Here is a 243793-nt window from a genome sequence, read left to right as displayed (position 1 = left end):
TACATGATTATCCGATCACATGTACATTTACATTTAAGTAGCGATAATTACCTTTACTGTAAAAGTCACACTTGTACCAATTGGTATAGTTTGGTATGCTACACCTGGAACAAAAAAGCCAGCAACAGAAACTTTGTTTTGAAAAAAAAAAGTGTCAAATTCATGACCCCAAATTAAATTTGCATGTGGATGAATCTAAGTTAACCAAAATAATAATAATTGTGACATAAAGGCCCATTTTGAACTCTGGATGTGTCAATGCATACTGTAGGTATAGAATAACCACTGCTGCTGACCCCGCAGCCACCCTTCTTCCAATCCCTCATTGTTGCCAATAGCAACAATTCCGGTTGCTTTTCTTTTCTCAAAACAAAAAGGCATTCTAAAGAGTTGCAGATTGAGGAGCGCGAACTAAAGTAAGACAGGATAAGTCACAACTGATAGGAAAAAAAATGTGGAAAGGTATTACTTAGAGTGGTCAAGAATGATCATGACGGGGTTTTTTTCCCCCCTTGATCATAACTCATTTTTTACAACTGTAAAAATGCTCTTAACCCAGAGGTCTAGCCTTATTCTTCAGGGCCTTTTAGATCGACGAAGAAAAACATAACAAGTCCTAATCAATCAGTCAGCAGGCAGCAGGAGGTTTGCCAGTGTTTTGCATTTCTTGTGTGCTTCTTCCTGAGACTTTTCTTCCCTTGACAGGAGGTGCGAAGTTGAAAGAGGAGTCCAGTTCTTTCCGCAAATACTTTGTCCCGCCTTTTGTTCTAAGTTTCCTCACCTTGAACTTTTTATTTTTTTGTGTAAACAAGAACTCCAAAGTGAGCTTTCAGTCAGGGCGAGGTTCCATAAACCGCCACCTTATTGGCCACTCGGGCGCAAAGATTGGATTTACGCTATCAGCTGATGCGTGTCAGTAGCCACTTGCTTCAATTGGTTACAGTATGTGGTCAAGTTCTGTTGTAATCATGTCGGCCCATATTAGCATGTGGCTCGTTTTTATTGGCTTTTTGCAATTACCCATGTCATGTGGTTTCTGGAGTGCATGTACACTGAAAATGTTCAGAGGAGGAGGAATTCTCAGAACACTATATCGTTTGACTTAAAAGAAGAACCTCTGAGTCTGAAGCCTCTTATTTACTGCTACATTTTCAGATCCTTTAGTTCTGGGTACTTGTTAGCTTAGGTAAAAAAAAAATATTGATCTTAAAGCAAGTTCTGGTATTAAATAAGAAGCACAAACATGGCATAGACCGTTATTCTGTACATAGAGAACCTCAATGGAAGTGAACATCAGTAAAGAAAGCATGAACCTGAAGAGGTAACATCATCTTGAGAGTACTATACTACTTCCTACCAAGGTCCAAACACAAACTGGTTTCTAGTTCTGGGGTAAAGTCCTCAGTTCATCATGACTACACTTCCCAGCACTCAATTCTCTAACATTCAAGCGATCGTTCACCTCTGCCCAGAAATCGTATTTGACTTAAAAGACAACTTTAGCACCACGTCACCACTCGGAGCTTCTATTTGTCTTGTATCAGGGTTAAGAAAACAGCCCGATGTCTGTACCTCAGTGTGGGTCAGGTTCAGGCATGGACGGGGGTAGTGAGTCATTGTTGAAGTTGAAAGCAGCTTTGGAGTTAATGCATTCTCTTTCACAGTGAGGGATCTGCAAATCGGTCCCTTTCTTTCAAACCGCGGGGGTGATTTGGGAAATGGAGGCTACCTGTTGCATGAAACATTGAAGCATTACGCATGCTGCTGCTCTGCCACCCTCTGGGTAAGGAAAGTGCAAGCTGCTGAAGGAGACTTGGCGTCGGAGCCAAGCACATCTGGTAAATGTTGTGGGGACCTCTTGCAGATGGTCTTGAATTGCCTTCTTAAAAAATATCCATGAAAAGTAATAGGACCAAACTGATTGAATTTATTCATCCTGATTCTGTTCCACAACTGTTCCCCGACACAGAGAAGCTCACTGGCAGTGAACATTGACAGAGAACACACACAATTTGAGGAACAAAACAAAAAAAAGAAGCAAAGGTAAAAGAACATTTGGCTTGTCCGGTTGTTCTCAAAAAAGGTTTTATAACCAGCTGCAAACAGGTGATGTATGTGTAGGTACTAGGTAGGATCCCTGCGCTGTGGCCTGACTCTTGTTGATGTTGGCCGCAGTCCTCAGGAAAGGTCTGCACAGGCAACTTGAGCAAGTGCAGTCCAAACACTCTTTCTTCTGTTTTATTTCCAGAGCTTTTTCACAACAAGCTTTCATTCCCGCTCTTCCTCGATACATTTGTGATATTGACACTTGACGCTTTAAAATTGAGTAAGTACTACAAAGAAGTTAGATTGCTAAAGGCCGTTGAGTGGAGGACAAACAGACTTTACTCTACATTCGCCTTTGAGCACTTGGACCTTTTCTGGCAGCGCTCAGTGTTGACTCACTAGCGTACACCTTGCCAGCTATTCATACCTTCCTCCCACTCTCGTTTTTATTTCTCCAGCAAATCGGTCTTTGAGCCAGCTAACCTCGGCGAGTCCACTCAAATGGGAAAATGAACCTGAACAAGGACTACAGGGATGAGATATTCAAGGTTAACAGTCTGCTCTTTGTTTGGATCCAGGTTGGCAAGGATTGTGTCGGTTTGGAAAGCTTTGATATGAGATTTCAGTTTACAACAAGCAGTCACATAAATTGAACAGTCTGAGCTTGAGCAGCAAAAACTTTCATCTTTCTGTCATGGAGGAATTGACATACAACATCACAGTCTCAGCAAATCTCTAGCTCCGTCTGTTCCTTTCACTCCGGCATTGATTCAGCACTGTTACTACCACCGCAGCTAACTTCCAAAGTCTCTTACTTGGTTTGAAGTTACAAAAGATGTGCTGACATCACATAATGATGGTTTGAAATACAAGTTTAGTTTGACTTTGGTGCCTGTTTTTCAGGAAAATTTTGGTTCAATACCACCATTTAACTTTTTATGTTTCCACTGTACTCTTGTTTTGGAGCAATTCTGCTGACACAGAACAAACTGAAATAGTCCATCCTTAAACAGGCTGTGTTTCAAAACATGGCTAATGGAGCTGAAACTGGTTGTAAACAAAGAAGATTGGTTCATCTGCTTCATATGCAGGTGTAAACAAATTGAATACATTTGAAACAGCTGGCGTGATGCATGCACATTGAATTTCATGCCGTACGACTGTAAAATTGTTGTTTAGGTCTATTGTAGTCGGCATTTTATTGTTTTGTTTTTTTAATTTCCCTGTCAATTTCTGTACTTTTGGCTAACTTAAGCTATGTTTTTATATATGCATATATAAAAACATAGCTAAAGTTAGCCAAAAGACGCCATGCAATTCCAAAGTAGACGGCTCACCAACAGTATGCTTTCAAGTCCATAATGAAGATGATTGCAATGCAGACACAAGATTTGCTCTCCCATTTACCCCCTGGAGGATCACAGAGGAAGAAAGATTCCCTCTCCCTCCACATTGCAGGACTGAAGCTGCTGTTTGGAATGCAATCTGCCCACCATCTGCAGGTCTCCATGGCTCTGTTTGATATTCAAACAAACACCTGTCAAAAGACCGTGTCTCATCCCTCGCAGGAGTTGGAAATTGGCAAAAATCTGAATTTCTTCCTCTCAGCAACAAAAGAGGTGAATGTGGATTTTTATTTCAACCACCTGTGCAAGAGTTAAATATAGACTTTATTGGAAGACTCAAAGGACTAATTCTACTTTCCACTAAAATGTTAGACAATAATAAGCCATTCACTATGTTCTGTGTTCAATTTAATGTTTTTTTCCCCCCTTCGTAGGATCAGCTGGTGCTGCTGATTGAACCCTGTATGTGCAGTCACACTGTAAAGTTGCCAAAGAGATTTGGAGGATGTTCTTTGCCTTGATAAAAGGGTCTATCCCTGTCCCCCTTTCCATGCGCCCGCTCCCTGCTGTTATCCTCATCTCCCTCCTCTTCCTCTCTCTCTCATACTGAGATGAAGGTCCTACTCTGGGATGGTGGGGCGCTGTTTGGCAGGCATCCAGGCCTCACATCTGCCTGGCTGCTGTTGCTCTCGTTCTATTTCCCCGACATCCCCCCTTCAGTTGTCGAACCACTTCAGGGTCTGTACGGAGCTCTGGAGATGTGCTTTCATGAGCAGTAATGACGGACTCTCACAGAGATGTCCAGTGTGAGTGACTAATGGCACGGAGAGATTTCAGAAGGCAGTGAGAAATGGTTTTATCTCACGTCATTTATAACACTGTCTGTCCCTGCCAATGTTGATGCATTATGGAAAGTCCACCAGCAAGTTTCAGTGGAACCAGCTGGGTTGCTGGGAAAATCTGCAGCAGTTAGAATAGGATAGGATTAGGTTTATGGTTAGGGATATGTTTAGGGATGGGCTTAGGGATAGAAACAAAAAGGCAAATTCAAGTTTGTGCGTAGAAAACATTCCAAGGCAAGAAAACGCTTCGTTCAAACCACCTGGTTTTCCCATGACAGTGCTTGTGGCCCAGACCGACATCTGTGAAAGACATCTATATAACTTCAGGTCCCCCTTGTCTGTTCGCTTGAAAGGTTTTCACGGTATATTTCTTGCATCTGCTGTCAGAGAGAATCTCTGCCGCTACTTCAGAAAGCACCCTTTTATGAGTTATTCCTCGCCTTTCGTTTCTTGCTCATTATAAAACAAAATCTATTTATTCTTTGTGAAAAATATTTTAATGTACAGTGTTCGTTCCAAATACAATGGTTATGTGATAAGCACTTGGATGATTGGGTTGTTTTGCGGTTATATTTCCTCTGTGTATACTGCTCTCGTGATAGATCTGCTTTATATGTATTCTCATCTTGATTTATATTAGTATAGTAACTTTAAAACCTCATCATAGATCTGTTGGCCACAGTCAGGAGACACGCTTTATTTGAGACAAGGCTGACGGTCACTGTTGCAAAGGTAGAGACTGTGACTTATACTAAAGCATCAACCAGATCTGGAACGAACATGGTATGCTAGCATTAATGTGCGACTTGTGTGTTTCTTTTGTCATTGGTAACTGACCATTAGGCTGATTGAGAAGGGGAAGATTTTTGCAAAAGGTTTAAGCCACTCAAACAGGGGGATTGTTATATTAGGCCTCATTGTATCGTTGTGACTTTCTCTCATTCTAAGGCCTTCCATTTCGATGGCACTTTTTGGCACACTACACAAGTAAAAGACCATTTACCATTACTTTAGTTGAATTCAGTTAAGACCGTGGAGTGAATTTTTTTACATGGGCTAGACAAAATCACCCCCCTGTGTGGGTGCAGCTAAGATAGTATAAGAGCAGGAATAATTTCGGACAGTGTAGACCTTCTTCCACAATCTGGAAGATGTCTCCCTCCTCCAACACACTTTAATAGAATGATCAGCTCATCAGCAACTTTTACAGGCTGGATAGGGGCTCTCGACTGGACTTGGGCACAAATCTGATCAACCAATGAGAGACAAAAAGTGTCTTTTGGTTCTTGGAGAGATGCTTGTCTTCTATCTGGATGCTGCCGAGGTGCCCTGAGCATGGCACCGTGCCCACACCCCAGCTCAAGAGATTCAGCACTGTTTGATCACAAAAAAAGGGATTTTTGGCTTTTCAACTTGTGATACAGAAAAAAGTATATTCCCCGGGATTGTACTGATTAGTGGAAAATGTATTTAAAATTGGAATGACTGGAAGCATGACTTTATCGCCGTGCAAGAGAGATGACCTTTACTTTTTGCGAAAGGAACCATAAACATTCATCTAGAGCATAGGTGTCAAACTCCGGTCCTGGAGCGCCGCAGTCCTGCAGGTTTTGGATGTTTCCGTTCTCCAACACAGCTGATATATGATCAGCTTATCAGCAAGCTCTGCATAAGCCTGATAACAATCCTGCTGATTGGAATCAGCTTGTGTTGGAAGAGGGAAACCTCCAAAACCTACAGGACTGCGGCCCTCCAGGACCGGAGTTTGACACCTATGACCGAGAGTATAATGATGCACAACACAGACGAGTGCATTTGTAGGGCAATAAAAGAAACGCAAAGTTTGGTGTAAAGATGTCGAGGCAGACAGTTGGAGAGATAGGTAATAGGAAGAAGAAACTGACAATTAGGGACAACTAATCACCAAGTGTTTAGCCAAGCGCCAGCGCTTGCACTGCGCTTGAACCTGTGCTGAATGCCAACGGCAGATAATTATAAACCCACGGGGCAGGCCTCCTCTGTGCACAGGGAGGTTTGGGAGTCTCAGCCAAGCCTGAACTCCTGACCTTCTTCACACACCAAGCGTCTGTTGTGGGCTTCGGGAGGTGCAAGATGGGTCACAGCAAGCGAGAGAGGGAGAAAGGCAGGGGGGGCGGCGGAGGGCCACAAGGGCAGAGGGGGGCCGGCAGGAAGAAGGGACGGGGGATGGGTGAGGGCCGCAGTGGTGGGGGATGGAAGGAGGAGGTGGGAGACACTGGTGGGTCAGTTTTTTTTGCGTGAGGTCTGCTGGCCAATCAGAGGAGAGGGGGAGCCACTGGACAAATCAGAGTAAAATCTTTAGTGAGAGAAATCCCTTTTGTCATGCCTTGGTGGTTTCCTTTTCTCACTCTATCAGCATTCAATAGGCGGGGAAATGTAGTGTGTTGAGCTCCTTTGGTATACAATGGCCAGCCTTTGTTTGAGCCTGATCAGCTTTTCAAGTTCTCGCAACTTATCATCACATTGTCATACATTAGCCACCGTTAATTATTCAAATTCCAGATTCTTAGTAGCTTTAAAGTCACGGCGACACTTTCATTGCCCCATTAAGCGGCTCTTAACGTGTAACGACAACTATGTGTGAAATGATAATGGATTGGATATATATGGCTTATGCATATGTAGAGTCATCCGTTGCCATATCGCAGTTCACTTTTTGTTGTCTAGCTGTATCACAGCTTTTTAAATTGCACATCATTTTAGATCACAGATTTTTTTGCAATACAAAAATTGAGAAAATACATAGTAAAAAAATAAGTAATAAATAAAATATGTGGTTGCTACTTTGCGTATTTCTGTAAATTCCTATGAAAATAAGGGACGACTGTATTCACAATTAAATAGTTCACTGAAGTCATGCATGACAGTGGTTCCAATTCCATTTTTTTTTTGGACAATTGAACTAAAAATCGTACCACTTTTGAGGCGTTCCATTGTACTCTGATGAAAGGTAAAAGCTAGCTTGACACTTGTTACCAAACGTTATATCAAAAATGTTCTCGGAGAAAATGGCAATTACCATTCCGATCTCCATCCTTTATGCCGGAAATGCCAGCAGGAATCACTTCGGTTCATCTGGTCTCTTGCTCTCACACTGGAGTTTGCTCTCTCTCACTCGCTTTGCCAAATTTCCCATGATTGAACGTAATTGGGACCAGATAACGCTGGCTCAGCACGCTTTGATCACTTGTGACCTCACTGCTGCTCAACTCTGACACACTGGCAATCATTTATCGGATGGCTTTCGCTCAGACAACCGACGAGATCTATCGGCAGAATCCAACAAAAGCGCCACAGGGGATTTTGTGCAATGAGCCATCTTGTGGCAATATTTTGTATATTACTGTAATAAACACTGGGAAACATCGATACTGTAATTGTCGATTTACTTGCAAGGAAGAGGTGAAACAGCATAGAGTAGAGATGCACGGATTGCGTGATCACAAACATACAACCGTTAACAATTACTTGCAACAGGGTGTTTGAAAAATAATACAGCCCGCTCTGATGAATTTCCATCGCAAACAGTTAGTAGATGAATGGAATATTAGTATTATGTTTATTCCATAGAACACGTGTTGTATATGCTGTTTATTCTTTTCATGAGTGATTGTTGTGCACCAACTTTTGAGATCAGGAGATTTGTAAATCCCGTACAAATGAGTGTTGCCGCTCTCCCCTTCTCCTCCTCTTTGAAAGTTGTCTTGCGGGCCAATGGCTGCCAGATGGAGAATATTACACGTAATCACTTCCATTCAGCGGCTTTTACTCTCACTGCGAGGTGACACGCTGCCTCGCTCTGACATCTCCTCACAATGGACAATTACCGTGCACTCATCAATCACTCGCAGCAAAGAACTTTGACACCTCAAATGTGGTAAAAATCATCTTGTTTGATAACCCGGATCTCCTTTTGTGTTTGCGAGGTACTGTATCCTCTCCTACGGTTGCTCTTCTCTGCAGCTTTTTGCAAAGAATCAGGAATGGTTTTCATAAGATGATGACTTTGAGAGTTGGCTGCATGCGTTGTGGAAGGCACGCTTTTCAAGCGCCGTTTGATACAAATACCGTTTTGAGGTTTTTGGCTAAGCTTTAAAGGTAGCTGCGTGCATCCAGCTGTGTGTCTTCGTAAAACATATGGAAATGTTAATAAATCAGTACGGAGGTGACTGACATGCAAAACAGGCAAAAAAGTCCACCTGTCCAACTATCTTTATATTTGTTCCTTTTATGTATTTCCACAAAATTGGCGTATCAGAGACAGTAGAGCCAGGATTAAATCAGCCTGTGCGTTATTCAAAAACATTACAGGATTTCAAAATGACAGTACAGAGAATGCACAAACAAAAAGATTATGATTCAGTTTCTGTTTTTATCTGTAACATGTCAGAATATTAGCCAAAGTTTTGGGTGTTAACCCAGATCTCTGTTTTGCTTCGAATAGTACCTTGAAAGCTGCAAAATCTGCAATTTGACTTTCCCCACATTCCACTTTTGTAGCATCCACAGAGAATAGCCGGAAGAAGAAAAAAACATGCAGTGTGAAAGGGGCCGAAAAACCTCTTTTATCATGATCTGAATGATCTCAGCCCCCACGCCCACCCTTCTGATCCTTGTCATCCATCTCTTTCTCTTCCCCACTCTTCCGTCCATCCCTCATTCTATGACACGGACAATAAAGGACGTTTTTCCATGGCTGACCCGCAATTCACCCCTGCGTCCACACCGTCCCAACCCACAGTCGGGGGGCTGAGTTACAGTCACAACTCCAAATTTGGTGCACAGCAGTCCTGAAATCGGCTGCCTGATTCAAATCTGTTCAGGTCCACTGTGTCCTGCCAGGCATCACAGGGGTCACACCGGGAAAGGGGATTTGAGAGAAATTAAGGAAAATAGAGGGAGCTTTGAAGAAAATAGAACGTTTTACTACGTGAATGGTAAAAAAAGGAAAAAAGTTTAGAATTGATTTGTTAACTCATTCACTCCCAGCCATTTTCACTGAAGCAACCCCCTTCGCTCCCGGCTGTTTTACGGGATTTTGTCTATTGAATATTGTGTTCTATTGCTATAAAAAACATGGAACCTATCAAAAGATTAGAGTCTCTTCTTTCATCAGGAAAAAAATATATATTTATATCTGTTTCCATTTTGCAGCAATTAGCATTAGAATATAGGTAAGTTTTATAATTATTCACAAAACTGTTTAAAACACTAGGGAAAGGAGCTTTTTTTGCAACATGGCCCTGGTTGATCTCTTATACCCTGCTGCCACCTACTGGCCGTTTTTTGTAATAACTACCATTGCTTTAAGTGTCCTCTTCAGGTCAGAGGCTGCATCAATGCCTTCTGTATGCTTTAGCATTAAAAAAAAAATCATGGCAATGGGGACCATGGCAATATTTAAAATAGAACGTTTTTATGCGTTTTTGGGAACAAATTTGTTAATTGTAACTTTTAATTGCAACTATTTAACAGTATATATTACCATATAGCTGCATAGTATAACCTGTAGACCCAGTGTCTGTTGTCTCAGTGACACATGCTCTTTGTGACATCTAAATTCTTCACACAATATGTAAGTAAGGTTGTTGTGACTTGAACACAAAGTGAGCCAGTATCGAAGATGATTCAAAGGGCTTGGACCAAAGCACAAAACCGCAAGTATGAGCACAGCCTCTAGAGAATGGCGCTACCTTCATTCAAATTTTCTCATGACCTTCTTTTGACATGGTCCCATCGTTGACCTTGAGTTGGTTTTGTTGAGAACTTATTGTCTGCGTGGATCAGATTATATAGAGAAGTGAGACTTTGCTGCCTGCTCGCTCTACAAAGGGGGGGGGGGGGGGGGGGGGGAGCACCTGTTTCTGAATAAATCTTCAGATAAACTGCACATATAGCGTAACTTGATCACGTGTCAGGCATTACAGAAATTGGATTCCTCGCCTACTCTTGTTTGAATTCGCCATCTCATGACCCTGAGGTATAAGTTCCAATTTTGTGCTCCTCTTATCTTAAGTCAATCCCAGAGCTGTGGATTTAAAGCAAAGACCACAGTCACATGTCTCCGCAGCCACCTTCATCTGTGAAACGCTGTAGATCGTTTTGACCCCAAGGTCTCAAGGTTGAGGTTGGCGGCCCGGCCCAGCCAGGCTTTGCTGGTGGAACCATGAACCGTGTCAGGTCATGTCAGCCCCCTCGCTTGAATGTAAGTAAAGCCCGTCTGGCTCGGTGCCACAGCACCGTTAGCGTTCCAGCTCTTTTGTTGAAGTAGAGGGCATCCTAATAGGAGAGGCTTCCTTTAATACATGGGTGGGGAATCGTTTTCCTATCAAGGCCATTTTGGTCTGGCTAAATGTATGAAAAATATGATGCAACGATTGAAAAAAATGTTTACTAATACGAGTATTTGCTAGCTTTTCCTCGTGGTTCTTCGAAGGTGTATGACGAGGTTATTCGCCTCCAACATTGCTCCTCTCAGTTTAGATAGGTAACGTAATGTTTCCGCATTCGAAGCATTGCATTGATATTTTGCTTTAAAATCAGCATAGATCATAGTTAGCATAGTTAGCATGCCTATTTTACAACATGATTTCGACCTGTCTAGTGACCAACTCAAAACATTACATTTATTGAAATCAAGTACCAGAGCTGGACAAAAACCTCGTTAAATCGGCCCATCATTGACGGATGCCCACTTTTCGGCGAGTGCTTCTACATTTTCGGTGAGGGCTCGTAAAAATGCATGGAGTGAAAAGGACCATCTGTACTAACCCGAATTGACGGAAGTAAACCTGCTTCAGTCAGGGCTTTTCCAGGTTTCACATCATAAAGCATTTTCCGAAAATGCGGAAACAATAACAACGGTTTTGCCCACCTCTGCCAAGTCTATGTAAGTCTCTCTGCTTGTCCATTTATAAAGTAATGGCAACACTGGGTTCTGTAGAGGAAGTATGTGTTTGACAAACAACCCGTCAGTATATTTGTTGTAAACACAATGAAATAAAACTTAGTTTCATTGGTGTTGACGAAAAACAGAACATTGTCGTAAAGTGGACTTCAAGGGTTGTGTCAGAGGACATTGATGGTATGTTAGTTTAGCTTGATGTCAACAAATTACTTTTTTTCAAGCATTCATAACACAATCATGTCATCAATACTAAAAATGAAACTAAGCTAGGATGACTTTTTAGCTGTTTATTGGCCTAATGCTAACAGCTAACATAACCAAAGCTATTCACTTAAATTCAGGCTATCTATTGTTTTTGTGTATTTGACACTAACCACATGGCGACAACAATCAATGTTGACATTAGACATTGTTTACGTTATGACCAAGAAATGATTGGCTAGGCACAGTTGTGACATCTCATGTGTACTTAGTTATTTTTAGTTAAATAAAACGCTGGAGGGAAAAAAAAGTGTTGTGAAATGTCTGGTCAGGTAACTTTGTTATTGTTGTGCAAAGCTAGGATGAAAGTTTAGTCACATGCAGCCATATTACTAGGTAAGCTACAACTAAGCTATTAGTAAGACCTCATTGTTTATCGATTTCTCTGATATAAGAAACTGACCATATGTTAGCATAGTGTGGCACTAAGCCAAAAATGACTTACAGTACAGTAGATAGAATTACAAACAGCTCATTGTAAAAGAGCCGATCGGATAACTGTTGATTTTGTGGCTAGCATGACTGTTTAGCTATTCCAAGACCCAATGCTATGATAAATGTTGAACTCGCCCTTTAAAAAGCAGTTATCCATTGTTTTCCTGCTGTCATATCGCATTCTACCCGTGCTGGATTGATGCATCCCTCAGAATAACCCGGTTTAATGTGGCGGGCGACTCATCGCTGAGCAGAGAAAGACGAGAGTCTAGACCTGCTCCCGAGAGGTCATAAATTGCAAAGGCGGTCCCAGATTGGGCAGGCAATTGAGTAGCGGCAGAAGCTCCCTAAAAACCTTCAGCGGGCTGTGTTTCTCTCCCAGTTTAACCCTCTCACCTCATCTCATTGGCCGCCCTTTTATTCGGGAGCCTGATTTATCGGCGGGAGAAAAACAAGCATAGCCCAGCCATCAGCCTGCCGTGTGATAAATGACCTGAGCTGCTATCTTCATCCCGGATGGGACAATCCAGTAGCTGGGAGTTCATGTGAATATGTGACTTTGTTACTCATGAGAATGGTGGCATTTACGAGAAGAAAAAAGGACATGTATTGCTATTAACAGCTATAAAAATGAATGAATAGTGTATATGATGAAGCTATTTTCTAGTTTTCTTATTGGGGTGCTTCCACCCAACACACACACTTTTTTTTTCTTTTTTTTTTTTTGCCAGCCCTGCCTCTTGTTGCCCCGATGCTACACAGCCCCTCTTATCCCCAAATGAAATTCTTTGGAAAGTCATTTTATATCACTCTTTGACTGTTCATTGAACTGTAAAACAACCCCATTGGAAAGCAAATAAAAGGATAGGAGAGGTGGGGGGAGGGGGAATGGGGCAAGGAGGAGAATTATAATTCTTTGCAGGCCTTTAGTATTAACCCAAACACCAGAGCTGTCAGCAGTTCAGAGAGGGAGGTGCGAGGGCCAAACATTCAGTGTTAATTGGCACTTTGTAAGCTCTGAGCCGTCCTTTTGTGAGCGAAGTGGAAGAGAGAGCGAGCGAGGGGGTGGTGGGGGGAGAGGGTCAGCAAAGGGAGGGCAAAGAGAGAGAGTGAGAGAGGGAGCGAGAGAGCTCTCGTTCTAGTGAGTTTGTTGGGCCTTGTTGAGGGTGTTTACGGTTCACTTCTTATCCTTTGTTAATTGGACCCCCCCCCCCATGAAACAAAAAATGAAAAAGAAGAATTCAGGCTGCCACCCATGTTTGGGGTGACTCTGCCGACCAGCACCATTGCTGAGGGAATCATAGCAATAACAACAATTGGGCTCACATTCATTTTGTTCATTTTGTACTAGAATAGCTCTCACTATTGACAACAAACAGCATGAAAAAACGTTTTAGTACTTTATTTGTTCATTTGTCTGGCAATGAATGGCCTTCATTGTGAAGCCATAACCCAACATAAAAAGCTTCTAAAACACAACGTGAGTCAGCGTGAATTTTTCTAGTAGGGAGTATGACGTGGTGGGACAGTGCCATTTTGTTAGCTTAATAGCATAATGCTAAGAAAATCAAATTCAACAAACAAGGAGAAAGAATTGTCCCTATTGAACCTTTGCTAATTACAATAACCTGGGTGACTGAATAACCTTACCCTCATCTATTTGCATATTTGGGGCCCTTTCTGTAATGCCCTACGAGGCCACAAGATGGTGCCAAAGAGCTGGCTAATAGGAAAGTAGTAGTGGGTGTCAAGAAAGGATCATTGAGGTCTTAGAATGTTGGTGAGGAGCTCAATTTAGCCTTATGGTGAATTGTCACAGTTTATATGCGCATCAGCATTTCCAGTGCATTTTTTTTTTCTCAAAATATTTGCTGTGGTTTTTGGTAGCCCAGCTTTAAGTATCTATGGTTAAGTTATGCTAGATGCATATTGCTAATTTATAAATGGTAGGATGTAATTTACCATTCTTATTTCTTGACAATTAATTGATTGTTAATCCTTTTGGGGATATCAAAAAGGTTCTCCCTCTAGATTGTCATCGATGAAATGTGTGGCATCCGTAGCATATATATAAAAAACACATTCAAATTGGAATGTTACTGCTACTGCGTCCACACGCGCCCACAGGCTTGAGCTTTCGATCCTAACCGTGCTTTCTTGTTTTGGTATAAGAATGGGGACATAGGAAGCACATAAGTCGGCTCAACCAAAAATTATAATTCGCGTTCTACCTCCATCTGGTGTATTATGGCTTTTATGACTCCAATGTTAAAAAATAAATTCTACGTTTAGTGTATGCCTTAGTGAAGGGATAAATTAGGTAATCGCGTGAAATGCACTATGCACTATATGTCAGGTGTACAGTGCATCAAAAAACATGAAAAATTAGGATTTATAATGGGAGTCAATGGGCCAAAATTTGGACATTTTTACTTTTGTGTACATATAATAATTACAATAATAATTTAGAAATTTTGAACAGTGCCCTTTTGAACTTCAACATGTTTTGGACAATTGGGTGCAATTTCAGCTTGCAGTGATTTTTTCATATGCTTTATATTTGATATTAATATTAATAAAAAGCCAAAAATTGGACACTTTCCTTACGAGGGTGTTAAGTGTGCTTTTTATTTTATTTTTATAACATCTAGGTACTGGTAAATGTCTATAAAAAAAATGATGAATGCGTTTATAGCATGGTGGGACACTTTTTTAAATAATTTTTATATGTGTCTTATTACAGTATTTGGATTCATGATTAAAAAAGTTGGTTAAGAGAAAGCGAGATGGGTGGGCAGCCAAGATGACAACGGCACAGTTGTCATGAGGCCGGCGCAGCGCACTCGAAGGTGCCTCTGGCCTCGTTCTGTTTCCCTTCCTCACCCCAAGCGAGTGATGTAAATAATAATAGCGGCGCGAGTGAAAGGACACAGGTGTCAACCATTGTGCCGCTCTGAATGGACCTGGGGGAAGGAGGTCAGGGGCCACCTCGGCCACCTCCTCACACCCACACTTTTTTTATTCACACTGACGCTCCCTTTCACAGGTTTCCGACATGCCCCCCTGCTCCCGCCTTGTCCCTTTTGCTCACTATCGCCCTTTGTTATCATAGCTCAATGTTTTGTAAAAACTTACAGAGGTCATGCACAAGCTCGTTATTCAGGAAGATTAACATTCTTTTCAAAATTAATCACTGCGCACAATGGGGTAGATCAATGGCTGTATTGGGCTTGAAAAGGTGATGAATGTATATTAGACTTTAAGGAAGTAATCATTTATATGCTTGGTTAGATTTTTAAATCAGTGACAGTCCTATTAGTCACATTAGCACTGTTTTAAAATGTATTTAGCATCTAATCTTATTTCTTCATTCTGATTAATTACAAAGTACATGCCTTTGAAAGGAACAGCGACTGTAATGACAAATTTGCTCTAAATCAGTGGTCCCCAACCACCCGGTACCGGGCCGTGGGCCACTTTGGACCGGGCCGCGGCGGGCCGCACAGTTGAAAGAATAAAAAATACTTACTGTACTTCCGGTTAATTGATTAGCAGAGGCTTAAAAATATTTTATTTTGAAAAGTGACCGGATTCTCTCCGTTTGCGACGGACTCTTGACGCATGTCAAGATGCTCATTATCTCAGTGGCGTAGCGCTGATGCTAATTGACAAGTTAGTAAAATGAGCAAAAAACAGACACATTTGGAAAGTTTCTACGCAACGGAGAAAAGCTCCGTAGCGTTCCTAAAGAAACAACATGCGATCGGGAGAGTCACCGTGCTCTCGTCATTCACCTGACGCATCCAAGAGTTTTGATCGTCCCTTTAGGAACGCTACAGAGGCTTACCTTGCTTTCTTTATACGCGTTTCACATTGCTCGGCAGAGAGCCCGCCGCCATTCTACGTCACTACGCACTGATTGCGTTGCAACATAAATAACAATGCCACGTACGTCCAAATAAAGTTTCTACAAAACGTATTAAACTGGAAATGATTTTTGAAAAATGAATCTCATAGTTATGTTAGTAACAACCAAATAAATAATATAGAGTCAAAATGACATCATTGTTGCTCAGGTCTCAGGTAACAACCAATCACAGCTCAGCTTCAGAAAACAAGTGAGCTGTGATTGGTTGTTGCTTGAGCACTGGGCAACTGTGATGTCATCTTCAGTCGAAAAGAAATGGCGAATTGGCCGCCTCCTGGGATGGATAAAAACAGCTGGATTTTGCTTCATAACTCATATTCCACAGATGGAATATTAATCAGTATGTCATGTTTAGACTAGTGACGTCACATATAACATATTTTTGTCAGAAATGTTTTTATCGTGGACTTCCCCTTTAACTCTTTGACTGCCAGACGTTTTCAGAAAAGGGATGCCGCCAGTGCCAGCCGATTTAAGCATTTTGACTGATTTTCAAGGTCCACAGAAAATGTTCTGTTTGGACTATGGAAACACACGTACTACCAAATGAAAGATTGGACTTTCATCTTTCATCAGAAAAAAAGAGTTTGTTTCTACCTTATTCCGTTCTTTAGTAATCAACAATAGAAAATGGTTAGTTTGACCCAATTTCGCCTGTGTTGGACCAAAATACGGAGAAATCAAGCTTTTAGTGAAACGATATTATTTCATGCATTCTAGTGAATTTGACACTTCTTTTTGTCCATGAATGATGCCACAAACACCTAAATAGTGCTTTACTTCTATAAAACACTACCACCAAGAATGAAAAAGTGTTTTTTGATAGCAAAATACGTTTATTTACATTCAACAGTGTAACAATTTGACAACAATTTGGCAAACTATTTACAAATGTGTGCAACTGTGGTGCTATTTACAAATATGTGGATGTTTCAACGACAGTTTTTCTTTGTGTAACACTCTCCTGCGTGCAAGAAGACGCAACAGCATTTGCATGATCCATTTTATCCACTCCATTCATGGTGGCATCGTAGTCCAGAAACAGTGTCTTCTCCGTGATCAGACTGTACCCGCTCCTCCGATGAATATGCATTGGACTCGGGGTACTCTTCATTGTCCGATCGAATGTCCGCTTGTGCAGCTCCGCGTTTTCCGGCGTTAGCAGCGCTAGCCGGTGAGGCTTTATGACGAGAGAATAACGGCCGCGTATAGCTTCCAACTCCGGCGAGGTTGACCATCATCATCATCATCAATGTGCATTGGTCGATGCCAACTCTCCATCGCCCGATCGAATGTCCGCTTGTGCAGAAGTACCCGGCCGGCTATTGTGCGCGTTTTCCGGCCTTAGCAGCGCTAGCCGCGCTAGCCGCGCGTAGCCGGTGAGGCTTACTACGTGATAGTAACAGGCCAAAGCTTCCAACTTTGGCGTCAAACTCGCAGTCATCATCATCATCATCATCAATCTGCATTGGTCGATGCCAACTCTCCATCGCCCGATCGAATGTCCGCTTGTGCAGAAGTACCCGGCCGGCTATTGTGCGCGTTTTCCGGCCTTAGCAGCGCTAGCCGCGCTAGCCGCGCGTAGCCGGTGAGGCTTACTACGTGATAGTAACAGGCCAAAGCTTCCAACTTTGGCGTCAAACTCGCAGTCATCATCATCATCATCATCAATCTGCATTGGTCGATGCCAACTCTCCATCGCCCGATCGAATGTCCGCTTGTGCAGAAGTACCCGGCCGGCTATTGTGCGCGTTTTCCGGCCTTAGCAGCGCTAGCCGCGCTAGCCGCGCGTAGCCGGTGAGGCTTACTACGTGATAGTAACAGGCCAAAGCTTCCAACTTTGGCGTAGAGCTCGTTGTCATCATCATCGTTGACATCAATGCGCTTTTTAGTATTGATTGATGCTTTCCGTCTTTGAAAAAAATGCTCAAGCTGAGCTGCTTGTAACCGGTTGCTTGGTCAAGCCATTGTGGCTTGGATCAGCCATTGTCTCCTCAACACTCTAGCTCCGCCTCACGTCTTCTACTGACGCCCACGGTGGGCGGCCCATCCAACCTTGTGCAAAGAGAGTCATCGCTGCCCTCTAGGGGCCAAAACGAGTCTTTGACTAATCAGATCAGCCTGATTCTTTCAGCACAGCTGCCCAAGGCTTTCCTGCACCCGTTTTTGAAAAAAAAAAAAAAAAAACATAGGGGACGTCTTTTAACGTCCTCGGCGCCCTTCCCTAGGTTTATGCTAAACGTTTTATAACGTTTATGGCAGTCAAAGAGTTAAAATAAGAATTGTTCTATTTTCAGACAACTGTTTTGATTGTATCACATTCCGAACTAGCAATTCATTTGCACTCATACACAAGTTTTATATTCTTTATAAGTCAGCGTATCTGATTATTTTCACATCAAGTATGTGATGGTTGACCCCTGCGTGAAGGATTATGGACCCAGTGTCCTTCATGCTCAGAGAAGCGGCACAAGAAATAATCATAAATTCAGGCTGCCACATGATTGCTGCAGTTGTACAGTACCATGACCATGGATGGGAGACCATATTTATGGCCTGAAACCGGACATTTGTGCTGCACCAGCAAACTTTTGCAGGCTGAAGTATAAAAGTAAAGACCAGAGATTTGTTCAAAGTGTTTACTGTTACTGTGTGAGAACCGTCTTTATCGTCCTTCAAAGAGGAGTGCCATATTGTCTCGTATGCAATGATGACATTGCAAAAAAACATTTCGGACCCTTTCACTAATTATTCTAATTAAGTCGCACCTTCCCACACAGGCTAACTGTAACATCATTGGTTTGCTTTCCAGTGATTGCAGATGCCATCATTGGACGGAAGAGGCGTCAATTGTTATAGCAGCCCACTGATTGGTTGTGATGTCTCATGGCATGTGCAAAATTTGGCTAGTACAAGTAAATGTTGTTTATAATTTGCTTATTTTTGGCCTACTAACTTTTTATTATTATATAGCGTAGTGCCTTGAGATATGATCTTAATTAGATCTGTTGCCATACCCATAACCCAAAACTCTTCTCAAAAAATATTTTCCCATTGAAACAAATGGAAATGGCATCAATCCATTTCATAATTAAACAGAATAAAAAATAATTAAATTAAATTAATTTTTTGCATCAGTTGAATGACCATTCTTTCTAGTGTGCCCGCCTTGGCCACCTGGGGGCAGTATAAAACAGACATACAAAAGGATATGCTGTTCATCGAGGCGTCTCGGCTGCTCTTAGCTCATCAGTGCGGCAGTTATTAGGGGTGTGCCAAAAAATTGATTCTCATAAGAATCGCGATTCTCATTTAGTACGATTCAGAATCGATTTTAAATGTCCCAAAATCGATTTTATTAAAATTATTTTATACTGTCTTCCCTTTGTTTGTGTGTGCCTTTATTGGGAGCGCTGTTCATGTTTTACCTGATTTGGCCACTTAGGGGCAGCGTGGTTCCACGCGGTCGGATACACTGTTAAGTTGTAGCCACATTAGAGAGTAGAAGGAAAAAGTCATGATCAAGTTATTCTAATAAAAATTGTTTTTTTTTGCAGCGTGGAGCCGTTCTTTTGAGTGATAAAAGTGCCGCGAGTAGAGCACTAATTAGCATTAGCGAGTCCGACTGGAGTAGATCATTACGATTCCGCGAACATCTTCAGACTGAAGCAAAAATTATTGTCAATCAAATCATTTTGAATAAAAAATCATCCTGAAGTGAAAATTGATTCTGAATCGAATCGCACACCCAAAAATCGGAATCGAATCGAATCGTGAGACATTCAATGATTCCCACCCCTAGCAGTTATATTGTCGTTCTTCACAGGGGATAAATAATATCTCACTGTGAGTACTTTCATTGTATTTCTAAACGTGTTACTGTTCAATCCATTGCTTAAAGGGTTATAGCACTTCAACATAGATGCTAATTAGCATTAAGAAGCTAATGTAAGCTATGTGTTAAGGTGTAATTCTCCCTTGTTTATGTTTCACAGTAAACTTCAAATGGCAATAAACAGGTTGAAGCCTCTTCTTTTTCTTTTTTCTTTTTTACAACTGCTCACTATTTGCCAAAGTGCCGCTTATTGGGAAGTGAGTTGAGTTCACTGCCACCATATGGTTCCCGAACAGTCGAGTCACTCGTATCTGTGTTATAGTATCAGCCCCCGGTGGTGTAGTGATACAATCACCGGACGTTTTGTGTTCATTTGCCACTCAGGGACGATGTGAGTGAATGGTTGTCTGTCTCTGTAAGTGTCTTGTGATTAACTAGCGACCAATCCACAGTGCAGTCTGTTTTTTTCGCCTGAAGTCAGCTGGGATAGACTCAAGTTCCCCGTGACCCTGAACAGGATAAGCCGTATCGAAAATTATAGTCGTACATGATATGTTATATTTTGGAAATAACTTGTCCTACATTGACGGTAACAAGGCCAGCTTCAGCCGTGCCTGGAGGGAGCAATAATTTAAAAAAAGTTTGACGGTCTTGTAGGACAGAAATCCATGTGGCAAGTCAAGATCTTTTTACAGCGGAGAGTAAATATACGTACCCTACAACCCAATTCCAAGATATTTTCGAGTCCCGTCCCCGGCAATCTGTGCAGGGAGGAGATGGAGATGCTGGAGAAGGGCGAGGGGATTTATTACCTTGCATTAGGGACACTAATCTGTTGCAGGTGTTTCTTGCTGTTCTCCGAGGCCACGTCTGCTATGCCCCCCCCCCCCCCACCCCTCCATATTTGTGACACGAAAGGAGCAATACATTTTTTTTCCCAGCATCTGAAGAGAGATTATGCCAGGTCCACAATCCTCTCAAATCATCAAGCGTGTCAAGATAAGGACAAAAAGGAACATGCTTTTGATAACTATTCGCCATCAGTCATACCCACTGGAATATATCTATTTTTTCTTTCACTGGCGAGTTGTTGCCTACGATGCTGTTTACCATTTTTAACCAGCACTACCTTCACTGGGATTTACCCTTAATCCACCTTTTAATACCACCCCTATCACGTCATTATGGATATTATTATTATAGAAACCATCAAAACAACTCGCAGATAGATGCATCTTCTGGAGAAGTATTGATCTAATAAAAATGATATAACAATATAGCAGGCATTAGATACAGGCCGCCAAAACTCCAACCAATTCAAAATACGATTTTCGGACAAGACATGGCTGCAACTCCGACTTGCATGGGAATCTGGAAATAAACACGAAACATACCCTTACTTTGCATTCTCCCCGTTTGCAATGACAACTCACTCCAGGCATACAGTTCTACAAACCCCCTTCGATCAGCAGGGTACAACCTCTAGGATGTAGGACAATAAAGCAAAGACCACCAGGACGGGATTGAGCCAACAGCTTCACAGGATGCCTGTGGTGCCTTTGGACGGGGCGAACAAAGACACAAAAGGAACCCGGTGAGAAAGCCTGGCTCTGCTGGAAGTCTGCAATCACTACCGTGACCAGCTTTGGAATGACAAAACAGAGCAGAGCGCAGATTTGAAGGATCCAGGGGGAGAACTGATACAATCAGAGAGGTTTTCTAACAGTAACGATTAAAATGAGAAAAAAAATAATTTTTTTTTGTTTTTCTGTATCAACATTAAATACATTATTATGCTTATTTGTGATGGAGAAAATGCCTTTGAAATTGTTTTTAAAAAAATATTTTGATAGTAATGGCATATTTAACTAGCTTGACACTACTGCCCTCATGTGGACATGAAGGTACACTTCACAAATTGACAGTTCTTGACTACCAAGCTTGTCCTGGTTTTCTTAGTGTTTAATTGTAAATCGGATGTAATGTTAAATTAATGGCAGTTTTTTAAGATGCTCAGATTTTTGGCAGTTCTTTTCTTCTTCTTCTTGCACATGTCCACTCAAAGCTTGTTTTCATGTTTCTTTACTGGTCACGGTATTTATTTTGTAATTTTCAAGCACTTTATATTAAAATGGAAACTTTGTTAAACATCAGTTTTCAGCCAATTTTATTAGGCTCTGCACTTCCGTGCTAAAAATCAACGTGGAATATTGTAGGAATATTATATTCAAGTCAATTTTATTAAATTCTATGACATCAATTCTCAACAAGCGATCTCAAGGCATTTTACATATTTGAGCAGGCCTAAATCAACGCTCCTCACACATTTAAGTTAATTGCCGCTAGCAAGATTTAAATGTAGCCTTACTTCAATAAACAAAAAGAATACAGTCCCGCTTCAACAAAATAGCAATGCTAGCAATACTAAGCTAGCGTTAGCACTGTAAACAAACCCACGTTAAGTGTGCCTGCTACATTAGTAGCATTACTTTTTCGTAAAAGTGTTACTGCTTTGTTATCAGTTTGGAGATTTATTTTTTGTAAAAGGAACTACTTTGCCAAGATGGCCCATTTTTCACCCCCCAAAAAATATTTTCAAAAATTTGAAAATACTGTAGAAATCAGTATGACTATTCTGGAAATACGTCATAAATCGGGACCTCTTTAACTTTAAACTGAGAATTCCTGTAAATCAGTGTTCATATCTCACATGCTTAACTCCGTAGAAGTTGTAACGAGTAAGAGCTGAGAGGTTAGAATAATTCAATTGGCATCTTTTGATTGTGCATCTTTCTTCAAATAAAATTTTGCAGTCAGTAACAAGAAGAACCTTCTTCTCCTTTATAACCTACCGGTATTTTCCCCCTCTTGCCTCTCAGGCAAGATGCCTCATCATGCCACATTAGCACAAACTAAGATGCCTTTTCAAAAAAAAAATTGTGCGCCCCCTCGGCTTTTGGTTCGGATCATTTTTCTTGGTTTGCGGTATGGGAGAACAAATTGCCATTTCGTCACTGGATCACTGTGGAAAAACTTGATGTGCAATTATAAAACATTTCAATTTAGTATTTCGGAACATTTGCATGTGAGGAACGTAGTAACAACAAGGCAAACATTTCAAAATGAACAATTTGGATTGTTGAATACATCAGGTCAAAGACAAGACAGTAACGCACACGAATACATTTTAAATATAATTCTTTCAAAATTCTTAAGCCACCACTAGAATTGAAGGCAATTGTGGCCCTGCAATGTAAATGTACGTTCACGGCTCGTAGCTGTAGGACTTTTGTATCGCGTAGTCCCTGACATCGGGGAAAAAGTCTCTAATAAGCGTCACGATGTAAGTGTACCAAGGGTAGAAGAGGTCTCGCTGTCTGGTGGCTCCCGTCTTGATGATGTTCAACGCCGCTTCACTGGCTGGGTAGGCTTTTACGCGACTGACATCCCTAGGACACAAAGAATCACTGCACTTAACCACGGCGGCGCCTGTTTGAGTGTTTGTCGCCGCATATTGTGCTTCCTGCGCCATGCTGTGTTGTGGAGTGGCAAAAAGATACTCACCAGGTGCTTAACTGTGAAACTTTTTGGGCCTAAAATGTATGAAAAGGCTGCAGTGAATTCAGGCCGTCATGGTGAAATTAGCGCCCGTGTCGTCTTCGCGGTATTATATTGGAACCGTCACGGCGGCCAAATCACTTGACTGGGCGGGCGAGTTGTCTCTTTGTTAGCATGGGTGAGATTCGTTCTTCTATCAAGCGCGGGGGGGGGGGGGGGGGGAAACATGTGAAGGGCTATCTGATCATACTGCTTTGTTTTCTTTGTAATATTACATTGGGATCGTTCAAGAAGAGTCCTGATATGCTTCTTTATCTACATGACCGAAAACAATGTCCTACTTCAATTTTCAGAACAAAACAAGCTCTTTTACAGCTTGCAGTATTTCACTGAAATAGTCATGATAGGACATGATATGCTACTGTGCTACAACGGTTAGGCTGGCTGAGAGGATGTATTGTAATTGAAGAACCTTGTAGAAAATCGAGCTGCTTTAACTTTTTTTTTGTTGTTGTTGCAGAATTAAGTTGGAATTTTGATAGTGCAATGGAACTTGAATTGACTGGTATCACCGCAATAGTCATGACAGTGCATGATATGCTACTGTACATTCATTCCTAAAAAAAAATAACAAATCTGTTTTGAAGGGTGTATCTGTTTAACTAAAATGTATGCAAATCTAGCGGTTTTTAAAAGTATTTCATTAAAATAGTCATGATAGTCCATGATATGCTGCTGTACTTGATTTTACTTTAATTCACTAACTACATACATCGTGGCTGTATGCTGTAGAAATACGGGTAAGCTTTAATTATCTTGTTTGCGCAATTCTTTTGAATCAGTTAAGACAGTGTATGATATGCAGCTTCACCCACTGTACATGACCGGCATCAACATCCTAAAAAATAATCCTGCTAAACTAAAATATGTACAAATCCGCAGACAAATAAAGGCCCTGTGCAGTCTTGCATTACAATTGTTATGACAGTGCATGTCATGCTGCTGTACCTTCTTTCAAAAAAAAAAAAAATAATCTAGTTTAAGGGGTTTATCTGTTTAACTAAAATATATGCTAATCTGCATATATAGAGGTGGCAAGCTAACCAAATGTGTACGTGTTTGTAATATCATTATAATAGTCATGATAGCCATGATATGCTGCTGCACCTACAATACATGACAACTTTACATGGCAGTAGATCAGATTTTACTTTAATTCATATGACTATATATACGTCATGGTGGTCTGCTGGTAAAGAAAAAAAAAACGTACCATTTTCATATTGTTTGCACAATTCTTTTGAACCAGTTACGAAAGTGTATGATATGCAGCTGCGCCTACTGCACATGGCAGGCATCAACATCCTAAAAATAATCCTGATAAACTCAAATATGTACAAATCTGCAGAGAAATATGGGCCCTACGCAATATGGCATTTGTTGCTGTAAAAATCATACTTGATTCTTCTTTTGCTGTTTTGCACTATTACCCCGTCATATAATGCTACGCCTCCAAAACAAAACTCGGTGTTTAATCTTATCTGTGAGTTGGACGCGCTCCAGCGTTGAGCAATAATGCGCCTGGCTTGGTCAACGTGCTCTCACTGCAGACTTACTTGACTTTCTCCATGGCCGAGTCGGTGTCAATGAGGCCCAGTGTACACGTCGTTATGGACACGTTGCTGTTCTTCATGGCCAGCTCGTGAGTAAGAGCCCCGAAAAAACCATTCAACGCAAATTTGGTCGACGTGTAAGGGGCCACAAAGGGACTGCTCAATTTACCTGTTGGGTTATCAACAATGGTCTTGTTGGAATGCGTGACAAAAGTGATTCCGAGTCAAATGTCGTGTGTTCATAGTGGCGGTGGTGAACTTACCTAAAACGGACGAAACCACCACGAGCGAGCCTTTACTTTGCTCAAGGGAGGGGAGCGCTTTCCAGGCCATCTGAGCGTAACTCAAGAAGTTGACCTTTTGGAAGGACGCACAATCATACGCAAGTGAAATCAAAGTTTCTAAATGCTTTATACGTGTTTGAATAGAATTGCTGAAAATATGCACAAAGACTTCTTCTTTTTTTACACTTTAAAGAAAAAAAATTTTCGTGAAAAAAAGCATATTGAATGTTTATCAGCATTTTAAAAAATTATAATTTTTGATATTTTTTTGTTGTTTCCCCTAATGCATTTCAATGGCAGTCAATTTTCGCTATTCACAGGTCGGCCCCAAGTAGTGGGGGGGCCCACTATATAGCGACAGTGTTTTTCACAATTTCTTCTTTTCCTCATTTTTTGAGGCATTGCTAAAACAGCTAACATTGCTAGTGCTAATCCTACCAGTGAATATGAAATCCTATTGACAGGTTAATAGAAAATTTGAATTAAGTTCCGGGAATGATATTTCTTTAAATAAAAAATGCTCACACATTAATGCTGTAGTAACACGCAATAATCACAGGCATATATTGTTCCTAATCCGTGTATAATACAAGTTATAGTAATAAAGTTCAATGGCAACATTCTTCTACTCTTTTTTTTTTTTTATGTAAATGTGTATCTCTGTGCATTCACTGCACTCTACTGCCCCTAAGAGGCCAAGGCATGTAGGTATTCATTTATTTATCTATAGTATTATTATTATTTGTGCTATTGTTTTAAAACATTTTTATTTTATTTATTTTATTAATATTTTACATTATTTATTTATCTTATTTATTTATTTTATTATTTCTGGTTGTTCTTTTAAGTTATAGTTGAGTTTTGGTAGTTGAATTAACACTTTCAATTTTGTTTATTAATCATGCTTTCAATGTAAATCAAAAATAATGGTGATTATTGTTTTTTTCTTCAAATGGCCTAACCCGTTTTACTGCTGATATTACTTACCATTAAAGCTAGCCTGGGCACTACACTCTAAAAACAGTTGGGTCCAAAAGTAACCCAATTATGGATCAAAAATGGACCGATCCACTTTATGGTTCAATTTGACCCAACTTTCTTGGTTGTTCTATACAAAATGACCCAATTTTTGACCCAAGTAAAGGATCTGACCAATATTCATGAGTTGTTTTACGCCGAAAGACCCATTTCGTGACTCAAAGTTGGGCCAAATCGACCCATTTTTGAACCATAGTTTTTAGAGTGTACTATACAACTTTCACAAAGTATGTCGTCATGGCTTACCTTCATCAGCCCCTCGAGGTGCTGCACATCGCCCTCCCACATGCTGAAGGGGGTTGATCCAATGTGGTTGAGAACGAGGTAGTCCAGACCTCCGAGCTGATCCACAGCGAAATTCACCACCTTCTCCGGGTCAGAGTCACTGCCCATGTCCGCTGCTATGTATAGGGTCTTCTGAGCTCCCATGCTCAGGCACTTTTCCGCCACCTAGAGGCCACAGAATGACAGTTGACGGAGGCGGAACTCGTCGTTCCTTTTAAAAAAATCCCTTTTTACCAACCTGCTGTAAGACTTTTTCCCTCCTCGCCGTAATGACGATCTGGGCGCCGAATTTGGCGTAGTGATAGGCCATTTGTTCACCGATACCAGTGCTAGCCCCGGTCACCAAGACCCTAGCACCTCGGAGAGATTCTGAAAGAAAACGGAATTGTGTCAAGGGTCCTGAAATACACATAATGTACTTTTTCAAAGCACATTTTATGTTGGGGTACGAGTCGTATGGTGACATCTCCATTTTTTTTTTTTTTAAAGATCTTCTTTAATACTGTCCAGAGAACCGAGAAGCTGTTTACGTGTTTCGGTAAGTGCTGCTGTTTTGATTAGCTTAGTAGTGTGGCAAACGGAACCTTGATAGATTCTCTGGGTTTTTATTTGTATTTTGAATTTAATAGAAAAGGGCAGAATGAATTTTACATTTGCCTCACATTTTTGAAGTTCAAAAGAACTTCATGGATGGAGTTTTTTTTTCTTCCCTCAAAATCCGCAAAAAAATTGAGGAGGTATGCAAGCGAAATCATTTCCTTTTCATTCTTTGCAGTATGACATTGGAATGGTCACGACGGTAGCACCACAGTGATCGAGTGGTTAGCACTCGTGCCCCAGGGTTCGAAACTCGGCTCCAGCCTTCCTGTGTGACCTTTGCGTTTTCTCCCCGTGCTTGGATGGATTTTCTCTGGATTCGTCCCACGTTCCAAAAACATGCATGTTATAGGTTCATTGAAGACTCTAGATTGAAGTGTGAATATCAGGGTGAAGAGTTGTTTATCTTAAGGTGCGTTAATGGTTGGCTGGCTGCCAGTCCAAGGTGTACGGCCACCTCATCCCACAATCAGATAATCATATGTGTTACTGTGTTTAAAAATAGCAGTGGTTTGAACGTTCAATGCTAACTTCCATGAGCCCAACAATGGAAATCGACATTATATGTTAGCATTAAGCTCGTGAACTTCCACAAGACAACGTTATATAGTTTGGTTGAACATTATGTTGTGTTGTCTTTTGTTTTATGTGTCATTGTTTCACAGTAAACTTCACCTGGGAGTGACGACATGGTTACGAGGTAACATTTTTGGCACTGACGAACATAAGGTTTACTCGTCTGCTTTCTCAAAGTGCTGATAATTGATTAACTCATTCACTGCCATTGACGGCTAAAAACGTCAAAAATTCATTTGAACTATTTCTATTATTTTTTTTCCTCTTTTGTTAACATGAGTATGAAAAGGTAGAATTAGTTTTATTGTACATTTAGAACAGATATGAAATTTGTGATTAATCGTGAGGTTAACTAGTGAAGTCATGCGATTAATTAGATTTCAATAATCTTTTCCTTTCTTTTTTTATTCATTCATTGCCATTGACGGCTATAAACGTCGAAAAATTAATTTTTAACAATTTCTATTAGTTTAACATTTTTTTCCACTTTTGTTAACAAGAGTATGAAAACCTAGACTTTTTTCATTGTACATTTATAACAGATATCAAATTTGCGATTAATCGTGAGTTAACTAGTGAAGTCATACGATTAATTACAATTTAAAAAATGTATTGCCTGTCGCCCCTAATTTTTAATCTTTTTTTTTTTTTATGAATTTATGGCAGTGAAGGAGTTCATGTCAAATCGATTGATTAATGTCAAATCGATAGAGCCGCTTGGCTACGATATGCCCCCATAACACGTAAACAGCACTTATAATGTCAAGGTGACAAAAGGGACTAATTCAAGTTGAGCTATCATTGCTATCATTGGTTAAAGTGCGACGCTATCTGACCTCAATCTCTACAGATACCGTTTTCAAACTGAATTCAAGTCCCTTTTCTATGAAGAAAAACACTTTGATCTTTTGCCTTTTGGATAATCATATCTCCAATTAGCACGAGCTATCAATGACTAATTAAATTAGTGCTGCTATAGTTTCATGTGGTCTGGAACGAGCACAGAGCCTATTTTTTTTTTTTAATCACCTTCCATCTTCCCATTGAAAACATCCCATGGTTTCATTTCAATGTTCAGAAAGCCATGTTACAAACAAACCCTGTGTGGTCTGAGTCACAAGCATGTCAAATAATGTACAATTACACACTAACTTTGTAGCTCTCTTTACAAATTCTTCCGCGGGCGAAAACGTTAAAGTTGTGCCAATGTCATAAAGTCGTAATTTGTTCTCCAAACAGATATTCTGCACTCTGCGGCTTCCCATTACCCAGAATTCACAGGAGGAGGGAGGATGTACAGTAATTGCTGCTAGAGGGCACATGTTGGAACCACCATAGTACAGTATTATACTGTACTACATATTAATGTACACTACATAAAATAATATAATTAAATCATTCAATAATATTTGTTCTGTCTTGTAAACGGGCCTCATGGTATTTTTTTTAATATATTTTTTGAAATACCACAGGACAGGTGTGACTAATCGATTTTTTCTTTAATTTAATTTAATTTAATAAAAAAAATTAGAAATGAACTATCCTTGGTATCCAGGTATCCTGAGGTTTGTGTTTATGTTGCAAAAAAACCTGTCTACTAGCAATAAAACAAAATAAAAAGGTATTATAAGTCTCGGTGCACTTGTATTTTTATTTACAGTCATGGAATTAAAAATATAAGCGCACAGAGACTTTCAGAACATGCATGATCAAGTAGTGAGTATAAAAATGTAAGTTACGTAATGAAGAATATTTAAAACATAAGCACATTATGACTTAAAAAAACAATGAAAGCATGCAATATAAAATAACTGCAATACTGTTATGAACATTAGCAATCACATTTATTTGCATAAACAGGTCAAGGGAGGGCATTGCATTACTGTTTACAACATCCACTATTGCATTCTATTTCAAGCAGGGTCTTGTAACATTGACGTTTGAACCACACACAGTTGCAAATACTGTATTTCTTTAAGATATTTCCCCCTCATAAAGAGAACCAAATCACAATTCTTATGTAAATAGAAATACTTTTAAACTGTACATTACTGATCATGCATGCATCTATCATAACAGTGATGGTATCGATTAAAACCTCCACGTTTCATTCTAGTAAAATAAAGAACTGCGGTAAAGCTTTTCCTGTTTGCCCTTTTCTAGGACTTTACGGTAGTATGCGCAAAGGGACGCTGGCGCGGAGAACGAACGTCCCTTTGCGCATATTACCGTAAATCCTAGAAAAGGGCAAACAGAAAGGGTGAACTTGAAATGAAGAGCGGCTGGCGTGCCTCCGTAAAAAGAAGAGGCGGCTAGAGCTTTACCGCAGTAAAAAAATAATAATAACAAGAAGAAGAAAAAGAATAGGAAGAAGAAGAAAATAAAGTGTGCAGAAGAGAGCAAACTTACCCGCGTTGAACGTGGGCGCATTCCACTTGACAGCGAGCAGAGCCACAGCAACACTTGCGAGCAGGACTTTAGTCAACGTGTTCATGTTGTAAACTATTTATGATTTAGATTAAGTCGGTAAGTAAAAACACACACAGCTGACTAAATTACCTTGCATGAGAAGTCAATAGTAAATCCAGGGCTGTTTTATGTAAGCCCTTCCCACTTGGCATATGCAAAAGGGGTGTGTTGTGCAGATAAAATCATTTAACATGAATCGGTGTTTGCTCTCATTCTTAAAATACGTTTCATGCCTTTAAGGAAGTCAAATAATTAAAAAAAAAAAAAAAAAAAAGTACTAGCTATAAAACTGGAAGTGATTTTCTGTTTTTACATATCCTTTTTATTGCCTTGTTTTTTTTATTGTCATAAGCCAAAAAGTGTTCTGACGTAACAACAAATTTGGGTGCCAGCACGTGTTGGCCCGGTACACACTGGGAGTGTTTTGTTCACTTTACTCAGGGGGTAAAAATGGGAATTTTGAATTTACGCTGCCGTTGGTGAATACAATCAAACACAAAGTAAAATCAGTGAATGTGTACAATTAATCTTTATTTCAGACTTTGTTTAAGGTCCATAAAAGAGACAAACCGGGAATAGGCTATACAATTACAGCACATATATTATTTGTTTTGTTTTAGTTTTTTTACAGTTGTAAGGTGGTGGGCTCCATTATTGGTGGGAATGTGCTGGGATCACGGACTTACATAATACCGTGGCTGGAATACGGAGCCACGACTCAAGCAAGCGCCCCTACCCTACATGACGTCACAAAATCATGTAACAGGAAGGACAAAAGTTTTGTTGTTGTTGTTTTTATTTTTTTATTTTTTTAGGAAGACCAAAAGGTGAGCAAATGCCAACAAGGGCTTTTGTTACAAATTACGCCCACGGATAGATTGTTTTGACTTGTGGACTCGTGTAATGGATCACGTTTGTATATGCATCGACCGGCAGTGCAAATTTTGAAAATAAATGAGGAAAAAAATATCTTTGATGTACTTCTTTTTTTTTTACATCTATAAACGTGTTTATAAATATTTGGTTCATTGTATAAGATTAAGAGGAGAAAATAGAAAGTGAAAAATTACAAATATCAAAATAAAGAATGCCGATTTACGACATTTGCCGTAAACCCTGATAGTTTTGAAAATGTGAAACTTTATTGAAACACTCTTATGGACAAACAGTGTGTCCTTCAGTCCAGTCTGGTTTTGGTGTGCTTCTTGAACCAAGAGTCTAGGTCGGTTTGAAAGAAAAGCCCTCTTTTGTGGACCATGGCTGCAAAGATTTTCCCTGTCATCAAGTAAGTGTTACTAACTTCCTCTTGTAGTTTGTTGCCGCTGTGGTCGGCTAAACCGAGGCGTGCAACTAACCAGCTAGCTAGTTCTAACAGACGAAGCCAAAGCTGTCTTTCTGGAGTCGGGTGTCAATTTTAAGTAGATACTATTTAACGCATTCTTGCTATCTTATGGCTATTTTCTGTGTTGTACTCTTCTCAACGTCCTGCATCAATGAGCTAATGTTATACAGTTAGCAAAAACAAGCTAAGGACACATTGACTTCATTGGTTGTGACGTCATTCCCCCCATATCCTCATTTCCAGACTGGCCACGAAGGTGACCATTGCAGGTGGGGCTCTTTACGTCGCCTATGACTCCGGGCTCCTGGGCACTAGCGAGCAGGGCTCCGAGGCTCTGGGTCGGGCCAGAGCGGCCATACCGCCCGCTCTGGAGGAGTGGATGAAGTACTTTGGCTCGGAGGTGACATCCTAATATCTAGACACCTTTTCAGGGGTTCTCGTTTTACGACGGAGTTCGGTTGTACGTAAATCCTAACGAGAAACGCGTCATTCATTAGAGCACGGTAAAGTAGTTGTAAATACAGTAAATATTTTTAGGAAAACAAGAACAATCTAATTTAAAACCGTATGTATGGTGCTAAATTCAGCGTGATGACTTATTCGTAGTCCGAGCTGTATTCTTTAACTAACCTATGCCAGCACAGTAGTAAAGTCATAGTTACCAAAAATATTTGTATGAAAAATACTGGTCGGTCATGAATGTAAAACAAATTAAAAACAGTTAAGTACAGTGGTACCTGATCGTGTCACATAACATGTGACAGCGCATTCTCATGCCACAATTGTATGAACCTTAATGTCACTAGATGGATTTAGAATGGAGTGTCATCTCTCTGACTGTCTTCTCAGGCTAAGATTCCAGCAGTACCCCAGGTTGAATTCTCTCCGGTCCAGGCCTGGAATTCTGGTGAGCAACAACAACAACAACAAAAATGGCACAATGCTTTCAAAGTCAAAACAAAACCTGGTCTTCAACCCTTCGGCATTCAAGATTTCAGCTCTCTGAGCATCGAACGGTTACAATAACCAAAGAACCAGAGATGTACTTTACTAAGGGTCTTTCTGCTCAGTCCAGTATGAGCAACATGCTTAATTAAACGTCAAATGCATACAGAAATGCTAACATAATTACAGTCATGATCACATACCTTTTGGTTGAACTTTTGTTTGACTCTATTGTTTCTTGTTGATTCCATCTAAGTAAGTTGCTAATATTTGTTTGTCTCTATTGCAGGGGTGCGGTCGTCCATTTCAGCTCTGTCAGAGGCACCAAGAAAAGCAACCGAATATTCTACTCGGGGCTTGCAATATGTTAAAGATCTGGCCAAGTAAACCGTAACATCTGTGGACAAGCGGATGATTATCAAAACGTCTTTATCACTTTGCACTTGACTGGCATGTCCTCAAAACAGCTTTTGTCTGTTGAGCAGGGTTTGGGCAACATAAGGCAGGTAGGCCACATATTTTCAGTGAGAACACAGCCATGCAATTTTAAATGCAAATAAGACCTCAGATGAATTTTTTTTTTTTTATTTAAGGTCACAAATGCTCAGAGTGAAATAATAAACATTTAACTCATTCACTGCCATTGACGGTTATAGACGTCAAATATTCATTTGAACTATTTCCATTAGTTTAACTTATTTTTTCTTCACATTTGTTAGAAAGAGTTTGAAAACCTAGAATTTTTTTATTGTACATTTAGAAGATAAAAAAATTGTGATTAATCGTGAGTTAACTCGTAGTCATGCAATTATGATTTTAATTGCCCAACGCTCCTAATTTGCAATTGTAATTAATCGCATGACTTCAATAGTTAACTCACGATTAATCATAAATTTGATATCTGTTCTAAATGTACAATAAAAATAGAAAAATTCTAGGTTTTCATACTCTTGTTATCAAAAGTGGAAAAAAATGTGAAACTAATAGAAATAGTTCAAATACATTTTTGACATCAATAGCCGTCAATGGCTGTGAATGAGATAAGCGTCATTATTGTGTCCATTTGCAGGTCTAAAATGGCCCCTGATAGAAAGAAAGGTTCCTCACCTGTGTTCAATAGAAGAAACGTCCACAAAGTTGTTCAATTCAAGAGACGTAGGTTGTGATATTGTATTTATTGCTATAATATAAAGTTTTTAAATAAACAACCAACTGCTCAATTTGTGTCTCTTGCCCAAATCTTGTACCGTTTGGCCTGATATTTCATCGGTACGGTTCTACAAGTTCACCCCACCTCCCCAAAATGAGCTGGGATTAGGCTACATCTCCCTGCTCCAACAATGATGATCTGCATTTGTATCGCTACAAGTACAGGTACATAATGTATAGGTCAAAGCAGTATGCTTGAAAGATTCTTTTTTTTAAACGTGCAAAATCCTAGAATGAGTTCCCAAGGGCAAAGATAAGAGGCAAAAGAAAAGAAGTAACATCTCATTTTTTTTTAAATAGTTTTATGGACGAACAGTAGAATGACAAATCCCACAAGTAGAACCAGAGTTGGTGTGAGCTACCTGTTTATTGTTTGGATGAAATATTCACAACAATTTCACACAACTTGTACACATTAAATACTGAAAGTGCTGCAATGCAATGTGTTTTTTTCTTTTCTTTTTTTTTTAAACCATCATGCCTGTAAATGGAGCTTATTATTGGGCAGGTGGGGACTAATCTAAACATGTATACGTACAATAAAGTGCTCCCGACAATATCAACAGAGATTATACGACCACTGGTGATTTTTTAAAAATGTTTCCATACTGCATCTTTTTTTTCTTTTTCTTTTTTTTACTGCTAAACAAGCACCAGGACACACTTGACTGCAAGCTTGTTTACAAGTTGCCTATTGAAAAGACACAATTAGAAGCCTTCATACACGATGATCTCTGAAACGCAGGCGGGGAACCTTTTATCCATATTATTTATGCAACTGTTAATTACCATGTATTCTAAACATATGTTGATTAAGCATCTGAGGAGGTTGTATTTGTTTTTAGTGTTTGGTTCCCCAAGCCCTGCTCTGAGATACGGTATTAAGGGGGGAAAAAAAGATGAGCCTGAAGGCACTTGATGATTTTTTTTTGTTTTCTGTGAAGTCGCGTTATTGGGAAGCAAGCAAAAGTCATCCTTGCAGTACAAAGAATGCACCGTGGTTAAAAGGAGCAGATACCCTGCGATAAATGACACACTTTATAACAGCCAAATGGAGGCTAAACACCAAATGTCTTGTAAAGCACTTGTGCGATATTCCACTCATCCCGACTTTTAGGTTTAATTCCACAAATAATATTTGAAGTCCCTGTTCGTCCACCTAATGCCGATGTGGAGTTGGCTGTACCCCAACTTGGTGTTCAGCAAACAGAAAAATGGCCTCGTAGACTTGGAAATGCGCAGGCGGCGAGTAGAGCGGACGCTACAGTTGTGCTGTGCAAACATACAAAGGAAAAAATAAGAGCGTACATGAATTGGAAAGCGTCGACTACTCTGCCATGGCTTTAAATAAGAGATTAGAAGGACGCGCGAGGGAGGCTTGAAGGATGTCTCTCTCTCGCTCTCCTTTTAGGTGGTTTTGACCAGATCATAGACGTGGATGTGAAAGTCATCGTCATATTTGATGTAGTAGACGGAGGGCTTGGCTGGGACCTGGTAGATGACCAGGCCGGTCCGCTTCACGCCTTTATCAGTTACGTACTCCACCTGTTTGCCCACCAGGCTCTCAGTCTCTTCCCCGGGTTTCCTGTCAGCGGGCAACAGGTGCTTGTTTTCTGGACAAAATAGAAGGGGAGACGAGTTTCAATCCAAGTCTGCAGGGGATGTTGAAGTATGTGTCACTTTTTTTTTTTATATACAATATATCAGAGATGGGAACAAAGTACAAATACTTTACTTGAATAGTTTTTCCTGAGTATTTTTTTAGAGTACCACTCTTTACTTTTATTAGTTACGATTTAACATGAGCATCTGTACTTTTTACGTGATACATTTTCAAAACAAGGTCATTACTTTTGTTTTTAAATGCATGAAAACGATTATAATACTTGACCTGGAAGAAAAAGCAGCCGTCAATGTATCCTGGCTCCGCCAATAATATGAAGCATTTCGTCCCGTACATCCCAGCTTGTGATTGGCTCTACGACACGTGATCACATGACTTGCAATTGGCTAGATGAGAACAACCCGTAAATATGACGGCAAAGCGCGCTGCTACAACAGACAGACAGCACAAACTTTTTACTTCTACTCGGCAAGTACATTTCAGTCTGTACTTTTTTACTTTCACTTAAGTATTTTTACTTAAGATTTTTTTACACAAGTAATTGTACTTTTACTCAAGTAAAGAATGTCAGTACTTTTCCCATCTCTGCAATATGTACAATAATACAAATACAAAAATGCATGTGAGCCGCAGTTATTCTTTTTGTCCACTAGGGGTCGCACACATTCGCACATATTTGGGATATTCTCTTCTTTTACACTTTTCCTCCTGGCTCACGCGAATGCCATGCAAGTTTGCGATAACATTGGTCAGTGTGGAAAAAAAACTAATACAAAATTTGATTTGTACAAAAAAAAAATCCATGATAAAATGAAAGCGCAAAACGTGAACGGCATTATGGCAGGGAACAACAGTACCTGTAGGTATAGTTACTTTCAAATTACTTTTTTAAAATCACTTACTCATGATAGCTAGCTGCCACCCTTTGCACAATTGAAATAAACATAACTTGAATGGATGGAGTGGTTTATCATTCATGTGTAGTATAATGTCTCAATACTTTTGCCCCCCCCCAAAAAAAAAAAAAAAAAAAAAAAAAAAGAGTAGATATGCTAATTTATGACTCATCTGGAATGCATATCAGATGGTTAAATAATGTGAAAATAATTAGTCATGACTCCTGACACTTTCCAATGGCGAGCCCGCAGACATATTTTGAAATTGGCCGTTCAGGATACGCTGTTACATACCCGCTTCGGGCAGAATCCTTAAGTCCCCGTCGGCGTAGTCGTCCCATAGTTGGTACATATAAAGAACCGGGTCCTTTTCATAGGTGATATAATACCAGTTGGTCATGATTGGCGCTCTGGAGAGCACCATCCCTCGCCACTCGTTCTTCTCGCCGTCCTCCTTTTCAAAGAGGTGCTCCACGGCTTTGCCCACCAGCTCTTCGGCCCCCGGCGGTATCTTGATCCTGTTGTTAACTGTGTACGAAATATGCGCGAGATGAACACGCCCAAATTGAGGTATGACCGCGGTAATAATAACAAGAAGAATTCAAGCTTTCAAGCAGTGATGAACTTTGATTTCAAGCTCCGGTCACATTTGACGCCGAAGGCAAAACAATTTAGCGTGGCCTATCTGTCGCGTAGAGTGGAGGCTTCTGATTCAGGCCCGTTCTCTGGTCGGAGTTGATCAAGTTCGCCCTGGAATTCGTCCAAACTTAGCCAACTTCCTGTTTAATTTCAGGCACGGGTCCTTGACGTTTACTTACTTACGTTTTTGGTTATGTGAGTGATTTTTGATCAGGGCAAATACTGTACATACATTTTCATTAGTGAGAACTGCCGAGTACTGCAGTACAGGTGAGCCACGCCTTACATTTTCTCTTTGATTAGTGCCCCTCGAACGCTCCCACTTTTTCACCGGCATCCCGGTGGCCCTGCTAAATACTTTAGCTAACGCTAGCACTATTGCTATCAACAGTTTTAAACACGGAAACACTTACCGGACGCTGTGTGTGACTTTGCAGTCCGTTCCCGAATCTGATTGGCTGGTGCGCAGAAACGTATTTATTTATATTTTAAACGTTGTTGAATATGCGAATGTGCGGATTTTAAGTGCGCCGCACCTAGTCCCGCCGCACGCATCTGTGCCCGCCCATGCAAACTACATTGATTATAAAGTGCAATCGCAATATTATAATTTTCATTTTATTTAATTATAATAAATGCAATGATAATAAAAATTGGCCTAAATTTTTAGGGCGTTTCGGTTGCCGAGCATTTTTCATTTTTGGTTTCGGCCCAAAATTTTCATTTTGGTGCATCCCTAATTTTCATCAGGACACTTGCATACAAAAATTGGTAACTTTGCAGGCATGAGGAGGCTCCAAAAAAGAAAATTCATTATAAGATCATTTCGACTTTTTTGTGTGTCCTGCTATGATAGTAGACGTGCACAAAATTTTAGGTTAATCTGAGAAATGGGTGTCATTTTTTTCTTCTTCTAAATCTAAAATTGGTGCTAATGAACGAGTGACTTGAGATTTTGTGTTCTCTAAAATTTTCACTTGCAAAAATGGGTTATCAGGCATGTTCAGGGCCCCCAAAAAGGCAATTCATTCACCTTAACAACAACTACAAACATGTTTCCGTAGACGTACCCACACTTTCCGAGAGGACCTGCAGGTTGGACACGCGCTCGTCCTTGAACAGCTCGATGCCGTAGACGCAATCGAAGCCGTCGTACTTGACCATGAAGAGCGACGGGTTGACGCCGAGTCTGTCCAGCACGGTGCCCTTCCATTTGCTCTGGTTGCCCTTCTCGCGCCAGTTGTGTTGAATGCGCACGCCCAAGATGCAGTTGGGGTCGGGACTCCCTGTGTCGCTCAGCTCCCCGCAGCTTCGCTTCCTGCCAAGTACAAGTGCGTTATTGCGCTTGGTGGGTAGAATCTGGCATAGACCATAAAAAGTACAGATGTTTGATATTGGGATACAGCCCTGAAGTAACTATTTTATTTATTTTTATTCACACTGTGCTGCACTATTTTGCTGTCACAAATTTAATATACCAAACATAATTAAAATCATCTTAGTATGAACATACCTGCCTCTTTTCTTTGACATGCCGCCACAAATTTGATGGTTACAGGCTAAAAGGAAAAGAGAACAATGTTTTAGTTAGTTGTCAAGCGGCAAACAGCATGTGAAACATTTCCCAAAACATCATTCCTGAGGCAAGTTGCGCCAAGGACTGACGTCATCCTAATGCGCGAAGATAGACAGCTCCCCACAGCCAATGGCATCGCGTCCCCAGGAACCACTTCCTGTGTATTTACGTCGTCTAAACTGCGTCGCTCGCAATGGAAGGGATTATGTGCATGTGTGTGGGCGTGTGTGTGTGTATATATGTATGTGGTGGTGACACCGTCTGGCACGGCTAACTAGCAGTTAGCTCACCGCTAAGTAACAGTTTGGAATTTAACAAGCCCTTGCTCGGTACACCAGCTGTGTCGAACGACAAGCTAATGTTGGCAAAATGACACTGCCGTGCAAATGGAAAAAAAAAAGTACGTCTCAAATGTGACTAGACGAAGGCTACAGAAGGCGCCGACACACCTGTGCTGGCTTAAATCCAACATATAAGGTCATAGTTTGATTCTGTCATGCCATTTTACCAGTTTCCCTCGCTTGTCCGAGCGCCACCTCAATGCAGACGTTCCAGGGAGACAAGGGGGCGGCTACTGCTAGAAGCTACATCCGCCCCTCAGAAGTTCCACTGTCAGCCGAAAAGCACAGACTGACCCGACGCCGACGAGCCTTACGTCTGCCCTCACCTGCACGCAGATTTCATATCGGTTCTGTTCGTCTGCCAAAGAAAACGTTGCTCCACACGGAGCCAGACTCGAGGAAATCTCGCGAAAGCTGCGTGAAAAGCGAGAGATGCAGGGAAAAGGACTTTGTCTCCCAGCATGCCGTTCGGTCGCAAACAGCGGGAGAGGACGTTGGCCTGCGCGCAATGGAGGTTGGGAAATGTAGGCGGGCAAGTTCGGCGGGCCACTTCATCTGTCAGGAGGGTCGGTAGTATTTTGCATATTGACGTAAGAACATTAGTGTAGCAGTCATTTTGTATGTATTTTCTCCGCTAAAATGATGAGGGCGCACTCATAAAAACGTGAAATAGTCACATTTATTAGGAAAAAAAAATTAATTATATTATTTGTGTTTGTAATCTTTCTTTAAAATGCGTTTAGGGTGTGTTTTTTTACATGTCTCTTACACTTTAAGTCATAATTACAAGTTACCAAGTTATGAGAAAAATACCTCCCAATTATTAAAATACTGTCATAATTATGAGAAGTTGCACAAGTCACATTGTCATACTATCCCATAGGTCAAATATACATTTATTTATACGTATATAAATTTTTAACACGCTAAAATTAGTGTGGTAGAATTTCTATATGTATAAGAGGCATCTAGTTCAAACCTTTAAAGTGTGCACCTGTTGATCATGTTAACCTTCAACATTTAATTGTCAATAATTGGAGTTGGAAAGGAAAGATCTTGTTTGTACTCAATACTTTTCTAATATTTATTTAATCCCAAGAAAAAACATAAAAAAAAAAAAAAAAGTCGTGTCTGAAATGACCAGTTGTTAAAGCAGGCATAAAAGGGAGGGGAAAATCAGAGAAACTGTTCTGGATTTTGAATTTTGTTTAGTCTTGGCATGCCTCAAACTGTAAAATTGCAAATCTAAAGCATGCCTAAGAATACTACACATCAGAATCAGTGATTTTCAGCCATAATTGATTTACATGCTTTATACAACTCAACACATTAGTTGTGTAACCGGACATGATGATGTTGTCACACAGTTACATTTTCATTTGCCGAATTGCTGTTCAAAACGCTGGCAATCCAGTCGGTGAAGGACGATACGCGCGTGTAGACGTCGGGGGTCCTGGGGTTCCCGCATTGTCGCCCGGAGAATGACACCACGCCTGCAGTCTCACCGTCACAGATCAGCGGACCACCGGAATCACCCTGAACATGTCACATGTCATTATAAAATGAAGCAACAGCTTTCACTTTTTGTAGGTGTAAAAAGCAGGATGACAGAGGATTTAACAATGACATTGAACTTTTTCTAAGTTCCACTTTCCACGCCCACTTCCATACATACAACTTCTCATTATTACCAGCTCTCTGATACTGCTCAGTGGATATCATTCATTCCACTTTTCCATCTAAATGAATGGAGGGTACTTTGGGTACTTGCTTCAAAACTTTACGCCTCCTGGGTTCAAGTGTTTTTTTTATTCATTTATCTTTCAACTACAATTAATACTTTGTAATTTTCACATAGTTTATCTTTCAATTTACTTCATTATCATTCAGCTATTAGCATTCAACTTTTAGCATTCCCTTTAGCATTCTGCTGAAATTGCACTTATTTTTTATATTATTTATATTATATTTATTTCTTAAATTTATTTAAATTTAGTTTAATAAAAAAAAATTTTTGGGGGGGTAGCATGTTTTTGCTATTTGCATCAGGCAATGGCCCGTAACTGACGTGGGTTCATTTTAGTGTATTCACTTAAGTGCTGGTTCTCAAAATCTGTCTGATAACTTTTGCTTTTGACATCGTCGTGGTTCCATGCGGTGGCGATCTTACCGAGCAGAAGCCCTGAAAGGCGCGCGACCCGGTGCCGCACACCATAGTCCTGGCGACGGGGACCGCCCCCCATCGTTGGCGACAAGCGCGTTGCGACAGCAGGGTCACGTTGACCTCCTGAAGCGTGTTGGGCAAAGTGTTGTTATCGCCGATGTCGCCCCAGCCAGCCGTGACGCACCTGTTGCGTCTTCTCAGCCGCCCTCTTTTGGGAACGATCAGCTGCACTGCCTCAGTGAGTGTGGCACTGCCGTTGAGCTGAGAGGTCAAAGGTTAAATGGAGGCAAAGGGTGATTCTAGGCGTGTCTTTTTTTCAGGAGCAAAAAAAGGGGGACTGATTTAACACATCTCTGTTCTCACCTTTAGGAGCATGATGTCATTTGCATGGCCGTCGTAGTCGGGATGCGGGATGTCTCTGGCGGCCGTGAACACCTGCTTGGTGGGCTCGTTACCTGTCAGGGAATCTATTCCCAGCACCACCGTGAGTGCACTGTAAAAGCACACATTCAATGCAGATTTCATCCACAATTAAGGTTCTTAATGAATTTAAAGTTTTTGCTTTGCAATACGTTACAAAAAAAGTTCCAAACAAACACTGGTACCAATTTAGTGTGTGTGATGACAAACAATTTTTTTTTAAATCTGCACAAACCCATTATGACGACTTCTTACCGGCGTAGCCTGCAGTGCGCTGCGGTGAGGACAAAGTCCTCTCGGACCAGCGAGCCGCCGCAGATGTGCTGTCCTCGAAACTGCAGCGAGGCCATGTACGGACGCGAGTGCGACGGCGCGTCTCTTCCTCCCACAATGTGAGTGCCATCAGCTCCTAAAAACCCATAAAAACGCTCCTTTTATTATTGTTTATCAATAAGCTTGCTTCAAAAAAAAAAAGATACAAGTATCTGACCATTTAGAATGAAGAAGAGCAGAAGTATGATGGCCATGGTACTTGCTGGAATGCGCATCTTCCTCTTAGTCGTGTTCCTATTATCATGTGCACTAAATTGGATTGTGGTGTGTTGTTGCTTCAGTGCATTTGCCAACATGCTGGTGAAGGTTTTGAAAAGTCGACAGTTACAAAAATAGCAGGGTTGCAACATTTTTTTAACCGAACCTCCAGAAACCTGTCAGCATTTAAAAAAAGAAAAAGAGTCGTCTACTGTTCAAATGTTAGTCTTGACTCTTTACTGTAATAATCTTTAGTGTATTGCAAGAAGAGGACGGATTGATTACAATTTAGGGCTAAACAATTAATCTAATTCAAATTGACTGTCTTTCATATGGTTCATTTGTCTTTATTTTCACGTAAGCTTAACATACAAGACCAAAACATTTACGTATAATAAATCTTATATCATTTATTGTAATACAGATTTTTTTTTTTTATTGCTTGTGTTTGTTAAAAAAGGATCTTGATAGTAGTTGCATATTAAATCACAATGTCAATATTGAGGGAAAAACATTCGATTATTTTTTACAAAATTGTTAAGACCTTCTCCTTACTATAAATGTTTAACTTTTTGTTAACTATTTGCAACTGGGTATATATATAAATAAAAAAATAAAAAAACATTGGTGATGAGCCACATGCTGCTTCATCAAGTGTAAAGGCAAAGACATAATTGGATCACTGGTATCTGGAAGTTGTCCTAAAAGTTCAAACCATGAAAACAGATTCTTCTCATGAGACTTCAGCTCTTAGTGTTTAGACTTGGTGAAGCAGCAAACGACTCCCGAGCCAAGGTGTTATTTATTTTCTACTGCAGGATTGAACCTAAAAAAAAAATTATTGTGTTTATTGAAGTATTATAGGAAATTTTGCTGCAACAAACTCTAAATTGTACAATTTATGTGGTGTGTTTTTGTTGTTGTAAGCTTTAGCAAGTTTCCATTTCAGCATATTTCCTCTTGCAGGGCACTGAGCTCAACGATGGCACAGCAACCAACGGTTTGTTTTGAAACATGTATCATGCAACACTTCTTGCATACAATTTGGCCCACGGCTATTTGGAATTTATGTTGTTTGAATTTGCCGTTATACACTGCAACACATTTTAATTAGAACCATCAAGGTCCCATTCCCGATTTACCTTTTTTTTTTTTTTTTTATAAAAAAAATGTTTTTTAAATAGGAGTTACCTCTCCATCCATCCATAAAAAAAATCTAACATAATGGAGGTATTTCTGGTGCTGATCCAAATCGAATTTATTCCCCTATAACATTTTTGTGTATTACTTGTTTTATAGCGAGTTATAGAGTACTTATACTGTCCTGCAGAGGGCGACAGAGTAAGTGGCAACTTTTTCTTTTTAAAGTACAGTCTGTCATATTGCCGTTAGAGGGCGCCTGTACGCCATTAATGACAGCCAAGTGTCTTCTCTGGCTTGAAACTTTAAAAGGATCATCTGTATCACAATTTGAAATCTTTTGAGGTTGAAAGGGCCTACGAGTTTCACAACTTGTATTGCTACATGTTGCTCTTAGATCTATTACCATTTAAAATACAGCAGTACCTGAATATAGGGCAAGATTTCAAACGCTTATCAAACCTTAACATTTATTACTCAGTTGGCTACCTTGACATGTTAGAATAGCAATTATAAGCACGTTAGTATTTGTTCAAGTCTCAATAAAAAAATGAAAAATCACAATACAGAATAATATGAAGAAGTTGGCACACTGTATTAGTGTGTAAGTGAAATCCTTATCAATTTTGCTATATGTTAGCTTACTGTTAACATGTTAGAATTTGATCACTTTATAAGTACAGTTCAGAAGTTCTTGTTCCAGATACTGTATAATATTTAATTTTGTAAATCTTCAGTATACTTTAATCCAATCTAAGTAATCCAATATAAATGCTGTAATCCAACAAATGTACTGTAATCCAATAAAAGGAAGGAAACAGAAAGCAGATTTGTTTGTTTTGTTTGAAAAATGTGTCTGAAAATATCTGATGAGAAAAGTAGTGCAATGCCGAGAGTCGTGGCATTTTGACAAAACACAGAGTTGGTCTGCTTTCGCTGACATTGAGAGAGAACGCACACAGTCGTGGATTAGCGGTTGATCAAAATCCAGTGACTTTGGTGTTTGTCAGTGACGAACATCCGTCGCTGGCGTCACTCGTGGTGTGTACGTGAACAATTCAGAAGTTGAGAGCCAACCGCACTCAATACCTGGATTTGAGTTGGTGTCATGGAAATCGACTGCAACAGACGGCTGCAGATGATCAGATAATAATGGCATCGACTTAAAACAGGGTGAAGCAGCATTTGGCTCACTATTCAAGGCTTTGTGCTGCCGTAATTGTACTTTGACAGTAGATGAGTTTCTGCGTCTCCCTTGAAGTTCAAACAAGGCCAATCGTTATTATTTTATAGTACATCTTGCTCTTCTAATAGTATTTCCTGCACAAAGCCTCCCCTTTTCTTCTCATCACCTTCCGACTCACACTACCCCCCCCCCCCCCCCCCACCCCTGGTGTCTGGCGAGGTTGCAGGCATCCCGGGAATGCCGTTGGCCCGCGCCACACGAATGTCTTCGACATACCATGGCAGCGCTTCGGGGGAAATATGGCGAGTGTGCCACTCTCCATCTCCGTCTCGGGCCTTCAGACACCGTGGCTAACCCGCTAGGCGCTAGCGGAGCAATCCGAACGCGGGTTCAGACAGGATTGCGGGCGGCAGTCGGTGAAATTTCCTCTGCAGGTGTTTGGCTGTGATGAATCCATTTGTTCAGGCTTTATGAAAGTGCGCTTTCAAGTCTGATTCTTGTGTCTGTTTGTTTGTTGACTTGTTAAAATGAGTGTGAAATGACAGTCGGACCGCGAGGCTTAACTTGAGATCCTTTGAGATCAAAATCATACCAGGACAGTGGAACATGTCCAATGTCCCCAGAGTGGTTCAATTTTCAGTTGTAGCCTACCACTCATATAATTTGAGCTATAACCTGTACAAAAAAAATAAAAAAATAAAAAATGAAAGAATGGAAGTAAGAATAAACAACTGAGATCATGAAGTTGCACAAGTGTGCACACCTAACCCTAACCTGTGTTTATTAACAGTCGGCACACCTGCCACCATTTAAAGCACCTCTGTTTAACCTTTAATTAATTTTTTTGCTGTTTTCCGGTAGGCTTTCTACCTCCATAACAAGAACAAATATCAAGCAAAGGTGTGTTTCTGTAAAAGGTGTTAATTTGTGGAATCATTCTGGAACTGACATGAAAAGACGTGAGTTAAAAAAAAATGTTCAAAAGCAAAGTTCAAGACCATTACTTGAATCAGACATGATCTGGTATAATTTCAGATTTTTAAAATATATTTTTTTAGATGTATCAGTATGAGTGTAAGAGGATTTGACTCATGAATGTATTACGGTGTACGCCCATGAATTTCATGTACAAAGTGCAGTTGTATACATGAGCAGGCTTATGCATTTTTTTCTTTCTTTAAAAATATGTTAACCTATTATTATATCAATGATGAGATGAGTCAAAACATACAAAGAATAAGGGGTAGGACTTTCTTCTTTTAAATCTTTTATTTTTATGCTACTTGTTGTCAAACAAATAAATGTTCAATAATTAAACAGACAAAAAATAACTTTACTGCTGAAAATATCCTTTTAAGTAACTCTTTTGCGGTGTAAAATGCTTCACCAGAAAGTGTCAATTCAACTGTTTTGATTGTGAATCTATAAAAACCTAGAAGAAGTGTTGAAATTTGTGGGAGTCGTCTTAACACTCAACTTTTTGCTGACTTGCAAACACAAAAATACAAGCACTTAACGCGACTGTTGTCCTTCATCGTATTTCTTCTTCCAGGTTGGCAAACCATCTTAAACATCCAATAAGCCGTAAATCTAACTTCTGCAAATCACGATACTGAGATAAAGAGTACATTAGTTCTTTGAGCTCCTCTCATTGCAGTAGTTGTCAGTAACAGTGGCAACACAAGATGGCTGCCTTCTGCCTTCAGCCAATTGTGCGGCCATGTTCTTACATACAGTATACAATGAGAAAATGGATGGAATTATTTCATTTTATTCCATTCCGTGTCTAGAAAAGAAACAAGGATTATCTCTTTAAAATGACTCTCCAGTCACTTAGCTTTGTTTTTTTTTGCTATGCTAATCTGATTAGCCGCTAGCTGTAATGCCAGAGACCCAAAGTGCCATGACATCATTTCTGCGACGCATCTTCAGCCTAACTTTGCGAGGGATGACGGCCAGCTCCCGTTCGCTTGATAAAAGTGTTACTAAGTTGCTAATGCTAGCGCAGACGCGCACATGAACTGTATGTGTAAGGCAACCTCGCGTACACCCCGGCCCATCAGCCGCTCTTTGGTCGGTCCATTCAGCAGTATAAGTCGGGCTGTTTTTGTAACAAAACAAGGCCTAATCCTAAATTCAGGCAGTCGTGAATGTGCCTCAACAAATGGCAGACAAATGAGAAGGATTAGCCGGGGCCCGTGAAAGAGTGAAAGGTTTGCCATTGATCTACGGTGGTCCTTTTCTCTTTCAGGGCCACTCGGTCTGAAAACCCCGCTGGGTAAGAGCATACAGGGCCACTCCAGAGCCCCCTAGGCCACCGAGAGACACACAACAGTCACAATTAGTCTCAGGAGCTGTAATGGCAATTCAATAAGCGCTTGAAAAAAAAAAAAATCGTGCCTCGCCCGTCCGTCTCCCCCCCTTCCCGTTGCTCCCCCCCATTTTCGTCTACATACATAAGATTGGTATTATGAGCGCTGTTTGAGGGGCTGCGTGTTTTTTTTTTTTTCTTTCTTTCTTTCCCACCCACCACAGTTCTTTTCAGTCGCTGGGAGAGAAAATGACCACACAGGGTTTCAAAGGTTCCAGAGGCTACACGTTGTTGTCACTTGCGGCAGCGTGACTTGTGGCCTCCATGGACTGCGGACGTCCTCTTCTTAGAACACATTTGGAAGATTTCAAACGGCCCCTTCTTCTTTTTTTTTCTTTTTTTTAATGAGATGAAATGTGCTGCACTTTGCAGATGTTTCCACTGATCTCCCTTGACACTTCAAGTCTGATCAAACACAGCCCAGACACTCGTGTTTTTCACATCGTCTTCCCGATGTCCTTTCCATCCTTTTACCCTTCTCCTTTTGGGACCTTCCATGTTGATTTTGCGCCTCCCTCAATGCTGTGCACTTTTTGATCAGGGTCTGTTCTTCTCCAAGCAATGATTATAATGACAGCCCACCCTTTTTGGTATTGGATGACACTTTGACACTGATGAGTAGGCCAGTCTACCAAGACTCTGTTTTAGTGTTCAGTGCCAGCATGTCACATAAGAGGATGCACCTGCTCGTTCACTTCCCTTGCAAACATGCACAGTCCAACGCCTTAAACGGGGATTCTGCGAATCATTAAAAAGGGATTGAAAGTCATTAAATTGATTTGGCTGAATTTGAAGCCTTAAGTGGCATTTAAAAAGCATCGAAGGCATTAAAAACTTAAATACAATTGATGTAAAAACATTGTTGTTCCTGCTTTATTTTAAATACAACATTGTGCAAAGGAGTCACTATAACACAATTTACCAATAATAAATGTGATTAAAAAATATATATATATATATTTGTGGGACTGGTCACTAGCTGTAATTTACAATGAACAAAATGGCCTAGAATCCACGAGTCGCTTCATTTCCCAAATGCTAATTGCTCTAAATTTGAAAAGAAAACTCTAGTGGCAGAAAATTCCTTTTGTATATCTTTTTAACTTCAAATAACTTGTTCAGCTTGCGTTGTCCGACCGGCGAGTGGCGAGCGCAGTGGCTAGTAAGACTACATTTCCCATGATTCTTAGATGCGAAAGCAGGAAGTAGTAGTTCTGATCAATGCCAATTGCCTGCTGCAGACGAGATGTGGACGCAAACGAGAACGCAAACGTGAATTTGGAAGTAAATAGGAAGGAATGTAACAGTTAAATTCCCTTTTAATTGGTTTATGGTATGAATCACTATGACAACTGTGCGATTGATATACACATGGCAAAAAAAAAGGGACGCTGGGACGCGACCTGTGAAGGGACATCTGGTCACCCAACGCAAAAGATGCGAACGAGCATCCGCGTTAAGCTAGCGGGGCCCTATTTTAGGCAGTTGTTTGGCTATATTTAATACATAAAGTGTTTCCTTTGTTTTATGTATTTATTGTAAAATGTGTTTAGAAGAGTGATATCAAATGATTTCCAATATAATTGTGGGACATTTTGTTTTGCGACCACTTCCAGGGAACGTATTGTGGTCAACGTTGTAAGTAGCACTGTACCACAAATCAACAGTAGTTATCCGTCCAATGCAAAGAGGAACAGCTGAATACAAAGGTAGGAGCGGACCCCCCATGCTGCTATCTGCCTGCCGCCGGGTTGAAGTACAGTGCGATGATGCGACGCCCTCCTGACCAGACGTGTCCCCCGTCGCAGTGGTCTCGCATAAAGACGCGCTGAAAGCTTGGCCTTCATTCACCCTCCCAACGGCCGACTCTCCTTTCTGTTCGCTGAAAAGACAGAGTGGCCTCCTGTGCCACTGGAGCGCTCGCCTGTGTCTAAATGACCTTGATGTCCCCCCTGCGCCGATCATAAGCGCCGCCCCACTGGGGTCCTTGTCATGATTATGATGATGATGACGGCGATGAGGAGGAGGGATTATGGCGGGAGGGCTCCAATGGAGATGTTACAAACACTTAACTGTCAGTGAGTAGGCACAAAGGTTTAAACGCTATTGTCACCTTTCACAATACAGTGGAACCTCCAAAAGTACAATGTCCCTGAGCTTGTACATTTCTCAATTTGACCAATACGATGAACCCATCGTTCGCCGCGGGGGATATTGTGGTGGCTTGAGCCGTTGTTCCATGTTTTATTTTTTATTTTTTGCTTGACTTGCGAGTCAGGCTTGACTGCCGTTTCCTACGTTAGGTGAACATAAAAAATAAAAAAAAAGGTCAAAAGTTGAAATTTGCTGTCAAGCTAAACGTGAAAAGCCTTTTAGTCTGCTAGCTTAATGCTAATGCTAACTGTTTAATTATTTACACTCTATTTGATATATGCCATTAATGTATGTTTTTATAAAGTGCAGTATTATCATTAGTGCTATTCTTCATATTAAAACACATTAGAAAATGTTTTATTGATTTTTGGGTAGGCAGGAATTGACAAACTTGTATTTCAAATCACCTGTACACAGGAAGTCAGCCATTTTGATTTGAAGCGGTCATTTTGGGGTCATTTTAGCCTTTTCCACAATGAAAATGTGCTAGAATTTTTTTGTCCATTTTCTAGCAAATTTGACCCATATATTACTATACAGATGGATGATGCTAAAAATAATTGAGAAGCACTGCGTTTCACCCCAAACCATTAATATCTTAGTTCCACATTGTCTTCGTCTGCCTTTTAGATATTTATAGACTGGCAGAAATGTATACCAGCAATTAATGTACTCCTGATGCAATTTCCATCAAACTATCTCAGTTGTAGTAGCCCTGAGATTTTTTTTAGTTTTAATGTGAACAGTGGCCAATTTATTTTCACACTTTCATGAGGGTAAAGAATGTGAAAAAGTCACTTCAGACTTTTATGATGGCGGCGGTTACTGTAGACACTGGAATGTAAATACAGGCAGTCCTTGGTATAAGACAAACTTCTGGCCCTATACTCGGAATTAGTACGTAAGTCTGAATGTGACTTGTACCTGTAGCCTAATTATGCTAATATAGTAGTAAAGTCAAAGCTACAGTAAATATTTGTAAGATAAACAATCAATGAAAACCAGCAAGTTTAAACTGACCATGCTTTTTTTTTTGACCACATATTCTTGCACTGCTGCACAAACAAATTTATTACAGAGTTGTGAACTCAAAACGGCATATTATGGGATGTAAATCAAGGACCCTGGTGAAAAACAGATTGGATTATTTTAAATAGTGTACCTGGTACTAATTAACTGGAACTAGGCACTCTCTGTCAGTTGATTGATTGATAGAATCTTAAGACTTGGTGAAGCAGCATGTGACTCTTCACCCAAGGTTATTGTTTTATGTCCTATTCAAGTAACTGTCGTCAATTTTGTGATCATGAGGTGACTCGTGTCTCGTATAATATAATTTGCACTGGGCTTCCTCGTTCCATAACAACAATTTGTACTTAATACGTAGAAACGAAACATATTTCCAATTAAAAACGGGTTCAAAATCAGAAATTCAACCTTTGTGGTTCCATCATATCATTCCGAATGATCTGAACAAGACTAGACAATAACACGGTTAAATACTAAAAAACGATCTTGAATATATTAAATGTTTTATTAGCCTTGTTGTGGAGAAAAATGTTAGCAAGAACCATTTATTAAGTGTACAAAAAAAATGCATGAACGGAACTGGAGCTGCTACGTCACAATCGAGTGCGCCCGCAGCCTCTATGCAATGTAGGCAATGGCGAATATGGAAACGGGTTAGTTGACTTTACATTACCAAGTGAAGGAGCACACATTAGAGACACAGCGGAAACACTGGAGGCGTGCATGCACACAACATACAAGTCATCTAAAAAGCGGCTAGTCGTTCATCTATGTGACGAGATGCTTTTCGGGTTTGAGGTCTCTTAAAGTAGTCCGGTATCCAAGGCAGCGTTGAGACTTCTTTGTAATCATCTTGACTGACATCAGTTTCACGATAGGAAATCCTGTTGACCCGCACGCAACGTACGCGGCTGAGCAAGGTACCACTCTACTGTCAAAAGTCTTTTCAACATGAGGAAAATAACTTAAAAAGCACAAACTAGCTCTAGAAATAAACGTTACAAATCTGATCAAATGTACATATATGTGACACGTGGGTAGATTGAGATAAGGGCGGGTGATGATGATGATGATGATGATGATGATGATGTCCGCGCCGCCGCTTTGCAAGGCGAGCTAGGAGGGCAGCATGGGCAGGAAGTGAGTGGACGGGTGCCTTCGCCGGGCTTTATGGCCGCGTCGCGGCTTCCCCCGCCCGTTCAGCGAGACGAACATCTGCCTGCCGCCGTGCTTCCAGCGTAGCGAGGCGTACGTGTTGTAGCCGTTCTCCTCGATGCGCTCCTTGAACTTGCAGCTTGGGTTATACTTGACCTGGAAGGACGACAGACAGATACCCGTGGGTAACTTGACGGGGATAACGTCTGTGTTTCGTTTCATGTCATTTGATTTGTTTATTTAACAGGGACAATGCAATCGGACATAGACGCTAAACAGAGCTAGCAGCTGATGTTGAGCATACAGAGTTGAGCAATTGCTAATTTACAACCCCTGTCCCACATAAAAAAACACATAAAAACAAAGCCACTCCTTAAAAATAATAATAAGAAGAAGAATTTGTCAGGTGTAACGGAAGAATTACATTTAGTAAATCAGCAACAGGATCGCATTTGAAGAGCAATGTTTCGTCGTTAAAAATGTATTATTTTGCATTATACCCTTAATAGCATAAATGTCATAATGGGTGGTGTTCAACAAGGCTCTATACTAGCTCCCACAGATTTTTGTGACATTATAAATGTCACATTAAAAAAAAAACTATTAAATGATAAAATACAAATTCAGAGAATAAATAAAAGCATAATATGAGAAGAATAAAATTTACATTTTTGACATTCATTTTTTTAAATATGACTTTCTCTCATTAAATTTGTGAATTTATCTTGGGAAAATATAACAATTTTAGAGGTGTCAGGCGATTGATTTTTTTTAATTGTAATTATTCGAATGACTTCAATAGTTAACTCACAATTAATCGCAAATTTCATACCTGTTCTAAATGTACAATAAAATATTTTTTCTACGTTTTCATACGCTTGTAAATATGAAAATGGAACAAATGTTAAACTAATAGGGATATGGCTGCATCCTTTACTCATTGATACAGTAATTTCATAAAAATTCATAAAATTTAGTTAAAATTAAAAATATACTGTACTGTATACGAGTGTGATATTGATTTGGGTTGAGGCCATTTTTCTGCCACTAGATGGCATAATTGCAATTGTAAGATGTTGGTGACAGCTCCATGCATTTTTCTTTTCATATTAAGAGCTATCTAATCTTTAACATGAAGTAACTTGTGGAATTCTGCAATTTTTTTTAAATTGTAAAATACAAATTGACCCCAGTCTCCACAAATATATGCATTGTTATTAAATTTATCACTGCTAAATTTTGACATGGACGTGCCTGCTGCGTTGTGACTGGAATTCCCCCAGTGCAGGCTTTCCAAGTAAGTGGGCGGTCATTAATCACGCGTTAAAAAAATGAGTGGCATTAAAGGAACTTTAAATGAACTCAAAAGGAACAAACTCATTTTGACACCCCTACTTTATTTTCATAAGATTACAACTTTTTTTTTCCTCTCAAAAACATTTCTCTCTTTACTCTTTTCTTGAAACTAGGCAACTGTTTAATACATATGCCATTTAGAAGTAGGACTACACACGGAAATCATGTTTAAAGTTTCTGTTTGTAAGTGATGACACTCGTAGATATTTTTAGCTAGTTTTGTATTCGGGTGAAACTGAACAAGTGCTGACCCGACGCGGCGGTTTGTCAGTTTTGCGTGAAGATGAACAGATATGTGAAGGCATTGCAAGCAAAGCATAGCCACTCTTCCATGGCTGCTTAGAGCTCCTTATCAGATAATACAATACGCTCTGAGTTGATAATGCGCAGATGCTACAAGTGCGACGGGATGTTATTGCGGCTTCACTTTGTAGCAGGTTGAAGGTAATCCTTATCGCTCGGTACGCTGACTGATTGCGTGTCTCGTTTTTGGCGGACGTAGACCGCACGCCTCTCAGGTCTGATCTTAAACAAAGAGGCGGGAATACATTTAAAAGTTGATGTGCGGTACACACACAAAAAAAGAGGGATGGCACGCAAAGACTTTTAAGGGAGCCAGGTGGCTCTTTGTCATTGCTTGGCTTTTCTTGTGTCCGCTATGTATTTTGACAGTAAAACAAGCTGCTCTGGCCCAGGTGTTACAGCCGTGATGGACAGGAACACAGTGACCGCATGGTGAGGCTAACGGGAGCTGCGGCTTTTAGCCAAGACACAATCAAGACATGCTGAAAAGCACTTGGATCAAATTAACTCATTCACTGCCATTGACGGCTATAGGAGTCAAAAATTCATTTGAACTATTTCTATTAGTTGAATATTTTTTTCACTTTTGTTAACAAGAGTATGAAAACCTAGAATTTTTGTTGTTGTACATTTAGAACAGATATAACATTTGTGATTAAGCGTGAGTTAACGATTAAAGTCATGTGATTAATTATGATTAAAATTTTCATCGCCTGATGCTCCAAATTTTTTATCTTTTCTTTTTCTTTTTAATTCATTCACTGCCCATGACGGCTATAAATGTCAAAAATTCATTTGAACTATTTCTATTAGTTTAACATTTTTTCCCACTTTTGTTAACTAGAGTATGAAAACCTAGAATTTTTTTATTGTACATTTAGAACAGATATAAAATTTGTGATTAAGCGTGAGTTAACGATTAAAGTCATGTGATTAATTATGATTAAAATTTTCATCGCCTGATGCTCCAAATTTTTTATCTTTTCTTTTTCTTTTTAATTCATTCACTGCCATTGACGGCTATAAACGTCAAAAATGTATTTGAACTATTTCTATTAGTTTAACATTTTGTCCCACTTTTGTTAACTAGAGTATGAAAACCTAGAATTTTTTTATTGTACATTTAGAACATATAGAATTTGTGATTAACCGTTAGTTAACTAGTGAAGTTATGCGATTAATTACGATTACAAATTCTAATCGCCTGACCCCCTAATTTTTTTATAATCTTTAAAAAAATATTTTCTTTAAAAAAAGAAAAATAAATAAGAAGAAGAAAAAAAGATTATTAAAAATTAGGGGCGTCAGGTGATTAAAATTAATTGTAACTAATCGCGTGACTTCACTCGTTAACTCATGATAAAAAAACAAACAAAAGATTATTAAAAATTAGGCGTCAATGGCAGTGAATGAGTTAAACGCCTCTCCTTCAGTAAACCTCTCTTAAGGTAATTTTTCAAAAATATAAATAAAGTAATCGATTTTTTTTTTTTGGGGGGGTCTAATAGTGCCCTCTGCTCAAACGGGACGTCCTTCCCAAATGAAGTGCGTGGTCTACTTTCATGAATTAATGCCACACCCTAAATAGATGCACCCCACCATGGCCAACTTCAATAAGTAACCGTCGTACCCCAAAAAGACGACTACTTATTTCCCCCGTGTCAAATTGTGGATGCTGTCCACTTCAATATATAAAGGACACGCCCCAAATAAAATGCTTCCAAATGCTTCCTTTTTCCCCCCTATACAAAATAGTGAGTTCGGGTTGATTACAGATTTGTCTACTACTTTAGAAAAGCTTAACAAACAAAACTCTTCTTTATTGAGTCTGTGACCTTTTTAAGACCTTTGAATGGCGGATTTAAGGCTTAAGTTTCATTTTTAGGGATTTAAGGCCTTCATTTTGGATCATCAAATGTAAGACCTTTTTGAGGCTACTTTGATCAAATTCAAGGTCTGTCCTTCGTTAAATGTGACCACTAACGGCTCTCACTCAGAATGTCGAGTCACTCTTTCATGACCTGATCAAATGACCAGTCAATCAGGTGCATTATCTAGCATAAATAGGTGTAAAAGGTTTTTACAGTGAGAGGTTTCTATTCCTTGTGCGAAAAAGCCCTCTGCTAGCCGTATTGGTCTACCAAAATACAGAAAGTAAACACCGCACTCCAAATGCATCCTCCTTCCTTGCATGAAAACGTATATGCAACATTTCTATAGTATAGCGCATTTCCTAAAATCTGGTTACTTTGTCTAGTGAGAAAAAAAAAAACGCGCCCCAATTAGATGCCTTTTTTTTTTAATCATACAAAGTCTTCTTTATCAAGAGTGCAGACTATTTACAAATTTGTGAAATTCTTCAGAAAAGCTTTTCAAAGAAAACTTGCCATGTTGTTTATTGAGTCTGTGGCCTTTTGAAGACCTTTGAACGGGGGATTTAAGGTTTAAGTTTTATTTTTAGGGATTTAAGGCCCTTATTTTGGATAATGAAATGTAAGATTGTTTTAAAGCTACTTTGATCAAATAGTGTGGTGGGGTTTGGGGGCTGGAGGCGGGGCAAAAAAGAAAAGAAAAGAAGATAACAACCAATCACAGCTCAGCTTCAGAAAGCAGATGTTGCTCAGGTCTCAGGTAGCAACCAATCACAGTTCAGCTTCATAAAGCAGGAGTTTGGTGATTGGTCGTTGCCTGAGCCCTGAGCAACTTTAATGTCATCTTCATTCGACAGCAAGTGGCAAGATGGCCGCCCCCTGAGATGGATAAAAACGGCTGGATTTTGCTTCATAACTCATATTCCACAAATGTGAAGTCACATATAATTATTGTCAAGAAATGTTGACTTCAACTTTAAGATCTTTGAGATTAATGAGACCAAGTGTCATTTTTTAAGAATAATTAAAGTCTTCATTTGTTCAAATGGAACATTTTTAGAATGCACCAACACCCTAATTAAGACAAATCTCGGATGTCCCCCGAGATTGACCCCCCCTCCTCCAAAGGTTGGCAGCCAGGTTGTATACTCACCGATCCGAAGAGCGTGCCTTTCTTGGACATAGCTAAGTACAGCCCAGTGCTGACAGACTTGATGGCAACAACTCCCACACTGACAGATCGGATTTCCATCAGACCTGGAAAATAAAAGAGAGAACAAGAGTCGCAGTTAGCTTCTTTTTTGTGCGTATGTGTGTGATCCTCATCAAAAGCCGCTCAATCAATGGGATGCCAGATGCTCTGTGGCCAATACAAGAGAGAAAGCACACAGACACAAAGCTTTTATACAACACACGTTGAATTAGATCATATTGCGGAACCGGGGTCATTCTTGTGGAATTGTTTGGGGTGGGGGGGTTGTTAAAGCCTTGCTCCTGACGATGCCCACAGTTGTTTACAGACGGCCACAAAAAAAAAAAAAAAAAAAAAAAAAAACTGCATCTGCTTCGAGTGCTCCTGCTAACGCCGAGAATAAGCTGGCAAGTTTGCAGGCTTAATTGTTTCCTCTGGGCACCGGCTTGCAAACGAGTCCCATGTGGCTCACGCTTGATCTGGCTTTTGTCTGCATGCAAAAAAGGCTGAGAGCTAATTACTGAATGAAAACTTTTTCCCGCCACTTTATTTGCACACAAGAGCACCCGGATGTGGCAGCTCGCGCATGATGATAGTTTTCACACTCATTAAAAAAGTAAGAAAGAAAAGAAGCAATGAAAAGATGAAATTGTGTCACTTAAATTTCAATTGGCGCTAAATATCAGCGAGAAAAGAATGCAGGTGCCGTTTGGACAGACACTCCGGCACAGAAAAAAGCTGCCAGGAAATGAAAGAGTCATAAAAGTCAGCTTTTGGGTAAAATAAATAAATAAATAAAAAACAATAAAAAATGTCCACACCTGAAATGGAAATTTACCAGAAAAGGCTGCTCCATCTAATCACATAATGTTGTTAGACTTGGTGAAGCAGCATGTGGCTTAACCAGCTGTCATAGTGATTTTTGTGTATTTTATTCATATTCTATGCATCTATTCATTCATCTGTCCATCCATTTACTGATACCGCTTATCCCATTCAGGATTACAGGGAGCTGGAACCTATTCCAGCTGACTGGTCGCCAGTCAATCGCAAGGTAGAGACAGACAGCCTGTCACGCTTGCATTCGTACCACCACTGAATGCACAAATTGGGGGTAAAACGAACGGCAGCTGCTGTTACGCTTATACTCAACACTGAACCATCTATTGATTACAAACATACAATTGTTTATAGTTACACAGCTTACAAAAAAATTATAAATTATTATGCACATAATATTTTGTATATGATTTTCCTAAATAGTCAATGTCTATATACTGTATGTATACATATGATAACTTTCCTTTTTTTTCTATTTTTTTTTTTTATACAAAACAAGAATTTTGTACGACTGCGTATTAGGGCCATATATATATATATATATATATATATATATATATATATATATATATATATATATATATATATATATAAATAAATAAATATATATATATATATATATTTTTTAGGGGGTAATTTATTTATTTTTTTAATCACCAATTTATGAGAAAAAACGCAAATATTTATGACATTTGCAAATTTGCAAGCAAAAACTCACACATTTAAAATAAATAAACTCGCAGATTCATGACATTATAAATTATTGTGAGAAAAAAAACTCACAAATTTATGAGAAATAAACTCGCAAAATCCAGTAAAACAGCCGGGAGCGAAGGAGGTTGCTTCAGTGAAAATGGCTGGGAGTGAATAAGTTAAGAAAGAAAAAGTGGTTATTTTGAAAGAATAATTTATTAGGTGATACATTTATAGTTATAATTAGGGCCTGACTGATATGGATGTTTTTTTTAGGCTTATGCTAATTCCAATATTGGGCAAAGTAACAGACCAATAACCAAAAAAATCGTCCAATTAATAAAAAAAATATAACGAATAAAACAACGTATTTTTGGCTACTTAACGCCTTAGAATAATTAAAACATGCAGAAAAAAAAGGTAGATTTTGCCCAATTAAAAAAAAAAAAATCAGTCGGGACCTATCGTTATAATGTTATTATTGTGAGTGAAAACTCTGTATTTTACTACCACAAAATCTGGAAATAAAGTTTGGCGGACAAAATAATATTACAAGAAAATAATCTGCTTCTTCCATCACGATGCATGTTGACGTTTTCAGTGTGTCATGTCTGCCGGGTGAGATCATCCCGCAGACACCACCGAGTACAAAGAGTCCAAAGCAAAAAAAGACAAAGTAAACAAACACGTGAAGTTCCTGTTGAGTGTCTTTGGTCTCTACTAGCTCCAGCTGCATGCGACCAGGGACTGCCCCATTAGTCCATCCAGGTAGGCGTCCAGCTGCACCCTCATCATTCCTCCGCTGCCTCTGATCCTCTCACTTTACACTTTGATGGCAGCACTCCTCTTTTCTTTCCCTTTTTTTTTTTCTTTACGAGCTGTGTTTACAAACACCGGGTGTGCTCTGGTGGCACCTGGAGCGTGCGAGTGACTTGTAAGCAATTAGCTGAGGCCCGGCTGGCGATTGGAGCGCTGCAAGGATTTATGGGGGATTAGTCCAGGCCAATGAAAACCGCTGGTGCCTGAAAGTGCTGCCAGCAGTAATTGCTGCTTGGACGTCCCACACGCAGCAGGAGCGTTGCGAGCATATTTGTCATCATTTCAATTTAGCATTCACTCAAAATCTCAGTGAAGTACATTTTCATTCTGTTTTCAAGTGTGCTTTTATTTAATTAATTATTGATTTATATTTTTGTATCCATTTTTATTTATGTATTTATTTTTGGTCATATATATATATATATATATATATATATATTAGGGGTGTTAGAAAAAATCGATTCGACAACATATCGCAATATTACAGCGCTCAATTCTCGAATTAATTCAATATGTGCCCGAATCGATTTTTAAACATAAATTTTTTCATGTGAATATTCAACAAAACGTCTTACTTAAGGTTTGGATTATACATTAAGTATGGAAGAATATTATATTAATGGAACATTAAGCCTTAATATTTTATTTCAGTGCTGTTCAAACACGAAACAGACTTATAAGCCTGAATTTTCAGATAAATAAATACATTTTCATACAAATCTTACAGTGTGCATGTACAAGTTTACTGATTAGTATTTTCTAAATTTAGTTTTAGTTTTTTAGATTCGTATCGGGATTAATCGGTATCGAATCGTGACCTATGAATCGTGATACAAATCGAATCGCCAGGTACTATGCAATTGACACCCCTAATATATATACATATATATATATCACATATCTGGTGCAGGTGATCCTATAGCTTGAAAACGGATGGATACGTTAAACGTAGAACAGGTTGTGTTTAAGCAATAAACATAACTACATGTAATAAGGTAAAACATTTAATAAATGTTTATGTATGACATTCAGAATATTTGTTCATGTCAAACTATTGGGGTAATTTTTTCCATTTAAAAAAAAAGTAATTCACTGATTAGAAAAAGAGGAGGATGAGTGCACAGTGGATCAATTTTTTTTTTTTAATTAAATTAACACATAACAGGTGCTTTTCAAATTTGGAGGGCAAAAATGTTGACAGAAAAGCCTTTTTAATTAAGCGATTAATCGTGATTAATCAAAATTCTAAGATGTGATTAATCTGATTAAAATTTGTAATGTAGAAAAATAATAGCACAATCATACAATCACACGAAAGAAAAAATAATAATATTGTGCTCTGGATTTAAATCAAGACAATATTATGCAAATTTTCCAAATGAACCCAATATCTTGTTTACATTTGCAGCATGCTGTCTTTGTGACGGCGACCATGGGAAAAAAAATGACGGCCTGAACATAAGAAACGCACTTCGGGTGTCATTGTCTCCCATTACCACAAGATGAAACCGGCTCTCTGCTTTCAATGTGATTGTGAGTTGTATTTTAATTTGTTTTTATTTGCATGAATCTCAAAACATTTTCGTAATTATTTTTCTTGACCGCCGGCAGATAACAAATGTCATCTAAATTGGGCTATTATGTTCATTTTACGTCTCTATGGAGCCTATTCTTCTAGTAATCCTTTTTTTTGAAGTGTGGTATGAGGGTAATTATAACTCTAAAAACATGTTTATTGAAGTGCATAAGTAAGAGAGAAGTGTCCTTGAGGTTGCGGTTTATGGCTTATGGCATTTTTCTTCCTAAGAGTCCACAAGCTAACGGCCCAAATGCAAGTCTTTTAAATGATATCAAAAGAAGAAACACTGGAGTCCAATTAGCTGTTTGCTCTTTAGTGGCATTGGCGAGTGAAGGGCCCTTCTTCAGTGTGTTCTGCTATGCAAGTATCAACTGATGGCCCCCATTGAGTGCATGAAAAAAAAAAAAGGTGCTTTTGGCTTCCCACTTGCAATTGGGGGGGGGGGATCTCTTAACCTTTGACATGTTTTGGCTGGGACTGTCAATACGCTCAAGCTGCCATTACAAGCAAATCCCGCGCTATACATGCCCAGTCAACTGTGGACTCGCCATTTATTTTCCTTTCTATGGGGATTTTTAAGTCTTTAAAAAAAAAAAAAAAAAAATTAATACTCTTTCTTTTCCTTCCATCCCCCATTTTTTTGGACGTTAACCCATCGTCAGATCATTCAAGCCTTTTCTGACCTTGGAAGGGGGAGAAAGGAAAGCGAATGAAACTCTCATGGGGTTCCTTCCCTTTTGTCCCGCTCATGCTGAGGGGGGGGTGCAAGGGAGTACACAGTGAAGGTGCTGCTTTTAAGATGGGGTGGGGGGTTGGGGGGGAAGGGGGTCTTTGTTACTCACCTGAGAGGTAAAGACAAGATCTTATTAAGCTAAGTTTTGAATAGAGGCCACAAAGTGTGGAAGAATGGCAGAAAATAGTCACACACATTTTTCCTCCTGCTTTTCTTTTTGTTCCCTGGCCCGGCTCTTTAATTTCTCGGGTTGCCCCCTTGAGCGGCCCTCTATGGCTCAGTGCTCGACCAGAGCCGAGCCTGGGAATCTCGTCGTTCCCGCTGTGCGCCTGTGCTTGATTGACACACCTTTTCAATTATTTCACAGTTTGCTTGCTTTTTCAACGAAGAGGGCCCTGTTGGTTTTTTCCCCCCTCTTTCCATTCTGCCCTCCTTTACAAAATAGCAGCTTTTCATGTCGGGGTCTGGGCCGCCGGGCCTAATGGCTGTGACCAGCACCTTTGATCAGCCGTGACCCCCTCCGAGGTTCTGGTAGTGGGCGAAGCGGGCCGCCTGTGTGGATCGGCGCTCACAAAGGCGGCATGGCTCCCTATTGCTTCAAACACCTTGAGAGATTACCATGGGAACAGGCGCCGGCCTGCACAGGTGGCACGGGACGGGAACTTGCCCATTAACCATTGATTGGACGCTCATGTGTTGCGAGCATTTCGTTTTGTCCCGATTTTGGATTTGGACAATGGTTGTCGTCAGACAGCAAAATGGTATTTGGTATATTTAGTTGGACTGTCGTTAGCTTTGTCCAGGGCTGGACTGGCACAAATAATCCGCCCTGGCATTTTGACTCAGGCCCGCCGACCCAGCCCGATTCCTGACCACACGTAGCTACCATGTGGCTACGCCACTGCTGTTGATTGGTTCAATTTGCTCTCTGTTAGAATAAATGTACATAAGTTATCCCATATTTACTCGTATTGTATTGCAAAGCATGACTCGTGCTCTTGCAGCTGCAGAACAGCAACTGTGCCCTTATCACAAGATAAGGACAGAAACATTTTGTTGTTGAAACGCCCCTGTAAAAAAAATAAAAAGAGAGCGTCCCTCAGAGCGGGTCGAAGATTGTAACTGAGCACATCGCCGTCCGTTCTCCTCGCGAGTAAAATTAATCGAAGGCTCTTGTCTTCCATCCTTGTCTATTGTTTATTAAATGTTTTAGGTTGACTGAACCTGACACTCTCTATATTGTAAATTGATTAATTGGCTGCCCCCTCTAAATTGTGGGTTGGTGTCTTGGGGGAAAATAGGGGAAGGAATTTTGATTATGACTCGACTTTACACCGATCTGATCGGCTTGATCAGGATCCCGTGATATATTTTTTGCGTGCAAAATCAGCTGTAATGCTTTAATTTGCCCATTCGATCACGTCATGATTCCCGTCTGTGAATATTTTGTTTGAAACGGTTCGACAACTGGCTACCTTGAGAGTGTGTGTCACGTGTAATACAACAAGTGTGCATAACCGACTCTTTGTTACGCAGCAGCTGCCAGTCTAGACGTCCCTCCCTCTCTTCATACTGTACCTGCCTTCCTGTCTCCCATCTGCCAGCCTGCACCCTTTCCCTTCACTCCTTCCTCTTTCTCTTGAGGAAAACCATCCTCTCCGCTTCCTTCCGCCCCTCCCTCCGTGGCCGTCTGCAGCGGGCCTCTGACACCTCTTCACACCTATTGACTCTCGCAAGGCGTCGGTATGATTTATTAATTCCCTAGCAACAGCTGCGAGACACGCCGTAAAGAGAGCGAGCTTGCTTACTTCTGCCCCAGCGAACCTGAAACCGACCCCGTCTGCACTTGCTCGTTTCTTTAGACAAACCGTTTGCTGCTTTAAGTTTGGTCATGATGAGAAAGGCGAGGTTTCATTGACAAGACGAGACGGAAACGTCAGTGGGTCAAAACGCATGCTTGCTGTACAAAAAAAATTCACGTTTGTATTTTTAGGCAGGCAGTGTTCAAGGAGCTAATCGTTGGGTCCTTTGTGGCTCGTCACGTCGTGGTCGGAAGGACTGGTGACTAGATTTAGAAAGTTACGAACGTGGGGAGGGTTAATTTCCTTAAACAAGTACAGTGTTTCCTTGTTAGGTAACTTGACGTCAACATTCCATGCTTGTGATATCAGTTTGTTGGCTAAGTTTAGACCTCATGCTAACCCTAGCGCATCTACCTGTATATGCTAATATTAGCCTTATGTTAGCCTAGCTAGTAAGGGGATTTGCGGCTTCATTTTAGACCCGTTACTGTTCCCCACACAAGAAAACAAACAAACCGAACAGTACCGATGTACTGTATTATAATTTTGGCCATTGCACAGAAAGAAAGATCAAAAAGTACAAAGTAGGTTCTAGTCATAAGGTTAATAAGCTGTCATATTTTTGTTTTGCTTGTTTGATATTTAAGGCCATTTTCTTAACAAGGTAGTATTTTTGATAAAATTATTACATTAATTATTATTGGTAAACGGATTGCTTTTTTAATTGTATTTTATATATATATATTTATATATATACATATATATATATATATATATATATATATATATATATATATATATATATATATATATAAAACACAAAATGACAAATTGGCCATTCAGTAGTCAGTCTGCTGTTTACATCACTACATGATATTAGTGATAGACCGATTAAGTTTTTTTCAAAGCCGATAACAATTATTAGTAGTCAAGGAGACCGATAATTGATATTTCAAACTGATATTCATTTGCAGTAAAAGAGAAAATATTAGCGTCAAAATAAAAAAAAGGCAGATGGTCGATTTTTGTCATAATGCCAAATACCGGCACCGATAATCAGCCCAGACGATAATTGGTCTCTCCCTACATGTTATATTATTTGTCAGGATTCTGTTCAAGATTCATTCTCAGTTGTGTTGTTTACACAAAGTGTGGCGATTGGCACATTTGAATGAGACAGGAAATTCCCAAACCTGGCTGAGATTTTGGTTTTAGAATTTGCATGGCGAGACGAATCAAAGGTTCTGGCAGAGGTTGTATGTGGCCCGACTGCTCGAAGGTTCCCCACCCCTGCTTCAAACTGTCTGGAAGTAACTCGACTCGGGAATCCTGGACAGTTAGGGGTCCATCAGCTATGTGCTCTTGTTTGCTTTCTTCAAATTCGGAGAGGAAACGAGAAGCAGGATTATTTGTGCATCTCATCGTTGCCTCTTTTCTTCTTGCACACTTGAGCTTTCGCAGACGCAAACACGCTGTCACTAAGGAAATCACACTGTACACAATGTGTGCGGTTATTCGGCCGTGACTTTATACAATGTCGTCTTTACCCTCGGGGATGTACGGTGTGTGGTGCGGGGAGGTCGTCGCTAAAAACAAAAACAATTGGTTTGCTTAGTGATGAGTTGCCCGGGGAAATGAAAAGAAAAATGGCAGCTTCATATTAAAATGGCCTGTCTCTAGTGCGGGTCATCACTGGGACCCCTAAAATAAATATGTACAGAAATACAACAGATATGTATAGCTAATGGATACACTCTAGAAACAGTTGGGTCAAAAATAATCCAACTATGGGTAAAAAATAAAAAGGGGACCGATCCTCTACTTGGGTTGATTTCACCCAACTTTGAAATGGGTCTTTCAGCATAAAACAAATCATAAATATTGGTCAGATCCTTTACTTGGGTCAAAATATCGGGCCATTTTGTATAAAACAACCCAGAAAGTTGGGTCAAATTGACCCATAAAGTGGGTCTGATCGGTCCATTTCGGTCCATTTTTGATCCATGGACCACGGTCCATTTTTGATCCTGCACTCTAAAAACTGTTGGATCAAAAGTCAAAAGTAACCCAATTATGGATAATAATAAAAAAGAGCCGATCCATAAAGTTGATTTTGGATCCAACTATTTTTAGAGTGTAATATAGAATTATGGATAAAAAATTGACCGAAATGGACAGATCCGACCCACTTTATGGGCCAACTGTTTTTATAGTCTAGAATACACTCAAAATGACCCAATTTTTTGACCCAAGTAAAGGATCTGACCAATATTTATAAGTTGTTTTACACTAAAAGACCCATTTCTTGACTCAAAGTTGGGTCAAATAGACCCAAGTAGAAGATCGGTCCATTTTTGACCCATAGTTGGGTTATTTTTGACCCAACTGTTTTTCGAGTGTATCCTTCTTCCTCTGTGTCAACATTGAGGATGTGTAGCGACAACCTTCTCCCAGCTCTTTGGAGCCTGTGAACGCAACACATGCTGGGGATCTGCTGAAAGCCGACTCCCGTCCCCTTGTTGGCCGTAGCGCCGTCCAAAAGAGGTGACATTCTCCCACACATACAATCCGCAGGCCCCAGGACTCCCCGTGTTACCCCGCCCCCTCTACCCCCACCCTTTTTTCAAACGGGGGCTGCTTGGGAGAAAGACTCCAGGGATTAGCCCCGGCCAGGTTCTTTCAAAGGCCATTAGAGCAAATTACAGGTATCCTGTTACCAGAGTGCTGGGACAGGCCAGGTGAGGGGCGCAGAGGCCACGCAGGAGAGCAGGGGTCAGCTCGGGACAAAAAGACAAGGCCACCCTGGGCCCCACTCCATCGGAGGGTCTGCCCGGCTTCACAAACTGCTAGGCCCGCATCCATGAATGGCTCACTTGATGGGACCTCAGAGACATTGTCTCACCACTGTAACTTTAGCCTTTTTTTTCCTCTTCATAGTAGCCCCCCGACATACACGCACACCTCCCTCTGCCCGAGCTTTTTTTTCTTCTTGTCTTCTGATAGATGTGGGTATGGAAAACAAGGGGAAATCTACTGTAAAAACAAGTTGAACGGCACTTTGTTGACCTCTACAGAGGCTGAACAAAATGAATTTGAAAAAAAAAATCATCATTCGAATCCTCATTCCCAAAAAAATTTAGATTTGTTTTTTTTTAATAATTACGGTTATGAAAACATGACAAACATCACTGCAGTAACTATAAAAAAATAGGAAAAATCTCATTTTGAATTAACACCTGGAAGAAAACAGATGGATCAAGAAAAAAAAAAACAATCCCGCCAATGTTCTTCCTTGGCCCACATTTTCAGGTCGTTCTGACATCTGTATTCAGAATAGCTGAGGTCAAATGTAAGTGCGCAAACATCCCTACCATATGTCATCGCTCTGATTGGAATTACATTTACCATCCGTGATCCGGACCTAAATGGCAACCACACGTGTGCTGTCAATGTATCATTATGAAACTGATGTTGTTGATAGAAACGGTGGGGATGGCCACAGGGAGTTCCGTATCCTGTCATTTTCTTTAGCATGTCACACACACATACGCATTGGCCACACACACGCACACACCCTATCCCAACCGGTGGATGACAATCTAGTGGAGGAGCTGCGGAAGTGTTTCATTAGCCAATTACCGCTGCAGATAAGGCCTGCGTTCCCACAGTCCACAGGGCCGTGGGTCAAATGTGACCAATTATCCCCCCCCCCCCACCCCACCCCTCCACCCCGCGATTCCCTTTGCAGGACAGATTATTGCGTCTGATTTATCCCCAGTCAGACAGACTAACCCAGTACTCCGCAATCCACATCTGGAGAGTCTGAGTGGGCTGGAAGTGTGCTTGTGTGTGTGTGTAGGTGGGGGTGTGTGTGTTGGCACTGAAATAACGGAGGGAACATTGAGAGCAGGGCTGGGCAACCTATGGCCTATAGGCCAAATATCAATCAACAAGTCTTTGGGTGGACACTCGCTAATTAATATTCCATTCAGTTGTAAAAGGTAGTCGAAGACAATCATTGTGAATATGATTAATTCAATCCCTTAATTGGAAATGACCTGAATAAATATCCACTAACTTGGAAGGTGTCATGTTTCGGTTGTGTGGGGGTTGTTTTTTTGTTTATTATGTTGTCTTAGTCTTTGGTTGGTGTTTTTTTTTGTCTTGTGTCCCTTGTCTCGTCATGTCTAGCCACGTCCACCTGTGTGTGTCTTCCCTTCCCCAAGTGTGTCTCATTAGTGTGGGTGTATTTAGTCTGTTGTGTTTGTCCAGTCGTGGGTGTTTTGCCTATGTTATGTGTGGAAGTTCGTGCGTCAAGTCTTCGTCACAGCCAAGTCGTCTTCGTCACAGCCAAGTAGCCTTCGTCACCGCCAAGTAACCTTCACCACAGCCAAGTCATCACCACAGCAAAGTCGTCCTCGCCACAGCTAACCAAGTCGTTCTTGTCACAGCCAAGTAACCTTCGTCACCGCCAAGTAGCCCTCACTACAGCCAAGTCATCGCCACAGCAGAGTCGTCCTCATCACAGCTAACTAAGTCGTCCTCGTCACAGCCAAGTCGTCCTCGTCACAGCCGAGAAGCCATGGCCCCAGCCAAGTCATCGGCACAGCAAAGTCGTCCTCGTCACACCAAGTCATCCTTGTCACAGCCAAGTCGTCCTCGTCACAGCCAAGAAGCCATAGCCCCAGCCAAGTCATCGGCACAGCAAAGTCGTCCTCGTCACACCAAGTCATCCTTGTCACAGCCAAGTCGTCCTCGTCACAGCCAAGAAGCCATAGCCCCAGCCAAGTCATCGCCACAGCAAAGTCATCCTCATCACAGCTAACCAAGTCGTTCTTGTCACAGCCAAGTAACCTTTGTCACCGCAAAGTAGCCCTCGCTACAGCCAAGTCATCACCACAGCAAAGTCGTCCGCGTCCCAGCTAACCAAGTCGTCCTCGTCACAGCCAAGTCGTCCTCGTCACAGCCAAGTCGTCCTTGTCACAGCCGAGAAGCCATAGCCCCAGCCGAGTCAAGTCACTCCACAGCAAGTCAAGTCAAATCAGGTCCTGTAACGTCACGCTCTGTTCCAGGCATGGTGGCCAGTCTACTCACGTCCTGTCCAGTTAGAGGCAAAGAGGTCCACAAGAATATATTCCTGTATAAAAAAAATTACCACACCCATACTTTTTTTGTGGGTAAAATCATTACCCACATGCCATGGCTTCATATGCTTAGTTAAAAAAAATTGCAGAGGTACAATTAGGAGAATTTTTAGGGGGTCGCACGTGGGACCCTTAAATTGACATGAATGAATGCACCTGTAAAATGTTGTTAATTTTTGAATGCATATCAAAATGCGTGACCTAAGATTATTGAAGAAAAAACAATATATTTTCAACCTCAAAGGAACCAATGTTAGTTATACTCTTATGATTAGATTATTGCATCATACATTCAGCGTGGCCCACACAGCACTCACTAAAAATTGGTTTTAAAGGTTGAAAGACTGTGCTGGCATTTACCCCCTCATCAAGCGGTAATGAGTGCACACGTCCTGTCCATCCTGTTGAACACCAACCCCCCCACAAGATGTGATTGTACTTAACGGCACATCAATCAGTACTTAAAGGAACCTCTGGGAAGCCCTTCTGATGATCAAACTCCAAATTTACAAGCATTTGGGGGGTAAAACTAGAGGACAACCTGAGGGAGAAGCGGGCTGCAATGATGGATAGCGGGGGTGAAAAAGGTTAACGAAGGCCAACAGAGTGCGCCTGTGTGGTACCAATCTTCCCAACTAAAGAGGCCTTTTTCTTTAATCAGGGAGGGGGGACGGGTAGAGCAAAGTGCCTCCAAATCATGCATTACATCCACAACAAGCCAGCGGCCGCCTATCAAAGGCTTCACAGATAGTTACGAGCAGATCTGCGTGCTGAGGGCTTTGTGACTCACGCGGCTTCTGCAGTTTCCTGCACTTTGCTGCCCTGGGAATAGTGGCCAGGATGGTGGAATCCACATTAGTCTGAGGTCATTCCCCCCGTGCCGCTAAATTGCAGAAGGCTGGCATGCCGCCGCCGCCGCCGCCGCCGCCGCCGCTGCTGCGTCTGCGGCTGCTTTTCGTTGGCATCCCAGACTTGGGACGCGGGAAGGTAATCAGACAAAAAACAAAGGGGCTTGTTTACGCTTTCCCAGCCTGGCGTTCATGGGATTCTCCTGCAATCTTCTCCCGGAGTCAATTACAGTCACTTTTACTGTATGTCAGAAGACCCTTTTTTTTACGCTGCCTGCACTTTTCCATCTTTCTATATCGCTGGTCTGTATAAAATGCCACTGACAGCGAATGGTGGTGCATAGTCTTCTGAGGTTGGAGCTGGAACGGCGGTGGGACAGCACCTGCACTGACGGAAATTCCACTACAATGGACCCCTGCTATTCATGGGGAATAGGCAGCCCGCCAATCATACCATCAATCAATATCGCATTCCCTCACAGCAGCGTCACAATATTCAACCCGTTCAGGTATTCACTTTCAGATATGTGCTGTACAATAAGGAAAATTGTCATATTGTCAAAGCCATAATGTACTTTATAATAACTTACTACTAACGTAAAACTCATTCGCTCCCAAAAAAACGTATAAATACGTTCTAGTATAACAAAAATGTAATTATACGTTTTTTATGTTTATTTTTTGACATGAAGAGGTGTCTTTATTTTAATAATTTTTGGTATAAATACAAATGTATAAATATATTTTGGTAGTTATACAAAAACGGCCAGAAAGTGGCAGCAGAGTATAAGAGATCAGCCATGTTGCACACAAGCTCATTTCACCACAGTTTTAAACAGATTTGTGAATAATGATGAAACTTAGCTATATTCTAATGCCAATTGCTGCTAAATGGAAACAGATAGAAAAAAAATTCCTGATGAAAGGAGAGACTCTAATCTTTCCTTTGGTTGGTTCCATGTTTCTATAGCAATAGAACACAATATTCTGTGGACCTTGCAAAATCTGTCAAAATCCAGTAAAACAGCCGGGAGCTAAGGGGTTGCTTCAGTGAAAATAACTGGGACGGAATGTTTAGTACAGCACAACTTGGCCACCAGGAGGCAGTTTAATACTGTCATGCAGACACAAACGAAGAAGACTTTCACAACTACTGTAAGTGACTCAGTAACTGCAGTGATATAGCGGGAGCTGGGGTCAAACATCCATTGTGCATGTGGACTTTTTTATTGCTTATTGATCAATTTCTACAATTTCTGATCAATCTGATTTAATGAGCATACAGGGATTCTTGCTTTGTCAAATTAAGGTATCTGATAAAAAAATGTGCGCTCTACCAGATTTTCTACTTCAACATCCCAAGGTCAATGTCAAGAATGAAATCTTCTTGCCTCACTGTCACCTTCAAGCGCAAGTGTGATGCACAGGTGTGTTCCAGTGAGTGAGCACAGACAAGACACAGAATATGTCTCCATGTGGCCCACATTTACATTATTCAAATGCGACGGGCACACAGGGAGGTGACAGAGGTCAGGACTCTGTCACAACTGTCACTTGCTCCACTGGCCAGACTGCGTTGACCCCCACCCCACCCGCTACGGGGGGGAGAGGACAGGCCAGGTAGACAGCAGGAGAGAGGCGGTGATGGGTGCAAAAGTACTGACCAATGTGAAGAAATAAAACAGTAGCAAAAAAACCTAAAAACTAATAGCCGCTTTTGTCCAATCATGCCGCCATAATCAACGAAAACCAAATGCTCATTTGTGCTACTTTAAAACTTCTCTTCAAAATGTGTGGTAATGAACTTATTCAATCCCGGTCATTTTCACTGAAGAAACCCCCTTCGCTCCTGGCTGTTTTACTGGATTTTGACTGATTTTGCAAGTCCCACAGAAAATTGTATTCTATTGCTATAAAAATATGCAACCTATCAAAAGAAAGATTAGAGTCCCTTCTTTCATCAGGAAAAAAAAAAGTATATTTGTATCTGTTTCCGTTTTGCAGCAATTAGCATTAGAATATAGCTAAGTTTCATCATTATTCACATTCCTGGTGAAAACACAAAAAAGTGCTTGGCCCTGGCTGATCTCTTATACTCTGCTGCCACCTGCTGGCCATTTTTTATAACTACCAAAATATATTTATATATTTGTATTTATACCAAAAATTATTAAAATAAAGACACGTCTTCATGTCAGAAGCTGCATCAAAACCTTCTGTATGCTGTTGCATAAATAAATGAAAAAACATATAAATACGTTTTTGGGAGTGAAGGACAAAGTATTTAAAAAACGTATTTACACGTTTTTGGGTTTGAATGAGTTAATAGCTCTTGCTTATTACAATATTCCCTTGGCAGAGTAGTCAAAGTTGTTACATTGGATTAACGCAGTGTCCGCTGAGTATGCGTGTCTGGAGAGAAGTTGGTGTGTCACCTTTCAAATGAGATGCACGATTGGCAACATAACTCCACAAGTCATTAGGAGTGAGGCATCAGAACAAAGATGGCTGACTCTCCCAGCGCAACACCTCATGCTATACAAGCGTGTCTCCTAATGAGGAGCATGTCCCCTGCAAAATGGGAAAAACACCCGCTCACATCTGCGCGTCCGCACACACACACACATGCACGTGAACGGATGGCGAGTTACAGTCTGGTTCAAATTAGTCATTTGGGAGAGGAAGCACACATCTTTTTTCAGTTTAGGGTGCACTTCAAGCTCCTGCAATGACACGAGTATAAACACAGGCACATGCATTCCGAGCGTACACACCTTCAAAGAGAGTTCCTTTTTGGCTAAAGTGGAGATAAAAAGCAGGTCTTTGTTGGATGTCCGATCATGCGCTTCACATTTCCGTTCAATATCTTCTTCGGGACTCACTTCGCCTCACACTTTGGGACAGCAATGGGCAACCGACATATATGGCACATGGGAGGGGTTTAAATTAAAAGTGCAAGAGTATATACAAGCAAGTATATAAAGGAAATCAGAGCACGAGTGGAGGCATTGAGCTTCGCAGTTTCGCGTCACAGATTGCGGGTCCAAATTTGCATCTTTGAATAGCAAAATTGAGACTCACAGATTTTGTTCCCAATAAAAAAAAGACAGAGTTCTGCTGCCATGCATGAAATTGCAAAAAGATAAAAATAAATTATTGCGATTTAGACACTGGTTCTATTCAGACGATTCAGAGAATGACGATTTAAATGTTTAATTATGGAAAAAAGGGCAAATCATGGATGTTCTACAAAACATTTTTACATTCAAAATGTCACGCTTTTGGCTTTAAGAAACACTAAAAAAATAAATAAAAAATTGTTGTAGTCGGTCACAATTTTTTAAAGAGCTTTTAGTTGCTTTGTTTGTTTATTATTACCTCTGCCAAGCACATAATACAAAGATGAGAAGTACATTGATTTTTATGGTTTGACATTTTTTATCTCGTATTTTCCTGTTTGAAATAATTGTCCTCCCTGCCCTTTCATTTTGGGTTAAATTAAAAAAAAAACACATTTGAGTATATCTTGTTGTATATTTCATGTATGCTAATATCTGACCAATTCAAAAGTTGAACTTTAGTCTCAATCAATATGCTATACTGACTTTTAACCCATTCAGACCCATGGATGGTTGCAGTGGACATGACACATTCGTGTGTCTAAACCAATAAAACGCATCATTTGGATGATGTCAACACTTCTGATTCATGATGGGATCTTAACTGACCAATCACAATCGACGATGTTCATGTTAAAAATGTTGCACGTAAGATTATAACATGTTACAGCCATATTATCGTGGCGTCCACTATAACAACTAAAAACATGAGATTTGTTTTATCTATGTTGTTCTTATGTGGGGAAAGAGTCCAAATCAGCAGCAACAAAAAAAGAAAAAGAAAATAAATTTGCTGGTCTGAAGGGCCCACGGGCATGTTTACCTAAAGGTTTGGCTGGACTGTCTTTCGTTTTTTGAAGGGGAATCTCGTCTCCTCTCACCCAACTTTATGTCATTACGCTGCGGTTAGCAAATACACATCTTCCCTGCTTTGAGCAGCGCACTTATTTCCTGGCCCTAAAACGCACCCCCCACCCCCCAAACACACGCACACACACACACTTTCCAGTATGTTTTAAAGCCACACAAATCTGGTAGCGCCGCTGCGGGCTCGTGTATAAAAACCGCTAATCCTAAAAACATGGAACTACGTTACGCAATTATCTGCATGTTAAAAAGTTTTCTGGTTTGTATTTGTGGCTGCGGACAAGCATGATTAGTGAAGTGAGACCCCCCCCCCCCTCTTCCCTCTCTCAGAAACCTAACACCCTTCATGGAGATGACTGATTCACCTGAGGTGTGCACGATTTGACCGATTTCACATCGATTGCACTTTATGCCCTGTAAAGTTAATATTTTTATGGCCTGATTGCCTGACAGCGAGTCAATATTTGTCCTGCGTGTTGTGCCAGCTCTATTTATGTTTATGTGTGCCAGCAAAGAGAGAGCGTTTAAAGTCTATTGGGACTTTATGGAGCGTCCTTGTGCACCTGTGATAATAACAGGAAAGAAAAACTGAAGCTCAGCGTAGACCTTGTGCGTAAGAAACGCCTTGCTGAGTCTTCTTATTACTTCCTGCGTGGACCAAATCAAAGAAGACAGCGGGGAAGGGGGTATGTCTGTCTTTAGGGCAACAGGTGCATTACATTCCTCTCCGGTGCCAGGCTCACATATTTAAAGCTATTAAGTGCAGTACTTAGTCACTTACAACAGCTATGTATCCAAAGGATGCCAAGTAAATAGAGCAGGGCTCCTTTAGTCCGGGGTTTCAAGGCTTTGTGACGCGCCTGGATCAGTTCACGCAAGGTGGCTTCGTCGTATGCGTCAAAACTAGGGGCGGGTGAGCACCGATACCAGGCATCGGATCAGGCCGATACCAGCCTTATTTTAAGGTAGAGGGTACTCGGGGAGGCTGCTGATACTAGTCATCGTTGCTTAAGGCTTAAAAGAAAATAGTCTTACATTGATTGAGTCCTACGTGGCAGTAGTTGTCCCCCCCCATATTAACTCATTCACTGAAGCAACCCCCTTCACTCCTGGGTGTTTTACTTAATTTTGATTGATTTTGCAAGGCCCACAGAATATTGTGTTCTATTGCTATAAAAACATGGAACCTTCCAAAAGAAAGTTTAGAGTTTCTTCTTATATCAGGAAAAAAAAGTATATTTGTATCTGTTTCCGTTTTTGAGCAATTAGCATTAGAATATAGCCAAGTTTCATCATTATTTACATTCCTGTTGAAAACACTGGCAAAAAGAGCTTGCTGCAACATGGCTCTGGTTGACCTATTGTATTCTGCTGCCACCTTCTGGCCGTTTTTTTGTAATAACTACCATTCTTCATGTCCGAAGCTGCAGCAAAGCCTTCTGTTTGTTCTTGCATAAAAACAAAACGTATAAGTATGTTTTTGGGAGTGAAGGATAAAATATTAAAAAGCGTATTTATAAGTTTTGGGGTTTGAATGACTTAAAAATAATTATAGTGAGCGTCTTAACCTGGTAACTCACCAGACGATGTGCAAAAGTCTAGTTGAAACTTACTGTAGCACTAGCTTTGTTGCATTGTGTGATTAATGGTGTCTTGTTGCAACGTCTAATCAACTTTTAGACTCCAATAGTTGTTTAGTCATGGGGAATTCTTATTTTTCTCTAAAAAAGTTTCAAACGTCTTTTTCTACACAGAGTTAACCCTTTAGATTCGACTATTATAGCAATTTTGTTTTATACTCTGGACGTAAAGCTCCTCGGCTTTCAGAATCAGTTGGAATTAGGTTGCTAGCGCTAATGGTTGTGGAGTTACGGTGATTTGAAAAACATGCGTCATTTCCTCTCCTCCGTCACTCTCCTGAGGACGCGCCACTTCCCCCTCCTCCACACGTGACAATTTGTCAGCTACCGTAATGTATGTAGTATCGTCGTAAAGCTCCACTTCTCTGCTTTCAGAAGCCGTTGGGATTTACGTTTGCTTGTGCAAACGTTTCAGGAGTTACGGTGATTTGTCCCAAGTGTCCTGTTGGCGGCCCTGTGAAGTTGTGTCTCTTTTGTGTCACCTTCGCATCCGCAGGATGTAACGATTGAAGGAATTGGGTGCCGAAGCCAAAGTCAGACTATAAAACCAATGACGAACCCAGTAAATCCCGCAGAGGAGCCGGACGCCAGACCGCCAAAGGTCGTTAGCTACTAATTGCTACATTTTGAGGGTCCATTCGCGACATGGCGCCCTAGTGGCAGAAAACAGGGATGCTCTGCTAATTAAAGCAATTCAGACGCTGTTGTCCTGCAACGTTCCCAGGACAGCCTGTTCTTTTCAACTTCTCGTATTGGGAACAGCTTGCGAAGGGTCAATAATCATCTGTTTCTCGCAGGCAAAGGTCACAGTCCATTCCGACGGGATGGTGACGTGATTGATTTATGCCCCCCCCCCCCCCTCCATTTTGGAATATCAACTCTCATTGGAGACACCCCCGAGAAAAGCTTACATAACGCCTAATGAGCAACTGGAAAGGTTCCAGCACTCCCATAGTCTTTCATTTCCACCTCAATGCCGAGCAGAGCACGCCCCTGCCCTTCTTCTTGCCTCATTAGCATGCGTATTCTGCTGATGCGAAATACCAAAGCCCTTCCTTCGACCAGGTGCTTCGCTCCCAGTCTTGGCCTCCGTTGATACGGTCACGCGTTCCTGTCTGAGCTCCAGCCGAACTACTGTATGTCTTAACAAGTTGATGTCACAAATCAAATGATATGTTTAAAGTAGGGGTGTCAAAATGAGTGCGTTAATTTTGAGTTAATGCCACGCTTTTTTTTTAACGCGCGATTAATGACCGCCCCTTACTTGGAAAGCCTGTACTGGGGGGGATTCCAGTCGCAATGCAGCAGATATGTCGACGTCAAAATTTCATTTAGCAGTAATAAATGTAATAATAATGCAAATATTTGTGGGGGCTGGGGTCAAGTTGTATTTTACAATTTTTTAAATGTGCAGAATTTCACAAGTTACTTCATGTTAAAGTTTGGATATGAAAAGAAATATGCACTGAGCTATCACAAATGTCTTACAAATGCAATTATGCCATCTAGTGGCATAAAAATGACCTGCACACAAATCAATATCATACTCGTTTTTTTTTCAGTTCAGTACATTTTTTTTAATTTTAACTCAATGTTATGAATTATTATGAAATTACTGTATTGACTCATTCACTGCCCTTTACGGCTATAGACATCGAAAATTCATTTAAACTATTTCTATTAGTAAAAAAAAAAATCTACTTTTGTTAAGAGTATGAAAACCTAGAAAAAATTTTTTATTGTACATTTAGAAGAGATATAAAATTTTGGATTAATCATGACTTAACTATTGAAGTCATGCAATTGATTACAATTAAATAATGTAATTGCCTGACGCAATAAAAAAAATATTTTATAAATTCAGGGCGTCAGGCAATTAAAATGTTCGTAATTAATCGCTTGACTTCACTAGTTAACTCACGATTAATCACAAATTATATATCTGTTCTAAATGTACAATAAAAAATATATAGGTTTTCATAATCTTGTTAACAAAAGTGGAATTTTTAAAAAATAGAAATAGTTACAAATTTATTTTTGACATTTATAGCTGTCAATGGCAGTGAATGAATAAAAATAAAAATAAAAGATTATTACAAAATTGGGGGCATCAGACGAATGAAATTTTCAATCATAATTAATCGCATGACTTCACTAGTTGACTCACGCTTAATCACAAATGTTATATCTGTTCTAAATGTACAATTTAAAAAAAAATGTTTTTATACTCTTGTTAACAAAAGTGGAAAGAAATTTTAAACTAATAGAAATAGCTCAAATGAATTTTTGACGTCTATAGCCGTCAATGGCAGTGAATGAGTTAATGACGAAAAGATGCAGCCATTTCTATTAGTTCAACATTGTTTTCCACTTTTATGTTAACAAGAGTATGAAATAGATATTTTATTGTACATTTTAGTGTACATTTAGAACAGATATAACATTTACGATTAATCGTGCGTTAACTATTAAAGTATGCGATTAATTACGATTAAAAATGTTAATCACCTGACACCCCTAGTTTAAAGTATCACTACCATTTAGTAGGAATAGCCTAACATTTCTAGATCCATCCATCCATCCATTATACACTGGACTGGTCGCCATTCAATCACAGGGGACATGCACAGTCTCCAAAATGGGAACTGAGTCTACATTGACTGCCTGACGAATCCTACTTCATGTCCTCGTCACATTCGGGCGAATGTGATCACTCCATTGTCTAGTAGGTCCTAAATCCGCTGGTATGGACTCTAGCACCTACTGTGACACTGAGCAGGATAAAGACGGTCTAAAGAATCTTCTTCCTACCACACTTGTGTGTGCTTGGCGAGCGTCTAAAACAAGTTTGACTCATTTCCACAACATATTTCATCAGAGTGGAAGATTCCCCCGACACTTGCACTCGCGCTCTGGGCGCCATCCAACTCAAACATGAACTCGGAAAAACCCGAGAGATGCTGCACACTTAAGGAAAGTTAGTAAACACAACGCCCTGACTGGAGGAGTTTCTTGGACGTCGGATCAGAACCGAGCTGGTCCGGCAAAACCCATTGCTCAAGGTGAATGAATTTCATGTAATAATCGATTCTGAATAGAGCCGTGTTGCATACTATTATAAAGTCTTACAATTGCGTACTTCCTGCTGCTTTTCCGCTTTTTTGTGTGTGCGTGTATCCGTTACTTCTCAGCTTTACGATTTGTTAATGCAACTCGTTATAAAGCCGTTGCTGGGCAGGGCTTCACAGCTGTCTAATTAACAGCCCATGACCTGGGACAGGATATGATGTGTACCTGCCTCTTGTAAACACTGGCTGTGTGTTTTCCCCTCTCAATCATGTTGTACTTCAACATACGCATGTCAAAAGAAAAACACATCAAGGAGGTAGTTATTTTTAGCAACTTTAGCAATCATGTGACACTTTGTTTCTCTAGCTGGTGAGGTTGCTTTGGTTTGACGTCTGTTTTGGTATATTGACTTTTTAAGCTCCTTTATGTTGCAAGATATAGTCCGACGCTACATAATAACAGAACTTTGTAGCATGATGTCTCTAAATAAAGTTGTTGCATTTTAGTGTGTTTGGATAAATGGGCAAGATGGTGTACATGTGGTTAGCACATCCACCTCACAGTTCTTTAGTCGGTCGGGGGTTTGAAGTCCAGGCTCAGACCTTCCTGAGTGGAGTTTACACGTCCCCGTGCTTGGTTTATCCTATCCTGGTTTGTTTAGCAATATTAACTCATTCACTGCCGTTGACGGCTATAGACGTCAAAAATTAATTTGAACTATTTCTATTAGTTTAAATTTTTTCCCACTTTTGTTAACAAGAAAATAAAAACCTAGAAAAAAAATATTGTACATTTTGAACAGATATAAAATATGTAATGAATCATGACTTAACTATTGAAGTCATGCGATTCATTACAATTAAAAAAAGTAATCACCCGATTAAAAAAAAGAAAAGATTATCAAAAATTAGGGTCGTCAGGTGATTACAATTTTTAATTGTAATTAATTGCATGACTTCACTAGACGAATAATCACAAATTGTATATCTAAATGCACAATATATTTTTTTCCCCTAGGTTTACATACTCTTGTTAACAAAAGTGAAGAAAAAAAAGCCTAACTAATAGAAATAGTTAAAAGGAATTTTTGACGTCTATAGCCGTCAATGGCAGTGAATGAGTTAAAGACTGCTAAAGTAGGTCACCATGGCAATGACAGAGAATCATCCAGTTACTTTGAAGTACAATTAACAAATACCAGATAAATTAGCTCACATCTCGCGCTACGGTTTTAATAACCGTTAGATTGCAGAAACCCGAAGCCTTGGTGTTTGTGTGCATTTGAGTGTGTGCTTGTGTACAGTTATGCAAGGCAGGAACATCTTTCTCCAAGCACTTTGAAGAGGTAAGTGATATGCTGACAGACCGCCATGGTCCTAACAAGGGTTTCTGGAAAAAAAAAAGCGCTTCAATCTGAAGTTGACGGCTCGTTCATCATAACGTGTAACTCAAGACACCTTGCTGTTCTTTTCGGGGTTTTTTATTTTGTGTTTGTTTTCAATCTCTTCTGTCCAACCCGTCCCACTCCCTCATCAAATACCACTTTTCCGCCCTGTGGCCTCTCCCTTCAGCTGTTCCATGCCACTGTTCCGCTGGGATTGATACAATATTTTCCAGCCCTCAATTAGCACATCGCTTGTTGACTAATTCCAACTGTTTTTGCACCTGAGAGAGGGTGCTGGAAAAACTGAGTGGTGCGGAGGCGAGGGAGCGACAAGACCCATGCCAGTGCGAGGCGGGGGTCAGCGGATGGGTCGGCTTGTAAAAGCAGCTGTTTGAGGAAACGGAAGAGGACCTGAGTTCGTTCGGTATCCGATTCACCGCTGCAGTCATTAAATATGCACGACCTCCCACTTTAATCTACAGCCGCACCGCAGTATCGGTATCAAGAAATCATGCGGGTCAAGAGGCTTTAAAGTCTGATTGAAAGCCTCGGTGCCCAGTTGTAGCTAAATGAACAGCTCGGTGAGATGCAACCGCATGTTGAAGTTAAGCTTCGGACAAGTCCGCCGGGGCTTTGGCGCAAGGCTCGACTTGCTGTACACGCCCGCCCGGAGAAGGGTTCTTTATAGCAGAGGAAATGAGAGGATGACGGATAAAGTGGATGAGGACGTGACACGCAGCATACCGAAACCAACACCACTAAAATGAGGGACCCGAGTGAGGCAAAGACGAGGGTTTGGGGAAGTTTAGGGGTTAATGTTTGGTTAGGGTTTTGCCATTTAGGGTTTGGGTTTGTGTGGGGTTGAGTCTAAGGTTTGGGATTGGAGTAGTTTTAGTTAGGGATAGTTCAAAGAAAGGAATGTTTTTATTTATTTATTTATTCTACTGTTGAGGGTTTGAGGAAAGTAGGGTTATGATTGGTAATAGGTTAGGGTTAAGTTTAGGGGTTAATGTTTGGTTAGGTTAGGGTTTTGGTTATGGCAGGTTTAGGGTTTGGGTTTGTGTGGGGTCAGGTGTAAGGTTTGGATTAGAGTAGTTTTAGTTAGGGATAGTCTAGGAATGTTTTTATTTTGTTTATTTATTTTACTGTTGAGGGTTTGAGGAAAGTAGGGTTGTGATTGGTTAGGGTTATTATAGTCGGGACACCGACCACTTTGGTAGGTTTTACACCAGGAAAAACGTCTTTATGCTACCTTAATGTTTTTGGTTTTTGAATGACAATCTAACAAGGCAACAACAAACAAGTCACACCCCCCCCACCCCTTTTTTTTTTTTACACAAACTTCTTCAAACCATAACAGGTTGAATTTCCATAAGTGTACGTAGTATCAATGCTTTCTTTACTCTAGAGTAGAATGAGAGTATTTGATATGTTTTTTTCCTGACAACAACCTGTTCAGGTATGCTCTTTGGCCGACTGTGTGAGTAATAACATTGAAGAAGAATTACTATCTTATCATGTCTTATCTTTTTAGCCTATTCAAAACTGCAGTGGGAGTCCCGGAACAGTTATTTCAGACTTTTAGACAAATCCTCGTCTTGTTTTTATTATTGTGTAACAATTTATAATAGGCCTAGAAAGACTTTTTTTTTTTTATGTATGACCTGAACTTGTGAAACCGATGCGTAATTAAATTCACAACATTTGACATTGAAAATGACAGACCTAAGGTAACAAAGAGGGTTTTAATCGAATGCCTAAATTTGGAAAGTATTGCATTAATGAATGAGTTACTCACTTATGAGTGTGAATGATTACTTTTGATCTCTAGTGCAGGCATTCAGAAGCTTCTGGCACTGTTGAAGAGTACTTTTACTATCTGCAATTAACCATACTGTTCTACTAATAATAATAATGATTTTATCTCTGCACACAAAACATTTTTAATACTTAAAAAGTGCTGACGTCATCCAGCGTATTTGCCCAAATGTGCATTAATGACTTCCTTAGGGCCAGAGAAGACAACATTGGACAGATCGTGCAGCATGTCTTTGTATTTCACGGGTCGGCTCGTCCATATCACCCACGAATAGCGAGGGTCTACTGTACAGTATATATTGTTATATTGAATACAGAGTAGTGATTTAAAAATGGATGTCTATGACTGAACTCGCCGGTTATTTTAATTTGACTATAAGAGAAAAAAAAAAACTAAACGAAGACAAGAAGAAATGGTGGAATACTTCTATATACTTCTCATCATGCAATATTTTTTTTTTCTTTTTCTAGCCACAGATTCTCAAATATTACAATGATGCCCACATGGTATCTGCTCTGCATGCCAGGACAAAAATAGTATTCTCGTAGTACCCGATAGCAATACATTGATGAGTGACTGCATGACTGAAACCTAAAAGGCAACTTCCCGTTTGAACACCGTCAACATAAGTCACCTCAACTTGACTTTCAAACGAGTTTGCGTAGGTGTGGAAGACATTTTCAGGTGCCTCGTTTGGACAGGTGTGCAAATGTCACTCACAACTTGGAACAGTGGCAGCAAGCCTGTGAGTGACTTTAAAACAACAGCTGCTCCTTCCCTTCCACCTCGGTAGCCATGTGGAAAAATTCTGACTCACCCAGTCGTGTCAAAAAAGAGCCATTAACAAATGCATAAATATTACAGTCGGAGGAATTGCAGTGGGCCCCGCCTGTCACTCAGGGAGTGACGGACGTGGAGGCGAGGTCAGCTCATGAGTCAGCTCCTCTGACCTGGTCAAATGTCTGAAAGACATCCATTGATGGACACAATGAGGTGCGGCCGCTGCACTTCTCATGTGTCCTCCAAACCGCAAGCGCCGCATGCATACAGCAACCTGTCTGGCTTGAGCAAGACCTCATGCATACCCATTTTTTTTATGTACAGTACTGTGCTCAAAAGTCTTAACAAGGTTTTGATAGGAAGACACTCTAAAAAACACTTGGGTCAAAGATAACCCCGATTGCAGGTGGCGGTGGGGATGGGGGGGGGGGGGGTGGCAATGGACAGAACAGACTTTTTGAGTTATTTAACCCAAAATGTTGGGTCAACTTAAATTAATAACCCACAACCCATTTTGTGTATATTTAACCCAAAAAGTTGGGTCAAAATAATTTACTAATCAACAAAGCAACTCAGTTCATTGGGTTGTTTTGTGGGTTAATTAAATAACCCAATTGATTTGGGTCAAATAAACCGACCCAGCTTTTTGAGTTACATTTAACACAAAAGTTAAATTAATTTAGTAACCCAATTTTTGGGTTGTTTTCTGGGTTATTCATTTGACCCCACTTTTTTGGGTAATTGAATTCATTTAACCCAACTTTTTTGGTTACTTAACCCAATTGAATTTGGTCAAAATGAACAAACCCAACTTTTTTAGCTATTTAAAGGTTAATGTACCACTGATTGTCACACACACTAAAGTGGGGTGAAATGTGTTCACCGCATTTGACCCCATCCCCTTAGGGCTGCGACACCGCGCTTGGGAATCATTTGGTGATTTAACCCTATATGTTGGGTCGAATGAATGACCCACAAAGCAACCCATGTTTGCTTTGTTTTGTGCGTTATTCATTTGACCTCATTTTTTTGGGTTAGTTGAAGAACCCCAAAATTTGGATTTTGACCCAATTTAGGTTAATTTTGACGCAACTGTTTTTCAACACTCTAAAAACAGTTTGGTCAAAGGTAACCCAATTATGGATCAAAAATTGAGCGATCCACTTTATGAGTCAATTTTACCCAACTTTCTGGGTTGTTATATACACAATGACCCAATTTTTTGACCCAAGTAAAGGATCTGACCAATATTTATGAGTTGTTTTACACTAAAAGACCCGTTTCTTGACTCAAAGTTGGGTCAAATTGACCCAAGTAGAGGATCGGTCCACTTTTTATCTATAGTTGACCCAACTGTTTTTAGAGTGAAGTGTAGCAATAATTCAGGTTTAAGGAACGGTCACGTTAGCCTTGATATCTTATTGCAAACATGTACACGTCAACTAATGAGAAAGGTGCAGATTTACTACAACAAGCATGACTCAAGGTTGGGAAATGCTGGCTAAGGAACTGTTTGATTGAATGAAAACAGTGTGCGGTCACTGACTTGAAAACCGTACGGTATGCACATATGAGCCTGCATGCATTGCCACATTCAGACCCCTTTCCTCAGCACCCGCATCAAAAATGTCACCACCACATCACGTGAATAGGCCTTCGTTTCCGTGTTTACCTGCTACTCACAATTGATGCACTTTCGTCACAGTTTTGACAAGTTAATCCCCGATGAGCCTTTTTGTTTTTCCATACCAACTCATGCCTAGTGTCTTTCCTGGAAGAAAATAAATGCAGCACCAGTTGCGTCCCATGAGGAGCCTAAATCCACACGGGAGTGTGCTTGTCTTACCTAGCAACCTGCGTCTCCTGCTCTAAACACAAAACAAGAAGCTGAGCAATGACATTCTGTTGCTGCAGGGCATCCCTAAGAACGGCAATAAAAAGACAGCAGATAAGAAAGTCCGACCATAAAAATCAAACGTCACAAGGCACCCTCGATGAAAGCTGCATCAGCGACTTACTGTCTGCGTAGTTTTTCCGCCTCGTGCCGTCCACCTTGCCCGTTTTATCAATGCACAGGAAGAACTTGTTGGCCGAGTAAAGCCGCCGCAGTCGCACGTCGCCCTCCAGGTGATTGTAACTTCTCGTATGCCTTTCCAACGTCCACGAGCAGTTGGTGCCGCCCGCCAGAACCTGGAGGGGCTCGCGCCCTAACCCGGGGGGGCAGGCCCCCGAGGCGGCGCCGGCAGCGGCCAGCAGTAAGGCCAAGCATGCCAGGCAGAAGGCGGCCGCGCTGGGCCGCCGCCCTGCCGAGGCCGTGGCATCAGGAGCGGGTTCGGGCGGATGGAGATGCGCGACGGATGCCGTCCATCTGCACATGGTGGGTCACACTCCCAGGGTGCACCTTAATGTGCGAGCTGTAGGCATGCTGATGGGTGGGAGACGTCCCAGTGAGAGAGTCCTGAAGAGAGAGGGCAGCCGCTCACGGGAGACCCCCCGGATGTTGATCTTTGATTGGGGTGACAAAAGAGCTTCCTGCTTCGACAAGCCGGTCAAAGTTCCTCCATCTTCATCTGGCTTTCACATGTCTTCATTTCACGGAAGTTCCATTCTCCTTGCTCGCTTGTCCGCTCTCCTCGCAGTGAAGGCCGCCTTCCCGTCTGAAAGGATAAAAGTCCTGAAGGATGATGCTTGTGGGTTTGTGTTTGTATAGATATGTATCTATCTGTATGTGTGTGCACCTTGCAATGGTCTGCCCTTTTCCAGCTGGGGAGGAACAAGGTGCCTGTCTGAGCTGCTGACCCGTGGCTGGGAGGGAGTTGAATGAGGGTTGATGACTGACTGCGTGTGAGCGCGCGCGCGTGTGTGCGTGTGTGTGTGTGTGTGTGTGTGTTACCAAGAGAGGGAGGGAGAGAGCCCGTCTGCATGTGTCAGAGTGAGCGGCAGCCGGCGAGTGCGTGTCAGCTCGCTCACACGGGGCAGTGAAGCAGTAAGCCAACCACTTCTCCGCTCAGTGGGAGCTCCGGCTGACTTGCCGTGCATTTTATCCTGGGCTGGGCTACGAGCAGCATCCGAGGAGGGATGGGTGGGGAGGCGGGTGATGGTGGGTGGGTTTGAGCTCGGTGGGGGTGATTGTGAGGAGGGAGCCGAGGAGGCGGGATCTACAAATTCATTCATAACCATTTCAAAGGAATGAGAAAAGTTTACCTTTCGTAACGAGCGGCGGCTGATCAGCCGTGTACAGTGCAGCTGGATGGCAACAACTGGAAAACATAGGAACTGGAAGTCCACGGGCTTTCTTTATTAATAGGAAAACCAAAATACGATACGCAATTACGCATACTCGTCCACGGCATCGAATAAGTGAAGTGCGCATTACGTTTGCGCATGCGTGAAAATCAAGTAAAAAAACAAAACAAACTTGCTACCAAACAAAGCCGTCATTTGAATGGCGCCGAATGGAGTGGTGAAAGTGCACACCTTAAATCTTGCAAGACAAAACAACAGGTGCACTTGGTGCCATTTTTAACTGTCCTAATAGAGCTTATAGGCAAAAACACCATTGCAAAGTGTAAGTGCTAAAATGGAAAATGTCTTGAACACATTTATTTTGTCAATATCCTGAAACCGAGGGCGCAGACGGAAGCATGTACATGTAACTGTGATGGTCATTTGAGAACCTGCTTCCAGCCCCAATTGACCCCTTCAGTAAAGAAAGATCCTACTCGTCTCTTGACCGCGTCCCGGTGTTGTGTCCTCGACCCAACTCCCGGCAAAGGGCACACGTTCAGCAATATCGGCTGACATGCAAGGTGGCCAAAGTTTCAAACCACGGGCTTCTTCCAGTCATCCGTCACTTGTCTTCAAGGGGTCAGAAATGTCTTTGTCCCCAACGATTAACAATGACGTAGTCATTTTTCACAGCGTCTCTCTCTTCCTCCTTTGTCAGTAAGACTGGTAGTTTTTGGATCGATGCAGCATATGCAAGGGCAGCCAGTTCGTCTTTCCGTTTCTGTCTGTTGCCGAACGCAGTCCTACAAAAACGCTTGAAATCAACTTTCATGCGGTTGAAATCATCGAAGTCTCCATTGCTTTTCATTACTCTTGACTACTGTTTGGTAACCCCCACACACAAACACACACAATGCAGTGCGTGGTCCGAGATGTGCACTTCGCTTATAGATATTGATGGCCAAAATTATTTTTTGTGTGTCCTTTTTGGACAATAATAGGTTCTACGCAGCCCCACTAGTCTAAATATGACATTCTGGTTAATATTGCGTTAGTGGAATATGAGTTAAGCAGTAAAATCCAGCAGTTTTTATCCATCTCAGGAGGCGGCCATTTTGCCACTTGCTGTCGACTGAAGATGACGTCAATGTTGCTCAGGTCTCAGGTAACAGCCAATCACAACTCAGCTCAGAAAACAGGTGGGCTGTGATTGGTCGTAGCCAGAGCCCTAAGCAACTGTGATGTCATCTTCAGTCGACAGCGAGTGGCAAAATGGCCGCTCCCTAAAATGGATAAAGACGGCTGGATTTTTGCTTCATAAGTCATATTCCACAAATGTAATATTAATCAGAATGTCATGTTTAGACTAGTGAGGTCACATATAACATATTTTTGTCAAGAAATGTTTAAGGTTGACTTCCACTTTAAAAACTATACTGGTATTAGTTATAGCTAACCCCTCCATCTTTTTTTTCCCTTAACCCCTCCATCTCTAATGCCATGACCCATACAGTCTCCCTAGAGTACTGTTTTGTATCATGTTGAAATGCGCTCCACTACTGTCCAGAGACAACTCTTGACACTTTGCTACCTTTTTCTTCTCCAGATTAAATCTTTACTTTTTATTCTTTATACCTCATTTTCCTGTTTGTAGGCTATTGTTTTGTTAGTTTTCTGGATTATGTAAAATTATTAAACTGGGCCAAGCTATTTTTAGTTCTGCAAATTTTGCTGGGGCATTATTGGGCATTTAACAAATGTTTTAAGTGAATAATTAGTCATGTTAATTCCAACATATGCAAGGGGGTAAAAAGGTAGGGCTGGGCGATTTTGTAAAAAATGTATATGACAGTATGAACTGGATTATTCACAATAATATCGCAATATAAACTGAAGTCTATGTATTTTTGAATGGGTTGTATAGTTCTTTAGTTCTAAGATTAATTGTTTTTTTTGTTTTTAATCTTCCTATGTACTTTAGTCTTTATAGACTACTCCTGACTGATTTTTGGGCGTATGCACTTGATGAGACATTGATTTACCTGCTGATTAGCTGTTCATCTGTGAGATTTGCTTTTTGTCCATCCAAGGCTGACGTAGTGTTGACGTAAGCAGGAAGTGAAAGAGCTAACGTGTGTTTGTGACTGTGAAGTTAAATAAGCCACCACCATCCCAGCCTGGCTCCTTTTCGTGACAGTTACTTTACTCTGCGTGGCACACAAACGGATACAATCCAAACTTATTCTGCTGTTAGCTTAGCAGTTAGCATGGCTTCTCCATCTCGTAAATAATTAGCCTACTCCTCATCATTGACAATAATACTTGTCAAAAATGTTGCTTTTTTGCTTGCAAAGGATGCGTAATGCCAGGCTTTTTCCTCTCCCAAATTCTCCCTCACTTTTCGCTCGCCCATCCCCCACTATGTGTACAAAATTGTGCTTCTCCCGCCTTGCTGTCGGTGCAGGGCTCTAGTCTGCACAGTGTTTAGCAGCACTAGTTATTTAGCAGCAGTTTGTGTCCCAAAATGGCCACTAGCGCAACAATTTTGGCAGCATAGAAAACGTGTCTGCCATTTTGAGTAAACGCCACACTTTAACAATGATTGTACATGGTGGCTAAATCAGCAGATGCTAACTGTTACCACATGAAAAAATGTGAGGGAAATGATCTGTTTCGTTCATTTGTGCTGCTACGGTTTAATAGATATTACACAGTTGAATTTAAATACTGACCAACATCGTAAAGAAGACTTTTTATGGTATAAATGACGGCGGCCATGGCCGATTTAGCAGCTGCTAAGTTGCTAACGTACATAAATAACACTGCAACGCTTGTGTCAAAACTGCCAACTTTGATGGCATCTTGAGCACACATAAAGGAGAAATAAATCTAGATTGTACAAACTTGTAAAGCCTTCGTATGATCAGATTTGAAAGAACTCACCGGCAGCAGAGGATATAATTCTACGTAACAGCGTCGCAGAGGTGGAAAAAAAATAAAAAAGAAGCACTCCAGACACTTTATCGGCAATCCAACATGTTAGCATGTAGACCATGTATTTTTCATGAGAGTGACTGTCAATACTCTTGGGCCGAAAATTGACGCATAAGCGCTAGCTTTAGCCTTCCTCGCTGTTCTAGTCCATTAACGCTGCGCTGCTACTTTAGCTGCCGCAGGGGGGGCGTGTTCCGAGAAAGTCATGTGACGTCAGCATCTCTATTGCGCCATTCTTACATTATATCCAACTCAAAGCAGGTTTAAAAAAAAACGAAAAAAAACCAGTGCTTGCAGCAGTGTTGCCAGTGTTACACTCAGAAAATAATTTAATTACTTTATTGATTACTTGATTGTAAAATAAGTTAGTTTGACTTTATTAGTTACTTTCAGCAGTTGCTGACAACACCGCTTGGCATAAAAATGGCAACTGGTTTTAAGTAACATCATCATGATACAGCACTTAATAGAACATATACCTGAAGAAGGGGAAAACAGCCTTCAGTTTCATAGAGAACAATAGAACACTTGAAATAAGTGAATTTTAAAAAACTGTATTCTTTAGAAGACAACACACATCTACAACTTGTCATTAAGTGCACTAGTCCCTTAGTAGAAATGCGGTTTAATAGACCCAATGCCACTGGCCTTTAGTTTGTCAAGTGAGGTGAAAACAAGCAATTAACCTCTTGGTGGGGATGCAGAGTTGAAAGATGCTCACGTGAGGTTTCCCAGTTAGTGATGGTAATTAGCTCCTTTTAAAGAGCTCCTTTGAGCAGCACCCTGAGGCCAAACTCCACCAGTGCTGGAAGTGGGTTGCAGGCCGCACTTCTCGGAAAAAGGGTTGACAGTCACTTCATACTCCTTTACATGCTAACGACCCCCCCCACCCCCACCCTTCAACAACACACACCTCACCCCCCTCAGACGCGTTGTCTGCCTCGCCTCCATTTAAGACATCATAAAAATAAAACGATGAGAAAATGACGGGTCTACCAAAAAACCCCTTGAGGTGACTAACCTGCAGCCTGTGTGCCATGTGTGAGAGCATTTGATCCGGCTGACCTTTTCCGATAACTAGGGGTGTCAAAATTGGTGCATTAACTTTGAGTTAATTTAAAGTTCCATTAACGCCACACATTTTTTTAACGCACGAATAATGACCGCCCCTTACTTGGAAAACCTGTACTGGGGAAATTCTAGTCGTAACGCAGCAGACACGTCCTCGTTCAAATTTAGCAGTAATAAATGTAATAAAATTGCATATATTCGTGGATCCTGGGGTCAAGTTGTAGTTTACAATTTAAAAAATGTGCAGAATTTCACAAGTTACTTCATGTTAAAGATGAGATAGCTCTTAATATGAAAAGAGAAATGCACTGAGTTGTCACCAACATCTTACAAATGCAATTACACCATCTAGTGGCAGAAAAGTGACCTCAACACAAATCAGCATCACACGTTATTTTTTACAGTACAGTACATATTTTTAATTTTAACAAAATTTTATGAATTATTATGAAACTGTATGAATGACTAAAAGATTAGTTTAACATTTTTCCACTTTAATGTTAACAAGAGCATGAAACTTGGAAAAAAATATTTTACATTGTATTGTACATTTACAACAGATACAAAATGTGCGATTAATTCTGAGTTAACTATTGAAGTCATGCGATTAATTACAATTAAAAATTGTAATTGCCCGACACCCCTACTGATAACATTAACTTGCCACAGTAAAAGGATACTTGACTCATTGCGCCATTTTTAGCAGTGAAAAGTTAATATTTTGTCCAGAATTAATTTAATAACTACATTGATTTTCATGTTACAACTAATAATACCTTTAAAAACTATTTTTTTCCACTTGCTATCGACTGACGATGACATCACCTGAGCTGAGGAAGTAGGTAACGACCAATCATGGCTCACCTGTTTTCTGTCAGTAAAATGGCTCAATGAGTCAAGTATACCTTTAAGTACATCTGCACCAGTATCAAAAGTCTTGCTTTCACAAACATAATAATGCTCCGTTTACTTCTTGTCGATAATAGAGATAAATTGCTGACTCGCTAGAAGCTTGCGGCATACATTCCCAGTGGGCCCCAGTTGTCGGTCATAAGATCTCAAAGCCCATTAGCCTCCTTTTGTTTCTTACTTTGGTTAACAGAGACACAGACAGTCATTAAAGTCAAATCGATGGCAAAAAGGTGAAATGGGATCACGTCTTCACTAAAAACCACAGCGAGTGACTATTAAAAGGTGCTTAGACGTGTAAAAGTCAAACAGTAAAAAGTTTAAGATCTATTACTTCATTCACACATTACGTCATGAAAATCTCAGCTCTACCCTAAAAATCACACAAACGCAAATTTAGTTATGTCTTCTGCCAAAATGATCTTGTTTTTAACCACGTCAATCTTTCATTCAGGTTTGTCAAACCCCGAGCGCCACCCACTCACCCGAGTAGGATGCTCTCGAGTGGAGGAACCTAATCTTTTCCCAGCAGGGATCCAAGCGCCTCTGCAAGTGTATGAATGGAGATAATATCTCTATAATGAGGCCTGTTTTGTAGCATCAAAGTACTCAAAAGGGGCTGAAATCCGACCCCCCGCCTGGCCCCGACAATCCCTCAGTACCAGCGCCCTTTTATTAATTGTTTTGTCTGCCTGCTAAGTCGCTTGCTTTGCTGCCGTGTTTGCGTTTTAGCTGCTTACCCTTGACCTAGCATGCAGGTTTGCGCTGCGCTGGATGGAGATTTCCATTGTTCATGTAAAGTGTCCATTTTCTGCTCATTGTGATTAACGAAGACTCACACAACAGAAAACAAGAGCCAATCACTGACACTTTGTTTTAATGAACTAGCTTCCTATGACTTTGGCTAATGAATGCTAGTGTTTTGAGTATAGTGGCACAATAGTTTCCTTTATGTTATTTTTTATATTTGTACTTATTTTTGTATTTAATTGTATCAACACCTCTGTCATTACTTCGCTGTTGGCCTCTGACGCCTTCATAGCAACGAACCGGACAGACAAACTCCCCAGGAAGCTTAGCGCTAGCTAGGACTTAGCGCTAGCTAGCAGGCACAACAAAACGTGGATGGATTTCAAATGGAGCCAATAGCACACACAAAACTTTTTTTTTTCTTTGTTGTCTTTGCCAATACTGTAATGAAAAACTTCTTGAAAATGAGAAACACGATATGCCTATTTACTGCACTCGGTCGATAGCTACCTGAATCAGATTCATCAGTGCAGTAATTATCCAGTGGAAAGCTTTCTTGATAGTCGCTCGATCAAATTTAGGTTTCTTCATCCCGACAATGACGACAACCGAGTTAACAACTAAAGTGTCTATAAGCCTGAAAGGCTGAATGTTGACTATGACCTGCTATCACTTTCCTCTGAGTGACAAGTGATTCTGTCCAATTACGATGCACTTGCGTCCAGAAAATTGACAGAATCTCAACCAAAGTCATTTCAAATGAGTCACTTGTAAAGTGTGTTGGGAACTCCGTTAAGTGGAACGTGAGTCACAACAGTCCAGTAAAGATTCCTTTAGTCTCGTTGTAATGGACTGCAGCAGACATTAAGTGTGCAATGTGATGAGTAATGTTTCGTAATTGCAGTTTGTTTGAAAGTTTAGACGGAATTGAAAAAATCCTTAATGTGCTGGTTGTCTCTTGAGTCCAACGAGGCTGGATTTTGATGCAGTGGAATTGTTACAGGGAAATAGGCTGATAATAACATAAAAGGACATCACAGTACAGTCAGCAAAATATACATTATTGAGCAGATAATATGTCAAATGTAGGTCGGACGTCTGGCTCACAGTCGAGAGATTCCCGGGTTCGAAATTTGACTCAGCACCTCCTGTGTGGAGTTTATGTGGGCATTTTTTCCAGATACTTCGGACTTTCAAAAACATCCACGTAAGGTTAAATGAAGACTCTAATTGTCCATAGAGTTTAATGTGAATAGTCCTTTGTCTATATGTGCTGGCAAATATTCCAGGGTTTACTCTTACTCTTATTCTGTATTTTCCTCACAATATACTCACGAATAAGAAGACAACAAGAGCAAAGTGTAATTACAATTAAGCAATCAAACAATTTAAAACAGAAACTGTTACAATGTCTGTTATTAGCCTGATGATTAGCCACTTTCTCCAAATGCTTGTTTTTTTAGTTTTTTTATTAGCAACCGTCTTAGCCAGAAGCTAATAAATAGGGAAGAAGTTATTGACCCCCAAAATAAAGAAATCAGTCAAACAGGTAATTTCCTATCAAATGTCAGTTCATTTACATGACATTTTAAAGTTGGAACCCTTATCCCCACGTGAATAAACATACTTCAGTAAAAAAAAAATATATAAATAAGAGCGCAAACTGTACATACCTACTTGCTCATTACTCCTTTTCTTTCCTCCTATTTCAAAATTGCACACCTGACGATAATAACGTTTTCCTTTGTGTGTATACGATAAATAATCTACATTTCTAATCATTTTGCAAGAATGATCCTCCACACTCTAAAAAGAGTCAATTTTATTAAAAAAAAATCTCGTGTGACCTGTTGTTGTTTTTTTATGTACAAAAATAAAGTGTAATACACATCCACTACAGTAGATGGCAGTGGTGCTCTCATTTGTTTATTTATTTTTAATATCAGGCAAACTTTTGTGAAAGACTAAAACAACATGTTGATAACGTTTTTCTTTGTTGTTAAGTTGATACACGAAGCCAATAGAAAATCATTTCATTTAATCATTTTAAATGGTTAAGTCAGCTGAAAAAATTTATTTCAAATAATATGTTCTACGTGTCCAGACTAGTCTAAACATAGCATTCTGATTAATATTGCGCAAAATCCACCTGTTTTTAATCTATTTTACCTGCTGTCGACTGAAAATGACATCACAGATGTTCAGCGCTCAGGTAACAACCATTAATTTCAGAAAACAGGTGGGCAGTGATTGGTCATTGTGATGTCATCTTCACTCGACAGCAAGTGTCAAAATGGCTGCCCCCTAAGATAGGTTTAAAAAAAAAAAACTGTTTAGACAAGTGGGGCTGCCGAGAACATATTATTCAAAATAAATTGTTTTAGTTGACTTGGTTTCTGTACAAAACACAACGGTGGAATCTTTTTGTAAGTGAAGAACCAACATGACAAAGGTCAGTAACTCCATGTAAGTCGCTATTGTGTCTCACATCGCACACAAACAACACGGCAGACGACATCCGCCTCAAATAGCAACACGAGCATCCCCCAAATAAGTCTCCATGTTACTGTGGCCAGGTGAAGCCCTTTCAAAGACAGGCCTCTCTGCATCTGTTAAACAAATAAGGAGCCCCTACAAAGGTGTGCACAAGAATCCACATGATCAAAGTGTACGAGAATGGCAGCCTTGTCCCTGCTCGGCCATTATCAGGCCCCATGAATGCTTGTCTTCTCCTCTTTTGTCGGCCCGGGCATTGACAGTCACTCACCCGGCAATGACTGTCACACCAGCGCAAAGAGCCAGCCGCCGACAGGGGCCGACCACATCAAACGAGGCTGTCAAAGAGGTACTAGTGGCGAGGGGGGTGGGGGGTGGGGGGGCTGGATCTCGTGAACCGTGGCAACAAACACCTCCCTATCCTCACCTAGGGCTCAGCGGCAGACACCCACCGCTGTGCTCTGAGCCGCTGCCTCCGCTGAGAAAAGATGTACTGCCAGGACCTCATTTCCCTCGCAGGAACTCCCCCCGTTGCCCTCCTGGCCCTTTCTCCCTCTGTCAAGTAGCGCTTGTGTTAACCTCCAGCCTAGCGAGACACAAAGGAGCGCTAAAGTGTTTAAGAATGCTTTATGGATGCATGACAAGAGGGAGGGCGACTGCCGGGGGTCAGAAAGTATACAGGATGTGAATGAGATGAATTCACTTTTGCCTTAACTGCTGAGTCACACTTGAGTTGAGCTTTGGGTTGTTTCCAAGCACGCCGATGCAAAAAAGACGGCTGGCCGCCAAGCCGCTGTTGTTTTGTTCTTTTTCCCACAGTGATTAAAGAGTTAAAGAGTACAGTTGAACTGGTTGACTTCCAATTTGTTCCAAATCAACAGGCCAATATAAAGCCTTTAGTGATGGTACAGGCACTATTTTCAATCACATTTTAACACTCATAACTGTCATACATGTATAAAAGAGATTAAAAGTAAAACTACTCAGCAAGATACCTGACAGAGGACATGTAATAGTGAAGAAGCAGGAAGGTCTTGTAGTGAGGTCCAAGCCAGGGTCAATAGTTCATCACACCTTTTCCTCTGACATCTGTAGAACCCACAGGTCATTTGGGATAGCATGTAGCCCCCCTCTCCTATAAATAAATAAACAAAGAACAACTTGTCATTAGATGCATATTTATAATAAAACTAAATGCAAACAAGTAAAAGTACTCATTTGCGGATGCCGAACATGCCCAGTCGAAACGGTAATGCAAGGTGTTTGCAGAGCAATACTGCCACCTGGTGGACTCACTCAGTATGATTTCCTGGGGTTGAATTTGTGTTATGAATCATGAGAATTTCTGTTGGCATCTGCTTGGTATAATTTTGTTCTGTATGTTGTTTACATTTAATTTACTGGGAAGCTTGGCCCTGTCATGAAATGTCCATTTCTATGGTTATCCTCACATTGGTGGGCAACTTTGGTACCCATTATCTTCATCATTACATTTATGAATGCAGCTTTTGTGTTACGCCTTATTTTGCTGAATAACTGCTTTTATGACTGACGACTGTATATTCTAGGCTAGTATGTATATATTTGAAAATGTTTTCTTTATTCCAAAAGTCCTCATTTGTGCTAAATTAAAATATTTTATTATATATACAGCGTGGAATATACCTGCTACTTTATGCAATACTCTTCAATGTTATCAATTTTGTATTCAGTTTATGAAACAAGTAATATAACAAGGGGTTGGATGAGTGCTGGCTTCAGTAAATCAGTTTAATTATAAGTAACTTCTTCCCTTATTCCGTTTTCAATGGCCTGTGGCGACATCTGTAGGCCAAACACGGCTGAACTCGCAAATGCCAAATAAAATAGTTGGACAACAAAAAAGAAGAAGAAATGCCTAACTAACACGTGCAGCCCTTATAACTGTATGGCGAGAAATAAACACAGCCGAATAATAAACTATCGGTACTGCTTAGCTTTAGTATTTTAGCTATGCTCGGATGACTAGCGCGAATAAGGCACTCTTTGCATCTGCGATCGGCTAGCTATGTCTTTACGAATGACGATAGCTCAGTGTTCTGATTAGGTTAGTCTGGATCAAAATGGCGTCCTGGTGCGAGATGTAATGCGGTTATTACATGTCAACATGTCACTCCTTAGAATTTGTGCCTTCGTCAAATGTCTTCATCGGCGCAGTTTGCTTGATAAGTGTACGTCTCGTGTCCCTCTTACGGAATGCTGTCAGCGGTGTCTGTCGATGAGAAAAAGCGCAGTTAGACAACTAGCAGGTGAGGCGAATGCTATTTAGTTTGCACGACCGGTGTTCTTGGCTGAGGGCGTTGATGTTATTTGTCTCCTTTTATTTTAAAACTTTTTTCCCTCAAAGCCAATTTTGATATCTGATGAACAAGCAGACATTAAACGAATTGTGTTATCATCTTGAGTATTTTGAAGCACATAAATCAAGGCTCAAAGACAACTAATCCACTGCGGATACAATTAAACCAAGTTTAGGATGTTACTGATTTTTTGTTTTTTGTTTATTTATCCCAGATACTCATTTACAACTTCACCGAAGAAACGTTTCATTTTCAGTCCGGAAGACAGAAGATGCAAAGAAACGTGTAGTGGAACAGTCTCAGCTGTTAGATGGTAAGGTATTTTTTTACAATTAGGTGCCAGTTGTGACACAAATCGTCTTCTTTTTTTCCTTAAAAATAAAAATAAAAATCCCAAAATGTAAAGCTTAAACTATATCAATATGGTAGTCAATATTAAGATGATGGTGATTTTTATTTGGATAGATTTATATTTACGTTTATTTTACTGATTATAATCTCTCAAAGTGAAATGTGTTGCACACCATGCATGGAGACGCAAATCACTCACATGCAGGCCAAGGAAAAAAATTAGCAAGAAAACGGCACCTCTTCAGCTGAAGGTGTGTGGAATGTGCATTGCTCAACGGCACCTTGACAAGAGCAAGGAAGCAGACTAGCATCTCCCCAAAAATTAGATGCTATTTTGGTGGGAGACTTGAACTGTGACCCCATGCAAATGCATCAAAGCCAGCAGCTTCACAACAGGAAACAATGATAATATCGGCTGCACAAAAATTACTTTTATGTCACGTAACATAAGTTGTTCTACTTTCAAAACATCTAATATGGTGAGCTGGAGCCTATTCCAGCTGACTTTGGGCGAGAGGTGGGGTACACCCTGGACTGATCACCGGTCAATCGCAGGGCATTTATTAGACCAGTGGTTCTCAACAGCGGTCCTCAAGTACCCCTATCCAGCCTGTTTTCCATGTCTCCCACAGCAACACAGGTGTTTCAAGCGATTAGCTAATCAGCAAGCTTGCATGAAGCCTGAAAACGATCCTCAGGTGTGTTGCCTGAGGGGGACATGGAAAACAGGCTGGATAGGGGTGCTCGAGGACCGGCGCTGCAAAACAGTGTATTAGATGACATACAAGCATTCACTCATACATCTTTGGGCAATTTATTTGGAAATGCTAGTGATTAAATTTAGTTTTTTTCCCCTTTTCTTTTTTTCCCCCAAGTGCTAGAAGCCAGGATCCAGCAACTTCAACCTGATGGCCTTCTCGATTTCCAAAAAGCAAAAGTGGAATTTCTCCATCCCCCCTCATCCGGGAGACACTTCTCATCTACCAGAACTCCCATGAACACATCTCATGAGAAGCCAGACATTTCCAAATCGCCACAGTATGTCATGAGAGAACCCTCTAAATCCCAGCCCACTCGTTGGATGGAGAAATTAACTAAAGAGAAGAAAAGCAAGCAGAAGAAAAGGCAGCGAGTTCGGGAGAATCTGAACATCAAGGAGAAAGTGGCAGGAAAGCATCCCGGTGGTAAAGGCACCCCTGGACTTCCTGGCACTAGTTACAAAACAATATCAATCAAAAAGACTGCTGCCTTGGCTGAGAAGAACAATGTGAATTCCAACATTCAGGCTGCTGTATCACTAAAAGCCCCAAAAAGCAAACAAAAAGACACCAAGAAGAAACCTCCCAGTGTAGAGAAGCAGATGACTGATGAGGCACTCACACAGGTGGCAGAACTGGAGAGGAGGCTTAGCCTGCAAGCCAGCCCGTGGTCCTCCTCAAGTCAAGCGGAGCATCCTCTGCAGGCTAATAATGGAGCCGTGGGAAACATGCGCTCTCGCATCGCCTCTTGGCTGGAGGCGTGCGTGTTCGCGGGAGAAATTGAGCGAGCGCAGAGTTTCCTGCTCAGCCAGCACAGAGTTCGCACTCGACGAGCAGTTCTCGACACAGACGTCTACAACATCATGTTGCGAGCCTGGGCCAAAAAGGTGTGTTGAAAAGTTAATGCACAATTTCAAGGACAATACAGTCGACCTCGTTCATTGCGAGGAGATATGTACGGAATAGACCCAATTAGTGTAAAATTAGGGCCTGACTGAAAGTTTTTTTGTGGCTGATGTCAATTCCGACATTTGGCAGAATAAAATTATTGTAACCGATGAATTGGACGAATAATCATTAAAAAAAAAAATGAATATCATAACTTAATAACATCAAGTCAATTCTCTCTCTCTGTCCGATGTTTTTTTTTTTTTTTTAAGGGCTCATTGACTCAGATTGGCTGCTTATTCGTACTCTTGGAGGAGGCAGGTCTGCGGCCAAATATTGTCTCATATTGTGCTGCTCTGGAATGTATGGGCCGTACTGCTAACACCTCTTCTCGAGCTATTACTAGGTATGTATAGTATACACTGGGTGAGTTTGACAATGTCTACAGTATTGAGACATAACAGCAATTAGTGTCATGTTTTCCTATTTTTTCCCCCACTTTGTGTATTTTTACTTGCCATGTTTATTGTATTATAGAAGCTTGTCCTTTTCGTTGCAAGTGCATTTGTATGGCCAATCTTGCTGGACAATGGCTTTCCTCTTCCAAACCAAACTAACTCGAATATGCACCAGGCTCATTACACTCCATCATTCATCCTCTCTTGCCGTCTTCGCTCCTCGGATGATCACGCTGATGAGCTTTCAGACTATTCCTATCTTTGTACAAAGCTTGTTTAAGAATTAAGAAAAGAAAATAAGAGAATTATCCAAAAATGTCACAGAGATAATTGTCTCTTCCGCACATATTATTTATTAAAATATGTTCCTTGTTAGTACATTGCTGTCCTAATTTTATTGATCAAGAATGGATGACTACATTCCATCCATTTTCTATAGCACTTGTCCTTATTAGATTCGCCATCGTTCTGCAGCCCATTCCAGCTGACTTTGAACGAGTGGGCTACATCCTAGACTGGTCACCACATGGCCCATATAGGCAAACAGCTGTTTTATTTATTTATGTATTTCTTTATTTTCCAAATGATTTTAAGCTTTAGCTGCCCACACACTTCTTCTTGAGTCAAATTAAAGGAGGGATTCCAAACCTGTCTTGTGATTTAATGCTGTAGTTCTGGTTTTGCCCTCTAGGAGGCAGTGTAACTAAACACCGATCAATTCTATGCTGGTGGACTAGGAATTTTAGGGGTCATTTGTATGCTCGTGACTGGCCGCAGGTTAGCATTTTATCTGCGATGTAGTCGGGTCATGGCCACTTTGTGCTCCGCAGTAGACCTCGAGGAGATTATTTTTGAGTTAACATTTTGCTGACACTGTCAGCGTCCATCTGCCTCTGGATCGGGTTTACATCTCCAGTCAGGCAGAAGAGGCTTGTGCCAATACAAGCATAGTCATTGATATTCTCCAACTGTTGTCTGTAAACAATGAATAAAGTTTGTAGCGGACCTTATGTGTGTGACTGTATGTGTATGTGTACAGGTGCTTGAACCAGATGGAGGAGAATGGCTTCTCGGTGGACGATGTTTTCAACCAGTGTGTGTTCCAGCTTGATGAAAGAGACATGGCACTGAAGGCTGTACGTGTCATCCACACCGACTATCAACTCACCTCTAACCTCACCCCAAGCCAAAGCCCCCCTTTGTTGGTGCAGGATCTTTACACAAAGGTATCTGACTCATGTCATTTAAAAAACAACCACATATTTTTCTACTGTATTTGGTTGCTGGTGCAGAAGTTTAAATGTCCTTGATTTTCAAAATAAACATTAAATGGAGGCTATCGTCTTTAATACAGTTAATACACAGTGCAATTGTTAAATCCAGTTTCTCCCAAGTTATTTGCTGTTTCCTCAAGTGGATGCATTCCTCTAATTATTCACCAGGTTTGGCATCCATTCAAGTAAAATGTCGTGCCTTAAATAGACACCCCCTGGAAAAAAAAACAACGGGGGGTGCCACTAGATGGCTGTAATTGCCTTCACACAGACTGATAGCTCCAAGTGGAGCGGTATAAGTCATTACCGCAACATAAGCCGCCTGCAGAGCAGTCGGGGCATAGTAAAGCTGAGTGCTGATAGTAAATATTTCGTTTTTAACCTTTATTTACACAAGTGAGAACAAATTCTCACTTCCAATGCCAATCTGGCAGCAGACAACAGTAAAACAATGAAATAAATGCAAAAATAAATACACAGGGCAACAGTGTGACATTGGCATACAATATTTTCATATTGAGTTACATCATAGCACATGGTAAATAACAGTCTAAACAGGTGTGGCTTTCATGGACAGTTTCTCTTCTCTTCTTTTAACCCTATAAAGCCTGAACCATGAAATATATGAGAGAAAATTCTGAAGGTCTCTGGAAAAGCCATCGGCTGGGTGATACTGCCCTCTAATGGATTATCTGTGCAATGCATGTTTCAGATCATATACGTCAGGGTTTTAAAGAGGGGGGGGGGGATTTATATTCATGAAATAGAGGGCTCAAAGTATCTTGTATTTATTAATATGATACGTTTGGCTTTAAAGGGTTGAATGAAGATATTTCAAGATGTCAACGTTTTTGTGACAATATTTTCTATGTTGCTGTAAACACACGGAAACCCCAGGAAAACATGCATAATTCAGTATACAAAGTGTTTTGACTAACACAGATTGGTTGTCCATGCTCCTATGTTCCGGCGATGCCCTTATCCATGCAAGAACCCTTGTGATTTGGAACGTCTCTCACCTCTTTGCCCCCTTCTCCCCCACCCCCTCTTCGCATTTTTCTTTATTTAGCCTCCACTACATTCTTGAATCCTATTTGCTTCGTTGAAGCTCATTGTGTCTTTGTCGACTAATGGGAGTTTTTTGTTTGTTTCATAATTCACATTCAACTGACGTCATCGGCGAGCTGACGGCTGAAACGCTGCCCAAATAAACTGGCTCGCTCGATAGTGGAATAGCAAACAGGACGGTCTCTTGTGGAGCCTCGGGAGACCGTGTTGGTGGCAGAAGCTCAAGCTCATTAGCATACTGTTTGCTCTGTGTCACATGCTCATATAAAATGCAGTTTGATTTTGGTTCAACTCAGAGACAGTCCAAGTTGCTCCCTCAGTCCCATACATTACGGCCATACTAAATAAGATGATGAAATAAAATACAATGCATTGATGAGTATATTTCTGACCATTTGAAAGTTTGTAGTGGATAGTTGCCAAAATAGGCTGCTACACGTGACCAGATATTAATGTATGTGCATGCCTCTGTGTTTTCAGAGGGATAACCACCAGTACCCGAAGCTGGATTTCACTCGAGAAGAGCTCCAGGAACGTTTCAAACTCCAGCTCAATATGGAGCAGGCCTGCACAATCACCATTGACTCTGTGGAGGCAACCAAGCCTGTCACAGAAAACATAGCTAAAATGGTAAGCCACCCTTACTACCTAATCTTCGTTCAATCAAATGTATTGACAAATCTGCTCAGGTCGATCAGACAGACTGCTGCTTGGGGTGGGGGGGGGGGGGGGTATTCCTGCTAACTACCAGCCTGATCTAGTACATTCTAATGACCTACAGCATTTACTGAAAACAGGTAGGTCAGTATTATTCAGGGAATTGAACTTTTGGTTGGACTGGGGCGGGAAAAAAAGTGGTCTTTGTTTAATTTTCACTATTGACACATTTCTGAGGGCACTTATTGTCCACTACAAGTGTGGAGGAGGCAAACGTCATATCTTTCTTCTAACCGTGGCATTTAAAGTCCAGGCTGGCTCGTCTGCCTCTGCAGATGGGCTACGTGGGAAGCGAGTAAGCTGAGAGTCCCTAGTGGCCAGGAAGCATTTACAGACGGGCAAGCGGGCAGGACAGAATAATAATGTATTGTAATGGAGGAACCTGGATAGGAGGCTGTGAGAGTCACCTCGCCATCCACCAGTCAGACTATCACTACTTAAAACTACTATACTGACTTGCTAAAAATCTTTGAAAAAACATAAAAGTATGAAAACACTCAGATGGGCATTTATATTGACAATAGGACCGGGCCGGCCCACGAATAGCAAAATGTACCAGGAGAAAGAATAAAACATATATTGTTATAAATTGCACCGGATTTTAAGTCACATTTATTTGGAAAATGTATTTTACAAAAACTGTAGAGCTCAGACTGGCACCCAAAACTTTTGTGTGCACGCTGCAAAATCGATAGATGACATCAGCAGCCATGATCAGGTGTGGTGTTGAAAATACTTGTCGAACATTGACAGCTGCTTTTGACACAACAGGGAAGGAGAAATAAGTGTCAGGTGTTAAACTTCACACTCCTGTTCCAGCAACACCCTGACAGACAACAAAGGTACTAGCAGTGTTGTTGACTGCTGTTGCGATCACAAGCAATGTCGTCCTTTTTAGAGGGCGTTACTGATGGAGCAGCAGGCTCAGTGGCACAAGGCCCTCCTCCAAGCCTTGAGGCAGGGCAGAATGATCCTGGGGAAGACCAACAGCAAGGACTTCAGACTCAACCTTTATCCATACCTCTGTCTGCTGGAGGACGATGTGTATGCGGATATCATGATACAGGTAATGCATCCCGCCAACCTCAGCCGGCTGCTCAATGAAAGGCCAGACAGTGGAGGATCAAAGCAGCCCTGTGATTGGTCGACTCACGTGCCTCAATGTTTGCTGCTGTGTCCTACCAGAGTATTTTCAGCATGCCTCCCAGCGGAGAGTCCCTGATGACTTTAGCCAAAGATTTGGGCAGCCACGTCTACACAAAGTACTCAGTCCGCCAGAAATACAACAGTCAGATGGTGGAAAAGCTGAGCAGCATTTACAATGCTTACGTAGACCTGCTAGCCAAAGACACCAAGGTATACACGAAAAGAAAGAAGGAAACGAAAAAGACCAGTGTTTTCATGTCAACTGTTTTTTGATTCCCTCCTTCCAGGCGTACAACGTCCTTCCCCGGGAGGAGTGGTGCAAGCTGGAAATGGAACACCCGTCAGGGCCCTCGCTCCAGGGTTGCAAATACTCCTGGCCGTACCTAGTTACTATGGAGCTGGGAACGTACCTGCTAGATCTGATGGTCAAGAACCTTAAAATCAATAGCGACATCCTGAACCCGTCCCTCGAGAGGAAGTGCATCCCCATCCTTTATCACATGTACACTTTTCGCAACACCCGACAGGTATCATGTCCGCACATCTCTTGTCAGTGGAGTGCCTCTCTCCATCAGAATACATTTACATTTTTGTTCAAAAATGGAGAGTTTTAGTCATTGCAAACTGGATGAGATTGAATCAACAGCATTTTCATGGATTATTTCTACCTGGAAGCATCTGAATACACTTGACCTTAGCTTTTTGTCACTCTTAAGTCCGTGTCACCTTGTGCACCCTAATATCAAGCGCGGCGCTCCCATGAGGCCAAATTATAAAAGCGCTTACCCTCCCGCACAAAGAATCCAGGCTAATCCCTTTTTTTAGTGTCTCCCTTTTAATTGGCTTGCTGATTGGCTGCCACCAGACTGCAGGGGGGTGACGTAACCGTGTCATGGAAAAGCGCGAGGGTAGACTTTGAGGACTTGATGCACGACTAGCGAGATAACTGAGCTTTCACCTTGCGCTTACGAGGCAGTTCTAGCTCTCGCTGCCTTTGCTGTGACTCTTCTCTTCTCCCCGCCTTTGCTCTCTTTGGAGGTTAGCTCATCAGGGGAGCCGCCTAATGACTTTACGACACAGCATGACCGTCTGAGTGGTGCAAAGCAATGTTTGGCTTATTTATTGTTTACTGGTCGGTTTGCTGTATTTCTGAAGTACAGGCAATCAAGGCAGCCGCTAGAACTGTCAAAATGAATTGATTAATCAACAAGTAATCGACTAGCAAATTAATCAACAACTATTTTGATAATAGAGTAATCGTTTGGAGCCATTTTTTTTTTTTAATTGTCCAAATACTCTGATTTCATTATTCATTGATTGTAGGTCCTTAATGAAAGAAGACTGATTATCTTCTGTGTTTAATCAAAATAAGATACACAATCCCCACAATATCGTGATAATTATCGTATCATAACCTTCATATCGTCATATCGTGTTGTGATGTTATATCGTTACATCCCTAGTTAATAAACAGTAATCAGGGAAAAAATGCTTTTGTAATACACTTCACTGCAAAATTAAAATTAATCTGATTAGTCGATTGAAAAATCGATAAAGTAATCGATTCTAAAAAATATTCAATAGTGCCAGCACGAGTTGCCGCACAAACAAATGTCCACACTTTGTTCTCCCCAGTATATAGATAGTGTGATTTAAAACAATACCTAATGAAAATCACTATTATATTATCATTATCATTATCATTATCATTATCATTATCATTGCTTTGCCGGTCTGCCATTTGATGAAGTGAGACGTGTGTCGTCTTTGTGACCAAAATGCACGTGACTATGTAACAGCAGGTTAAAAAAATATTGGCACACTCCATTCCCCAATATACATATATTGTGATTTAAAGCATTACCAGAATTCACTCGAGTAATTAGTAGCATGTAACACGTCAATGAATGGGGCCAATCGACTGTGCACGTGAGTAAAAAGCGCAAAGCCGGTTGATCATTTTGAGTGGGGCCTCAAAACCTGATACAGGGTCACATTTTTCTGTCTTTCCTTTTAGCATGACTGTTACTTTAAGGGCTCTTGCTGCAATTCAAAGTTTCGTCCACGTGCTGATCTTGGCTCTCTCCCCTCAGGTGGGCTTCATTAAGCCCCACCCCATCCTCACTCAGTTGCAGCAGGACGCCATGAAAACTCAACTGACCTTTGACTATTCCGTGATGCCGATGCACTGCCCTCCTGTACCCTGGACTTCTGCCAAGTTTGGCGCGTACTTGCTGTCCCCCGCCAAGCTGATGCGCAGCGTGCATGGGGCCACCCAGCACGAGGAGTTGTTGGAGGAATGCCAGAACCTTTACCCGGTCATGGACTCCCTTAACCAGCTGGGCATTTGTGCCTGGAGGATCAACAAACCTCTCTTGGACATCATCATCTCCATCTTTAACGCTCAAGGTAGCGACACGCTAGATATCCCCCCTCCCCTGTCAGAGGCCCCCCAAATTCCACATTTCGACCGGCACGACCCCTCTTACACTAGCAGCGAGAAGGCCAACATGAAGCGAAAGGTGATAAATGCCAGAAAGAAATGCAGCGATATGCACAGCTTGCGTATGGACGCTCTCTATAAACTCTCCATCGCCAACCACGTCAGGGACGAGGTCTTCTGGTTCCCGCATAATATGGATTTCCGGGGACGCACGTACCCCTGTCCTCCATACTTCAATCACCTGGGAAGCGACGTGACCCGCTCCCTCTTGGTGTTCGCAGAGGGGAAGCCGCTCGGGCCAAAGGGCCTGGACTGGCTCAAGATCCACTTAGTCAATCTGACAGGCTTGAAGAAGAGGAGCTCGCTGCAAGGAAGGCTGGAGTACGCCAACTCTATCATGGAGGACATTCTGGACTCTGCTGACCGCCCTTTGAATGTGCGTCTATCTTCGTTGTTATTTGCTTCACATTGTTCGTAAGGTGAACTGTGAGGTACAGTAGATGTACTGCTTTAGTCATTTTAAATTCATTATCTTTGCCATTTGTAGTAATGTGTTAAAAAAAAAAATATATAGGAATTTTTTTTAATTTGAAGTACAAATATCGGCCAATTAATTGGTCGAGCCGTCGTGACAACCACCAGGGGACTGTGTTGGCAATTTTCCATAACGTACCCCCAAACTCTTTAACTCATTTAAACCCCAAAATGTATAAATACGTTTTTTAATATTTTGTCATGCACTCCCAAAAACGTATTTATACATTGTTTATGTTTTTTTTATGCTAGAGCATACAGAAGGCTTTGATACAGCTTCTGACATGAAGAGGTTGCTTAAAGCAATGGTAGTTATTACAAAAAACGGCCGGCAGGTGGCAGCAGAGTATAAGAGATCAGCCAGGGCCATGTTGCAACAAGCTGTTTTTCCCCAGTGTTTTCAACAGATTTATGAATAATGAAGAAACTTAGCTATATTCGAATGCTAATTGCTGCAAACAGATAGAAATATACTCTTTTTCCTGATGAAAGAAGAGACTCTAAACTTTCTTTTGGTATGTTCCATGTTTTTATAGCAATAAAACAGAGTATTCTGTGGACCTTGTAAAATCCGTCAAAATCCAGTACAACAGTCGGGAGCTTCAGTGAAAATGGCTGGGAGTGAATGAGTTAATGATGAACCACTAATGTGCTCTAAAACATTAAGACAGTAAAACACTCAAGTGATGTGACCACATGTATAGCATGTAGCCAATTAGCGGGTTACCTGCCTCGCAATTAGCCTAGCAGCCAATGTATGATGCCGTCTTCCTTTCTATACTACATTCTTACATTTGTAAAGTTCTTGTCAGCTATTCGAAGTAACGTTTTGTCTATTGGCTTGATATAAAATATGCATGCGGTGTATGGTGCCTCATGCTTGTGTTTGTCTCCTCAGGGTAAGAAATGGTGGATGAGTGCAGATGAGCCGTGGCAGGCTCTCGCCTGCTGCATGGAGGTCGCCAGCGCCGTGAGATCTCCGGACCAAACGCAGTTCATATCTCATTTTCCTGTGCACCAGGTACCATCAATGTTTTCTATCCATCCGTTTTCCATGTAGAAAATATATTTTGCTGGCACTGACTGGCAGTGTTGGGAAATTAGCTTTAAATGTAATTAGTTATAGTTACTTGCTCAAAAAAAGTAACTGAGTTAGTAATTGAATTACTTCATAATAAAAATAACTTGTTACTCGGTAAAGTAACTATTTTCACTACTTTAAAAAAAAAAGTTTGATATCAAATAATTTCGATTTTTTTAAAATCAGACTATCATTATTATTATTATTATTACGTTGGAACATTGCTTTCACTTCCTAATCCTTTGGAAGTATGAGATTCATTTTGTTTCTCTTATCATCAATTCTAGGAGATAGCCACTAAATTTAAAGTTTTACTACCATTCATGTTTTCAGCTGCGCTTTTAAAGGGCATATTAAAATTAACTATCTAAGACCGCACTAACCTTTTTGGACCATTTTTCTGCCGTATGTCGATAAAGTGCAGGGTAGTGCTACTTACTGAATGGACCTTTGACACTAAATCATCTGTCATTCAGAACCATTTGGCTTCTTCAAAATAGACTTGCATTCAAAATCAAATTAGATTGGAATTGACAACAACAACAAAAAGCTCCCAGGTTTTTCCAACCTATCTAGGGATAGAGAATGACGTCTCTGGAACATTGCCACTTGATTCATGTTGATGAATGTGCGCTGTCCCTGACGATGAAGTGTGATGGGGAACATGAGGAGCACGAAGGAAATCTCATGCATCATCAGCCAGACAGCATCCAGGAACATTACGATTGTATTTACATGGTAGGGCTGATCTATTTGGGGGAAAAGATTCCATTTTGCAAGCAATCGTATTGCCACGTTTCCATTGGTATTGATATTGGCGTAGTTTTTTTTATTACGAAACAGGCCCAGTAGCTGAGTTTTATCATTATTGCAGTATGTATTCTTTTTTTGCGACATTTGTTTAGTTGTGTAACGTGAGTAAAAAAAAAAAAAAAAGAAGTGCTTCGGCTCAATAAAGTAAGAAAAAACCCTGCTCTCAAGAGCCATCCTGCTTCAGTGTTATAGTGGACACACTGTAGACTGCTGTATGTAACCGCATAGATTATTCATTTATCGTTTGCTTTCCTTTTCATGAGGGAAGGCCCAGCGATGCTGTCTCGCATTGTTTACTTTTGAGGCGTGCAACATCAGCTGCAAGGAGCTTCGCTTATCCCAGCTGTACTCCACAATGCGATTGAGCTTGAGCAGTACAAAGAATTGGTGTTTCCACATTTCTCTCCCTGATGGAGCTTCAAGCCGCTTCGCTTGTCCCAGCTGTACCTCACAACATGATTTAGCTAAGTTGAGCAGTATGAGTTTGTACAGTACTTCCACATTTACTGTATCTCATTCAGGGCTCATAATATGTGGTGTGAAAAGTAAATGCAATAATGGATCATCCCTACTAGTGCCATATAGGTGCAGTCTCATTATAAATGCTCTATAGAGGATTGCTGTGAATTAATTAAAGTGATAAGAATAATGAATGAGGTCCTCAGTTAATTGTCTATGGATGCAGCATCCAGTTCATATTTTAGCTGAGGATTATGATATTCATTATTCAATTAATTATTAATAAATTAACACATCTGACCATCTGGGGAAATATTCTGTCCTTTTATTTTTCCTTTTTTCAAACTGAAATAACAACCTCCACCGTTTCTCGACACTGTTGCTCTTCTGCGCTTCATACGTTCTTTTAATTGTCCATTTCCGCTCCACGCACCCGAACCACATCCGCCATCCATATTTCGGCTCTAATTTCCATCACATGGCTGCGTTTAATCTTTCCTACCGTCTCCTCCAGGACGGCTCCTGCAACGGGCTCCAGCACTACGCTGCACTCGGCCGAGACGTTATTGGCGCCACGTCAGTCAACCTCGTGCCCTGTGACGTGCCGCAGGACGTGTACAGTGGAGTGGCGCAGCAGGTCAGAGCACAACTCAACTTGAGTGATATTCACGAGATGCGGAAACAGACTGAGCTACATATATACAGTACACTCATGGGTCGCAACATAAATCATACATGTTGATGTATTTACAGTAAATTAATGCAGGTTGTGGATGTTGTTTACAGTGGTGCTTTTTTTTTTATGTCTTGTCCAACCCCCAAAAATTCAGCATGATATATGATGTATGAGGTAGGTCAGAAAGTTTCAGGATTGGGATTACAAAAGATACAGTAATTCCTCTCCATCGCAGGGTTTACGTTCCAGACCAGCCCCGCAATAAGTGAAATCTGCAATATAGAAATACTCTATTTAAATACACCCTAGGTGTGTTTTTTTTTTTTTTTTTTTTTCATTTATGGCACTTAATTTTCTCTACATATAACAATAACACATTTAAACACAAGTGAGCAAGAGTAATGGATAAGACAAATATATTCTACAAACTGTTACAATGTACTAATCCCTCCATGCGTTTCCAGTAAACAAATCTTGCTTTTCCACACTAACAAATTGAATTTACCATCTTGCGATATAATCATCAGTAATCATGCCCAAGGATGTATATCATAAAAATTAGCCTACAGGCGTTGCTTTCTGTTGGCGTAAAAAGCAGGATTAAAGAGGATGTAATCAATAATCGTCAGCAAAAACTAGGGTGAGCTCAAATACTGTACTTCCTGTTTTCACTCTTCTTGAGTCAAATTTACAGTATCAAATGACATAATTTCCCGCCATCTTGTGTTCAACAATGGAATTACACCCAAGCTGAATGGGAGAACCAAATACTGTATTTACTGTCCCCTCAAAAAATCTGTGAAATAGCAGGGCTCACAAACACCAAACTCTGGATTTTGGGGGATTTAATGGAAATTTTAATTTCAAATGTCACAGAATCTCTTAATCTCACAGAATCTCTCTGTTTCCTGAGTTTGGTCATGTGACGTTAGCAAACTGAGCTGTGATTGGTCATTAATTGAGCCCTGAGCAACTGTGATGTCGACCTCAAGTTGCAAAAGGTGGATGGATGAAAACAGGTAGATTTTGTTGCTTCATTTATATTCTACAAATTCAATAATCAGAATGCCGTGTTAAGACTAGTGGAGGTGCGCATGCAAGATATTCTTGTAAAGAACATTTTTGGGTTGACTTCCCTTTAACTCATTCACTCCCAGCCATTTTCACTGAAGCAACCCCCTTCGCTCCCAGCTGTTTTACTGGATTTTGACAGATTTTTTGTGTTCTATTGCTATAAAAACATGGATCATACCAAAAGAAAGATTAGAGTCTCTTTTTTCATCAGAAAAAAAAGTATATTTTTATCTGTTCCCGTTTTTGCAGCAATTAGCATTAGATTATAGCTAAATGTCATCATTACTCACAAATCTGTTTAAAACTGTGGGTAAATGAGCTTTGTTACAACATGGCCCTGGTTGATCTCTTATACTCTGCTGCCACTTGCTGGCCGTTTTTTGTAATAGCTACCATTGCTTCTAGCGTGCATGCATGCATGCTCTAGCATAAATAAATAAAAACTTAAAAATGTATAAATACGTTTTCGGGACACTGGTCATATTTAAAATAGAAAATTTTTGGGAGCAAATGAGTTTAAAAAATAAATAAATAAATATTTTTTTAAAAAGCCCAATCTTTCCCCCCCCCCGATTCCGATTAGCTAAAAATTACGTCACCGGGATCGGATTTGAACAAAATCTTGTGTGGCACCAGTTTGTAACTTTTCTGACATGTCATACAACAATACAGTACTGCAAATTACAGATAAAGGGTACATACATGCTTTTTTTTGGAGCAGTCTGAACAAAACATTTGTATTCTTTGTAAAACACACGCTTTGTTTGGGACATTGTAATTGGAAACAGAACAAGCTACTACACGTGATGATTATAATCAATGTATTTGTCATAAGACATAGTGAAGCAGCATGTGGCCCCATTGCTATTTTTGAAGGCTCCTTGCACTTTGTGCGCTTTCTCTCGGCAACTTCTGTGACTATAAATAGACTGAAAAAAGAGAAAATTCCATTGTTGGTTCGACTAAAGTAGTGTTTTACCGCAACAAATAGTGACAATTACTTTCAAGACAGCATGGTGTAAGAAGTGATTGTGCACTTCCTAACCTTGTTGCCTTGATTGCATCAAATTGCAATGAGAGTTGGCTGCCTCCTGTTTTCCCGCAACAAGTGGCAGTGATTGTGCTCCCGCCCCACCCGTTTTGTGTTTCAGGTAGAGGAGTTCCGAGCCCAAGACGCCGAGAAGGGCGTGAAGATCGCCCAGGCCCTGGAGGGCTTCATCAGCAGGAAAGTGGTCAAGCAGACTGTGATGACCTTGGTGTACGGGGTCACGCGCTACGGAGGAAGGCTTCAGATAGAGAAGCGCCTGAAGGAGATTGATGAGTTCCCAAAGGTACGGTAGCGAGCGAGGTGAGGGGAATTTCCCCTCACACTACAGTCTGGTTTATTTTTAGCACAGTCTCTGCACAGGATCTCCTCCACTGTATGTGGGGCACTTAGCACCTTCTCTGCTGAGGACTGTTCTGCTTCCGCACATTTATCGCGCAGATGCCAACAACTGAGTATATTTTCATCATGTCACTTTGACCTTGACACAGCATATTTACAAGAACAGCCACTTCCAGTATGCACACACGCAATCATAATGCAGTGAAATATTAGACTTGTATGGTTGTATCAGGGAGGCCCGGCTGGAGTGGACGGGAACAAACAACAGACACGTGATACCGCGCTGCTATTTTTAGTCCGGCATGGCCACAAATGGTTCCTCTGTGGTCATCGCTCATTCTTTAGAACCATCTCATCTTCTCAAATCAGTCGCATTATACCAAAAGTTGATCTCATTTCCAATGCGGATGGGATCTACATGGCCATGCTATCTATTATTATCTCACTCTCAGGAGTGTTGTTGCAGATGACTTTTGCATCAGGACCTCTAATTGCTTCATCAGGGAATTTTTTGAGAAGTGTTAAATGTGACTGATGGCAGCACGGGGCTCCATGGCTGATAAGGACATACTGTACTTGCATCGGAAATAGTCCTAAATAGTCTTAAATCTTCTCTTGGTTTTTGTAATATATGCACAGTGGAAGCTCCAAAGTCCAACTGCAAACAATTTGGAATAGCGTAAGGTTGGGCTGCAAATCTTAACTCCACTATTATGGTGCGACCAAAGGGTACAATTGATGATAGCAAAGGGAAAATAATGTAATGGTAAGCACAATAATTTAATTCAAGGATGAACAACATTATCAGCGTAGACAAATTAAATTTACAGGGCATAGCCTTATTTAAATAGCAAGCATAATGGATAATGACTACCTACAAAAGCACCAGGAAATCTACAGTATTTCCTTGTTCAAGGGTGAGTTTTACTTTTTTAGTCTTTTTTAAATTATTTTTCATAGTGCTTAACTTTTTCTGATATTTGTATGACAGTTAAGAATGTTAGAATGTTACTTAAAAAAATATTTAAGGATTTATGCAGGAATAAATTCACTTTTCCTGTGGAAGTGTTTTCTTTTTTTTTGTAGAATTTTTTTGGAGCCATAAAGGTTCAGACTTATAAAGGTTCACCTGTATTTCATTTTAGAAAATAATAATATATATTATATATACTATAGCATATCGTCTTTGTCTTTCAGGAATATGTTTGGGAAGCCTCTTACTATCTAGTGCGACAAGTGTTCAGTGGCCTAAAGGAGATGTTTACAGGGACAAGGGAGATTCAGGTGGGTGTGTTAGTCCTCATTCAAGCCCTCAGTGTCATTCATAAAACTTTTTGAAGTGCTAAAACCGCAATACAACCCAATGAGTCTGATTTATTTTGTAACTTGAAATTCATAATAAACAGGGCTTGTGTCCTTTGTCTCCACCGAGCTGGTCAAATTTGAAATGTTGGTACTAATGTCAAGATTATTATTTTTTCTGATAGATTCAGTGTCATTCAAAAGACTTTCATTTCAACTGTACTTGTTGAAAACGGTATGGTATCTAGAGTACGAGTAAATTTGTAGAGATAGGGCCAATGGCGATTAGTAGTAGTCAACGAGGCCGATATTTGAAACCGATATTCATTTTCAGTCAAATAAAAAAAAAATCACATTTTTTCAAACTCATTTGCTCCCAAAAATGTATAAAAACGTTCTATTTTAAATATTGCCATGGTAAAACTTATTTATATATCTTTATGTTTTTTCAATGCTAGAGCAAAGGAAGGCTTTGATGCAGCATCTGACCTGAAGAGCAATGGGAGTTATTACAAAAAACGGCCAGTAGGTGGCAGCAGAGTATAAGAGATCAACCAGGGCCATGTTGCAACAAGCTCTTTTCCCCAGGGTTATAAACAGGTTTATGAATAATGATTAAACTTAGCTATATATTATAATGCTAATTGCTGCAAAACGGAAACAGATAGAAATTTACTTTTTTTCTGATGAAAGAAGGGACTCAAATCTTTCTTTTGATAGGTTCCATGTTTTTATAGCAATAGAACACAATATTCTGAGGGCCTTGCAAAATCAGTCAAAATCCAGTAAAACAGCCGGGAGCGAAGGGGGTTGCTTTAGTGAAAATGGCTATGAGGGAATGAGTTAAAATACAAATGCCAATTTTGACTTTGTTGTAATGTCTTAAAGCATTAATGCTTATTGAACAATTTTTCAGATTTTTCAAATTGTATAATTTTTTTTTAAATCTTAGACAATGGACTTCATTAAAAAAAAAAAAGTTCAGGAAGCTCCCAAGGTTATCAGTACGTCTTAAAAAGTTAAATAGAAACTTAAACAAGTAAATACCGTAGCTCTCTATAGTTTTCTCCAGTAAATATTTTTTCCCAAAATTTAGAAATACCTGAAATCTTCAACTTTCACATTTCTTTGTTTTAATGTCGAACAAAAACAAAAGGTTCAGAAGGTTCCCAGGGTCAGCAGCATCTCTTATAAAGTTAACTGAAAATTTAAATAAATAGTTCCCTGAGATCACGATAGTTTTAGCTTTACCTTTTATTGGCCGTCAGATTTTCAAAAAAGACCAGTATTCATCAAAATGCCCAATATCAGCGCCAATAATCGGCCTGGCCGATTATCGGTCTATTTCTATAAATTTGCCAGAACAGGCAGTTATTTTATCAGATAATCAGATGTCCTTCGTTAAACTTAGTGAAGCAGCTTTGGCCAAATTATTTTCGGATTCTCTTGAATTTTGAAACGCAAACTGCGTTGCTAAACCGCTTATTTTGAGCTCTGGCTTTTTCGGAGCGGGAACATATGAATACTGTTTTAATTCATGCCAACGGGGGACATTATTTTGATGTACAATAAATTGAGTTACACCCTGAAGAAATGAATTAAACTCGTAAGTCACGGTACCACTGTACAAGTAATTGCCACAACTTTTATGACCATATATTTCAAGTTTTACTCAAGGGCACCTCGAAGAGAGCTAAACTGCCTTCCCTTTTGTCAGATGCAACAGATCAACAAATATTATTCCACAGTGGAAATCTACTGCAGGCAACTTGTGATGAGTGGCTTCCAGCGCCACAGAGAGAGTCATATTTTCCTCTTATTAATGACTTGTTCCTGGCATTATAAGGTGAAAAACTGCCAACGGCGTACATTCATCACATCGGCTCCATTTGTAGCATCACCGTGTGCATTATTTTCACAAGCAGAGCGCGGCCCGGTACGCTAATAGAACCAGTGCCCGGCGCCGTGGTGCTCCTCCTCTGGAGATTGAGCGGGGACAGCCCGGGTTTGAGATAAAGAATTTACGGCGGCCAATCAATCCCCCCGCTGACCTCCTTCCTTCCTTCCTACAACATGTCCCGTTTATTCTCGGCACGCTCTCCCCCTCGGCCCGCCACCTATCAATCCACTCATTGATCAGTCAGTCTCTAACTATCTAGTTAGTCCATCCGTCACTCCCCGGACGTCTCCTTGTCTTTGTTTCTGGCTTCCACAGAGAAACAAGATGAGAAGGCATTTGCCCAGGGAAAGACTATGATCATCCATCTTCTTCACAGATGTGTGTGTGTGTGTGTGTGTGTAAGAAGGAACTTACTGGCATTACTAGGGCTTAAAGACAAAATGTTTTCAAGCACCACTGTTGAACTTTGCTGTTTTTGCAACAATCCCTCACCTGTTCCTCAGTAGGCCAGCAACAACTGTTTGCCAAAAAGGTGGTGCAAATGATTTATTGTACATTAAAAAAAGAACGAGAACACTTTTCTAAACAGGCACAACAAATATAGGCTGCCTAACTGATTTGATTTATTTCCTCTAGGGTTCACACGTGGTTGCATTTTCAAGATTTTAAATGTACTTTGAAGCGGGATTAGGCGCTTTAAATTTCTTGACATAGTTCATAATTATGTCACAACAATTGTACTAGTACAAGGGAATATTAGTTGGCAACGTTTAAAAAGTGATCAATTTGGCATTGAAATGATAAATGTATTCCCTACGCCATACTACATTATTTGTCTTTTTTTCTCATAGCCTTGTGTTTTTCTCTTGTAAAAAATAAAATTACTTTTTCGTAATTAATTACAAGCTTGAGCTTTTTACAGAAGAGGATTAGGGCCAGTGAATAGAGAAAAGAAAAGTTTGGCAGGATTCTGACTTTGAAGTGAGAATTCTGAGATTAAAGTCAGAATTCTCACTTTAAAGTCAGAATCCTGTCAAACTTTTCTTCTTTCTCTCTTCACTGGCCCTAATCCTCTTCTGTAGCTTTTACTTCATGAAAATACAAATTAATTGGGTTTTTTTCTAATAATAAAAACAAATGTATTGTCATATTGCAAATGTATTTATTACCACATTTTCTTTACTAACGATATATCATCAGATGTAAAAAAATTAATAAAATAAAAAATAAAGATAAAATATGTAAAAATACATGTTTATTCAGTTGATCTGACATAGTTCATTTATTTGTGTATCATTACATTGCCTATGTCCAAATTCACAAGGCGGTCCTTCAAAAGCCGGCAGCCATCTGGCGCGACTCGACAACACGCACAGACTTACACATGAATGGAGTTTCGGTCAATGCTTTGACAATCCATTCATATATAATTCCGTGCGTGCTGTCGAGTCGCGCCGGGAGTGACGTCATGCAGCCGACAAATTAGGCCTTCGGAGGACCTAGCCTTGTGAATTTGGATACAAGCATTGATTTTTTTCTCTTACAGTATTACTACAATACAGCGTTCTCTCGCTATAACGCGGTTCAATTTTTGCGGCCTTGGTGTTCGCTAATTTTTTAGGGTGGAATTTTGCATGCATTTTTTTTTTTACAGTATTGTACCTATTTTATATAATTTATGAAGGTTTGAACATTGAGCATGTTTAAACAAGAGAGAAATGGGAGAAAATGTAAATGCCTCGATGAGAAAAGTGTATAAACTGTGTGGCGAGGGGTTTTAGAGCCTTAAAACATTTATAATAAATGTAAAACATAAAGCTAACTAGTTTGCGGATTTCATTTATTGCGGGTTTTTTGGAACCTAACCCCAGCGGAAAACAAAGGAACACTGTATTGCATGTTCGTTTAAGCTCAATATTACAATTGTAATCTCTTAACATCCCATCAATTTTTTTCTGTTATAAAAATGATTTTGATCTTTTCTACAAAGTATATCCAAATGTTTTTCTAATAAAAAAAAAAAAGTATTTTAAAACCTTTTTCCTCATAAAATAGCATTCTGTTTCTTTTCCCTCATGAAATATCATTCTGTTACTGTGTTGCTTTTCTTGTAAAATGTCAGTATGTGTGTGACCTATATTTGCTGCAGGACTGGTTGACGGGGAGCGCCCGGCTCATATCCAAGGCGGGACACACCGTGCAGTGGGTGACACCCCTGGGTTTGCCCATTATCCAGCCCTACCACCGCTCACGTAAGGAAAAGGTAAGCAAACGTACACAGGCACTATGCATATAAACTCGAACAATTTATCCAGAGTAAAAATCCCGTTGCGCTACAGACTATAACAATATTCAATAACATACCAACTGGCTCATCTCCTTTAGCTTTGTACTCTTTGTACGGTTGGCACTACTGTTATCTCTGGTTTTGTATTAATGTGATAGCGCTCAATTCTTGCATTTTTCCTCCAGCAAGCCAAGCAATGCAATCTCACTTCTTTCATCATGTGGAAAGCAAAGTATTTCCCAACCTTTATTGAAAAGCAATGAAACAAAAGGCACATATTTTACATTGCAAAAAGTCACGACACACTACAAAAATAAGTCACAAAGTGAAATAATGTTTAGTTGAACACAAAGCTGATATACTCGGTGTGAAGAATGGCACACCGAGAGATCCTAATTTTTTTTTTTACCAATTAGCTAATTTTCTCTCAAAAACATATAAAAACAATCTCGTTTAAACAGTGTCATGGTCCCAAAAACGTATTTATACGTATTTTATGTTTTTTTTAATGCAAGAGCATACAGAAGGCTTTGATGCAGCCTCTGAACTGACGATAACGGTTGAAGCAATGGTAGTTATTACAAAAACGGCCAGCAGGTGCAGCAGAGTATAAGAGATCAACCAGGGCCATGTTTCAAAAAGCTCTTTCCCCCAGTGTTATAAACAGGTTTATGAATAATGGTGAAACTTAGCTATATATTCTAATGCTAATTGCTGCGAAATGGAAGCAGATACAAATATACTTTTTTTCCTGATGAAAGAAGGAACACTAATCTTTCTTTTGGTAGGTTCCATGTTTTTATAGCAATAGAACACAATATGCTCTGGGCCTTGCAATATCAGTCAAAATCCAGTAAAACAGCCGGGAGCTAATGGGGTTGCTTCAGTGAAAATGGCTGGCAGTGAATGAGTTAAGTGAAATTGGATAATTTGCCTAAGACCACCTGATCAAGTCTAAAGACACACAAACCATTTGGGAATCACTGTGTTAGTTTAACTGTCCCTTTGTCAAAACAATTCGAAGCGTATTTAATGTTGTTGCTTGAGAGAAAAAAAATATGAGAGAATTGTTTGCATTTTTCGAGCAGAGAAAGCAAAAGAAGAGAGATTCTTGTTTAAGCCAGTAACAAAATGTTCCATAGTCAATTCATGGCCAACTTCTTGCTTCCCTCATTGTGCTCTGGCAAGGTTTGCAAAACATTCTTTTAAATGGTTGCTACTGCCAACGTGTTGAGTCCAAATCCATTTTACATGTGCTGTTTTTAAGCCTTTTGGGGGGTGTATTGAATATTTACTTTTCTGTCATGCTTGCCACAATATGCACTTTTTTTGTAATTTTTTTTAGATTTTTATGTTTTGGGGATAAAACTGAATGCAGACCAAAAAAATCAAAAAATGTAATTAAAAAAAAAATGCACATACGTGTTTTTCCACGTAGCAGTGACGATATGCAGAATATTGAATAATTATTTATTGACAATCACACCAAGTCTCTCAACCCTAAAGTATTTCAAACTGGACATGAATTTTGTCCCAAAATCTAAATTTTTTAGCTGATTGATTTTGTCAGGTTTCCAGTTTCAGTACATGACTGATACCAAGTAAAAGACAGGAAGGATTTACACAACAGTATTTTACATATCTTAGCTGGCCTAGATTTTTGTTTTGACCGCCCGCATGCCATTCTCCACGGGTACATTTCCAACACGCGGGAAGCTTTCCCAAGCCAGAGTGCTCCGGCTAGAATGTCCGGGTCCTGATAGGTTGGGTGTTGGAGAGTGCAGCATTGATGGTGGCGTGCGATTGGCATGAGTGGCCCCCACTGTAATGGAGCTCCACAACATCATTAGAGTTGTTTGTCACTGTGGAGAGGGTGACAGTGGCGCGTCTGAGAGATAAATGTCAGCGTGCCAGCTTCTCTGTAGATAGCACACCAGGGTGTGTGTGCGCATACGGGCATGTATGTTTATGTTTAGTTATTATTTGTGTTGCGACAGAATTTCGGTCCTCGTTTTGGATAGCACAAGTGTTCATTAAATGTTTGGCAAAAGTTTCCATGATTAGTGCCTCTGCTATGGTATGTCATCTCAATGTCAGCCACTTTTACTTGTCTGTGGTACATACCATTTTCATGACAGTCCATCTGGCTCCTTCTCTTTACTGAGTTTCTTTTCGTTTTTTTCTTCTTAAATGTTTTTTTTTTTTTTTTAACTCTTTACTGAGTTTCTGTTGCCTACGGCATTGTGATATGAATCAGGTAATCAATGTCACTCTCATTCTTGGCATGCGACTTGGCAAGTTGCATTTGTTGATCAAGTTAATTATTTACAGATTATATTTAGGGGTGCCAGGCGATTACGTTTTAATTGTAATTAATAGTTAACTCACAATTAATCATGTTTTATATCTGTTCTAAATGTACAGTAAAATATTTTTTCCCTGAATTTTCAGTCTTGTTAACATAAAAGTGGGGAAAATGTTTAACAGATAGAACAATAGAAATATGGCTGCATCTTTTAGTCATTGATACGATAATTTCATATTAATTCATAAAATCAAGTTAAAATTAAAAAGATGTACAGTGTTCCCACGTTTTCCGCTGGGGTTAGGTTCCAAACAATACCCGTAAAAAAGGAAATCCACAAAGGAGTTAGCTTTATGTTTTACATTTATTATAAATGTTTTGAGGCTGTAAAACCCCTCACGACACAGTTTATACACCTTTCTCATCAAGGCATTTACATGTTCTCACATTTCTCTCTTGTTAAAACATTCTCAATGTTCAAACCTTCATAAATATTATAAAATAGGTACATTACTGTAAAAAAGGAATGAAAAAAGGCACACAAAATTCTGCGAAAAGTGAACCGCATTATAGCAAGGGAACACTGTACTGTACTGAAAAAAAACGAGTGTGATATTTATTTGTGTTGAGGTCATTGTTCTGCCACTAGTTGGCATAATTGCATTTGAAAGACACTGGTGACAGCTCTGTGCATTTTTCTTTTCATATTAAGAGCTATCTAATCTTTAACATGAAGTAGCTTGTAAAATTCTGCAAATTTTTTAACCCCAGCCTCCAAAAATATATGCATTATTATTAAACTTATTACTGCAAAATTTTGACATGGACGTGTCAGCAGCGTTGCAATTGGAATTCCCCTAGTACAGGCTTTCCAAGTAAAAGGCGGTAATTAATTGCGTGTTAAAAAAAATGAGTGCCGTTTAACGGACTTTAAATAAACTCAAAATTAACACACTCATTTTGACAGACCTAATTTCAACACAAACATATTTTTTTATCCGCTTTAGGTGACCCAGGATTTAGCAAGGGATTAACATGCTGTCACTTTAGACCAGTTCGTATGCGAGTGATTATATCTCCAGGTTTATTAGCAAAATAAATGAAGTACGCCGACATACTGTATAGCAGATGCCAAACACATGCAGGCAGCGAGGCCTTAATCTTGCCCACTGTGCTGTCCTCTCTTAAGTATGACATCAAGCGGAGGGGTTGCTTCAGAAGGGGGAGTGACACCTCACAAGCAGGTGCAAGAGCGCTGCGCCGACAGATGGTGGCTCCCCCGAGGGTCCATCTCTCATCCCTCACTTTCTTCTGATTGGTTCTGCTTGGTTTAATGTCCAGCATGGACAAGGAGGCCGATTAGCCCTTTGAAGCTTTAATATTGGCGCGCGCACCGATGAAGTGACAATGAAGTAATGTCACACACATGACTTTCTTTATCCCCTGCTATAATAACACTCTGATCCAGTTGCATCACTGCACAACAAAAATGAAAGGAACTCGCAGGAAGGTCACCCCCCCACCCCCCCCCCCCTCCGCCCCACGCATAGATGGATTAAATTCAATCTCCCAGTCTCCGCTCTGCCTCTTCAATCCAAGGCCATTGTGTTGCCGGGGGGGTCATTTGTAATTAGACAAGGGATAGGATTGCAAGATGAGGAGACGGGCACTGTAAGAAAACCAATAAGCGTTGGGAAAGTGGCTGCACCATCATCGGACAAGTCGTGTTGGATTATTGCCCAAGTTATGTCCCTTAAAAAGTAGCGTCTTTTTCTTCGTAAATGCCACTTTATTAAGTTATTCTGTTGCAAAAATAAAATTTTACATCTGGTTCCCTTATGAGTAATGAGGTGTAAGATTGCATAGGAAGGTGTCAAACTGTTATGCTTCTTTCCCATCCATCAATCCATCTGTCCATTTTCCATGCCACTAATCCCCGCCAGGGTCGCGAGTGAAGCTGGCGCTTATCCCAGCGGACTTTACGTGAAACCCGTACAGGTTCTTCTCCAAATACCCAGATGTAATGAAGTACTTTTCATGGCCGATGAAGGTGGGGAAATGAGTGAAGAATAGAGCGTGAACGTACATCAGAGGCTGCCTAACCGGATTGCTAGACACTAATCGGATCTGAGGTCACTCCGGCTCACATTCCTTGTTTATTTTTTTTACTCCACAAATGCCTCACTCCTTGCTAATAGTGGCACAGGAGGGTACTTATCAGTTTTGGCGGGTTTTGACTGGATCTTTCAGTTAATAGTGTGACAACAGGCTTAGGATCTTGAGTCCTCTATGAGGCCAGACGCAGCAAGATTATGCTGAGAGTAACAATTTTCCCTAGACAATTAATTATAGCACATCATTTGTTAATAGACGCTCACAGGCTTGAAAGTCTTAATGGGGTTTGGTTGCTATACTGTAGAAGTGCATATTTATATACAGTAAAACAATTATAAATGTTTTGGAAAATCCTCACTGCAATTGATGGACTCCCACCGGGTCTTTCTCGGAAGCGCTCTCCCTTGAGGAGGCTTGAGGCGGTCATTCATTCAGAAACTTCTTTTTCCACTCCAGTCCACTAACAAACATTCAATCTGGGAGAAAACTAAACTTAAAAACATCTTTGTCTTCCTGATATTTATGGCTAGAATAAAGTAGAGATGGACCGATATGGGTTTTTCAGGGCCGGTGATGATTGTTAGTGGTGAAGGAAGTTGATATTCATTTTAGGTAAAAGGGTAAATATTTCTTCACTTGAAATGCCTTTAAGTAGGGCTGTGTAATTAATCATCCCACAATTACAAAATCAGCATAATCGTAAAAGAAAATTATTAATACAAATTTTTGAGTTGTTTGAATTTTTTAAATGTATACATTTGCACCTTTTGTAAATTTTAAAATAACTACTTTAATACATTTTGTTCCATCCAAAAGGAACTTGCATAATTATAGTTTTTCAAAGAATTAAATTTGTCTTAATATTTTTTACGTTTAAATATTTTCTTGTTTTGTACCCAAAAAATAAATGATCGTCCTGATCGTGATTAATATTGTCTTCATAATCGAGCAGCCTTGCAAAATGTCAGATTTTTTTATTTTTATTTTTTATCTTACACAATAGACATCTTTGTTTAAAAATTCTAACACAAGTTCAGGGAGCTGCCATAGTGATAGTATTCTACAGTAAATAAAGTCTTCCAATTTTTCATTTTAAACAAAAACAAAGGTACACAGTGTTCCTGGGGTCAATGGCATCTCTTACAAAGTTAACTGAAAATTTCAATATATAGTTCCCTAAAGTTAGCGCAGTTTTAAATTGATATACTATCGGCCGCCAGATTTCTAAAAAAAAATGCTCATGTCGATATTTGTCAAAATGCTGCGTATCGGCGCCGATAAGATATCCGGCCGATAGTCGGCTATAGGGTAAAGTTTCACCCAGTATTACAATTTCTTCTATATCCAAGGAACCAATAGTTGTGGCAATATTTCCTATATTTTTGTCATTTGTCTTTTTAGTTTATTTATTGCAAGAAAGATGAGAAATGGCATTGAGAAAGTGTTTGCTTGACATGCCGTGATGTCAACGTTTGACTTTGTGTTGGAAGCAGCACGGCGCGAGTTGAGCCTATCCGGTTTAGAAATTCAAATTCAGGGGGAAGCGTGTGACTCCAAATGTCGGCGCGATGCCCTCTGCGCCTCCTTTGGCGTCTGAACCGCAGCGAGCCGTTCCCCAGGGTGACGTGACGTTCCGTTGATCTTGCGGGATCTCGTGGCATTTTGAGGTGAAATAATAAATGCAGCTCCAGTTTCGAGGACGAGGGGGGAGAGTTTGGTCAAAAGAACAACGCAATGTGCGCGATGACGTTTGACTTCGCCGTTAGATGACTATTTGTGGAGTAAAGTTTGATGCTGTTAAATGGATGATGTGACGAATGGGGACAACTTACCTCGATGTGGTTAGTGATTGCTTTTGCACGCGTAGCCATCTGCTCGTCAGGTCTCAGGTGATTTACACCGCAGGGGCCCGTCCTCCCCGGCTGCTTTTCTCCTCCAGGTTAGCCAAGGTCTCATTCATCAAAGCGTGCAGTCGGGTCTCGTATAACGATCACGCACGCTTGCATTGTAATAAAAAGGGGCACGGTATACAATGTAAAATAATGACCTCATTTACTACCTGGTCTTCCATTTGTCACGCCAAAGGTAGCCTCCATTACTTGTACTTTCGCATCAAGCTTCTCCTTGCTCAGACATGCCAGGGAATAAAGATGAAGAGAAGCTTGATGGACAGAACCCCCCGCAACAATCCCGCTCAAGCGTTGATGTATGAGATAGCAGCCGTGGCAGAGACTAATGGGCTTTCTGCCAACACCGTGCCTCTTTTTTTTCAAACTATTTTCTTGATAAAAGTGCGATTATGTCATTCATCTCGCCGCGACCTTCAAGCAATCGACCGGCGCCATCAAAGTAGTGAGTTGCTCGCTGAATGGAGCTGTGATCGACTTTTATCCATGTAAAAGCCTTGTCACCTTAATTCTGTAATATCGTCGTCTTCCTTCACATCAGCCATCTCATTTTCATTTCTTTTAACAGTGAAATAAATACTTTATTAAATACAGTCTGCCTTGAAATCAATCTTTATATTGTATCAAATTGTTTAAAAACTATTTCTCCTGTAGGAAATAATAATACGAATGAAATGTATTTGCCAAGTATGTAAAAAGTACCGATACCACGTAACAGTGCTGATACTAGTCTTATATAAGGTATTGGTACTCGTGGAGGCTGACGATAACAGTATCAGCAACCCTCATGTGGCCTTTTTACAATCGGGAGCTAAAGACATACAAGTCTGACAGATGCCCATTAAGATGCCATTTCTGTTTGCATATGTATAGAAATGGAAAAAGAGCTTAGCAATTTTAAGATAAAATGCTATATTGGGATACATAGGTATTTTTAAAAATGTATTATTTATATATATATATATATATATATATACAGAAAGAACGGGAAGCCTGGCGGTTCACCTATTAGTGCCCCAAATTTCTTAGATGAAAAGAAAAAAAAGGAAAGAGGTATGTAAAGTGAATTAATTGTTTACCTATAAAGTCGCTCATTTAAATATTTTAATATTTATAACACTCATACTAATGTGAACCAAAGTTGAACCAAGCATGTATAATAACACTAAAATAAAGTAAAAGGTGTAAATTTCTAGTTTTGCATCTGTCACATTTTTTTCCCTCTGCTGTCGAAAGTACCTTTCGTAATAGCAATGCAAAAAAAAAAAAAACTAAAGAAAAAACAAAACACATGCTAGATGCTCACTGTGTATCAGGATTAATTGAAAAACAAATTTCAGCTAAATTCCCATAGAAAAAATTGATTCTTTTTTTCTTTCTTTTTTACAGCGTGAGAAACTGGAGACAGACAACTTCAGAAAATAAAACTAAATTAAGTATAACTACTCACACTGTGAAGATGCTTAATGTCAATTAGATCTTCACATTTATTATTCAAATTAGCTCTATTTCTGGTTCCATGCGTATTATCAGGCCTTAAGCTTCCCTAACAACAACATCAATCCCCATAACATGACATTTAGGGTGGATATTGTGGTGCATGTGATTTATCACACGCATGCGCGCGCACAATCAATGTGACCGAATCCATTTCAAAACATGCCATCCATCATTCTTATACCTTGATGTGTTTATTGTCCAATTTCCCGCTTTCTGCCAATGATGATGTGAAAAACCTTGATTAAGTTTATTAATGGACGTAGCACTGTTGATCCCTTTTACGCTAACTTGAAACCTGCACAACAATTAAGAGAACATCCTTGTTTGTTCTCGATCAGGTCAGGGCCCCACGGTTCGGATCACGCCCGATCCTCGGATTTGGTTGGTGAGGGGGGAAAAACACGCACACAAAAACCAAGTGCGCATTCACAGTCGACTCGATACCATTCTGACATGTCAAGGAAGCTGAAACATACTTAACGTAGCACGCTAAGCTTAACTTCAAAATAAAGTTGACCAAATACATTAAAGTAGTGCATTGACTGCACTGCAAATAGCCTCGTACACTTTTATTTTGAACTTGCCCCACGTCGCGGCGTGGTGGCCGGCTTGACTTCCCTTTTAGAGGTTTTATTATCGTAGTTAATTGACATTGTTTTTGCGACCAACATTAACACTGCACTATCCCGAATTTATGTTCAATTGCTAATTTAGGACGCTAAGAAACCGCTAATTAATTACGGCGTCATTGTATATGATACGGCAGAAGTCTACGACGTAAGTGGCTAGCGGCTAGCTGTTAGCATTGACCAATGTGCATGAGTGTCTGGTTGCCGGCTGGTACATGTTGTATACTTGAATTCTTTCAAAATGTTTCAATATTCCGGACCAATGCTACTTTGTAATTCACTCTCCGCGTTTAAAGGAAGGGAATGCACCTTGATGTCTTTTCATTATATATATATATATATAAAGATAAATATAACTTTGTCTTCATTTATTTTATGAAACACTTTTGCCCATTAAAAAAGGAAAAAAACTCAAAATGTCGAATTTAGCTGTGTAGATTATAGAAACACGATTTAAGCCATTAATACCTTGTTATTTTACACATGAACCATGTAAAAATTATTTCTGACTCAATTGTTTGTTATTTATTTATTTGTTTAATGGATAGAGGGCGTGTTACCAAATAAATGAAGACACAAAATCCTACACAGCTATATTAGACATTTTGAATTGATATTTTTTTTATGGAAAAAGCGCTCTACTAAATAAATGAAGACAAAGTACTATTCATCTTCTTCTTTTTCTGATCCAAAAGGGCGATCCGATCCGTGACTTTTGTGATCCGTTGCACCAAAACTCATAACCGTGGAACATATGGAGTCTCCGATCTCCACATGAAAGATTACCTGTGCACCTCATCGTCTCTTCCACGTGGAACTGTCTGAAATTGTTGTAATCGTTGGATTGAGGGCGATATAAACTGACAGTTATTACCAACACCAAGCTCGAGGACGGTTTATTGGTTGGTTGTTATGCAGCAACTACGACATGTTTTGGCGGTATTTTCCAGTGTACAATACCGTACACGCAGTCCTTTTACGTCTTCACACCAACAGTGGCCTCATCTTTGTTAAAAGGGTTTGTCACAAGCCTTGGCAGAAAATAATTGAAGTCGTAAATAACTCCAGTTAGTGTCATGATGAACAAAGTCTATTTTGGTGGCCAAAGTGTACGGTCAAGGATGTTGGCCCTGAACCTAGACTGCATTTATTAATTTCATATCATACTGTCAAAGACGCTCATGTAAAATCATTCGATGACTGTAGCATCTGATCCTGCCTTGATCACAATGATGAATGAATTGAACTCGTACAATTTCTTTGTTTCTGTAGCTCAAGACCACCATCCAAGTCGTCACCCTTCAGATCAGCCATGACACCAAAGAGTAAGTGTCTTTGTCGCACCTTGTGCTACGTTGACCTTCAATAATCTTAGCAGTTTCCCTCAAAGGTTCACCACAAATGTTCTGTGGCACTCGTCAACTTTTGATTAAATGTGTGAACATTTTTGTCATTTAACTTTAATAGTGCAGCAATGCTTGAAGTTAAATTTATTGATTTTCTGTAAAGTTAGAGGTGCAACAATTGATCAATTAACTGACAGCTAATCGGTTATCTTCTAATTAATAGAGCTGTTAAACGATAATTCACGATTAATCACTTAACTCTTTGACTGCCAGACGTTTTCAGAAAAGGGATGCCGTCAGTGCCAGCCGATTTAAGCATTTTGACTGATCTTTCAAGGTCCACAGAAAATGTTCTGTTTGGACTATGGAAACACACGTACTACCAAATGAAAGATTGGACTTTCATCTTTCATCAGAAAAAAAAAGTTTGTTTCTACCTTATTCCGTTCTTTAGTAATCAACAATAGAAAATGGTTAGTTTGACCCAATTTCGCCTGTTTTGGACCAAAATACGGAGAAATCAAGCTTTTAGTGAAACGATATTATTTCATGCATTCTAGTGAATTTGACACTTCTTTTTGTCCATGAATGATGCCACAAACACCTAAATAGTGCTTTACTTCTATAAAACACTACCACCAAGAATGAAAAAGTGTTTTTTGATAGCAAAATACGTTTATTTACATTCAACAGTGTAACAATTTGACAACAATTTGGCAAACTATTTATAAATGTGTGCAACTGTGGTGCTATTTACAAATATGTGGATGTTTCAACGACAGTTTTTCTTTTTGTAACACTCTCCTGCGTGCAAGGAGACGCAACAGCATTTGCACAACAGATTGCCTCTTCGCGTGCTCCACTTTCTTGCAGGCCGTTTTTTTCCGGGGAATAGCAAGTATATACTGCAGTGTGTGTTGCCATCAAGTCTAATATCAGGATCATGCTACGGTTACGTTACGTCTCGCTTCCTCGTGTCCTTCAGTTGCTATACCGGGTGGTAGGAGATGTTCTGATCCATTTTATCCACTCCATTCATGGTGGCATCGTAGTCCAGAAACAGTGTCTTCTCCGTGATCAGACTGTACCCGCTCCTCCGATGAATATGCATTGGACTCGGGGTACTCTTCATTGTCCGATCGAATGTCCGCTTGTGCAGCTCCGGCGTTAGCAGCGGTAGCCGCGCTTAGCCGGTGAGGCTTACTACGTAATCATAGCAGTCGCGTCAAGGCTTCCAACTTTGGCGTCAAGCTCGGAGTCATCATCATCATCATCATCAATCTGCATTGGTCGATGCCAACTCTCCATCGCCCGATCGAATGTCCGATTGTGTAGAAGTACCCGGCTGGCTATTGTGCGCGTTTTCCGGCCTTAGCAGCGCTAGCCGCGCTTAGCCGGTGAGGCTTACTACGTGATCATAAACAGTCGCGTCAAGGCTTCCAACTTTGGCGTCAAGCTCGGAGTCATCATCATCATCATCATCAATCTGCATTGGTCGATGCCAACTCTCCATCGCCCGATCGAATGTCCGATTGTGTAGAAGTACCCGGTCGGCTGTTGTGCGCGTTTTCCGGCCTTAGCAGCGCTAGCCGCGCTTAGCCGGTGAGGCTTACTACGTGTCATAGCAGTCGCGTCAAGGCTTCCAACTTTGGCGTCAAGCTCGGAGTCATCATCATCGTCGACATCAATGCGCTTTTTAGTATTGATTGATGCTTTCCGTCTTTGAAAAAAATGCTCAAGCGTGAGTTGCTTGCAACCGGTTGCTTGGTCAAGCCACAATGGCTTGAACCAGCCATTGTCTCCTCAACACTCTAGCTCCGCCTCACGTCTTCTACTGACGCCCACGGTGGGCGGCCCATCCAACCTTGTGCAAAGAGAGTCATCGCTGCCCTCTAGGGGCCAAAACGAGTCTTTTACTAATCAGATCTGCCTGATACTTTCAGCACAGCTGCCCAAGGCTTTCCTGCACCCGTTTTCGAAAAAAAAAAAAAAAACATAGGGGACGTCTTTTAACGTCCTCGGCGCCCTTCCCTAGGTTTATGCTAAACGTTTTATAACGTTTATGGCAGTCAAAGAGTTAATTAACTCATTCACTGCCATTGACAGCAATAGACGTCAAAAATTAATTTTAACTATTTCTATTAGTTCAACTTTTTTTTTCCGTTTTTGTTAACAAGAGTATGAAAGCCTAGATTTTTTTTGTACATTTAGAACAGATATAAAATGTGGTATTAATCGTGCGTTAACTAGTGAAGTCATGCGAACATTTACAATTACAAATTGTAATCGCCTGCTGCCCCAAATTTTTATTTATTTATATATATTTTTTATTTTTTTATTCTTATTTTTTTATTTATATTTTTTATTTTAAGAAAAGATTATTTAAAATTAGGGCCGTCAGGCGAGTACAACTTTTAATCGTAATTAATCGCATGACTTCACTAGTTCATGATTAATCACAAATTTTAAATCTGTTCTAATACAATTTTAAAAAATCTAGGCTTTCATATTCTTAACAAAAGTGGGGAAAAAAATGTTCAACTAATAGATAAAGTTAAAATACATTTTTGATGTCTATAGCCGTCAATGGCAGTGAATGAGTTAAAAAAGGCATTTTTTTTTAATCAACATTTTATGCCCGCCAAATTGAAAGAGCACCTGTTATATAATTCTGTCGACATTTAATGTTATGAAGACATCTTCAACAATTGATCCACTGCACACTCTCATCCTCCTCTTCTTCCTAATTATTGCATGCATAATTAAAAATGGAAAAAAATGACACCAGTAGTTTGACATGAACGAATATTCTAAATGTTATACGCAAACATTTATTAAATGCTTTACTTTGACGCATGTAGTTATGTAGATTACTCAAACACAACCTGTGCCACCTTCAACTTAATCATCGCTGTCAAGCTAAAGGATCATCTGCGCTCAATATTAAAAGTGCTCCAAACAATTACTCATTTATTAAAATAGTTGTCGATTAATTTGCTAATTCATTACTTGCCGATTAATCGATTAATTTTGACAGCTCGAGTGTGTATGCAATATGACATGGGCATTATGTTGCATTAAAAACTGCATTGAAAGGTATTTGATTAGATTTGCTGATCACTTCATAAATCCTGTGTTAAGTTACTTAATTTTCTTCTTAGTAATACAATTCTATCCTTCCAACTTAGTAGGAACACTTTGGGAAGGCTCTTTTATGTTCTGTTTTTTTACTACTATATATTATACGATGTGTACGTGGAATTGCTGACAGTCTCCCAGGAGGGTTCCTTTTAATGCCTAATAAGATGAGTGGAAATTGCAGATCGGGCTGCACGCATAATATGTGAGACATGATTAATTATCATGTGTGTCTTGGGTTGTTTCTTCTCAGGAGGCCAGACACGGTGAAGCAGAAGAACGCCTTCCCACCGAACTTCATCCACTCGTTGGACTCCACACACATGATGTTGACAGCGCTTCACTGTAACAGGTCGGTCTTTTTTTTCTTTTTTTTAAAATCAATAATTCATATTTTTATCAAATAAAAAAAAAATACGATTTATTTTTTCATTTGTGTCGACGTGTGAACGTTACTGTTCCACTTTAGTCCCGCAGCTCAATTTTAAGTTGCTACTGACTGTTAAACACATTTTATAGTCATAATTCAACCTTATTCATGTTATTGACAAAGTAGTGTTGCTTACAAGGCAGTCCTTCCTGTTTATTTCTACGTTTTCTCCTTTCATTCCGGCCTCCCCCAAGCTTTGGTCTGACGTTCGTCTCAGTTCACGACTGTTTTTGGACGCACGCCCTCACAGTGGACACCATGAACAAGGTACTCGCTTCCACTTTCAATTCTCCCGCCATTCTTTGACCACACTGGCCTTCTATCCTTCTGTCTGCTCTGATATCAGACAGGTGTAGAATTCCCGCGTGTCCGTCAATTTCTCAAACTCGAAGGATAATGCGTTTTTGAAAAGCTTCTTCTGCCCTATTCTCGTCGATGCCTAGCACTGAAACGAATGCTATCACATTTTCAAGCAGTTGTAACATCAGAGCAGCGAAGCCGTTAATGTCCTCGCACCATCTCGAGCAAATCAACCGAGCGGTCCTCCCCTCAGTACAATTATGCTCTCGCATAATCGGCTGTCTCTTGATGCGCCGAGGCCCGCCCACCTGATTACACAGGTAATTGAACTCAGTGCCGGCGGAAGAAGTATTTAACGTATTAGTCAACACTCGAGCATGTGAAGCAGAAAAAGGCAGTCATAAAAAAAAAATACAGATTACCGATGAATCTGCCGATTACTTCAAAAAATATATATATAAAGCATAAAATTAGCTCCCTCCCCAATTCCTTATCAATGGGTGTCACTTCCGCACAAACTTTCGCTATTAAGATTCTCTGCTTTGAATGACAATTCCGTAGTATGACCTTATCAACAAATTTCATGAAGTACACAAGGTTATTATATAGATTTATGTGTCAGTAATGAAACAATTTTTGCTTGTTTACAATTGCTGTAAAGCATGAATCTTTTATTTTAATATTTTTTTCTTGTGTTGTTTTCACAAGTCTTGGGATTTAACTGGCTAACCTGGGACTTCGGGATTGTATTTTGTACCATGTCATGTGGAAATGTGTGTTAAGACAAAAAAAAAAATCATTGGATGTTTGCAGCCTTGAATTTTGAGAAAAGCAAGTCTTTGAATCCTTAAAATATCAACTTTAGAACTTGAAAGGACCATGACAAAATAAAACTATAAGAAAGTGAAATAAGAATAGAATAAACTAAAATTAAAGTAACTGAAAAAAACACTAAAAACAAATACTGACTGTTCCTGTGCATTTTGGCCTCTTGGGGGCAGTGTGGTGCCATGCATCCATGGCATACACACTTCAAGTGAGTACAGGAGATAGTTGCAATTTAATTCTATTAAATTAAATCACTCCTTTTTCACACATTGGGAAGAATTTGTGCCTTTGCGTAGTGTCCTGAAACCTGTGTGGATATTCGTTATTTAAAGGAAAAACACTCCTGAAGTCGATGCTAACTTCCTGTTAGCATTTGAATGGGATCCTCCCTTCCCTTTTAGCATTAGCGCTAGGCTAGTGATGTTTTACAAACGAGGTATGTTTTGTATTTAAATATACAGTGTAATTCTTAGCTCCAACTGAGTTAAACAGCTTAAAGGACGCTTAGGGACAACAGAATAACCGTAATGACATACGCTACACACTTGCTAGTTGCTAATGCTACGCAAGCAAAATGGTGCATTCAGGGTACTTTCACAGCGTTGAAAACTTGTGTTTTCTTCGATAACGTTGGCCGATTATTTTGGCCGAATTTTGAAGGCCAATAATCGGCCGATTATAATGGGTCGGGCCCTACTATGAATTATTAAAAAAGTAAACGTGAGCCAGAAGATGACAGCAGAATTAGTGCTGTTCCTGAGAAATAAACATAACAGGGCGGTTAAATCTTAGTGAGTAATCCAGAAATGCTCTGGATGACAGTTGAGAGTGCTAAATTGTCATCCGCACCCCTTTTGGTAGGTGTGCCGGGAACAGTTTGTGGCGCTGCACAGTCAGCCCATCCTCCAAGAGCTGTCCGACTTCCTGCTCCACAAATACTGCTCCCAGCTTACGTAAGTACTACAAGCATAAGCATGTCAACTATTTGGAGGTGTTGTATAGTTCATGAGGTGGTGGTATCTTCTTTTGTGTACTTAAAGTGATACTTGACTCATTGAGCCATATTCAGCAGTGAAAAGTTCATATTTTGTGCAGAATTTATTTGATAACTTCAATTTTTTTCATGTACAATTTATCCCTTTAAAAACGATTTTTCTACTTGCTGTCAACTGATGATGACATCACCTGTGCTGAGGAAGTAGGTAACGACCAATCATGGCTCAGTTTACTGACCAAAGCCAGAAAACAGGTGAGCCATGACCTACTACTACTTCCTCAGCACAGGTGATGTCATCATCATTTGAAAAATTGTTTTTAAAGGGATTAATTGTACATGAAAAATACTGAAGTTATCACATTTACTTATTTGCTCCCAAAAACGTATAAATAAGTTCTATTTTAAATATTACCAGGCTTCCAAAGATGTATTTATACGTTTTTTTTCATGTTTTTTAAATTTTATGTTAGAGCATACAGAAGGCTTTGATGCAGCCTCTGAACTGACGAGGATGCTTGAAGCGATAGTAGTTATTACAAAAAACGGCCAGCAGGTGGCAGCAGAGTATAAGAGATCAACCAGGGCCATATTGCAAAAACACTGTTTTAAACAGATTTGTGAATAATGATGAAACTTAGCTATATTCTAATTCTAATTCCTGATGAAAGAAGAGACTCTAATCTTTCTTTTGTTTTTATAGCAATAGAACACAATATTCTGTGGGATTTGCAAAATCAGTCAAAATCCAGTAAAACAGCCGGGAGCAAAGGGGGTTAAATATTCATATACTCATTATTACATGATGATGATTATTATTGCTACCATTATTATATTTTTGTTTACAGTGTAATAAAATGTCTTAATTACAATTTAATATGGGCACATGTCTGTAAATCCCCAAGATTTAAAATTATCTTTTATCTAATGATACTTATTCATAATTATTGAAAATTAAAAGAGAAGAAGTGCAATAACTTTATTTTAACAATGTATATAATTGTGGTTGTAGTTTGCAATGGTGTCGAACTGCACTGCATCATACCTGAGAACAGTTTGCCCTTTTTATATAGACTAGTGAAATAAGCTATAGTATAAACGGAATTTGATGCTATTAGGTTGACAGATTTTTTTTTCTTGCCTTTTGTGCGATGCTTGATTATCTGTCCTTAGGCAGGCTTCTGTTCATCTCCCTGTTTTTTCTGTGAGATAATTGGACATCGTATCTTATACACTGCAGCCGGCACCCTCTCTCCACAAAGTTCACAAAGGTTATTCTTCAATGGATGAGGAGACTTTTTAAATGTGTGGGGTTTTTTTGTTTCACAATCTTCAGCAGCCTTTGTTTCCCTGCAAGTTGCTGGTTTCTTTTCTTTCTAGCTTTTGTTCCAGGACACCATCAGATGGTCGTGTTTGGGCTGAGGACAGAACAATTCCATTGAGATCCAACTCATTGCACTGATTTAAATGAGTTGCTGAGCTATGAAGCTTTGACTTTGTTTCTGCAGTTTTTAACACATTTTCTTGTGCCCCTTCACTGGCAGGTCTGACAGCAAAAACAAAAAGTATGTGGAGGACCGGAAGCTCATGCTGCTGCTGGCCAAAGTGCCGCAGACAGGTCAGTTAGCGTGTCGTTGATTTGAACCCTCTGGCCCGCCGCTTAGGGCGGCCCAGACATTGAACATGCTGTGTGCTGTTTGTCCTAATTGGTTGGAAGAGCATTGGCGTGGCCTGAAGCGCTTCACCGGAACTCACTCAACATCCATTTTCTGCTTCAGTCATGAGTGGCCGAAGCTCCTAATGGGTTTGGCTTGTTAAAATTCATCATTGATTGTTGGAGTTTTGGGGAGAAGAAAAAGAATACTGTTTAAAAAAAAAACGACTAACCCAGCAAATTTGATCTCAAACCTTAATTCAAATTTAATCTAATCCGAATATGTACTCTATGATCAATTTAACTAAAGCTAATATTCACCAAGGCAAAAAAAAAAAAAATCGGTTTCACATTGCAGTGAGCTTTATTATCAATAGTGAAGGAGGCCGGTAACTTGTAGTAGTAGTTGAAGTTGTAATAGTAGTTGTAGTAGTAGTAGTACGTGAAGTAGTAGTAATACTTGTCATAGTAGTAGTAGTAGTACTACTTGTCGTCGTCGTAGTACTTGTAGCAGTACTTGAAGTAGTAGTAGTTGTACTTGTTATAGTAGTAATACTTATCATTGTTGTAGTAGTAGTAGTAGTACTTGTCGTCGTCGTCATAGTAGTAGTAACACTTGTAGTAGTACCTAATTAATTGTCCAAGATGGCCGCCGCCATTTGGAGCCGATATTCCCATTCACTACAATAAAAATGCAAACTCCAATTCTTGTTGAAATGTCTTATTAAATAAATGTTCTCATTTGCAAAAAAATTAAAAATATCTTAGACAAAAGATATTTTTATTTTAAAATTCTTAATAAAAAAACATTTGCAGGGAGCTCCCAGGGTCATTAGCATACCTTAAAAAGTTAAATGAATACCAAAACAAGTAAATAGTTCCCTTTTGTTTTCTACAGTTAAATAGAGTTTAGGTGCTGAGAGTTTCTGCAGCATCTCTTAGAAAGTTAACTAAAATTTGATTAATATTTCCCTGAAGTTAACACAATTTTAAATGTATCTATAAACGCCCGTGAGATTATTTTTTTAAAAGAAAGAGGCTAATATTCATCACAATGCTGATTATTGGCCCGTTTGCCAAATTTTAATTTTGTGCCTCACCAAAACACATTGAACTGTAAAACTGATAATCACATACTTTACTATTAGTATTGATATTACTATTTATGGTCCAACTTTTTCTTTTCTTGTTAATTTCACTATTTCAATTAATTTCTCCGCTTTAATTTGTAGGCTCATCGATTAACCAAGTAGTTCCGTGTTCCTGTTAACATTGTTTTTCGCTAAAATTTGTGTGCAGCCCATCTCAGCAGCAAACTCCTCGTTCCCGGAATGAATTTCCAACCGTTATTGAAATCCATTTGTCCTTCTTACGGCTCGGAGACGAACGCCATTATACAAGACAAAACTCCTCGCCTGCCGCAAACATGAGATCGAAACAATTTCCACATGAGCGACAAACTTCTTTGAAAAATCCATGAATGGATTTATCAGGCCCATCCCCGGCGCGCGCACGTCTTTGACCCCCCCCCCCCCCCCCCCCAGTGATGGTTGCCTTGGCGACGGCACACAGACACGTCGCTGTCAGTCAGGAGGATGAAGATCCTCTTACACAACTGCCCGCTTTGCTTTCCATCTGATCTGCGCGCTAACTAGCGTCCGCTGAGCACCGACAGCTGGCGGCTGTAAAGTGATTGCTGTTAACTGTGCCCCTCCGCTAACATAATCAGCTTGCGTGGCCCCATCAGGTGTGTTTAATACCACAACTCATTGGATCCTTTTAATCTTCACTGGGATGGATACTGAATTTATTATTGTTACTGTTTGGCCGCGCTTAATCCGAGAGAGGGAGGTCGTCCGCATTCTCGATAGGACTAAATGTCAACCGGGACACAAATAGACATTTTGATAGATCTTTAAAACACCAATGTGTGGGGGAAGTTAGGATTTTATTTTTTTTATCTTTGTAAAAACTTGAATTTATATCACCACACATTTTGGTGGCGAGAAAGGTTCAACAGATTTAAAGTCATTTTAATGTCAATTTTTTTGGTAAACAAAAGTACAATTTGAGAAAAAAAAATCAACATAAGTCAGTATACAGAAAAAATTAGCTGATCTTTGTCCATTTTAAAAGAGCCAATATCAACGATTAAATCGGTTATAAATAGGACGGCCGATTAATCGGTTGGGCCCTAGTGATTATACTTGGCATGGATTGATGTTAGACTCTTGACGGTATGATAATTGGGGGCAAAAATATTGAGGTATTAATTTATTCATTAAATGAATGCTCTAAAGTGACCTTTTTGGAAATAGTTAAGTATTATTATTATTTTTAATTGAGAACAATTAATTTTATTTTTAAAGAAAATGGTGAATATTTAGTATGGAAAAACATGTATCATGTTAAGTTGAAATGAATGAATGAACATTTTTATTCGGTACATTGGCAAATTAATAAAAAATCAACATGGTCAAAAAACAAATAAAATAAATAAATGTTAATATTCTTCAAAATGTCCCATCACTGGTGAGCTATTTTTAGAACAGACCCTAGGGCTACTCATGTTGTCCTTGGGGCTAGCTAGTACCCACTGACACTTTTTTTGGGGGGGTGATTCACATTAATCAGAGCAAAAAGGTCATCTGTGTTTTCAGTATTTCATCTTGCGCTCGCCCTCCTCCATTACACGCAGAAAAGAAAAAAGTAATTGGAGGCAATTCACTTCAAAGAGACGGCTTGTAAGCAGCCAATCATATTGCGCCTTGTTTAGACATCCTCTCAAAAAGACAAGAGCTCTAAATCTCTCAATCGTCAAACCGGTAATTGGCCCATGTCTAGATCCTACATTTCTAAGATTTTCACAGTCATATGTTAAATTATTAATATATTTATTACCATAAATATGAAATGAATTTGCTGTGTTTGTGTCGACACCGAAACCCCAAGCAATCCGCGTCTTCCTTCTCCAGGGGACTTCGATCTGAGCCAGGTGAAAGAATCCACGTATTTCTTCAGCTGAGCGGCGCCAGTGAGCCCCCACGGACGGTCTCGGCATCGATTCGGACCCCGCCTGCTTTCGACTGCCTCTCGGTCCACGCATGTTTGGCACCCTGCTAACGAGCAGGCCTCTTGTGCGCGAGTGGGCGGGACGCCGACAAAGACTTGAATCAAGGAAAAGCGGCGTTTTGGTAACAAAATGAGGAGAGCGCCGCACTCAAGCTTCTCGAGTTGCCGTGATTGGCGGTGTGTATGCGGGCAGGCGGGTGAGGAACCCCCCGTCAAGTGTTGACCTGCCATCATCATCATCATCTTCATCATTTCATCACCATCCATCAATCAGGGACTGCAAGCAGGTGGGTCGTACACAGCACATGAGAGCATTTGATGCAACCCTCTCTGCCGTTCTAAAAATAAACAAAACCTCAGAGAAACTGCAATTTGTGGGGGGGACACACGGAGCATTTTTAAAAAAGATACGCTATAAAAGAATAAAGTAGCTTTTTTTTTAAGTAAAAGTACAAAAAGCAGGTAGTATCATTTCAAGAAAAAATAAATACTACTAACTGCGAGCTACTACTACTGTTACAAGAAAAGTATTTGGTGAATGGGAATGCTTAAACTGAAGTCAAATAATTTTTCCCTCTCATAAAACTTGTCGTGTTTTGATTGTTTTTTGTTTGTTTGTTTGTAAAAAAAAAAAATAATAATCTCATAATATTAAAAGAAAAAATATTCTCCAGATTTTATGAGAATAAAAAAAAAAAGGACAAATATATTATGAGAAAAACTAATTTTATGTATGGAAAAATGTCATATACCTTTTTTTACATTATTTTTTTTCCAGCTTGTAATATTATAATGTATCTCAAAAGATGTCTTGTGAAAATGTGATTTATAAATATACATTTTCAAGAAAAAAGCTTTCAGGAAAGAATACATTCAGATAAAATTTTGATTTATTTATTTTTTGTGGGTGGAAATTTTCCAACTTTCTGGATTGTTTTATACAAAATGACCCCATTTTTTGACCCAAGTAGAGGATCCGTCCATTTTTGACCCAAAGTTGGGTTATTTTTGACCTAACTGTTTTTAGAGTGTAACAAATGAACTTGAACTTCATGTAAATAAAAGACAATTTTCTCCGTGGAAACACCCCCAACTCTTCAAATTTGGACTTTATCCTCTTAAAATAGTAACGTTTGTCTCGTAACAATTCTTGTAGCATCATTTCTTGTTTGTTTGTTTTCTCCATCCTGCTTTATCATGTGAGCGTGTGACTGTCCCAAAACACAAAAGTGTTGTTTCAAGTCAAAAACACAAGCTTGTTCTATCCAGATGTCGTCCTTTGAAAGTCCTCTTTTGCAGCTCAACATTATTATTATTTTTTTTACCTTGAGCACTTAAGTGGCGTGTAGACGACACTTTTAAGAACAACCTGCCCAAATGTGGAGACGCCACTCATATTGTGGTTCCTAATAAACGACTTGAGTCATTGAGTTTATACGTCGAATCGATTTTATATAACTGTGACGATTGCTTGTTTATGACGGGAATTAACGGTTTTATAATCGCAAATGTCATAACGCTCAATTGAAAGACTTTGTTTGTGTGTGTTGTAGCTCATATTAAATGAAAAATATATTATTTTTGGAAATGTGCCTCTCGGAATGATTTCTTTAAGTAAGGTGTGGGGGGGAAAAAAACAGACTGCCGTATTCACCATCACATTCCTTTATTGCGTTAAAAAGTTTTGCAAAAATGAGTCACATGATATTTGTTGTGCTTTTCCAAAATGCTAAATCGAGTTCCCGGAACAGGAAGCATTGGAAATCACAATGACTTTACTCAACTAACACTTTGTTGTATTCTTATTCTATTGCATTGATATCTGGAGTATAAGGGACAATGCATTTATATTGTACAGCCACACACACAAAGAATATATGATGTGGAGACTACAGTATAATGCTAGGCACTATGTAGGTATGCACAGTTTGTGATGGGATTGCAGAGTGGAGAAATGCAAAAATATTTCATCATCATCATCAAAGGAGGTTGGAATAAATAACATTTACTTGCAAGAAATCTCCTTGCATGTAAAACACTTTGCATTACAATGCGTCGCTGCCGACAGTTAACAGCTGCTGTTGTTGTATTGCTGTGGTGGAAAAGTCAAGAGAAATGTGAGCTTGAAATTTGCGAGCGAATCTGCATCGCCCACAAAATGACAGCAAAATTGGCATTTTGTTCAATCAGGTCATCATTTCTGGTAAATATTTTTTAAAATTATATAAACTTAAACACATTAAAACATAAGACAAATATAATGACGTACAAATATTCCCCCGTGCACCCAAAAATGGCCAGATTTATGCCAATTTCTCACTTAAGTTCAACAAACGCTAAAGGGAAAAGTATTGTAAAACAGTTCTGCCTGTAATTCATCTCTGCTTTTAAGTGTTTAAAGGACCCCCAAAAATATCTTATTAATTATATTTATTTTATTAATTAATTATTATTTTAGTATTAATCGACTAATTACTCAGTTATCAACATTTTAATCTGCCAAATTAAAAATCAATATTGATCCGTTTGTTGAATTTACGTTAACTGATTTGCTCCCAGAAACGTATAAAAACGTTCTATTTAATCAGTGCCATGGTCCCAAAAACGTATTTATAAGTTTATGTTTTTCATACAGTAGGCTTTGATACAGCCTCTGAACTGAAGAGAGCGGTTAACGCAACGGTAGTTATTACAAAAACGGCCAGCAGGTGGCAGAAGAGTATAAGAGATCAACCAGGGCCATATTGCAAAAAAAGCTGTTTTCCCCACAGTTTTAAACAAATTTGTGAATAATGATGAAACTTAGCTATATTCTAATGCTAATTGCTGCAAAACAGAAAACAGATCGAAATGTACTTTTTTTCCTGATGAAAGAGACTCTAATCTTTCTTTTGGTAGGCTCCATGTTTTTATAGATTATTTGGGTTGCAGGTGAGATGGGGCAAATCCCAACTGACTGGCTTATACATGGCGTGTATAAGAACAAGCATTCAACACTCACATTCAAACCTATAAACAATTTGGAGTCTTTTTTTAAAACTTAAGATTTTGCATTCTGACAAAACGGTGGACACAGCCTTATAAGTTAGTTAGGTGAATACTTTCAAGCACCCAAAAATAGATTCCACTGGGGCATAATTTAGGCATAAACAAAAACACAACTGACCTGAAAAATGTTGCTTAAAATAAAACACTTTGAAAGTGTCCAGATACACAAAGTGAACAAAATGTTCATTTTGTCATCATCATCATCATTGGGGGAAGAAATCATTATTGGCCCAAAAGAATGAAATCTTGAGTGGAAGGAGAATAACAAGAGTCCCGAGCATTTTCCTCTGTCATTAGAATGGAACTGAACGGAAGGTCTCATCCAATGGAGAGACGGCGCTTGCACACAAATTGGTGGCATCCAGTGAACTCTGATTGGGGCGTTAATAGCACGATTGAGCTGCCACTTAAAGCCTGAAGCGTTTGGCTGTGGATCCAAACTGTGTTTACATTCCGATACCACTTATTATAGGGATAGACCCACTTTGGCTAGTGGCTGCATGGATTTACATTTAAATGATGTGCTTCAGAATTGTTTTACGGATTGACATCTATAGTGCAAGATTGGATGAAATGAATTGCTAGGAGTGCATTTTTATGATTGACTTTAATTATGACGGCCAAACTGAAAAGTGTCGTTTGAGTTGCATTATGTATGAAAAGTGCTATATGAAGGTTGTTTCGATTGTATTAAAATGATTTCAAAATATTAAGAGTAAAGGTTGAATTTTACATGTGGAAAAAGTCATGAGTTATGAGAATGAATTCAAAATGAAACAATTTTAAGAGGAAAAGTCATAATTTCACCAAAATAAACCCCCAAAAAATTTGAAATCAAGTTCTTTTTTTCAAGAGGGAAAAAGTCATTAAGTTCAAAATATTAAAATAAAACTTAATTTGTGGGGATGCGTTATCATTTACTAGAGTAAATTCAAAGTATTATAACGTCATAAATTTAAAGAGGATAAAAATGTAAATTTTGTGTTGTAATATTCGGAACATATAGTCAAATAATTATAGGTAGTTAAAAAACAAAAAACAATTGTAGCCATTATAAGAAACTATATTACCATTATTCACTCACACTTTGATTTTACAAGAATATGGACATAATTTTACGAGATTTTAAATAATCATAATCAAATACAACACAAAAAGTCAGTTTTATTATATTTAAGAAAATGTGAGAAATTCTCATTTTTATGAGTGAAGTCGTATTGTTACGAAAACATTTTTTTTTGAAACAGTTAAATTACTAAGAAGAAATGTAATATGTATTGGAATATAAAGTCAGAATATTGACTACTATATTTTGCACAAAAAAAATTATATTACAACAAAATAACGTTGAATTTTGTATGAATCAAGTTGTAATGTTACAGAAATAAAGGTAAATTGTGAAAAAAACCATCAAAGATGTTACATAAATATAAATCACCAATCATCATCAGTAGGAACAATTTAATCTGATTATGAAAATAACCAGAATACGCAATCTGAACCACCTGTTATTGGGTTTATTCTTCAATTTAGTATTTTATAAATAAATAAAAATCTTTAGTGTGGCCCTTCATACTCCTTTCTTGATTAAAATATGATCCTCCCTTAGAAACTTTCATTTTGTACCTTTGTAGTCAACTACTTCCAGTTCCAGCAAACATTATCTGGTCGCCCTGCTGATTGAATTCCAATATTGACTGACCTTTGAGCTACACTGCTAAAGCCCCGAAGGAGATCAGAAATCAGTTTTTCCGCCTGAATGTATTGTTAGGCGGATCACGCAAATATACTTTCTTCTAACATGCCAGGGCTTAACGTACATCAAAGTTCTTACCAATGCAGGACCCATACTAGTAGTAGTATCAGTTCCAGAAACTATGAATAATTTGTTCCATACGCAACCACTGTAAAATGTAAAAACAACAAAACAAAAAATTTTTATCGGGTCGCGCTAGAGTTTGAGTCTCAGTGGTGTGTTCAACTTTAGAGGTTCCACTGCATTTTAAAAACAAAACATTTCGGGCTCCATTTTCGTGCCCAGTCTGGCGTGAGGCGCAGTATGAATCTGCGCAGGGGTGGGTTAGACTAAGTTTGGTATTCCATTTTTTTTTTTTTTTTTTCGTAGGTACTAGGTACTATACCCTGCATCAAATTTTACATTTAATATATTGGAATCAATCATTCGACCATCATAGATTTGCGCCTAAAAGACGGACGTGTATAATGAATGCTAAGGGCTCATGTCCCTATGATAGCATGGCGCTTAAAGCTAGCATAGTAAAGCAAAAACTCAGAAACCGGTTCCCGTTTTTGTTCTAGTCCTCAGTCAAACAAAGTGGATACAAGGATAGTGAGGCATACATTGTGAACTACTGTATACAAAGAAGGCGAATTTGGAAGTGTGCTACTATGCTATGCTATCATTCTGTGCATTTACTTTTGTCTGTGGGTAGAAACAACTCAATACAGAAGATTCCAAAATTAAATACTGTACCAGACTCTACTTCTGCCAATCACTCATTTGCATACATTCACACTATCCCACGGGAGTACTTAGTTTCCTTGTGTTCCTCATATCAAGCCCCTCGTAAACTCCACAAGGCTTCCTTCACGATCACAAGTTCGAGGATAACCGGGATCGGACTTTAATCTGCTCCGTCTCCGGAAGGCTCACGATGGAGTCCTTCTTGGGTCGTACCAAGTCCCCGACAGGTGTTCCCAAGGCGAACCCTACACCCGTCCCGAAGGCTCCCACTGACAGCTGGTGGGGTAGCACGATCCTGTGCGGTATAGCACTGCAGACACCCGCATGGCCCGATGGGGTCTGAGCTGGTCCGATGGAAGTAGAGGAGACTCGGGTGGATGACGGTGGACTCGGGACTCCTGGGTGCATCCCCTCGTGCGGCAACGAGGGCTGGGAGGCCGACAGCGTCCTGGTGTCCTGGCTGAGGCTCCCCACTGGCAAGGAATGCGTGCTCTTATGCGTGCTGGGTCGGTGCGCAGGACTTGCCGTGTGTTGCTGGACTAAAGACAGTTGGGAGCCAGTGGCGGGACCAGCCAGGACGCCGGACCCATATGGGAAAGATCGGGGGCTCTGGACTGGGGGGCCGGACATGACTGGAGCGAAGGCACCAGAACCAAGGAGCTGCGACTGCAACGGCGAGCCGGGGCTGGATACATTCTGCAACACCTGGAATCTGCTCACCATGCTGGGGGACTGCAATGTCCCGCCGCCCACCGAGTTCCCTTGCATGGGCGGGCAAAGGCTCATGGCTACAGCCTGCTGCAAGGTGGCGATGGCGGAACTTTGGGAGGAACCCGTGTGCTGAGGCGGCGTTACGGACAACGGTTGCGGTCGCGGCACGTCCACCTGCTGAACCATCTCGCGGTCATATTTGACAATCTCTTGGATCATCTCGTTCTCGCGGTTGTTGAACACCCCCGAGTTGAGATCGTGCTGAACTTTGTGCATCAGGATGGAGTTCTTCTTGCCTAAAACGAGAAAGAAAACGCAGTAGACTTGACGCTTAGGGTAACGAACGCTTCTGTTCTGAACGGTTCAGAGTAGGAGTTCGCAAACTTTTTTGGGGTCCAGTCACGTAGAACCCTTTTGATACTGTAGATCCCATGAATTGTCTTTTTTTTGTACTGTAGCTGTGTTCCTCGCGAGCAGAGCAGAGGTTGTAAAGTGTAAACAGACCTGCAGTAAAACCAGCAAGGTCCTCTGGCCAACATGGCCGTATCTGACGCAGCCACATCATAAACACCAACACAATTTTTGAGAGTACCATAAATTGCCTTGGGCAGTGAGCCATGGGCTGTTTCATCACGTCTCGAAATGATATCGCCAAGGTATCCGATCTGGTAAATTTCCATTACAGATGAGGTACAAACTGAAGTCGTAACATTTACTTGTAAATCTGTGGCGGATGTGGACGAACGAACGTACCATATGTCTTCCCAGAGGTGCAAAAGTCCTTGGAGGACGTCGACCCTTGTCTGTCTATTTTATTTATTTATTTTTACATGACTTCCAGCAAAACAGATGGGTTTACCCAGGGGAGCAAATGTAGAAAATGCCAAAGAGGCTGTTGATGAAGAGGTTTCACCAATGTTAGTTTTTTTTTTCAAGCCAAGAGATCAGTCTTAGAGGTGTTTTTTTTTTTGTGTGTGGTTTTTTTTTCAATACAGTATGTCAGGGTTAGGTTTAGTATTTAGACGTAGTGTTTATAAAAAATACTGGCACAAGAGACCAAATTGTGTTCTGTATTTTTAAGCGATAATACTCTATTTAAACTATGTAAGAAAAGAAAAAAGATTAATTAATTATTGGATTATGAGTACACGTGATAATTGTATTGAAAACATACACGTGCGCGTACGAGAGGAAACATTCAGCAAAGCTTAAGTGAGTAAAAGATACAGAATGAATTCATCCAGACCTTTATCAGGGTCATTCGACCTGAAGGTTCTATTAAAATAAGCCTCTAATAATAATAATAATAATAATAATAATAATCGTCTTGAATAAAGAATTCAATTCCCACAATAAGATCATTTGTTTTCATTTTCCTTGCTGGAATCAGACCAGAGAACAAAGCTTGACAGAAACATAATAAGTGCTAAAGAAGTGCTAATTTGATTCTATTTACAATCACAACAACAAATAACATAATTACACGCACTCATTTAAAAACAAAACCGGGCGACAAAATGTTTCGGGGCAGGTTAGGGTTAGTTGGATGTTTGCTTTTGAGAAATCATCTGTGGCCAAGTGCTTAAGATCGTCTCCTGCCACTGTAAATGAATCCCGGATATCCCCCCCGACACAGTTGTGATGTCCTTGAGCAAGACGGGATACCGCAAACTGCTCCCGCGTGTGCCCACAACAGTGTGTCAGTGTGTGTTGACTGTCTCCATTACCGCCATGAGTCAAATATAAAAACAAATATTTTAGGAATAAAGATGATTGTGTTTCTTTCTTTCTTTTTCAAGGTTACCGGTACGATCGCTAGTAATCTGTTAGCACATTATAATTGGTAATCCATAATATCGAGATACATTTGAATTGCAGGAACTGATATTTGACATTTCACTCCCAAGCATTGTTGGTATGAATCTATGAATCCAAAGACCATGTGTGTGCAATGTTCTGGTTTTGACAGCTGTATGGATCCCCAATAAGCATTCATGCTCACAAATGCTTGATGGTGAAACCTTTGAAGCGTGTCGCACGCTTTGAAAACAGACGCTGATATTGGAATATTGTTAACTCGTGGCGATGCATTGATTGGGTCATTATTTTCCAGTCTATTCAGATTATGCATTCTTGGTGCAGCTGCCGCTTGATGTTACAGACACACACGGGGTCCGATAACGGAAGGCACCGAGGATGATTCTCATCCGCTGAGTGCGCATAGGGAGAGTGTTTTTGGTTGATTAGCGCTTTAAACACACCCTCCAAATACGCAAGCTGACCGGCAAACCCCTAATGTGTGGAACATGGTTGCTATGGCAACGGATGGGAGGTGAGAGGAGGCGGGACTTTTTTTTGCAAATATGTAAAGGGGGCTGCCGCATGAAAGGGAGCATTGGGGGCATTTCTGAACATGGCCATGACTGTCAATCTACTCCCAAAGTTTGTGCAACGGATTGGCAAAGCAAGGGCGGGGAAGATACTTGGCAGGCCTGCCATGAAATTCTTAAAACAGACGAGAGAATGTAATTTCTTTAGGATGCTTTACAGAGACGCGTCAATGCTAACCCTGAACTGATATTCTGTACACGTATTTGAAATGTAGACTGTAAGACAAAGAAAAAAATATATTGTAATGTACTACTAATACAACTTTCCTTTTATGAGGTGTTAAGTCGCATGAGAACTGCTCAAATGCTAACATGCTAACAGTCAATACGCTAACACCAGGGACGACAGTGTTCTATTGTGTCCACTTCTGAAAATCATCCTTGAATTCCATAGTTAACACTCTATTGTGATGTTTCAGACAACGAGTGTGCTCAAGGTGCTGATAAGAATGTTATATTGTGCCCTATCCTATATTAGGTATTAATTCTAATGACAATTTATCAAATGTCAACTGTAAGACAAAGAAAAAAATATTGTAATATACTACTAATACATCTTTCCCTTTTATGAGGTGTTAAGTCACATGAGAGCTGCTCAAATGCTAACATGCTAAAGTGTTTAGTCACATGAGAACAGCTCAAATGCTAACATGCTAAAAGTGAGTATGCTAACGCAGAGGACTACATCGTTCTAATACATGCCCTATATTAGGTATTAATTCTAATGACAATTTATCAAATGTTGGCTAACAGTTGACATGCTAACATACAGTAAGTAGAAATCTGAGTAAAAAATGTGCTGAATGACATTTTGACATTTTTATGGTTTAAAGTGTTTCACAAATGTGGAAGGACAAGGTACAAAATGTCTCTGTTAATCTGGGAATTCTTGTAAAATGTGGAATTTTGTCAAAAAAGTGGGGATTTTTGGCACTCCTGAGATGTGAAAGAGAGGAATAGTTTGAATCGGTTGAAAAATGTGGAACAATATGTTACATTTGTAAAATTTTGCCATTCGTTTCAAATTGACTTTTTTTTTTCAAGGAAAACGTGAAATTTGGAGTAAATTGGACATTTTTAGCATTTAAAAAACAGTTCTCAAGATGTCATGAATAAGATGAACAGTTTGAAGTAAAAGTCTGAAATGATTTGAATCGGTTCGGAAATTTATAGAATTTCTCTATTCATTCCACATGGAAAATAATTTGAGGAAAACGTGAGCTAGCTCTCATTTAATGAATGAGAGAAAAGGTGTGCAAAATGCTAAGAGGGTGTTTGAGTGCCGTGACAAGTCTAAAGTGATGAGAGGGGGGGGGGGGGGGCTGTGAATAAATGTTCACGCTCCCTTCTTCACACATCGTCGTTATTCATCACAGCTGTCAGTTAGCGCCGTGAATCCTCATGCTTCGTTTCCTCTTGTGAATAACTCCCAAGATTTTATCAAGACACTACTCTACCTGTGTCTTCATCATGTCAAGGAAGCGAAACCTTTTGGGGCGTAAATTTTCTTCCCAGACACTTTTCTCTAAAATTACGATTCTTTCAGCCATTGAGAGAGCAAGCTATTAAATACATGACAATGGCGGTCCCGAGATTTACACGTTAGTGGTCTCCACAGGCAAGCTCAATCGTCCAATCAAATGGACTCACCTATCCTGTCCAGCCTGTCGATGGCGACCGTCTCGAAGGCGCGCCTCATCATGGGATATTCTTCCAAGACCTCGTTGAAGTTGTCCACCGAGAGCGAGTACAGGCGGCAGTACGTGTCCGAGCGCACGCTGGCTGTCCGGCGGCCACGAGTCAGCAGGCAGATTTCTGGAGAAGAGAAGGACAAAAAATGAAAAGGCAGCATGGAGACGGATTCATTTTTGGTTTAAACTTTACTCGTCACACACGGCAGCTAGAGCGACAACACTTCATGATCTCCTATCAGCTGACTAAACGCTAACCAATCAGAAGCTAGTATATTTTAGGTAAATGCAATTTTTTCCGTTTTATAAAATAATTATTTTTCAGGTTTTTTTGAATATTTTTTTTCTGTTTAAAAAAAATCCGTTTTTCTGAATATTTTTCCAGCCTGTTTTTCGGAATATTGTTTTGACAGAAAAAAAATATTCAGAAAAACAGAAAATTAAAAAAAATACTCAAAAAAACAACAAAACAAAAAAATGAGTCAGAAAAACGAGTTTGTTTGTTTTTTCAAGTGAATACAATACGCTTCCGTACTACCCCATATAGTACAAAAACTTAAACCAAATAAAAACTAAACTAAAACAAAGCATTTTTTGAGAAAAAAAAATGAAACTAACACATTTGCCCAAAAAACTCTTTAAAACTACGTGAATTGAAAAAAACAAAAGGCAACCAAAAATGACTATTGTGAAAAATCCAGCCATGACTATTCTGACCGCGGTCGCCCGTGTGCGGTTACTTTGACCTGCTGCCTGTGAATGGCGTCTGGCTGACAGGCCGCCTTAATGGAGCACTCGCTATATTTGGACACGAGCCTGCTCAGCTCCATTACGTTGACTTTTTTTTCCCTCCTTTTTTCCCTGCGTCGTCTTCTTGTACGACCCGTCGTCTTGACAACCGCGTGTCAAGATCCCATGGAGAGTGTCCATGTGCGCACTCATGAAAAGCGGGCGAGACATGACAAATGACCACATCATCATCATCATCATCATCATCATCATCATCATCATCATCACTATTGTGTTGTTCTAATGGGCTGCACCTGCATCAAGCCACACGCTGACATGGCAGTTTTGCTTATTCATAGTATCTGTGCTTCTACTTGAGTACATTTTGAGTACTTTTGATCCAATGAGTGGAGTCCAGCTTTCAAAGCAAACACGGCGAAGCGGGATTAAGCTGCTACGCCGCAAGCCAATGGAATGAGTTGCCATGGGAAGGCGCCAACCTCCAAAGTAGGATCCGTCGACCAGTTTCATGCCAACGCTGCCTTTGGTGAGCACGGTGACAGCGCCGTGCTGGATGAAGTACATCTTCTTGCCGATGGTGCCCTCGCGCACCACGTAGTCGGCCGGCTGGAAGACCTCGAAGCGCAGCTTGGTCAGCATGGCCGTCACGAAGTTGGGGTCGGCGTTGGCGAACAGCGGCATGGACGCCACCAGCTTGCGGCAGTTGAAGTTGACGATTTCCTGACAAGAGACGAGCTCGCTTTGTTACCAGACGTGGGCGCAAACTTGTAAAAGTTTGTTTTCTCCAAATTGTGACTTTGAATATTTGTACCTAATTTTCGAAATTGATTACTTTATTATATGACTCAGTTCTTGTACAAGATTATCTTTTTAGTGTGATATTACAATTTAATTTTAATTTTATTTTGTTTTTGCCCCTTCTTTAAATTATGATTTTTTGGGTGATATATGATTACAACTTTTTGTAATACTTTTTTTCCCCTCATAGAATACTTTTTTTTTTACTTTTAAAATGTCATACTATTTCTCATAAAATGACCATGTTTTCCATGTTATTGAAACTTTTTGTGTAAAATATGTTTACTTAATTCTTCCTTTCAAATTACATTTTCAATAATATTAGAATTTTCTTATTAAGTGACTGTTCTGCAAAACTAGGTTTTTATTTTAATATTGCAACTATGTTCTTAAAGGTTGATAAGTGTAATATTGGACCTGTTTCTTGTCAAATTAAAAAAAATTGCCATAACTTTTATTTTAATCTTGTTTTGAAAAAAAAAAGAGAATATTGCGCAACTTTTTAAAATATTTTTTTTTATTTCTCAGAATTGTAAAATTGTGACTCTTTTACTTCCTAATTTTTCAATAATTTTATTTCCTTATGATTTTATTCTCAAAAATTACATTTCTCCACCACATAATATTAGGCCTTTATAAAAAAAAAATTATATTTTAGTATTTTTGCCTTTATATAGAATATTACACTTTTATTGTCCTGAAATGACAGATGATAAATGAGAAAATAAATACTGAACCTTAAATTATAACTACTTATAGGAGACTTAATTAACAAGTGACACGAGGTGACAGTAGGTGTAAATGTATTCAAGCAGCATGCCAGCAAAGGCTGACTGTACTTTATAATTAGATTCAGTGTGTGTGTGTGTGTGTGTGTGTGCGCGTGTGTGTGTATGTGTGAGAGCTACCTCTCTCAGAGGCTCATTAAGCTCCTCCAGGATGTTCTCCTCATCAAACATCTTGCCCTGGTACCTGTGCTCGTAGTAGTCGTGGATCTTCTGCCGGAATTCTGCCGGCAGCTTGTGGAATGACATGTACTGCTCCACTTGTTTATACTGAACGCCACCGAGAGGAAGATAAGAGGGGATGAGATAGGGGGGGGGGGGGGGGGGGGTTTGGGGGGTGACAGGAGCGCACCACTTTTGTTCACCGGGACGTTTATGTCACATTGACGAGCAGAGGAACATATAAAAAAAAAAAAGAAGTGATAATGATATTCAGGCTGGAAACTCGGATCCACATGAGAAGCCCGTGACCTGTTTATGCCTTCGAGCAATGAGCAGAAACATGACACCTGCTGTGAGAAGATGCTATATAACGCCATTATGCCCCCCCCCCCATCACTACCACATAATATATTTTTTTCATTGTTTCTTTGCTATAGTATACTATAGCAGTATTTTCTATACAGTGGGGAAACTCCGAGGGTGTTTATTTTTCACAAGAGGAGAAATTGTACACAGCAAACAGACAATTTGTTATACTGTTATATTTATAAACAATGTACATAATAGTTGTTATGCTTTACCATTACAGTATTAAGAGTTAACTATGTCAGGTCAAAAATGGCTGAATTTAATTTACTGTATACAGTATATAAAAGCAAATGTATTTATGTTAAGTCCATTTATGTTCAGTGAAATCCAGAAAGACTCTTTATAAAAACAATATTTATGTTAAGTAAAAAAAAAAAAAAAGGCTGCCTTTATTTATTTATTTATTTATTTGTTCATTTATTAATTTAAAGAAAACTTTATCCTTAAACATTGTTAAAAATGCACTTCTAATAAAGTATTGGCAAAACCACTTGTCATTTTTATGTCAAGCAGAATTGCCGGCGTCAGCGTTTCAATCAAATTTAGTTACTTTGAAAATGAAGTAATGGGTAAAGTAAGTTATATTTAAAATCAAGTAATCATTAAAGTAACTAAGTTACATTCAAAATCAAAATATCAAGTGATGAGTAAAGTAACTAAGTATCTTTGAAAATAGAGTGATCAGTAAAGTAACTGAGTTACATTTAAAACCAAGTATTAACATTTAAGTAATAAGTTACTTTTAAAATCAAAATATCTAGTAATGAGTAGTCAATTTCTTTGAAAATCAAGTAATCAGTAAAGTAACTAAGCTACATTTAAAATAAAGTAATCAGTAAAGTAATTAAGTTCCATTTAAAATCAAGTATTAAGATTAAAGTAACAGTTACTTTTAAAATCAAAATATCAAGTAATGAGTAAAGTAACTTAAGTTTCTTTGGAAATCAAGTAATCAGTAAAGTAACTAAGTTACATTTAAAATCAAGTATTAACATTAAAGTAACTAAGGTACTTTTAAAATGAAGTAATCAGTTAAGTAACTACTGTAAGTTACTTATTGTGGGTAACTGTTGCAACACTGCATGTAGCAGCCGACTCCGTGACACTGAACCAAACGTGTGTTTAACAAAATTCACTATTAATGTTCAAAGCAAATATGTATTTTTTTCTCTTTTTAAATAGAAACCAAACTCGCTTTAATGATGCAATACATCAGTTTGATAATAAAGGACTAAGTTGTTATATCGTTTCGCTCAAACTTCTCTTTACATATTTACATATTTTAATTGTCATGGTAACCGCCTCCGAATATGTATTTAGACGACTTATAATAACACAAATCTAGTTTTATATAATGCTTTATTCATAGGGAATAAATTGTGCCACTGAAATATTAAATATTGTTACCAGATTTTCCATGCGCGTGAAGTCGCTTTTGTTGCATTTTTCATGAATATAAGCATGCATTCCGAAATGATTCTATGTCCAAAATTTATAAATAATATACAAAAGGAAGCAAAGGGCATTCGCAAATAAAGAATGATGTCATGTTTGCAAAAAAATTAATTTTTCATGCAAAGTGGTCACTACAGTGGACAGATATTCCAAATCTGTAAAAGTCTACACACCCTGGAGTTTGAACAAGGGCTGTGCATATCTTGTGCTTGGTATATAAACAACTCATAACAAAGCCACTTTTCAAGTGAACAAAAGTATTGGAACACATGATTGATGGTGGTTCTCGTTGCTCATTTCACTCGTGAAAAAACTCAATTAAAAAAAATGAAGCGTTCGGGATGAACTCAACCAGCCGTCAAGAAGCTGCTGGTCAATAATACAAGCGCCTCGGCGGGATAAGCCAGGCGGGCCCCTATTAAGTATTTGCAACCCGGAGAGTCAGCGTGTGTGACACTCTCAATTAAAGCCAAATGACAGCTGGCTGGCTGGCTCGCTGCCGCCGCCTCCGCCCCGTTGAAGAAGTTGTTGTCGGTGGAAGTTTTATTGACTTTGTGATTTCCGCGGCATTAGTTTGAGATTAGCGGCCGCGTCACTCAAAAGTCAACCGGGCTCCCAAAGTTGATGTGGCGGAAAAGTCGTGTTGAAGAAATCTATGCGGCATTTTTGTGTGACTCCGGCGTTGTGTTTCATCGTGTTTTCACTCTGATTGACATTTTGTGTATGGGAGCCTTGGGGACAAAAAAGGCGTCAAAATCTGAGAAACCTTCCAGCCCAAAGCTAAATAAATAAAAGCAGAATTTCACAAGTGACTTCATGTTAAGGATTAGATCGCTCTTAATATGAAAAGAAAAATGCACTGAGCTGTCCCCAACATCTTACAATTGCAATTATGCCATCTAGTGGCAGAAAAATTACCAATATCACACTTTTGTTTTTACAGTACAGCACGTTTTTGATTTTAACTCAATTTGATGAATTATTATGAAATTACTGTAGCAATGACTAGAGATGCGACCATATTTCACTTTTAGGTAAGCAAGAGTATTAAAATTTAGCAAAAAAATATTTTATTGTCCATTTTATTGTACATTCAGGACAGATATAAAATTTGTGATTAATCGTGAGTTAATTATTAGTTATGCGATTAATTACGATTAAAAAATGTAATCGCATGACACACACACACATCTATCTATCTATCTCTCTCTCTCTCTCTATATATATATATATATATATATTGGTTAGGTAGGACTGGTTGGACATAAAATTCAGATTCAAAACAAAAAAAATCACTTTCAGAGTATGAAAATAAAGAGAAGGGAAGACCGTAAGTCTGTTGTGTGACGTCAGCTCGTTTGTGTTCTCATCGACGAGCCGCCAGGGTTGTCTCGCGCCATGTTGGTTAAGTCACAGACGGAAGACAGATACTACAGTAAAGCAGCCGGCAGACTATTTCACCAATTATCCTCTCCGTAGTATTGTTTTTAGAACTTTGCCTGCAGACCCACCACAAATGGATTCCTCCGACGCGGCGCCGCAATATATGTCAGATTCATTTGTGGATATTGAACAGAGATCCATGCTTGACCACATACTGGGAAATAACTGGTAACAACAACAATGCACTTTCGGAGATTTGTTTATATCTTCCTCCCCCGGTCCAATTATACCTGTTGACAGTTTGTTGTTATTGTTTTTAGATGTAAAGAAGCCAAGACCAAGCAGATGAACACCAGCATACATTTACCCCCCCCCCCCCCCCCCAAGGGTAATAGGGACACTGTGGGAGTCTGAGAATAGCAACAAGTTGGGAGAGGGTTCATTAGCAAACAACACCAAGGACACTGCAAACAAAACAAAAGCAGGACGCCAAGGCTGCAATTCTAAATACGGTAAATCCTGATTTGTTTGGACATACTGTTCCACTTTACAAAAAGTTTGAACTTAATTACCACGCACAGTAGGTGAAGGTTTTTTTTTTTTTTTTTACTTTAGCCCCCTCTGCTGGACGTGGTAAAAACAAAATAGCATTGAGTTGTTTCTGACGTTTTCTGGCGTCTTCCCAGCTAAATGAACCAAACACGGCAGGACACTTCCTTTCTTGAACGAGGCTTGCTCGGTTGCACCCCTCTCTCTCTCTCTCTGTCTCTCTGTCTCTCTCTCTCTCTCTCTCTCTCTCTCTCTCTCTCTCTCTCTCTCTCTCTCTCTCTCATGAACGTGCGCAGTAGTAAGACTCGCTCGGTTGCACCGCTCTCTCTCTTTCTTTCTCACTCTCTCTTTTCTCTCTCACTCTCTCTCTTTCTTTCTCTCTTTTTCTCTATCCCCCACTCGCGCCCTCTCTCTCTCTCTCTCTCTCTCTCTCGTGAACGTGCGCAGTAGTAAGGCTCGCTCGGTTGCACCGCTCTCTCTTTTTCTTTCTCACTCTCTCTCTTTTCTCTTTCACTCTCTCTCTTTCTTTCTCTCTCTCTATCCCCCACTCGCGCCCTCTCTCTCTCATGAACTTGCGCAGTACAAAAAAAAGACTTTTCAGCATGTAAAACTAAAATACAATACCAAAATGAATAACAAGGCTCGCTCGGTTGCCCCCTATCTCTCTCTCTCCCTCTCTCCCTCTCTCCCTCTCTCCCTCTCTCGCTCCCTCTCTGGATTCAAGCTTGTCTCTTTTTATTCAACCCTTCTTTTCTCGAATGAGGCTCGCTCGGTTGCACCTCTCGCTCTCTCTCTCTCTCTCTCTCTCTCTCTCATGAACGTGCGCAGTAGTAAGGCTCGCTCGGTTGCACCGCTCTCTCTCTTTCTCTCTCTCTCTCTCTTTCTTTCTCACTCTCTCTCTTTCTTTCTCTCTCTCGTTCCCTCTCTTTCTCTCTCTCTCTCTCTCTCTCTCTCTCTCTCTCATGAACTTGCGCAGTACAAAAAAAAGACTTTTCAGCATGTAAAACTAAAATACAATACCAAAATGAATAACAAGGCTCGCTCGGTTGCCCCCTATCTCTCTCTCTCCCTCTCTCCCTCTCTCCCTCTCTCGCTCCCTCTCCTCCCTCTCTCTGGATTTCAAGCTCGTCTCTTTTTATTCCAACCGTCTTTTCTCGAATGAGGCTCGCTCGGTTGCACCTCTCTCTCTCTCTCTTTGAACCTCCCTCTCGGAATGTGAGGTTAAATTAGTTGTGAATAATAGACAAAAATTGAAAATCAGAAGGCAAAATTGAGCCTATTCGGTAATAAACGAAAAAGGCGAGTCATGGTGTTTCCAAAATGTCGCCACAACACACGGAGAGGATCAATCTCAGCTCAACGATGACCCGAGCAGCCGGCCAGACAACAAAAGCGCCCCGGCGTGTACAGGAAGTGTGTGTCAGCACGACCGCGCGTGCAATTAGACGGCATCTCTTCAAGGATCTAAAGAAGTCTGCAAAACAAGGCAACCAGGGGCCAAAGAAAGCAACTTAACCAGCTTGAGCTCAGCTTTGATCAGCGCCACAGATGACGAGCGTAGAATTAATGGAACGTATCAAACAGTGCTGAAAGTATTGAACTCGTGTTAAACGGGGACGGCGGCGTTAGCCAAATCTTTGTGGGGATTAAATTCGCTTTTGGGCTTTTATGTCCAAAAAAATAGGAGCATCCTTACCTTCTCTTGGTACTGGCGCCGGGACGAGTCGAGGGACTGGATGAGCGCGGTGGCGTGGCCGATGAACATGGCGTAGCAGGTGGCCCCCACGATCATACTGAGCATGGTGAGCCAAATGTCCGACATGCTCTCGGGGGCTTGGCGGCCGTAGCCGATACACAGCATGTGACTCATGGCCTTGAAGAGGGCGAAGGAGTAGAGCTCGCTCCACGTGTCGTTCTGAAAAGGGAGCAGATTCTTTCATTTTCATGGCCAAAGAATATTCGACAATGAAACTAAATACGAGGTAAAAATTGCAATTTTTATTTATTTATATTTTTACACTTTTAATTAATTCACGCATTTAATTCATGAGCACAGATAAGGGCGTATATATCGTCTTCTGTGTGACTTTCATTATTTGAGTTTTCTTCGGTTGTGGAGTGGAATGAAATAAAAGGGCTTCATTGTGTCGGCCGTTTTCTTGGACGGAACGGTTCATTTGTCACCTAAATGCATTTGCGGAGAATACGTTAAGATGGCAGCACAACGGCAGCACGAGACGTCCAATGATATATGATAGGGCGATTATAAAAGTGTGTGCGTGACAGGATGCAGAGCCAACCCTGACAGTCTAAAACCAACAGCGGAGCTTATCTTGCTTGGCAGAGCTCCATTTAGACTTTTAATACGTTAAGCGACACACAAAAGCGCTTGGGAGCAACGTTGAGATTCATTATTTAAAAAGCGGAGTGTTTCGATTTTTTTATTCGCACATGTTGATAAATGGCGGGGAAAAGAACGGATACACACTTGGTGAAGTGCGCCGGACGCAAAACAAAAGTCACACTTTATACAAGTGTCGTCAATCGATGGATTCCGACACAATCAAGAGCTCAATGTGTGTTTTGTTAGGGGTGAAGAGGATATTCTATGAGACTGAACACTTCTTGGTGAAATTGAAATATTGAACTTTTAAAGTACCCGTAAAGTCCAAATAAATGTCTTGTGTTGGAACAATCCTGCCAAGTTTGAATGATCTCCAGATAGCTAGCTAACCAGCTAATTAGCCAGCTAGCTAGCAAGCATGCTAGCAAGCTAGCTAGCCAGCTACAGTTTGTTTGTTTGTTTGTTTGTTTCTTTCTTTCTTTCTTTCTTTCTTTCACTTTTTGTCTTTTTTTCTTTCTTTTATTCCATCGTGTTCTTTCTTTCATTTCCATCTTTCCGTTCCTTTCTTTCCATCTGTCGTTCTGTCTTTCTTCCTTGCTTTCATTCTCTCTGTCTTTCTCTTTCATTCTCTGTCTTTCATTTGTTCCTTTCTTACTCTTCCTTTCTTTCCCTCACTTTCATTCTCTCTCGTTCCTTCTTTCTATTTTTCCTTGTTTTTTTTTCTTTCTGTGACTTTCTGTCTCTTTCTTTCTCACTTTCATTCGCTCTTTCTCTCTTTCGTTCTTTCTTTCTCACGCTTCTATTCTCTTGCATTCATTCTCTTTCCTTCTTTTGTCTTTCCTTTTGTCTTTCTTTCCATCTTGTTCTTTTCTTCTTTCCTTCTTTTTCTCTTTCTGTCTCTTTCTTTCCTGCTTGCTTTCATTCTCTGTCTTTCTCTCTGTATTTCATTATTTGTATTTCCTTTCTTTCTCTCACTTTCATTCTCTCTTTCTTTCATACTCTTTCCTTCTTTCTGTATTTCCTTGTTTTTCTTTGTGTGTCTTTCTTTCTTTCTTTCTTTCTTTCTTTCTTTCTTTCTTTCTTTCTTTCTTTCTTTCTTTCTTTCTTTCTTGTAGTTGCATGACAAAGTGGCTTATGTTTCCCAAAAGTACTAAGAAGCACCTGCGTCCAGATTTGGAGTCTGAAGACGACACAGGTGCAAATGTGAGGCTGCTGTTCACACGCAGCCGAGCGCAACCGACTAAAGCGGCCAGAATGATGGCGCAAGCTGTGGCCTCGCATCGCATGCCCAAAACCTGTTCACGGCTACGATTGCATTGAAAACGTCCACATTGCGTCTTCTTAATTGGGTCTGGCTTCGCTGCTATGACACATGACCAAATTTCCGTCCGGATCGGCTCCAGCTCACCCTAACGAGCACAAGCGCTCCAAAAGACGGATTGACGGACGTATGAAGTGTCAAAGAACACATACGAGCATTTTGTTGACTCCTACTTTAAAATACAGTAGGCCCATCCGCTGATTGTCAGTAATTGCATGAATGGAGGATTTTTGCAAAGAAGAGGGCGGGTCCTGGAATGCAGCTATGACATTGAGAACAAGGCCAAAGCGCAGACCTCCACCAAGGCCAAACAATCCGAATTTGGAACACCAAATTGATCCCTTTCACATATACACTGATAAATTCATCAACAGGGGGGGGGACACAAATCTGTAGAGAGTTGAAATGTTATCAAAAGTACAGATCAAGTCATTTTTAAGCGGCTACTTGATACAAATAGTTGTCAATTGACTCCCGGGCTTGAAGATGAAAAGGATCCTAGGGGAGGGGAGGAGACGAATTTGGGGAGGTGATGAAGCTCAGCATGAAAATGCCTCCAAAGTGAGGCGAGTTTACTGGAACAGCCTCAAAACTGTCATTTATTTGGTTTAATAGGAATCACGACTAAGAAACAAAGCCAACATCTGAACGGCGGAAGCGACAAAAAGTTGGCACGCAAACGCTGAGAATTGAAGGCTTATTATCACGCTTAATAACTGCCAACCAGCAACGCTTTCCAACTCTATCAAGCAGAAAAATGTGTGTTTAGTTCGGGACAAATGTGCGATTACTTGACTAAGTCCAAACGCTTACTGTGATGCACAGGTAGCAAACTTAAAGCACGGGGGCTAGATCTGGCCCATGAAAGCAAATCGAGTATGTCAACTTTCATTATGCTCATTTCAATCAATTTTCAAATTGTCATATGTAATAAATAATAATGTTGAGATATCGCAAGTATTTTCACAGTTATTATTACAGTAACAAACTTTATTGTAATGTTTCAAAAATATTGCATATTTAGCAGCATTAATAGCTTTATTGTTATCATCATCATTATTATTATTATTATTATTATTATTAGGGATGTTCGATACCACATTTTTTAAAGCAAATCTTCAGAACTCGCCGATACCGATACCAAGTGCCGATACATTAGTACTTATGATACATAAAATTTCCACATAAAAAACAAGGGCAAATATTTACATATGTATCATGTAGCATGTATGTTTATCCTTAAAATTGCTTGAAATGAATGGCAATTATATTTTTTTCAATTTGATCATAAAAGTCATTTTGCATAGAGCACACAATAAAATGAATGTAAAAAAAAAGAAAGATAAATAAAATGAAACAAATAATCCAGTAACCAGGAAGAAGAAAAAAGACCCAATCAAAATATGTGTTTGTAAAACTTCCTTTTAAGGAATACAGTGAAGTGCAAAGAATTAATTTTAATACAATAGTGTTTCAAGTAATTTAGTCATATCTACCATGTTAAGAAGTGTGTGATATTTAATTATATCTTGTTTTGAAATCCATGCTTTTAATCTGGAAGGCTGCTCTGTATTTCCGTTTCCTGTTTCACGTTCTCCGCTCGTGGCGGTCAATAAATGCAAAATAACCATTTCAACCTTTAGTTCCTGACCGGAAAAACGGCCACAAGAGCGGGGGCCGATACCAGTATCGATAGCCGTCGCGAGTACCGATACCGCTAATACACACAAATGACATAGTGTGCATGCATGATACCAAATGTCCCAGTGAGTTTTGCTGAAAATGAAATGTAATTTTTTTGAAAAAAACAACAACTAATGAGCTGTGCTTTATACTGATGATCTAAGAGTGCTTGTTGACTGCCAGAATCTCTCCTCATTGGACGGGTTACAAAATCTATGCGGCAAGGCTCATTTCAACTCTGTGACAGTCATTATTTCTGCAGTTTTCCCAAAGACTTGAATCAAAACTACTCGCATGGTAAGCTTCAAATGTAAGCAATAATACTGGAATTTTAATGGTCTTTCTATGAAGGAATAGGAATGAAATCGGTTCTACTGTAGGTAAAGATGAAAAGGTATCAAAAAGAATATTTAAAATGACCAAAATGAGCATGATTATAGGCATTACCAGGATATTACTGAAACCCCAAAAAATATTAAAATAAATAAAAAATTAAAAAATAGTGCTTTTTGAACATCTTGTTAATTGACCTCATTTTGTAATACAATACAAAACATTTTTTTACCAATTTTTGTCAACAAATATAGACTGACATAATTGTAGATCATATGCACCGTTTGAAATATTGTCTATACCAGGGGTGTCAAACTCATATTTTAGCTCAGGAGCCACATAGAGGAAAATATATTACCAAGTGGGCCCGGAGTGGTAAAATCATGGTAGGCCTATATAACTTAAAATTTATTATACGCAGATTTTCGCTATCAGCCCCAAATTCCGATTCCGGCCCGCGGGCCGTATGTTGCATGCCCACAGCATACCTATTTGATGTGTACTTACCACCATCTTGTTGAGGGACACCCAGCAATCAGAGGGGAAGTCCTGCAGCATGGGCACCAGGAACTGCAGGCAGCCGTCCCAGTGACACAGCAGCAGCATCATGCCGATCAGGTTGAAGATTCGCATCACCGCACTGGCCAGGTCGTACGTCATGTGGAAGATCTGGCGGGAGCAAGGCCATTATTCCATGACCCGCCTCATGCTGTTGCCACAGATCATACTACCAGGACTGTTACAAATATTTTTATATATTTCATTAATTAGACTCATTCACTCGCAGCCATTTTCACTGAAGCAACCCCATTCGCTCCCGGATGTTTTACTAGATTCTGACTGATTTTGCAAGGCCCGCAGAATATTGTGTTCTATTGCTATTTCTATCTGTTTCCGTTTTGCAGCAATTAGCTTTAGAATATAGCGAAGTTTCGACATAATTCGCAAATCTGTTTAAAACTGTGGCTAAATGAGCTTTGTTGCAACGTGACCCTGGTTGATCTCGTGTACTCTGCTGCCACCCGCTGCCCGTGATTGCAATAAATACAATTTCCTCAACCATTCTCTTTAGTTCAGAGGCTGCATCAAAGCATTCTGTATGCTCTAGCATTAAAAAACAACAACATAAAAACGTATAAATACGTGTTTGGGAGCAAATGAGTTAAAAGTGAAATATTATCGAAAAATTATTTTCTACCAAAATTTTAATAATTCATTATTTATCATTTAAATGTGAAAAATTTTAATGTGCTTTTTTTTTTATAAAACTCAAAATGTGTAAACATTGTGCCAATTTTAATTTCAAATCAATAAGAATTATAATTCAATCTTAAAATAAATCACCACAACTAATTGATTGAAATTTAGGATTTGTCATTGAAAATGTGAATTTAATTGAAAATGATATTTTTGTGCCAAAATAAATGTAAAATCCATTAAACATACTGTGTTCTCTCGATACAACGCTGTTCACTTTTCATGGATTGTTTTAGTGCAATTTTGCATGCATTATTTTTATTTAGTACTGCAACCTACCTTTTTTTTTTATATCAAAGTTTGAACATTTAGACAAGCGAGAATTGTGAGAAAGTGCCTCGATGAGAAAATGTTATCAAGTGTGTGGTGAGGGGTTATACAGCAAACGTAATCCATCAATAAATGTGGGAAAACTTTATAACAAACCTCCCCTTTGTACACCACTGTTTCTCAAGAATTGTATTCACTGATACAGTATTTTTTCTAATTCATTTATAAAATTAAGTTACAATTTTTAAAAAGTACTGTATTGTAAAAAAAAAAAAAAATACAAGTGTTATATTGATTTGCGTTGATGTCAATTTTCTGCCACTAGATGGCATAATTACATTTGTGACAGCTCAGTGCATTTTTCTGTTCATATTAAGAGCTATCTAATCTTTAACATGAACTTGTGAAATTCTGCACATTTTTAAAATTTGTAAAATACAACTTGACCCCAGGCTCCACAAATATATGCATTATTATTACATTTATTACTGCTAAATTTTGACATGGACGTCTGCTGTGTATAAGTGTGGAATCCCCCAGTACCGGCTTTCCAAGTAAGCGTCTGTCATTAACTCATTCACTGCCATTGACGGCTACAGACGTCAAATATTCATTTGAACTATTTCGATTAGTTAAACTTTTTTTTTCTTCCACTTTTGTTAAGAAGAGTATGAAAACCAAGGGGGAAAAAATATTGTTCATTTAGACCAGATATAAAATTTGTGATTAATCATGAGTTAACTAGTGAAGTCATGCGATTAATTACAATTAAAGAAAAATGATTGCCTGTCGCCCCTAATTTTTAATAATCTTTTTTTTTCTTCTAATGAATTCATGGCAGTGAATTTAATTGGGCGTTTAAAAATATTTTTTTATGTTAAAGGAACTTTAAATTAGCTCAAAATTTCACCTGCAATTCAAATTTCCGACAATCAGTCCTTAATGAAAATGTAAATGCAATTCACAAATGCTCGGAATATTACCACCGGGGACATTTTTTTTGCAATTTCAAAAAAAAGAAAAAGTCTTTTAAATCTTACTTTGATTTTTTTTTATTGTTGTCATTTATATTTTATTCTAGCAAAAGTTTTTTCATAAAAACATTTTCTACTACATTTAATAATATTTATGTGAATATTATGACATCGTAAATTTAGGATTTTGAACTTGTCATTTCAATTAAAAATTAAAAATGTATTTTTTGTTTATTTCTTTAAAATACAATGTTTTTCTCTTTTTCTGCGACTTTTCTGGTAACATTTGTGTTCTCATTAAACTGTTATCTACATGTAAAACTATTTATTTCCTAATTTCTTCAAATTTGTTCTTGTAATATAACTCATTTTTCTTGAAATATTATGAACTTTTTGTAAAATGTAGATTTTTTTCTCATTTTTTTTAACTACCGCTATGTTTTCTAGTTACATTATGACATCATAAACGTACGAGTTTATTCTCATAATACAGAATTTACTCAAATGTAATTCATTCTTGTTAATTGTGTTGTTGTTTTTCTTGTAATCTTACAAACTTTTTCTTCATTCCATAACAATGACTCCCCCCCCCACAAAATATTAGGTGTTATTGTCATAATTTCATGTTTTACATAATTGTAGTCAAACCACTCAGAGCTTGAGCCGCATGTAGCGAGTGAGGTTCATATAGTGTAGTTGTATGTGTACGACGGAGACAGTAATTAGGCTTCTCCCCGAGCTCAAATTACCGCTCGATAATTAAAAAAGACTGTGTGCTTGTTTTTAGTGATTCACAGCAGTTTGGATAATTTGAAAAAAAAAGGATGCCATTTATGTTGAAGCACGCGCCAACACACCACAAACACGCTGCCTGGGGTTTATTGTGACTATGTAGCATAATAATGCACCGAGCTACTGTAGTGTGTAAGTGAATATGGCTTCAAGGCTAATTACAGTGGATATAAAAAATCTACACACCCCTATTCAAATGCTCGATTTTTGTGAGAGACCAAGATTCATTTGAAAACTTTTTTCATGTCCACACACTCGTGGATGTTAACTCATCTGCGAGACAAGCTGCTGATTTTGTTAGCAACAAAATGCTCAAATGGAATCAGGCATGTGATCGGATAAGAAACTTTTTGTCATTAGACGTGGTGCAGCAGCATGTGGCTCATTGCCCTCAAGGTTGTTTCAGGAGCGCTTCAAGTTGCTGTCAACCAATTGCGCGCTTGGGATCACGAAGCAGCTCCAGTTAAGTCCAGTATAAACGTGACAGCAGACGCCGTGTTAGTCAAGAGACCTCGCAGACGGCATTCCGGATTATGCTCATAATATTACAGCTTTATTTTAATCTCACACATTTTTTCCCTGCTATGCTAACTTTTTCCTCATATTTATTCATGAATTTTTGACCTCTGTTGTAGATTTTTTTTTTTTAACAAACAAACAAACAGTAATTAAATGAACTATTTAAAATAGTATCAGTGTCCCAAAGACATATTTATACGTTTTTATGGTTTTTATTTTTTATTTTTATGCTATAGCATACAGAAGGCTTAGATGCAGCCTCTATCCTGCAGAGAACTGTTGAAGCAATGGTAGTTAAATGGCCATAAGGTGGCAGCAGAGTATAAGAGATCCACTAGGGCCATGTTGCAAGCAAGCAAATGTACCCACAGTTTTAAACAGATTTGTGAATAATGATGAAATTTAGCTATATTCTAATGCTAATTGCTGCAAAATGGAAACAGATAGAAATATACTCTTTTTCCTGATGAAAGAAGAAACTCTAAATCTTTCTTTTGGTAGGATCCAATAGAACAATATTCTGTTGGCCTTACAAAATTAGCAGGGAGCAAAGGGGCTTGCTTCAGTGAAAATGGCTGCGAGGTAATGAGATATTTCGTTTTGTGACCATGCACATAACTTAAAACACTCTCAAATCATCATCCAGCCTCCCTCGTAAAAAACAAACTAAATAAATAAAGAATTTAAAATGAGTTGGTGTTCTTAATAAGGTAAACTAAAACTCCATAATAATATACCTAAAAAAATACAGAATAAAATAATTAAATAGCATTTAAGGTATTAAACAGTACGTGCCTCATGATTTAATGCTGCAATTCATTTCAACGTGCTGCTTTTTCCTGGTTCGGCCATTTTGGCCACTAGGAGGCAGTATAATAGCGCTTCTTCTACTGCTACTCGAAGTGACTCGGTAAGATGAGTCGTTTTCCGTACGACTTCTCTTTCGGCATGAAATGGAGCCATTTTAGGTTGATATAGTTGACACGGAAACCGGGAAAAAAATGTGTATTGCAACAATATGACTTTTGTGGTCGTCGCGATGCCGATTGGCGCGTTCCTACCTCCTCCCACTGGTGGATGTAACGGATGAGCCTGGAGAGGCGTAGCAGGCGAAGCAAGCTGAGGATTTTGGTGAAGCGCACGATGCGGAGCGCCCGCGCCGTCTTGTACACCTCCGAGTCGATGCCCTTCTCCACGATGAGGAAGATGTAATCCACCGGGATGGAGGAGACAAAGTCCACCACGAACCAGCTCTGCAGGTACTTCTTCTTGATCTTCTTGGGGTCCAGGATGATCTCGGTGTTGTCCTCGAACACGATGCCCGTGCGGAAGTTGAGCACCAGGTCCATGAGGAAGAAGGTGTCGGACACCACGTTGAAGATGATCCACGGCGCGGTGGTCTCGTCCTTGAAGAAGGTGATGCCCACCGGGATGATGATGAGGTTGCCCACCATGAAGAGGAGCATGGTGAAGTCCCAGTAGAACCTGCGGCCGGGACACGCGGGTCCACTGTCAAACTTGGGATGCAATCGCAACAGTTACACAAAAAGTGGTGCAGATTAATCGACGGCCAGTTTGATGACCAAATCGATCGATGATCATTTTTGATTGTTGATGAATCATTGAGATACCTTTTTTCAATTTAAATGTGTCCAATTTCAGCTTCTCAACAATAAATGTCCGATTTTTTGAGTCCTTGATGAAAACAGACTATCTTTGTGCTGAATCCAAATAAGACATTTGCTTTTACTTTGGAAAACAATGAACAATTTAGACAATTTTCTGGCATGTTACGGATCAAACCAGGAACTAAATTATAAATAAGATGGCCACGCTATCTTTTTGACCAATAATTGTGACAGCGGCAAATACTTGTGGCCAATTAGAAGAATCAATTAATGCCAAGCAATTTTTAGGCATTGGAACATATAGGTGTTTTTTTTTTAATGATCTGTTACTGTTTTTTATTGAAAAGTAGTGTTGTTCCGATACCAGAGGCCCCGATACTGTATTAAATCTGAGGTATCGGTGAATACTAACAAGTAACATGCCGATACCATTCATTTCTATGCTAATGCTAATCTTGCTCGTGCACGACATTCACTGATGTGTGACGTGTTCACTGCATGCCGAGCCAAGATGTCCTATTGGCCCTTGAATGCTCTGAACCAATGGCAAGACAGCTTTTTCATGGTGAGGAAGAAAAAAAAAGGTATCGGTATAGTATCGGCCGATACTGCAAAGCTGGGAATTAGAAATCGGTATCGGCGGCCCAAAAACGGTATCGGAACTACACTAATCAAAAGTATCAGTACTTGTTATCGGTATTAGTGACTACTCAAAGTGATCCCTGATAAATAATGTATGTTTGTTCTTTTCTACACTGTCAATTTGAAAGGTCCTGGCCTTGACTATAAAGGAATGTTCATTTAAATCAAATGAATTGATTAATTGACGAAATAATTGATAGATGAATAGATTTTTTTGTTTAAATAATCGTTAGTTGCATCCCTAATATGAACAATGCAATTACTAAAATGTCAAATACTCATGTAACTTCTGTTCATGTTAAAATGCCACTAAGTGGCAAGTAACTGTAGTTTTACTTTATTTTGGTTTTATTTTTTACAGAATGACACCTGTATGACGGATAAAAATTATCAAATCTGTTTGTAAAATGAAAGGTTTTACGGTTTTACGATACACTAATGGATGGTGTGAAATTAGCTGTCCTTGGTGCTGAAACTTCTCACTAAACCATTCCATTATAATCCGATCATGTAATTATGTTATCATTCATTTTGTTTACTGCGACGATCTCAACACGTTCAAAGTTTGGTTGGCCGTGCACTTGAACCCTTGCGACTCCCCGGGCCGTCTACCTGAAGTCGCTGTAGGGATGTATGATCCAGTTCCCCGCCGACTTGACCCTCTCCTGCTCCTTCTCGACCGCCTTCTGGCTGCCGAACATCCGCAGGGAGAACTTGTTGACCCCGGGCTGCAGCAAGGAGCTGAACTGCCGCTGCATGTACGTCTGACCCCGGCTGCTCTCGCCATCGTCGGCCGCGATTAGGGAGCCGTCCTCCTCCTCCGCCGCCTTCGTGGACGACTTCCTGGAAAGCGGAGTCGGGGTGTGCCCTCGACCGCCGGACGCGTTGGAGAAAGACACCCGGGAGTCCTTCTTGTCCGTCCCCGCGGCGGCGCTCGTCTTGACCTCGGCCCCGGGTCCCTCTGACACCGCCACGTCCATGCTCGCAGCCTTGCCGCCCTCGGCCGCTTCTACTCCCTCATCGGCGTGCTTCTCTTGTCGGGATATGAGTGACGAGAGACTCCCCGAGCTGGTGGGCTCCCTTCGACAGTCTCCGTTCTTATTGCATATCATGCCGCCGGCTTGGCGTCCTAGCGCGGCAGCGTCCGGTGCCGCCGAACCCCGCGCATCCCTCTGGAAGAGCCGCGTCGAGGCTGCGCCGACGGTGTCGTGAGGTTCCGATTCCGAGGGCTCGTCGTCGTCAAGGAGCAAGAGCTCGGTGGTGTTGTTGTTGTGGGACTTTTTGGCGGCCCCGCCTCCTCCCGGTGCAAGTCTCTTCATGGTACTGGTGCCTCCGCCAAGGCGAACATCCTTGGAAGCTTGCGGGGGGCGCGCCTGGCGGGGGAAATATGATGGACTCCACCTCGACCATCACTGGGACACGCGCGCGCGCACGCGCACGCACACACAAGCAAACACACTCACACACAAACTCAATCACACGAACATTTAACATATACACAACGTATACGTTGAAATGTATACAAGCTCACGCTAAACAAAACACACGCACACAAACTGTCACACACAAATCGCCAGTCTGGTTACACACGCGCATGAACTCACACGCACACAAAACACGAAAACCATAACGCGCTCACACACAAGCTCGCACTAAAAGAAAACTAGCCACGCTCCTACGCGCACTCACGCGCTCTACTGGTACACAATCTCGCACACAAAAACAACATTCACACTATTTCAGGTACACTCCATCCCTCACTTATTGTAACTTTACTCTCAGAATAAACCTACCCAAAAAGGACTAACGAATGATTTATTAACACCATGGTGCGTTTTCATAAAAACAAAAGCATATTGCAGTTTTGGCCAGCCTGTTGCTTCCAATGAACAAAAAAGTGCTCACAGAAAACGCCCATGGATAAATGTCGCCATCTCGTGGAAAACACCGGAAACTACATTAAGAGTATTCTTATTTTACATTCCTGGGGGGAATGTTCTGAAAATCAGAAAATGCATGTATATTCTCTTACAAGCATAGTATTGCATTTTGATCATTATGAAGCAATTAAAACAAAAAGTGCAATCATGCATTTTATTCAAAAATAAAAAAAAATATCAATTTGTTCATTTTAAATACTGAAGTGACAATACCAAAAAATACTTGAGTTTTACTGAATGATATCTTAGCAATTTCCCAGTTTTCTTGACAATATCCCAAAACAGAAATTAACAGTGATTTTAGGCGTCCCTTGTTCTGTCCAGTAGCAACATAAAAATCATTTAGTGGTAGTGGGAATTAAAATGGAACTCTAACCATTTATTCTATGATTATATTTTAAGTACTTTTCCTGTTCGCTATCAGTACTGCCTGCGTTTCTAACATTTATCAGTCTCATGTTTGCTAAACAAGGTAACTATACAATGACATTATGTCAGGCATGTGATTTGACCAAAGTGAAATTATCTGAAAATTTAGCCGGGGGTCTGGGGGCCGCAGGCACCCAGCTAGGTCCAGGGCAGCGCCCTGGTGGGGGGGCCTAGGGGGGCGAAGCCCCCCGTAGCTCATGGGTTTTCCGTGATTTTAAGTACTTTCAATGCACTCAGATGACAAAGAAATAGACAAAACAACAGCATAAATTTCCAATGTATATTGAACTATCCCATATAAAATTGCAGTTTTAGTCAACTCAAAATCAGTCACATTCAAAAATTATTTATGTCATAAATAATGTTTTTCTATTTTTTGCTCATTAAAACATTCAACATATTTACAGGAATATACAAGTGTTCATTCTTGAGCACAATCCATTCACATGACACAAACACTACTTCCTCCTAGACTTCATTGCTTTGGAATGGGTCTTTCTAGCCTGCTTCTGTGCAGCTTTGATGGTTCTTCTTGAGGCAGCCTTGCTCATTTGAGTGTCCTGTTAATAAAAAAGTAAGTAAATAAAGTAAAGGATTTAGTCTAAACTTGCATGCACATTCACATGTCAGAGTATTTATTATGGTAACAAAAAACGTTGCAAATTAGCTACAAAATAATAAATTATCTTTAACCATTGGAAATAATATTTACCATGCAATAAATCATTTAATCAATCATTCTTAATTTAATACATAATGCATAACAAAAACATAAAATACCTCATGCAGCAAGCTCTGGTAAAAACACAATCATTTCGATCATCTCTGTACTAACTGCATACTGTAGACAGTCAACATATTGAAAACTGAAAGTGCTAACATGCAGCATTCATTTGAGTTTGTGGATTAACCATGTTAAATAGTTAAGGCCATTTTTATTACGTTATAATATTTTCGAAAATTTGATTCCGATTAATTTGAAAAGTTTACCACCTACCTCAAAATTCACGACTCTATCAGCAACTGGTGCAGGTTGTTGGGGTGGATCACGTCTCTCCATTACCGCTTGTGATGTCAATAAGGGATGGAGGCCATAAAGTTTTGGAGTTTTCGTTTGGGCACCAAAACTTCCAGCGATGGAATAATTTGTTGTTCTTGACTGGAGTTCTTTTACGTGTTTTTTGCTCTTTGCGTGACTTTCAAGAGCTTTGAAACCTCTCCCGCCATAGTCAATGGTATCACGGCACCAAATGCAAAGCGCTTTCCCGGCACGATCGATCTTCCGAATGAAGTCACTGAACAAATTCGTCACAGTCTTCTTTCCAACATTTGTCGATATATCCTTCTCTAACCAGTCCCAGCGAAACTTGTTTTTTACGAGTTTGTCAATTTCCTTAACTCGCGGAGCATCTTTGCGTTCGATCACGGACATCTTTCTTTAAACACTCGGCAAAAACGTGTGCGAAATGAACAACGGCATACTCTTATACCTTTATAACAAGCGCGTTTATTGGTCAACAAACAATGGCATACTCCTATGCCTTTATAACAAGCGCTCTTATTGGTCAACACGGAGACTTCCGCCAATCGCAAGATCGGTTTCATTTCAGTTGCGGAAACACTAAAACGGAATGCTGTAGAGAGACGAAATCGGATTTTTTTTTTTGGGGGGGGAGATAAAAAAAAGCGGAATTCCGCGAATTAGCGGAAAAATCACATGCCTGTTATGTGCAATTGTTGATTGGTAAAACGTATTTTCCAAGGTTTGACTTATTTTTATTACTTGCATTGGTGGCTCATAATTCAATTGAAACGAGACAATGGTGTAAAATTAGATAACTTTTATTCAGTTTGTGCAAGTTGTACAACAGATGGTGACGATCTCACAAACTCACACAAATCTGGCTAAGATCTTTTTATGTAGTCGTTCAAAACAGCAACATCCAATCACAACACAACTCTGGCAGAATGCATTATGGGTTGTTTTTTTTTTAGTGACATGATTCGCCCCCACCTCACATGAAAAAAAAACTCTTAAGTGTTTAAATTTAGATCAATGTTGTTAAAAGGAAGTAAAACATATGTCATGAGTTGTACAAATGTGGCAACTGCAAGTTACATTTCTTGCAGTTGGTCCTTCATTTCATATATATATATATATTTTTTACTAAACAAGTGTAAAATGAAAAAAGTCAAACAATTTCCTATGGCGGCAAAAAACACAAGCAAGCAGAGTGCCTTAGCGTGAAAGTTCCATTTCAAAGTGAGAACAGCGAAAGTCGAACACTCTGCTGAGAGGAATTTGTGAAGCAAGCCACCAAAGTGTAAAGAATGGCAGCGATCCACACGATTTAAACAGGTTGTCTGGGAAACATGAGCACTAAACTACCATTCGTCATTTCGGACACTGCGATTATTCCTTTTTTGTTGTTGTTACAAAAAGACACTCGGCTACGACAGCATTGAAACTCATGCAACGGCGGCCTCAAGCAAAGACGCGTTTCACACATTAAGCTTTCTGGGGCAGCGCGGCCTGGTGAAGATTATTCGAGAAGAGAACAAGAGGAAATCGGCCTTTAGAACATTTACACTGGAGAACAGGCAGGAAAAAAAAGTTTGACATTGCAGGCTATGCGGGACAACTTTTGACACGAGTGCCGCCATCTGGAAAGAAAAAAAAAAACTATCATGGACATGTAGCATATTTATGAAAATTGGTGAAGCAGCATGTGGCTCATATTGTAATACATGCTCACTTACAATTTGATATTTAACAGACCGACCCGTGCGCACCTGTTTAGCTCCTAATTGGAATTCCTCTGCCTCACGTTCTTGTCTTGGTGGTTGGCGTTGGAGTTGCTCTTCCTGGAAACACGGACAACAGAATTTGCAACGTGAGCGCCGTCGCTGGGACAAAAGCGGTCGGCGGCGCGCTGGCGGGTACTTACAGAGGAGCCGCGCCTGAGTCGTCGTCTGGGCCGCAGGAGGAGGAGGAGAAGAAAAATCAGGAGGAGGGCAGACAGAAAGAGCAGTCAGTGAACAGCGGGCCATTTGTGCGCTTGTGTGTCAAGTGCATGCCACTCCAGCTTGCATCTTCTGCGAGGCGACTCCGTGAGTTAGGACAAAGATCGAAAAGTCTAGCATGCCTGCCTGCTGCATCTGACAAACCTTTGAATATTTGCTGTAGGTAAATGTACAGTCGGAAGCATAGCAACGCGCTGATGAAGCTCGAATGAAAAAAAAAAAGTTGGATACTGCACCACACACGCTCATGCATTTAAGCGAGAGGGAAGCAAAAAGGAAGACTGCGGGTGGAATCTTGATGTCAAAAACGGTAAAAATGTGGAAATTGACAGCGTGGCCTGATGACATCACAGCCATGTATGCAGACGGGCTCTCGATGGGGCCCAATTGAGGCAAATGTCGTCACGAGATCCTGACAGCGGTACCTCGAAAGACCTTCAAGTTCAGTTTGACCAACATTTTTTTACATGTTCAGTAGTGGTGCAACGGATCATATTTGATCCGTGGTCGGTTCGGATCACACCCGCTCCGCGAAATGGTTGGTGGGAGAAAGAAAAACAAAACAAAAAGTGCGCAGTCACAGTCAATACCTTTCTGACATGTCAAGGAAGCTGAAACATACTCGACGTAATACGCTAAACCTAACTTCAAAATAAAGTTGACCAAAAAAAAATAATGTGCATGAGTCTGGTTGCCGGCTGGTACCTTGTTTACTTGAATTATTTTTCAATATTCTGGACCAATTCTACTTTGTAATTTACTCTCCATGTTCAAAGGAAGGAAACGTTCCTTAAATTGCACATTGAGGTCTTTTCATTATTTACTTTGTCTTCAATTTTTTTTTTTTTTATAAAACACCTTTGGCCATTAAATAAGTAAAACATTCAACTCAAAATGTCAAACTTAGATTATCGGAACACAACTTTAAGCCATGAATCCCTTATTTTACATATGAACCATGTAAAAATGAGAACGTTTCTGCCTCATATTGCACTTAAAAGTTGTGTTCCTAAATCCTAAACAGCTATATTAGACATTTGGAATTGATTTAAAAAAAATAATAATAATTTAATGGAAAAAGCGCTTTACAAAATAAATGAAGACCAAGTACAATTTTCTTTCTTTTTTTTGCTGATACGAAAAACGATCCATGACTCAAACCCGTGATCCGAACCGTGACTTTTGTGATCATTTGCACCACTAATGTTCAGAAATGTCAAATTCTTTTACACTTTACACTCCGTCTTAAATGTCATAGAAATGTTTGGCATCGGCCGGTCAACATTGAGTGACACGTGCAAGGGTTTTCTTGGCCGTTTTACTGAAATTAGGAACGCTGTTAGTGGACAAATCTTAACTTTGTTTTTGTGTTCTACGCTAACAATTGAATACTATTCAAAATACTGAAGTTACCTTTTTTCAATTAACAATTTTGACTTTGAATCCATTGAACTTGTTGCGTTCGACCTTGGAGGTACCACTGGAACACGTCTTATCATGCACCGAGGACAAGATGCAGAATTCATGCAAGCAATGCCGCCACTTTTCTTCGTCTCGGGTTTGATGTCACTTGTTGGTCTCGTTTGACTCTTTCTCTGGCACAGGCATGCATTTACAAAAAAAATTCATGGGGGCCAATACGGAGTAACAAAAAGAAGCTCTACGTGTCTTTGTTGTAAAGGGCCAGTGAAAGAGTGAGCACATCTTTCAGCACATTCCTTTCAAGAGGTGGCGACCAAGAGAGAAGTTCATTCCAGTATATCACGCGGCCACCTCAGCTCAACCACTTCAGTCTGTCATGCAGTTTTATTCACTTACCAAATGCAAAATCAGCAGCGAACAGAGAAGTACAAATGTAAAGAATAAAAAATGAAAGAAAGGATCGTTGTACACAGAAGCGGAAACTGAACTGTGAAAATTCTACCACAAAATGCAAATAATGACAAAAAACCAAAGGACAAAAGGAGTTTGTACTAAATGCATGCAACTACACTGTGAATATGCAATTGCACCGTGACGGAAAATTGATGCTCTCAGTCTTGTTGGTCCAAATTACCAAGGAGAGAAAACAGCAACAAAAAAACAAGGTCAATAGGATATGCAAAATGCGTAAGATTTACGCTCTAGAGTCGACACGGCATAAAATGTATATTAAAAAAACAACAACAACCCTTGCCTTTATAAATACTGTAAATGTATTGCCTTTTTAAATGCACCTATTAAAGTCTCTGAAAAGTGAATGCAGCTCTTAGTACAATTTAATAGTATCACATACCGTCAGTGACCTCATCGGGCTTTCTCCTCTTCTCGTAGATGAGAATGATGGTCACCAGGATGATGACTTCGGCCACGATGCCGAGGAAGGGCCAGAGGGCGGCCAGGCGGCTGCGGACGCGCAGGTGGATCTGGTCCGTGCTGGTCCCGATGTCGCTGGTGCCCGAGCAGATGTAGTCGCCCACGTCGTCCTCGATGCTCAGGTCGTTGACGGTCAGCGTGGTCTTTTCGGGGGTGCTCTTGATCTCATACTTGTCGCTGGTGCCATTGATGATGGGCTGCGGTGTTTGATCAATTTGTAAGGTCACGGCGTACGTGCTGGCGAGTGTTGCTTACCGTTTGGGCGCCATCTTGAACCTTGAACCAGGTCCAGTCAGTCGGCAGCGGGTAGCCATGGCTCACGCACACCATCACGCCTTTGTCTCGCTCATTGCCGTGCTCGGAGTGCTTGTACGCCGCCACGTGTGGGATGGCTACAAGCGCGAGGGAACGCAGGAGCAGTTATTTGAAAATAACAACAACTAAGTTGACTTGACAAATCTTTGTCTTACTTTTGACTTCAATGGTTTGCTGCACTTGTGGCTCACTCAGGAAGACGCACTCGTACTTTCCGCCAGAGGTGTGGCCGATCTTGTCCAGTCTGGAGACGAGGGCAAAAAATTAAGAACAGGAGATACTAATCTATTTTAAATCAGGTCTATAATTGTAGACAGAAGTGTGAAGTGGATTTGTACATTTCACAGACGTTACATTTTTACTCAATATATTTAAAACATGTATTTCTTAGCCAAATTTTTAATCTCAGTGGATAACATGACGTTAAAAAAAAGAAGATTCAAACAGAGAAAGGTAAAGTCACTTGTGTCACCTGTTTTCTGAGTTTGGTCATGTGACATTTGCAAGCTAAACTATGATTGGTCATTACATGAGCCTGAGCAATTGTCATATCAATTTCAAATGAAAACAAGTGGCAAAATGGCCGCCCAAGATGGATAAAAAAAAAAAACACGACGGATTTTGCTGCTTCGTTTATATTCCACTAATGCAATTATCAATCAGAATAAAATGTTTACTTTCGTGGCGCCGCATATAACAAAGAAAATATTTTAGTAGACTTACACTTTAAGAGAATTTCATGTCATCTCTAAGAGTGACTTATGACCTTGTGTTATTGTGCCAGCCTAGAAACAGCAACTAGTAACTACCAGCATACTAAACTAAACAAAAATGGGGGAAATTGTTTTAAAGAGGAAAAGTGGACTGCAGCAGCACAAAAAAAAAGAAAAAAAAGAAACAACTAAAATTTAAATACATAATGGTTACTGTGATGTGTAGTAGACATGAGCGTGTGACAAAAGTTGCTCAGTTCATCACAATTGCGCTTTTGCGTGCCTGGCCTGCTTCTTGTCTAATGGCAAATTAAGGTCAGGGTGAGCGTGCAACATGGCTAGTGCTGCTTATCTGCGCGCTGCCAAGAGCGCAGACCAATCAGCACGTCTGCACGGTTAGTCTCTCTGCTAATCAGGGGTGGCGAGTGCCTGACAAATCGCCCCGAGCTCTGATGCTAATGGGGGCAGCGGTGCAGGAAGAGATGAGAAGAATCCTCACATTGTGGCATAAATGGGCCTTCGTGTCAATGGCGGGTGTTTGTAAACAACTGAACGAGGGACAAAAATGCGCGTATGCAACTCACTTCAGGACCGTGCTGTGGTCGGCAGCAGTGGATTTGGACGCCTCGATGACTTTGCCGTTGTGCATCCAGTGCGAGCCCTTGACGGCGAGGGTGGTGTCGGTCAAGTTGCATCTTAGCTCGGCGGAGGTCTGATTGTTAACCTCAGATGGGTCAGTGATGATGGTTGGTGCTTGAGACGGACGAGAGGAGGATAAAATACATTTATCATTCTCAACTCAACGCAACTTAAATTTCATGGCGTGAAAAAAAAATGGTTTATGTTTATGCTCTTGGAAGCAACTTTTGAGTAAGATCAAGTGTTGCGATAACATTTCAAGCTCCCACAAATTAAAATAAACAGTGGAAGAGGTTAGTTACACAAATAGTGCACAATATTCACTAGAATATGGAAAAGGGGGGGGGGGGGGTTGCAGAGGAATGCTAATGGGTACAGAGGTCAACTAAAAAGGAAGTGTTCTTTAAATAAAATCATGCAGAAGATGCAACAAGACGGCAGAGAAAAGACACCCAATCACATGGGACACAAGTATCTGTCACAGGATTCTTCAGTCAGACTAACAGAAGGATTTTCTTCTTTGCTGACTGAAGTAATACGAGTCCACAAGGAGGGGAAACAGCTGGGAGAAGCTGCGTCAGCCTCTTCTTCTTGTAGGTTGCTACGATATTAGCTTAAGTAATCGTCTACAAGCCTTTGATTTTATTTTTTAATACACAAATTGTCATTATATTCAAGTCCAGTACGGTACAAAAGTCTGAGATGACATTTGGACCTGTTTTAGCAATGCTAAATCGAGTCACTCAGTAGAAGGCATTGAACAAAGTCAAACTTTTAACAAATGTAATAGGTCCTCTTTATTTGGACCAAGTTTTGTGGAATTAGGGTTAGCATTTTTTCATTACTGTTAAATGGCGGTTGTATAATTATAATAAGGCCTTGAACATTTTCCAAACCCCAACCTTATGACCCATATTATATGCAAAATACCTAGGATACTACATTATCCATGACATGGGAAAAGATAAGGAATTAAGATAATTTCTATATCAGGAGTTTGGTGGTTGTGAGCAGGGTGTGCTTTACTACGGGGCTGAGAGAGGGAGGGTGGGTTTCAACGAGGAGTGGAGTGTCCAGGGCTCGACTACTGGGGAAATACTTTCACCCGCATCTCCTTGGGCTTCCTCGGACCACTCACTTTCAATCACAATAACGTTCGCTTGTGAGCGGATCCACTTGACTTTTGGCGTCTTCCACAGCTCATTGCGGTCGGGGTCATTGGAGGCGCGGCACTCGTACGTACCCGAGTCGTCGAGGGCGAGGCTCGTGAGGTGAACGGTGCTGGTGGCGTGTGTGATGTAGGTGGCGTTTATCAGCACGCGGTCGCCGCGAGCCCCGTCAAAGAGCTGCACGGCCGTCTCGTTGGGCTCTTGGCCCTCTATGAACCACCACTGCACCTCGGGGATGGGGCTGCCTATCACCTCGCAATGCAGCTCGGCGCTGTCGTCGAGCAGCTTGGTGACTGAGAGGGGCGACTTGATGAAGCCCGCTGAGTCGGCCAGGCATGTGTTAATAGATTTGTGGGGGGGTGTTGGTGGTGGTGGGGGTTCGAGCAAAGCCAGGTGATTTCATGGGTTGGTGATTGAAAAATGAGGCAGTGACAGAAGAAAAACAGGCAAGGACGAGAAAGAAAAAATGATTAATAAAACACAAATGAAATGGAAATATGCAAGTAAACAGAAAACGACATGTGATTTCCACCTTTTATAAGTACATTTGAACAGTTTCTAGTGTAAAGATTGAATGTCTCCCATCATTTTTTGATTAGGTGTAAGATCTTTAAAGCATGAGAAAATAATCCAGAAAATAAGTAACGCATGCCATGATTTACAACAAGGCATGAAATGCAAAGTAGATGAGGTTGATATGTACAAAGGAATGAAATGAGCATCTTTCATGCACTTGCTTGGAAATATTTATTAAGCCAACCTTCACCTTATCGGTCTTTGGGGGAGTGTGTGTGGAGGAAAATGTATAAATTGTGTACTTCATGATAACTCCATAATGCAAAAAATTATCTTCCTGACAAGAGAATGTTATCTTTTTCCTAGTGTTCCAGAGCTGAAAAGGGGCCAGAAGCGGGTTCAGGCCAAACATGTCCCACCCACTCCTCTCAGGGGGGGTCATTGAAGCAAGAAGGAAACACCATTCACCAACACATTTGATTGTTCCACAAAGCCCTGAATACAAAGTCAATATATCACGCGCCGGCAGTCCTTTCTGTCACTTCCACAGCCACATTTCCTATGTTTATCCAGAATACCTCCTACTGCTCAGTTCGCCACAGGCCTTAGCAGGCACAGAAGTTTTCTTTGGCTTGGTCAGGCTTGACGTACAGAACATTTGGGTGGGTCCTCGACAGAATTCTCCCAAGCGGCCAAGAGAAAAAGGTAGACGTCAAGGAAAATAAACTCAAGCTTCTTCAGGGGTATAAAGCTCGAAACAAATGAGGGATCCAACTAATTGGCTTATTTCAAGAAGGCAGATCCGATTAATGGTTAACAAGGGCTGTGCATCATGTAACCGTTTTAACTTAAGGTGTCTGCCACATTTACCAAAGGTCATCTTAAGAGTGCAATTTTTCAAACGTAATGGCCCGATGTCTGTTGAAAGTGTGTAACTAACCAACAAATGAACAACAATCTAAAACAATCATTATTTCAGACCAGAAAAACTTTAGAGAAAATTGTGCACAATAATGGCATGGTGTATTGCTGGTCTGGACCAAATTGTGTTACTAAATTCGCCGTTGAACTTGAAACTATGAATTATGCCGATTTCAATTGGATTGAATCAAGTATTTGATTGATTAATCGCATGTAATTCTCTTTTGCCTTACGTAGCGCAGTAACATACATTTTAAGTGCAGAATATTTGTGTCCACCATCTGTAACTTAAAGCGTATTATTTTAAGTGGTGCTTTGGCTGGCGAGTGACATGGCTGTCAGAAAATGAGATTGCATGAGTTGTCTGGCCATTAACTAGCCAGCCTGCATGTTGAGTGAATGGGCATGAGCAGTTGTGTAGGAATGTGTTTATTAAGTGTGTTCATACGATTTTTTCAATAAAGCGCCTTTGTCCATCTTTGAGCATATGTCAAGGGTCGGGGGCATTACAATTTTCTAACTGGTGATGGTCGGCTATATTAAATTAGCAAACATTGACTCGTTCTTTTGTGTTGGCGATCATACATGTGCTTTTGTGGTGCACATTCCACTTTATCTCTCTCATTCAGTGTGAAATGATCCCGACCTCTGGACATTTTCTGTCTTTTATGGACTGTTTCCAGCTGGCTCGCGGCCATCGCGCAAAACAGACGTGTGGCTGCAGTAACAGGCACATGTTGAAAAAGGATCTGTGCAAAATTTTGAGGCAGAGATTTTGCTTCAATACAAATTATTCAACTTACTCGATTGTTACAGCCCTAATTACAATGTGCAACATAAATCAACATCATCAGCTCGTGGAACTTTGTGAAAAGCTGAGAAGAACACAAAGACGATACCTGCGTGTCATACGCATCCGATGCTTGCTGATTTAGAGTCTGGTGCTAAACGTGTCTAATAACAGTCATTGGTCATGCGTTTTGATCAAACATGACTGTAAATCTGTTTTACTGGTTCGGAAATAACAAATGTTACTTATATGGTTGGTTGTTGTAGGACCGCAACATTTTAGGTCAAGCTAAAACTTTGGTTGTGAACCAAGTAACAGAGCTGGCCAACTAACCGCAAGCTGTAGGTATGCGTGCTTTATCTCCGTTTGGAGTCGTTCACATTTCATCCATCAGTAGTGGGAAAATGAATTGAGGATTGCTTCAGCTTTTGTAAAAAAAGACAAGGGCCATCCCTAAGGCAATTCTTGCAAATATTGACATTTTAAACTGAACTGGAAAGGTTAGTACAATGTCAAGGTTGCGTACAATACAGAACAGTCACATGCAGTTCCAGCATGAGGAAAAGAATGGAAAACATTGAGATACTGTACACTGAAGCTACAGTATTTAATCCCATCCCCATGCTTGGCAGGAGGGGTCCAAATACAGAACATCCAATGGATCTGATACAATAGTGAGCGTACATACAAAGCCCCCCCGCTTAGTCTAATAATAATCATTAATTTGATGGGGCAGGTGCATGCATGCATGCATGCTTACACATTTCAACACTGGCGCACAGGCCATCACTGTTTATTGTAATAAAACAATTAATTTAACTGAGCAGGTTTAGCTGCTGTGTTCTCAAATGATGTCCAATCCCCCCAAAAAACAACCCTATTGAACATAATTCCCAATGACTGGGGGGTGGGTCAGAAAGACTGCATCATGACCTAGTTTTCACACCAAAGTTAAGCAAGATGAAAAGAAAACGCTCTTGGGATTTCTAATAATATTCATTTGAAATGGCAAAGGCAGACGGACACCTTGCGGTACAGCAGCAACAGATTGTATTGGAAAACCATGGCCTTTGAGTGTACATGTCTGTTGAAACAATAATAAGGGATATTTTGACTGAATCAACCACCTACAGTTGATGTTTTAAGGCATTATTAGTCAGTTCAGGGAGACAAAGTAACTTGGGATATAATACTTTTACATATTGCTATTAACGATAAAATACTTTTGTCAAGGTAAACATTGCCAAACAACATTCAACACTGGAAAAGCAGTTCAGCAATTTACATACTTGTAAAAATGCTCCAAAACAGAAACACCTGATGCCAGCCTGTCACTTACCTGTAGTTTTTTTTAAGCTTGTAAAATGTATTTTCAGGGGGGAAAATGCACACCTTCAACGTTGTTGTCTTGAACAAGAACTGTCATTTTAAAAAATTATATAGAGATTCAATGTTCCGTAGAATTTATTCACCAACAATATTTCCGCTTAACTAGTTTCAAGAAGTAATATCAAAACACAAGTTGACACAATTTCAAAAGGTATGGAATAAACTATGATCATATGGAGGCGTTCCCAGCATGCTTTTTTTTCTGTTACAAAGTAACAATTGTGACAGTTAGTATTTTTCACAAACAAGGTGCAACATAGTACACAATGTACATCGTCATGCGGCACGAAAGGGCATGTTCAGTTATACATAACCTTTGCTTAGTGTTTATTTCTATTCACGGTCTTGAAGTATTTTTCATGCAAACATTCACAGAGCGATGACTTTATAGCTGCGTTTTAACTATACGCCATACCTGGGCACAAAATAGCGACACTAGTTAAAGGAGTCGTTCCGACTTACGTACACGCTTGTCGCGGCCTTAACAAACGCAAATCCGTCGTAAAATAGGGTCATAGCATTATTTTCAAAAATCTGCCGTTTCATCAAAAATAAAAAATTCGCGCAGTTAATGTTCAGCAACCATTGATGGCATCGACATGCCGAGCAAAGCAGAAAAACAAAAACGACAGGACATAGATTACCAATTTTTATAGCTGACAAGACCTATTGTGTAAGCGTGAACATTCCTCGCGGCTATTTAACGACACCCAAAGGGTTATTAAAAATTTAAACTCGGAAGGAAAACAAACGTCTTTAAATTGAAACACGACGGGGTCATGTGCCGCTAATATTGCTGATGATTTTCACCCTGGGCCAATTAGCATAACATGATGCTAGCCATGGACGCCTACTGGAGCTAGTATTTATCAGCTGTAAGGGAGGGGATTTATATCGTTTAAATCCAAGCATTGTGGCATTTATGTTCATTTACATCGACAAAAGCAAACAAACGCTATCGTAACGTCAATAACCCAAACAGTAAAGAGCCACATAAACGTCGTCCGCGCCGAGGGCAAAGTCTTACATCTTCCAACATGGCTGACGATAGATAGTCGTGGGGGAAATCGCTTACCTGTGGACGCGTTCGCCCGCCAACAGCTCAACACAAGGACGCCGACAGCCCAAAATATCTTCATGGTTGATAACAAGAGTACGTGCTCGACCACACGCCGACAGATGCAGTCCACGCCGGGTTGAGTTCGAGCGTGTATCACGTCCTGGGAGATCAACGAGCTGAATGTTCACCAGCGGAGACGTTCGCCGTCCTCTACTTGCGACGCAAGCAAACACGCCCCGAGCTGCACGTACGAGTGACGTCACCGAACGGGCGTGGCCAACTAGTCGCTTTTACGTTTTATTTGTTCCGTTGTGTTATTTTATGATGAAATATCACAAATATTTGCATTACTTCTTAGGTTATATTTCAGTACAGGAGCGTGCAACAAATAATACAAATTCTTCAACTATGCTAACGTTGTGGAGCTTTTATAGCAGTTTCTCTGACGTTTTATTTGATTTCATAATAGCATGGCAGACAGACATCTTGTTTATTATTTTCCTTTATTCTTTTAATACTACACAGTCTAAATGAACAGTAATTTTAACTAGTAAAACTATAAGCGCTTTCAAAAATCTAACAAATGAACATAAATTAAGCATGAACTTACAAAATAGCCTGTGATGTGAATGAATTATGAAGTCGCTTGACCCCAGCTGAAAGGTCAAATAATTCATTGCAGACCAACTTGTATTGTTGAAAAGTTTGTATAGTTTCAGATAGTAAAGCCAAGCTATTTCCTTTCTCTCCTCATAAACGTGAAGTCGCGTCCATAGGAACAATCTGTTGACTTAAGCCCTTTGAAGCGGAGGGGAACGATACAAAATGGAGGAAGTACACCTTTAGTGGCAATACAATAAAACGGAAGCAGAATTGATGACTTCATTCATGCATGCAAGAATCGAATAAGAGTATGAGCACTTGAAAAGTACAAAACAATCAACCATCTTATTCATTGAAGTTGGTTCATCGAGTTGTGGTGAGGAATCAAAATGTGTCTCATTTTGATAGTCTGTTACTAAATTATGAAATGTTTTATTGCTCATGAAAAAAGTCGCAAGTGTTAGCAAAAACATGATTTAAAACAAAAGAGCACTATTGTTTTCTCACAGTGTGGCAAAAAGTACGCACGAGAAGTATTTGTCTTGAGTGTCATTTCCCAGACCTATTTATTTTTATACATGATCATACTGCAAATCAACTGGCAAACTTAGAAAAGAGCTCATATTCCACTGAGGTTAAACCATGTATGAAATGTTTCGACTACATGGAGAATGCGAGAGATTTTTAGGCCTTTGCGGGCTAACTATAAAAATAAAATTAAAATTAAAAAAAATAAAAGTCGCTGTGTATGTCGAAAGCAAGTTTTTACATCAAAATACATTTGGGTCTTATGTTAAAACTGCAAGTGGAGCCTTGATAGTTAAGAAGTTGCACATTTGAAACCAAAAGGAACCATAGAGTAAAATTATGTGCGCGGTAAAGTTCTTAGATATGATGTCCACGGAAAAAATGTACAATTAATTTTGCTTTTCACACTGGCAATAACAGTTCAATTCTAAATGTTCTAGCATGAAGCGTCCTTTGAAGTCTTTTGCGCGCTTCCCCACATTGCCCCTGACAAAGGTTTCGGTCAAGGGGGCCTCCACCCATCTTTTGTTTCAGTCCCTGATGGAAAAAAAAAAAAAAAAAAAAAACACAAAAAAAAAACAGGAGCAGCCGGACCTGACGTCTTACTTACCGCTGAACCGGGTGTTCTTACTGAGATTGCACCCGTGTGTTCTCTCCTCTGTCAGGGAGACAGCAAACCCGCGACAGCAGGGGGAGCTCCAAACGGCTCAAAATAAAAATAAAAATCAAGATGGAGACGGATAAGAAACGCTTCTCTAAGAGTTGTCAGTGGAGTTCTCGTTACTGGTGGAGCTGGAGGAGTGAGGGGTGGAGGAAGACGATGAGGACGCTGAGGAGGTGGAGGAGGTAAAGTTCATCCCTGATAGTTCTGGAGGATTGGTCGCCGTGTTCTGGCCGCTCAAGCTTTTCCTGCACACCGGACACGTGTCGTGCTGGAGACAGCGACAGAGAAAGTCAAAGAATAAATGCGCCATCACACACACGGCCATTAAAAAAGCCAAAAATGAATTGACAGCAATGGAGATTGTCTCAGAACGGACTGTGCTGTATCCATTGCAGCATATGATTCAATCTGATTAGCGTGGCGGCCTCCTACCTGCTCGAGCCAGGGTACAATGCAATCGTTGTGGAACATGTGATTGCACGGCAATTGCCTCACGTTTTCTCCCACACTGTAATCTTCTTTGCACACTGGACATTCCAATCCTGAAGCTGGTAGACAAGCAAAATAACATGACAACAACTTAAAATGACAATTGTACAGTATAATACCGTAAGTGGTGCTGAGGGGCCCTTTTTTGCTGACCAAGCTGATTTAAACAACCTTTTACTTGAGCTAGTAACGTGCAATTTTCAAACTTTTCTTTTGCCAAGAGTAAAATAATAGGTTATTGTACAATTTAACAAACGTATTGCATATCAGTATCAAGATTTGTTTTCAACTTACCAACGTGTTCCTCTGTAACTTGGACTGAAGGCAGATTTTTTATTTTATCTCTATCAGCAGGCGGAGGCCCCGTGTTCTCAAATTGGTTTAATAACTGAAAATGAGGACAAAATGCATACTGAATTAACACACGCTGCACATGAAATTAGAGTTTGTAGTTTGATAGAAAAATGACAGGAAATACCTGTGTTATAATAGCATCTAACCCGTTAGCACCCCATGCATAATCCATAGGATTTGAATGAAGAACACCCCTGTCAATCAAAACAAACATAGCATTCAAAGCAATGAGAGGCGAGTTATGGACTATATGCCACGGAGGAGGCGGGACTTCCGACTTCCGGGTTTTCACCCATCAACTTTGTTTCCGTTTTCGGTTTGCGACGTGTGGGCCGCGTCCCAGTACTTGCGCTTCCGCCTTTGTGCCCCTCGGTTGCGCGTTCCCGTCAACGGGTGCGAGGCTGCGAGTGTGTAGTGTCTGTCTTGGGGTCCGAAGCATTTCAGATAGCCGAGACGCCCTCCCGCCGATGAGCGGGAACGCACGGTTCGAGGGCGCAGGGGTGGGGGTGCGAGTGTTGGAACGTGGCCAGCAGAGGCCGGAAACGACGCTGATGTGTACAACCCGGAAGTCCGTGGCATCTACCGCATTATTGTTGCTACTAGAGATAGACAAGGTAAATATGTATTTATTTAGGGGTGTCAGGCGATTAGAATTTTTAATCGTAACTAATCGCATGACTTCAATAGTTAACTCACGATTATCACAAATTTTATATCTGTTCTAAATGTACAGCAAGATATTTTAAGAGTTCTCATACTCTTGTCAACATAACACTGAACTTTTTTTAAATAGAAATATGGCTGCATCTTTTAGTCATTTATAAAGTAATAATAATAATTCATAAAATTGAGTTAAAATTAAAAAGATTTACTGTACTGTAAAAAAACACATGTGATATTGATATGTGTTGCGGTAATTTTTTCTGCCACTAGATGGCATAGTTGCATTCGTAAGAGTGCATTTTGTTTTTATATTTAGAGTTATCTAATCTTTAACATGAAGTAACTTGTGAATTTCTGCACATTTTTAAAATTGTAAAATAAACTTTACACCAGTCTCCACTAATATATGCATTATTATTCAATTCATTACTGCTAAATTTTGACATGGACGTGTCTGCTGCGTTGCGACTGGAATTCCCCCAGTACAGGCTTTCCAAGTACGGGGAAGGTCATTGATTGCACGTAAAAAATAAAATAAAAATGGTGCCGTTAAAGGAACTTTAAATCAACTCAAAATTAATGCACTAATTTTGACACCCCTAATATTCATTGACATGGGATTATTTATCATTTTGTCTCTCATTTTGAATCTGTATCAACTACACAGGACAAGCACAACTGAAACATTTATAATTTCTTATTCATCACTCAAGGAAATGCATTAAAAATATCCTAAATGGTGACTCACCAGGGTCCAACACCAATATTTGGCATTGCAGTCGGTGCAATGATTCCATTCACTAGCTGCTGAATGATTCTACAAACACAAGCAGAGGAGATGTAACATATAGGATATGCGAAAACAAACACGGTGATGTCTGTTAGTGCGACACTCACCCCTCCAAAGTGGGAACCCCCTCATGCCTGCCGGGCTGCCGTCTTGAGCCGTGACGACTCCTCGGCTGCCTGGCACTGTAGCGTTGCCGCGACGCGTTCTCCCTTTCTCGCCGGCTCTCGGTGTCGCGGTTGTCCTCCGCGCCGAGTCCGGCTCCGAAGTCGAAGGCATCGTCGAAGACGCTCAGCGAGAACTGGCCGTAGCCCGACGGGAATGTAAACAAGTGCTGGTCTGCGTTCTGGGAGGTAGAGATCGGGGCGCAGAGGAAGAAGAGTTTTACAATCTCCAACGGCGATAACACAAGCCTGTTCACACTTGGTTAGATGATGTTTGGGTACAAACTAACCAAGCTGCCTTTGATGTAGCGTGGTTCAGCTCAAATGTAAAATCTATACAGAACCTGGACCAGTGTCAAATGGCAGCAAAAAGCATACGGACATAAATATGGGGGGGGGGGGGGGACTGTTTATTGTCGTAACAAGTGGTTACAAGCAAAATGAACTCGTTTGTAAGAATGCCAATATGAAAGAATACATTGTCACGCGGCACACTTGGTTACCAACATACTTAGCCTTTTTCGTTTGATTGTTAGTATCACAATCAGGCTGTGACTTTGTGAAAAATGCCAGAGCAAGACCAAACGGCGCAAACCCGTGTGGACTGAACTGCGAGTCTGTGCACACTGGGAGTTTTGTTGACTGTTACATCGAAGAAAATGACAACACTTTTAGAAGTCTTTGCATGGCACTTGTCCACTTCCTTGAAAGGTTAGTCATGTTGACAGTTAAAGGAGACATACTATACTGGGCACCCCCCAACAATTTACCACGGTTCCTAGGTGACTTAAAATGCTTGATGCTTTTATCAAAAATACCTCAAGGGTCAAGAATTGTACATTTAAGTCCTTGCAAGGTTTATACGTCACAATGATCGCTATTCGGTAGCCCATCTCTGGCTTTTTGCATTATGCTTTAGCATTTAGCGAGCAGAAATGAAGCTATGGGAGGACCGAAATAGTACAGTATATATATGGCAGCCTAGTACTGGATGTCTTAGTATAAAGCCTCCTTGCAAATCCAAGTATGAGTGTGAATTATGCTAACTAGGAGCTTAGAGGCCCCTAACTTGAAATTTTAGAGGCCAAGTAGATGATTTAGGGGCACACACACTATATTGACTTGCAAAGTAAATATTCATCCCACTCAATTTCACTATATTACAAATGAATGGGCTGAAGTGTGGCGCAAAAGTTGGTCAGCAACAAAAAAATAATAATTTAAAAAAAAATCTTCAAATGAACTGTCTGCACTAGTGTCAAGTAGATGAAAATTGTAGTTGTACCATCTCAAGTTTTGGGGGCAAAGTGCCACCATTTAGGAGCAGTCTGGATGGACAGTATATTGTTTCCACCAATGTAGTCTGGTCATGACTCAAAAGTGCCAAACCTTCACCCAGCCTAGCTTCCTAGTCATGCTTGGAGAAGCTTGGTGCACGGGTGGTAAATTCAGAACGGCTTCTTTAGACACACTTTTGAAAAGAGGCAGTGGGAAAAAAAGACTTGGGTGTACAATTTCACACTTGAAGGCTGGGCTGCCACTGCAAACGTTTAAGTATTTGTATACACACATTTAAAAAGTCAATTTTCCAAAATATGTCTCCTTTAACACAGAATGTGATGTAAGTAAGGAATGAGTTAGGAACCTCAAATGGTTGCTGGTTTTGTGGCCCGCTGGAGATGGTAGACATGGAGCCATTGTCAGCACTAGACGGGAGACAGATAGTTGACGAGTTATGTGTCGTTATATTGTTGTTTTTTTAACCACACCAATCGGGCTTGTTTGCTTAGATTCCTATTAATGTCACAGCAAATCGATTAGCATCCGATTCCAATGTATCCTTACCACTTCCACGCTACGTAAATGTACAGTTAGGATTGTTATTTCATAACACACAACTGGAAGACTTCAAATGTACACAAATTGAAAGTATACCTGATTTATATGGTGCTAAACTTTAATGAGAAAAATAATGCATACCTTCTTTCTTCCAGTAGCTCCTCGATGAACCCCGACTCACATCTCGGACAGGTGTACTCCTTAAAAATAAACATTCACCTGTCACATTTATCACAGTCAGCATTTATCCGTTAACGCAGCCAAACTGTATACTTGTACCACTAATATCAACCATATTACATCAGCATCTGTTAAAGACATAAAAAAAAATATGTTGCACCGTGAAAATTGCTGTGTCAGCAAAACAGAGGGTGGCAGCAGTTGAAAAATAAATTTAAAAAAGGGTTCTCGTGAATGATCACCCCATGATCTTAATTAAGAGACTCGTGAATGTTTGCTACTAAGGTTCAGGGTTTGCTCTGTAACGACCATGAATACTGCGCTCAAGTAGATTTCTCCGTTATCTGTACTGTAAGGTATAAAATGGGAGAGGTCAAGTCAACTGCAATTGAGATCTTGAGTGACTGGGCACTTCCGTCTCCCGTCGCTTCCCGTGGTTAACGACACCCACCTTTCACAGAGCGCTTCTGCACATTCAGCAAATGCTTTATGACGCGAAGCCTCGCAAAAATACACAGAATGAGTGGGAACGTCTCACCCCGATCGACAGACATAAACGTGCTTCAGTCGGTGCTCAGTCCGTGTATTTATTCGACTTTTTGCGTCTCTTAATTAAGATCATGGGGTGATTAAAAATAAAACAGGACTGTGAACCAGCGCGGTTATGTTCTTCTCAACCAAGAACTGATGCTGAGGGCAGGTGAAGCAGCTTTAAGTTCTCCTGCCACAACTCTGACCTCTTCTCACGCACTGAACAAAGCCAACATGCTGATCGCCTGGACCACACAAAGTGGAAAACTCGTAGTTTGGGTTTGAAATGTGTCATTAGTGACACCAATCCTTGGATTTTTCTGACACTTCATATATAACGTGTAGCATCATTGGCGCAGCATGTGGATGAAAGAAGATCATTCTGGAACGTGACAACATATCCACCTTGTGTACCTTAATGAATAGCACGGTGAGAACAGAACGCAACTGATTAAGAATTTACGATACTGTATTGTTTTGGAAAATGAGTGACGTCACGTTACTCTTGACATCATCACAGTGATGTTATAGTTGTCACACACAATAAAAACATTCCATAATAAAGATTTAAACGTCAGTATAAAGATCCACGTTTAATTGACAGGGAACGTTTTAGAAAAAAAAAAGAGGAACGTTGCTAACTTTCTTTCAAGTGAGACAAACGTACATTTTTAAACCGCAACGCGTTTAACACGTAAAACGAGGCTTGAAGATAGCAAGCTGGCTAGCCTGCCATTACCATTACAGTTAAAACAGGACATCGTAGCCGTTAGCATGCTAACATTCAGCCCCGATGGCGAAATGGCTTTTTAAAAAACGTCTTAAAACTTCAAACGTGTGTTGAATACCCCCGGGCGTTTTGTATCACGACGTACCATCGGGAGTACTTACAGGAAGGCGAGGGCTGATCTCAGCGGAGCATCTGTGACAGAAGAACCGGCTAGGCCATGGATGTGCTTCGGCCATCTTTTAGCCTCTGAGACGGAGAGGTTGGAACAAGTATGGGGCACCACAGAGGACAATGTTTTCACCACACAGACTAGACAAAATATAGAAAATAACACTTTTGCACCTAAGTATAAACAAATAAATACACAGATAAAAGTAGTTTAATACCTATGTTGACTGAAGACCATAACTAACTAGATTTAATGTGAATTTACGAAGTGAGACTAATAAAAAAAAAACTTTTTTTAAAAGCAAATTATAAACAAATAGTCTCTCAATGTGTGATTTTATTTATTTATTGTTTATTTTATGTAACTGAAATGTCGGCGTTGGCAGTTAGGTGTGTAGCATTTAAACGATGTTGCCACAAGATGGCGGCCGTGCGAATCTAGTGGCGTGGTGTACTTCACTCCAATTTTAAACTCAATCTTTCATTTTTAGCATGTAATAAGGCGAGGGGCACGCTTTTTATAGATTCTCCTTCACCTGCCAAATGAATTTGCCTCAGAGGAAGCAATTAGTCTAATAACAGCGACCAATTTGTATCACCACCATGGTGAAAAATTGGATTTGATGTTTGTCTGGAACATGGTTGCTATTTTCCCATTGTATTCTTAGCTACATTTACCAATTAAAGTGTTGTTCTGTCTTGACCCCCCCAAAACAATGCCTTAAAAAGTGCTCTGTGAATAATCAGACCAAGATAACGACCGGAAAAGACATGATTTATGCCAAGCACATTTGGACGAAAATAGTAACAAATGGAGGGCAGTTGGATGGAAAAGTAATGACTGTTCCTTTTTATTTTTGGTCTGCATTCTTCGGGTACTAATGGGATAACGGTAAGTGCAGATTTACTGCTATAAACACGCGTTTAGTGTCTCTCCTGCCTGGCTCAAAGCAAGTAGGAGTTCTCGTATTAGCAAGCCACCAGCCAATCACATCTCCCCAAGCGACTGGCCTGATATTTGTGTACATTGACCTGGATAAGACTGTTAACAGAACCCCCCCCCCCCCCCCCCATAGGATTGGAATTCTTTGGGGAGAATCACAATCACTTAAAATCTAAAGAGGTTTGTTACCTAAGTGCCTGGGGGAAAATACTGTATATACAGTATGTATTTTTACAAATGTTTAATAATGAACAGCATCCATGTCCTCCTTGTATTTTGTGCATAAGGTCAAACAAAGCGCTGTTGATTTACTCAACTGCAGATGGAGAAGGCCTTATGTCTACAAACTCTTGTCTCCATACAACGTATGATCATCAATGCTGAACTCGTTTACAACACGGTGGTAAACATTCACACTTAATCTGAGTTATTGTTTTTGCGTCTCAGTAGGTGCTGTTTTGGTTAGCAATGTAGTTGAAATTTGGTTTAAAGTGTGAGGTCATTCAAGACTAAACAGAAAAAAAATAGGACTACAAAGATTCTTGAAAAGTTTTTTTTTTTTTAAACAAAACATTTAATTTCACGTCTCCTGTTTTACGGCCCATGTACAACCTAAACTGTTGTGAGATTGAAAACAAAACACGGTGGAGATGACTCGATTAAGAGTGGATGTTTCCTCTGTGGATGTCGTGTCTAGCGCGTTCTGCTGTTGTGTCTGCGGGCTCCATGTGGGAGCAGGAGAAACCTGTCTGTCCCATGGGTCCAGATTAGAGAAGCTCAGATAGCACGGAGGTTTGCTATGTCTGCCCGACTGAGGTCATCTATTGTCTCTTTGTGCCCCGGGTGCGTCACCGGCCTTCCAGTCCAACGCTCACCGCAGCCATCCAAATGTGGCCGGGGAGTGACTGCGGGTCAGCCGCCGGTCATGTGAACCACACAAAACAATTCCTAACAAACCGTGGGATCTTTTCACACCCTCACTGCTGGATTTGACTCTGTGAACTATACTTTGTGGGGAATTTATATTTGCATTTAGTAGAGGAGCTGTGTGTGTGTTTTTAGTCCTTGGTGGAGGTAACAAGGCTCTCTGATGTACTCTGGTTAAATTGGCAGTTTAGTCTTGAAAGACAATAAATGGCCGCTGTCCAGGGCAGACAGTGGTCCTTGAAGGCTCTCCTAAAGTTTACATCACGGTTTTAAACACCTGCACACAATGACAGACACAGTCAGACGCGCACGCACACACACACACACACACACACACACACACACACACACACACAGCAAAAACAGCCGCCTGCTGCCCGGAGCTTCCTGGGCCTCTTTTCTGGCATCACTTTGTTTTGAGTCCCACTTGATGAAGACGTTCTGTTCCGCCACATACACTGTTGTCTGACATTGTGTCACCAGAGCTGTGCTTCCCACGCATAAACACACACAGTAACATATTGCGTTCCCGGATGAGGTCCCTACAGTGACGCATTAAGCGTTTGGGACGACGTCATCAAAGCAGCTATCAAAATATCTCATTCGCTGCGCTTTGGTGAGACTCAAGATTTCCATGTTAATTAGAACAATGAATTTAAATGAGTAAGAAAAAAAAATAGGATTGACATTTTCTACACAGTTTAAATGTCAGATTGGTCTGTTCTGGTTAAAAGTGAGGTCAGGTCAATACAATCCTTTGTTTTATCCTGTCACAGATTTTTAGGATTTGAAATTACCCCAAACCTCATCACTTTTGAGTTTTTAAATAATTGACCGTCTGTCGGGTCTATCAAACCTCAATCTGGAAATATGTGCAAGTGTGAGGAATGTGTAAATGATTCCCTTCTGGCGTGTCTGGACTAATATCGTTGCCATCAATTGTGTATTTGTGTGCGCGTGAATGCGTGTATAAGTGTTTGGCTTTCTTATACAAGCGTGCGGCTTTAATCCCTCCGCGCACTCGCGCTACATGCAATCTATTCGAGCATGCCCACATATTTGATTACATTCTCTTTTGTTTTTATACCCGGGAGCCAATAGGTGGCTTAGCATCATGCACACGAGATAATAAAATAATGATAACAAGTGTGCCCTCCTGAATTCATTGCTGCTCCTGAGTCCTGACAGGTTTAAGAAAGCAAGAGCCGAAGTGCTGACCAAGTACGCTACTAACATGTAACATAACATGGAAGTAAGTTGTAGCTCTTGTTGCCGTGGTTTGCGCTTCATATCGCAGTCAAATTTAACTCCCATAGTGTTAAATTTAACACTTTCCCCGAGTTTATATAGTTCTCACCAGTTCCGAGTTAAGTTTACACTACAAAAAGTGTAACAATTTAACTCTTTGGTAGAGTGAAATGACAACACACAGTGTTATATGACACATATCTACTTTCACATATCGGTGTTATTTTTTTTTTACACTGTCAGTGTTATTTCATAACACTTAAAAGTGTTATCTCCTTTCATTTTTCGGTGTTCATTTCTCACAGTTTTAGTGTCATTTCTTGACAACTTTTTATTTTCCAACCCAACTACACCACGTGATAGTAACGTAGAGTGAAATTCTATATCCACTTCGTTTTTAGTTTTACAGAAAAAATAATAAACATAAAAAATTTGACTACTTGTTTTATGTCCCACACGCTTTTTCTACGTTAGCTGATAATTTTACCCTTATGTTATAAAACAGAATAATCCAGACCCAGAGTTGTCCTTAAAATCTAGAGGAAAACGAAGTCAATGAGTTTGACTTGCTGAAATAACACCACCCGTAGAGCTTTTTCTTCACTGTGAGTGTTCAAACTCAAAATTATTAATACGAGATTTTAAACTCAATTTAGCGCTACAGAATTTGCTGTGGTCTGGACTGCTAGCAGGCCAATCTAGCACTTATAGTCTTTTTCAACAAAGCCAATTTGCCGTAGCATGTACAAAATGCGGCTCGGCAATGTCTCTCTGAAATAGACGGTGGGCGTCCCCGAAAAAGACGTTACTTGGATGGCAGCATATTTTACTCCCAACAGCCGTCATCTGTACCTTTCAGGCTTAATGGTGCTTTTCACGAATGTGCAAGATGATCCTTTTCCTCTGTGGCCCGAAGAAAATCATGTCCAGCACACTTTTCCCTTTGCGTCAGTCCATGTCAGTTGAGTTTGGAACAACTGAGCCTTTCAGGGGTGCTCCTTTTATGCCCAGTCATGACATTCACCTGTGGAACATTTCAAACAGGTTTTTTTTATGTTTTAGTTTTTAGCATTCCCCAACTTTCCAAGTCTTTTTTTTGCCCCTGTCCCAGCATTGTGTTGCAGACAAAAAGGAAGATTGATCAGTTTGAACATGAAATATCTTGTCTTTGTAGTGTATTCAAGGCTTAAAAGGATTTGCAAATCATTGGGTTCAGTTTTTATCTATGACCCAACTTCATTGGAATGAGGATTTGTATTTGGGCCTTGAGCTGGAAACGTTTGGGAAACACAAGGCCTAATTGCAAAGTAAGCAAAAAAAAACAACGATTCCCAGTTTCCACGAAAAACAAGCAAGTATCTGGGCCAAAGCTTGTAAATAAAAGAAGGTGGTCTGTTTTTTAGGCAGACAAAAAAATAAAAAAGCAAAATGACTTGGCTTACGGTTACTTTCCAAACCGCAATTTGCGCAATGCATTTGCATGTGAGTGTAGCCTTGTTACAAGGTCATGTCATGACTTTCACCAGAAAGCGATAAATTAGTAGGATAGTGCCAAACTTCTGTTCCAGTGGAGTATAGCTCAGCATTTCTAACTGCCTTGGAAAGACCACCTTACTTTGGGGGGGTATACTAGAAAGCACTACTCATACAGAATTAGGATTGTTTCTAATCAACACAGAATTTATGAAGACGACCCGACCCTTTTCTTCCTTTTGTCGTCATGAATGGCAGCAAAACACAACAAAGCGGCCAAAGTTGTCCCAGTCATTTTCTGAAATAAACCTAGCAAGTCGGGTCAGCATTTTTCCACTTTTTTCAATTGTTGTTCTTTTGTATAATGGCACTGATTGACGTGTAGTGGGGGGGGGAATTTCTTATCTTATTTATTTTTTACCTGTGTAAATGGAACTGTATTGGGGGAACAAAGTTGCATATTCTTGCCTTTTTTTGTGTGTGTAAATATAGTAAGTAGCATCACAGGGAGTTGGGGAACTAAAGTCATCCTGCTGCTATTTTCTTTTCTTTTTTCCATTTCACTGTTCTGTGTAAACGTCGCTGACATTGACTGGGATGTAATAATTGTTAATGTTACAATGCATTAAAAACGTTTGTCGATGGCAACACTCTCCATTATTTCCTCGGGAAAAATATTCAATTGGTCAACTACTGTACTTTTCTTCGACCTTAGAGATTCCACTGTGTAAAAAAATTTTTTTTCAGAGAAATTACGATTATCCACCACAAGAAGGAAAACAATTCCATGAACCTACGAAAGCTGACGTGTGAGAATATGGATTAATATGTGGGAACATTTACGACCGTGGAAACTGTGTCTGCTTGCAGATAGATTGAGACGGCGGAGCCCGCTCTGATATGTATTAGTTTCATATGTGGGATGGAGCCATTCTTTCTGGTGACTGGGTGGTCCGCAGGGTCTACTTTCAACACAAGCTCATTTGCAACCTTGATGTTGTCTGTCTGGTTTACTGGAAGCAGAAGGGGGGAATTTGCAGAAGTGCAGAGGATCCCATGTGGATGTCGTTGACGTGTCACGGCATGAGGTGCGGCCTCCGGAACCGGCGTCATCGAAAGAGGTTGTGATGTAACTTTGGCAAATATGACTTTTATGCATGTTTAGAACAGGTGAGCAATAGTTGGGCAGCCAGAAGTCAAGTAAAAAAAAATATATTTTCAACAATATGGTTAATGCGTCTTACAGGTCTAAACAATTCTTGATGAATATTGCGTTTGTGGAATATGAATTAAGCAACAAAATCCAATCTTGGGGGCAGTCATTTTGCCACTTGCTGTCAACTGAAAATGACATCACAAAGGGCTCAGCTTGCAAACGTCACATGACCAAACCCGGAAAACAGGTGAGTCACGACGGATGTGACCTGAGCCCTGAGACACTGTGATGTCATTTTAAGTCAAAAGCAAGTAGCAAAATGTCCGCCCCATTAAGACGAATAAAAATAGGTAGATTTTGCTGATTAATTTATTTTCAGCAAACACAATATTAACCAGAATATCATGTTTAAAGACAATTTTAGCGTCTTCTTTAAAGGACCAAAAGTAATGGCACCATTGCTTAGTTTCATGGCCATGTGGCTTCCAATGGGACCGGTTACCTTGTATTTGATGTGACTGCTGACAAAAGCAACTTAATGAATTCGGAAGTGTAGCCTTACAGGAAATGATATCAGTTCATATTCAGCCAAATGCTCCAGAGCTCATGCGTGACAACAACATGTTATTCCAGCCATTACCCCATCCTAGTGGCTTAATGTTTTTGCCGTGCGGTTGGTATTCTACATAATGACGTGTTTGTGTTTACCATTTATAGAAGGTCAAGTGACGGACACATCTGGATGCCTTATAACAAGATGTGATTTAAAAAAAACAAATTAAAAAAAAACAAGGGTTCTTTGGATCTAGCTTGTTAAATTAGAACAGCCAAAACGGTAAAAATAAATCAATCAATAAAATACGGAGGAGAGCGTGTTCTTCCAGAGTATGTATGCTCACATGGCAACGTGGGATCAAGGCAGTGGCATTGCTTTGATGTGCAAAAAAAAAAAGAGTCATTTAAAAAGTGTCGCGCAGTGATAGAAACAGGCCATTCAGCAGAAAGTTTAACCAGATGTTGCCAGAGGTGGCAAATCCAGGTCCAGAAAGTAAAAACCCTGCCACAGTTTGGTTTTAGTCCCTGATGTTAGCTAGCTAGCTAGCTCCCTAGCAGGTAAATGAGCACCGTGGGAGCTAGCTAGCTAGCACCTGGGGCTAAAGCCAAACTGTGGCAGGGTTTTTACTTTCTGGACCTGGATTTGCCACCTCTCATGTATATATTTGCAAAACAACAGGGCTTCTTTAGGAATACGTGACAGCAGTTACTTGAAATGTTGTGCGAGTAGTTTTTAAGGTCCAAACATTTGATGTACAAGAGAAGTGCCTGCTTCGAAAACAGTCATCTTCATTCTATTTTGTGGCCTATCGTGGTGGGAAGTTTGGGAAATGTCGCTGGACCTTAGGGCCGGTCCGGTCCCTCTTTGGATCTCTTCCGTAAGTCGAGTGCTTGGATCTGCTGCGGCCATGGTCTTTGGACTTTCAATGTGTGCAGCAGAGGATCTTTTGGCCATTTTGTTGGCTTCATCGAGCCGCGATCTTTAACTTCTGGATCGAGAAGAGATGAAGTGGCTCAGGCATAGGGCGGCCAGACGTCCGGATTTACGCCGGACAGTCCTACTTTTTAGTGACGTTTTTATTTAAAAAAAAATTACCATTTAGTGCACAAACATGATCTATAAACCATGCAAAAGTTTATTGTTGATGAAAATACACTGCAAGTCAGATATACAGTGTTTCCCTCGTTTTCCGCTGGGGTTAGGTTCCAAAAAATACAAGCAATGAATGAAATTCGCAAAGTAGTTATAACTTTGTGTTACATTTATTATAAATGTTTTAAGGCTCTAAAACCCCTCACCACACAGTTTATACACATTTTTCTCACATTTCTCTCTTGCTTACACATTCTGCCTTCTGGCCGCTCTCCTGGTGAGGTGGTTTGGGGATTTCCCAACAGGAGAAGGCTCTAGGGACGCTTATCTTGCCTGGCTTGCCTGGGAATGCCTTGGGACCCCCTGAAAGAGGTGGACGAAGTGGCTGGGGGAGAAGGGAAGTCTGTTTTTCCCTACTTAATCTGCTGCCCTTGTGGCCTGATGCCATATAGGCAGAAGAAAATGGATAATGAGTTTTATTTTTGCATTTGGTCCTTCTCTTTTGTGAATTAAGCTTTTGAGCCTCCATGCTGGGTCCATTGGTGGGACCTCACTCTTCTCTGAGTAAAATCCTTACGCCTCAGATTCAGTGAGTCAGGAGGTTGGACACCATGGACATCATCTTCTGTAAGTTCAATCAATCAATCAATCAATCAACAAAAGAGAAAGAAGACGCAGGATGTCTGATAGTTATGACTTTATCATGTGGAAACGGCAGTACAAAAATACGATGCATTTATTACTAATTTTTTCACAGTAGGTTACACACACAAATAAGGAGTCCGCGTGCTCAGTTCCAATTCTCACCGCGGACTCGGGGAGTTCATCTGGGCCGTCAACACGACACAGACCTGACTCACCTCTGATGGCGCGACATCAAGTGTTGGCTACTGTGGTCCATTCCGAGACTAATTCGATATTCTCCGCTACATTCTTTTGGGGAATTCCGATCAAATTGATGCAGCCAAAGTGCGTCCTACAAAAGCTTGTATTTACAAAATAAAACAAAAACAAAAGCGAGCGTTCCACAGAGGAGGTATTGTTGAGAAAAAGAAAAAACAACAACAAGAGCAGTTCATGTTCGGAATGTTTGGATGTGGGTTGTTTATGGAAAGCCATTTGAGAATTTACTGGATCTCCTTGATATCCAGCTGAACTCATTCACTGCCATTGACGGTTATAAACGTCAAAAAATCATTTAAACTTTTTCTAGTAGTTTAACATTTTTTTCTACTTTTGTTAACAAGAGTATGAAAACCTCGATTTTTTTATTGTACATTTGGAACAGATATAACATTTGTGATTAATCAAGAGTTAACTATTGAAGTCATGCGATTACTTACCATAAAAAAAATTAATCGCCTGGCACCCCTAATTTTTAATAATCATCTCGTCAGGCGATAATTTTTTTTAATCGTAACTAATCGCATGACTTCAATAGTTAACTCACGATTAATCACACATTTTATATCTGTTCTAAATGTACAATAATTTTTTTCTAGGTTTTCATAGTCTTGTTAACGAAAGTGGAAAAAAATGTTAAACAAATAGAATAACTTCAAATTAATTTTTGACGCTTATAACCGTCAATGGCAGCGAATGAGTTAAGGTCCCTGTACTAATGTCCTTGCTAGTAAGACAATTCAGCGCACTAGTAGAACAACTATTAGTTGAAATAATGTTGCTTGTAAAACAGTCGTTGCACTACTGAATTATTCTGCTAGTGAAACAAAGCGCAACCTCCAGCTGGATATCACCGATATCGAATAAATACTCAAAACGGCTTTCCATAGTTGCTGGTGTAAACATGAAATGCTTTACAGGTACATGCTTTGCTAACCTAAACAAAAAACACACTAACAACAACTTTATCACTCACAGCAGCTTTGAAAATTGTCAAAGCCATAAACTTGGTCTTAGCTTTCCGCCCAGCGGCCCAGATTTTATACAATCGACTTAATGAGGAAAAGACTGTGTTTGTCATAAAACCAGGCCGTAAAAATGCGGTCGCAAGTGGCAAAGAATAAAAACAAAGAACAATAAATATAGTTTAGCCTCAGCTTTCCCAAGGATAAATGGATTTGTTATGAGGATAGAATCATAAATAGTGATTAATACCTTCTCCAATAAATATTTGCGGTACTCTATTTACAATATGAACACGTCTCCAGTTGTGTCTGTCTTGATGTGTTCATCTGCTCCTAACTAACTAGCATGCAGTTTTCAATAGAGCTCTTCAACACACAGTGGCGTAGCGTGGGTTACATTTCCACCCGGAGCAATCAGTGAGTGCCTTAGGCCTGTTTTTAGCTTTTTATATCCTTTTGGGCCACCGTAGCTCAGGGCTAAGGGAACTCATACATGTACTGTAGGCGAGGGGGAAACAAGCTAGGCGACACTGTCAAAGTACTTGCGATTCAGAATTTTTGTGTGTGTGTGTAAATATAACAGCAACAACAACTTTTTTTTTTGGGGGGGGGGGGTATTTTGCTCACTACTACTGCTAGCAATGCTAATGCTATGAGGTTTCTCCAGATTTTGCGCACATCCTAAAATTTTTTAACCCCACCGCTTCTATACTGTAGCAATCTTTGGCGTGGGTTGCAGGGTTAGGGTAGTTTCCGACAGTCTGGGCGGGCCATGAAGGGACCACAGACAGTTTTTTTTTTGGGGGGGGGGAGCTATACACACTCTATTGGCTGCTGTGTTCTGGTAATTTAGCCTGCTGTTTTGTACTTGATTGAAAAGAGCTGTTATACTTAGTCTGATTATTTCAACAATGTTACTATGCTATGACTCCCACTTATTTTGATATGACACCTACCCCTGCCACATTTCTTTTTTTTTTAAATTACTAGCACAGTAGCACACTGACATGTGACGCCGACCAATGTAATTATTATTATTATTTTATTTTATTTTTTTAGGCCGATGCCAATTCACATATTTGGCCAAATTCCAATAACCAAATAAGCAGACAATTTAAATAAATGAAAAAAAAGAGGATAAAATAACGTCTTCTAAAGCTAATATCGACCGATTAATCGGTGAAGCCCAAAGATGGACAGGGACACCTAAATAACGACTAAATAATCACCGCTGCTACTGTAAATATTTTGGGAAACTTGACACACCCTCAAAATGTTCACCCAAGGTCGACCACTCGCGTGGCACCTCCCCCACGCCATGCCACTGCTTCCATATCAAATAAATTGTGTACGACAAGGAAAGATGATTGTCATAAACACAACAGAGGTCAGCTTGCGGAGCGTTTGTGGACGTCTAGACGGCGTTTTCTTCAATGCCGCCAAATACGTGCGCTTTCCTTTGAGGACCTGCAAAGGGAAAAGTGTGGTAATGAGATGAGGGAGTGATTTCCAGAAGTTGATATGTTTTGACGTGTCCGTACTGTTGCAATGGCCATAGTGGCGGACTCCTATGGAGCGGCCCAGGAAGCAGGTGGCGCGGCGCAAGTGGCAAGCACTGGGGTAGGTGATGTTGTCGTTGCCGCAGATGGGTTGCTCGGAGGGCAGCGGTTTAGGGCAGGGCGTGGCTCGGCACATGACGCAGTGGGCGCTGTTGGTCTGGTCTGTCACGCAGGTGTGCGTTCCCGGACACACTACATTGGAGCACGACTCTGCCAAAACATATCATAAATGCTTTAATGCCATCATTTTGATAAGGCTACTATCACATTCTGAAAACAGTTGGGTCAAACATAACCCAACTATTGGTCAAGAAATTGGTCTTTTAGTGTAAAACAACTCATAAATATTGGTCAGATCCTTTACTTGTGTTAAGAAAAAACAAGAGTCATTTTGTATAAAACAACCCAGACAGTTGGGTCAAATTGACCCATAAAATGGATCGGTCCATTTTTTATCTATAATTGGGTAACTTTTGACCCAACTGTTTTTAGAGTGTATAGGGCTGAGTGATTTAGAAAAATTATCTAATTTTGTATTTTTTTGTTTGTTTGTTTTATGCTCAATATTGTGATTGAAATTTATGTGATTTTTTCAAGGTCCAAGCAATTGTTTATCAGTGATTTTTTTAATAATGCATTTCAATGGATGTCAATTATATGCCGATTTTCACTATGCATGGGCCTACCTGGTCTGTATTTCACGTGAACAGTGGGGGGCCCGTATTATTTCAATGAGAAAAGAAGATTTTGAGATACGGTGTTATGAGTTACTAACATGGTCACAGAACAAATTCAACTTCCATGTCAAGACACCGCTGTAATTCCCACGTTATGTAGGGGTTCACTTCAGGGGTCACACATACTTACTTTTGCACTCTCCCTGGTACATGACCTCCAGGTCGGGGTGTCCCATGCAGCGGGCCATGAGCAGGACACACTCGTCCTTGTACGACCTCCCGTCGCTGCCGCACACGGCCTGCCTGCGTCCGATGTGGGAACAATCTGGAGCGCACACGCACTGCGGCCTTCCCATCTTCATTTTGCACACTTTCCCGACGCCGCACTTCACGCCCTCGCACGTCTCTGTGAGAAAATAAGTGATTTCCGAACTTCGTTACACTGTTACTTTTATGCACTGCTGGGGAGTAACGACGTACGGCAAGTAACAAAAATAAAATATACTTGTACTATAGTTAAGTATAGTTTTCACTCAGTTATCTGTACTTTTCTTGGATACAGAGTTTGAGTACTTTGGCCAGCAGCTTTTATGAGCCTGCACTTTACTCTCCTTCATAACTACGACTCAAGTTTGAACCTCTCCTGATTCTGTATTTACAATCAGCAGCACATTGCTTTTGTTGAGCGGTACGCACGGGGGCGTCGCGTCTGATGGAATGCGGGCCTGCCGTGTTTTCATAACACATCCAATGTGAAGCGGCCGCACGCAGACACGGCCTCAGCTCCCGCAGAGGCGGGAGGGAGAGGGTGGAACGGCAGTCGGCGTTCAAATGACTTTGGCGGAAAGTTTTACGTCCCGAGAGACAGAGACGATGAGATACGTTGCCGGCGCTCGGCTGGAAGCGTAATTTTACGCGGAGCAGAGTCCATAGCAAAAATACAGGCCTATCGGTTCCCAGGACCTTTGACGAGAACCTTCATATCAGGTTTTAGAAACTTATCCATAGGTCATACTAAATTTATGAGAAATATGATGCCATGTTTAAACATTGCTTTAAACTGTATGTTACTAGTGTGAATGGCTTTTTTTTCTTTTTCTTTTTTTACAACGGTTCAGTCAAACGTTTTATTACTATCAATGTACGCACCAAAGCGGTCTTGAAATTACTTTTTTTTCCTCATTTGGTGCTATTATTTTGAGGCTAAATAAATCCCAAATTTTGCATTTCAGCTTTTTTTAATTAGATTTTTTTGTTTTTAACTCATTCGCTGCCATTGACGGCTACAGACGTCAAAATTTTATTTGAATTAATTCTATTTAACATTTTTCTCCCTTTTGTTAACAAAAGTATGAAAACCTAGATTTTTTTTATTGTACATTTAGAACATATATACAATTTGCAATTAATCGCGAGTTAACTATTGAAGTCATGCGATTAATTACAACTAAAAACATCGTCGTTTGGAAAAACCGACAGCACGGTGAAATAGCGGTTAGAACATCTCACAGTTCTGATGTCTGGGTTTGAATTTTGGCCATTGAGCGTGGAGTTCACATGTTCGCCCCGTGCTTGCGTGTCTTTTCTCTGACTGCCAAATTTCACAAACATGCATTTTAGATGAATTGAAGACTCTAAATTGTCCATAGTTGTGACTGGGAATTTTGGTTTGTCTCTAAGTGCGTTGGGATTTACTGGTGACTAGTCCACCTCTTGCCTCAAGTCCTTTGGGATAGACTCCAGCTTTACCCTCAACCCCAATGACAAGCACAAAAGAAAATGAATGGACGGATGGTAAAACCAACCAAATTGGGGGACCTCAAAAATATATTATGCATGCAGTACATGCACTATTTTGAACTTTCCGGATCATGCCTTGCCACAAAAATCCAATAATGGTCGCTGCCCACGAGTGTTCTTACTCCCTTTCCAATTTGAAGGATGGATGACCTCAAATCAAACGTGATGCCCTGGAAACACACGTGGGACGTGCACTTTTATCTTTACTTTGTTGCGCTCACTCCCCCCCCCCCCCCCCCACATTACTTTCTTTGAGTTTTGGTGTCAAGTCCAGATGAATCGCATGACCACATAACTCAAGTGAACCTGGATGAACCTCGCGGAGATTCGTGGGTGGGCGGAGTATTGTGGAGCGCCTCACGCTCTCTCATCCACGTCTGCATTTTGCTAGCATGTTACATCGCAAACTTGATTGATTCTACAATTTTCAATTCCAGTCAAAAATATACCTATAAATATCAAAATTAGAGCAGCTGATCATTTTGTCATCTTTCATTTTTAAGTTTCAACCCGAATTCACCCGACCCTAATAAAGATAAGCACTATAGAAAACAGAACGGATTGCTGTTGCCTGGAGATAAAAAGTGAAACCCTAAAAAGTGACACAATTGCTTTTTTTTCTTTTGTGCGTTTACCTTTGCAGGGTTTACAGGAGACGATGCCCAGGAAGCCCAACAGGCTGACCTCATTCATGGGGAGGCTGGCGTTGGACCATGCCGTGTCCAGCCGGCCCCCCGCGCAGCACTCTTCTCTGGTGACCCCTCTCATCAGCACCATGTCACACCGCTGGCCTTGCTGTAGCCAGCACATCCCCGCTGCAAAAAAAACAACAAACACAAAGTACGAGTCAGATAGATAGGTAAGAAGAGATATACAGTGAGCAGATAATTAAGAAGGCAGCTTGATAGATATTATGTATGGACTTTTATTTTGAAATATATTTAAAGTCAGGAGTTTGTATCATTCACTAGACAGTCAAGAACTATCAAGTTTGTACTGTCTTACAATGTCAAAAAGTTACCCTTTTAGCAACTGGTATGTTGTAGTTATATTAGGATAATGTGGGAGAAGTCAGTGGTCTAGTTATCATAAAATGGTTAGCCTTGAGCTGACTTTTGGATCCAGGTTTCACTGAACTTTTTTAAGCTCCCATTTTCTCCCCCTCCACCCAAACATATTAAAACATATTGGACAGTAATTGCAAATACATTGATATTTAGTCTTTTTGCAAGATTATTATAAATAACATTAATTCAGTCATTAAATTAATCATTAATGACCTGTAAAAAGAAAAATACTAACCAAAAATTCATTTGTGACACATTTTAAGTCCCCAAGCCTAAATTTGTGAAACCTTGTTCTTAATAGTCAATGCATATTAACTCATTCACTGCCACTGACAGCTATACAGCTAGATGTCAAAAAAACATTTAAACTATTTTTATTAGTTGAACTTTTTTTTTCCATTTTTGTTAACAAGAGTATGAAAACCTAGATTTTTTTGGTACATTTAGAACAGATATAAAATTTGTGATTAATCGTGAGTTAACTAGTGAAGTCATGCGATTACCAATTTTAATCGCCTGATGCCCCTAATTTTTAGTAACCTTTTCTTAAATTGTAAATTTTATTTTTAATAATGTTTTTTATTTTTTATATATATTTTTTTATTAGGGCCGTCGGGCGATTACAATTTTTAAACGCAATTAATCACATGACTTCACTAGTTAACTCACGATTAATCACACATTTAATATCTGTTCTAATACAAAAAAATATTCTAGGTTTTTATACTTTTGTTAAAAAAAAGTGGGAAAAAATGTTAAACTAGAAATACTTAAAAAATAATTTTTGACGTCTATAGCTGTCAATGGCAATGAATAAGTCAATTAGCTTCTTCCATCAGTTTTTTTTTTTTAACAAGTGATGCTATTTTCCATTAACACTTTGGAAGCTGTTTTGCACAATAATAGAAAAAAAAATACACCTATTCATTCAATTACAATCCAAAATCTACTTACCACTGACATGGTTCCTTCCAATCTGGCACAAAGTGATAATAACAGCAAAAAGCACAAAGCTCTTCATCTTGTGCTGCGCTTCCAAAAAGAAAAAAAAAAGTTACGAGAAGAGATAGAAATTATGTTCCTTCAGCTCTAATCTTCTCACACTAACTTGGTGTAGAAGCCTCTCTTTCCTTATGTGAATGAATGTGTTGTGGCTAAGTGATGTTGCCCCCCTCCACCCACTTCTCTCCACCCTCCTCCTCTGTATAAATATTTAGCCCAGATGGAATTATGCTGCTGGGATGGGCGCTGCTCTCAGCCAGTACTAAGACGGGGCAGGCACGAACGACACTTTGACGCTGACTCAATTTCCAGAGTCGGGAAATGATCCTTCCAAGCGCCAGACGCCGGCCACTTACGTGACCTCATAAATTAGATTAATTACAGGCTCATTAAAAGTGCACTACAATAGTTTGGATTTTTGTCGTTAATCAAGTTGTGTGCACAGACAACTTCAAGTTTTTGGGGAAACACTTGCTATTGTTTAATAATCACTGAATGTGGATAAAGCCTGAAGTCATTACAGGGGATTTTTTTCCCCCCTCTGTGTCTTTCAATCATGTTAGTTATAAAATTATTTGAGCAGTGATTATTTTCTTTATACAGGACCGCAATTGATTTAGAAAAAACCCAAGATGCAATTACAAAACAGCATCCATTTTATGTAGAAGACCGCAATTTCTGAGGCTTAAAGCGGAAGTCAACAAAAAAAAAATCTTGACAATGATATGTTCTATGCAGCAAAACTAGTCTAAATATGTTATTCTGCTTAATATTGCGTTAGTGGAATATGAGTTAAGCAGCAAAATCCAGCATTTTTTATCAATATCAGAAGGCGTCCATTTTGTCATTTTTCTGTTGCGTGAAAATGACATCACAGTTGCTCAGGTCTAAGGTAACAACCAATCACAGTTTAGCTTCAGAAAACAGGTGAGCTGTGATTGGTGGTTACCGAGACCTGAGCAACTATGATGTCATTTTCACTCGACAGCAAGTGGCAAAATGGCCGCCCCCTGAGATGGATTAAACGGCTGGATTTTGCTGCATAACTCATGTTCCACCAATGTAATGAATGAATGTCATGTTTAGACTAGTGAGGTCACATATGACATATTATTGTAAAGAAATCTTTAAGATTGACGTCCCCTTTAAATAATGACGTGACATCATTGTCAAATAAAGCCATGGGTGAAGAAGATCGTGCATTGTTGTGAATGTGTGCTGGTTCACATCCATGTCTGTGTTTTTTGTACCTTTTAAATCCCCAAGATCTCAATCACTCAAGAAAACAACCACTGTTGGCTCTACCTCTCTCTATTTCCCAGTCAGTGTGTCTTTTTTTTTAACATCGTGTCATTATCTACGGTGGCAATTGCCACCACACAAGTCATCATTATTAAACACCCGTGTTTGACACACGATGTGGTATACTTTGTATCATGAGCTGTTCTTTTTCTTCTCTGCCAATTCTGATACAAGCTGACAATGTTTTTTTTTCTGTCCAAAGATTTATATTCCAAAACATTGGAGCTTATGCTTGTTTTTATTCACAAGTCCAAGTTTGATCAGGCCTTCTTGTTCTTGAATGCTACCAGTTTTCTTTTTAACAAGTGGTTAACAGTTTGTTGTGAACCCATGTATTTACATTCATGAAGGAATTTCTTGGCTTTAGCTTTTGACAGTAATACGCCAACCCATAATGTTCTGGGGATCATGGGGAAAAAGATTCTGTCATCATGGCCCTCTTTTCGTGCACAGCGCAAAGCTGTTTTTTGTTGTGAGAGTGAACGCAGCTAACTCGATTCTGGCCAGTCGAAGCGGCTCCTCTCATTCCCTTCCAATTCAGGAGATGCTCACGGTCTACATGGCGGAAGAATAACGGACTCACTGGAGTCCATGCAGGAGATCAGCGCATACAAACTACATTCATATGGAATTGTAAGAAGATTTCCACTTGCGGATGATGTTAAGTTGGCCGTTGTGAAGTGGGCATTTGGAGATCACCTTCCACCACTGATCGTGTGTCTGTCTGTCTGTTTAAATCATTAACTGCCATTGACGGCTATAGACGTCAAAAATTCATTTGAACTATCTCTATTAGTTTAATATTTTTTTCCACTTTTGTTAACAAGAGTATGAAAAAAGATATTGTACATTTAGACCAGAAATTAAATTTGTGATTAATCATGAGTTAACTATTGAAGTAATGCGATTAATTACAATTACACATTTTAATCGCCTGACGCCCTCATTTTAATAATCTTTTCTTTTTTTGAAAAAATATTATTTTAAAAACGAAAAGAAAAGATTATTAAAAATTTGGTTTTTGAAAAAAGATTACTTAAAAAAAGAAAAGAAAAGATTATTAGAATTTTGGTCGTCAGGCGATAAAATTTTTTCATTTTAATTAATCACATTACTTAACTTAATAGTTAACTCACGATTAATCACACATTTTATATGTGTTCTGAATGTACAATAACTTTTTTTAGGTTTTCATACTCTTGTTAAACTAAGAAATAGTTCAAATGAATTTTTGACGTCTAAAGCCGTCAATGGCAAAGAATGACTTAAAAAAAATTCAAATTTTGAGCTCCAGACTTCAGGCAGTCATTCACTCCAAAGGATATGTATATATTTACAAAGTCCACTCATCCATCCAGTTTCTATGGGAGTTTTTCTCATTAGAGTCATGGCTGAGCTAAAGTCTATACCAGCTGACTGGTAAAGGCGAAGTACACCCTGAAATAGTTGCCAGCCAATACAATGATATCATATCACTTGGTCCAAATACTTTTGAAGGTCATACCTAAATGTTAGATATCATATTTTTGTCAAAACTCTTAGATTGAAGCCAACACTTCAATCACACCTTGATGACTATCTTTCAAATCCGCAGTCATGGTGTACATAACGGCAAAGCAAAATTCTGTTATTGTCCAAATACTTATGGACCTGACTTCTTCTTAATGTGGTTTCTGTGATAGAAACCAGAGACCGTGATCTCACGCTCTATAACCGGGGGACTTCTTCTAACCAGCATGTGCCAAATCTAATTCATATCAAGTGCCTACGATGATCAGGCCATTCCAGCGTTGCCGCAGTTTATTGACAGTCTGCTTTCACTGTTATCTGATCCAACGGCTGCGGTTGCAATGATTCCCCAACTCTTGTGGTAAATGAAAGCGTGGGAAGGAAGGAGGGAGTGAGGGAAGGTCCTCGGTTCTTCATAGCTAAATGCTAACACAGTTAACGCCCGCATTCGGCATCCGCAGATTCGCATATTACGGATTTTATTTCAGTATTTTTAATGTGGGGTTTTTTTGTTATTTACTTCAAAGAAAAAATTTGGAGAGATGTGAAGGTTTTCTCGCCCATTTTGATATCAATATTAAATGTTTATCAGCATTTTTTTTAAATAATTCTTTGTGTTAAATAATATGTACAGTATATTATCTCCCCCACCCCCAAATGCACTTCACCAGGCATTAATTACAGATAAATTTTCGCTACTTGGGGTCGACTGTACAAAGAAAGTTTACGATGCATTAACCTTCAAAACTACAAAAATGTGAATCTTGTTTTTAAACTCACATTTGTATCTTTGTCACGAGCATGCATAATGTATTTTCGGTAGACAAGCACTTTATAACCTCGCCTATATGCTGTCACATGGCACAAGAAGACGCACTCGTTTTTCTTTTGATTGCTTTATATTTATGGCCTGTAGGTGTTTTTCATTCAAATTAATATTTTTTTCAAGGTCATGGTTAGCAAGTAAGAAATAAAGACACCTCTTACACCTGAATGTATTTTCGTGACTAAAAACGAGGCTCGTGTTGTCACATTACATCCGAAGGCCTCTGCACTCGTTCACCTCCTTACTAGTAAGTCAGTCTGACACCATATTTAATGTTTTCTTTTGATCGTCCCCCCTCCTTTTTTTTTTTTTTTTTAAAGGTAGCACATGTTGTAATATCCCAGTCCTCGCGAAGGATGTCGGTTGCCTTCATTAGTCAACATCCCTAGGGCCTGAGAAGGAATGCCGCCTGACCTGGAAGGGAGCCCGCGAGCCGTGGGTGGGCTGCTTCTTCCACTGGGTGTCTGCCCGTTCACTCATATGGTTTGCATCACAGCTGCCGAGCCATACAAATGAATACAGCATGGCGGAGGGAACGGGGAGCGCCCTCAAATGTATGATCTTTCGCACGTATCGGGGCCCCCCTTTCATGTGGTAGGGCTCCATGACACGGCATGAAAGTGAAGAATTGCACACTAAACTGTGTCCAATCTGAACTGGACATTCAAGTTGAATCATGTGAATGTTTGACTGACCAGGCAGGTGGGGAGAACTCTGGTTGGTAGGCCAAACGTGTTTGTCCTAATGTGATGGAATACATCACTGCCATCTAGTGGAGAAGGTTGGCATCCTAAACAATAGTGTGGGTCATACATTTTCAACACTTGAGATTGGCCAAATTTCCCAAATTGTGACATAGGAGGTTTCAGCTCTACTCTAGCAATATACAGTTTTATTGTCCATGTACAGTCTTCCCAAGTCTGCATGTAGTATTTACGTAATACTGCTGCCGATTTTGCTCAGTTTCATTGCTTAATGCACTAATAAGCGCAGGGCTATTAGGCCTCATTGTGAATTCTTGCATCACATGCACAGATAATCCAGATGACAGCAGGCACTTTGTATTGAATTGGAAACTTTGAAAGTGGACAATAAAAATATTTGGGTGTTTTGCCATATATACAGGCTACAGCTCATTGATTACTGCTAGTGTAGAATGTACACATGGCACTGGCAGTGTGGTATTGATTCATGCTAAATGGCCCACCTGGCAATTGAATCAACCATGGATGGACCGGCGAATCGGCGCCCTGTACTTGGTGCAGTCAATATGGGATCCACTTTCATTTCAACCACCCTAAACAGGATTAAAATAAATAAATAAAACAAAAATAGATAAATGGTACATCAGTTGTTATTGTGCAGCAGTGGCGCACACGCAGTTGCCATGGAGTTTACCAACTGCCAATCCAGGGCGTAGTCTGCTTTTCTTCAAAAGTATGGAGGACCAAAACGGCCAAAATTCAAAATTAATAAATGACTAAATACATAAATAAATAAATGACTAAAAGTCAAAAATAAAAACGGATATAAGAAAAAAAATATATCCAAAAATATAAATATAAATGGAAATATATATAATTATATATATTTTTTATATATCCGTTTTTATTTTTTATTTGAGTCATTTATTTAGCAATTTATTTATTTTGAATTTTGGCAATTTTGGTCCTCCATACAAAATAGCTTATTTGAGGTAAAAAAAATAATTAAAAAAATTACTTGGGAACAGTCCGTGCCAACTTTCTTGTCCTAATTTGACAAAGTCAGTAAAATAGCAGCAGGTACATTGTCAAAGTTCACGTTGAGTTGGTTGGTGCTAGCAGGCTAATATTAGCTTTAGTTAGACTGACTTAAGAAATGTGAATAATATCCTGATGTATTTAGTTGTAGATGTAGTTAACGAAGCTGAAGCCTAAAATAATGTCAACGTGTAATGTCTACTTTCCATCTACCACTTGGAGGATGTGAAGTTTGAAGACTAACGACCAAAATGTTTTTGCGTTAGCTAGTCTAAACCAGATGAGGTCGCCATTTACCTTGCCAATAATCTACACACTTTGAGGCAGTGGGCTATTTGTTGCAGTTGACTGATGGGAATACTACACCCAAAGTGATCATACGTCCTCATGTTGATCAAAACAGCCATTAAATTAAGATTTTGGACTTTCAAATAACTGCTCACCTGCAGTCAACTACAGAGCACACAGAGACAAATACCATTCATACTTACACTGTATTGGCAATTTAGAGTGTTTAAACATGGATGTTTTTAGGATGAAGCTGGTGTTCTCGTACAAAACCCACAACAAGTATGAGGAAAACATGCAAACTCCAGACAGGAGGGCTTGAGACATTTTCATACAGAGGAAGACAACCATTGACACTGTCACTGAGTGGGAACGAGTAAAGCCACGCCACCTGTTTGGAAGTCAGGTAAGCGAACCACTGCGTCATCCATCAATCACGTCATTGTACTGCAGTCAGTTTTGATGGACATAATAACAGTATGTTGCTGTAAATTACAGTGTAAACTTGCACTGCATCATACTGAGAGCTGTTTCTAATATTTCGTCCCACTTGCGAACACCTCTTACCACACAGCGTTTGTATATCGACCTAATGCTAACCGATCCTTGAAATGCATCCCAAGTGTTGTACGGGTGAGTCAACATGATGGGGGATAAATGAAGTTTTCAGTGTGTACGTCACAATGTCAACAAAGTTAAGAGAGCAGTGAGGTTAAAAAGCAGCCGCCTCAGGCGTCCACTCAATTTGAGCCTCATTTTGATTGACGGCCCTCTTCCTCTGCCACTTTGACGCCGCCCTCAACCTCTCCGCTTCCTTCCTGCGCATGCAAAGTCTCCCTGGTGCTTCATTAATGGAGAAGGTTAATGTCAGCACACGCTCTGCTCATACAGCTGCCCCCCCTCCATCTTCTTCCTTCCTCTTCACCTTCATCTCGGAACACCCACGCCCCTCGGCTCCCCCGCCCACTTGCCGATGAGAGCAGCATGCCGAGGCAGTCGTGACTGAGGGGAGCCCTCCCTTCCCCTCCCCTCCCCTCCCCTCCCCACCACGCCACCACTGCTGCCGCCACATGGCCTCCGGTCGGGCTCCATCTGCATGCTGCTCTATAAACAGATGTTCCAGAGAACATTTGGAACATCAGCCGGAGCTCAAGTCACGTCAGGTTGAGTTAAAAGACGTAAGCAAACGAATGGCCAAGTGTGGACGACAGTTATACAATAACCTGACAGGAGGATTAAAGCACTTAGGTAGGCCCACCTGCAATCCATTGTTTTAACTTTTGGAATGAAACAATCTTATTTGGGAATGAAACACATTCTATGTAGAATGCCATAAACCCCTATCCCCTTTAACGTGTTTGGGAATTTGGCAGACCATGTTGTGCTATGCTAGGTGTTCCAGCGCGTAGACTTAAACTTTACATCAGACGAAAGCTGGTCTAAATTGTGGCGCAGGTGCTGTATTTGATCAAAGTGCAGGCTGGCAGATTCTGAGCTGTGCGGCGGATGTCGTATTTCAGTCCTAAATATGACAAAAGCATGCACCGAACCCTCTGAATCATTGTAGAAATAATTTCATTGAACACATTTATTATGCCTGCTAATTATGCAAGGCTTCTGAAATAAAAACCTCAGCCAACAACAGCCTGATTGCTCAGTGTTGTTGGCGGGAGTATTGTAAAAGAACATACTTCCTTTTTCTCAGTTACAACCATCACACTATCCATATTTACTCTTCAAATTGATATGAGAAATTGAAACTTGGCTTGACTTCTCACCTGACTGTGACTCACACGTACTGTGTGGGCAGAGAGTCATTAGTTTCTGCCAATGTTCCAAGAGTGGTTGAATGCATTAGTTACAGACAAAACAGCAAATTTGCATCATGTGCTAAGATGAAAAAGCCTGACATTAAAATTTTTTGAATATCTTTTGAGACACCAGTCCTGGAACTTTTCTGACACACTTTGTACAGTAAAAATACATTTTCACAACACATCTACAGTACCTGGCAGCATGACAAATCTTAGCCGAAAGCATTCTCACACTGAGTCAATGGAAGTCGACTGCTGTGCAGTATGAAGACGTTTTAAATTTTGCACCAGATGACGTCAAAAATGAAACAGCGTGAATCCATAAAAAAACGCATATGAGGGCAGCCAGACAAGCTAATCAATATCACCGATTTAATAATACACTATTCTGTAGTGTGTTACTCTGGCTCTCGTGTGCAACCTCGGAAGTGTAAACAGCCTGGAGAGGACGTGAGAAATAAACATCCTCATTATTAGTATTTTTACTTGCCAAATTAAGAAGGTCAGCAAGCCTTGAGCACTTATTCCGCATTCAGGATGAATTGAATACTAAAAATGCCAACAATATAACTTTAATAACTTTGCTAGTACGCTTAATAAAGAACACATTTCACAAAATTCTCCATTGAAAGGAATTGAAATGCCGTTTTTTGTCCCCCAAAATATATTTTTGTTTTGTATTTTCAATAAGAAAAATACACAGCATTGTATAAAGGCTTAATAAAAAATAATTTTATAATTTTTTTATTTTTAATTTTTAAATTGTTTTTATTTTTTAAAAAAGAGAAAAAATAAAAAATAAAAAATAAAAATAAAAATTACAAAACAGAATACAAATAAATAAACTACTTTTATGAATTGTAATTACTGTAAGTATTGTAGAATTAACATGTACCTTTAAGGGGTGTGGCTTAGTGAGTGAGTGCATCGGGATGTGAGTTGTGGCCCACAACAGCTCCTTGCGAGTGTTCTCATTTAAATGTTTGTCCCGTTCAAGAGCTGTGACTCTCCTTGCCCACCTGGGAGGGCATTACAGTTACTATAGTTGCTCCATTTTTCACTTCACTCCATTTGTATTTGAATTGCAAAACAAAACACCCAAAAACACAGCAAAAACAGGAAAGACAATTTGTCTATATAATGTTATTCTTTCAGGAAGAGGTTTCATTGAGTCTTTTGAGCTGCTCAGTGAGCCACATGCTGCTTCACCCACACTGAAATCCTTTTACTCCCACGTAGCAGCCACCAGCCAGCCCGGGTTGTTAAAAAAAAATAAAAAATAAAATAAAATGTGTCCACCACGAAGCCCCTTTTGATGACACAAGTGCTGATGCTCCAGCTGGCAGCAGTTACCATGGCAACAAAGGACTGAGGCGTAGCTGAGTCTTTTGTTACATGAACACCACCACTGGATAGATCAATCAATTGAATTCACACACCGTCTGAATAAACTATTTATATATAACTTAACCACCATTTCAGTGACAAAATACAATGCTTTTGCAGACATTTTGTACACATTTGTACACATTCACCATCTCTCTTTGCATTCAACTTTTCATTGAATGTCCTCCAAATTGCTTAAACACCATGTGATCCCACCTGAGGTTGACACGGATATGAATGGAAACTACTTGCAGCTGATTCCCACGTTTAGTTTCCCCTTTTTCGATCATTCGTTGACAGGGTGATTAATGAGTCTCCTTTTCACCTCCCCTTTCAATCAATCTCAGTGCCGGGACATGGTTTGATTCACACGGTGCCAGGCGCCACGGGTACCGGTAGACGGGCAGTCGGGCACCGCGATAAGCCTGCCGCTTTATTAATATTTCAATGTATGGATCTTTTGAATTCATTAGGCGTCGTCGTGTCAGTTATTATGAACACGAGGGGAGGGCCCTCGCCAATATCCATGCAGTATTAATTAGTTGAGTCAAGTCGTCTTTATTTATATAGATGATTGAACACACCTGCTCCTAACAAGGCTAATGGCAGCTCATGCTACATAAAATAAAATTGGAACTTGCTACATGAAAAGTTGTGTCTCGATACAGAATTATATTATGTCCTCTTTCCTTTCAATTTATTTAGATTAAAAAAAAAAATAATAAGGCTGGCAAAGAAGATGAGATTCTGTTGTCAACACAAGCATCCGAGAAGAAACATGCAAACGAAAACTATCTTTAGAAGGCTCACATTCAACCAAGAACTACCTTTTGTGTGTGTGAATAAAGTCATAATACAAGTCCTAAACTAATCATCAAGTAATATTACATGAAAATTGTCACTACTAATAGTCATAATTTAAACAAATTTACAAGAATAAAGTTGCACTAATATGAGAAAAAAAAGTGTGATTTTGTCTGACTTAAGTTGTAATACTACAAGACAAGTCAAATACACATCTTTTTTACAAGAGTGAAGTTATCATGTTAGACGAAAAGTAAATCAAGAGAACAAATTAACAATATCACGGGATTTTAGTATTACATGAATAAAGCCACCATTTTCCAAGAACAGATGTAATTCTATGAGAAAAGTTGGTTAAAAGTTATTATGTGGCTAAAGTAATAGAATTCAAATACATTAAAAGTCACAATGTTACAGAAAATCCCATAATTATATAATAGTTTACAAGAAATGAAGTCGTAACATGAAAACATTTTTAATATTTCAACAAAAAACATTACGGAAATATATAATATTTTTGTTTATTTCCTACTTTTACAAGAAGAAAGTCATCATTTGACAAGGAAAAAAAGTTTTACGCAAATAATTATTTTTCTCTCTCAAAAAGAAAAAAAATTTTAAGCCATAATTTTGCAGGAAACAGTGTAGTCTTGAGATACAAGTTTGATTTGTTCCGTGAATACGGTCGTAAAATATCATTTTTATGAGGCCTGCAAGTGCAGGTAGCCCATGAGTCACTCGCCAAAGAAGTGTGTCAAACTCACAGGTGTAATTGCCTTTTAAAGCTCTTTTACGTAAGTGCACGGTGGAGGTGGCGAAGTACAGTAAGTGGAGAGTGAACGTGTGGGTTGCTGCTTGCGAGAAAAAAAAGAAAGCAATATCAAATAAATAGAATGGAAAACAAAAGGCAGCCTGCGCACAAGGACGGCGATGATGACAAAACGCCACCTGGATGCGCGACCAGGGCACAAAAAGAATCGTTATATCCCAGAATACGCCGTTCTACCTAAGCACTCGTGTCACTGTCATTTTGAAAAGCACTTCACACACACACACACACGCATACACAAAGTGTCACCATGTTGTGTTAGCTGTTACAAAACGAATGGACTTCACGCTGCTTTCATATGCTGTGTTCAATGTGTCTGGCAAAAGGTAGGACAGTCGATACATAACTGCTCTTTTGTTCCTATTGTTGGAACACAATTTAGAGAATGATGATTTTGTTTTTCAAAACTATCGTGGGGTGAGGAGGCAGGCCGAATTTATGTCACCGACTGGTTGCCCTTGTAGGCTACTTACTGCCCACTTGAAATGTTATGAATGACAAACCGGATGTGAATGGGAAGGAGGGCCAGCTGTTTCTGCCTAATTAGGGACAAAGAAGCTCCTTTTGTGGTTTTGTCTTTGCTACATTGTGGGGGCCATACACACGTGTTTTTTTTTTAAGGTTTAACCACTATTGTGGGGACCAACTTGAAATTGTGGGGACATTTTGGTGGTCCCCACAAGTTCAGACCTCTTTTTGAGGGTCAAGACTTTGTTTTCAGGGTTTAGGTTTGAATTGGGTTATGGTTGAGGTTAGGGTAAGGAATGGGGGCAGGCAATCAATTTTGATGGTTGGGGTTAGGGGAAGGGGCTAGGAAATGCATTATGGTAATGAGATATCCCCGCGATGATACAAAGACAAGTGCGTGTGTGCGTGTGTGCGTGTGTGTGTGTGTGTACTGAAATGAGAAAGAGTGCGCACACACTTCATAATGAGACAACAGCAGTCATGATTGAAATATGAAAATATGATCTATAATATATCATATTTGAACTCTACCATTGTATCCCACAAATAAATCACATCCAACAAACTAAAGGCAATGTTTAAAGTATGATTTTAACTGTCATGCAAGTGAACTAATATATATAAAGGGAATGGGGAAAAAAACACTTAGTCAAAATGTATTATGTGTTGTAATTTTGAGAATGAAGTAATAATATTGCACGGATTAAATTGTAACATCACAAGAATAACGCTGTATGAAACGCTAGGAAAATTTGGTCAGAATATTAAAAGAATCAAGTCATAACATTATGAGTCAAAAGTCATAATATCACAAGAAACAATGTCAAAGGACTAAACTAAGAATTTTACAAGACAACAATCAAACTATTGTCATCATTTCTTTGTTAATATTAGAGAGGCAAGAGCAATAATTTTTTTTTAAAACTTTACTTGGACAAACAATACAAAGTATGTTTCTGTATGGCCTTGATAATGCCAGACTTAACATCATTTGTGCTGCAATCTTTCCTTTCTGTCATTTCAATGAGGAAATGTTATCCTCTCACGCGTACAATAATGACTCGTCACGAGTCGGACATAGTGACAAAAGGTTGCGCCGGCACGGTTTCATCGCACCCATTTGCAACCTGCTCCATCGAGCTGCTCTGTCACGTCGCGTTCCTGTTCCTCTGACAGGTCCAGAATAATGTTTTTATTAACAGTGATAAGTGGTGCCGAAACTTCATCTTGGTCTCCTCTCTGGGGCAAGGTTGTTTTGTTTTGTTTTGACTTGAGATGCGAGCAAGCTGAGTTAAAAATGCTAAACATGGCCAACGAACTTAACAAGCAAGCAGATAGTGAACAATTCTTCAGAAAAGAGGCCAAGTGTGTTTGTTTTGTGTTTAGATGAATTGCATTTCTATTCATTTCAATAAGGAACAATGATTTAAGTTACAAGTATTTTGTGGTACGAGCGTGGCCATGAAAGGAATTAAACTCACAAGTCAAGACAGCGCCGTATTTATTTACCAGCCCGTCTTGTTTTATTGCGTTAGCCTCTCTATTGGAACATTTATTTTTTTCCAGCGTCGAGTGTAACGAACGAGCAGCCAGGAAGAGAGCGCGTGTCCACACAGGAGCCAATTAAATTAAACACCAGGGGCCGGGCCTTTCTTTGTCTCTTCGCTTGTGTGCTTTTCTCCCGCCTGCGCTGCACGGGAAGACGGAAACATTCCCTTTCATTTTGTGTCACGGAATAGCTCTACTGTCATACTATACAGTTCAATGTGAGAGTACTCCACCTCATTTCCCATTTCCCAAACACACACTCACACACACATATATATATATATATATATATATATATATATATATATATATATATATATATATATATATATATATATATATATATATATATATATATATATATATATATATATATATATATATATATATATATATATATAATGTAAAAATAAATACAGTGGAACCTCGGAGTTTGAACTCGTACAATCCGGACTTCAACCAAAAAATCTGAGTAAAAAATGCGGCACGCAAGGACCGCTTAGTATTCTAACAATATGCCCAATGTAAAATACACAAACTGAGCACTGAACTAAAGCTAGCATTAACATAGTATTTATCATCCACTGATGCCATCACACCACAACAGGCAAGGTAAAGTATTTTTATTGTTTGAATACTGTACTGTACTGTAAATGTAAAAAACATAAATAGAAATTAAAATAAGAATTTTCTGTTTTTGGAGCTTGGGAACGGATTAATTGCATTTACATTATTTCCTATGGGAAAAAAATGTTTTGGAGGTTGAACAATTCGGATTTTGAACACTTGACAGGAACGAATTATGTTCAAACTCCGAGGTACCACTGTAATAATAACAATCAAGGAGCCACTCAGAGTGTGCGCAAGGGATCCCCGCTCTTAACCTGGCAGTAGTCAGATTGATATTGTGATTCACTCAAGGGACTTCTCCACAATATCAGTCTGGGACTGCTCCGCGTTGATTTGCTTGGGAAAGGCGAGACATTGTGTACAATACTTCCAGCTGATTGGACAATGCGGCATCTTGTAAGCGTTTTTTTTTTTTTACCAATCAAAGGCCATCGATCAAAATGACGTCTTCGTTCTCGTCGAACCAGTGGTTCGGATCGGTGGAAATCAATGGGCTCGGGACAAGATGTATTCTCGGGAGCTTGTGAACTCACAAATACCATCCACGCATATCTATTCACCTAAACATTCTCATTCATGATACAATGGCGTGTTATTTCCAAAAGAACAATGTGCGATGTTTAGACACGCTGTGGGGAAAAGGCTGGCAGAGCTGCAGCTCGGAAACACATTTGACACGCTGACTGACACCTCTGACATTTCATTTCAATGACGGCGAGCAAAAAACAACAACACAGTCGCCGATTACATAGCCTTTAAGCACATGAGTCATCGTGCCTCCAAATGCACACTTTCGTGGTAATGGAAATGAATGTTGTGAGATGGGAACATAAGAATTCCTGAAGCAATAAAAACTTATAATGAAGAAGGTGGGAGGCCAGACTTTGTCCTGCGTGGCTTTTACTTATCGAGGCCATCCGAGCTTAACACCCACGCGCAGCATTTCAATACACAATGCCTTTCATTGGTCTACCACTTTATCTCCGCTGATATTTACATTTCATTATTTATTTTGGGCAGCGCGACACCTACGCACGCGCGCCCACCCTGCCCTCAATGACCCTTCTCCACAACGTTTTATGGAAATGGTACATCACAACAACCCCCGTCGGTTGCCTGCCTGCCAAAACCGGCCGCTTGAAAATTGCACATTAGAAGGAGCGCATGCCTTTAGGTTGCCATAGCAACAGGGTGAGTCATTCTGCTGCAGTCAGCTTATAGGCACACTCACGGTAACTGTGTGTTTCACCTCCGTTTCACCCACCGACGCTTTGCGATTCGATGCCGATGTCTTCCAAAAGGGTGTCAATTTGTTGGCGATGGCTCCGGTTTTAACGGGCAGGGTGATAATGAGGCTCTCGCTTTGATTGCATATTTATGGGTCTCGCTAATCAGTAAACCCGCAGCTGAGACCCCCGCTGTGACGGAGGGGCTATGATGAGGAGGGCGAAGGGAGAATGACACACCCGATGCTGATTTGTTGCCAAAGAACACTTGTTAGCGCTGATTAAAAGCTTTATTTGCTAGTTCACGCTGCTTGATTGGCATCATACGTTGTTGGTTCTCGGACTTGAACAAATGACGCCTTCGTTGGAAAGTAGGAATTTTTATTTGGAGCTTTCAAGGACCCAACCTAAAAATAAATCTAATCAGATAAACTAATACAGATATGATGGAGTGAAATATTGTTCAACAGGAGGATGGAAAGCTAGCACAACATTCAGGGGAGCTAGTGGGTCTGTTGGAGCCAATTTGGACCCTGTTGCTAACCAAAACAACATCACGGAATCAGCATTTCAGATGAACGAGCTTAAGTTACGTGCGTTACGGTTGGCTTGGAAGGTGGTCACGAGTCACGACTTGCAGTCCTCTTTCTGGTCCTTCATAGCAAGTGAAAACAAACTACAGAGGGGGGGGGGGGGGGGCTTTATTTACAATTACGTTGGCGATTCAACCAAAATTGCACATAAGTAGTATATCACTAATCTGCCATAACGGCATCAAATACAGTAAATAGGCCAATCTAGGCCATAAATATAAACCAATACAATAAAACCATGTATGGCAGTAACTGAGTATGCCATTTTGTGCTGTCTGACGACATATTCGTACGCTGCAGCGCAAGCTAGTTCTTTGCGCACTATTAATAAGCTCAAAATATATATCATAAGACAGGTACTCCTGAATAGAAATCCATTTAAAAAAAGGGTGCTAGTTTAAATGTAACTTATTCACTCCCAGCCATTTTCGCTGAAGCAACCCCCTTTGCTCCCGGCTGTTTTACTGGATTTTGGCAGATTTTGCAATACCCACAGAATATTGTGTTCTATTGCTATAAAAACATGGAACCTACCAAAAGAAAGATTAGAGTCTCTTCTTTCATCAGGAAAAAAAAAAGTATACTTGTATCTGTTTCCGTTTTGCAGCAATTAGCATTAGAATATAGTTAAGTTTCATCATTATTCACAAACCTGTTGAAAACACTGGGGAAAATAGCTTTTTGAAACATGGTTGATCTCTTATACTCTGCTGCCAACTGCTGGCCGTTTTTTGTAATAACTGCCATTGCTTTAAGTGACCTCTTCAGGTCAGAGGCGGCATCAAAGCCTTCTGTATGCTCTAGTATGAAAAAAAACACATAAAAAACGTATAAATAAGTTTTTGGAATTATGTCAATATTTAAAATAGAACATTTATATGCGATTTTGGGAGCAAGCACCAAAAACCTCCAAAAATAGTGATTATAGTAGCAGTTGTTTCTACATTACAAACACTGGGAAATCCCAAGAGTGGTCTTGTTTTTAATCCTTGTAACAAAGAATCTGGATAGCCGCTGTTGCTTTCACACTAAACAAGATCAGCTTCCAAATCATAAAAAAAAAAAGTAAGATGTTACCCGGAACAGAGCGTACAAGAATAACATTCGGCAAAGAACCACATGCACAGCTAAAGACATTGTAATCTGATCACGTTTAGCAACCTGCTCTATTAGATTTCCGTTACAAAATACAAAACTCTTTGACCACTGTTTCTAGTCGTACTTGCAACGTTTGAGCCATAACTTTCCAGCAGACGGAAAGAAAAGAACTACTGACAAGATTAACAAAGCATATGGACCAAAGCCTCTAAGAAGAGAATAAATGAGGCTTTAGGGTTATGGCAACACAAGGTAGCACAGGCTAACAAGCTCTGTACAAGCTGACAGTGTGTGCCATCAAGCCATCGTATCTCGCCGGGGTTTAATTAACTGGTGGCTGCGTGGGGGCGTGCGGCTGTCAAGCCGTCACAGTTGACATGCAATAAATTGGACCGGAACTTTTAAGTTCCCTGGAGAGACGGAGAAGGATGGTGAGAAAAGACGGGAAAGGAAGATGGTAGAAAGATTTTTTTTGAACAAAGGAGGAGGTGGGAAAAGTGCGTGGGTTGGACGTGAGGGAAAGAAACAGCATAATTGTCTTTTGAGGGTGATGATAGGATTGCGTGGGCGTGAAGAGGGAGAAGATAAAGGGAGGGGGGGGGGTGGTCGGTTTTCCTCACAGCGTCCCTTTGGGGAGGCGAGGTGTCGCAAGGAGGAGGGCGAAGAAGAAGACGTGTTCATTCATGTGTGTGTATTTTTCTACCGTGTCTTGAAATGTGCCACGCGTGGGCGGACCGGCGAAAAACACGACGCGAAAAAGCGGGCAACGCCGCAATTATTCGTGCATTCCAGATGGATGTGTAACACTCGTGAATGGAGTTGCCAGAATAATGATCACATGATATGACGCAATACTCATATTAGCACTGGGAACACCCTGCGGAGACACAAAATACTCGAGATGGTAATTTACCCATCTTGACATAAAAGGGTCTTCAAATAAAGGCTAATTTTCATCCATCCATCCATCCATCCATGAATAAATTTTTGTAAAAAAAAAAAAAACACATTAAAAGTCGGGATGTAGGTTATCATAATTTGTGCATGAATGGAAGAAATCAACCAGTAGCACCACAGGACTGTGTTTAGTCACTTTGGAGCGTTCACTCTCTAGTTTTTAGACTAAATATAATATTTTCAGTGAAGTGTTTCCCTTCGTAATCGTAGCATTCGTAACTTTTCTGGATTAATGGCCAGTGCCTTTTGCCCTCTATATCCGATGAGTAGTTTTTGTGGTCATAGATGACTCAAAATCACTTCAAAGCAATATTCCATTTCCATCTTCCAATTGCTCGAGAAACATGTTAGAGAGCATGTGTTGTGTGGCATCGAAAACGCTGTCCGGGGGAACCGATGAAATAAATAAATAAATATAGTAGAGGCCGCTGCGGCAGCTACTTATTTGAAATCACTTCCTTCCATCAGAGCCATTGTTCCCCTAATGAGCCTCAGAGTCCACTCAGCCTCAAGAGGCGAGAGATCTAATCTGGGCCGTCTGGAAAAGGAGCATCATCCTCACCATAGAGCCCAATAATAAAAAAAAAGAGACGAAGTGCATTTAGTTCCTCTCCTCAGGAGGTCAAGTGATTGGTTTGGCTTGTTTGTACGTTCTCTCAGCAAGATTGTGTTACGCATTATGTAGAAGAGTCATCAACATTCTAAGAAAGCAATCACAATTTTATTTTTACTTTGGGTTTATGGATAGATTTCATGTAAAGATTCAACACAGGAATGACTGAAAAACACTGTAATGTGCATGCCAGGCCAGTAGTTGGCGATAATAGATAAATGTGCATTAACTGCAAATCCCACCGAGTCTTTTCCAAAGCAGTTTTGAGAATAATGATGAAAACTCATTCAATGTGCTTGCTTGATAAGCATTCAAAGCAAATATGTTGGTCCACCTGTTTGTCCCTTTAAGGCCATTATAGGCGAGCTGTGAGGTAAGAAAAAATAAATGTTTATCCTCATTTGGGATTTTAAGATGGTGACACCAGCACAATCCCAATCCAGTGTGTTTCGTCCAGTTTTTTCACAACCACTTACAGTAAATAAGCTATTACCGCTCCAGTGTGCACACTTTCTGTTAGAACTATACAACTGTAATCAATTCCAGGACCAAAAGGTAGAAACCCTGCCACAGTTTGGCTTTAGCCACAGGTGCTTCTACTCAACCGAGCTTAACTGCGGGTTGAGGAGAAGCGCCAACTGTGGCAGGCTTTTTCCTTTACAATTTTTTTTTACATTAGTATGTTTACCTCACAGTCAACTACTCTGAGACCAATTCTAGACTAGGGTCCTCCTGTGTAGAGTTTACGAGTTTCTCCCAAAAAAAAAGAAAAAAAAAGAAAAAGAAAAGAGAAGCAAGTTAGATTAATTAATTAATGAAGACTCTAAATTGTTCATCAGTGTGAATGATTGCTTGTCTAAAAGTGGCTTGCAGTTGGCTGGTGATCAGTCCAGGGTGTACATAACTCTCACCCAATGTCAGCTGTAATAGACTCCAGTTCACCTGCAACCCTACTGAGGACTCGAGGCATAAAAGATGGATGCTTCTTATCAATTTGCCCCACCCCCCTTTATATGTGTAGGATAAATGGACCCAAAAATATCCATCCATCTATCTCATAGAAAACACTTCAGTTACAACTAATCTGTTCATATGAATGTTCGGTTCAGTTGGACACAAACTAATATATCTGCATGATCAACTCAAAATGGTGATTTAAGTTTTAGTGCCAGCGTGCTGAATCTTGATTTTCCGGGAACTTCATCCTTCAAACCTGAACTGCAGATGCACCGCATTGCAACAGGCTCAGAAAGGAAAGAAGGAGACACGAAACGAGGGCTTCCCCTCCGCTGTTGTCCTTTATATTCAACACCACGCTCTGCAGCGGATCCCCTCGCTGCGCATGAGGCAGGAAGCCCGAGGGAATTGTGTTCTATCATCAAAACAGGGTTTATAATCAAGCAAAGAGATCTAGGAGCAAAACATGATTGGCTATGGGGTACATTGTAAGTTGGCAGGCATCACCTCCGCTGTCATCTTTCTCAGAGGCAGACGAGGATACACGGACGGGAAACACAAGGATGTCGGATGCAAGGCAAATAAAGCCCTCTCTGTTGAGCCTCATGCACAAAAAATCATGCCTTTCATAGAATTCCAACAAAAACCGCAAACATTCGTGAGAGCGAGCCTTTTATCTCACTGCTATCGCAAAACTGCAAACCTCCACAAGACCAGGACCGGACCTACAGTGCATGAAGGGTTGGCCACAGTCCCGTGCTGCTTAAAACATGGATTGACATGTCTAGCGCTTTCACACTCAAAAGCACATACAAAAATATATTTAGCTACTCGTGAATAACAACATTGAAGCAGATTGTGCGAGAAAATCTATGACGTTTTGCAAACTACACTATTATTCTATCTGACCACCATGTATAGAAAATGATGCAGTTTTCATGTCAGCACTAATAGGAGCAATGCTAGCAGCTAGCAAGCTAATTACCCATGGAATGGAAAGTGTCAGTGTTTTATAATGCAACTTTTGTGACTCGTTTCTGCTTACATAGAGTAAAGTAAGTACAAAACCAGGCAATAAATGTGAGAGTCCCAACTGATGATTAGGCAAACTAGTGATCAGAGCAACTAGCTTAACCTGAAACACCTGGCGGGATTCGACGCATGTCAGAAGATATTATATATGTGTGTCTATGAAATTCAGAACATTTTTAAAACGGTAGGCTTGAAACAACTCCTACTGTGGCATTAAAAAAATCCTATAAATAGTAATAAAATAACTTAATTTATAGTAGTATTTTGTTATAGATTAGTCAACACCTCTACCACTTTACTTGCAACACAGTGGAACAGCGACACCATTCCATAACTTAACATTACTTACTAGAAGACAAAACAAAAATCAATGTTCAACTGCGTCATAACATTCGACTCTCGAAATTATTCACCAATGATCTAGAAAATTGAATTACCACCAAGCGATACAGTTTGATTCATTTTGGTATGGTATGACGCTCCTTTTTTTTTGTTTTTTTACATTCCTTACCCTCAAAAGTTGTAAAGGGAATATAAAAAAACAAAAACAGGTCTGTTTTAGTGAGAGTACGGAATTGTTTGACAGTGGTAGAGTGGAGTTACACATACCACTGCCATTTGATTGGTTCACAGATACTTCTGTGACAACGGAAGACAAAAATAGGTGCCATTTAAAAATGACCATGGATGCAAATTTTCTTATTTGCATATGCATGCATCACCAGACTTTTTCATTGTAGCTAACACTCTTAGATTTGAATGATTTGTGTCCAGATAAGGGTTTAAAACATTACCAAAGCAAAGCAAACTGAAACGTACCGCCTGGTTGGTTGGGTTATCTAATTTCAAATTCATTGTGAATCATCAAAACTGAGCCATGAGTGTTTATCAGTGGCTATGGGGTTGACCGTGAAGACGAGTGGAGCTACACCGGACTGTGATCTGGAGAAGCATGTGTAGCCGTCACAGTCAAACACTCAGTCGCTGTGTCCTTGGTCTTTCGAAGGCCCGTATATAGCCTCTCGTCTAAGTTAGCAGTCAGTTTGTCCGTGAGCTCTGCTGTGATGGTTTGTGGGCCGTAGCCTGATGAGTCAGGTGGCTGAATGGGTGACCGCTCGTCCGAAGGTTCTAAAGAGTGTCCGGGCAGTTTGCTGTCCTCCTGAGTCTCTGGATGCTCACTCTGCCCTTCGTCTTTCTCAGGGACTGTTGGTTGAAGATGTGGTGATGATGTGTGGTCTTCGGTGGAACCTTGCTCTTTCTCCTTCCCTACAACCTCGCTAGTTGTAGTCTCTATTTTGGGAGTTTCGGGGGTGCTGCCGTCGCTGGTCTCCTCATCGGGTGCACTGACAATGCGGGGGAGTATGCTATGGTAGCTTGTATCCATTGGGCAGTTAACACTGTCACCCCTCCGAAGTGGAGTTCGTTGTCTCTCGAAAGAGGAATGGAAGTGTCTGACACCAGGATCGCTCCACTGTTTGTGTCTCTGCCACTGCTTTCGAAGATGGATTCGGGACCGGTGCTTCCTTAGCGGTGATTCCTGCTGGTCAAATTGAGGGTCGTGTCGGAGAAACTCGTGGAAGAGCGCATCCGTTTTCTCATCAATGCTGTAGTCTCTCCGATGAAAGGTTGTAGGTTGAGTGGGAGGTTGTGAAGCCTCCCGAGGGGTGATCATCTGACCGTATGGAAACCAGGTCTGTGGACCGACACCAGTTTCTATGGAAACACCTCCACTGGCGCCCAGCAATTGCTCATCGCCAGGATCTTCCTCAAAGAGGTGAGACTCAAAGCTCTCACCGATCGTGCCAGATCGCCCTGCCTTGGTGAAGTGGTGCCTCTTCTCATGGGCTGTTCTCTCCTTCGGGCTGCTGCTTCCAAACATCCGCAATTCTTCAGCGCCACGAGAAGGGGCCTCTATTGATGCGTAGCCACTATCCATTTGCAGCAATTTACGAGTACTCGTCTCACCGTCGCTCCCCCCTCGCTCAGATTCAGTACTTTGTTGTTTCCTACTTCTTCCACCCTTTGCCCCCATTGTCTCATCCATGTACACCAAAAACTCCTTGTCATCCTCCGCACCTTCTGTTTCATCCCCTAAATCCTGGGATGAGCAGCTGGGGAGCTCTTCTCGTTCTTTTTCTGTACACACGCTGTCAGCATCGCTGCAGACAGAGTTCCTATCATTATTGCTGCTTTGGTCAGAGGCAGCATATTGTTCCAGTGATGCACGTAAGGTCCAAATGTCTCTGTAAAGTGTCTGGGGGTCCTGCGGTGCTAGAGGCTCAGAGCTTTCCCTTGTCCCCAGGGAAAGCCCTTCATCTTGGGGATCAGGGGACAGGCCAATCACCCCTGGTCCAGTATGGCTGCAGGTGGGCTCCACCATCACCTCTACCTCTACCCTGTGGTTGCGCACAGGGAAAGAGGAAAAGGAAACATGCAAAATGACAGTGTCAGAGCATGAATGAATATTACATTCAACGGCTGTTTTCACAGAGCACGGAATGATTGTTATGACTTGCAATGGCTGCCGTGGCATGTCCTTACACTTAGCTGAGTACTACAGTATTTAGTGACTTGTTCAAATATATGGAACCCCGAGGAAGCCCTGCAACGCTGACCCTGTTGCATATCATCGCTGAACATTTTTGCAAAATGATTGCAAAGCGAAGCAGTGGACAGGATGAATGGCAAGGGAATTAAAGATACCTGCCGAGGGAAGGGGGTGGTGCAGATGGAGGAGAGAGCACAGGCCGACCGGGACAATAGGCGATGTCTTGGGTGCGGGCGATGTACTGGATGAGGTCAATGTGGTGTGTGTCGTTGTCGTCCTGGTCCATGCTCTCACTGGCGGCCCGTTGACGCTGGAACTGCCTTCTCTTCGGTGAGCCTGACTCACGGCAAGCGCAGAAAGCAGATGAAGTTAAGAAAGTTTAGTGACAGTAGGCTGGGAACTGATACCTAATTCTGAATAAATCTACCATCAGCTGTTCAGGCATCTGTAGGAGATTTTGAGATCATCTTTGGAAAAACTCATTTTGCAGTCGATAGTGTGTGCGTGTTGTGTGGTGGCAGGAAGGATTCACTCAGGGGCTTAAATTGACTTGGAACACCCAAACTTTGAGTCACCAAGCCATCTGTCCTCTGTGTTGTTTGTGCATATCCAACCAGTCAGAGCAGCCAGAAGGACTCTCACAGTTCATTACCGCGGCACTCTGGTTCATATTTGTCTTACACCGAAGCAGCTAAGCCAAACAATGGAATATATTATTATTATTGTGCCACAATACATGACGGGCATGAAACTAGAAGTATGGTTACGTAAATAAGCTCTTTCAATGAAGAACTTTCTCAGTTTTTTACATTCAGTTGTCACTTAATCAGCACTGTAACGCTGGAGTTATGCGAAGAGTATTTTGTTACTTTTGAGTTTACGGCAAAATGACTGGAGCGTTGGACATAACGGATTTACATGGCATCTCTAAGCAAGCCTAATGTTTTGTACTTGGACTGCACATGCCTTTCTGAAAGGGTATTCACTTATATAATTACAAAGAGCTCGGAGGATTGGGCCACGTTTCTTGTTATCCAATAGATATTAAAATGATTCTACAGGAATCCACTTCACTCAATGGAGTGTTTGTTACCTCTCATGTCCAGACTTGAAGCTCTCTGGCTGCTGTCCAGCTTCCATTTCTTAATCTTGAAATAGGGACTGGCCCCCTCCAGGCTTGCGTGGCGCCGAAGTTTAGTGAAAAACTGCTGTACTGGACCTTGGCCTCCTGGGCTGCTGCTCGGAGGGGGGACAGTGCTGGCGGGGGCCGTCCCTCCTCCCGTACTGATGCTGCAGCCTCGACCCCGGGACCCTGCTGCGATCATCTCCATCTGAACAGACGGAATGCAGCATTGATGTTCTACCTCAGGCTCTTATAGATATGCCTCCAGATATGTGCGGAGTAATATAATGGGAGGTGACTTACAGACCCTCCGTTTGTCTTAGCAGTAGCATTTGCACTAAAACTGGCCCCCACCACAGTTGAGTTGAGAGTGTCTCCGGGGAGAGCAGAGCTGGAATTGGGGCTCAAGCTGGTCAGTGCAGTTTGCGGCAGGGGACACAGCATGGGCTGAAGGGGTTCAAACACAAGGTGAGTCGAACTATTGCATCACAAAATGAATAATCAGACTGGACTGGCAAAAAAAAGGTACCATTACTATATTTTTCCCAACTCCACCTATGAGTAAGGGTCAAATCCAGACTCACTCCACTCCCAGGCTGCAAGATCAGGTGATGGAACCAGTTTTGTTTTGTGCTCTCGTCCTGACTGAGGTGACTGATATTCACCACTGGAGTACGTCATGAGCAATGACGCAACAGGGCAAAAGTAACCGGTTGGGCGTGTCACCTGGAAGATGGAGAGCGCCGACTTGGCGACAGGGCGCGTTGTCATGGCGATGGTGTTCTCCGCCGAGTCGCACTCGTGGATGGTGACTATCTTGAGCGCCGGGGGCGAAATGTGGAGGTGCGTTAGCCGTGCGTTCTTGAGGTGGTGAAAATCTCCCTCAGTCAGAGTGTATCTGAAATTGAAAGTTGCCGAAAAAAATTACCAGATAGGTAGAGCAGTACCTCATTTCCACCAGCCAGTATACAGTTCAGTTCATGCTGATGCACAGTTATTTGTGATTTTGTCACTCCTTCCAGCCTGCAGCTGTCAGAGAATAAAAATGGAACATTGGATCGATGGATAGATTGGATTGACTGAATAGTTATGTATGGACGATCGTTAAGGTTTCAATATGTGCAATGCTCTTGTCTTCTTAAATCTTAAAACTCATTTGCTCCCAAAAACATATAAATATGTTGGATTTTTAATATTACCATGGTCCCAAAAACATATTCATACGTTTTTTATTTTTTTATGCTAGAGCGTACAGAAGGCTTTGATGAAGCCTCTGAACTGAAGAGAACGCTTGAAGCAATGGTAGTTATTACAAAAATGGCCAGCAGGTGGCAGCAGAGTATAAGAGATCAACCCAGGGCCATGTTGCAAAAAGCTTTTTCCCCACTGTTTTAAACAGATTTGTGAATAATGATGAAACTTAGCTATATTCTAACGCTAATTGCTGCAGAACGGAAACAGATAGAAATATACTTTTTTTTCCTGATGAAAGAAGAGACTCTAATCTTTCTTTTGGTAGTTTCAATGTTTTTTTTTTATAGCAATAGAACACAATATTCTGTGGGCCTTGAAAAATCAGTCAAAATCCAGTAAAACAGCCGGCAGCGAAGGAGGTTGTTTCTGTGAAAATGGCTGGGAGTGAAGGAGATCATTTCAATCAAAACCAAAAGCTAAACAGATGTTCGATCAATTGACGGCTCGAAATTTTCCAACGGTGTGACTGAGCATGTGAACATTTACTTGTCTAGATGTGCCCTGTAATTGGTTGGTGACCAGTCCAGGGTGTACCTTGCCTCTCGCCCAAATTCAGCCGGGATAGGCTCCAGCTCAGCTATGACACCAAATGAGGACAGACGCAATATACAAAATGGATGGATAGGTGAATGTGACCACCTTTGCTTGCATTTCTCTCTAACCTGCGACCCTTCTCTTGGGCCTTCTTGCCGTGATCGAAGAGCGCCGCCTCGTTGAAGGAGACGCGGCGTCCCATGATTCCCGTCGAGAGGAAGCGCTCGGTCTCCTGGTCATGAGAGCTGGCCATTGACAGGCAGTCGGACTCATCCACCCTGATAGTGATTTCTACCCGGAGACAAAAATTAACAAAAGTGATTGCGGTTGTTAGATCATTTAACAGAGGGGAACCATCTGATATATTGGCTGCTGACTGCTGAATCTCATTCATCAAAAATGCCTGAGAAAAGCAGTTTCATGCTGCCGTTTATTCAATCATTTTCTGCAGAGACAGAGTGCATTCAATGGTCCGCAGAGTATCAAAATGTGCGAGCGCTTTAAGCAATTCGCTCGAAAAATTGCAGTTTTTTTTAATGCAGTAGATTAGACATTGTGCTGACATGATAAAAGCATCACTGTGCCCTGCATCTTTCTTCTATTACTCCTCCCTCTATCAATCATTGTACCCCCCTACACACACACACACACACACACACACACACACACACACACACACACACACCCCACACACACACACACACACACACACACACACACACACACACACACACACACACACACACACACACACACACACACACACACCACCCACGCTTACCATGGGTGGGCTGAGACTCCTCCGTGTATGTAGCGTTGGTTTTCTCGGCATCATCGCTGCCACTGCGGCACAAAAAACAACAACATTTAAATGCATTACGCTGCTCTGTCTCGTTTTCACATCAAGCCAGAGGAACAAATACAGCAGCTGATGCTTCAGTTGCCTGTTTGAAAAATAGCTCCAAGACAAGAGGGGCTAAATCATGTCAGTCAGATAGTGCTTTGTTAGCTTGCACTTTTCCCCCACACATCTATCCACAACTCATGTTGCATTCAAATGTAGTTTGGCTTTGTTTAGTTAGCCGTGTGGCACTATAACCTGTAACCGTAAGGACAATTTGGCCAATCAGAAATCTGTAGGAAGTCAGTTCTGGAAAAAATTACTCGTCAGCAATGCCAATGACTGTATCATAACAGAAAACAATCATGTGATGGCATGATAATCGACATATGGAAGCAAACCATTTTCAATACATCACAAGAATTTGTATATCAGAACTTTGACGCCCACGTCACTCACCAGGCCAGGCCTGATGTCATAAAAGGGTGCCCAAAAAGTAATAATGCAATGTAAAAATGTGAACGCTAATGTGCCTGAATAAAAACAACAAGCTTTAGTCACATACTCTGTGTTTGGTTAAACATCTTTGCTTGCCTTTCTCCATCCAAGTGAAATCCCAGGCCTGTCATTTACTTTATGAGGAAGAGAAAAGAGAATGAAATCCCCTTCCAGTCATTTCCATCCGTCTGATTTCTATGAGCTATGAGCTTCATGCATGTGGGTGTGTTTGTGTGTCATCCCAGCTCTCAGCTTTCTCTTGTCTTTCATTTCCTGTGTGGCTCCCACAGTTTTCATGTCGGTGTGTATGTGTGTGTAGAGAGAGGTGGGGTGCGGCGGGGGGTGAGATTAATCACCGCCGATGGCTGCGATGAAATCTCATTACACTCGTCATTTGTACCAGTCCGTCTGATTGCGCTCTGCTCTCACCCGCCAAAGCCCTTCGTCGCCTTTTGGCGGCTTGGTGCTCTGTTTATTTGCTGCTCTCATTTTTTTCGCGTGCGCGAGATGATGGGTGCTGCTGTAAAATATTAAGAAATGAATAAACCAAAAACAACAACATCCCAGTTCAATTGTAAACATGCAATAACGACTGAGTGTCTGCTCGTGAGGTAATCGCGCTAAAGACGCTTTTGGGACTTTTGCACACTGGATTGTTGTGCAGGAAGCTTCATATGCAATTCCAACGGGCCTCATCTATTATGTAAGTAGACATATTTAACTCATTCACTGCCATAAATTCATTTAAAAAAAAAAGATTATTAAAAATTTGGGGCAAGAGGCGATTAAATGTTTTTAATTGTAATTAATCACATGACTTCACTAGTTAACTCACGATTAATCACAAATTCTATATGTTCTAAATGTACAATAAAAAAAATTCTAGGTTTTCATACTATTGTTAACAAAAGTGGAAACAAATGTTAAACTAATAGAAATAGTTCAAATGATTTTTCGACGTTTATAGCCGTCAACGGCAGGGAATGAATAATAAAAAAAGAAAAAGAAAGAAAATATGATTAAAAATTCGGGGCGTCAGGCGATTAAAGTTTTTAATAGTAATTAATCGCATGACTTCACTAGTTAACTCGCGATTAATCGCAAATTGTATGTACAAAACTAAATGTACAATAAAAAAATCTAGATTTTCAACAAAAGTGGATTTTTTTTTAAACTAATACAAATAGTTAAAATGAATTTTTGACGTTTATAGCCGTCAATGGCAGTTAATGAGTTAATAAATGCGATGTGTTGAAGAAAGCACGTGCATGTAAACCAGTCAAACATGTTGAAAGCGTGGCAGTTTCTCAACCAATCCAGCAATTTAATGTAGACTACAACAGCTCAGTGAAACATTGATGGCGTGTAAATCCAGCAGTTTATGGTATATTTAAGATTTCAACTATTAATATAGGCAGTTGTAATCACATTTACGGTAGCATCAATTATTTGCGAGAATTCACTGTTCCCGTTCGGCCTCGGATCAAATAAAGTTATGAGTAATGCACAATTTCAGTGTGAATGGATGTTATGTTGAGTGTAATAGTCATAAATAGTAAACAGTGCTTTATGTTTCCCTCAGAGTGGATTCATTGAGAAGATTCATTTTATATTGTAACATCTCCCATTGTGAGCCACAGGTTGTGCCTAGCAACAAGTTGAATAATGAATCAGTAAGACTGGCGTTTCTATGTGGGTGTGAGCTGCACCTCCCGAGGGGCTTCCTTCACACCTTGCACTACTACGTTTCCTCGCTCATGCCTTTGCTCAGGCCTTAAAGGGGCCACACTAGCAAGGGATTGTTTCACAGTTGTGACCATTTTAGATGGTAGAAATTAGGGCTGGGGATCGTTTCTAATTTCCTCAACCGATTGAATTAAAATAAAAACATTTCTGATTCGATTCACTTCAATTCAGTCCGATATCGATTAATTACGGCACATCAATTTTTAAGACGGCCAATTGTCATTGCACTTTGGCATTGCAAATGTGAAGGATAATTGACTGCTTTCAATTTATGTGGACAGAATGTTTACTGATAAAGGCTACTTTTGTCACTCTCCCATGGAGGTCTAAGAGAAAGTGGGCGTGCGTTTAGTCCGCAGAGGCGGTGCAGGGGTGGGGCCGCACCTAATAATGTCATACAGTGAGCACGCTTGTTTTCTCAGGTTGGGAGGGGCTGGTTCTTGGAGAGTAGAATGACCTAGAATTTCTCATAGAGGGGCAAATGGAGGAAAACACCACTTTGGTGATGCTTTTGGTGAGCAATTAGCATTTTCATGTTACTGTCCCTTTAATACTAAATTTCAAGAAAACAGTAAGATACAAAAAAAATATTTGTCCTATAAAATTTTATTTTTTTAAGCATTTATGGGAAAAATATATACAAAATAATTCATGGTTTTATGAATCGATATCGGGCTTGAAAATGAAAATCGATTCAATATCAATTATTAGATTTTTTAAAACCCAGCTCTATTAGAAATTCCACTTCATGTTAAACTGATGAATCATTCAAAAAAGTAAAACCAAATTGTCTGAAAACTGAAGCATTATTTCCCATAGGAAATAATATGAATCCAAATAATCGGCTCCAGGCACCCAAAAATATTAACAAAAATACATTTTACGCAATGTAGAGGTGCAAGGATTGAGTGATTAATCGACATCTAAACTATTATCATATCAATTGATAATTATTTTGATAATCAAGAAGATGTGTGAGGGATTAGGTGGATCATATCATTTTTAAGGCAAGTCATTATTTTTGTTGATAAAACTAATTACACTAAGTACTGTGTGGTTCTCGTTAAAAAAGCATCTTCTGATCGCTCAAATCTTGTGGGCGCTTGCATTTGGAAATGGGCCAGACGCACCTGTCCTTCTAATGACAAGCACCTTCCGATCCCCAAAACAAAATTTTTTGCATCTTCGTACCTATCGCAGCATTGGCCTCCTCCTCTGCAGCAACGGCGGCAGGTGATGAGGATGATGGAGACAAAAATCAACGTCCCCGCCAGGAAGATGGACAGGATCACCAGGAGAAGCACGTAGCCATCTTGCTGCTCCTCCGTCTCAAGCGGTACCTCCTAAAATGTGATTAGATACAGTAGTTAGATAGACAGACAGACAGAGCACATCATCATATTGTCTCTTTGTGACGAGGAAATTAAACTTGGGATTGGATCTTTGATTCACTCATTCCGGATCCAGGTCAGGAAGTTGTTCATTAACGAGGGCAGTGGATGCACCGAACGTACAAACACAGGAAGTTTGACATGGCACCAGACTTACAGTGGAGTTTTCTGGTAGGATGTTCCAGACGGTAGACTCATAGCTCATGGTCCAGGCCAACTATGGAGTCCCCCTGAGAGACAACACACAAACAGGAAACGGCCGCTACGGGAGCTGCTCATCAAGTCGCAAAAGTCAACGCAGAACAGACAGGCGGCTGCCTTTTATCTCCACTTCCACAATGCCTTGCTTGCATTAAATCAAGTAAGCGAGCTGGAGCCTAACGACAGACGACAGCTACTCATAGTGATTGCACGTGAACGCCGAGCGCCACCGATGACGATCCGAGTGGAAGTAAGAAATGAACTGAGGACTGTAACACTGCTCAGAACATCACAGCAATCTGAGCGGACGGGTTCAGTAAGCGCTTCAAGGCATCGCCATTTTCCTTCCGTGACCTTCTTGACTTTCTGTACAGAAATGAACCACATTACTAGGGATGTGAGTAATTCATCACATCATAAAGAAATTGAGTTGTTGTTGAATTTGTTATTGTGTACGTGTGTGCCTGCATCTCTTTTGTTGGGGAGCTTTTTAGCATTAGCATGCCGAGTCTAGCAATGACAGACACTTGTCTTGATTTGTTGACAATATGCTCTTCTTAAACTACAGGACACCAACAAACATATACAGCGAGTAGTCAAAAATGTTCTTCACAATAATTACCACATTATTCTGATGAACTCGTTCACTGCCATTGACGGGTATAGACGTCAAAAAGTCATTTGAACTATTTCTATTAGTTTAACGTTTTTTCCCACTTTTGTTAACAAAAGTATGAAAACATAGATTTTTCTTTGTATTAGAACAAATATAACATCTGTGATTAATCATGGGTTAACTAGTGAAGACATGCGATTAATTACGTTTAAAAAAAATTATCGCCCGACGCCCCACATTTTTTATAATCTTTAAAAAAAAAAATACTTTTTATTAAAAATGAAAAAATAAAGACTTTTTTTTAAAAGAAAAAATAGAAAAGCTTATTAAAAATTAGGGGCATCAGGCGATTAAAATTTGTAGTCCTAATTAATCGCATGACTTCACTAGTTAACTTACGATTAATCAAAAATGTTATATCTGTTCTAAATGTACCAAAAAAAATAATTCTAAAAATTCTAGGTTTTCATACTCTTGTTAACAAAAATGGAAAAAAAAATTAACTCATAAAAATAGTTCAAATGAATTTTTGACGTCTATAGCTGTCAATGGCAGTGAATGAGTTAATATTATGTTTGTGGAATATGAATTAAGCAGCAAAATCCATTTGTTTTGATACTTTTCAGGGGGCGGGCAATTTGCCACTTGCTTTCGACTAAAAATGACATCACAGTGCTTCAGGGCTCAGCTTTGTGAATGTCACATGACCAAGCCCAGACAACAGGTGAGTCGTGATAGTCGTTACCTGAGCTCTTAGGCGCTGTGATGACATTTTCAGGATAGCAAGTGGATGTACAAGACAAAATGGCTGCCCCGTGTTTAGACTATGAAACACATTTTTGTAAAGAAAATGTTTGACAAGACTTAAGGCACACCACCAAAGGAAAATATCACAGAAAAGTATATCAACTGAAATAATGATGATCTCGTCTCAATTTGAGCCTGTTTAGTTGAACACGCCGTTAATCTTGACAAGAAATGTTAATGTAATTTTAGTTATAGTCTTTTGACTAAAATTAATTAAAGTTTTAGTCATCTGATTGTATTTTAGTTTTAATCCAATTTTAGTCGATGAAAAAAGAGCAATTTTAGTCGATATTTTCCTTCAGCATACATTTAAACTTTTATACAGAAAATTAGAACACACCTATTTGTAAATGTAGTTTAACACGCATACAATACAACTGTGTCTTTATTAATTGTTTCAATGAAACATGTTGAACAGACAATAATATAACTTAGTTTTTGCCTAAAAAAGTGCATAATTGCTTGAGATAAATTTTACAGTTGCGCAATGAATGAGTGGTTCTTTTCTCCCACCCGCGTTTCATTCCTTCTGATTGGATCGTGTACATTTACGTCACTGACGAAATTGTCGGTCAATTTTAGTTACCGTCTCGTATCGTTCTATTTAAGTTTTTGTTTGGTTTTCGTCTGAATTTTTTTTCTCGTGATGAAAATATCACTGGTTGAACACAAAGCTATTATTCTATTGCATGAATGACAACAGGTGTGTACGCAGGTTAAATTGTACCTTCTGCCACATAGTTTAAGAGCATGTCATTGTTCTTCCTGTCACTATATGTGGCTGACATAGATAGATGAACAAAGATATATATTATTTGTTGCAAATAAATGATTTTTCAGACCAATGAGATGAAATTGGAGGATCTCTCATGGCACACTATTGTGGCAAAGCACTGTGATTAGGAATCACTGTTTTGAGCACTTCCATTGTTCCTAAACAACACTATTTGTACAGTTTATGCCCAAATTTTCCACAGTGAGAATTATTTTCCTGTTGCTTTGTAGTGCTACTATAAAGCACTTAATAAACACAAGTAGAACGAATGTGAACGGCGGGTCTGTGACTGAGCAAACCGTTGCAAAATCCCAACTGTGAGCACATACCCCCTCACGTGCTGCTCATGCATGCGTTTAATCATCCTCCAAACAGAAAAAGCAAAGCATCTGTGTTGTGTAAATCATCAGCCAGCACTCCAGCACATCAACTCGCTCCAATGTCTAACTACCTCCCCATCACGGAAACAAGCTTGCTACTAATCAGAAGCGGAGGTCTACTGCCGCTTGCTGCCGCTATGCCTTGGCTCCTTCAGATCATGGCCATTAATCCTGCTACTGCAGCACCAAACGCCCCCCCCCCCCCCACACACACACACACATTGACACACAACCTGGATACTCACCACAACATGGGAGAAGAAACATGCCCGCCACTCACTGCAGTAACTTGAGCACCGGATTCTGCAAATACAACCCTATGCTCGCAGCTTGTCGAACCCTCCTGCTTGCTTCCAGTGTCTTACCCCTGATGGAGGAGGGCAGTGCGCAGAAGCAGCAAAAAGCAGCAGTAGCATCAGAAGCAGAAGCTCTGGATGTGTCTGTGTGTATGTGTGTGTGTGTGGCTTGAGAGAATCCGCCTCCGTCCAAGCAAGATGAACGCCCTCCCCCCACCCCCCCTATCCTCCTTCAGCAGCGGCCCAGTGGCCTCAAAGCAACAGGACAGCGTGGCGGCGCGGCTGGGAGCAAAACAAAGCGGCAGAACGGTAGCTTAAATGTCAAGTTGGACATTACGTAAGGAAAGGCACCTGGGAGATAGCAGGCAGGCTCAAATGAATGCCACGTGAACGTATTATTCGTTTTATAATATTAGTAGCATGGCGATACATGTGGTTAGCATGGCTGCACCGTTGCTAACGAAAACAGCAGCACCTACACATCACATTCTCTCAGGTTGCGAGACACGTCTTGTGAACATTTTCGGCCCGGGTCACCCAGCCAGTCGATAAATGTTATTCAGCGCATGTCACCGGCTGCCGAGCGCACTCCCTTCCCCCGGCAAGGAATGACGAACTTTAATTGCTGGAGGCCTCCCCATAGCGTTGTTAAAATGTATGTGATGATTAGTAATCAGTAGAGGAGTAATGATTAATCGATCAAGTTGTTATTATGCAAATAAATAAATAACTGCACTTGTGTTGTGCATTTTGCATATTTCCTAACATTAATTTATTGTTACATGACAAGAACGTTCAAATGTAACTTAAACCATCGACTGTGCAGTTGAAAAAGGTTTTTGAAGGCGACTGTATGACCTGGTTCCTGACTATTTGCATTAACGTGAGTTACAGTGAGGAAAAATACTACTCAATAAACAAGATGTTAAATATTGCTGCCTTTGCGCTGTCAGATTATTATTATTTTTAAATAATGTTTAATAATGTTTATAGGCCCTGCATAATGCATGCATTATACCAACACGTGTGTGACATTGTGTGCACTGTTTATAACTAACACTAAAATATGTATGGTGCAGCCATATTTCAACAACAGTGATCGATTTCCTGCCAATTCACACATTTAAAGCGCATTTGAGATCCAAGAAGACAGAATCACGGCGAAATGGACTTAATCGATGACACCGCGGGTCTTTATGCATGAATGCAGCGATGAAGACGGTCGGCTTCGAAGGCATTCATCCACATCAGGCTTCACAAAGAAGCACACATACATCATAGCACTCACCTGCTCTACCTGCGTGGTCCGGCCAGCGGTGAAGGGGGCAAACCACAGGAAAGTCTGCCGAGAACACTTTTGAATGTGACTTTTCAAACGGCTGAAAGGTATTTATGAATGGGAGCCCCTGCGTTTAAGACACGCCCACCGGCCAGTCAGAGACGCGGCGGGTGACGTCACCAGTTCGGTAAAGACGACTGGCTCGAGGGTTGACCATAGTATACATTATGTTTCTCGCCCACAGTTGTGTACATTTATAACGGCCAAATAATTTTCCCACTGGAATGCAGTATTTTTTGCAAATATAACTACTAATAAATACTAAAGTTATTTACCAAATATCCTGAAAAAAGTAATAATTCTGTGCTCACTGTGCCGTGTATACTGCTTCGAACAGTATTATGGCGCCATCTAGTAAATCTGTCTGTTTGAACGCCGCAATTATTCGTGCATTCCAGATGGATGTGTAACACTCGTGAATGGAGTTACCAGAATAATGATCACATTATATGATGCAATACTCATATTAGCACTGGGAACACTATCTACAGATCTACCTATCTATCTATCTAGTTATCCATTCATCCAAAGACAACATTAGCCATCAGCACTGTATTTCAAACAGTATTAGGGCGCCATCTCCTGGCAAATTCATTCATTCAGCCAGCCAGCCACCTATCTATCTATCTATCTATCTATCTATCTATCTATCTATCTATCTATCTATCTATCTATCTATCTATCTATCTATCTATCTATCTATCTATCTATCCATCCATCCATCCATCCATCCATCCATCCATCCATCCATCCATCCATCCATCTATCTATCTATCTATCTATCTATCTATCTATCTATCTATCTATCTATCTATCTATCTATCTATCTATCTATCTATCTATCTATCTATCTAAACTTCCGGTATGGCTCCTTCCTTTTTCCCGTCATAAAGACTACATTACCCAACAGCGTTGCGCCGTCGCAAAGCCTTGTGGGTGGGTTACCAACGTCCTTGTCCACCAAGCGCACACACACACACGCAAGGGATTTTGGGGGTCTCTGTCATTCACTAGTACTTGAACCCAGTGAGAATTTTCCAACATGATGGCAGCAAGATTTCTCCGCCGTTCTCTTCCCGTGCTGAGGCAAGCGCGCTGCTACGCCGAGGCCGCCACCGGTACCCCGCAGATGTCCTTCACTTTCGCCTCTCCGAATCAGGTAGCCGCGGCGTTGGGAATGCTAGCTGGGCCTAGCTAGCATTAGCTGAACAACTTGCTCAATATCCGCTTAAAATGCAATGTCAGAGTTTTTAAAATATCATTCGACAACGAATGCCAGTGTATTGTGCTTTCAGGCACTCCAGTGCATTGTCCGAGGTTTTTTTGTATTAATTATTACGCAATTTCTAGTGCTATAAGTGTGTTAGCCTTTCCTTTCTAGTAAAGCTTGCTGTCATTCATTTATGCTTGACCTGCAATGTAAATTTTGACAACCACGTTAACTCAAAATTATTTTTGTGTGTATGACATACCTACTATTTCACTTGCTTTTTTAAACTATCAGGAAATTCTGTCTGGTTTTTGTCATGATAGCTCACTAACCTTGAGTTGTACTTAGTGGGCAGTGGACAAACTGGACAAACATCTGCACCATCTGCCATAAGTAATATAGATGCCATCACTGAACTGGAATAAAAAGGAATAATGCACTCCCCATATTTAGTTTTATTGCAAATCATCTTTAAATGTACTCTAAAGCTACTATCTCAAACCACTGTATTATCTTTTGAAACTCATCCTACAACAATGCCATAAAAATAAATGGCTTACAGAAGATTACATTTTTGAAAAATGCCCTAGAAATGCAAGGATGTCTATGTTGCTGCTCCTATGATTAAATTAATTGTTTTATTAGCTCAATAATGCAAAGATACTCACATTAAAAAACAACAATATGTTGCTAATAACTTTCTTTTTTAATTAGGCCTTCATTATACATTACGTTAGCTGTTAATAGCAGATCAGGTGTTTTCATTATCTGCATCATTTTCAGATGTTTACTACCCTGCTTTTACTGACGTGAAGCCCACGCACGCCTGTTTGTAGGACCGGACAAGGGTTTCCAATATGGACAACTCCGTAATATTTATATCATATTTGCAGGTGTTCTTCAATGAGGTCAGTGTGAAGCAGGTGGACGTACCCACACTCACCGGCGCGTTTGGTATCCTGCCCGCCCACGTGCCCACCTTGCAGGTGCTCCGGCCTGGCGTCGTCACGGTCTTCAACGACGATGGCTCAGCTGCTAAATACTTTGGTAAGGCGGACACGGCGTAATAGCAGCAAACTACACCTGAATATGGTATAATGTTGTTATTGTTTTTTTCACCTCTTGAATACATCCCCCCGATTTGTCTTATAGTGAGCAGTGGGTCCATAACTGTCAATGCCGATTCTTCAGTGCAGCTGTTAGCTGAGGAGGCCGTACCGCTGGATCAGCTGGACGCGGCTGTGAGTAAAAAAAATAAAATAAAAAAATTATCTAAAAAGACACATTGAAACCATGTTCATGTTCTACAACTATTTATAGTTTTTATCATTTAATACCCAAATGTGCAAATCTTACTGATCAGTGTTGTATGGGGTTGTTACTGTTGTGTTAAAGCTATGCCGTAGAGGCTGCGGTGCACAAAGTGAATATAAAAATATCCAATTCGGGTGCAGCTTGTGACGACATTTTGGTGTATGTTTTCTGGATGTAATAGTGGAGTGATTTCAGGGGAAACGGCAAGAGATTTTCGCCAAGTTCTAATGTGAAATCAGCTTGGAGAGGATGGAGGAATGTATCACTTATTCCTGCTGTGCCCCCACCTATGGGGGCATATATATAGTGTTTTACAATATTTTACCATAATTATAATTTAACACATACCTAATAGCAAAGCTTGTGGTAAAATTGTACAAGCTGTCAGTACCTTGCCGGCCCATACGTGTCACACGGTTGCTGCGCAGGTAACATGGTGCTTTCAGGGTACTTTAACAACGTCAGAGATTTGCACACTCACCGCACTGTTTGGTACATTAATTGTTTTTTTTAATTAGATGATCGTGTTTTTAAGATCAAGAGAAGCCACAATTGAAATCCCATTACATTTCAAATTTCACATTTTTCAAGCTTTAAGGCGTTTGGGAGTTCAGCCTCCAATGTATGACAATTGTTAATCTGCGAGCGCTAACTAAAAACTGTTGTCTGAAATGTGTTGACACGGTCTCCAGAAATTGTGCAGTTGAAGCTGTAGTCTTATGTGGATAACTCTGCTTGTTTCCAGGAAAAATAGAGCCCAGTGCAAGCAAGTCGATTCTTTTATGGATTTGGTTTGTTTAAATGAGATTTGAAAGATGGTATTTTCTTCATCCTGAAATGTTGAGGGTTTGATAATTACATGCTTTTACTCCGGCGAATCTCCCTGCAGGGACATGCTCTTTGACGGCAGAACGCATTCTTTGAACCCGTGCAAGATTTCTAATTACCTCCCATCTCGATCCGCCGAGCCTTCGGTGACGACCCGTCAGGTCATCCTCGCAGTTGAACTTGACCGTTTAAATGTCAGGCTTGTTAATGCGCCACCGCACTCTCAATGTCGGCTCGTTTTTGACCTTGGGCAACACCACTGTCAACTTGACTTTGAAAGACTAAATGAGTTTAAAAAAATAATAATATATATATATATATTAAAACCCCCATCCATCCCCTTCTTCGAGTGTGCGGCAACAATGCGCATGAGGCCACGCTGCTAATAAGGAGGGAAAGGTCACTCACTGTTGAGTTATAGCAGATGTGTCAAATCCCCACTGGGAGACCTTTAACTTCCAGCCATGTTTGGCATTTCTACTTTCTAATCGCCACTGTGACAAATGGAGCTTTCAGAGCAAACGCGGCAGTTCAGATTTTTCTCCGGCCGACTTCCGTCATGAGTCGCCTTCCATCCGGTTCTGCTCTGTCTACTTTGGAAGGTGATTCGTTGTATGGATTTGACCGGTGTGAATGCCACCAAGGTTTGATATATATATTTTTTTAATTTAAGGGTAGGTATTCTTTCATAGATGTTCCTGTTACATACCGATGCGAATTAATGCATATTTGTGTGAAGACACTATATGCTAGTAAGCGTCCTTGATCCAAGTATCAATACGTAAGTGTAGAGTATACCCAGCTTAAGCCTTGATGGTCTCTGGTACCTGTGTGTTTGTTTGATTTCGTTGAACAATCATGGAATTGAAATCTCGTGTCCAAATTTGGAAATGAACAATGGTTTGTTCATCTTTTCTCTATATCACAATGCCAGTACCTGTCAATTGTCTCTCATTCCCTTTACAACTCACCATCCTTACTCCTCCACAGGCTGCCAGGGCCAACCTGGAGAAGGCCCAGGCTAGCTTGGCCACGACATCTGACGAGATGGCAAAGGCCGAGGTTCAAATCAGCATAGACGCCAACGAGGCCATCATCAAGGCGTTGGAGTAGCCCTCCCCCGTGGTACGGCCCAACACCGATTCAGTTTGATTTAAAACAAATGTACTGCGCAAGCTGATTCACAATCACCAGCCACTTCATTTGGTATATCTTGCCAGTAGGGTTTAAGACGTATGCAGTGGTACCTTGAGTTTAATCTGTTCTGTAACTGAGCTCGTAACTCGGTTTACTCGTATCTTAAATTGTGAGTGAGACGCTGGATGCTGGCTGGATGTTGTGTGGTCCGTTGCTGCCATCTAGCGGTGGTGTATCTAAATTTCCCCAAATTTTGCCTTGCAACACAAAGTAAAAAAGTTGGTGCATGTTCATACGTAGAGCTAAATGATAAAAAATAATAATCTATTAAGCAATATTTTTTCCCTCAATATTGTGATTTAATAAGTGATAATTTTTTAAAGTCCTCTTCCCATGGTATTTTTTTTTTTTTTCAAACAGCAAATAATTTAATCTCTATTACCATAAACAATATCCAATTTAGCACAAATAGATTATTTGGTTTTACAGGTTAGGCCTATGCTAAAATAAAAGTAAATGATTTCTTATGAAAATCTTTTAAGCCTTCACTATGGCAATTTCACAAAATTCATGTCAGTAAGTCATAAATCACCCTAACCAGGGGCAACACTAGGTTTCATGGAAATATATATATTAAAAAAAAATATATATATATATATATATATATATATATATATATACACACACATACATACACACCACACAACCAATTCATTTAGGGAGGGCTTAAGAACATTTTAGGTATGCTTGAGCCCCGTAAAATAGGTTTAACGACGTCATTGATCCTAACAATAATGCAAACAAATCTGTGGCTTTATCAGGTTAACTTTTCATGAAACAGTGACATGTAAACATGTGGACTAATCTTCATCAGCACTGAACATATCTAGTCACTATGACCAACCAAAATGAGGCATGCCTTCTCACTGATGTCATGCTTTTCAGATTCTGACTGGGTAAATATAGCATAGCGAAAATATACTTCACTCTCATTAAGCCAATCGGCAGCATCAAAACTCGTGCCAGTCATACGTGCTTTTTCATCCTTCCATTGATCACTTTTGATGAGGGCTCAGCTCAGCATCAAAGTGTGAAGATTAGCGGTTCACCATGATGATGACCATTCCAAAAGCCTAATTGCAGTTAGTTACTGCCGTTTGCTCGGCTGATCTGCCCAGCATGGTTACCCAATGACGTGCCTAGTGAGACATTTGACAGCTAATTAACACTTGACTTTGGTGTTTGTCACTACTCAGTGTTTTCTTTCTTCCCTTGTATTTCCAGGTCATGCAATTTTTTTGGGTGGAACACACTTTCAACATCCCCAGCTGTCCCGTGGGTTCCATGCTTGCTTTGTACAGTGGACGAAAAAACAAAATACATTTATTTGGAATTATCTGGTGACTTTTGCCTGTTTGATTTATTCAACTTCATCCTCCAATGCTTCTGAACTATTTCCTGTGTGGCCTCTTGGTGGCAGCAGATATCAGCTAAGTGGGAAGAAAGCCAGTACTGTAGTGTCAGATCATCTGATTATTATTTAACTGACCTTTTAAGTTATCCCTTCAAGCTAATAAAGCACCATTATAACCATTTTGAGATGAGATAACATGTTTGTTATGAGCGATGACCCCCCGAGCTTTGCTCATCAAGCTGGAAAAAGACGTCCATTAATGTGGTACGCCGGAACCTTCTCCTGTTTCATAACCAACTTGAAGCGCCAGTACATTCATTCACGTGCTGGATTCAAAGCAGTTTTTTTTTTCGAATGTCAAAACTCTCGAGGCCTTTAAACATGTTAGAGCGTGCAAAAGAAAGCACTTTAAAAAAAAAAAACTTTTTTTTATTAACACCCAAACACTCTCGGAGGCCTAATGCGAGGGTTAGGCTTCCCGCTTCCTTGTGAATCCATAAACACGATATTATTTTAAATCACAGCTGGACCTGCGGGCCGATGTCTCAGATCAGAAATAAAAATAACTAGCTCTTGGATCGACCGTTAGGAGGCTTTCATCAAAATCTTCAATCTGCTGGTGGGCATGAGGTAAACTTCACACAGCCTGGATGAAACACATGCATCACAAGCAGCTATTTCATGCAGTTTATAACGGGGGATATTGATTAGTGTATGTAGCAGTTTGCCTATTAAAGCAGGATTTTTAAAGAGGACATTATGGAAAATTTACTTTAAAGGGGAAGCTAACTTACCCCAAAATTATTGACAATAATAACCCTTTCATCAATATCAAAAGGCGGCCATTTTGCCAGTTGCTGTCGACATCGCAGTTGCTCAGGTCTCAGGTAACAACCAATCACAGCTCCGCTTCAGAGAACAGGTGGGCTGTGATTGGTCATTGCTTGAGCCCTGAGCAACTGTCATGTCATCTTCAGTCGACAAGTGGCAAAATGGCTGCCCCCTGAGATCGATAAAAACGGTGGGATTTTGCTTCATGACTCATATTCCCCAAATGTAGTATTAGTCAGAATGCAATGTTTAGACTCGCGAGGTCACATATAACATTATTGTCAAGACATGTTTAAGGTTGACTTCACCTTTAAGATACTGTAAAGTACATTTTGAGATTTGTTTCTAAATACACACGTGTGAAGATAATTACTGAGAATGTGATGTATGTAGATGGCTAGCATGTCAGTTTTTCATATTATTGGGGGGCGTGGCTAAAACGAGTTGCCCCTCCCCCATGCAGTATGCCTTTGCTTCAGCAGTTATCTGTAATTGCGACATGCAGTTAGCTATAGCTATGCCTACTTCTTTGAAAATGCATCTTTCCTTTTGGATAATCCACTGGCATGGCTGCTTTAGAGTGCCTCGTTGTCAACTGTGAGTCACAAAAACAAGGGGGGAAACAAAAGCCCGCTGTGGACATATAAAACAAATGTCTCCTTTCAAAGTATAATTTAAATTTTAATACAGTGACAACTTCCAATACATGTGTACGTTATTTTGAAGAGAACACCTTTTCCTCCCCCAAGCCGCTGAAAATGAATTTCAGAGGCTCGAGGGGATGACATCAGCTGTTGTCAAGGCCACAAATGTCACCCTTCACACACATTTCCCCCTCAGCGTCCTCCCCCCTCCTCAAAAAGCAACATTGTATAATGTCTGACGATTCCCAGCTAGGAAGCGGTAACAGTTAAATAGCATGACCAGAACCCATTCTTGAACCCGGCTCGTCTGTCATGCTCTCGTGTTAAAACTTCATCAGACTGTGTGACTCCAATCACTTAATTATATGCGTAAGTCTTTTACAGTATAAGAACCTCTTGTTTGTTCAGATAACTCATGGGACACACTTAACATGCCCCGCCAATCGCTAGTGACATTTCACTCCTCGTGTTAGGGATCATTCATGCAGCCGACAGCACAGAAGAACTGTTTGTTTGC

The 243793-nt window shown here is 40.2% G+C and overlaps 12 protein-coding genes across 18 annotated transcripts; 3 read left to right on the top strand and 9 right to left on the bottom strand.

Moving 5' to 3' along the window:
• Window positions 1–21860: 21860 nt before the first annotated feature.
• On the bottom strand, window positions 21861–30213 carry hsd11b1la (hydroxysteroid (11-beta) dehydrogenase 1-like a). Its single transcript, XM_086090295.1, has 6 exons — window positions 30000–30213; window positions 26656–26786; window positions 26379–26582; window positions 25074–25167; window positions 24814–24979; window positions 21861–23088 (listed from the first exon to the last, which is right to left on the bottom strand). The coding sequence occupies exons 1-6, from the start codon at window positions 30082–30084 to the stop codon at window positions 22905–22907; spliced, it is 864 nt and encodes a 287-aa protein (XP_085946421.1). The 5' UTR covers window positions 30085–30213; the 3' UTR covers window positions 21861–22904.
• Window positions 30214–31178: 965 nt separating this feature from the next.
• micos13 (mitochondrial contact site and cristae organizing system subunit 13) lies at window positions 31179–34122 on the top strand. Its single transcript, XM_086090297.1, has 4 exons — window positions 31179–31344; window positions 31645–31801; window positions 32251–32308; window positions 32636–34122. The coding sequence occupies exons 1-4, from the start codon at window positions 31316–31318 to the stop codon at window positions 32731–32733; spliced, it is 342 nt and encodes a 113-aa protein (XP_085946423.1). The 5' UTR covers window positions 31179–31315; the 3' UTR covers window positions 32734–34122.
• Window positions 33904–39102, bottom strand: LOC147165967 (spindlin-1-like). Its single transcript, XM_086090296.1, has 5 exons — window positions 38799–39102; window positions 38228–38273; window positions 37785–38032; window positions 36370–36603; window positions 33904–35168 (listed from the first exon to the last, which is right to left on the bottom strand). The coding sequence occupies exons 2-5, from the start codon at window positions 38245–38247 to the stop codon at window positions 34963–34965; spliced, it is 708 nt and encodes a 235-aa protein (XP_085946422.1). The 5' UTR covers window positions 38248–38273; window positions 38799–39102; the 3' UTR covers window positions 33904–34962.
• A 190-nt stretch (window positions 39103–39292) lies between these two features.
• Window positions 39293–41835, bottom strand: LOC147165966 (serine protease 57-like). The gene is made up of 5 exons (XM_086089361.1): window positions 41706–41835; window positions 41471–41624; window positions 41159–41288; window positions 40802–41056; window positions 39293–40167 (listed from the first exon to the last, which is right to left on the bottom strand). The coding sequence occupies exons 1-5, from the start codon at window positions 41761–41763 to the stop codon at window positions 39991–39993; spliced, it is 774 nt and encodes a 257-aa protein (XP_085945487.1). The 5' UTR covers window positions 41764–41835; the 3' UTR covers window positions 39293–39990.
• Window positions 41836–50128: 8293 nt separating this feature from the next.
• Window positions 50129–83677, bottom strand: fgf22 (fibroblast growth factor 22). 2 transcript variants are annotated; one of them, XM_086089258.1, is made up of 5 exons: window positions 83533–83677; window positions 83378–83444; window positions 82658–83296; window positions 55465–55568; window positions 50129–50937 (listed from the first exon to the last, which is right to left on the bottom strand). In XM_086089258.1, exons 3-5 carry the CDS (start codon window positions 83013–83015, stop codon window positions 50743–50745), a joined length of 657 nt encoding a protein of 218 aa, XP_085945384.1. In that variant the 5' UTR covers window positions 83016–83296; window positions 83378–83444; window positions 83533–83677; the 3' UTR covers window positions 50129–50742. The 2 variants fall into 2 exon arrangements, with proteins under 2 accessions (XP_085945384.1, XP_085945385.1); XM_086089259.1 differs by having other exon boundaries at window positions 82658–83636.
• Window positions 83678–94195: 10518 nt separating this feature from the next.
• polrmt (polymerase (RNA) mitochondrial (DNA directed)) lies at window positions 94196–136852 on the top strand. 2 transcript variants are annotated; one of them, XM_086088847.1, is made up of 21 exons: window positions 94196–94375; window positions 94683–94739; window positions 95653–96422; window positions 96696–96829; window positions 97921–98107; window positions 99704–99853; window positions 100839–101006; window positions 101126–101296; window positions 101374–101613; window positions 103180–103965; window positions 104962–105084; window positions 106931–107053; window positions 109318–109497; window positions 110751–110837; window positions 114905–115018; window positions 124771–124823; window positions 128236–128334; window positions 128607–128679; window positions 130402–130493; window positions 132079–132152; window positions 135164–136852. In XM_086088847.1, the coding sequence occupies exons 1-21, from the start codon at window positions 94213–94215 to the stop codon at window positions 135211–135213; spliced, it is 3894 nt and encodes a 1297-aa protein (XP_085944973.1). In that variant the 5' UTR covers window positions 94196–94212; the 3' UTR covers window positions 135214–136852. The 2 variants fall into 2 exon arrangements, with proteins under 2 accessions (XP_085944973.1, XP_085944972.1); XM_086088846.1 differs by having other exon boundaries at window positions 94641–94739.
• Window positions 136853–136909: 57 nt separating this feature from the next.
• hcn2b (hyperpolarization activated cyclic nucleotide-gated potassium channel 2b) lies at window positions 136910–165225 on the bottom strand. Its single transcript, XM_086088848.1, has 8 exons — window positions 164212–165225; window positions 162391–162814; window positions 158025–158186; window positions 153533–153751; window positions 148042–148188; window positions 146815–147055; window positions 145545–145709; window positions 136910–141800 (listed from the first exon to the last, which is right to left on the bottom strand). Exons 1-8 carry the CDS (start codon window positions 164916–164918, stop codon window positions 140923–140925), a joined length of 2943 nt encoding a protein of 980 aa, XP_085944974.1. The 5' UTR covers window positions 164919–165225; the 3' UTR covers window positions 136910–140922.
• A 2569-nt stretch (window positions 165226–167794) lies between these two features.
• bsg (basigin) lies at window positions 167795–179102 on the bottom strand. 3 transcript variants are annotated; one of them, XM_086089065.1, is made up of 9 exons: window positions 178875–179102; window positions 174153–174503; window positions 172960–173128; window positions 171818–171906; window positions 171603–171739; window positions 171268–171544; window positions 168917–168929; window positions 168729–168833; window positions 167795–168632 (listed from the first exon to the last, which is right to left on the bottom strand). In XM_086089065.1, the coding sequence occupies exons 1-8, from the start codon at window positions 178936–178938 to the stop codon at window positions 168773–168775; spliced, it is 1161 nt and encodes a 386-aa protein (XP_085945191.1). In that variant the 5' UTR covers window positions 178939–179102; the 3' UTR covers window positions 167795–168632; window positions 168729–168772. The 3 variants fall into 3 exon arrangements, with proteins under 3 accessions (XP_085945191.1, XP_085945190.1, XP_085945189.1); XM_086089064.1 differs by having other exon boundaries at window positions 168762–168833; window positions 178875–179101; XM_086089063.1 differs by having other exon boundaries at window positions 168762–168833; window positions 168917–168941; window positions 178875–179100.
• An 896-nt stretch (window positions 179103–179998) lies between these two features.
• Window positions 179999–186669, bottom strand: LOC147165961 (E3 ubiquitin-protein ligase RNF126-like). 2 transcript variants are annotated; one of them, XM_086090224.1, is made up of 9 exons: window positions 186553–186669; window positions 185092–185150; window positions 184757–184817; window positions 183058–183293; window positions 182909–182977; window positions 181622–181691; window positions 181438–181531; window positions 181087–181202; window positions 179999–180922 (listed from the first exon to the last, which is right to left on the bottom strand). In XM_086090224.1, the coding sequence occupies exons 1-9, from the start codon at window positions 186625–186627 to the stop codon at window positions 180746–180748; spliced, it is 957 nt and encodes a 318-aa protein (XP_085946350.1). In that variant the 5' UTR covers window positions 186628–186669; the 3' UTR covers window positions 179999–180745. The 2 variants fall into 2 exon arrangements, with proteins under 2 accessions (XP_085946350.1, XP_085946351.1); XM_086090225.1 differs by having other exon boundaries at window positions 186537–186625.
• Window positions 186670–194636: 7967 nt separating this feature from the next.
• On the bottom strand, window positions 194637–202090 carry fstl3 (follistatin-like 3 (secreted glycoprotein)). Its single transcript, XM_086089838.1, has 5 exons — window positions 201880–202090; window positions 200494–200673; window positions 198249–198464; window positions 197364–197591; window positions 194637–197289 (listed from the first exon to the last, which is right to left on the bottom strand). Exons 1-5 carry the CDS (start codon window positions 201944–201946, stop codon window positions 197237–197239), a joined length of 744 nt encoding a protein of 247 aa, XP_085945964.1. The 5' UTR covers window positions 201947–202090; the 3' UTR covers window positions 194637–197236.
• Window positions 202091–219666: 17576 nt separating this feature from the next.
• cbarpb (CACN subunit beta associated regulatory protein b) lies at window positions 219667–235982 on the bottom strand. Of its 2 annotated transcripts, none has more exons than XM_086089263.1 (10): window positions 235848–235982; window positions 231642–231714; window positions 231285–231436; window positions 227790–227851; window positions 227137–227299; window positions 225947–226118; window positions 225524–225667; window positions 225191–225428; window positions 224253–224433; window positions 219667–223945 (listed from the first exon to the last, which is right to left on the bottom strand). In XM_086089263.1, the coding sequence occupies exons 2-10, from the start codon at window positions 231687–231689 to the stop codon at window positions 222475–222477; spliced, it is 2631 nt and encodes an 876-aa protein (XP_085945389.1). In that variant the 5' UTR covers window positions 231690–231714; window positions 235848–235982; the 3' UTR covers window positions 219667–222474. The 2 variants fall into 2 exon arrangements, with proteins under 2 accessions (XP_085945389.1, XP_085945390.1); XM_086089264.1 differs by lacking the exon at window positions 235848–235982 and adding an exon at window positions 234509–234748.
• Window positions 235983–236829: 847 nt separating this feature from the next.
• atp5f1d (ATP synthase F1 subunit delta) lies at window positions 236830–241980 on the top strand. The gene is made up of 5 exons (XM_086090170.1): window positions 236830–237057; window positions 238002–238155; window positions 238261–238349; window positions 240241–240375; window positions 241672–241980. The coding sequence occupies exons 1-4, from the start codon at window positions 236941–236943 to the stop codon at window positions 240361–240363; spliced, it is 483 nt and encodes a 160-aa protein (XP_085946296.1). The 5' UTR covers window positions 236830–236940; the 3' UTR covers window positions 240364–240375; window positions 241672–241980.
• Window positions 241981–243793: the final 1813 nt, after the last annotated feature.

This window comes from Leptonotus elevatus, chromosome 11 (genome assembly GCF_054856555.1).
Source record: "Leptonotus elevatus isolate MCC_2025b chromosome 11, RoL_Lele_1.0, whole genome shotgun sequence".
In the NCBI taxonomy this organism is placed as follows: domain Eukaryota; kingdom Metazoa; phylum Chordata; class Actinopteri; order Syngnathiformes; family Syngnathidae; genus Leptonotus; species Leptonotus elevatus.
Note: the sequence above shows the minus strand (reverse complement) of the source record. Positions and strands in the feature narration are given on the sequence as shown.

What these genes read in the sequence shown, in the direction of transcription:
- hcn2b (XM_086088848.1), bottom strand. Translation starts at nt 164,918, where the DNA reads ATGAAGAGACTTGCACCGGGAGGAGGCGGGGCCGCCAAAAAGTCCCAC. An exon ending in TTAATGAGCCTCTGAGAGAG is followed by an intron (nt 147,056 to 148,041) that starts GTAGCTCTCACA and finishes GTCTCTTGTCAG; the next exon opens with GAAATCGTCAACTTCAACTG. An exon ending in CGACGGATCCTACTTTGGAG is followed by an intron (nt 145,710 to 146,814) that starts GTTGGCGCCTTC and finishes TCTCTTCTCCAG; the next exon opens with AAATCTGCCTGCTGACTCGT.
- fgf22 (XM_086089258.1), bottom strand. Translation starts at nt 83,015, where the DNA reads ATGTGCAGATGGACGGCATCCGTCGCGCATCTCCATCCGCCCGAACCC. An exon ending in GCGGAAAAACTACGCAGACA is followed by an intron (nt 55,569 to 82,657) that starts GTAAGTCGCTGA and finishes TTTATTTTCCAG; the next exon opens with GTCTGATGGAAATCCGATCT. An exon ending in AAGGCACGCTCTTCGGATCG is followed by an intron (nt 50,938 to 55,464) that starts GTGAGTATACAA and finishes TCGTCCTTCCAG; the next exon opens with GTCAAGTATAACCCAAGCTG.
- cbarpb (XM_086089263.1), bottom strand. Translation starts at nt 231,689, where the DNA reads ATGAGCTATGAGTCTACCGTCTGGAACATCCTACCAGAAAACTCCACT. An exon ending in GGAGGCCAATGCTGCGATAG is followed by an intron (nt 227,852 to 231,284) that starts GTACGAAGATGC and finishes TTTGTGCCGCAG; the next exon opens with TGGCAGCGATGATGCCGAGA. An exon ending in CTAAGACAAACGGAGGGTCT is followed by an intron (nt 225,429 to 225,523) that starts GTAAGTCACCTC and finishes CCGTCTGTTCAG; the next exon opens with ATGGAGATGATCGCAGCAGG.
- LOC147165967 (XM_086090296.1), bottom strand. Translation starts at nt 38,247, where the DNA reads ATGTCAAAGAAAAGAGGCAG. An exon ending in ATGTCAAAGAAAAGAGGCAG is followed by an intron (nt 38,033 to 38,227) that starts GTATGTTCATAC and finishes TGTACTTGGCAG; the next exon opens with GAAGCGAAGCTGCGGGGAGC. An exon ending in AAGGATTCTGCCCGAAGCGG is followed by an intron (nt 35,169 to 36,369) that starts GTATGTAACAGC and finishes TATTTTGTCCAG; the next exon opens with AAAACAAGCACCTGTTGCCC.
- LOC147165966 (XM_086089361.1), bottom strand. Translation starts at nt 41,763, where the DNA reads ATGCGCATTCCAGCAAGTACCATGGCCATCATACTTCTGCTCTTCTTC. An exon ending in GCTCTTCTTCATTCTAAATG is followed by an intron (nt 41,625 to 41,705) that starts GTCAGATACTTG and finishes ATGGGTTTTTAG; the next exon opens with GAGCTGATGGCACTCACATT. An exon ending in CCTTTCAGGGCTTCTGCTCG is followed by an intron (nt 40,168 to 40,801) that starts GTAAGATCGCCA and finishes TGACATGTTCAG; the next exon opens with GGTGATTCCGGTGGTCCGCT.
- bsg (XM_086089063.1), bottom strand. Translation starts at nt 178,938, where the DNA reads ATGAAGATATTTTGGGCTGTCGGCGTCCTTGTGTTGAGCTGTTGGCGG. An exon ending in GACCACAGCACGGTCCTGAA is followed by an intron (nt 171,907 to 172,959) that starts GTGAGTTGCATA and finishes CCTCGTCTCCAG; the next exon opens with ACTGGACAAGATCGGCCACA. An exon ending in GCCCGATGAGGTCACTGACG is followed by an intron (nt 168,942 to 171,267) that starts GTATGTGATACT and finishes CCTGCGGCCCAG; the next exon opens with ACGACGACTCAGGCGCGGCT.
- atp5f1d (XM_086090170.1), top strand. Translation starts at nt 236,941, where the DNA reads ATGATGGCAGCAAGATTTCTCCGCCGTTCTCTTCCCGTGCTGAGGCAA. An exon ending in CTTTCGCCTCTCCGAATCAG is followed by an intron (nt 237,058 to 238,001) that starts GTAGCCGCGGCG and finishes TCATATTTGCAG; the next exon opens with GTGTTCTTCAATGAGGTCAG. An exon ending in TGGATCAGCTGGACGCGGCT is followed by an intron (nt 238,350 to 240,240) that starts GTGAGTAAAAAA and finishes ACTCCTCCACAG; the next exon opens with GCTGCCAGGGCCAACCTGGA.
- polrmt (XM_086088846.1), top strand. Translation starts at nt 94,213, where the DNA reads ATGCGGTTATTACATGTCAACATGTCACTCCTTAGAATTTGTGCCTTC. An exon ending in CTTTTCGCAACACCCGACAG is followed by an intron (nt 101,614 to 103,179) that starts GTATCATGTCCG and finishes CTCTCCCCTCAG; the next exon opens with GTGGGCTTCATTAAGCCCCA. An exon ending in CAGTGGACACCATGAACAAG is followed by an intron (nt 128,680 to 130,401) that starts GTACTCGCTTCC and finishes CCCTTTTGGTAG; the next exon opens with GTGTGCCGGGAACAGTTTGT.
- micos13 (XM_086090297.1), top strand. Translation starts at nt 31,316, where the DNA reads ATGGCTGCAAAGATTTTCCCTGTCATCAA. An exon ending in AAGATTTTCCCTGTCATCAA is followed by an intron (nt 31,345 to 31,644) that starts GTAAGTGTTACT and finishes CCTCATTTCCAG; the next exon opens with ACTGGCCACGAAGGTGACCA. An exon ending in GGTCCAGGCCTGGAATTCTG is followed by an intron (nt 32,309 to 32,635) that starts GTGAGCAACAAC and finishes TCTCTATTGCAG; the next exon opens with GGGTGCGGTCGTCCATTTCA.
- fstl3 (XM_086089838.1), bottom strand. Translation starts at nt 201,946, where the DNA reads ATGAAGAGCTTTGTGCTTTTTGCTGTTATTATCACTTTGTGCCAGATT. An exon ending in TGGAAGGAACCATGTCAGTG is followed by an intron (nt 200,674 to 201,879) that starts GTAAGTAGATTT and finishes TTTTTTTTGCAG; the next exon opens with CGGGGATGTGCTGGCTACAG. An exon ending in CTCCTGTAAACCCTGCAAAG is followed by an intron (nt 198,465 to 200,493) that starts GTAAACGCACAA and finishes ATTTTCTCACAG; the next exon opens with AGACGTGCGAGGGCGTGAAG.
- LOC147165961 (XM_086090224.1), bottom strand. Translation starts at nt 186,627, where the DNA reads ATGGCCGAAGCACATCCATGGCCTAGCCGGTTCTTCTGTCACAGATGC. An exon ending in GAGCTACTGGAAGAAAGAAG is followed by an intron (nt 184,818 to 185,091) that starts GTATGCATTATT and finishes TCTCCCGTCTAG; the next exon opens with TGCTGACAATGGCTCCATGT. An exon ending in TTGTACCCTGGCTCGAGCAG is followed by an intron (nt 180,923 to 181,086) that starts GTAGGAGGCCGC and finishes CGCTGTCTCCAG; the next exon opens with CACGACACGTGTCCGGTGTG.
- hsd11b1la (XM_086090295.1), bottom strand. Translation starts at nt 30,084, where the DNA reads ATGAACACGTTGACTAAAGTCCTGCTCGCAAGTGTTGCTGTGGCTCTG. An exon ending in GGTGGTTTCGTCCGTTTTAG is followed by an intron (nt 24,980 to 25,073) that starts GTAAGTTCACCA and finishes ATAACCCAACAG; the next exon opens with GTAAATTGAGCAGTCCCTTT. An exon ending in TCGGCCATGGAGAAAGTCAA is followed by an intron (nt 23,089 to 24,813) that starts GTAAGTCTGCAG and finishes TTTGTGTCCTAG; the next exon opens with GGATGTCAGTCGCGTAAAAG.